Source organism: Battus philenor, unplaced genomic scaffold (assembly GCF_028537555.1).
Source record: "Battus philenor isolate CCGP_79_NKW_IND1 unplaced genomic scaffold, ilBatPhil1.0.hap1 SCAF_27, whole genome shotgun sequence".
In the NCBI taxonomy this organism is placed as follows: Eukaryota; Metazoa; Arthropoda; class Insecta; order Lepidoptera; family Papilionidae; genus Battus; species Battus philenor.
The window spans coordinates 3853417-4118011 of NW_027181690.1; the positions used below are offsets into that span (position 1 = coordinate 3853417).

Sequence of the window (264595 nt, forward strand, 5' to 3'; positions counted from 1 at the left end):
AATTTTTTTAAATCAAAAACCACTATTTGATTGACATATAATAGAAGGGGCGGCAAACTGGAGATCGCCCCAGGCGGCAAAAGTTCTAGGTACGCCACTGCAGCTACAGAACGAGCATGAACGTTAGGGACATATGTGCAATAGCGATAAATAAGTGAGTCACTAATTATTTAATTTAAGTCATCGATAATAATTGGTACCGTTCATCGGTATTAGTCATTCCATTCTGCTAAAGGGCCTGGTGGTCTTCCAATTCGATCCATAATTCCCTATGGAGTTTTTCGGTAAAGGTACTAAAGCGGTTTAACCTAAGCAATCAACGCATTGCCCCCGTCAATTGGCTATTTTTCGCTTCACGTGTTGCTATGATTACAACAACTTTAATTTTTAGTAGAAATTACTTATTTTTTTTCTGTTTAATATATTATCTGTGGTCATGACCGAAAACCGGAAGTAGTCCCATGGTATATAATTTTTAAAAGAAAATTCTCGAATTACTATCCAGTAACTTCAATACTTTTAGATTTTTTTGGTCAAGACCATTACTGCTGCCCAAATGGCATTTGGCAGAGGCAGGGCGCAGACGGCGATTAGCTTAACAGCTCTTTTAAAGTACTATTTTACCGGATTAAGAGGCCACAGAGCTCTCAGATCGCTTCAGCGGACGCTCCATGGAGTGAATAGGCTCAAGGGCCTATACGAGAGGACTACGTAGCATTCAGACACAATGGCGCCTAAGAGGACTCAACCTCGGTTTGGCCTAGCTATTTCATGTCGATTGGACAACAAAAAACTTTAAAATATGAATCTCTTCAGACTAAAGATAATTGACGTACCCAGCAACTAAGGATTTTAATAAAAAAAGCAATTATTTTATAGTGATATTCCTTGATACCATATTAAAAAACACTACCATAATTTTAAAATTACATGATTTATTAAGACTATTTTTCTACTACGATTCTCTCGATATCTATTTCGACCTAAAGATGTATTTAGATACTTTTGCATTTGACTGTAAATAATTACCAAACTACAAGGGTTTCAAATTGGTTTAAAATTAGAAACTATTATTTACCTTAAGGTGGCAGACACATGGGAGCAATAGTTATGCCGTAATATTTAGATCTAAATAATAATTATATATATAATAAATTAATGTTAACTAGATCTAAGCTGAGCTGTAAGATAATAGCGTCTCAAAATTACTAAAGAATTGTTGTAGGAAAAAACATATTATGAACAACTGTTTAAACTTACAAAATAAGCTTATGTTAAAATTGCAAGTGTCGAGAAACCACTACTTAGAAATAGTACTAACTTTGATAAAAATTCATAGACTGAAAAACTTGCCGCCTTTTCAGCATTCTATCTGTGGTCGGAGTTTATCTCGAATTAACGCATCCGGCCCATTTTTCCAACGAAAAAAAAACGACAGGACATTTTTTTAATTAAAAAAAGACATCGGTATGAAATCCTTTATTAACTTTTTTGGTATTTTTGAGACATTTTTTTTCTTCGTACCCACTTGTCTGGAATATAAAAGAGAAATTTACACAGTGATCACAATTTAGAAAAATGTAAGTATACACTAACGTAAACTGTCGACTGGTTAAGCTACACACACACTTGCGTCAAAATCCTTTGCAAACAACATGAAAGGAAACAAGTGTGGGTGTTGCTTAACTGATTTAAATAAAAAAATATATTTGGTCAATTACATACACAAGATGGCGGCAAAGAATAGCCGCGTTCGAAATATATGAGTAATGCCCAAACTTAATTCACTATAAAAAAATCTTGAAGTACATTAGCAGAATTGCATATTCTTATATAAATGTGCGTTGGCATCAAACGGAAACAGTTCTAAAATCACGAGTTGCTTTAAAAAAAATTTGGCATCGTCGAATTAGCACAGCGAATTTAGAAAGGGATGCCATCGATCCAATTGTTTGTAGAATATTTCGTCCAATATCTGACCGTACATTAGCGCTTGTAGGCCATCCACAAAGACTTGCCGTACGATGTTTTTTTATATAACGATTGGTAGTCATTATTCATCTATTGCCAGTACGTAATGGTTCGATTGTTATCCATCGAAGTAAGCGCATTGAGTCAGAATTCTAAACGAGTTAATATCGAATCTGTAATGAGTGCATACGTAATCCAACGAAAGTAATCAACATCGCTCAGCATATTCAAGTTGAAGTGGTAATGAGCAGGCTAATTAGCGCGCAGAGTTAATGGTACAGCCTTAAGGTGCCAAGAATGGAGACCACGGAACGGCAAGCCCCGTGTATGACAGTTAACCTCGTTAAGGTTGTCGAAAGACGCTGGTTGAAATGCGTTTCAAATGCCAAGCTTGACTTAAATTCTCACTCGAGAGCCAATTACTAAAAAGAGCCTCAAATTTATTTACTTAAGAGCCTGATGGACTTCAAATTTAGTGAGTTAAATAATGTCACTACTAAAAAAGCCTTTCAACTGAGTAACTGAAAGGCACTGTTTTCCAAAATTGTTTAGGTGGACCCCCAGGAGTTCATAAGAGACTTGACGGAAATCTACGTTAGCATGACAAAATAATTTGGATTTACAATTCGTAAGCGACAACCAATAAAAATTTCTCTACTTTCGATAGCGAAGAATTAAAATGATGACTTTTGACGAGGTTTGGGAATTTAATAGAAATATAACTGCAGGGGTCCACTGGAACTAACTAAATTTTGATAGCAGTCTATGATAAAACAAGTCTGGGATCCTTTATTGTAGAGGTTAAGCGTCTTCAGCGTTTTACCGATTTAGAAAAATCCAGCTAGTCTTTGTGAATGTACCTTGGCCTTGTTGAACAAAATCAAATTTTGGACAAAATTTTTGATCAGTTTCATACCATCCTAGTGTGCCGAAATAGGAGTTCTATATATAAAACAATAGCATCATACATTCCGCTCTAACCCAGAGCACGTCTCATACAATTTGTTGACTATTTGAACTACCTACACTATAAGCAAATCATAGTTATGTTTATATCAACTTTCGTATACCAATAGCGTCTAAAGGTTCATGGCAGTTTTAAAGTTACAGGCACAGTTACGCGCGCGCGAAAGAAAAATATTAAATTACATTCATGACCTAATATAACTGTTATATTTTACTGTGGCAATTAATATCAATAATTTAATAATTCCATGTGGAAATAGATAACTAAAACGCTTTCGTTTTATTACCATTAAAACAATAAAAAAACGATAAAATAATTTACAGTTATTCCATTATTTGCAGCCATTAAATATAATATAAAAAAATAAAATATTTCCTACAGCACGTAACCGTTTCACGTTTTTGTCATAACACGTTCATTATTACTCGCAAACATTTTATTGTCTTATACTGAATAATTCGCATGGTTCACGTATTTCGATAATGAGGCTTAGCCTGAGCAATAATAAAAATATTTTAAAACCGACCGTTACCATACTGTATTCAAACAAGATCAATATCATAAAATGTACGACTTATCTCATCGATTTATAATACCGAGCTAAGGATGCGTTTACATTTTACTAAAATGACAGTCTACAGGTATAATTTGCACGGTGACATTTAGCTTTTGATTAAAACTTAGAAAGCTTTAAAATATTATTATTAATATAAAAAATGTCGAAACTCTGAATCACATAACATCGAATTTTCGAAATTAGTATAAAGAGTTAAATTATAACTCGCCAAGCCACTTTTAAATGTATCTTATCAATAATATTAGATATATAGATAGATTTTGTTACAATAAAAAATACAAGTCTACCAAATAATAATTTAATAATTATGACGCTGAACTTAAACAATAACCGCTGCACCGCGCGTTAGGTTAAGTGAGTCAATACAACTGAGGTTCTTATTTTTTGGACATACGAACTTTAATGCTAAACGCATCTTAGGTGACAGTTCTGCGATTATCCAGAGGCTCTGATCGGTGCCCCTTGACCCTAGTTCCTCAAAGACCCGTTTCCCCAAGCGATCCAAGAGTCTGACACCCTCCTAATCCGGTAAGTGAACAGACGAGCGTACGGTGATCTAAAGACGCTCACGCAGGCCACTTTCTGCCGGTGTTATTATAAATATATGAGAGAGACAATATCAAGTCTTTCGGCTAAGTGGTGATGATGAATTAGCGGAAACTGTGCCAGTAACAATGACCTTCCATCATGAAAAAACAACAGAGATACGTGCACGAAATGTTCACACCTCGAAGGCTACAAACAATGGGCCATTACACCGATATGGGCAGTAGTGCATGGACACCGCTTCGTAACAAATTAGTGTCTATCTATAGCAATTTAATATTATAACTTAAACATAACTATGAATTCGCTCACATATAACAATGACTCGGACTCAACAATTTTTTGCAACAATATAGTAAATAAATAAAAAAAACATTGGCCTATTACAAAACACATTAGTAGTATCCGAGAAACAATATGTGGCAACACTCTTAAAGACATAATGACTCCGTGGTCAATTCCTATTTACTAGAACAAAAATTATAACGTCATATTATGCTTGCCGAAAATTGTCGCTAGATTCCTAAAATATCAAAGTACCGTTTGAAGTGGGTCTCCTTTACTCACTAATCATAAAGGTTGTTATGTATCCCTAAATGCGTAATATACCGCCACTACACGTATAATATACAAGCTATGGTTATATTATACGACTTTATGTCAGCCTTTTGAAATTCCAAGGATCATAGCGTTATTGTACTGCACCGTCTTTATACATGTTGTTACGAATTATTTCTGGTTAAGTCATAATTGTCAAAATTACTTGACGTGTATTAATGTTAAGAACATGATTTGTTTTTTTTTTTAATTTATGTAATGGCTAACATCCTGTACCAGTGAATTACCAAAGGCTGACATAATTTTAAATACAAACAACATTATGAATTAAGTGACAAAGCTGCGACCATGTAAGTACACAGCGAGACGAAAGTAAGCTAATTATGTTTATAAAAATAAATCGTTTATTGTCTATGCAAATATATTCCAAAATTATTTAAAACAAGAAACTACCAATTTGGTAGAACCAAGAATGTATGTAATGACATTTATGTCAATGTCGCCATACTTAGTATTTTTGTAATATATACGATGATGAATTTTAGAAAATATTTGCATATTAATAACGATAGCGTAGCGTATGCTACCTTAATTAATACTTTTTTTATCGTATTATTTGTCATTTTTTATTTTTTTTTTGTATTATGGCACCACAGCCGCCATCTCTAATGACAATCACACTCGGCTTATTGTGCATAAGTAAATGTTACTCAAACTGATTTAGAGACTGTTTTATAGCACTATTAGTAAGATTACCTTGTTTTTTCATTTTTTTTAATTATTATCGTGAAGCACAGTTACTGTAAGGTAATTTAATAAATTCAGTAATAAAATCGAAATATCTGTTTTTTGTTACAACGGAAATATTTTTCACATAAAAACATTTTTAATTAATCATAATAATATAATAATCGTATGATATATATGAAATCCTTATCTCTAAACCAGTTCAATGTGCATGCAATGTTAGAGCTTATAACCAAAACAAAAAACTTTATTATACCATGACAGCAAAACAATTGTTTAATTTACATCACAACCACCAGCCTGCCTACAGTTTAAGCTCATTTGTTTATTGAAATTTAGACTTTGCGTAGTGAGTATCTACGTCAGAATTTGAACAAAGACATTGGCACTATAGCTAACACGAGTCACAGTAAAAAAAATCGTTTTAATTTATTAATAATATTTTTAAATTTATGTATTGTAGTATTACGAGAGAAGAACGTTTAAAAATTGATCTAGAATAACAATGGCAATTAATTATGCAGAAACATTTGAGAGAAATCACCCATGTATAATAATTCGGCAATAACAATATTAAAATATGTTTAATCGATAATACTACAATGCACAAATTATAATTCACAATAAAAAAAGAAATAGATTATCGACATTATCCCGGTAAAATTTGTCACACCAATAAAAAAATCTGACACAACTGTCAAATTAGAGCGGGAAAATAAATTCCATGCGATTGCGACTGTATTTGCCGAACAGAGATAATACCAGACAGTAATAAACTTATCATATTAATGAGGATATGCGTCTACATAAGTCAAAATTTTTAGCGAAATATGTTTCAGGAAAAATACAACTAATGAAAAAACTTTTGTTCCTATTTTTATTGTTAAAGTAGGAAAAACCGAAAAATGTAATGTAATACATATAAAAAAAAATTGTTACGCTTATAATAAATTTGCCAATTATAGATGCATCCTTATCTCTTTAAATTGCTTATAAAACTTCATTTGAAAGAGAGCCATGTTAAATCTGTAAAGCGAATATTGTATAGTTGTATATCCCCCATTTGATTATAAAAATTATGTAACAAATGAATTTTAAAGTAATTTTTAAAAAGGTAAACAAAATGCCGACCATCTGTGAAATAAAACGTTTGTAAAAAAATTTCTATCGTTTAACAATGTGCATACACGAATGCAGACAAATACACAAAACACATTCGTCCAATTATGTTTATTCTTCAATTCAAGCATTCCAAAGCTTATCTCAATATGAACCTTATTTTATCTACGTATTTCGAAATCGAGCGCACACAGTGATTTTATAGGAATAGAAAAAATAAATAAATAGACCTTTTTTTTTCTCCAAACCCAATGGTCAAACGATCGAGTTAGCTTTTCGATTTTGTTATAAAAACGTGTAAATCGAAAAGTAAAATATAATTACAATACTAAAAACAAATAGTACACGAGGACGTTCAAATAAATAATAACGTCACAGCGCTAATATAGTTAAAGACGCCATAGACAAATGATATGTAAATATACCTTTGCACGAAAATGCTATATAGCTGTTTAGCAGGCTTTAATATAGCAGTTTTATTTTAACTCTTAAAAATACATCTATGCAGTATTATAACTTATCAGTTAAATTTAATGAAACATATATAGTTATTAAAATGTTTCGATGACATTTAATTAAATAATGAAAAAGTTGCCAGATTCAGAAATTATTTTTGTTTAAATTTTTTTTGTCTATGAAATCTTTAACCTATAAGACGCATACATTCAAACAATACGGTTAAAAAACATTCATGGCATTATTGTGGTGCTACTATAAGATAAAAATATTTTTTGCACATTTTTTTATTATTCACAATAATCACACACTATTCTCTCATTTCGAAAATGATTTTAGAAAAAATACATCAATTTATGATTCCATAGTTTTCAAACTCTCAAAAAATATTTACAGCACAGTCTCTATTTCTATTTACCATGATTAATTTCCATAAATTTTTCAGATTTCTTTCTCAGGTTGCAATGGTAAACTTATAAAGAACACATTTGACTAATTATCACTACCGAAATCTTTTCCACGTGACAAGTAACTAAAAACGTATTCCAACTAAACATAGGAAGATTTTTAAATAAAAAATCCATTTTGTAGTCCTTCCATTGCTATGAAATTAAATAAAACCTATTTACCACACCATCTTGAGATCTGTCACTCACTTATGTAACTTTTTCAGTTTTTTTTCACAGTTTTTATCACAATTTTATTTAAATACTGTTTTCTCTTAGGTGCTTTGTAAGATATGTAAAGTCACATTGCCAGAATTTAATTTATTGTGTGACATGCGTTTTGTTTTATATTTTTGCCGAGCCGGTGTTGCCACAGTAGTGGAGATTTATGTTGGTATTGACAATCCAGCGTTCAAGACGTGTACTTCCCTTTGCTTGGCGAAACCTGTTGAAATATATTAAATAATAAATTATTGAAAAATTTTGAACTTCATTCCCGATTGCAATAAAACGTACTTTTGTGTAAAAAATAGTGTATACATATTTATATTAAACATCGATCGGATTTTCGGGTTTGTATTTATTTATTTACATTTTATCTGAAATTATGGGAACAATGTTAATGACTTACTAATTAGATATAAAGAAACTATTTTCAGACTCTCAACCTATGTCGGTAGCAAAAGTTCTTCTGCAGATATCCTGCAGATTTCTTACCCTCCGAGCATAGTCCTCTCACTTAATTCTGTATGTTATATTATTACGCGCTTAGTATAAAAGAGGAAATGATACCTGGCTATGTCACGCGATCGAATTGACCGCGTAGTGAGGCCGGGTGCCCTCCGGCTGGTACAGGGTTATAGACGCGATGTAATTATTCGACATCACCTAAAACAAAAAAAAAAAACTTTTAAGTATAATATAAATTTACACATCCACTGGTGTTTAAGTTTCAATGTCCTGAATGTTTACCTCATTTGTAAAAGGTTTTACACATGTTTTAAACCATCCTTTATTAAATTAACACAGAAAACTTTATTTTTTCTATTGACTTGCGACATGCTTATAATAATAGGTTGTCAAATATCTCCCTTCCGCTTTTTTTGCTCTTTATTCAATGCTTTATAAAAAGTGTTACAGTGATCGGATTTAGTTCAAATATGCGCCGTTTTGTTCGATAATCTGTTTCTTCATAATACCTCCCTCGTAGAAGCCCCCCTCCTTATTTGCGAAGAACTCGGACGGCCACTTTTCACAAACCTCTTTTGAGTTCAACTTTACACCACCAAGGGCGTTCGCCATGGACAGGAACAGGTGGTAATCACTTGGCGCTATGTCCGGGCTATATGGTGGATGTGATAAAACCTCCCATCCGAGCTCCCGTAGCTTCTGACGAGTCATCAACGAAGTGTGTGGTCTGGCGTTGTCCTGGTGGAACACTACACCCTTCCTGTTGGCCAATTCTGGACGCTTCTGGTCGATCGCCTGCTTCAAGCGGTCCAGTTGTTCGCAGTAGATGGTAGAATTAAGCGTCTGGCCATATGGGAGCAGCTCATAGTGGATGATTCCCTTCCAATCCCACCAAACACACAGCAAAACCTTCCTGACCGTCAATCCCGGCTTGGCCACTGTTTGGGACGATTCACCGGCCTTCGACCACGACCGTTTTCGCTTGATATTGTCGTATGTGATCCATTTTTCGACGCCAGTCACCATCCGCTTCAAGAATGGGTAGAGTTCGTTCCGTTTCAGCAGCATATCGCAGGCGTTGATTCGGTCCAGAAGGTTTTTTTGCGTCAAATCATGCGGCACCCAAACATCAAGCTTTTTTTGTATCCAGCCTTCTGCAGATGGTTTAAAATGGTTTGGTGACTAACTCCCATCTCCTGGGCGATGTCACGAGATGCCACATGCCGGTCTAACTCGATGTAGTCCATGATTTGATCGGTATTTGTCATCACAGGTCTTCCGCCGGCTGGCTTATCCATGGTGTCGTTTTTGCCGGCTCTGAATCGTCGAAACCATTCCTCCGCGGTTCGAAGTAGAGTACCATCCCCCAAAACACCATTAATCTCACGGAACGTTTCTCTAGCGGATTTGCCTTTAACGAAGGAAAACTTTAAAATAGCGCGAATTTCGGCGTTAGTGAACTCCATGTTTACACGTCTATAACTATTGAACGCAATATCCAAACTAATCATGCATAGCGTCGTTTTGTAGGTTATGTCAAGACCTTTCAAATTATGTATAGTATTGCCAGATACGAGCTCTGTAGCGCTTTGTACATAGCCGCGAAATTCAAAAGACAAAAAGGCAGAAGGGAGATATTTGACAACCTTTTATTCTTATAATATTAAATTATTTATTATTTTCTCTACTCCTTTACAAATGTATCCACAATTGTCCATCAAAGTACCGCAAGTGATACGCGAGCCTTAGTTTGTCTCCACCCTCCTCCCTCGTACATACAATAACTTACAGCAAATGAAATTAATTTTCAGAAACCCACCTCAAATATTATGTCCTGGTAGCCGTAGCAGAAAGTGGAACCGAATGGATTGGTGGTGTTTGTGGAGGAGGCCCGGTTGAGAACAACTGGCCGCTCGCAGACGCGCAGCGCCCGCGACACCATCTCCCACTTGCTGTACGCCGTGATGCTCACCGCGCCGCGACTTTCCACCAGCGCGTTTGACTCGCATCTGGTACATCATCACTCATTAACCTTAACCTTTTGGGTTCAGACTTCTCCCTGCCCATACAGTCACTGGAGACGGAACACTTTTATGCTAAACTAAAATATTTAAAGCGCAAAAAGTGATCTTTTTACAAGGTGTTAAATAATTATTCAGTGTTATATGTGATTATTAAAATTGTTTATTGATAAAGTAACTGCGTATAGACTTTTAAAAATCGACAGATATATACGCCTTTAGACCACAACGATGACTTATAATAAACGCATATCTGCGTCAAGGTCGCCTAGAGATACTAGACTAGCCTTCGTTAAGTAAAGACACTTTATAAAAGTTAAAAGTACTTGGCTATCATCAACATCATGTCAACCGATGGACGCCCACTGCAAACCATAAGCCTACCCCAAAGACAAATCAGCCAATTCCTGCGACCTTGACTATGTTGGTCCAGCTAGCAGGGAGCCTACCCACACCTTGTCTTCCGACTCGTTGTGGCCACTTGAGAACTTTCCAGCAACAGCTATCGGCTGCACGAGCAATGTCCCCGCCCACTGCCTTATGCTTATGATGATAACTTACTTGTCGGGTTGGACGGTGAGTTCGAACTCGCAGCGATGGTACATGTTGAAGTTGTAATGGCCCGGATAGTTAGTGTGAAGCACGAACTTCTTCACCTGATGCGTACGCGCATCGAATAGCACATCCTGTATACAAAGTAATAAATTTATATTCATGCTTCTGGTATTTACATTGTGTGTATATCACACCGAATCTATACAGTTGAAATAAATCACACAGAATATATACACGTCACATACAGTGACTGTCATAATCACACCTGTAAACATATGCAAACAATGTACCACCATACCAGTCCCAAAGTGAAGTAGTTGAAGAAGTAGTCGGAGGCAGGCGGTGGGCGGCGGCGCGCGGTGGGGCGGTGGATGCGCATCTTGTCGTCCGCCTTGTAGTAGAGCCGCGCCGGTGCAGCCAACGCGCGCGCCACCGCCTGGCAGCTATCCCCGAAGCGTACCACGCGCCGCGTCGACAGCGAGCCGTCGCTGTTCCGGGATGATCCTGTAACCATATCAGTATTATCACATCAGCCAATAAAGGTCCACTGCAAGGAATCCTCCAAAGATCGCTATGACCGGTCCATGATCTGAACTATGTCGTCAATTCACATCGTAAAAATGCAACCTAGGCCACGTCTTCAGACTCGTCATCGCCACTCGAGAACCTTCCAACCCCAATGACCGACGTCTGCACATGCATAGTACCAGAAAAACTTGTAATCATATATTCCCTGCTATACCCAAAGGCAAAAACCTCAAGGTTTCCCCACTTTTACGATACTAACCAACTTCAAAGAAGTTACAAGTAGACATCTACAGAGACTTAGTTAAAATTCGTAATCCTACCTTCAAGAAATTGGAAGTAAAATTAAAATAATTAAAACTTATTATGGCTTGTCGAGCATTTGAGCTTGTCAATGAGGTCCAAAATGAGCGACCAGGTTTCTCTACCATAAGTCAGCGTTGATAACACATAGTTCTTGCATGTTATGACTTTGAGGGATACTGGACGAGAAGATAATCTGGACCCTTTTCTGATCATGGCCCTATTTGGAAACCATCTTTAGCTTTCTATTAAATTTGACTCCCCCTATAAATTTACTAATGATGTACACAAGTGGTGAATGAGACACGAGTTGAGAAAAAATGTTACAGTGCCGTAAGTCATCACAGATAACACACATAGACCTTCATCATTAGGCACTGAAAGATGTTCTTGAAGAGAATACCATAAGCGCATAGCTTGTTGGTTAGTCTCACCTTCCGTGTACATGTGAAGGCGGAGGCCGAGCGTGGCAGAAGGCGTTCGCAGCACATCGCAGCGTCGCAGGTGCAGCTGTTGCCTGTAGCAGGACAGCGGCAATTCCGGCAACGGCACCGCACAACGTCCACTGTTACTGGTTGTGCTACTGCTCATCTGAAACCACATAAGGCTTATTCATTTCCACAACATATCTTAGACTTTCCATTTCTTAATTATAATTCTAATATTAAAAGTATATTATTAAAATATCTTACTATAGCATTCAAGAGTTTTTAATTAATCAAAATAACTTGGTTTTTTGAAATATATACATGGTTTTTAATGTATAAATTAAAATATGTTCAAAAAGAAATATTGTTGATTGTGGGTGTGGATTTTTTTCTGGCCGTCTAGATAGTGGTAGCTACCACTGTAAAATATATCCTGATCTATTTTACAGTTCAGTGGAAAGATTCGATAACTCATTACCTCCTAGATATTACACCTTTATTTACATGTTCTAAGTTTAAACAGTTCTTTACAGTTTTAATGACATCATACCTGATGCTGTGATCCATAATAAATAGTAGTTCTGGACACGACGGGTGAGCCGCCATTAGGGAACTGCAGAGAGCCAAGACCATGCGCGTAGCCAGGCTGGAAACGGAACATATATTTTAAAGGAGTATAGAAATAGTTCCATGTTGTAATATTTATTGTGTAAATGGTTATAAGTGTAAAAGCTGCGAAAGGATATACACACATTTACACCCACTAATAAGCACCCTGTATAAAGTAATCAATCTGAAATACAAGCTGCATGTTAGATAGTAAAGAATAATCAAAATTCAAATGTACGAATTCGAATTTTGAAAGTCTCTAAAGTCTTTAATCACACTTTATATATATATTTGAAACAACATTTGACGTGGTATGTATAAAAGAAATGTCTAATATTGCTTTTGTTTTAAATGGCAGCTAGCATCTAAATGACAAAGTTAATGGTAATTTAATCTAAACTTTAATTTGACTATTACTTTATCTGCTTTGAGTAACCTAAATTGAATCTTAATGACAAGATTATTTAAGATGTTAACAGAATCATCATTTTAAAAATACGTGACACAGATTTTTTAAATTAATTTTCTGAGGTTAGTCACCTCCTGTCCACATTACTCGATATCGGGTTGACGTTGACTTACGGGACAATCTGTATACAATCACATGATAGTTTCAAAGTTTGTTGTGTAAAGAAAAATTACCTCAAATTTACTATCGACGGGAAAATAAAATGACAGGCCACGAAAGTTGAGCGCGAAGAGATGGCGCTGCGAGTCGTACAGTCCGGGGTGCGTCGCGCCGAAGCAATGCTCTACCTGCTCGATAGATGGCGTGATCTCAGGCGAATTGAAGCACATGCCACTGAAAAATTGTATTTACTGCTGTTAATATAAAGTTTATTTTCACTTAACCTACAGGATCTGTGTCATCGAATAATAATCGTTTTCTGACGTGTGTTTTCGATAAATATGCAATTTATTTTTAAATGATATTAATGATTAACCTTTATAGTTTTTTTTTTTAATAATTGCAATCTTGTATATTAATTGCGATCAGTTTTGGTAGCCAAGGCAATAAGCATAAATTTTAGGGTTTGTAATGCTAGTATTTAATAATATTATCACATAAATATTCACACTGTAGAAACTTAGGTTTCCTCTCGGTCGTTGAAGCAGTTGAAGCATATAAATATAGCACATTTGTGACGAAAAAGTACTAAATAACTATATCTGCTTATCCGAAAATAATTAGTAAATCTTTTGGTAACTCATTGAGTTGCCTCCATAAATTTAGTCATAAATCCAAAAGAAATTTATGAATTGATCTTGACTGTTGCGCCTCCGACTGTATTTGCATAGAGGCGCTTTGACTTTAATATTCAGGGTACTCAAAGTGCGGGGAACGGGGGAAGGTACGGCCTCGCATATGCCTCCTCAGCTCTAGGTACGGGGCGCGGGGGTCGCGCTTCGCGTATGCCAGTTTAGTTACGTTGAAACAAAGATTTTTTAATAAAATAAATACTACTTCCATACTAAAATATAAAAAAAAAACTGATTTAGTTATAAGGCAAATAGATACGCAATAAAGTGATTACTGTACAAATAAATACAGATCTAAAACGTTAACATACGATGGACGTGTAAATTGCATCGTCCCTGACAGATTGGCGCGCTAAGTTTGCGCGCGAACGTTTTTTTTTAAAGTCATTAGGTCAGTACACACACGGACGTGAGGCCACTTCAAATTAAAAAATATATATATTCTTCTATATATGTTGGCGAATGACTGGGTCATTTATAAACTGTTTGAATTTTTATTTGTTTTTTATACTTTTTATATTGCCAGTTAGTGTCGCTATGCATTTTGTCCGGTTCGTTTGTTCTTTTTTGAAATTATAGTAAAATTACTACTATCGTTTTCAAATATTTAATCTGTTTACAGTCTACACGTTCGCCAAAAAAATAAATGCTATCCAATCCCACCTGATGTGAAGTGGAGGAGAAGACACTGCAAATCACTATAGCCTATTCACGCTTTTCTAGGTGTTCACGTTATACTTGGACGGTACTTGACTCTGAGCCAAAAACATACATCGGTTTTATTATATGTTCATAGATAATTGTGACGAAGAATTGTATCAAAACATAGGTCATTATGTTCTCACAAATCAACTGTTGATATATATAAATCAACTGTCTTTATTCTATTATTTTTCTATTTTTTTTATCGGGTAAAGTTAATAATCCTGTAAAGGACAAATGAAGGAGCAATGGTAGCTTAGCGGTAGAGGTCTGAGACTTGTGACCATCGCGGATTTAATTCCTGGGATACCATGTTATATAATGCTCTCTTTGTGCATTTATTATATATGATTACCAATGCTCACAAATTTGTTTCCAGGGGATGGGCATCAGCGTCGTCTGCGTATCATAATACCAGCCTACGATCGCAAATCCACCTGCCAAGCGTGGCGATTATGGTAAATCCCCCATAGATATCTTTGAGGTCGGCTTATGCCTTGCAGTAAAGCTGAGACGATGAAAGCTTGTGGTGAATTTATAGCTCATTTGTTGTACATTAATATTTACTTCAAAAATCAATTATTTCAGAGATATTAAATAACGTAACGTTAAACGTATTTAACATTTTAAAGTTCGGATTGCTACATATTAAAATTAATTGTTTTTTACTATCTGTCTCTGCAGATTTTATGCCGCCAGACGTTATTGTCCTAAGGCTTTTAAATAAATTAAAAAGGCAATGATCACATTATAAAGGACGATTGGAAATAGGTGTATATGCTTTAAACGTTTTTGTTAACAAACGATATATACATTCACTACTTCTACACGTATAATAAATAAACTTGTACATAATTACAACTGTTGTCTCACTGTTGTTTAGAGCATCTGTTCATGAGATTTAGGAACGAGATTGCAATTTCTATTGTCCGTTTTTAACCTAGTTTATCCATTGTTTATACTGATTCCATTTTGAGTTCGCTTGTAATTAATCGTAGCACATATTATAGTTCATTTTTGATACTATTTTTAAAATGTAACAGTTGTAAACAGGCCTTATTAAAAAAAATAACACATAGACAGTCCTCCACGAGGCAAACTTATTAACCAGTTAAATTGCATGTTAATTACGTATACAATTGAGTAGACGTTAAACAGTTACACTGATGATTCATCGGTACAACAATGAATATAAATGGAATTTTTTTACATGTCAAACAGGGGTATCAAACTCTCGACCAGTGATAATTATTTTTGCGGCCCAAGTAATATATCCGAATTGAGAAATTCTCCCGAAATATAAATGTCAATAAAGTTTGACACCCCTGATTATCATTATTATGGATATATAGTATGTAGTACGTTACTCACCTATATCTAAGCTTAACTAGTTTCATATTGTAGATTTCTATAATCTTGAGCCGTTGAGCGACCGGGTCGAATATTAACCGGATGCCGTCCTGCGGCATGTTTATCACTAGGTCCACTGATAATGGATTCTGAAACAAGAGATTATTTGTTAGAGAAATTCAAATTCAGTGGTTATTCAGGAATTTGTAAAAGCCAAATTTTAATCTGTCCACATTGATATGTAAAGGTTCATATTACCTTGAAAGCATTGCATGTAATATGTAAACAAAAACGTAATCTTTTTATCAGATTTAATATTTAATTTATTGATTAAACGAAGGCTTCATCATCATCATCATTATGATCACAAAAACCACCACGACTACCAGTCTCGCTCTACTCGCATCAAGCGACTTCCCGCAATCCATCTACTATAGTTCTAGCGACTATGTCATCAATCCACCCAGTGAGAGGACCTGCCCAGGTGGCTGTCCACAGGTAGTCTACTGGATCGTGGTCGCCACTCGAGAATCTTTCGGCACCAACGAGCAGGATGAGAGCCCAAATCATGTGAACGTCAAATATCCCTCACTGTAAATTTAAAATATCTTTATAACAGTTTACATTTTCATGCACTTTAAAATCTTCGATTATTTTAACACTAGAAGTAGTAATCTATCGCCGGTTCATCTTAAAAGAAACAATAATTTTTAATGTGTACATTTTTTAAAGTAAAAATCATGTACCCTTGTCACATCTTTCGATCAACTAAGAAACTCTTGAATGCAATAATAAAATAAAGTGCTATAAAAATAGGCTGTCGTTAATGTTCGCTAGAGTTTTAAGGTTCTGTAGTCAATACCAAGGACCGGCAAACGCAGCGTATAACGTCTGCCGACAAGGGCTTCCAAAATTTCGTGGAGGTCAATGTCCATCTAAAATAATGATGACCTATGATCGTAAAATAAAATCAGTATACCTTTATTACTAACTACCTATTTTTAATAAAACGGTAAAGAACTATTTTCTAGACCTATGATTATTCATCTGTTAATTTATTTCTTTTTTTTTCTCTGTTTTTTTATTCTTTCTAAGGCAAGTGCGATCCAAATCAATTTGATGTTTTTATGTAGTATTGTATTATTTATAATATGTATTATACCTTATTTATAATATTTATATATGTTTATACATATGTATGTATATTTAGGTACGATTGGTTACATATATACATACACATGTATCCCAATATATACTAGTTGTTTGTTCTTCTACCTTTTCCATACTATGGTTGTCTGTAAGAGATTGCCTTGTGTGATAAGAACGCCCTTTGTGCTTTTTTTATATTATTATGAAACTATTACTATATGTATCCTAGCATGTACAATAAAGAAAATTAAACTTAAATATTAAATAGTTTCAAATACTATTGTGTCGATATAAACTGCCAACAAAATATTTAAAGGTAATTTAGAATTCAGATTTATATATAAAGCAAAATATATTTTTCATCTGCGCAAAATTCTATTGTTCACCGCGCAGTACGTTTTAAAAAAAAAACAACTGCCACATGAAACGTCACCATAGCAAACATCACGCTATCAATACGCGTTAGTTAAAAACATGTTATTTTTGCACGTTAAGAATTTACTACGCGACAAAATTCGTAATCCTAACACGCTATAATTATATACTACGCGTAAACAACGAGTAGCCACAGACTAAAAAAGCTATATCAAATAAACAGTTATCATGATTGCGCATATACTTACGCTTGTGATTTCTAGTTCTTGCGATAAATTATATAACATTTTATCAATTACATTAGATCCGTTATTATTAAATCGTTTTTTTTTTTAGTTCTATATATAAATTCTTTTTGGTCATTGACATTTAGAGACGCTTAGACTTAACCTCTTTACAATGACTGAACTAGTGGGCTACAACTAAAGCCTCGTCTCTTTAATTTAATTTCACCGAATTGGCATCATGTCCTAAATCTAGAGTGTATGGCTTCCTTCATATTTAAGCTGCAATTAAAATTTATAACAAAATACTATCACTGTACAAAAAGTAAATTCTTTTGATATTATTATCACTAATAATATATTTTGAAATTTTGGTTTGACTGATACAGAATACTTAAAGGCATTTAGTTTAATAAATAAATGACAAAAAAACTTTTTAAATAATCGTCATTCAATCATGCGATTAAGTTAAATTTTTTATAGCAAAATAAATGAAATACGCATTACGCTTTTAAGTTGCACCACATCAAAATCGATAAAGTAATTTGATGCACCACGATCGAAACAGAGCCAATGACCCGCCAACTGTCACTTCCAAAGTACAGTCAGCAAAGAAAATTAATCCACACATATTTTTATTTAAAAAATAACATAATTTTAAATTTGGGAATTTATTCAATCTATAGCAGTGTTTCCCAAAAAGGGATCCACGACCCACAGGGAGGCAATTTTATTGTAAATTTAGCGGGAAAAAAGCTAATTATTAAATAATTGCGATAAATAATTATTATATATACTTTCGTTAAGCGAGACCAAAATATCAACACTGTGTTAGGCGTCGTCAAGTAAATTTCCCTGCGGCAATCGGCAGGCTCCACGGGGAACCCCGGACGTTTTAAAATGTCGCTAAACAACGGGGTTGTTCGAACGTGGATGTCCCATCTCAACTTCTGTAGTGTTTCACGGTATTCACTTTGCGTTAATAAACTTGTTGATTTAAAATGCATATACATTGTACAGATTTTATAGTGATTTCTTCCATTTAAGTTTCTCACATCAATAATTCAATTATTTATAATTTGTAAAATAATGTACGTTACATAGGATGTGCATAAGAACTTTAAGAAGGCTAAGATGGGAAACACCGCTCTTTCCGCTTTAGGACTCTATAAACTCTATAGCTTAAGGACTCTAAAACTCTGTGAATTTAGGATCACTCACCTGATCACTATATAGTACTTGAACACCTCTTATTGTACCCACTTGACTTTGTATGATAGCAACTGACTGAGAAAAATGCATCCCTGTAACAAAAGAAAGCATGTATCAAAATCAAACCACAGAACCGTTGTTAAAATATGAGATGTTTAAATTTCCTTTCTAAGCTTATCATTATTTCTGCCAGCGATAAAGGCATCGCAGTGCAAAACCGAAGCAAATTTCTTGTCCATTGTGGCTAATAGGCCACCGCCATATATTTGCAATACAACCAATGTCCAATAGGTTAATAACGGCTTGTATCCAACATTATTCGACAACCGTACGTTGCTTTAGCTGGCCCTTGGTGTCCTCTCCAGAAGAAACCCTTAAAGGCCATAAGTTCTGCTTGCTATGTGATCTGCCCACTCCCAATATAACTCGGCGATCGGCTGGGCTATGTCGGTTACTTTCGTAACTCTACAGATTTCCTCATTTATAAGCTTAGCACTCTCCATGACTTGTTAAGCATCTGGAACCATGTCAATGAGAACCGATGTGAAAGACCACATATACATACATAATGTGCTTCATTATATGTGGTTGTTAGGTTGGCAATTATTTCATAACAAGAATTTATGATAGCATTATTATAAATTATTACGATTACATTTTTAATTTTATCGTCATAGTCATATGAGCGATAGACGCCCCCCGCAACGCATTGGCCTACACCAAAGAACGCCACGATTATCGGTATTGCGCTGCTCGCATCCATCGACTTCCCGTGATAACTATGTCACCGGAATATTTTTAATTTACATACCTGCATTCAATTATTTATTTCAGATATAAAATTGAGAATTTTCAGAATTTAAATTAAGAATTCTACAAATAATTCTATGATTATTCCTTATACGGTGTTTAGAATTTGACATTGTAGAATTTCGAATACTAAGAATTTAAATTTAGAATTTATCGAACAATTCGATTATGTCGCAACACACGTGTAGTCGTTGCATAAGTGCTATCGCATGACGTTCGCAAAAGACCTTGTAATTACTGAGGGCCGAGCGCAACGCCCGAGCGTGTACACCGGCCGAATATTAAATTAAGCCGGGCGACAATTACGGGGATGGCACACGTAGTACGTTTCCCGCGCCGACTCTAGGGAACTTTTGTTACATTTACTCACGTTCAGCAATAAAGTCTTTAATTCTAGAACTAATGGCTGACCAGGGCATATTTTAAAATACGCAACGTTTCTAATGCTACTTCAATCACCACCTAAGACATGTCTTACATCACTTAAATCGATAATATATCATTAAATGTCACCTGAAGACTATAGGTAATCGTAAAAAAAACTACAAAATTACGCCTCGAATTTTCATATGAAATCCGTAAGAACTCTACCTCCAAGCTATTGTTTTTCTTTGTATCTACTTCAGTCTAATTTATTAGGAAAACAAGGAAGTGAGTTTATATTTATTCATGATATGTCTTAGAAATACGATAATATCTCAAATGTTTAAACAAAACTTATTAAAAGCGATCACGTAGTTTCAATATAGATTCCTTCGACTGTTCGCCGTCGTGTTGCCACCGAAACAATTGTCGCAAAAAAGGGAACGTTATTCTGAATAATAACACGCCCATAAGGTCACCCATCAATATTTATTACATACGGCGCCGTCGCTTCGACAAACGTTGACTTATATTTTTCTTATATTTATTCATTTTGTTTCAATGTGTTTTATCAAATATAATTATTTTTTTAATTCGTCTGCGCACGCTGTTAAAAGCGAAAAGATTCAAAGTTCAGGGTTTCATTATTAGTGCAGTATGTTTTAGAATAGTCAAGGTCGCGAAAAATCGCTGAATGCGGGCAAAGCAAGACCGGTCATTGTGACCATTTTTGGGTGAGTTCTACGCTTCGCAGTGAACGTATAGCGGCCGAAATGAATGCAATATCTGATTATAGCAAAGTATAAAAAAAACTCCAAAAGAAAGCCCAACCCGGGGTGTCACCCTATGTAGCGCTTGCACCCAGTAACTACATGAAGCGTTTGCCTATCAAAAAATCTGACATAACGACTCGATAAATTAACAAAAGCAATAATTTTTGGAAAACTATCTAGACAAATTTGTATCCAGGTATTTTACTCGTAAGAATTTACTTTCCACTATATACAGATGAACCTATTGAGGTTGTTGGACGACGATAGATTAATTAGGCCGCTTATAACACGTCTCTTATTGTAAATCTTTGGTTGGGACCTATTTCACAGCTGTGAATGTCCTAAGGCTGATACATATATATAAACACGATAATGACAGATCAACACCTCAACTAAATCTGCAATAAATAGTATATCTTATGAACTACATTAAAACTGGTTTCACGATAAGAAATAGAATAATTCTTGAAAATAATTATGTAAGATCTAAATCACCTAAAAACACAGTAAATAGTAAAAACATATGACCTAATTTTGAGATTTTAAAAGGCAATGATGAAATAAATCAGTTATTGTTCGACGTATCAGATTTGATCTTAATCTAGGTAATAATTCGTTAACAATGAAAATGTATTTAATATTTATTATTATTTGTTAAATCATCTAATTATTGACACTGTAATTTTCAATCTGAATACAATTGGAACATAATAAAATATAAATAAATATTTCTATTTTTTAAATTCAAAAAATTATTCGTTTTTGGTTTATATACAATTTTAGTTTTACTCTTGACAGATGACAAATCTATTTAATTCATGTATTCATATTACAATCAGCTCAGGGTCATTATTACTGGGACATTATTATCACTTGTTTCCGTCATGAGAAGAATACCCGAAGAGCCCAATTCGAAAGTAACTAGAATCAGATTCGTTTTATAGTGCCCCATAATGACCACCCTTCTACTTAAAACCACGATGTTTGAAACGCGATTTGGACTTCCGTTGCTATTAAATGTTATTGTCAGATTTCGACGGTTCTAGACTATCTACATATTCTAGACTATATATATATATTAATACAGATATATTTATATTTCACCGGATTGGGAGCCCACCAAACTCTTAGATCGCTTCAGCAGACATCCATGGACTGACTCAAGAGCCCTCACGAGGAGACCATGTCTTCGGCAGTCAATTGTCGATAATACCAGCTAAGCATTTCGGTACAAGAGCGCCCGAGAGACATGAATCTCGACTTTTTCGATTGCTGTTGCCTGCCTAGTAAGAATACTATCACTTCAGAAAACGCTGGGAGAAGAAGTGTCGGAAGAAAATCCAGCATACACCAGGAGTCATATTCTTGGTTTTAATCGAGATATTTTTTCAAATTACGACATATTACAAAAACAAATTAATTTATAAGTACATGTACACTACAATAAAATGATGATTATACCGTAATCCAACAGCTGTTAATGTTCACGTATTAATAAAATATAGCATAAAGAGACAAATTACTCTAATCGAATTACAAAAAGTCGGACATAGTTGTTTTTATTTACCCCCATTATCACGATGAATCGGGCGCGGCTGAGCCGGTTATGTCTCAATTACGTTATGCGCTCCGTATAATGTAAATTAGATAATTACAACCTAAAGCACTAACTGCATTATTATTGTCCAGTTATATAAAGATAAACAAAAAACTCTTTTATTCAAATTTTTAACTTATACCAGGACTATTATTGATGGAACATTTCCTTTTCCCTATTTTTCTTTGGAGAGTTCAAATCACATCTTCCACCACTTACTAAGAAGACAGTTATGGACTCTGTGATTTTACCATGCCTCACCTACGGATGCCAAACGTCAACGTTTGACTTGAAGACTAGAAACAAAATACAAACCACTCAAAGAAGAATGGAGAGACGATACTTGAATATCAAATTAAAAGACAAAATAAGAAACACAACCATCCGCCAAAAACGTGTACAACAGATGCATTTATCTATTCCCTTCAAAGAAAGTGGAGCTGGGCAGGTCACGTGGCGAGGTTCGCTGATAACAGGTGGACAGGAGTTATAATATGGACGGGACCACGAGGTACCAGAGCGAGAAGCAGACCTAATGCCAGATGGGCTGACAGTGGCTATGTTAAGTCACGGGTGGCTTCAAGTTGCCAAAGATAGAGAAAAATGGAAAGCTTTGAAGGAGGGTTTTACCCTGAGGGGATCTATACAAACTTAGTGCAAAATCATCAACTTTTTTTAAAATCCATTGCAAGGCGTTATTGTTGAGAAAAAGAAGCATATAGTATAGCATGAGTATCGACGTTTATTATTCGATATCATTACAACGAGAACAGGAAAACGTATAGCCTTAAACATACCATGTCATATCATGTCTTGGCCGCCATCTTTAAGAATTTCCAAACATTTTGTCATATATTTTCCGGAAGTGACTACATATTTGATTCTACCCAAAAAAAATGTATTTGTACTTTTATTACTTGAATTGATTTTATTTACTAAAGTGACTACACAAATATAACAATCAAATAGCGCTAGAGAAGATTTTGTAATATCAAACAGCAACAATTCGTGATATTTACGTCTCATTAGCTAAGTTATTTCTTTAACTGTAGCATCATTAAACCGGATCAAAACAATGTTGACGCACCACTGTATTCTGGTTGTAAAGACGCCGTAGATTTTATTATAACAGTCGGTAATCTATGTGACTAGAATCATAGCGTATTATAACTTTAATTATAAAACCCTAAATATCTGCCAGTATTTAAGACAATACATCGGATATTTACACAATCTTTATAACAGCTGACTATCTAAATTGAAGTTTAAGAATAGATAATACAGGTTTCTTTCTCTTAGTTTGCGCATTGACCTCCAGTACGCCATCTGCTGTTAATAACTCTTATAAAAAATATTATTAGAACAAAATGTAATTATGTATTACACTACCATGCAGTTATATTATGAACAGTATTTATTACTGTGATGATTGTTAGTTTAAACATTAATACAAAAACGTTGAAATACATGAAACTCATTCAAAATGAATAATCTGCAACGGGTGTGATACAGTCCACTTCGGTACGGCGCTTGTCGGCCACAAAACCATGCACATAGCAGAGCGTCCACTATAATCGTCAATCAAGAAATTGTATTCTCTGCAATTACAATTTATTATAATAGCATAAGATGAAGGTAAAACGTAACTGCATCAGCTTGTAATGTAAAACACTCATCGCGAGTTTATTAAGAATCAAGACGCGCTCAGTGTCGCGGCAGGTAAGTGCCGGCCGTGGACATTCACCTGTGGCCGTCGACTATAGTCGACGCTTGTACCGGAGTTTTTTTTATGGCCTTCCGTTATTGGGGGACCTCTGCTTCCACCCCTATCTAGTTTGGGTCAGGGTTGTTTTTTAAATTTACAAATTTTTCAGTCTTTTATATTTTCACTCTCAGCTGTCATCCTGCACATAGTCTATCATACTTTACTTTCATACTACAATTCGATCTGTCTTTCTTTTCCATTCTGATTGGCATTCGTTTATCTCCCCATCCTTTTCGTTGATTTCTTAGTTTTGAAAAAAAAATTATATTCGTTTTTTTTTTAATTTTACATACTACATTAACATTATCACAGATTTTTGGGTTTTACATTCTATTTTATTATCATTCAATATAAATTATTTCTGTATTTTGCTGTTTCCATTGCTCAATATAAATTTCATTTATTCATTTTCGTTACTTACGTACCAGAGTGGTTAAGCATTGAGGCTATTTCTCTATCATGCTCTTCATGGAATAAATTTTCACTGCACATAAGGAATTTTAGGGACTTTAAGTTATCGTGGCGTTTAGAGCTTGCTGCACTCTAAAACTGGCCATAAATCATATACCATCGGACTGAGATCGGTCAGTTATGTGGTCGGTCTGGTTCATTGAACTTTCATCATAAACTTCACGCGTGAACCGTGATTGCGTGTCAGATTATTCACAACATGAATTTACGCGAATGCATATCAAATCTTTTAATACCGCAACGCCCAAACCTTATCAGCGTGACAAACAAGCGTTAGAGTACATTGTTTACGTCGATTTCAGTTCCGGCGCGTGTAGCTTTCGCAAATAATATTTACTAACGATAAATAATATTACGCAGCATTAATAGAAATGCATTTTAAATCCGCTGACTAACAATTTTACATGAGTTTTTCATGTACAAATACCATTTATGGATTGGTAGCATGGTAAACGGGATTTGGCTGCACGAATCGGGAGTGAGGATATCCAGGAACCTTACTATGCCTATTCCTAATTTATTAATTATACTCTCCTCATAGTTCCTAACCTTTAAGACATATTAATGGGGACGGGATCTAGTCTCCACCTTCTCTGACAGCTGTACTTTTTAACCCTTATTGAACCCCACGATTCATATGCTTAATTCTCACCAGATTGTGGGTTTGAATTGGATTTTGAATAAATATCTATAATATTGGTTATCTAAATATAATATAATATTGGGTTGATTTGGATTTTGAATAAATATCAAAAATGATGTATTTTTCATTATTCATTTATATTCATTTCAATTTAATAATTTTTATATAAGTGAAGCATACGAAAAATTTGCAAAAAGCGCTCTCTCTTAAAGATCTTAGTAAAACATAATAATATTGCAGGTAAAGTCTTTGGGAAAACAATCTTTAATATCACAATAGATGGCACCCATGTTCAAGATCATGTCTAAAAATCCGACATTTCCTCATATGAAACATCTATCCAGTTTTACCAAATAGATCTGGTAGATATTTTTTTCTTTTCAATTCGGCCTTTTGCATATAAATTTGTTTGCGTCATAATATTAGTTATTAGATCGTTCGTAAAATAATTGAAATAATCAATAATGCTACTGTATATTTCGAAAAATTTGACGAACATTATTCGAAAAAGAAAACCTATTATGGATCCTATTATCCATCATTCTGGATTTCAAATTATTAAATTATTCTTCACTGGAATATTGAAGAACAACATTCCAGTGAAGAATAAAATAATGCAGAATTGCAGAATTTTTCTTTTTTTAGGAAATTTATAACCATCTCTGTTAGACTCATCACTAGAACTGAAATAGCTTTTTGAATTATCACTATTAAAATTTATAAAGTTTTCTTTATTTATTTTTTGGATAAAAAATAAATTGAAACAATTTATAAAGGTATGCTCTGTTGGTAATGAAAAACTGCAAAGACAATCGTATGCGCATTCAATAGACAACGTGTTCCAACATGATCCAACTTGTCACCTCGCACGTACCATACGACCGCTGCAGAAAACTACTCTTGTCACGTCAGAGGTGACTTGCGACCGACAAGGATTAAATGCCCCATGCGCGAACGAACTACATGACTCTTCAAGCAGGAGATGGCGTTGTTAGGCTGTCATTTCCCGTACGTCACCAAGAATGAACTAATGATTCAGTTCTCGCTGGACGACAAATATGCTGACTGCAATATCATCGGAAGTAACGGAGTTGAAAATGCACAGTGATGAGGTCCATAGACAAAGGAAAGTTCCCGATACAGCCTAACGGATTAGCAGGTCATATAGCAAGTATGCCGGCGCATTCTTCTTTATTTATGGCCAAATTTTTTTACTGCACAGGCCGTACGATTGTGGAATGACTTACCGCTGAGTATAAGACGCGATAAGTCACTACCCATTTTTAAGAAAATGGTTAAGAACTTTTAACGAAACCTATGATTATTTATCCGTTAATTCATTTCTTTTTCTTCCTCTGATTCTTTGTTTTTTCTGAGACAAGTGCGATCCAAATCAGTTTAATGTTTTTATTTATTATTGTGTTATATCTATAATATGTTGTTTGCCACACTTATTATAAGTATGTATTTTATATACATATTTTTGTATGTTTATGTATATATTTTTTGTACACGTGAGCTATCCATACTTACCTACCTTTTCCATGCTATGGTTGTCTGTAAGAGATTGCCTTGTGTGATAAGACTGCCCATTATAATTTTTTGTATATTTACTATACAACTTTTTTGCATGAAACTATTTAAATGTATCCTATATGTGTATCGTGTATACTAAAGAATAATAGATAAATAAAAATAAAACAAGATGATGTGGCAACGGTCAGAACACATAGCGCCCGGAACTGATGGCTGCTGATATGATACGATGCTGGACATATATATTATATATATACAGTTCATAAATATTTGTTGCATTTTTTTTTATAACTTGTTGATATGCATTAATTATAATTTTTCTTTTAACAAACTCAACCAGGTGACTAGATATAGGTGTACAATACCCGGCGATAAATATTGCACATGGACCTTTGGAAAGAGACAATCGGTTAATTTCGGCTTCGTAGAGCGTTATATCTGTCGCACGTCTGACAAAACGTCACATAGGTACTGTAATAACTTTAAAAAGGTTAACGTATAGTTTATCTGCTGTCAATAAATGTATTGATACATTCTATACAAAAATAATAATAATATAGTAAGAAAAACGTTTAAATTGCAAAAATCGTAAAATCGAATTATTACATATAAAAATAATTATTGTTTCCTATCCATCCCTGCAGACTTGGTACTGCTAGAAGTTCTGAACGCGTCGAATTGGAATAGAAAATAAATTAATGTAACATATTTTAGAATTTAACGAACTTTTTTACCTATTGGAAACAGGTGTAAAGCTTTTTCTAACAAATGAGCTATGCATGCTCTCTTTTAAAGATTTTACATCGATAACAAATCCTGTATAATTATATGTTTGAATTTAAATACACTATCTCCGAAGTTATGGATACAAAAATACGTTAAAACACATTCATGAACCATAAACATAAATTTTATGTTTTACTATTTCTCAACATTACATTGTTCTGTTTAATAAAGGAAATACATTTTAAATATGATAAAGAAGACGTGGTCAATAAACTCGCGGTTTGTGTTTACGTTTTTGATAACGTGACAATGCCGAGGACTACGAGAGTGTTGAGTTATCCCGGCACGTTGTGTACGTGGTTATATTCACGTCAGGGATTTTCGCTTATCATTTTATATAGTAAACTTTGGTAACTTAAAACGTTTATTAACTAGTACAATTACCAATAACATTTCTAAAACAGCGTTTAAATACAAAATGTATTAAAAAAACGAATATAAATTAATAAACACATATTTACAAAATTGTATCGCATAAAAAAACAGCAATGACCACCGAATAACAAAAAAAAGTCATAATTTGCAGGATTATCATAATTGCAAAAAGTATTTTTCGAAATAAAAGATTTCGAAAAAAAAAATTAATAACTTTATATTGCGAAAAAGATCTCATTCAAGGTCATTTTAGTTATTAAACTTATTCTGGATTCAATTCACTAGTGAAATTTCCCCACTTGCTAAGTATACGACTAAATAAGCAATGAATAACTACTCATTAGAATTGAAGTATTTTACCCGGCATTAGATTATACACATCAAAAATATTATAATGCAAAGTTAACGGTTTTTTTATTAATATAGCTGTCACCCCGCTCGTTAACTTAAAGAATGCTCTCTCAACCCCCTTGTGGGAATTTAATGAAATCCTTTAGCTGACCTCTACTCGGTGAAAGGGATATTTCTATAACATTTCCAAGCCTCAAAGCATTATGGTTCCAAAGATATTGTGATGAGTCAGTACATTAGTGGAAATTTCTGTGATGTATATCTATACTAATATTTAAAAATTTAGTAGATATCATAATTTAGGTAAATTAATAACTCATACGTCATTTTAATGGCATAATAATTATGAGTAGTCAAAACTGATTGTGCTTATAAAAAAATCCTTCAGTTCATATGAGCATAATAATAACCTTTAATCTTTCTCAATTGACTTATTATGACTACGAAGTTGAGGAAAAGATACTTAATTAATCCATTTATTTTTCTAACTTTTTGTCATATATTTGTTGCTTTAAAAATACATTTACATTAGTTGTTATAGTTTTTTAAGATGTATCCCAAAGATCATACCACTATGTTAATTATAGATACAATATGAACATGTTTGTGATAAAAGAATAAATAATCAACATCCAAAACAACATGTACATAGGATGGTCTGTTATAGTTGTAAAAACTTTAAAAGCTGAATGTATAGGTCAAGTCAGCAAAATTCATAAAGCTTTTCCAACTTTTATCAATAATCTTATTTAAAGTGTTCACTCTGAAGTATGTTACATTAATTTATTTCTTCTATTGCAATGCAAAAGGCCAATAAATTCTGTGTAGTAATTCAAAATTTGAAAACACTTTTTTATTATATTTTCATTACATTATTTATTTCTGAAACCATTGATTTTACCATACATTGATTGACAGCAAATGATGACCATTTCACCATTCTTTTATTTTTTAAATGTACCTTCAATGAACCTGTGTTAAAAATATGCTATTACTTATATTATTTATTGAAACTGAGATTGATTAAAAATTACATTGACAAAATTTTTAATATAGTATGCTTATAGAACATCTTATGGCTTATAAGCAGAGACACAAAGCGGATGCCTATTTTCAACTAAAAAAATCTTTGTATGTGGAAAATGTAACAGATGTGAACATTAACATTCACAAACCAATGCTGTCTGCAGAGTATTCATTTCTAATAAATTAGACATCATCACCATCATCATCATATCTGCAATAAGATGAAAAACTAAAAAGGTTTGATATGACCTGTATTGGATAATGGATGTCGGTAGCATGAGCTATGTACATAGCCCACTGCCACTTTAGACAAACAATCTTTTGGGGTATGTTGGTATGTGTGTGTGTCCTCCTAATATGTGCTCAATATTCAAATAAGTAAAATATCTTAAAAAACAAATTGATTAAGAACAAAAACCTTCTAGAAACAAAATAAGTAATTAGTTTATTCATCGTCATAACTTTCAGGATCTGCCAGCTGTTCTGATTAGTATGATTACCTTCCACTTGAGTATACCTGAGAAGTTTTCAGAATGAATGAACTTCATAATAAAGCCACAGTTAATAATGGAATATTGGATTTAATTCTATTTTCAAGAATTTGTAACTAAGTATTAATAGAACTTGCCTTTTCCTGGGAAAGAAATTTACCTAAAGACTACACAACTACAGTGAACAAGCTCTAGACCTAGTCAATTAAATAATTAAAAACAAATCTATAGTAAAATTATATGCACTGAGGTAGGCAGTGAGAGGTATAACATTGAACATTGGAATCTCTATGTATATAGATTAGCGAACATTCAGTCTCTCCTGAAACAGATTAGGGCATCAAATTTGGTTAAGTAATTATTTCACTGTGAATGCTAAAAAGTTATTAATAAATTTTACTTATCATTTATTAGTTACATATAATACTTTGTTAATATATTTGTAAATGTTGAAATACTCTAATTAAGTTAATGTGTTTTTTTTTGTTAAAATAACAACATTGACTTTATGGATTTGTAAATCTTGAGTCAAATGTATATTTCTTTTAAATTTTTCACTATGTTGTACACAACTGTGAATGATATCTCCACTCAATGTCAGTTTGTTTCAAACCATAATATCAAAACCCTATACTGAAACTCCTAGGCTTGTCTATGATGGGGTTATGACCTCCCAGCATCTTACCTTGTAATTTCTGAGAAGAAAAGTTTATGTCACTATGGGGTTGGCAAATCTTTTAAAGATGAAAACCTTGTAAAAATTAATATAAAAAATAAGTTAACAACAACATAAGCTTTTACAATAAACTCCCATATAATGCATCTAATCTAATGTGCAATTAATTTAAAAAGTTTATTAAACAAACACACTTAGGAGCACTTGTATTACAGTGTAAATTATTGTTTTTTTTTTAATAATACAACTTTCAGAATTAATTTTCATTTTTACTGTACCTACAATATTTATAAAAGCAATCACAAAACCTGACTGAGATTATTATCAGTTCTTCTCTTATCAGGCATGTATGGAAGCATCATCACAGAGTACTGCAATCCAATTGTTGTAAGTATCAAATTGGGCTCTATAGGCAGTCTTATAGTCTATAAGCAGGAATATACCAGTAATCAATGTCAATGAATCACAGTGTATAATGTTGTGAATACATCAATAATTTTAAAGAAAATAGGACCACAGAGTAAAAACTGAAAATAATGATAAAAAGTGATATAAATCTCTAACAAAGTTTTAGACAATTCACTTTTATGTTTTATCAATAAAGATATTTTTAAAAACTAAAAAAAAAACAGGAACATTCACACATAAACATACATTGCATCAGTCTTAAAATGAGACATCATTTTTTATTACATCATTGTTCAGAATAACATTATCAATAACCTAAAAAAATTGTTCTCTAAATGACCTTAATGTCAATAGATTCAAGATAAGAGATCAATGACTCATGTCAATAAATATTAAGGTCCTTTTTAAGCTGTTTCGAAGTGAAACTGCAAATAGAATATAAGAAACCTTCAACTAAATTTTGTTTTTAGCATTTTTTTAACAATAAAATAAAAATATAAATCCTTGCATTAATATACATTAAAATTTAAATAATGATGCTAATATAAAAATAATGACTTTTAAACGAAAGATTATTTAACAATAATACCTAGCTTTTAAACGACATTTTCTTTCAAAGAAGTCATTGTCTTTTTTTAAAGTTCAGTTTCTGTGTAAAGGCAAAGTAATCGTTCACAAAAAAAGTTAAACTGCGAAATGTCATGAAAATACATAAAAACAAGCCAACTTTAGCGATTTCACGGTCAAGTGTAGCAATAAAAAATAAACATTCAATGCACAGATGAAACAAAGGCTGTACATGACACTTCGCGAATAAAAAAATCAATGTTGCTAAAATATTGTTTGAACAAGACGTTTGAAAACACTAAAGATGATTTCACTCTTATCACTATTTAGGCAATTAGACGAATATTGCGTAAGTTACATCCCGTTCAAAATACAACGCAAATAATTGACGTAAGGTAATAAACATACGAGAGCTCACCTAGTACAAATTCCCAGGCATCGCAGCCCAGGGAACGTTCGGGAACTATTTCTAAATCCAACATCGTGCACAAAACACTTAATATACACTAAACTAACTATCTTTCACTTCAGAAAACTAAATTTTAACGATTAAATGCGCTGTTACGCTGCCTTTCTTTGTTTGCCAACTTTAGTTTTCAACCATTTTGTATTTGTCAGAGGAACTGTCATTACAAACAGCTGATTGTATTTTGTCAGAGAGGTATTAGAATCAATTGTTTTATTGAATATTGTGCGTTAAAATTGATTGTATGATTTTTATATTCATTGAAACCGTATCAACGTTCATTTTGTCACTTAATTTAAATATCAATTAAGAGCTCTCCTTTACAATATATTTCTTTTATCATCTGTATCTTCTTACTAAACAAATGTCTACGTTAAAAACATTATGGTACTTTTAAGCAAATATGTTACAAAAAATGTAATTTCGTAGCAATAGATTTTAGTTAAAGATATCAAAAAGTATATGACTATAAAAATAAAACAGTGAAACTTTCTTATTCAGGTTCATGGTAAAACTTTCGAATAAAGATAACTTCAAATTCAATTGAAATAAAGAGATTTTACAGATATCACTTTGTTTCCCTATGTATTGTTTTGGAATATATAGATAATTACATACACAATACAAACATGTAATTCATAGTATATACAATTTCCTGTTGCATACGTAAAAATCGGTGGCGACGCTATTTTTTCACGTTTTAATAGGCCATTATCGTATAAAAACAGAGCTTTTTATTTTGTCTCTATTACCAAGTTTGAAAATATTTCTCAAAAAGAAAGTAATATTAAACTTAAAAAATGATTCTAAAATAATAAGTTTAAATGTCTTTTGTTCCAATATCTGTGCATGTTTAATATTTTTCTCAATAATTGACGAATACGTCTCTGTAGTAGAATAATGACGCATGCGTGCCGATTGTGAAGGCAAAATTTTATGTTGTAAGCACTGTTTTATCTATATCTCTTTCGCACACTTACAATGTTGTCTCACTATCCTTTTCTTTTATAATTTGTTGTCCTGTTTTCACTAATACTGAAGTCATATTTTTGTCTCTGTCTTTTACATCACTATTGACAACTTTAAGAATTTTCCTTACTCTACATTAAGTGTTTTATATTCATTACTCGCAATGCACAGGTCAAGTATTACAATACGTTAGTAAAAGGTAATGTATAACTAAATAAAAACCTATATAAATATATAAAATACGTTTACAAATTGTTTTCGTTTCGTTTAATCTGAATCACGTATCACTCTCAGACAGCTGGTCTACATATAAAACAAAGGGTCTTTTGTTATTCTTTACAAATGAAGAAATATTAATATAATGGAGCATTAAATTATGTGATAATCAAAAATAATGTAAGAGATAAGTTAGATAATTCCGATACTTTTCCCGCCATTAAGAATAACCTTGTGACAGTCCCAACACCCACACTTTCAGCGTAACGTAATTATTGTGTAAGAGTTATATTTATAATGTCATATTCAAAAGTTTTCCGTTGTCAGTTTTTGTTTTGATTGGTTGTAATTCAAAGTTTATTTTATATAAACTATTCTTGGCCACTGTTGACGTATTGTGTCAATCTTACGTTTGGATTGTATATTAATTTGTTGTATGTTTACAATTTTAAACTTCAAACTTTACATTGTATCGACATTAGTTATTCGTCGGTATTTTCTTTTAAAAATGTTTACTTAAAGTTTCATTTCTTTAGTTGTTCGGGGATTTCTACCATTTGTGATGTACATACGGCGTCTAATTTTAGACTATCAATATTGTAATGATTAAATAATTGTATCAAATACTTTTTGACCTTTTTTTAAAGATTTTTTTGGGTTCGACTATTGTTGCTGCCCAAATGACATTTACAGATTCCGCGAGTTTGAAGTGAAAGAGCACACACGGTTACTAGCCTAAGATCTCCTTAAAGATAGCAAAGCTTTTGGGCGCCCAGGTGAACCACGGACCGGGCCGTTACGTATTCCTTTTTTACCCGATTAGGAGGCCGACGAACACTTAGATCACTTCATTAGGCGCTCCATGGAGTGACTAAACTCAAAATCGCACACGAGGGGACATCGACTTGGGCTTAGCCAGGAATAGCTACTTGATACGAATGCGGAAGAAACTCCAGAAACGCTTCTATCTAGCATAGTCGGATGTTGTTGTTCCATGTGATATAGGATACAGCCTCGTTTCCGATTAGAAAGGTTGGTTAACGAGTAGCGAAGGTGAAGGTGTGCTTGTCTTATTTACTGGAGTGGCAGTCAAAGTATTAAAGTAATGCCTGAAAAGTAGTGTCACTGTTTTACCAGTGACATTTTACAATTGTTTATCAATGCATAGATTTGATCGAGCACTAATAATCATTTTGTTTACAGATAACAAACTTCACGCAATGGGTAAAGTGCAACAGTACGGTCACTTTTACTAACTTTTACAAACAATTGTTCCATATGGAATAACCACGCGTTTACAATCACACAAGTTTTTTTCTTACATTTATGACAAAGGATCTAAGAGGATTTAAGATACTCTTCTAATAACCATTAAAAACACATTAAAATGAGTACTGTGAAAAGGTACACTTTTATACATTATAAATATTAATTAATATTATTACAGACTTTGGATCACCTGTGTAAGTTGCGGGAAGAATGTCAGAAGAATTGATAAGAATTAGGATTAGAGACTTATAAAAAAGTTGCAGAATTATTTATAATAATGTTGCTGTATGTGAGAATAATGATAAAAGTTCAATTCTTAGACACCAATTAATGTATTTAAAATAAAAGGAAAATAATTATTAACTACTCAGTTCTTTTTATAATATATTTTAATTTTCCCCTATTTATCTTTTTTCTTAGTTTCTTTTTGTTTAGACTTCTTATGTTTTGATTTATGTTTCTTACTCTTTTTCTTTTTAGATTTCTTTGATTTTACTTCTCCGGCCTCTATCCAAGAGTCATCATCAGAAGATGTTTCTATTTCTTGGTTGTCCCTTTTCTCTTTACTTCTATAAGTGGGTTTGAAATTATCAAACTGTACTGTGTCTTCGACTGTTTTCTTTAAATTTTCAGGTATTTTCGGGCCATAGACATTAGAGTCAACGGCTTCGTTTTTTTCAATATTATCTTTGTTGTTTATATCATTAATTGTTTGTGATTTTGCTGCAGTGGAAGTAATTGTTTCTGGTTTTTTAACTTCAGCGTTTCTCTTCCAAGAGTTGAGCTCGTCAAAGTCTATGTTAGCGAATATCCCACGTGGCGGTGATGAATTCCTCTCGATGTTTTTCGGTGTTTCGATGAAATCATCAGTGTCGTTCGTTTTTGAACTCTCAACGGGTGCTTCTTCGTTTTCACTGTCGCTGAGGAATATTGACTTGTACAGGTCCATTTTATCGAATTTCTTAATAGTTTCTGTTACTTTAGTGCCTTTATCTTTGCTCTTTAAATCTTTTTCTGATTCCTTTAGAAATAGTTCTGCTACTGTCATTCGTTTGTTAACTCCAGTTTGTATAGTAAATGGTTCTTCTAGTTCTTTATTTTCTTTTTCATTTTCTTTTTTATTTGTATCAGTAGTAGATTTATTTGATTTTGGTATAACATCCATATTCAATGATTTGGAGCCGCTAAATTTGCTTTGTTCTTTTGTGAAGCTCTCCTTATCGTGAACAGATGATTCTAAATACGAAAATATCGAATATGACACTTTTGATTTATCTTCTTTTTTCGGTTCGTCCCTGGAAAAAATTCAAACAATGATAAAATAATATTATTATAATTAAGTGTGAATTCATTGTAATAACTTGTGGGATAAACCAACAATAAACCTTTTTCCTTACTATATTCTATTGCTCATAAAAAAACCAGCACTGTTCTATACAAATGTAGAATGCTATTAAATTAATTCGGTATTAGAAACGGAAGCTAACAGCCATAAGACAGTTAATAAATAGTGCAAACAATAGACTGGAATTATGTATCGTAATTTTATATAAATCAATATAATTTTATTGCCATTATCTTTATGAGTAATTTAAAACTAATCTTCTATGTGAATACATATCATAAACATAGTTTGAAATTTTATTAATAATAAATTTTATAATAAACATCCTACGAGAGGTAACAATAATATGTATTCGAGTTATTTTAGGTAAGAGAGAACTGAATAATATATTAAACGTTGGTCATGGCGTAAAAGTTTTAAAAAGGTAAATACATATTACACATCATGTGTATAAAGTAATCACTTTAAAAAAAATTCTGTTGTAATGTGACGGACACGTAGTAAACAGAATTTTAAAAACGCTTATTTTACAAATCATTGATTTTTATATAGGATACATTATTTAATGCACCAAATAAATTCTTATTCGAGCAAATATTATTTAAAAGGTTATCAGGTATTATCAAAATTATTTAATTAATAATTAATCTATAGTTAACTTTGATTTCAATTCATGTTATTAAAACATTTAAAAAGATTCTATCTCACCTAGTCGTTCCTGGTTCTGGAATGTTAAAACGTTTGCAAACTAGAGATTCGGGACGCCACCCAGTTTCATTTCTTGTAATTGGGCCGAAAGCTCCTATCTTGGCCGCTTCAATTTGTTCAGGTGTTGCCAGACCATAGCTATTTGAGCTCTTCGCAACTGCACAGAGTGGGTTAAGGGCATCATCAGGTTCCGAGGCGTGCGTGAACCTACAGTGTAAAAATAACGATCAGTGATTACTAAATAACAAAAAGTTTTTAAAAATCATCATCATATCAACCGATGGACGCCCATCGCAATGCCGAGGCCTGCCGCACGATGACCGGTCTTGGCCTTATCCAGCTAAGTCCTATGTCATCAATCCATTTAGCCACGTTTACGGGCTCGTGGTTGTAACTCATGTCATCATACATGGCCGTAGGTTGCACGAGCGATGTATCACGCCCACAGTCATTTCAGACGAGGAATTCTTTGAACTACATCGGTGACCTTTGTTTTTCTGCAGATAACTTCATTTCAGATTCGATCTCAAACGAACCTCCGTATATAGCCTCTTGTATTGCACCCTGAGTGACCTTGAGCATTCTTAGGCCAATTGTTATCATGCGAAAGGCCCATTGTTATCATGCGAAAATTCAAAAGTGAATGAAAATTATATTTTTTAGCGAATATTGAACCAGGATATAATTTCACTAACCCACACTCATTTTCCCTTTCTCCCTAATTTTAACTCTATTTTTATACAGGATATCACTATAACAGATATTAAATAGTAACAAATAAATGAAATAAATATATAAATATTACTTCGAGAAACGAACTACCCACCTTTCCTCCATTATCCCCGACAACGGCTTATACAACTTAGCTGCCTGTTCGAACTCTACCATCTCTCTGTTCCTCTCCCACTCGCTTAGCCTATCCACGGCGTCTCCCTTCATTAATATGCTATCCTTGTCTTTCAAGTAACTCTCATATCTTGCCTGTTTTCTAGGATCGCTGACAAAAGGCTTAAATACCTTGGACAGTTCTTTACCAGAGTCGCTAATTGGTATAAAATCTAATTCTTTTTTCTCCATTCCATTATCTGGAGAGACAAAGCTGACATTTCTTCCGACTACCTTCGCAACAGGATCAGTTTCTATTGGTTTTTCTTCTTTAACTGTTGGTTTTTGGAGAGGACTCTCTCCAAGTAAAGCGCCTCTTGCTTCTGCTGTTAGCTCATGACGGCCCAGACCTGGTAAAAGTACTTTATTGTAAGTCATTTACAATATTGAATCTATATAACTAATTATAATCCGTTATGAACTGATCGTGCTGAGTCTGAATCACATATAAATTATAGTACAATGCATTTGATTTCGCAAAAAGGTAAAACTGATGACAAAGCTGTCTTCGTAAAAAAAAAATTAAAGCAATTCTGACTTCCCAATTCAAGATACCTTCAGTGAATTTATCTTAAATTGCCTAATGCCTCTTAACAGTTTTGGTATAAAGGTTAAAACCACAGATATTGTTTGGTGTTACACTTTTATGGTTTGTAATATTTTAATTGTAATTTAATTTAATATTGTTTATTGTACACATTAGGATACATTTAAATAGTTTTATAATAATAAAGAAGAAAGTAGAATGGGTGGTCTTATCACACCAGGTAATCCCTTACAGACAACCATAGCATAGTAGTTAACTTGTATAAAACATACATATATATAAACAAACGTACATAAACATACATACATATGTATATGACATATATTTATAATAAGTTATATTTTTAAATCTTTTTATATATTTATATAACATCAGATTATTTCTGGAACCGGCTTCCAGAACATTAGAAAGTTTATTTTAAATTTTGATCAAGTAGAAGGAATTGAGTTCAGATGAAAATGAAAGAAGACCACCTTAAATCTGATACGTGGGTCATCAGACCCGAGCACCGTACCTGGCCCCTCTTCTTACAACGCGATGGGCACGGCACCCACATGGTGCGTCCATGAAAATAGAGGTATTTTACTCCTATTTGATTTTGAACCCCCCTAAATATTTTTCAGTACGTATTTGAGGGCGGTAACGCCCCATTAAGAAATTGTGCTATATAAAATGGTATTTATAGACATTTAGTATTATCTACTTTCGAGCAAATTGATAACACAGACAATTATTTAATTATTAATGTGAACAAATGGATTTATTTTGGAACGGATTCTCACTTCCTCTATCCGATACCGCGAGTTTAACAGAACGCAAAAGACTGTAAGACTTCTTTTAAGATAAAGAAACTCGTGGGCTCCCGGAGGAGCTTCGGCGTTGGCCGCTACAAAGTACCATTTTATCGGATAGTATTAATTTCTACAAATTTCTACATCTTATGTAGTTCATTTCTGACTACTTTTCTATAATAAAGTAAATGCTTTAATTTGTTTAAATAATAAAGCATTAGAAAATTTGTTTTGTTTTCGTACGAACTTTCTTAACTATACTAGTAATAATATTTCAATAGTTCATGTAGTGAGAATTATGACTATTCGCTATATACCTTGATCTCTCGGCATTTGTGTAGTGGGTTCGAATCTGGATCTTCGAGTGCCCGCGGCGATGGGCACATAATCACGCGGTAGAGCTGGCGGAGGATGTGACGGCACGGGTGGAATCGGTTTACTCGACTTTACGAAACCTTCTAACACCTAAATGTAATAAAAATCGTAAATAATTAGATATAACTCAAACATTTCAATAACATTACAAATGTGCTAATGGCGATATTTTTGTATTATTCGATTTTTACAAACAATCTTACGTATTATTTTTATTCGAGTAGGAATTAATATGCTCTTTTAAAGTTGTACACTATTACCGGTTCGGAACATTGATCTATTGAGAAGACCAATGATGAATGAAATTTAACATAACTTGATGTATGTTATAACATCAACAATATAAAAGTGAAATGTAGAATACATGAAGTTTATAGCAAACTGTCAAGCAAACGAAATTCATAGTGAACTGTAAAATACACAAAGTTTCAATAATCGTTACATATTATGAAATTTATAGTTTTAGTGTAATTTTTTCTATAAAACCTTTCACAAAGTATTAGGAAACGTAAATGAAATCGGTGAGTCGTTCAGTTATGGCGTCACCAAGAGAAATAGATATTAAATTTGATTAAATTAGGCTATTCCGTCTAAGTGTTTGGAGAACGCTAAACCTTGAGTTAAAATCGATAGTTCGCAATGACTTGTACTAATAATGGGGACATGAACTGAATAACTTTCATCTTATATAATAACATTGTTGTGACACTTACATATAACAGTTTGACAATGGCTTTAGCCTTTTTAGATATTAATACAGAAAAAATAAAAATAAAACAATTACATTAGAAGTTTTCTCGTTGGCAGTCTTGGGTTTCGTCTCTTTATCAAGACCCCCAATAGCGAAGTCGTAGTGGGACATGTCATGTGAGGCGTATATGTCGTCATCATCTGCTTCGAATGCCCCCACACCGAACGCCTGGCCTCGTATTGACACCTGAATATGTACATAAAAAAAATTATCAAATAGTTTATCATTATTTTCATATTTCAAATCCTTAGTTCCACTTAAAACAAATAGTTCTACGATCAACGAAAAAACAAGGAATATATTCATAGAGAATTTATATGCGACATGACATGATGCCCACTGCAAGGCATATACCTCCCCAAAGATGCTTGCGCTGCACGCCCCAAAGACCTTCCATTAACTGATCAATAAAAATAAATATAAGTATGAAAAGGACCAATATTTAGCCACTTCCGCACATGCGGTGGTAGTCGTGCAATGAAATGCACCGCCCGCCAGCCCGCTGATAAATGCGTATGCGGCAAACAATGCGAATCACACAACCGCCACCACCAAATTACTCAACACGTGTTTCACCCCTCCACGGGGCATCTTCAGGAGTTATGTTACACCGATTAGTGCCAAACACAGAGTCTTGACTTGCACGACTGCCACTGCATGTGCGGAAGTGGCTGAATATTGGTCCTTTTCTTACTTAGGATGGACTTCCGCGAGGTAACGCCTGATTCCATTAAAGATATAAGTATAAAATTAAAAACTTTCAACAAAATTGTAATACCTAAAGAATGCGGCGAAGCAAGTGTGTAAAGGCGAAATAAAAAAAGAGTAAATAAGAATATGTTAAAAATGAAGAAAGATATAGTAAAATAAGTTGCGAAGGATGACAAAAGAAACCTAATAAAAAAATTTACTGAAAAATTGTTTACAACTGAAGTAATCTGTCTGTCTGTCATCCTATCATAAAGATAAGGGAAGGAGGCCCTCAAAAAGGGGGGTTTTTTTCACGCCGCGTCTACCGGCACGTATTCGCCATCCGAGAAGTTGCTAGAGGTATAACAGCGATTCGAAGAGAATATAATCTCTTTCTAAAATAGGCTTTCAAATTAGCAATGTTAGGAATATTTATAATTTAATTAGGAACGCAAAACAGTCTAATTGTTGAAGGTGTTCGCCAATAGTCAACCTTGCCCTTTTCTCTACAATACGGTGGACTCGGCACCAGTGTTGTGAATCCAAGACTGTGAAGCTCTCTTGTAAAATATTTTTCATAGTAAATGCTGTTATAAATCAATGTAACATTTTATATATAGAAAAAGACACTTGTCTACTGTCACCACCCGATTTGATGTACTAAGCTCGAAAGCAGACCTCTGAAACTTCAGTTTGGACCAATACATTATTTTGACGGCTTGGGCTGATGCCTTATAGAGTGATCAAGAAGCTCCCGAGAGGAACAAGGGGGTTGACTACCACTTAATCATTATATTGCTATTGTTGGACTAAGGTAGCAATTATTTGCCTATGGACCTCAATTATCTGGTCACATCACGGATCTCTAAGAGAGGCCTTAAGTATTTGAACAAGATAATCTTAAGTAAATTTCAAATGCTTTAATGGAAGACATTAATATACCTTCTTTCCTTTTTCTTTCATAACAAGATGACTTTTAGATGTTCCAGCTCCACTGCCGTATTCACCCACCAAATTTCCGAGTACAGAGTGTCGACTGAGACCGGAGTAGCCTAACCCAAAGCGATCGTTCTTACGCTGAAGACTGTAAGGTTCATAATCGTCTGGCGCGAACAGAGTGTCATAGTCCACCTCTGAATCTGAACTTTCTTCTTCAGACTGTCCCCAGTCTGAAGAAGAAAGTTTTAGGTTTTCCTGGAAAGAAAATGATTTCATTATTCTTTTTATAGAAAAAAAATCTGTAAGTCTCGATGCTGCTAGTCTGGTACTTCTGTTACAGCTTTATTGGTAGTCCGCGAGTTAAAATTAAAAATTTTCCTTCAGGTACACTATTTCTTTGTTCGTAGCTGTTGCAGTCGCTTTACGCTATTTGTGTAGCTCTCGGTGTTGAAGTTTTCATCTTACTAAGTTTTTGCTGGCGGTCTTCTTACATGGGCGTGACTAGTACGTGTGGTGACCAAGGCCGCCACGGCCTCCCTGCTTATGTGAGGCGGCGCTTGATCTCTTTCGCAGTCGATGCATCATAATCTTAACATTGATACAATGACAGTAAGGAGTAAATTTTTATGATTATTTATAAGGGGATATTACTACAATTTGAAAAAAGTCAATAAACCGTTTTTTCCAAATTTTTCGAATGTTCCATGCACAAATAGTATCGATATAAAACATATACACCTAAACTACAGAACATATAATTTTTTAAGAATTTAAAAAACATAAATGTAGATAGATAATAAATCAAAATATAACGTTTTAATGAGTGATTAAACTATGAAAGTGCATAACATCAGTCGCCCGTCAATTGTTATATAAGTTATTACGCAAGACAAAGTCAAATCGTAATGGGATGAAACAAAGCGATCGTGTTCCTTGACTGCCTCCCTTCTTTCGTTAAGGATAACGAGTTTTTTTTTTATTAATTCTAATTTGTATCGCTAGTGTTTTTTTACAATCTTTTTTTTCGCTTTTACTAAGCGCAGACAGTTGGGAGAGGGTTGCTGCTATTTGATACGGATCTTTCTTCTCCCAGCTGCGAGGCACAACAGCGTTTTATAATGTTTACAATTTTTATTACACAATTTTCTTTTATGGGTTAAAGTTAAAGCTAAAATTTATACATATTAACAACAAAATTTGTAAGTTTTACACAATTACATTAAGGATAACGAGTATCTCTGAATCTCACATATTCCCCGAATATTGTCTGGTCTATTTATAAATTAAGTGTATTAAACAGCATTGGCAGGTAGTTTTTAAAGATGAGTACGATTTTACAATGTACACATTGTGTATTGTGTGTATTATGTCCCATATGCTTCAATAATCAATACAATTAATCAAAAAAGCTATATCACGTATTTTTAAAACACTTGTAGTTGGATGTATTAATAATTTTGATTATGCGATTTGTTTTTATATAGATAAAATTATAATAAGCGAGTATATTTTTTAATCTATTATAAAAGTCTAATAACGGAAACACGTCAATGAACTTAGCATTTATTCATTTTTTTCATTGGCAATAATTTTAAAAATTTTCTGAGATTATCCATGACCTGTTTTATCATCCAACGATTTGACGTAGATTTATGGGACACACGTATATTTATAATACACATTAACACTTTCATCTAATTATCGCGGTCTTGTTCGTTGACCAGGTAGTAATATCATATAATAACTATTGCGTCCTTTCTATACAGAGTGATTGAAAATAGGCGTAAAATGTTCAAAGGGTAAATAAATAACTCATTTGTTAGTAACATGATTTAAACATTTCACATATGTACCTAATATTATTTTACTTTGTATGCAGTAATACCAAATCTGCAGGGACAGTTAGTAAACAATAATTCATTTTAATATGTAGTGATTTAAACATTTCAGCCACTCTTTCTTACTACATTATCATTGTGTATTAATTGTGCATACCATATGTTAATTGCCAGCGAATGAGCTATATCTTCACTTCATTAAAGTGTTTACACCTATTTTCAATCACCCTATATACAAAAAGGGTAAAAAATAAATAAAAGATAAAAGGTACTTACATCCTTCATTTCCGTTGGCATGTAGCATCCATATACCTTATGCTGCTCCTTAGCTTTTCGCTTCGCAGTCTTTGGCAACCGCTCACCAGTTCCTTGGCCTTCACGCCAGCCCATCGCTCGTAGCATTTTTACAGCAGCTGTCTCGTGAACAGCGCGAACCAACTGCTCTAACACAGGTTCACCTGGAAAATCATTCTTTTACATCAAGCTTACATTGCTGCTTAAGTGGCATTTTCAGAAAGGAGTTCGGGAGAGCTGAGTCCAGCTTCATGAGAAGCTTCGGCTTGGGTTGCTACATATCACAATTTAACCAGATTGGGAGACTACAATGTTCTCTTGATATACAAAGAACATGGCCGCTGGAGCTTTGAAGTGCTGGAGAGGAGATTATAAAGTACGGACTAAGACACTCACAAAGGGCATGAATGCAGCTTCCAACTATACTTTTTTAAATTAAAAGGGACATCAAATATCCAGCAGTGGACATTCTAATGGAATGATGGTAGCCATCTTCTTTATGAAACCAGTACCCGCTTTCTTCGTCCATTTATTTCCAGTAAATTTTTGACTTGATCTTTCTTTTAAGTCCGTGAGCCATATAACAAACGAGAAAAAATTAGAAATTTAACATTCCACATCTTAAATTCAAATAATGCTCTAGTATATATAATATAATATATATTCTATAATAGAATTTCTATACCAGAAATCCGAGCGTTAAAATCGCGAGTGTTTAATGTGGGGGCCAAAATTTTGACTAAGATCAGGGTAGACAACATTGTCTCGAACCATTGAGCTAGCACTATAAAGGTTTTAGAATTAGCTATAAAAATGCACTCTCGTATGGCCTATCCACATACCGAGTATTTTTTTTAATTCTAAATCTCCATTTTGGGGGCATCTCATACACCCCTAGCTTATTGTAGGAAAGGAACATTTAGATTTTTAATAAATTTTTTGTTTAACATTTACCACTTTGAAAGTTTTACATTTATACCCTCCCTTTTAAAAATATAATAGCCCTGTACATATAATGATTAGCATTGTGTAGCAGTCTTCTTACACTTTTTAGCATGTTTATATAATTACCTGGTATAGGTCCATAATGGAACTGCTGAGGCCGTTGTCGCTTTTGCCCGGAAAACTCATTTTTTGTGTGCAATTGTCGTGGTGCTATACCAAATTCATCACGGTCTTCATCATCCATAAAGTCTTCGGGTCTTTGATTCTGTGTCAATTAAAATGTAATAATGGATAAAGTGTAGCAGATCCGCAAGTTGAAATGGCAGCAGCTGGATGCAGTATTTTTCAACCTATTATGTGACAAGCCATACCTTATAACTTTGCCATGCCTTTCTAATATTCTTACGCACTCCTATGTAACTTACATATTATATATTATTTATACTAAAGTGAAAGGGTTAAATTTGTGTTAAGTCCACTTTGAAATTGGCCCCCTGTGGGGCATGGCTCCAATATTGGAAAACTCTGTTCTAAAGTATAGGTCATGTATCAGCAAACACGGGATACCCACAAGGTGGACAGACGATCTTGTTAAGGTCATCAACACTAGATGAAGGGCACATTAAACTGGTCCAATTGTAAATCAATAGGAGAGGTGGTATCCAACAGTGTATGTGTTATAATTGAATTGATTAATTTTAATCTTCTGATTTTGAAAAAAATGTGTATTTTTGTCAAATCATGAAGGTGTTGAATTAAATTGTAATTCATATTGGTGACTGTATACATATTATATGGTAAATATACATGACATTGAATTAAAGGAAAGATAGATTAGAAATGTATGTAATGATCAATTTTTTTAAGAAACAATAATTTAATGCATACAGAAAATTGTGCTTTTTCCGAGCGAGAGCTTTTAAAGCTAGTTGGAGTCCATCCCTCCGGTGTGCCAACTGTATTCCCATAGCCAGCTGAGAATCCACCAGTAAATGCTCCATGAAATCTACGCCTGCCTTGAGCATCCACAGCATATTGGTCTGTTTGTTGTTGAAACATTCTTTTGGCAGGTACTTCATCTGAAACCGCAAATAATTATTTTTCAGAAACAGAAACAGAGTCAAAATTGGATTGTATTAAGAAAAATGGAATGGATACTTTTCTAGGATATTACTTAACAACACTACCGATGTGTCTTTTGTAGTCAACTTAAATTGGAGAAAAGCTTAATTTTTTTTACTATATTATTTTGTAATTATTTTTTAGACTGTGATATATCAGTTTTCGTAATTATTTCAAAAATCAATTAATTATATTAGAACTAGGTTTTGCAAATAAGAAATACGTTTTAATTATAATATCACGTATTAAATTTAGATTATGTGAATACTTATAAAAATACCAAAAAAAAACGCTTTTAAGCAGGACAAAACTTTAAAGAATAAATTGTATATTAATACCTTCTTCGTAAGGTTCAAGAGGAGTTCCATAACGAATAACATTTTCATCATCTGTATCTGAATCACTCATTGCACGAAATATAATAATATGTACTAATAAATATACAATTTTGACACTAGTAAGAAAAAGTTTTTAAGTTACAAAATATAAACATAACCCAACATTATTGACGTTATGTCAATCTAATACTTTTTTAGAAAAATGGACAACACACGTTTCTATCACTAAGCCTAATAAAAATGATGAACGGAAATTGTCGACGGGATAAAGTATAGTTCTATCTTACGTTCTTTACTACATGTAATTATTACATAAAAAATTATCGCTGCCTATCCAACCCATATTGCATTCGAAACATCTCATTCAAAAATTGCAATGATAACAAAGGTCTTCGCCCAGTGTGTAGTGCCGGTGATGATTAATGAGATATCTAAGACGTTAACCCACGAAGACGATAGAGAGCGCTATGCTTGAAGTTTCACTGACTAAATCGCATTAGAAGAACTTAGTACACGCTCACCGACATAACTAAAAGAATTGTTAGTCAGAAGTGATAGTGGGTAGGGTACAAAGTTTGTGGAGCTGAAAGCCGTAGGTGCTAAAAGGTTTACGTATGATGATCATGAGCTTGTAGCAGCAGCGTAACTTATCCACTAGGAGGACCGATGTTGCAGTCTAAGTCGCGGAATGCACTATATCGATCAACGTGTTGATCTTTGTGGGCTTTGCCTTGCAGTGGCCATCTATCACCTGACATGATGATAACAAAAATAATAATTTGTTGAGTGTACCATATAAGACGAAAGAAATATTACTTGCTGGTATTAAAAGACAACATATAAACATATAATTTGTATATTGTAATACTAAGAAAGGTATGATTTCAAATAAGAACTAAATCTGAAAGTTTACTAAAGGCAAGTCTTTTTGCATTCATCCACCTCCTAATTAGCTCCAAGACTAGGGGAGCTATTCTAAGATAAATATTTAGAAGTAGCGAACATTTAGATTAGAGAGGCATACGAAATTCAACAGTTTGAGATCGTTCAAAAATTTGATAACTTTCGTAATTATAATGTTATAAGGCACGGGCTAACCGAAAAATGTGACAGTGAAGAGTTACACAAACGTGTGTGAATCCTGGTTTGTGACAGAGTGAAAATTTATAGGAAAGTTGCCATGTTACAGCCATTATTTTACCTGGCATTAAACCGAAGCAATTATGCGAGTTTGCGAGTTTGTAGCCACAATTGTTTACATGTTAGTTTACATCTGTCATCTGTGTCTTGTTGTTCGTTCTTGTTTACCTTACGACTAGGCATGTTTTTGGACCTTGTTTTTTATTTAACTCGTGAATTGGTATGTTCTTGTATTGATTTCGGCTAATTCTTTTGCTTGGTGTTTCTTCCATAATGATGGCAAGTACATCCGAAAACTCCGTAGCCAAAAGAATAAGACGGCATTTTTCGGCAACCGAAAAGTCGATGATATGTCTTTTGTACAAATCTTTACGGGACACTTGTCCAGATGCTTCAAATAATGAAGTCATGAAATCAATCGCATCATCTATAGGCGTTCATTGGATGTCAGTATATAGAACGATGAAAGAGAAGAATACTACGGGTGTTGTTTCACCGCCTAAAAAGAAAAAACCTATCGCGACTGTATTTAGTACAACCGATAGTTCTACAAAAAGTGCTCTGAGGAGTATTGTTCACCAATTCTTTTTGAGAAATGAAATTCCTACCTTGGACAAAATATTACAAGCAGTCAACAATGATGAAATTGGACCATTTAAAAGAACTACACTGCACAAGCTATTACGAAGCATAGGTTTTAAATTTTTCAAACGAGGACGGAACAGCATGCTGACAGATAAAGATGACATATATTTTGGTAGAAGAAATTATTTGCGTGCTATCCGAAAGGCCAGAGAAACGGGTAAAACTATATTTTATTTGGATGAAGCTTGTGTTGATGAAGGCTACACCATAACCAATTCAAAAAATCATTCCGGTAAGTATGTCCTTCTATTCCAAGTTATTCAGTTGTTTGATTACCTGGCACAACTTAACATTTTCATCTGTATCTTTCAGGCAAAGGATAATAAGACATAGCCTTTCTTCCTTCCATGTCACTTTTGATAGAGAACAGCTATTTTATCCTTTTTCAGAAATTCCCAATTTGTCTGTACATATGCAATTATGATTTTCTCTCCTTTAATGTTTAAGTGAACTATTATCTTCACCTTTTACATTATTTCCATTGAAAAATTTTTACTTGAGTTTTATTTTCTCTTGCAGATAAAGGGAAGCAGTTGATTGTGACACATATTGGAAGTGTGAATGGTTTTGTTGACGGAGGACTTATGGTGTTTGAGTCCAAAAAGGGTCGACACTGCCATCAAGTTATGAACCCCATTGTTTTCGAAGAGTGGTTCTCTCAAATTCTCCGAAAAATTCCAGATGATTCAGTTATTGTTTTAGACAGTGCCCCATATCATTCCCGAACAATTGAAAAAGTTCCTACAACCAACAGTAATAAACAAGAAATAAGGTCATGGTTAAAAGAAAAACAAATAAGTTATGAAAAAGATATGCTTAAAAGAGAATTACTAAATGTAGTAAAAAATCATAAAGAGCAATATGAGGCATACATAATTGATGAATTAGCAAAACAAAATAATAAGATTGTGCTTCGAATACCACCTTATCACTGTGATCTTAATCCAATTGAACTAATATGGGTGAAGGTAAAAGAATACATTGCAAACAATAGAAAAACCTGTGAATTAAGTGATATCAAACAATTACTAAATCAAGGTGTTTCAAAAATTACAAGTGTTGATTGGAAAAATTGTATTAAACATGTGGCCGAGGTCATAGAACCAAATATGAATGCTATGGACCATAACATGGAAACAATGACTGAAAATTTTATCAATAATGTGGGAGATCTGGAAACAGACAGTGAATAATATGATCATATTAGGTGGACTGGAAAGTAATGTTGTTTATGTGGGCATACTTTACAGAAAAAAATGATTACCATTCCGGGATTGAAAAATTTTATACTAGATGTCAAAAGGTTGTTGATAAAGATGTTGAATATATTGTTGATTAGAAATAAAAACTTTTTAAAAAGTAGGCATGTTTAACTTAAGAAAGTGACAATACTTTCCAGTCCCTCTAATATATATGATATATTATATAGTATTAAAAATTACAGATATTTCACCTTATCTAGGTGTGGGATGGGGCTGTGTGTACTAGTATGTATGCAACTTTTCATTGCAGAGCAATTAAATGACATTCATATATGTTCAAAACAACAAATGTCATCCATTAACCTGTTTCTGAGTCTACTTTTTATAAATTTCCTGAATTCACAAACATTTGTATTTATTATATTAATAAGATTATTCCAGTAGTTATAGATCATAAATAAATATGCATTTATGTAAGCTTAGTAATTTAGTACTTGGGATTGCCACACACACACAGCACAGCACAAACCTTGCAGCTTGGTAAATTGAACTATCTATGCCTGTCTTTTATTTTATTAAGGACAATTATATGAAAATGTTTTTCTTATATTCCACTTATTTATAACTTAGATTTGCTTGTATTTTATTTAAAACTTAAAATTGTTGACATTAAAATAAAGTTGTACTAAAGTATCATTGAAAATGATAATTAATATAGTATTCAGTGTAATTATAATATAGTTAAATTTTTAGATGACTATTTTATACAAAAAATTATGTGGTGTTTAGATATGCAAAAGGTTTATTTTAAAAAATGCTGACTTGCTGAAAATGCTCTTATAGACTAACTGTAACATACACAATTTCATGATCCTTTCCCTGCCTTTTCATAATGTTGGGACAAAAAGAGGGTAACCATAACAGCCATACATTTATAATGGTGGCAACATTGCATTTTTAACAAAGGTTTTTATGTAATAAAAACAGTATAACTGATTTTAAAGGATTATCAATTTGTATAAGCACATTGTTAAAAATAACTCTGTTTAATCGTTAATGTTCAAAAAAATTGTAATACTATCAAAATTATTATTACAAAAAATAATGCTAATGATATCTATCTGCCAATGCAAATTTCAATATAATTGGCAAATCAAACTTACAAACTAACAGATCACAGAAAATCAGTTGTAAATAATAATATAATTATGTTTGCGTAATAGAAAACCATTGTGATTCAAGTAACATCAGGTTTATTTTATCTGTAAAATTAAAAACTAAAATCATTCAAATGTCACTTGTGCATAAATACCAATCCATTGCAAAGACTCTCAATTTTCAAGCAAATGCATAAATTTTGTATTATTAAAAACATTCAAGTGTCACTTAAGTCACTATGGTTTAATGTTACACATTGTACTTATATTCTTAATTAATACAACCTGATTTGAGGCTAAATATTTGTCCACTTAAAAAATTATCATCTCTCAGTTGAGACTCCAAGGATTTTCTCATCCAATAACATATCACTGATGTAGTGTTGAAGTTTTGTTGTTGTTTTAAATCTGTCATCACTATTCAAGCATTCATTCAATAATTTTTCTAAATGAGGTCGTGATGCATTGATAGCTTTTGGAATAGGATACAATAATGGATTGTCCTCACCAGCTATTATATAACAGGCCGCCCACAAGTTGTGATCGCTCAAATGATGTTTACACATGTTCTCAATAGAGAATGTAAACCCAGGTCCAATGAGCTCCCTATTATATCTCTGATACCAATCGGCCAAGTCTCTCCGTGGTGAAATATGTTTATCAAGTACAATAACATCTTCCAAATCCACAAAAGTGATTTCATCCTTGTCATTTGCCACAATGTTGTCCAATGACCAATCCATCAAATAGAAGCGGAACCTTAAATTTAGATAAGAAAAATATTTATTGAACAATCATTAAAATTATGTGGTGAAATGTTAAATATATGTGAGTAAATTCTTGGAAATGACTGTTAAGTCATCATCATCATATCAGCCTATAGAGGCCTATTGCAAGGGATAGGCCTTCCCCTGCCTAACTTCAACCATGACTATAACTTTGGTCTATGCCACGCCACATCTACCAATTCATTGTCTCCACTTATAACAAATAATTCTTGAAGCTAGGTCGATAAACTTGTTTTTTTTTAAAACTTTTTATCTGATTGTTACAAATGGAGAGCAATTTTATAAAATAGTATTTTTTAGGATATTAAACTGGATATTTGTATGGTAAAATTTATATTGATTTGTTTTTATCTATTAGGTAAACTTAAATCTGATAACTGTTACAACTCTTTATTTTATGTTGCATTAAATTCATGGCAACAATTGCAAATGTCTTTTCCTTTTGAAGGCATACATTTCTAACTATACAAATGCCCTTATTACAAAATATTATTGCCATAATAATAGAGTACAAAATTTGTAATGGCTAGAAATCATATATTTTAATAAAACTCCATCATAGCACCCTCCTAGTATTTGTATATGCTGCCACTCCAATGAAAAGAACTATCTCCCACTACGAAGTGGTAATATCCCAGTTAGGAATATATGCTCAAATAGATTGAATCTAAAATTAACAAATTTTATTGAAAACTAGTCAACATAGCTCTTTAAATTTGTTCATACCTCTCTTACGTTAAGTTGATAATATGTTGTGCCAGTATTAATAGATAGCAAAGTGCTAGAGTGGAAGTCTCTTATGACACCAAGTTGTGAAAGGTAGATTCCCTTTTGGATGAACCAGTGATCAGACAAAAGAAGATTGTTGATCGATTGATACAATGTGATAGCGTGTCATCTGCTTAGGCTAAGCAGATGACACGGCATTTGTGAATTGTTATACCTAACATTAATAATATTATACTATTGTTGATTATATGATGCATGGGAAAACTGAATATATGATTTCATAGTTATAAAGCTATATGTGAAAATAAATAAAAATGCTAAGTTTCCAATCCATATTTTTAAATGTCTGGTGTTATATTTAACTTTACCTATCATGTTTGAAAGTAAAATCCATTGCCGCATCTAAGATTTTCTTAGCATACTTCAATTTCCTGTACCAGTGAATATGCATCAAAGATGAGATCGGCTCTCCTTCATATGCTACAACTTCTAATCTTCCACAAACACCAGCATATGCCGGAACAGGCCATCCATGTGCCTTTGAAATAATCTAAAAAGAAATAGATAAAAATTGATTATTCTTACATAAGAAAACATACTATTTTGGTATACTTTTTTGTGAAAAAAAACTACCTGTAATATAATAGGTTCTGGGTTTATACTGAGCATAGTCCAGACATTTAACATGTCAGATTTATAATTCAATTTTCTAGTGTCAATAAGAGGTTTAATTAAATCATATATACTATATGCATAAGGACATAAGACAAGACCTTTACGGGGTTCAGTATCTGGCCATGTAAAATTGTATTGTACAATAGAAATTATTTTATCATCAACATTAGATGAGTTTATTAATTGAATTGGTTTACAATTTTCTTGTAAATTCCATTTCTTACAGAGACTTGAGTCAAATTCTTTCAATTCCCAATCATGGGCCAATTTTTTTAAAATAACTTTTCTACTGGATTTCGTGTAGCCGTAGTAAACGTTTTTCGCATTTAAAATGCCTGACCAATGTCTATTACTTTCTAATATTATCTGATTTGAATATAGTTCAGGACAAATAGATACGCCGTAACAAGCCGGACAATGGTGTAGATCTGTGATATGCATAATTTGTGGTGTTTTTAAACTACCGAAAAGTAAAATATAAACATAAAATGATGCCGCAAAAACAAGAATCATTAATATCCCTCTTTTGCAGTATCTTCGTCGCAGCATCATTAGCCTGTACATTTTATCATTCATTTCCACTACAGTGAGCTAAAATAGTTAATAGTATAAGTTATACAATACTCAGACATTGTTTCAAAATTTCTATTAACCACTATATGAGCTACTAATTCAGGTGAAAAGTTGAGTACGAAATAAAATAAATATCGTCAACTGTCAGTGCATTCAGTTATACGCAGTGGCTGGTAGGATTTGTACAATTTCTATATTCGTTTAACATTATATATTACAGCGCCAGAAATATAACAAATCATCTTATTTCCTTGCAGATATAAGTAGACTTTTATGTTGTCAATATAACTAGGATTTATCGATTCGAACATATTTTTGAGTCGTTATAACTAACTCATAAGCAGTTCGTTATCTGGCGTGCACATTATAATTTAGTGAATTTAATTGAAAGATTAATAATTTCTAGTTTAAGGATTTTTTAATTATTTCTACTTATTAACAATTTGTTATAGAAGACGTAAAAGGGACATATTGTATGCTCTGCTTTGTTTTGATCATATAAGTACTTGTCATAGAATTTATTTTATATGTCAATGTCAAAGTTTTTTTAATCGATCATCGGCTTTATAAATACTTATAAACAAGTACAGTAAAAATTTGATTCTTTTGATATACCAGGATTTAGAAAAAGAAAACGTTGCTTAGTGTAACATAAGTGTTCTATAAGTAATTAATTGTATCTTAGTAACATTGCATAAACATTGTTATTTTGTATGCTTTGTGTTTGAACTACGATCAGCTGTTTATAGAAGATGAGTTTTATTTCATATTTCGTTGATAATTATACAGCAAGTTTGTATGATATTATTGGTAAGTTATAGTTTATAACAGTATATGTCATTATATTAAGTCATTTTAGTTTGTAAATTTTCTTGATGATTTTATCACTCAACAACTTCCGGTTCAGATTCGTACCTATAATAATATTTTTTTTTGCAAGTTTGTATGATGTTTGTAATTAACTTCTACATATGTATGGCACCTATTATAGTGAAGTGAATCATAATAATATATTTGTGTGCACAAAATAAAAGCAAAAAAGCTAAATCTAATCTAATATCTAATCAAAAAATAATTATTATTAATGACATATTTTTGACAACTACATTGTTAAGTATCTTCATATATGTTTGATATACATGATTTCCTTACTATTATTTGGCAAGGGTCAAATGTCATAAGGAATGTCAATAAAATAATTTTTAATGATGAAAAAAATATCACTTGTGCCTTGAATATTGATTGCTTATAATAAACTATAGATAGCCCATAGTCATTGGCTTATGTTACAAACAGGTTACATGTATATCACTGATTAAGAAATAAATATATAATTGATATTTTTGTTATTGAGAAATGATTTTTGCACAGTGAATACCAGTATGTCCTATGTAAATGTGCTAAGCCTTTCTGTGGTGGTAGAGTGACCCAAGACAGCATAATTGGGGACTTGCCATACTATTAGGTCATTAAGGAGGTTGTACCATGGAGTGTTAGGGGTCAACTGTTAAATAACATTTAGGCATACAATTATATAGATTTTGTGCCTTCATCAAATGTGTTTTTTCACAAATCTTCATATAATGTTTAACCTATTCATGCACAGGGATTGAGTAATTATAGATGTTCACTTAAAATATAAAATTGTTGATGTTTCAATAATTTGTTGAGTGTTAGATTACAAAAAGGAATGTGCAATGTAGTTTTTCTTAGTCAACATCTTTCTAAATCCTCCAGCTGTAAAATGGTTATTAAGGTGCTTCTCAAAGTTTATCTTATTATGAATGATGGTTTATCACTTTTGAAAGAGACCTTTTTAAACTGGTATGAACCAACCATTAAAATCTTCCCATAGGATATTAATGTTTAAGTATTTTTGTGTTACAGCATTCAATTTTCAAATAGCAACACAAAAACCTTTTAGCTGTTAATATTAGTGGACTAATTAGATGTACATTTTTAACTAACAATGTGAAGAGTGCAAAGGAGCATGTCAAGTTAGCTTATGAATTAATTTTAAGCCAAAATTGAGTGATACGGCAGGAATTGATAAACAAATTTGTGTGGCAAATTTTATTACTTTTTATCATTAAAAAAGTAAATAAATCTTATGTACTTTGTTTTCTCTATAACAAAAAAAAATCTTTTCTAATTTTTTCCACTTCTGTGTCACTGTTATGTGTTACCCTTCTGTAAATGACATAAACATTCATACAGAGGTAGCCCAATTTTTTTAAAAAAATACAATCATACCTTTTTTTTGGCTTTTTATATTAATTTATGAAAGTTTCAATCAAATTATAACATAATTCATGAAGTTATCAACATAAAAAGTACTAGGATCTTCTACTTTATAAAAAGATATCTGTCTGCTGAAACAACAGTTGTTGCAAAAACCAATTAGCAAATATATGGTAGCTGACAAAGAGTACGTAAAACTTTTGGTCAAACCATGTACTTCCAATTATGTAAATCATGTCATATAAATAACTGTGAACTGTTCACTGACCAAAAAGATAAATAATTAAGTTTTTTAAAATAATTTTCTAAGGTTAGACATTCCCCATCATATGATTTCTTACACATTAATTAATGGGATATTTTGTGCAAAATCTCTTGATGATTTTGTTATTTAAAAAAAAGCACCATAATAGCAACAATTTCACACCTCGCTTTTGACAGTTTATAGAAGAGTATGTTTTCTTATAGATCACTGTCAAAATCTTGCTGATTCCAGTGGTATAGCTAAATGTCATGTACCTGTTATATTTCTACAATATTCTCTGAACCTTCCTAAAATATGAAATAAAGCTATGTAAATTTTGCATTGTGACAGTTCTATGAGCTTCTTAAAATATCCTATGACATTATGTTCTACAGTAATATGTGAAGCCATGCACACATTTTAATTCTTCACTATTAAAAGAAGATAATTTTTTTTGTAACCCATTGAGTCACACTCGGACTCCTGGGTGTCCACTTGGAATACTTTGGGAACTAATGTTGTATAGGTTACAAAATTGTCGATCATGGCTATGAAATAAGTATTGTTATTTAATGTAGTTAACATCACATTTAAAAGTGGTAAAACACGATTTATCACTTTTGCTATCGTTTCTGAACAAACTGGTTTCACATCGAAAATGCCAGAAGCACTGGCTATGGGCATGCAGCTAATATACGTGCACATTTTAAAATAGCCTGCACATTTTACCATAATATTATTTAAAAAAAACATTGACTTATTTACGTATTTTGTTATAGTTGAAGATAGTAGCGGATAAATTGTGCTATTATTGAAATTGTTATAACGCTAAATGCTAAAGATATGTCATACGAAGAATGATGTTTTGTCTATGATTTATTAATACGAAAACGTTTTTTAGCGATTTACATCCACTTTTCACCGTACTATAAGATATAATAAATACTCAACAATTATTATATTAACAAGTGTTGAACCAGACCTTCTAAATTTTTACAGTACATTAAATTTTTTTTGTAATAAAAATGATTTGTTTTCGTTTTACAAACAGGTTTTAATTATTTCCTTTTTGCTCGTTTTTTTTTCTTAGCTTACACGATTTGTTTTGTACGCTCTTCCTAAGGAATGTGTCTATATCGTTTAAAAAAAGAATTGGGTGTATAACAGTTTGCGAGCGTTAGTTATAACGAATTGCTGCGCATCCTTCTATCTCAATTCAGTATTTTGTTAAAAATATATCATAATTTACGCGGAATTCCGTCAACTCTCGCCATGTTTTTTTTATTTAATTCAATCTTAAATTTATTATAGTACCTTTATGTCACAAAGAGTATACGTGAGGACATTAGTACCATTGTTATTTCGATGCAAATTAATAAGAATTCAAATATAAAATGAGGTCGTGGAATTATTTATAAAACGTGAATGACATTGATTGTTCCAGTTTCTCGGAAATATTTTAAATCAGTTTTCTGTTTCGCATTCATATGTTTAATGCACTGTATATGCGTGCTGATAAAAAATTTTGTCGTCGACAGAGGCGTAGAAACAACTGCAACTGTCAGTGGTTTAGCTAGATGCGGGCTTAGTGGGCCCACGCCTAAGGTTACGCATTTAATGGGGCCTCTACTAAAAATATTAAAACATATCATCACCATCACGTGTCAGTCGATAGCCCACTGCAATGCATGAGCTTTCCTCAAAGATTGTCAATGACCAGTCTTGCGCGGCCCGCTTGCAGGGTCTTTATGGACTGCGACTTTAAAAAAGTCGTCGGTCCACTTAGTAGTGGCCTGCCCACGCCGCCACTACCTGCTCGTGGTCGTCATTCGAGAATCCTCTACATGTAAACTTTGTTGTCAACTGCAGCTGTAAGTGGCGTAGCTAAGTGTAGGTTAAGTAAGCATCCTACTACGATGATTCACTTGATAGTGCCTCGACTTAGACTTTAATACCAACAACTAATTAATACGATTACTTTTAGCTAGGTCTCTCTCGAAACTCCGAAGTACGACTGCGAGGTACTTGTAATATAGTGTTACCGAAACCTCCATGCCGTCACTTAGGAATGTGCTCGGCAAGAAGGTGGGGAGTATCTGTCGCTCCGTTCCGTCAGTGTGCCGTCAACGTCCGCGACAGCGGCGAGCATACTTTTTTAATGGCGCGGTACAGCACTTTCGGTAGCAGTATTACTTTACAGACCAACTAAAGACTCTTTGCAAGGATTGGTCTCTTCGTCAGATAGTGGGAACGAAATGTAATAGGCCTCCCAGATACTGTCTTCTTCCACGTCTATGTTATGCCACATTATGTTTTTGGCAGCTAACGTGCTTATAGATAAGTTAACTTTTTTTTAATGACGAAAAGTAATTTATGTTTGCTAACCAACTATAAGTTATTTTGTGGTTTATATAATAAAAGTATTAAAATCATAGAAATTTTTACCAATTCGGTTACATTTTTATGATTTCTGGCAACACTGTTGTATCGCAAAATTTGGTATAACAGTTTTTTTTAATCGAAAATGTTATAAACTGCGAAATAACATTGCAGCGAAGCGCAACGGATGTCAAGCGTGAGCGAATTGCATTTTTCGCAATATGCCTTTAAAAATATTGCAATCAGGGAAGAAAAAAATATTCAGGGCTACTCCGTCGGCCGAGAAAAAACGCGCTGTTTTTTTTTAAAATTAACGATGAGCTCGGCGAGAAGTTAGTTATTTACGTGCACACGTTTTTGTACCAACTGCACCGTGATTAAGTAGTTGGGGCATTTTTTTATGAAGCGCAATAAACATGGCCGACCTGTAATACTTATTTTATTTATTCCCGCAACATAATTGTGGCAAGAATGTTGCGCGGGCGTATCGGTAACTACAGTAATCACTTACTTGGAACGAGCTGGGGATATATTGTCTTTAAACGTGAACCAATTTGAGGGGAAACAAAAGAACATAGATGTAATGTTGGTAATATTTTCTATTCGTAATTATTTTAATCGATTGCACGGTACAACAGGAAGGCGTGGCTTCACAGAAAAATATACTAAAATACTATGGATCAGTTTTATTTGGCGTTAAAAACAAATCGGTTTAAAAGTTGGAATGATTTTAAGCTTAATATATATACAGGATTTTTTTATGGTTTTTAAATGGCGTATAGCTCTATATGAGAAAAATGTTTTAATATGCGTGCGATCGAATAAGTTAAACACCTTAAGCGCAATACTATTATGGAAATGTAGATACATTTGTAAATGGCACAAATAGACGCAGGCGCTATATATATATATATATATATATATATATATATATATATATATATGTATATGTAATGTGTATGTGTGTGTGTGTGTATAAATATCAGCTCATAGATGTCCACTGCAAGACATAGATCTCCCCCAAAGACGTCTATGGGGGACATACCACAATCTCGTATGATTTATGGTACGCAGAGAACGCTGGTGCTCATCCTCTGGAAACGTTTTTGTAAATAGTGGAAATCCTATACATATAATTAATGCACAAAGTGAGAATTATATAAGATTGCACTCCGGCAATTGAACCTGCAACTTACGATCGTAATTCTAAGCCCTCTACCGCTGGACTATATTCGCTACTCGACTATATTTATATTCGCGTTGACTAACCGCTACATGTCCTTCTGTTTCTATACTATAGTTACCTGTAAAATATAGCCTTAAGGAACCGCCTGCTGTACTTTTCTTCTTAGTTATTACGTATCTTTGTATTTCTTTTTTGACGTATACAATAAATAGTATTAAATAAATAAATGTATAAAATACATTACAGTAGATATACCAATTAAAATAATCTCCGATTCTAAAGCAAGTTTTCTGCTATAACCTCTTTTTGGTTCAGCGATTACCAGGAAATCATAGGTACGGCGAAGTTTGTATAGCATTTATTTTATACGATTATTTCCAAAACCTTAAAATCTCTGGTCACCCTGACAATGAACTTGACAGCAGTGAAAGCATTATCTATACAGACTTTGCACCTCCTGTCCGGGGGTCAAAGATATGCACAGACTAAAAAACGCTATTTCCGTTTATCTCTTCTGCACCATCCGGTTGGTTTTTATCAATAAAAAAATAAAATCATAAATGTAAGTTATTTTTCATTATTACCTTAACTCTGTTTTGCGTAGAGTAAGTGTCTAACTGTTTGAAAGATAGATTTTTTGGTTATTTTATTTATTCTGTGGTCTCTTTGCTATATAAACATTAATTAATAGATCTAGATCAGGGCTTCACGTAGTGACACGTTGCTTATATATGAATATTAGTAAACGTAGTATCATTGGCCTGGTAATAGCACTCGCTTTAGTTGAGGTTCGGCCCTCTCAGGTGCTCTTGAGTCGGAAAGCTAAGGAGATATTATCGACGAGTGACAGCCGTAGTCGAAGTCCTCTTGTCTTTGAAACTAGTCACTCCTTGAGTGTCCGCTAACCTAAGAGCTATGCGGTCTCTCAATCTGGTGAAATTATAGCATATAACGGCCCGTGCTGAAGCTTCCCAGGGAGTACAAGAGGTTCTTCACTTCAAAAGAGATTTTAAGCAAAGCGCCCTGATCCTTCGCTCACGCAGAATCTACAAATGCCACTTGGGATAGCAGTGTAAGTAAAAAAAAACCCGGAGAAAACGGTCAAAATAAGTTAGTCCAACTTTGAAAAAAGGTCAATCGTCGAATACTTTTGTCTAAAACGAAAAATACTAGGACTTAAAGCGTTGATGTGTGGTCTCTCTTACTCTGGATCTCTATGTGAAATGCCAGTACATTGGCGGCTTGCTGTATCCAGCAGGTAAAGTGTAACGGCTAAATTTCAAATAGGACTCGTTGGAAACGATCCGCATTAACAAGGTGGTCTGGTCACTTTGTGGTTAGACGTCTTACGCTGCGTTCCGGTCCTAAGACTCCAGCGGCAAATTCGCTGAGCGTCATTGGTTACTTCAATTGTCTATGGATCTGCTCTTTCCTTTTTCGAGATCGTAGAGCAATCTGCGTTCCAAATTTAAAACGAAATATATATGTATGATGCTCTACCGAGTAAATCCTTGCAGTGGGCGTCCATCGGCTGACATGAATGAACGAAAAAAATTATGCCATGTAATTATGAGTTATATTTTTCTTTATAAATATCCATCAGTATTATCGAACATCAATCATGATTAACTTATTTGCATAGACGACACGATAGTTTTTTATTCTCATTTGGCTTGATAAAAATTAATCTGTGAGTTGCCTAGTATATTGAGCACCGTTAATGATAGGCCTTCGAACCCAACATTACTCTTATACCGGATTGCGAATCATCTATACTATAGTTTCTGTAGATAATTAACGTTTCACACGGTTATTTGCGTGTGCCAGTGTTCCTTAGATGTCAGTTAACTTATTCGTACGCATGCAGTCGTCGCGCTTGTACAAACCCAGCTTGTACAGAGTGGCTTGCACAAATGAGTTCGTTCAAAATTTTTTATTCTGTCTTAACTGGTTCCACAGTGGACGGATACTTCAATGGGCACTTTTTTACACACCAGGTGAATCCTGAACACCTGCTTTTTACATTGCGAGATAAGGGTGCCTTCACACCAGAGTTGTTTTATTCTTAACATTAATTTAGAATTAAAATGTTACATTATATTATCAACACGTATACAAACCGGAAAATTGCGTAATATGATAAGAATCCTAAATCTACTTCTGTGTTGTTATTGTAATTTTCCTATTTTATGTTTACATTATTCCGAGGTGTATAATAAACTGTAATAACCTACAGGATGATTGATTAGACATGTAAAAGCTGTAAAGGGATGATGGTATAGCTTATAACCCTTTCCACTCCAAGGCTGTTATGTAGCATTGATAAAATTTAATTTAATTATAGTATCTTGCGATTCTAGAATATGTTTCATTCATTCGAGATTCAAACATTTTAGTAACAAAAATCTTTCCTGTTTTAAAATTTTCCACAAATGAAGTATTACACCATGTCGAGTATCACTCGACAGTGGAGCTTGTGGAACAAAATCAGTGTCGAGTGACACTCGACATTGGAGTGGAAAGGGTTAATGCGTGTGAACCTATTTCCAATCACCATGTAAACTGTGAAATAGGTTACATTAATCCATGTTTTCTTTTCGAATGGGTAGGTCAATAACTACTGGCAGTACGAAATCTGCAGGGATAGATAGTAAAACATAATTAATTTTATTTCGTATCCATTCGAATTTTGAAAATGTTTTTTCTTATTATAACATAATTGGTTAATTCTAAAACCATTGACATTTGGATATGATGTACCGTACATTAGTTAACAGTAAACGAACAATACATTCACCGCTTTTTTCACTCCAAAGCTCTTCACCTATAACCAATCATGTTATATACGTATTTGATTTTCTCAACATATGTACATTTTGCTAATATGTAGTTAAGGAGGTTTTTTTGTAAAACTGAATAAAATGTTTTAATGTTTTTTAATGAAATTATTAAAATCTTAATTTAATACAAGACGTAGTCAATCAAATCATAGTCCAGTATTATTCAACCTTTTATGTGACATGCCCCTCCTTAGCTTTCCTAAAATTATATGTATATAAAAACAAAGCGAAAAGGTTAAACTCGTGTCGAGCCCACTTTCGAATTGCTCACTGTGGGTTGTGGGCCCCACGTTGGGAAACACTGCCATAGACATATAAGACCGAGTACTTTTGAAATGATATTTTTTAATCGCTTGAGTGTGTGACAGCCTTAATTTATGGAAACATTTTCTCTGTCAAGGCCATCGTGATGCGCTGCGACAGTTTTAAGTCATACACAACGAGACTACCAGTCTGAAATATTTTTTGTATATATGTGGATATGCAAGTTTAGTTTTTATATTATATTCTCTTCCAAATTCAAGAATTCTTTATTCAAAATTCCAAATAAATCCATAAAGACTATATCTCTTGTTGATGTCAAGTTGGTAAACTCAATTTCGGATGAGATGCGTCAGACTTGAAAAAAACAGATAAACGAAATTTAGCGAGACTACGTATTAGAATTGTAAAGAAAAAACTAGCTTGGAGGTAAACACATCAATTCCGAGGCGTACTATCTTCTATGAAATATTTAACAGTGCAATCCTTTAGCACACATGTTATTAGACATTTTTTAAATCTAGCATTGGAAGCTTTTAATCATTTTCTCGGATCTTATTGCAAAAGCGTGTATATTGCCAATAGAAAATTTGTATTTTAAATTAGTTTCTGGTGACATTTCTGAGCAGTGCTTGCCGAGCGGTATAAGACTGAAATTTGCGATCCCGGGTCGCTAGTTCGATTCCCGATATGCAATATTACATAATTCACATTTTGCTGGATTTTTTGGATCTTTGAATTGCCACTACTCACAATAGTTCCAAGCGGGTGGACAACTGTGTCCTCTGAGTACCATAATACCACACTGCGATCGCCAACTCACATGCCATGTATGGCGATTATGGTATATCCTGCACGGGCGGTGCACTTTGTTGCACGACTACCACTGCATGTGCGGAAGAGGCTAAATATTGGTCCTTTTCTTACTTCTCTTATACTCGTTTTAGTAATGTATTTCTGCCGTTTTTAAGTAGTATGTTAACTATACTGTACAGACTTCCTAAGGGATCAACCGCCATCCCCCAAGAACAAAGAGGCCGTTAGTATGAGCCACCATACGAACTAGACATGTCCATGCAAGAGGACCGCCAGAAAGAAGAAAACTCCAACACCAAGAGCTACAGAAGCAGCTCAAAATGACAGCAACATCTACGAAACAAGGACTGTTTCCCCAATAACGGCAGTGACAAAGAAATTGTATACCCGAGACTCAGACGCGCCCCACAACATAACATATGCAACTGGCGCACGAGAACAGCCAGAATCAGTCGTAGGAGTAATTTAAATTTTGATTAGCGTATTTTGGCTCCTTGAAGCTGTAACAGCCCCACAAGGCTAACAGCGCTGACATCTAACATAAACTAGAGACTTAATTATTTTCGTATATTAAGAACAAGACAATACGACAAATTTCGTTCTTTAAATTTAGTTGATATTTATTTTTATTTGCATTGTTTTGTTTTTGGTTATTATCTGTATTGTTTGCAGGTGGAACTACACTGAGATTGTTGCGCTCATGTGTTCAGGTTTTTGAAAACCAATATGATGTGACAGCTAATACATTTGTCATCTTATTACTCTATTATATAATGCAGAATAGATAATAATATGCCAGCTGCGTTGCGAATCAGTAATATGATAAATAGAAAACGTTAAATGTTATCTATATCTATTAATTACACACATAAGTAAATATATGACTACTATATATATATTTACATGTGTAGGTATGTATGTATTATACATCGTAGTCAAAGCCGCGGGAAGTTGGTGGGTGCGGTCCAGAAATGAGCTGAAGGTTACTCTTGTCTGGCCTAACTCCTTCAGCAGGTTATAGAGACATTTCGCTGTTTTACCATTCGCTCGTTCTCGAGTAGAGACTATGCTCTTCCACTCTTTCACTAGTTGGAGCGCCATAGTAAAGGTGGGAAGTCGTTAGATGCGGGCAGCAAGACCGGGCAGTTTGGATTTATATATATATATATATATATATATATATATATATATATATATATATATATATATATATATATATATATATATATATATATATATATATATATATATATATATATAAAACAATGATTAAATGGTATTTTTAAGAATCAAGACCTTACTTCGATGTTATAGCGTGGTAAAAGGCATTGTTCGTTATTTATACTGTGAGAAAGCATAATGCATATTTTTCTTTTGTCCGTGTCGGAGTATATTGATTATTTGTTATCGTTAAATAATAAATAAAGTATTGTTCATGGCCAGTACGAAGAACGTCGTCCAAATTGCGACTTATTATTATTAATAATTATTTTTAATTTATTTATTATATTACATAAATAATAAAAACCTAATGCACAGGGTAGGACAACCACCCACAAGATGGAGAGGTGACCTAGATAATGTCGTCGGAATAATCTAGATGCTTCCAATCGCTCTTGTCGGAAATCAACAGGGGAGGCATATGTCCAACTGTGGAAGTCCAGAGATTGAAACATTGATAAATAATGAATCAAACCTCTTTGCGAATAAACCCACTGCAGATGAAATTAGACATCGTCATTGTGGTTTCAGCCCATATACGCCCAATGCAAGACACAGTCCCCCACCCTTCCCCCCTAAGAGGGATATACTGTAATCACCACGATCGATGTACGAGTTGGCGATCGCAGTTTAGTATTATGGTACACAGAGGACGCTGCTGCCAATACTCTGGAAACTTGTTTGTAAGCAATGGTAATCCTATGTAATTAATGCACTGTGTGAATAACTATTGTATTTCGGGAATTGAACCCGATACTTTTTTTTTCGTACCCTCTATCTAGTTTGGGACAGGGATTTTATTTACACATAATTTTTTCAGAGTTTTATCTTCATTCGACACTCACTTTCATACTTCTCAATTTCTTTTATTGTTTCCTTTTATCCTTCACAATATCTTGCAATTTTTGTTCTTTCATTCCTTCTTGGTTTCATCGCCTTCCTTTCCTCATCTTTTTACTCATAGGTGGTTCGAACATTTTTCTTTTTTTGTTTTCACAGATTTGTTTGGATTGAACTTTTTAGTACATTGCTAGACTTGTCTTATATTCTATTATTATTTGATAAGTTCGTTTACATGTGCATTTATTTCATTTTTGGTTCCAGTTTTTATATTTGGTTTTGACCCGAACTTGACCCCGACTTGAACCCGACACTTAGGATCGCAAGCCTCAGTCGTCTACCGCTGGGCTATACCACTTCTCAAGATATTAGATATTATAATATTTTCTTTATTATAGTAACTGTTTCGTTTTACACGTATAAAAATTCTTATTACAAAAGTGTTCTTTAGGATTTTTTTGTCTTTGGATCATCTATAACCAATCAATCTCTTGTTTCCGTCACAAGAAAAATGCCAGAAGAGCAAAAATTGATCAAAAAACTGGAATGAATTTGACATCTATAATAATTGGATTCCAAGCACATCTCGATCTGTGAAGAATCCACAAACTTACTTAGGATTTTGATTCTTGTGACCATTATCACATATAATGTATTGATTAGAATAGTTCATACAGTGTCTGTCTTGTCACATAATAACACCTTTACACTGTAATAGGATTTTACATTGTAATAAGACTTTTAATATTCGTTTGATACACTTTTTGAATTCATTACATGACAATTGAAACTCGTTGGATATACAGAGTGATCGTTTATAGCCAAAAAAGCTTTAAACGAGTGAATGTTTTTTTTTATTAATTCTAATTTGTATCGCTGGTGTTTTTTTTTTACAGTATTTATCTTTCGCTTTAACTAAACGCAGACAGTTGGGAGAGGGTTGCCGCTATTTGATACGGATCTTTCTTCTCCCAGCTGCGAGGCACGACAGCGTTTTATATTATTATTATTATTATTATTTTTTTACAATTTTTTTTTACACAATTTTCACTTACGGGTAAATACAGCTAAAATTTATACATATTAACAATACAATTTGGTATACACAATTATATATTAGTTGCTACATTATTTTATTTAAGTCGCTGCCCAAGCGCTACAGACCGTTAAATGCCTTGAGATTTAGGACAATGTGCCGGGCCAACTCATCAAAAGATTCTGCTGTAGATTTTTTCTTGAGAAGGTCCGGTAAGCTGAACGGAGATATATTAAGGTTTTCACATAAGGTCACGTGGTTATGTCTTTTGGATGCGAATCGGGAGCAGTGTCTGAGTAAGTGATCAAAAGTCTGTACTGTGGAGTCGTCACATGGGCAAGTCTCATTATCGATTATTTTAAAACGGTGCAGGTACTGCTTGCAGTACCCGTGCCCGCTTAGTAGTTGTGTGAATGTATAGCTCACTTGCTGCTAAATAATCTATGGTACACCCTATTCAAAATTAACCCTTAAATGCATTTATTTATACTTTAAAAATATATATATCTTGCAAATAAGTACACTACAATGCACTTAAAATATAAAAAAATATTACTTATGTTGTATATATACTACACTATGCATATACTGTTACTTGTGCTGTTTAAGTGGTATGTTGCAGTTTTTCATCATTATGCATTTAAGGGTTAATGGTAATATAATATAATAAGAAAAAGGTTTTCAAAATTCGGATTATTGCATATTAAAATTAATTACTGTAAACTATCTGTCCCTGTAGACATTTTACTGTCAGAAGTTATTGCCCTGTCGCATTCCAATGCAACGAAGTAAATTAAATGTAACATATTTCAGAGTGAATTTGTATAGGATGATTGGAAATAGGTGTTATAGATTTAGAGATTTTTACTGATAAATTGGATCTTAACCATTTAAAGTTTTATTGAGTTTTAGTGAGCTCTACAATGATCAGGGTGCGTTTGGAACCCTCGTAGCTTTAAATTGAAGGATGCCGTTGAGAGTTGAATCTGATTTTAGTTCATATCAAATTAGGCTTTTCCGGCATACTTCTTCACGTACACAAGTGGTTAAATGATTCTATGTGGATAATAATATAAAAATGAATAAAGGTTTTACATCATCCTGTAGATAGAAGAGTTTTTAAATTGTGACTTGTTTGTGATATTTAATGTGAAATAGATAAAAGTTGTGCTAGGGTCAGCAAGCCGGCGTTTTGTGCTTTCATTGACACGACAATTCATTCTCATGCGAGACATCGCCACTGGTGTACGCATCAAATGTCGCGTTGACTCGGGCATGCCAGAGGTGCATTTTCTATCTGTCGGTCGACGGGTTATCTGTGCTTTGAAAATATTATTGAAAGTATTTATCGTAGATAATTTTCGTTCGTTTACAATGGTGGAGAATCAGTGCAAGGCAAGACCGGTGAAAGCGTACATCATGAGTGACTTACTGAAGAGATTCGATTTTGACACAACCAATGACTTTGTCAAACTGACGGTCGCTGTCATCGGGTTCTACGTAGGGATCTTCTATCGTACGTATCTATTTTTTTTTCTTCAACTTTTTTTTTGGTTCTGTAAATATGTGCCTGTATGTTTTTTTTTTTTAATAATGATATGCAATTCATATAATGTGGAACAAAAAACTGATTCAAATAAATTTAAATTGTATTATCGAATGTGAATGATGCAGTTTTTGTACAGTTTATAAAAAAAAACTGTGTCAATAACTTTACGCTTCAGTACAAAATTATAAAATTACTTTGTTATAAGAATATTTAGCGGGGTCGTGGTTTTATTTATTTTATTTGTAAGATTCTTTGAAATTGTTTTGTACATAAATTAATATTTAATAATAATTAAAATGAAATTCATTTCTATCGCTCTTATAAAAAAAAATTGAACAGATTTTTTACGAATTAACTGTAAATAAAAAAAATCAATATTTATAGATTTCCTTAATTTTATTAAGTGAAAATTAATTGAAACTTGCTGCTATTGTTGTTAATGTGTAAACATGTATTAGCTGTTCAGTTTTCTTTAATCAATAAAATAAAAAATGTAAATTATTTCATTTTAACTTCATAAAAATATATAATATATAATAAGTAAATATATAATATTAAATAAACATATTTGGTTCACCTCTGCTAAACCGGTACACCCTTTACCCAAGTGACATTGTGGTGGTTCAAAAGGCAGCCTTATCGCTCGAGGTGATCTCTACCAGACAACCATTATTGTGTTATTATATCTTGACTTCTTAATTAAAAGTCATGTTAACAATTCAATTTCCGAAGCCGGATTTTTATTAATAATGTTATAGGAGGTCTTTTCGATATTGAGCACTATCAATGTTTTGGATCCTCTTTCTTGTTTGACCAACAACTCGCCTGATGGAAAGCGACTATGTGGTCGAAAATGAAGCACGACTCCCTAGGTATTAACCCTGAAGAGGCCTGGTTTATAATTCTCTGGAAATAAGGAAGCCAGGACATTGTTCAATACTTGTGTGTGCGGATCTGAAACTTTGAATAAACCGCTTGGTTTTTTTGGCTGCTATCATGCGTATATTGCTTAGGTCTACTTAATACAGTGTATTAAAAATCACATTAACTGGTAGATTGATAGAAATTCCTTTGGCATTAAATTCTCCGCTATACATCGTATGTATAAGTGTTTAAATAAAATAAATAAATATCTAATTCTACAGGTTGTCCCATAATTCAAAGTAAAGACGAAATCAGACAATATGGCCGGTCAAATTGATAAAAAGTGTGTATTTCCTTTAAAACTCAAGTTATCGCCTATAAGTATGAATTATGTATTCTATGTAGTTTACTGAAAGGTTACTCATAGTAACGTGAAAGTGACAAAAAGTACGGATTTATTTATAAGATATAGAATATAATAGAGTGCATGAAATTCATCTAATGACATGCAACAAATTTTTTTAGTTAAATTTCTGAATTATTTCGACTCGTCAATTTATGGGAGACCTGTCGAGAAATTATATAATTTTAAATTATTATTTATAACTACTTATGAATATTTTAATATATTTTTAATTATCTAGCATGATTGACGTTGTATAAATATACTTTTTGGTAAAATTATCAATGTTATGCACTTAGATGTTCGCTCGGGAAATGTCTTTTGGCAACGGTAAATGTCACTGACGTCACGACCATGATCAGCAAATATGTGCTATATTTTTGGATTCGTTTGTTCACGTTAATACAGAGTTCAAAATTTTATCCGAGGTAAAAAGGTTGATGACAGCGCGGGGATATTCCTTTCGTTTCTGAAAGTATAATTTTTAAAAATAAATCTGCTTGAATTTACGGACTTAATGTAAACAAATTGGGATTTCTTTGTGGCCAGTCGCTTTTGAAGTCAAATTTTTTATTCAATCGTATTAAATAATTCGTATGAATTATTTAATAACTGTGACGATGTTATATTCAAAAGATATTTTTATTTATTGTCCCAATTGTTCTGTTTGAACCGCGCGACTTTGACATTCTTTTAACGAAAAGCCGTTGTTCTTTTTATAGTCACAATGGGCTGTAAATAAAAATATTCATGGATATTATTTTTCAGTAAGTTACATGAATAATCTAATAGCATTTTATTTATTTATGACCATCATTATTATTTCAAATGTAGGAAGTGACTTGGATATAGGCTTCCAAAGTAGATGTCCAATAGTGTCGGCTGGAAGCGGCGTGCATCCAGAGTCCTTTGACGGTCTTAACGAGCTGGTTTTGTCCACCTTGTGGGTAGACGTTCCTCCACACTGCGCTTGCCGGTTTGTGGCCTCCAACCCTAAGTTTCCAACCGTCATCTTTTCTACGTGATTAACCATACCTACTGCAGCTTTGAACTTGCCAATCCGCTGGTCAATATCGTTTACTTTCGTTTGTCTGCGGATTTTTTTCATTCATGATTCCATGATTCCATCTCATAAAGAAATTCATAGCCTTATCCATGATTCGTTGAGCGACTATAAGCGTGCCAATAAGGCGCGAAGGGGAAGACCTCCTTACAATTTTATATATTACAGATTCACGTGGTAGAAATAAATCATTTTATAATTCACTTTTTGAGTTAAGACTACTATGATTTTTGAGTTAAGTGTACTTTTATAATTAAATTTCTACAGACTCTAAAATAGTTTGTTATCTTACTACTATAACTAATAATTTTTATTTCATTAAATTGCTAGATGGTGTTAAATTTTAAGCTATTTATTTAAAAAATAATTTTTAGTTACTTTTTAAATAGTTCAAAAAGAGTTAAATTATATTTTATTAATGTTATCAATAACGTATTAAAACAACAACGTTCAACTTATAAATAAAGTGTAATTGTAACAAAAAAAAATAATTGTTGGTTTTAAAATAATCATTATTAAACACGTACATTAGTGGCCAGTGTTACAAAGTGTGTCAGTGGATTAGCTATAGTCTGTGTCAGCAAATGTTGGCGGGAAATACGCAGAATTGCCATGTTTAAACATTTGGTAAGAAAATTTGCAACTTAGACGTTTTATTTCTGTTTGTGTCATTTCGTTGGTTTATACCTAATATTATTAATCGTTGTAATATCTAATGCACTTGTTTTAACCTTCAATATTGTAACAATTAAAACTACTATACGTTGATATTATATTTTGCGGTTTTCATAGTCCGACATATTGTATTTATTTTTGTTGTCTATTTATTATGACGATCATGATTTGAAGACATCCACTACTGGACATAGGTCTCCTTATAGATTTTTAATAGTGGTTGCGTGTAAGGCTTTTCGATGAATTTGTCAAGTTCATCTGTCCACTTTCTGAGAGGACTTCGTACGCCGCGCTTACCTGTTCATGGACTCTAGTCCAGTACCTTAACCCTTTCGTCCCGGAATACTAAAACATAAAATTTATCAAAAAATTTATACACCAAAACCATGCAGACAATGAAAATTAGCGCTAGACTAGCTTGAGTCATGCAGATAGCGTGCGATTTTTGTACATAACCTCAAAGCCAAACGCATAAACAACGGCCTGGTACAATTTCCACTGAAAACGAGCGATCATTTTAGGTTCCAGGGGCTTTCACACATTTGTGGTACACATATGTACCATCCGGGACGAAAGGGTTAAGGAGACAGTGGCAATCTGTGTTACGCGTTATGTGGCCTACCGGCTGCCATTTCAAGTTGCCAATCCGCTGAGCAATGTAATGTAACTTTCGTTCTCTACGGATTTCCTTATTCTTATTCGAGTTCGCAGGGGAAATCCCGAGCAAAGCCATCCATCGCTAGTTGAGCGGTTGTAAGCTTGCCAAAGTGGTCAGGAGTGAGAGACTAGGTTTAGAATGTACGATGCCTTGTAATTACTGCGAGGTTTTTTTTTTTAAAATATAAATCATTTTCTGACATCAATGCCTAATTTATTTCTTCTTCATTTTTGCTTCAATTTCGTGGAGAAATCCCGACAAGTTTCTCTATTACAAATGCTGTTTTTCCTCTAGCTTTGACGGGTGTGAGGTACCAGAGCGCTAAAGGCGCTTAGCCTGGACCGCTTTGCAGTAACAAAGCTTGGGAACTCCTTGAGAAACCTGGGATTAGACTTTTACATTAATTTTTCGAATTGGGATGCATCTGAACTCTTAGATTGCTCGAGTACACTGTGTAGTGGTTAGTCTCTAATTCTATAAATACATTTAGTATTAACAACACGACTAACATATGCTGCCTAAAGGTAACCACGACTCATTTTATTTTTATTAAGAATTTTAGCTAGATAAATGTATGGACTATAGTAGTACCGAAACCTCTGTACCGCGCCTTAGGTATGCGCGCGGCGGGACAGAGGGGTGTATCGGCCGATCCGTTTTGTCAGTCCGCCGTCAATGCTCGTAGTGGCGGCGCTCATTCTTCTATTTTGCTCGGCCGCTTAATCGCCGCGCCGGCGCGGTACAGCGATTTCGGTCTTACTAAAGTGTATAATTTTCTACAATAGACTAATCATTACTTCAAATAATGTTTATAACGATCTGTATATTAATATACACGAATGTAAAAAAGTTCATATTGCTCTATTTAAAAAAAATCTAAAAATGGTTGATAGTTCCTTCGGTCTATTTTTCTCAGGTATAGTGGATTTATCATTGGAATAGATGGAGGACACGACGTCAATAAGACATATAACCAGACATATATTGAATAAAAAAACTTTTGAATTTAGAATCGACAATACTATTAGCAACAAAACACTAGAGATAAGCTGTGATACCATCGGCTCACTAAATAGGAAAGTACTAGAAACAAGTTATAAATGTTCGATAATGAAAGATATGAGAGTAGTTTAAACAGTTAAAAAAGTCTTTATCAACAAAGACCGCACTTGAACCGGCTGCGCGAAAACATTGTGGTCATTTTCAATGTCACAGAGTCGTAATGTTTATATTATCTGTGGACATGGCACTACATTTTTGCATAAGGGAATTTTTTTTTAATTTATAATCAGCTAGTTATACTTTCGACGATGCGTATTCGTGATTACGTGACTAAACTTACAGGCAGTTAGAGGTTAATTAATTCGATATTGTTAAAAAAAGGAATCGTTAATTTATTGCATAAATAATACAATACAGTTTTCCATTTCAAATAGCTGAAATTTCCGAAAAATATCACATCACCCTAATTAATGACTAATTGATAATTCAGATCTGATTAGATAATTTTCACTTGATTTTACAAAAAAAAATATCATAGTTAATTTTCTAAAATTATGATAATTTAGTGTACAACAAAATTGTGATAATTTATCGACAACAAAATTTGATAATTCATTGTACAACAAAATTATGACAGTTAATTTTACAAAATTATGATAATTCATTGTACAACAAAATAATGATAATTCATTTTACAATAAAATTAAGTTAATTCACTTTACAACAAATTTATGGTACTTCGTCTATATATATAAAAATCAATTGCTGATCATTAGTCTCGCTAAAACTCGAGAACGGCTGAACGAATTTCTCTTATCTTGGTCTTGAAATGTTCGTATAGGTCTAGGGAAGGTTTAAAGCTGAGAAAAAATCGAATAAATGTCGGGAAAACCCTAAAAACAGCCCTTTTCCTTTTCCCATATAAACGTTTTCTAAATAAAATTTAGAGATAGCTTTAAATTGATTAACAAACTGAATCAACGTGTGTGTGCGAAATTTAAACCTTATAAATAGCCAGTATTTCAGGAAAACTCTATTTTGTAATTAAGCAACATGACGTGTCGAAAATAAAATTTCATGCTTCATTCAAAATATGCTTCTTTATTAAATACGGATTCAATTTGTTTGTTTTAAAATTATTTTATACAAAAGTTTAGATCTTTTATTTATCGATTGAGGCAGTACGAAGTCTGCCGGGTCAGCTAGTATTATATAAAAACTAATAAAACGAAAGCGAAAAACGACTACCATTTAAAATCTTAATTCGTGTTATGTTCGGTGACAGATTCAAATTTATATTGCACACTATTAAAAATTATACTTACCCAAAGCGTTTTGCGGTAGTTTTGATCTATTGTTTAAATACACACATGTTATCGTGTATTTCTAAGTTATGTTGCAGGTCAAAGATTTAAATTTTATCTAACGGTTGATTACAATTGGTAAAGTTAGTTTTTATTTTTCTAATCGGTGTTTTTTTACTGGTGATAAGCCATATTGTCGTTAGAAATGTTCGTAATATTTGAGTTATGTGTTCAGTTATTATTCTTGATAATTAAGTACGAAAGCTAAAGAGAAAAGCTACTGGAAATGGGTCTTGTGTAAATGAATAAAAAAAGAATTGCTGCGAGAAACCATGAAGAAATAGTAAAGTTAATTATAATAAAGAACACAAGAGTTTTATGGAAAAAGATAGATAAAGAGGGAGAGAGAGAGAAAAAGATAACAGTAGTACAAATAGGCGATGGAAAATAAATTCAAAAACAACAGAGCATCGTAGAATTCACTTATCATAAATGTATAGAGCCATAAACATCATCATGTGAGATAGATATGCGCCCAGTGTAAGGCATAGATCTTCTCCAAAGATCGACTCAATGATCAGTCTTGCGTCGTCTGCATCCAGTGACTTCCCGCGATCTGGGCTGTCGTTGGTCCGCCTAGTGGCAGGCCTACCTACGCGTCTACCTGGTCGCCACTCAAGAACTTTTCGACCACAACGGCCGTTTGCAAGAGCGATATGCTGCGCTCACTCTCGCACTTCTCGCACTTTCTTTATCGCATATCACTCTCGCACTTTCTCGCACTTCAGATAAACAATTTTTTTTAATAATTTTCATTTTAATCAATACACATTGATAACTTACTAAGTAATATGGTTATGGAAGCTTAGACTTGGTTCCTCGTGAGCGCACGTCCGTGTTTGTGTAATCATGCTGGCACATTCTCGTGCTACCGTCGATTAGATCACCTTTATTCAGGAAACTATCTAAAGCGATTGCCATTGGGTACGGTACGTTTTTCGCCTATATAACTAACAAAATTAGATAGTAAGAATCAGGCGGTCAAATATTTTGCATAATTTACGCCAGTATATCTTCTGTGCTAGCATTGTCTGTTAGTACGATGGAACCTAGTTAAAGAGCTACCGGAACTGCTGTACCACGCCATGGGCATGCGTACGGTACGACGGGGGAGCGGTATCGGCCGCTACGTTCCGCTTTTGATAACAGTATACATATATAAGAACATATATATGTATACTTCTGCATATATGAGATTATTATATACATCTGTAACTCTTTGAATATATAGCTCTAGTTCACCCTGTAGTACGTACACATAATAGTTACAAATTTTATTAAGGTCTTCAAATAACCTTTCTCAAAGCTATAACAAGCTTTGTTTCTAGTACAAATACGAAAAATTTTTATCAGGCGTTTTGCTATTCAAAGCGGCTATTGATCGATGTTTATTCACGTTATCTCAAACTAACCACCCTAACAAACTGGTTGTTGCAACTGCCAATTATTCAACAGAAATTAACCTTCCCATGACAAAGCGTTGGCCACGCCACACTTTACCACCGCCCGACACATCGATCTTGGGAGGGATCAAGTTCGCCTCCCGAGAACAGAGAGACCAATGGCATGAGCTTCCGCACGGACTAGACGCCCTCAAGAGGGCCGCCAAAAAGAAAGAAATATCAACACCGGGAGCTACAAAAGCGGCCGAAACGACAGCAACAGTTACGAAACGAAGAGTGTTTCCCCCAACAACACCAGGAGGAACGAAGAACCGTACACCCAAGTCACATAACATCCAAGAAGCGCACGAGAACAAGCAGAACCAGTAGTAGGAGAAATTTAGATTTTATTTGAACGACGAAGCTGTAACAGCCACGGCTTTAGTAACGAGGACATTTTTCCCGGACGCCATTTCAGGCTACCGCGTGCTCCGTAGTATCGAGGTGGACGCGGTCTCGGCCCAGCTCTTCACGGGGCACGGGGGGTTCTCTGAGTACCTCCACAGGTTCAAGCTCAAGAAGGACCCCTCGTGCTTCTGTGAACCGGGCGTGGACCAGACCGTGATCCACCTTGTGGCCCAGTGTCCCGTATTCGGGGGACTCCGGCTCGACTTCGAGTGCCGGTCTGGCGTTAAAATCGGGGAGGAGTCAATAGCCTCCCTGATAGGCGGAAAAGATAAACAGTCATTCGTATCCCTCTGCAAAAAAATCGCAAAAAGTGCGATAAAAATAAACAAAAAGCAAACACAGTAAATAAATAGATAAAAAAGACAAAATAGAACCAAAATGATACAAAAAATTTTGATAGAATATAATTATAGGATCTAAGTAATAAAAATGTAAAATAAAAATGTAAATTGAAAATGTAAAAAGAAGAAGGGAAAGAATGATAGATGAACAGAGCAAAAGGGAAAGAAAGCAGAAATGTAGCATGAAAGATAGATAATAGACCGAAAGAGAAAGTAAAGTATGAAAGAACAGAGAGAAAATAAAAAATTATGGGAAAAAAATAAATTGCCAATAAAGTCCCTGTCCCACCAAAGATAGGGGTACGAGAGGCCCCCAATAGCGGGGGCCATTAAAATAAAAAAAAGCTGTAACAGCCACGCCCCATAAGGCATAGTGCGCCGACGTCTAACAGAAAGTTCTAAAAGAAAGTTGACCGAGTATGACATAATAAAATAACAAAGAAAAAACACCTTCATTAATACTACAAAGAAATCAACCCATAATCTGTGTAAATAGTATAGAAATTGTCAGTGTTTTAAAAATACGAAATAACAAATGTATTTATAACTTCACCAAGGTACCATATTGATAATGCAAGTCATTTTAGCGGATTTTACGTGCATATAATTCATGGACATAACTGTTATTTCACACATATATTAGTCCTTTTGTTACCAACGCCTGAGTTAGCCGGCATCCACTGGACGATCCGTGTGTACCAGCGCTGCAGTTAGCTGGCACCCACCTTGTAATGTGGGCTTATGTGTAGATCCCTTTTTTAAGATTTATCAGAGCCAAATAAATTACTAAGAATTATCCTAACTTCTATTTTTAATTAATATACCAGTAAAATCTTTAACCCTTAGTAGCCTGATTTACGAAAGTGATTTTTTTTTAATATTCATACTACTCATAGATAAAATAAAACAATAATGACATTAGATATTTTTTTAATTTCGTTGGAAAGAATATTATACAACAGTAAAATACGTACAGCCAACCTATAAAAAAAAACTAATAGTAATGTGAACATTCGGTTTAAAAGATTGGTATCAAAATTGAAACTCCAGGTTATTAAGGGTTAAATATGTATCACAAATGAGAAAATTCGAATATCAGCTTACCGCCATGCAATGTGCCCACTTCATGGCGGAACGGACTACCGTAAGGAAAGGGTTCAGCTGTCACATAGCGCGCTAAACGAATGGCCGCTGGGCCGCAAGGTTGCGCTATTGATTCGTGGTCAACATTCAAAGATTAGCAAGCACAGCGAAGGATATCCACCTGCAATGTGGACAGGCTATCTTGTTAAGATCTTCGGAAGACGCTGGATACAGGTCTCTTCTGAGGTTAGGAATAAAAAATAAACAAGAGTGATATATTTTATCTCTGATTTTAACAATGTAAATTAAGTGCGATATAGATAGTAGGAAAATAAACAGGAATTAAGAATAAATAAATTGTTAAACAAGTGATATAAATAATAATCGTAAAAATTGTAGAATTCTGGACGGAAGACGAAAGAAGTGAGGCGATTTACGGAAGGAAAGTATGGAAAGGAATGAAAGATATTGTAAAAGAAATTAGAGGAAAGAATAAAAGACATTGAATATCAATTAAAATTATTTGAAAAATTATAATGTTAGTAAAGATCCTGTCCACCCATGACAGTGGTTGAACAAGAGGACCCAAAAACAGGGCCATAAAAAAGGTCCTGTTGGTAATCTATGAGAAAGCCCCTTGTCCAACAATGGACATTCTTCGGCTGAAATGGCGATGATTTAACCAGAGATGAAAGTTACATAATCAATAATGTAATTTGGGTAAATAGTCGGTAAAAAGTTCATAACCATGACCTTTTTACCGACTATTTACCCGAATGAACTGGAAAATCTCTCAGATAACTTTTTTTTTTGTAAATATTAAATATTATTGTTGGAATGGAATTATCTTTAATCTTGACTTTATTAATAGATTTGTGTAAATATCATTTGCATATTTAATAGCTTCTTAAGTCAAGGAAGGTGATCGTATTTTATATGATATAATGATAATTTTCGTGTTAAGTTTTAATGATATTTAAATTTGTTACTTTAGGTTTATATTTATAAGTGAATTTTATATCTGATAAGGATAAACCTTTTCTCAGGCTTATATCATCGATCAGGTCATCCAATAAACGCCTATTGAAAAGCAAATTATAATTTACTAATAATTTGATCCAATGCGTGCTAGGTATGAGGATGGGATTTGTAAAACAAATTTGAATGTTACGGTAGAAGCGATGAACATAATCGGAAAACATAATCGTGAAGGATATTTGCCTTGCTCTGTTTAGCACTGTACTTTTATGGGCCGTGTGATTTACTATCTGGTTGTGACCTCGCTTATCAAATCACATTTTTATGTTAAAATTGCTGTTCAGCGGTGGAAATATTCGTCTTGTGGCATATATAGTGTGCGCGCAAGTGTTAAGACACTGAGTGAGGTATGTCAGTGGAGTGACCGGGGTTGGATTGACAAGACGCACACGAGATACTTGAGAACTGCTCACATACTTTATGAGAAGACTAGCACTTGCTCACTCACTAGAACGATATGGCCGTGAGTAAGTAAGAGTGACTTGTACTTTTATATTTGAGGAGTTACTTAATCGACCACTAGAAAAAGTTTTAATAATTATACGCAAGTTTTCTAATATAGCAGTGCTTACACAGGGTGATTGATTACACATGTAAATGCTTACAAGGAACCTTCAAACTTTTTAAGGTTTTTAAAATTTTTACTCGATAAGATTGTAATTACTCTGTACAAGTTAAGTATACAAGTATCGGGAATTGAACTCATGATGATAATAAACAACTTTAACCACTATGGAGTAGGTTTCTCAAGAGGCTGATTTTTTTGTGGCTCTTATTGGGGACCTGTCGTACATTTTATCTTATGTGGGACAAAGTTTTGATATTCTTTAATGATTTTTTCACTTTCTTTTCCTTTTATTTCTGTACTCTTTTATCATTCTTCGTATGACCTATCTTTCCTCTTCTATTATTCTACCATTATGCTACCGTTCTTTTTCATACTAATTTCCATTCATTTATCGCCTCACTTCCCTTGCTTCTTTCGTGCCATATGATTTGAGTAATATCACATTTTTTTTACCTTAATTTATATTTGTTTTGTGCTATTTAGCTTTCTTATTTAATATGCTAATTTATCGTACATTATCACGATTTATAAGAGAGGATGAAATTGCATCCTAGGCCCATGAGCTTTTCGTGAGAGTAAATATAATATATATTAGTAAAGTATAGATAGTAAAAGATGGAGGCTTTAAAAGGCTTATTTCTTTACACGAAATTACTATTTTGTATTATTAATCGGTAAATAATTTCGACTTCCTGATAAAAGGATGTATGTACTTGAGAAGCGCTGTTAAAAAGGAAGAGAACCAACTTTTAATTTTTGATTATTAATAGATTATAAAGTAACAGATAATTTTTATTTATTTATTCATTAATGTCTGCCGATGGCCGCTCAGTGCAAGACATAGGTCTGTTACAAATATTGTAACGATGCGGGAAGTACCCGTGTTGTGCTACCAGCATACAGCGAGATTTTGACCGTCGTCGGCCCACGACGTAAAGGAGAAGAATAATTGGAACTTTTTTCTATTAAAGGAGATGGCAGACTATTAAAGTTTGTGTATCTATAATTGAGACAGTTCGTGGTATGACATTTAAAAATACCGCAATGTTAAATATTTAAATGAAGATAGGATATAAGTAATCGTTACAAATATTAGTTTTACTTATGCTATTGTTTTAATAAAATAAAACACTTTAAAGGTATAAAAAGCATAAAAAATTCGTACAGGTAACTTGTATTGATTAACTTGACTGCATTTATATAAATTCCACTGTCAGAGTCTTCTCACAGTGGAATTTATATTTCTATAACCAAGACAACAATGTAATACACTTAGATATGAATATAACTATTTTATAAATAAATGTACTGTAATGCGAAGTGCAATTGAACACAGATATGGGGTTAACTTTCTCCATATACCCCTAACGATGCCCATATCTGTTTTATAGACAATAGTTCCAGATTGGCTAAGTTTTAAAACATCAAGCATCCTTCAGAAACCATGGAGGGGACGATAGTCAATAGAAAATGGGGGATTTAGGAGATAAAAGATCGCGGCTCTGTAAACTTGAATATAATTTGAATTTAATCATTTGTAATATTGTATCGTCGAAATCAATTGATAAAGATGGAACAACGAAAATCATCTTGAAATTGATGACATGCGCTATTGAGTTTATTCCATTATCATAATAGTAGAGACAGTGCACTTAGTGCTAATACGGTACGAATGCACTCACCTATGTTTAGAGCAGAATATAATTCTGTATTTTTAACGAACTATAACGCTCATATAAATATTTTCTTCGGTAATTTTTAAAGGATTATTGTTCGTCATCGATTTAGCCCAAAGACGCCTGCTGGAAGGTATAGGCATTTACAAAAATATCTATGGCGGGTAATGTACCACGCTTGGCAAGGAGGTTGGTAATCTCAGTGTAATGTTATGGTTGGTACAAAGGATGCTGCTACCCATTCTCTGGAAACTTGTTTGTGAGCTGTGGCAATCTTATATAATTAATGCACAAAGCGTGAATTGTATAAGATTGCATACCGGTAATCAAATCCGCGACTTAAGATCGCAGGTCTCAGTTCTCTCCCGTTGAACTACCATTGCTCGCACCTCTGAGATCATTGGTCATTGAAATATGTTACAGACAGCCTTTACCATCATTTCATCATTCATTACTTCAATCGTAAGACGTCCACTGCTGGAAGTGGGCCTCTCTTATTAATTTCCAATAGAACCGGCCGACAACCAGCCCACTTTGTTGTTGGAATTACTTCTCTGCTCTTTTCGTGATTTTACTATAGAACCTCGAGTCTTCAGTGGCCGGTTCTACGGGTCCTACGATTGCTTCTGCCAATCCACTGGACTATATATAGTTCGTATACGAATCACCTCATTCTGTATTCGATTTTTTAATATCTGATGAACGTGGTATTTTTATATGTAATTTTTAATAGAGGTTTTACTATATTTGTCTACACAAGTACAGCGGTCACACGGTTAGAGCATGTGTGACTCGATCATGCACTGTCTGGGCTCAAAAGGTTATCCTATATTATGAAACTGCAATCTAAATAACGTTTATCGAAATGGAAGTATTAACGGTTATGTTTTATGAGTAAGAGAACTTTCTCGTATTATGTACAAAAAGTAACGAGTTTTACATAAAAATATTCCTTTAAATTAAAGTGGTCTCTTTATTTCATATTGACGAACTTTAGTAGATAGACTTTATAGAGACAGTGGTAACCCAGCGATAGAGAATTGAGACTTGCTATCGTAGGTCATGGGTTCAATTCCCGGGATACAAAATTTCACATTTTGTGCATTAAATACATAGGATTGCCACAGCTCACAAACAAGTTTCCAAAGGTTGGGAAACAGTGTTCTTTGCGCACCATAATACAATTCTTCGATCGTCAAGCCGCCTGGCAAGAGTGGCAATTATGGTGTATCCCCCATAGATAGTTGAGCGGAGGTCTATGCCTTGTAGTGGACGATTATACGTTGAAACGACGACTACAACAAGTCACACTAAATTAATGAATGAATTGTTTGTGCACACATGTGTGTTTATACATGTAATAGGTTGAAGAAAAAGTTCTCTGACGTTTTATACCAAAATTCGAGAAAAACTTTTTGAAAGATATCGCCATTTTGTTTAATGACTTTCTTCATCTTATTGGTAAAGACACGATGTAGAAACAGAACAGCTGGAACTTCTGATCAAGAAAACGGGTTTAAGTAATTTTGGCAGTCATTTTTTTAATGTTAATCTGATACTGTTTTAACAGTTCTTAATTCTTCAGGTGAAGAACTGAAATACAGTGCTATTTTAGTAGTTGCATTATCACAAGCCAGCCAAATCCTTTACATTTTTGCTGAGTAGTTGAAGATATATGTGGTCTTGCGTTATAATGATCGAAGATAACACCTCATCAATTGTTGGCAGTAGAGATCCGATTGTTCTTTCCGGCGGTAAAACCTTTATATATATAAACTATGCCCTTCCAATCCTATAATAGACGATGCATTGTCTTATTGTGATATAATCCAAGTTTTGTTGCAGTCTGTGAAGCTTGTGTGTGCTCTGATATTCGACCACAAACTTTTTCGCAAATTCAAATACAAAAATTTTCTATTTAATATACATAGAATTACATTCCTTGTTAAAGTCATGTTGAGTTTATCACCTGAACGGATGAAATATCTGTAATAAGAAAAACAAGCGAAAGAAAGAACTTTAACGGGACTATATAATTTTTTAAATAATATAAAATGATATACCAAACAATGAAATAGCTTGCTGATGAATTCCCAAGGTATACGCTATCTTCTATGAAGTTGTTTACAGTGTAATAACTTTTAGCTCTCTGCTGCTATGATGATTATGATAACAGACCCTTAGCACAACAACGTTCTTCGCCAATTTTTTTTTAATTTGGCAATCATTCCCGAAGTGTGCCATCTACTATGAAGTCATTCGAAGTATAATCACCGTTAGCACAAACTATTTTTTAAACCTTGAAATTGAACTTTTCTAAAATTTTTGAGGATCTTATTGTAAAATTGTATACATTGCCTATGGTTGCTAACTTGATGAACCAGAGTTTTAGGTACAAATATTTTTTTTTGCTTCTAATATTTATATTGTGAAAACACAAAAGATAGTTTTAATATTTATATTAAATAAGTAAGCAATAGTCGATAGTTTTTGTAATGATAATTTGTGAATTTTTCTAAGGAAAGTACGACTTAAATTGTAAATAGCACGAATAGCTTTTTTGGCTGTATCAACATATGCAATTGTTCTTATATTTTTACAACAAACGCTGCGGAACTGAGGATTTTCTCCATTAAGAGGGGGTCCCGCTTTAATTTAAAGTGTATTTTTATTCATAGGATATTTATTTATCCTTCTGGTTCCAGAACTTTGTTATTCCAAATTGGCGGGGAAAAAATAATTTTATTGTTTTATTTTTACTATTTAAAAACGGTGAACCGTTTTACTATATTTGAGAAAGAAATGATCACATCTTCCTATTGAGTCAAATGTAGTTTTATTTTAAAAATGTATGAGGTGTCATCAGCAAACATTATTATCTAATGTTAATTAAACCATATAAGGTAAATCATTATTATAAATAAAAAGAAGCGGAACTAGAATTAACCCTTGGGGAATTCCCAATGGACCTTCCGGGGACTTTTCGCCGTGTAAATACCCTCTGACTTATATTGGTTAAATATAAAGGCAAAAGATCGAAACTTATATTTTTTTAATTAATGAGCTTTCAGATTTCGGATCCGCGACCCTTGAGTCCGTCCAGTAACAACGTCCAGCACCTATTGAATATAGCCCGAGACTTGAATCAGATACCGCAGTGGTGTGGTATGATCAATGTTCCTTGATGCACACAAAGGACTTAGATCACAGAATATTCCAAGTACATCCAGTGACCGTTTGAAAGCTTCAAACATCTTATTCAAAAACTCAACACTAGTATCCACGGACAGGACTTTAGTAACGTTGAGTTCTTGTTTATACAATACGCTGTGTTTTAAATTAAGCTACATTTGATTTAGTATATACTTCTTAAATATTTTACTAATAATTTTTTTATGGTTCGTCATCCACTTTTCAATACCAGATAGCAATCTCTTTAATCTTCTTTAACAGTTTGGTTTTATTACATCTCGAGCACGAACCATAACTGAATGCACATTTCATTGTTTTGTTTAGTGTGGTGGTCATGTAATGGTCAATTTTTAGTCTGGTTCTGCTAAGTTGTTACTATTTATATATCGATTTTGATCAACTTTATAATGGTCTCCATTTTATCCTTAAAGCGGCGATTTCAAATTCTAGTGCCTAATGAATTTTTCTTTGTTTTCAACCATTGGCGTTATGTTATGTTACATGTTATTTAAGGAAGCTGTGTGAATAAAATATAAATAAAGTGAAATTTAAATAAAACAAAATTTCAATAAAATAGTAATTATGCAGTAACGGACGTTAATTATATGCATATCTAGGCAAAGTAGGAAAGAGCTTTTAAAAATATATAATGAACAGTAAGGAGTATAAACCATTTCAGTTTTCCATATCATTATTATTTCAGCCATAATGCGTCCTCAGCTGGACATAGGCATCGCCGATAGATTTACGAAAGGAATCTGTGTGTGTATCTGGAAGTGGCCTATATCCTGGCATGTAACAATGACCTCTACAAAGTCATTTATCCACTTCATTTTCTTAGTTTTTATTAGAAACTTATCAGCAATGGATAAAATTATAAAGTATTAATGCCAAACATAATATCGTTAAATTAGAAGAAAGTTTGTGAATCTCAGTTTAACTAATTATAAGTAAACATGTACTTACGAAGGTTGAATACTCCAAGGCGAATGGTGTAAAAGTTCAATATATTATCTGTGCGCGTGGCGGTCGCGTGGCGGTGTGCGGGTCACCGTTGCATTTGACAGCCAGACGACGGTCAGACGGCGCTGGCGATAAGCACCCGGATGCTGGGAACGTGTCACCAGGCGCCCGGGACGTCGCGGACATTCCCGTTTTTATTAACACCCGTTATACAATCGTCAAAGTCAGTAATATTACGCACGGCCTTTGTATGTTTATCCAGTAAGATCATATAATATGCAGTTTCACGCATCGCGAACATAATGAACCCTTACCTTACCTTCTACTTAACTCATGGCTGAATTCTACGAGGCGAAAGTAAGATTCATACCAAATTTTAAGTCCCCTAAGTGGTCCAAGTGGCACGTTAGCGTGTCTATAAAATGGGGCTTCACAATATGTAAGTGGGGGTCCTCGAAACTTGATTTGCTTTCAATAAAGAAAAACTAAATTGTTGGATTGATTTACTTACCAATGAAGGCAGATAATATTTTATGTAGTTTAGCAATTGTTACTTGTAAAATCTTGCAAGTTCAATATTTAGTATAACATGTCGCAACGCTTGTTTAAATGTTGAAAGTAAATAAAAATGACCTATAGCGTGTGTGCTTGCATTTTTTAGTGAACATGTTTGATATTTCACCAATGTCAATGCAAACACTAAAGAAGAAATGCGATAATTTTCACATTTTGTTGAGTTTTTGAAATATGGTAGAAATGTTGCTAGACCCCAGCGGTTCACCAGAAGCGGCTTAAATTTTAAAAGAGAAATATAAGAAAAAAGGAAACGTTAATTTTAAACTTTGGAGTGTATTGTGTTAGGTTAGGTTAGGTTTTTACATTAGTTATTTCACCGAATTGTATTTTGTTTCAGTGGAATACGTGGACACAGAGTACAGTCTGTGGCTAACGTGGTTCCTGACCCCCGTGATCGTGACCTTCCTGCTGCCCGCTGTCATCATCGTTCTGATCTACATTAGCAGCATCATCTTTCATCTCTACCGGCTTTACAGGTGATTACTTGTTCTTAAAAAAAAGTAGTTAGGCACATAAGTAGCCACTGTCAAGCATGTACCTCTCCAGACGATCGCCATAATCATCATCTCGGTCATGCTCTGCCCGAATCCAGCGGCTACTCGCTACCCTGATTAAGCTTTGGTTCACCTAGTAGAGGGGAACACACGCCGCGTCTACCAGTTCACTCGGGAAACTTTCGGTATGACTTACATTTGGAAAAAACTTTCACACACTTAATTATTTTCTTTTTGTTTATACTTAAGTTTTATTTTTCCGACGGTAGGCTTTGTAAAGCGTCACAGTTAGTTCATCTACCTACTGCAGTTAGCAACAATGAACAGAATCTATGTACATGTATATTTTTGTATCAAATAAATTTAGAGTGCTGTTATGATAAAAGCGGAGTGATCAATTCAATGTATCAAAATATCCGTTAAGTCCTAAACGTATAAGTCGCATAAAAATGTCGCCGATAGATGGCACTAGTTGGTAATTGCCTAACGCTTTTGTTTGATGTCGGGTTCTCGCGTATGAGGGCACCGGTCAGTTTTGTCGGGGTTTATATAAATAATAAGAATCAACGGCTACTGTATATAAGTCATAATAAGTATGTTTATTAGTTTTATATTAGTTCAGCTATAGCAACAAAACAATCTTATGGTTCGGCGTTGACTGGAACCACGGTATTAAAATGTTAAACGCGTTTAGAGTGACAGCCAAAATGTCCCATCTCCGGCATCTTGTCACTTCATGGAGCTACATCTAAATCTATATTACAAAGCGGCGAAAGAACTTATATATACGAACAAACCTTGTATCGAAGTTGGTTGCTAAAAGTGTGAGTTTTTGATGAATTTAATATTTTGTAACAATATTATTGTAAGCAAATAGTTTGTTGTTGGCTGTTACCCTGCAACCTTCTTGCATCGCTACCCCCAGTATTGGGGTATAACCCGGAATTGGAAGATGGAGGTGTCGTGACCTCAATCATACAGTTATTTTGTCTGTTTGTTCGTCCGTTCCGGCGGTTACTAGGTATTGGGAAATAGAAAAGCGTATATTATTACATAGTGTTATCTTTAGTGTCTTTGATACTAAAATACAAAATGCCTACTAAATATACTATATACATTATATACGAGAATTATATCAATAGTCAAACACAATTCAGCCGGGAAGCGTTCCGGAAACTACAGTTCAGTATCCCTCAGTACCTTAAGACGAAGTTTTACTACCAATGAGTGTTATCTGAGATTACTTGCGGCAGTGAAACAAGGTCATTCACTTTTGGTCTCATTGGCAAACTTAGATCAACGAGTGAAGGAGAAGACTTGATTGGCAAGTTGGATTATCAGCAGGCAGACTACGGCGCGTAAAGCTGATGGCTCCTGGGTATATCAGGTTCTCGAATGGAACTAATGGACCGGGAAGGGCATCGTGGGATGCTTACTCATCAGATTGACAGCCTGGTTAAGGTCTTGGAAGAATCTGAATGTAGACCGGATAAAAGCATCAACCGGTCTTATTGGAATCTTTAGGAGAAGTATAAGTCCAGCAGAACACGTCGTACGGCTGAAATGATGATGATGATGAGGCTTGTCGTCATCAACGCTTTCTTATTTTGGAATGTTTTAGCGATTACGTATACAACATTTTGTCTCAGACAGCGCGAACCGTTGACAAGCGGGTTATTTATTATTAACAACTGGCTGTACTCGTCCATGCGTTGCTGTGTTATGCATCTAATTAAGTCTGAATAAAATGGCGGTTTCGATGCTTTAAATATCAACTGAAAAAAATATAAAACTTCCCAAGGACATTCATTAATTATTTATAAATTAATTTATCAAATTTTTACGTCGATATAGATCAGAGTTCCCCAAAAACTTTTTTGTGTCGTAGACCCCTTGCCATGTTTTTCCGTGTTGGGTAAACCCCCTACTTACCTGATATTGATTTCCTGTAAATTTCTAACTAGTGAAGTTTAGTGTATGTTCAAAATGTATTGCGACCACAAAGCGAATACCAACATCCAACAACTTACACAATTTTATAAACATATATAATAATGTAATGTACGAGTAATTGTTTTGATATTATAAGATAGTATGATGTAAGTAAATAGGTACTATCAGTGTATGTGTTGAGATCCACTATCGTGGACCCCCGTTTTCATTTCATGGACCTCCAAATTTTTTTTTCGCTGACGTAGACCCCATGCAGGTTGTCATAGACCCCTAGGGGTCGATATAGACCACTTTGGGAATCACTGATATAGATATACGGACAGACAGACAAATTTGTTTGTATATCAATATAGATCACACATAGCAATACCTACAATCAGAACCTCCTAATTGTAAATGATAAAGCATGCCCGTAAAAGTGCGATTCAATTTATTTTAAAGTGTTTTACGAATCACCAAGTCCGTAGTTGTCACCTTGAGACGCATGTTTGATGGTTATCTCATTAGACTTGTAATTTTACAAGTTAGTGCCTTCCTAATTCAATTGAAACAATGTTTACACACTGACACCTAAAAAGGGAACAAAGTTGTGATTTTTAATTTTAAAATTCTGTCTTTCATAAAATAATATTATAGAAGTCTTATGATCAAACGTTTTCATTTTATTTATAGTGACTACATGTGCGTGGCACGGAGAGACTTCACTATATTCATATTTTTATAAATATAACAAGTGTTTCAAAACACGTTATAATCTTCAAAGAGCCCACAACAAATGTAATTAAATGTTGAATTAAAAATAATTAAAATAAAAGTAAAACATACTTTAATCATTTTTAAATTCAATCTTTCTGTTTTATAAAAAGCTGAAAAGCCTCCTTCAACAATTTCTCTAAAGACCAGTTGGAAACAAAGACTTGTCAAGGCCACTGGGAACTAAAGATTTTAAACACAGTAAATTAGAAAGCCGTGTCCACATAACAAGCCTAAAAGCATCTTGTCTTATATCTTTTATAAATAATTTTAAAACAACGACTATTCCCAATGAAATCTATTCACTTAGCCGTCACATGATATTTGAAGCAATTAGGGAATATAATTATAAAAAATAATTATTTTTATTGTACCGCAACCGATAAAGATAATTGATCACTCGTCGCTGTAATGCACCTTGAAGACGTCAAAGTTTTCCGTAGTCCACTTTGATAAGGCGTAGACAAAACAATATTTTTTTTAAACCGTTCTATTTGCATTTAACTATCGCAGGTGTGATACTGTTTGTCTTTATAAAACTGGACAAGTTTTTAGAATTCCGATAAAGTTGACTGTTGAATAATAACAGATGAGAATATGTTTTGGCTCTGTTGTGACAAAAGTAGATTACGAAAAGATAATTTGCACTTATATAGAAAACAGTGGGGTCTTATATAAAAATGTATGAATTATGGACTTAAAAATAATAGTTTGTGCTCACCTATGTTAATAATTGTTAACCCTTAATAGCCTAGAGTTTCAATTTCGATACCAATCTTTTAAACCGAATGTTCACATTACTATTAGTTTTTTTTATAGGTTGGCTGTACGAATATCCATTGTCCTTCCGCTTGTATATGCCGACATTCATTTGTATGACAGTATTATCCCAAAGACACACAGATCACTGTTCTGGATATCCAATATTACTTAGCCGTCAATTTCGAATATAATACCAGTAAAAATTTTTAAGAAGAAATTATCATGTTTCAGATTACGTGTGGTAGATGGCGTTCAAAACGATTGGAGGCACGCGGCGCGGCTCGCGGTGTGCGCGCTGTGGGACGCTCATGGTTGGCTCTGGCACGGTAACATTATTCATCTCTTCTTCTTCATCATTGACAGCCGATACATAGCACAGGCCTTCACCAAAGATCAATATGCTGACCGGTTCCGCTGCCCACATCAAGCGACTTCCCGCGACTATAGTTAAAGTGATTAGACATGGGTCTACTTCATCATGAAGAGAATATTAGTTAATTCATCATCATTTCAGCCGTAAAACTTCCGCTACAAAGGTCTCCAGTATATTACCTGAAGACCGGTTGGAATAGGCCTTTTTGGAGAATGTGTAGTGCTCCAATAAACATTTATTAATATTCGCAAAACTCAATTAATTCGACCAATGCTTATTATGTCGTTATCGCACTGACGTTCTTATGTCATTCGTATTACTCATAAATTTAAGTGAAGTGGGCATGCCCACATCACTCCCCTTCAAAGACCGTTTCATTGGCGGTAATCATTCATTCATTCAGCGTCTTCTGATCTTAACAAGGTCGTCTATCTACCCTGTGAGTGGAAGTTTTATGATGCGCTTGCTTGTCTGTGATCGCCACTATACAAACGTAAGACCGCAGCGGCTATTTGTTCTATTTGTTGGATGGCCTGCCCGCTGCTACTTCAACTTGTCGATTCATTAGACTGTATAGGTGACTTTCTTTCCTCAACGGATATCTTCATTCCAAATTCGATTACATGCCCTCCTTATAGCTCGTTGAGTGACTGTGAGGCTTGCCAATGACCTTCAGAGTGTCACTCCGATCACGTGGAGAGGGCCTTAAGTATTACATATTTTTTAAAAACGTTGTTCGTCTTTAAGTACTGAGGGATATCAGATGAGTATGTATTTGTACATGTATATATAATATTTATTTTTACATGCATTGTGTAACATTTAAAAATATATTTATTTCGTAGTGGTCATTTTAAACAGAATGATTGGAAATATATGTAAAAACTTTTGAAGGGTTGAATGTATATCTCATTAGAATTTATGGTTACACAAGTGTGAGACACACAAGTCCTTTTTTTAAACGATGAAGGGATCGTTAGGGGCTTAAAGAAAGTCAGCCAGTGGCACTGGCAACTGGCTACGGTTTGTCTGATGGTCCGTCTCGGCCCCACGTACTGCTAACATTACCACTGTTTAAACGCATCTCAGTGTCGTTTGTGTATTTTGTTTAACGCAGTAACTGCGGTACTGATGGCACGCGAGTTTCAGCTAGTGCGTTGTGAAGTCATATAGATCCTAAGATAACTTTTTTTTATTGCGACGTGAGGTCATATTAGCCCATAGACACTGTCCATTTAAATTAATTGTCAATCAACAACGCATTTAAATATCATTGTTTTTTATCTCTTTCTAGTTTAAAGTAGTCACTGAGATATTGCTGTCGCAGTGAGAGAGAGAAGGCTAATTTTCTCTACGCGTACGAAAGATATGCGTAGGTCAATATGACCGCGTGCAGCAGTAACAGTGTTAAAAACAGATCACGATGTATACAGAATACATTTCATTAAAGTCACTCATGCGAAGCCAACATTTAAAAAAGTTGTTGCTAAAATACTCTCATGATCTATGCTTATGGAACTAACACAAAGAACCTTTTCGTTTAACCCTTAAATGCATGACTTTTATTTATACTTTTAAAATAAATATTCATCTTGCAGATAAGTACACTAAAATGCAGGGCAAAAAAAATTAAAATGTATATAATATTTTTTAAACTTACTTTTTTTAAAAAAACCTTATGTTGCATATATACAACACTATGGATTTACTCTCTCATTTTACGTTTAAGTGGTATGTTACAGTTTTACATCATTATGCATTTAAGGGTTAAAAGTTACATATGGACTTTGTATGTGATGTGGTTCCGCAGGGTACGAAATCAGGGGCCTGGAGAATATTCCGGATGGGCCTTTCCTGCTCATCTATTACCACGGCGCGCTGCCGATCGACATGTACTACTTCACCGCTCGGATGCTCCTGTTTAAGCGTCGTCACATGCACACGGTCGCTGACCGTTTCATGTTCAAGATACCGGGTAAGTTGACTTTTTTTTGTTTCAAGTACTGAAGAGTGCTGGTAGGCGCTTCAGAGTAATTTTACCCAACCAGTGAAATATAAATAATGATTTATTATATTTGTGGCGTCACAGTAATTGTCTCTGAAAAGAAAGTTTTGTTTTCGTTAATACTATACAGCAAACAAATTTAATACAAGTAAACAAATTATAGACAATTACCTGATATGAAAAAAAAATGACATTCAAAGCTTTTAACTCCTATTAATTATTTTTACCAATAATTCTCGTGATTAAGGTTAAGAGTAATAAAAAGTAAAAATTCGTTTCACACAAGTCATTGACACATTGACAGTTAAGAAGTTATGAAATTATAGATAATTCAAATAAATTAATAATTATGGAATGTATATTTTATTTATATATTATTTCCAATATTCTCCATATTCTACTGCTAAATTGGGAATGTTGCTTCTATCGAGAAGAACTCGGCAATAATGCATAGTTCCACTTTTAAAACCATTTTTTTCAATTTATTCATGTCATAAATCTTCTATTTGTCACGTGAGAATCAACATGATATTAATCCCAGGTATATTAGCCTCCACTATAATATTTGTTACAATAATATGCTTTATTCATCTACCTTTCCTTAACATAAGCTTTGGAATATTTCGCAAATGTGATCATCAAAATTATGTTGATTTAAAAAAATCATGACAGCTTCGTGTCCTATATCCCACGAAGCTGTCATGATTTTTTTAAATATTAGAGGGAATTTCGCTACTTTATAAATTTAAATCAATTCTGATTTTACGCATTAAATCGATTACTAGTGTACGCATACATAGTAAAGTTTCTCAAGATATCATAGACTTTCTTTTTTAAATCTTAAATAAAAGGTTTATCATTAAATACATTTTATTATAGCATTCAAGGGTTTTTTTTGTTGTTAATTGTAATGTCTGGAGCTTGTTGATTCATTTACATGGTTGACATTATAATGTATGCATCGAATATTGTTGAATTTCGTGTAACTGTTGAATTTCTGGCCGGCTCTTCTAAACAAATCAGCTTGCCGTGCCGATGGTAACTTCTTATATTAAAATGATGACTATTGAAAATATTTAAAATATAAATGTCTATTCAAAAGTGGGTATAAATGTCTACATGAATAAAGATATTTTGAATTAAACTTTTTGACCAAAGATTTGTTCTGGTGTAGGCTGGTCGAGCCTCCTGGAGGGGCTATGTGTGATCCCGGGCACAGTGCAGACCTGCGTCGGAGTTCTCCGAGCCGGGAACTCCTTGGCTATCTCACCCGGAGGAGTGTACGAGGCTCAGTTCGGAGATCACTACTACAGGCTCAATTGGAAGTCCAGGATTGGATTTGCAAAAGTCGCTTTAGAGGCAAAAGTGGTATATATAATAATAATAATAACACTTTATTTCATTCCATACAAATGACTTAAAATTAGTAATTTTAAAGTATTGATAATAGTTTTAATAATTTTGTACTAAGTTTGTGTGGACCCCCACAGGCTAAAAGCCTCCTCCAAAGCCTTCCATTTTTATCTATCTTTGGCAACTTGGAGCCACCCGTGACCTGCCGTTGCCACGATCTCGTCAGCGTACTGACATTAGGTCTACCTCTCGCTCTTGTACCTCATGGTCCCGACAATTTTATAACCCTTTGTGTCCACCTGTCATCATTATTAGCTCCACCTGTTATCAGCGGTTATGTATAATGTTTAATTTCAAGTATAGTGCTATTGAAACATCTGTTGTATTATTTACAAACAAATAAGTTTTGCATTTCGTATGTAATAAGTTACGATATTTTTGTTTCATTAGCAATTATATCAGAAGTATACACATCAAATTTTCAATAGTTGTTTCTAATCGTAGAGAAAGTGGAAACTTCAACGATATATTCTATGATGTCGATATGTACTATTATATGATAATATTGACATATTATTATATATATTAGATACATTACCCGTGTGCTATTTGACACCCTTTCATCTTTTTTTGTATTAATAATAATGATACTTTCTAGTGCTAGCTGATGTTAGTGTAACTGTCGCAGTTAATTGCCAACCACCTCTTAACAGTTACATTCATAACTATAAATGTTTAAGAATAAAAAAATATTATTAATGAAAATACATAGTTAATATTTAATGGAAGTAAAAATTATATTCTCTTATACTCTTATATTTTTTATTATATGGGAGTATATGAGCGACAGAGTATTTATATATATGTGTGCGGAATTTAAAAAATTAGCATTATAATTATTTTTTATACAAATCTATGCAAGAGCATACCTTCACTTGTATTTTCACGACATTTAAGGTAAGGTTAATGTAAGGAAGGGGTGGTAGAGAATATGATTTAGTAACTCTGTACCACAAATTAATTATCATTGGGGCCAGAAGGTTCTAGAGTAGCGACCACGAACCGGTAGACGTGGCATGGGTAGCCCCTGACTAGGTAGACCAATCACATAGAGAAGGTCACGGAAAGTCGCTGGACATGGGAAGCGCAAGATCGCTCATTGTGGCGATGTTTGCAGTAGATACCGATGGAATGATATTGACGGATTAACTGTGTTTTGTATGAAACCTTGGAGCACCATGGCATGGAGAATTTTATAAGTTCAATTTATATAAAAAATATTGTTTTCGTGATCGGCAGCCGATAGTGCCGATGTTCACTCGTAACGTGCGTGAGGCGTTCCGCACGGTGGGATGGCTGCGCGGCGTGTGCCTGCGCATCTACGCGGCCACGCGTATTCCGCTCGCACCCGTCTACGGGGGATTCCCCGTCAAGCTGGTCACGCACCTCGGCGAGCCCATACCGCACGACGACTCCCTCACACCCGAGCAACTGCAGCTCAAGGTAAACTCTCTCTCCATCACACGCATTCTTTGTCGGCAAGTTTATATTGTACGGTACCAATAGTGGTTGAAGCCGAAAGGTGGCATCCAGCGACGAATTAAAACAACTATAAAGTCAAAATTTTTTTTGGAAGAATTGCTCGTTTGAAGTGGAAATAGCGTGGCATATCGCTCACGCAACCGTCGGACGTTGAGTCCAGAAGCCTCTCGAAAGGCGGCTACCAACAGGTAGACGCGGCGAGGGTGGTTTCCACATTAGGTAGACTAGCGACGTGGTACAATGTAGCGAGCAGTCATTGGATGCAGCGCAAGATGGGTTATCGTGGCAGTGTCTCAGGGAGGCCTATGACTTGCAGTGGGCGTCAATCGGCAGCCATGATGATGATACGGACAGAACAATATACTCCACATAATGTCTCTATTTTTCATATTATGAGCTTAACCGGATTTTATTTTCTATCAAATTAGGTTCTTTCGGCATTATTATCGAAGCGTACTTGTGTAAAAATTAGGCTGTAATGTCATTTCTACTTAATTATTTTCGAAATCATCATTAGTTCAGCCGTAAGATGTTTATGGCTCTACATTGGCATCGCCCAAAGATTTCCAATAAGACTAGAGTCGGCCTTCATTGTGGCCATCTTAACAAGGCTTGCAAGTCTGTAGTCTCAACTCCAGGACCTTAACACGTTAGCTGCCACTCCGGTCACCGGTGCCCGGACCCCTACCTACATCTACGCGCCATTACGGTCACCGGTGACCTCAAGGCAAACCTGTTTTTGGAACCAATTTGTACGCCGGATGATGCGTTTTTGATACATTTTCTGTACTGAAGTGGCCGGAGTGGCGCTGTAGAATACTTCTTTGGCGTGGTTCCTGCCTACCTACGTTTTTCGATTTTTTTTTCTTAAATTGTAAACATAACTGTTTGTGATAAGTGAAGAGCAAGTTGTTTGTGCTCTTTGTTTGTATTTTTAATCAAACTTAGCATAGGAATAGCCTTAGCTTGGTTTAAGAATAACATAATAGAAATATGCTATTTCAATCTCAAATGTTCTACATCTACATATATGAGAATCATAAGGGTTCAATAAGTTTGTTGAAGGAAAAATAAAACAACTTTAGTATAAAAATCACAGCGCAATAATTATTCAAAAGTATCAATCAAAAATAACATTAACGTGTCTAATTAAAAACTTAAAAATAACAATGAGATTGATTGAAACACGCCAAACAAAAATATGGTTCGTTCGGGCATTCTTTGCAGTATGTTTGTAGCATACTGAACAGACGTCTTGTGTTTCTAACATTGCCCTCTCGCTTTTTCAACTGGTGCTTCAGTTGTTTTGGTCTTTCAGTATTTTCGGATTTTTCACTATCCATTCCTGAATCTACCAGGTACTCTATTAACTGCCTTCTATACCCTACTATACTTTCTCTAACTTTTTTATTTTCAGTGTACATAATCCATCCATTTCCAACAGCTGTATTTAAAATAACTTCGATTCCTAATTTTTTATAATTTAACTGTTTTTCTTAATGGCGACGAATATGCAGCCAGGAGAGGGTGACCGGAGTTGCGGTCACTCCGGCGCCTTCGTAACGTTTTTACATATTTTCGCTTCACAGCGCCACGTAGGTCACCGGTGACCTCGTCAGGTTTTTTGAAAATATTTTGAAAACTATCGAACCGATTTCACTTTAAGTTAGATATATTTTCATATCTTAACATTCCACACCAAATATCATTAAAAAGTTTTTCTAAAAAAAAATATATTTCTTCTATGGCAGCTAACGTGTTAAGGTCACAGCGGCCGCTGACATTTCAACTTGCCAATCTGTGTTGGTTATTTTCAGGATCATTCCTCAAAGAATCTAGCAACTTACATTTTGTTAGTTTCGTTTTTTTATTTGAGGCAATAATGTACATATTTTTATATTTTTTTAGGTCGCCAGTGCAATTGAAAAACTAGTAGAGGAACATCAAAGAGTTCCAGGTAACATCCTTCTCGCCCTCATAGAGCGTGTCTACGAATTACCTAAAAAGGGTAAAACGAAGGCATCCGCCAACGGCAGCTGTCACAACGGACTTCAGAAAGAGAAAGAAGATAGTTTGAGTGAAAAGTGTGACAGAGACAAAACAAAAGTGTCGTAATACAACGTTTGGAGTGACTGTAAGTTTTGTATGATTCAAGGTTTATATATACAGGCTTGTACAATTTAGCATAGCGGTGGCCTTCTAGATTTGAAGACTTTATGTTTTAAGACAGATAAAAGAGACACACTGTTATATATATCACGAGTGACAAGGATAGTTGATATGAATCGATTTCACTTTACTTCAAAAGATTTGAATTAAAGAAAAATATAGATCGTTTAGATCAGTCATTAACAGAGATTGGATATTTCGCAATTTCGATGAATTACATGTATTTATGTGTGTCCTATAAATCAACGTCAAGCCAAAATCGGTTGATGTTGGTTCTATTATATATTATAATTATATGTATGTGGTTTGACTGTGCCATTTTATTTAAAAAAAAAAAACAAACAAACCATAACAGTATGGATTTTTGTTGTTTAAATATGGGTTACTTCTGGTGATATTAAAATGAAAAAAGTAATAATCCCCTAAGGTACAAAAAATTAGTTTATTTTTTATAATGGCAATAATTGAAAAAAAACACCACAGATTTTTTCAATCAATAGTTAATCTATCAATTGATTTCGACTTGACTTTAATTTATGGGAAAAAGTATACATGGTGATTGGTTATATATGTAACAGCTTCAAAGGTGAATGCATTTGTCAACGAAAAACTTTAAAGCTTTTACACCTATTTCCAATCACCTTGAATAAAGTGATCACTCTGGAACAAATACAAATTTTTTCTATTGTAATGTGAAAAATCAATAATTTTTTTGCTGTAGGGACAGATGTTAAACAATATTTAATTATAATATGTAGTGCTCCGAATTCTAAAACATTTTTTTTTACTAAATAATCTTTAGGTTATAATTTCTGACACTATTGTTTTGGGACAGGATTTACCATACATTAATTGAGAAGAGATGAGATATACTTTCAGCCTTTTAAAGGTTTTACAACTATTTCTAATTTTTGTGTATAAATGAAGAAAAGATTCTTTTATCAAATTCCATTTGCAACAAAAGCAGATGACGATATTTGATACACAAAAGTTACTTTAGGTTTATACATTAGAATGTCCGATCTCTGCCCATCAGACTACTATCTGATTCGTTACTAGATGGTTTTATTAGTTTTTAAGTTGGTATACTTAATTTGTTGCTAAAAATTTATATATAAAATTATAAATGTTTAGTGGTTAATAGAAAACAAATTTATTTTATATTCATTAATTCAAGTCAGCCCGTAGAACCCCAATGGAAGGCATAGACCTTTTAAATACATATTATATATGTTTTATGTACACCTAATGGCAACCTGACTGAAGGTATGCGATCGCAGTTCCAGGTTTCAATTATCGGGATATTCGGGGCAGAGTAGTATATATAATTCACATTTTGTGCATTAATTATAAAAGGATTGCCACTGCTCACAAACAAGTTAAGCAGAAGCATCCTCTGCAAACAATAATACCACACCATGATAGGCAACGCGCCTGTCAAACCTGACGATATTATATATATCTTTGGGAAAAGTCTATACCTTGCAGTGGGCGTTTAAAAGCTGAAACTAAAGACCCCAGTATAAAATTATTTTTTCCTAGTTCAAAAGTTAGTAGTTAACCACAGATAACACTATTTTTTTTTAACAAATCTTCACCTTACTGTTAAAGTATATTCATTTTAAATCCACTTTAGAGCTCTCCACTTAGATACGTTAATTTTAGTTATGATACAAACTATTTCGTTATCTCTGCCCTTCCAATGTGTATGTTCATCTAATACAGTGACGGCGAACCTTTTGAGATTTGGTTGTCAAAATTGTCGCACATCACCAGAAAAACATTTGAATATTAATGGTTTATATTTTGAAACTAAATTATATGTCAAATGGCATTTAAAATTAAAAAAATAATTAAAAGAGGTTTTATACCCGAAATAAAAAAAAATTAAAACCTGTTGTGTATCGGCACTTGATATATATAAATATTTATTCTAATTGTCCCCCTCCTGCTTTGCTAAACTTAATAGACGCTCCTTCAACACTTCTTGCAAGTGGAATTGTTTAAAACGTGTTGTTAGCTGACCTCTACTCGGAGAAAGGAATAGTCCTACTTAATTTCAATTTCTTGTCTCTGCGGACAACACATTGAAGCGGCAATGAGCTCATTTTGCTTCTGGAAATTTCAAGTTTATTTTAAAGCCTTATGGTTTTATTGATATCATGACGATTCAGTACATAGATTGAAATGTCATCTATGTTTATAGATTATATATATCTATATACAAATACGCATATATACATATATTTCCCTTTGTTAACATCATGTATTTCACATCTGAATAGACTACATGAAAACTTAAAAAAATTCTTTTAGTTTCAAATATGACGTTTAAAACAAGCATAAATATGAAAATGTTTTTTCGATATTTTAGGAGACATCTAATCACTACAGCCATCTATCGAAAAATTATGGTTTTATTTTTCCTCAACCATTTATATATGTGACACTTTGATTTTTTGTTAACAAGAAGATGCATGTGTTGTCACGCATTTTGTAAGGATTCGCCATCGTTGATTTAGTGTTACTTCTTATTGGACATACAAGTTTAAGTTCATGCAGCTTCGATTCCTCCAGGTCCCGGCTGTCAATGGGCAAGGTTTCGAACGCCGTACCGTATTGTTTAAACGGTTACAATTATAATAAATGTTTGTATATGTTTGCATTAATATTTATTTTAAGAACTGAACAAATTAAATTATTTAAGTTTTTACCAGAAACTGTGGCCGTAAACAAAGCATTTTTCTAAATGTAATTATAACAAGACACAGATAAATTATGAGAATCTAGTTTTGCTTAACAAAATACGGAAAAACAAAACAGATTTTCTATTTTTTTTGTGCGAATTTGGTTTCGTTCATTCCGTTCAAAAAATATATTCGATTCAAATAACAGCCGATAAAAATGTTTATAAATTTATAATGTTACATATAGTACTTAATATATATATATATATGTTATGATGTTTTTTTACAACAAAAAGTTTAGCTATTATTAATTTTAAAATTGAGAAGTAATATAATAAATGTAAGCATATATTAAAAGTATGATGTAGGAAGATGAACTAATTGTGAAAGACATGTTATAGTGCTACCGAAACCGGTGTACCGCGCCTTAGGTATGTGCGCCGTGAAATGGGAGAAGTGAGGCGGAATCCGCAATTCAGTTTCCTACAGTCCGCTGTCAATGCTCCTTTTCCCTTGACCTCCAACTCCGCTCTCTTAAAGTACGGTACAGCAGTTTCGATAGCGCTATATTTTGATATTTTTTTTAATATAAGTCATGCTTACGTGATGTATATGTATGTATATATATATAGAAGTTTTCATCGAATGGTTTCCATTGTTTTGTTATTCGATTATAAAAGATATTTTAAAATATACATACCAAAATTGGTATCGAATGCATTTAAATTTTAAATAAGGAACACGTTCAGACATTTGGCATTTATTTTAATTTTTTTTAGTTCAAACACCACGATAATTAGTAATAGGAATAAGACATTTAAATAAAAAATTGTTTTTGTAAAGATATCCCAATATTTTTGTAAGAATTTGACGCAAAGGTAGGTCTCTGTTTAGTAATATTGAAGATAACTATTATTCAGAGTGTGTATACTCATAATTATATAATTTGTGATTTGAACGAGCTATTTACATAGTGATAGGCTTGGTGCCAGAATTTATGCAGGTACTTTTCCGATAGCCGGGTGCAAATGTAATTTTATAATAAATAAGCATTTATTTAAAAATGTTAAGAATTCATTAATATTTTTTAATAACCATCACAGAAAAGCCGTTGTCTGGATGAAGGACAAGAATATTGTTACGTACTGTGGATCGTATTCGTTACGTATTCGAAATGAAACACCACTGGTTCACAAGGAATCCTTTATTCACAAATCAGATGGTCACCCTACTTTAACACAAAGTATACTATCGCTTAGTCCAAACTACGTTTCCAAATCGCTCAAGAAATTACTGTCCAAATAACTTGCCAAATCCTCACTTTGTATCACTGATCGTAGATCTTCATCTTATTACTCGAAAAACAACACTGAACTGTTATCATGGGGAGTACACCTATTTATACTACGGATAAAGTTCTTGTAAGTTCGAGATAGTACTCGGTTAGAATTTCCGAGAATTGTACACAAAAAATATGAAAAACTTCAAGGTCTCGCTTGTTCTTGATCCTTGGGTTCAGTGTTAATTGTTTAGAGGGTTCTGTACCTCGTGCTTTGTAACAATATCCTTAATTGTTACACACTAAAATCCATCGATGGTCGTCCACCTTAACTTTTGGAGGGGCCTAAGGAACTTGCTGGTATCAAGACACACCGAGGGGTAGTTGAACCTCCTCTAACATCCTCCCCTTACCTCTTTGAGGTTTGCCAAAAATAAATAAATAATAAATAGAGGAAAAAGAGTAAACAATTCATATGGTAGAAGAGGCGGTCTTTTCACCCGAGGCAATCTCTTCCAGACAACCTTTGGATTGACATGAATAAGAGAGCAGCTTAGGGCAAATACATATTTATTATTATTATACATATATAGAAGCACATCTATACATATATAATATATATATATATATATATATATATATATACATATAAATATACATACATACATAAATATATATGTATAGGTGTGCTTATATATATACATATATATATATATACACAAATATATATATATATATATATATATACACACACACGCATATCTATCTGTACAAGAAAAACAGGAACTGTATATTTTTTATTTTTTTCCCAAATCTAAAAAGAAAAGAGAAAATGTTTTTTATATGAATTCAAAAATAGCGAACATGGTTCAAAACAAACATTTCCTTTTATGATTGTACGAAATATGGTAAAATTACATAAGGCGTTTTTTGCTTGCTCCCGGCTAAAGGAAAAGTACATTTATGTGTTATACCAAAAATATATTAAGGAGCGGATTATGCTCTAACATTGCATTGATACAAACTTTTATAGGTCATGAATATTTTATAACGACATATATAATTATCGATAAAAAAACATACAACCCATATATTATATCGGTATATGCCAATGCATACATATTGTAATTGTGACATCTAATTTTACACATGTGTAATATGCGTTAAAAGCAACGTTTTTATCAGATGCTTAATTCTTTCTTTATTATTATGTGATCAGTCCACATTATAAGAGAGACTCGACTGGTGCCAAAAAAATAGGGGTCACAATTGGGTGAAGGCAAATAATATTTTCGAAAGCTAAGCGATTGTTAGTTGAATATGTAAGTTTCAGTACATCTTCTCAAAATGCCACCGCCGACCTCGTTTGTTCGGATCTGTAGAACTGTGGGGGTCAAGAAAATTGCTTTTTAACACTAAGCATACCGACACTTACTAGGTACCTATTTTTACTATAGCGGGTCCAATGACCCGGTTGTATGTTTCCCGCTTGAATGTATGAAATATAGTTTTAAGGAAGGAAAAAAATATTATAATTAAATAGTACACTGAACATTTCTATTACAAACGCAAAGAACAAAAATTTTTGACTCATTGCTTATGGTATTGTTTACAATTTCAATACAAAACTTTAAATTGGATCATTTGACCCGCTACGGTATGTTTAGTTTTAATCCTGAGAATCGAAAATTTAACCGTAAGCCATCGTTTGAACTTTTTAAGTAAATATATCCGTGGTAATATATATACGAATAATATCAATGCATTTTTAGTAAACAACGTATAAATATATCAAAATGTCTAACTTGCTACAAACCCGTTGTAAGTCGATATAAATATGTATAGAATTCATATCTTTTTTAACTCATATACCATCTTTTATATAAAAAAGATGTTTATTTCTGTAAGATTAGTGTAAGTATATGTATAGAAACATTATAGTATTGCGCCATTTGTAAACTGTACTTTCGTTATTCGCGTACTAAACTGTTATACAAATATAAATAAGAAAATATTTTTCATAAAAATTACTTTTTTTATTATTAACTACCTGTCTCAACAGAGTACTTCCAGAAGTTAAAGACGTCGCTTTCCAATGGAGAAAAATAAATGTAAAATTCTAGGCGTCTATCGCCTGACTTAATGATAATTCGATTGTAAATAAAACTACGTATAAAAAATTAATAAAATTGTATTAAATCTTATATTATAATTATATAACTAAAGAAATCAGTCAATTTTCATAGAAGTCGTTATAATTGGTGACATCATCGAACTGTTGGGGCTGCGAAGGAGGTCGAACGGCGCCTCCGGGGGGCCGATACTGAGGCTGTGGAAAGATTTTCATATTAATAAAACATCTATTTATTTCAAATAACTTCGATATGGTCCCAAGACGATTCAGGTGGACGATCTAATGTTCACGGGAAACTCGACAGAAGTCTTCGTTGGCGTTATAAAAAAATACTGGTTCACTAGTAGAACTATAATGTTGGCTTGTCTTTGTCTCAATGTAGGCTCTTAATGTTTTAAGAATCTTACTGACTGCTACTTGTAAACACATGCTTATTCCATATTCAGTACAACGTATAAAGAGATAGATCTCCCTAGTCTAGCCATAAATTCTGTTACTGTCTGTTTACATACATTAAAAAAAACATTAATTTGGATTTCGAACATTAGCTTCTGCGATTAAAAAAAGACGTCTTTCCCGCCATTATTGTATGTTTTTTAGTTTAGAAGTTATTTGTTTTGAAAATGGAGTGGGGCACAAAAGAGAACAAGATAACAGAAATTGCACTGTACAAAATACGTAAGGAGCCAGCCGACATTTTTGGTACATTGAATAAGTTAGGGATTATACGAATGTTTGTGTATGGCACCATCCAAAGGTTCGCTCAAACCATGTCTGTTGATGAAAGCGAGAGATCCGGCCGGCCGCGGTCTATTCGAACAAACCAGGCGGCCATTAATGCAGTCAAGGCCAGAATTCGTCGAAATACCAAAAGGAAGCAGAAAATCTTTTCCAGAGAATCCCACCGAGGACGTTTTCTCGGATTATCAAACAAGACTTAGGTCTGGGGGCTCACCGGAGATGCACAGGATATGCCTTAAATCAGGCACTAAAACAAAAAAGAGTCGAAAGATCGAAACAGCTGTTGCTTCGATACGCGGACGAAAATCAGAAAAGTGATCTTTACTGATAAAAAAGATTTTTGCAATTGAGGAGCACTACAACAAACAAAATGATCAAGTGTATGCACATAGCTTTAAAGAAGCTTCCGCGGTGGTGGCCAAAGTTTAGCTAGGCTACCGAGGGGTTACAAAACTCCATTTTTGCGAAAAAGGAGTGAAAACTTCAGCCATAGTATATCAAGATACCGTGTGAGAAGCGGTAGTTAAACTACCCAACAACACCTTATTAAAAAACGAAGTGTGGACATTCCAACAGGATTCATCCCTGGGTGCGAACTACCCAAATTTGGTTTGAGGAAAATGTTCCAAATTTCATAAAGGCTCATGATTGGCCTTCTGCTAATCCAGACTTAAACACTTTGGGCTATAAATTGTGGCCTATGCTAGAGGACGTGGCCTGCTCCGAACGTCGCCCAAGTATTGAGTCGCTCAAGAAATCTTTGGAGGCAGTAATGACCAAGTTTCCAATGGAAACCGTTCGTAAATCCATTGACGCATGGCCGGATCGTTCGAAAGCTTGAATTAAAGCTAATGGTGGACACTTTTAATAACTAGTTTAGTACGTTAACATATCTTTTTTACTCTGCATAATTACATATAAAACTTTAAAATATATTTTTTTTTTCAGAAATCATCGGATTATTTTTTGTAACAGAATTTATATCTAGCCTAGGTAACCTTGAAATTTTTGTCGAGTTTTCGAGAATATGGTAGAAATATAACTACAGTCCACAGGATCCAGATAAATTTTGAAACTTTAAATCAAGTAGCAAAAAAGTCGGGAGAACCTCCGATACAGACGGAGGTAGTAAACATCGGAAATCGATTCGTATTAACATTTTGAAATATTTTAGTCTTTTCTTTTCGCATTTTGTTCCATAATTAATGAATTAAAAATGTTAGTAAAGCTCTCCACAAGCCCATGCTTTAGCCAACTTGCTTCTGAAATAAAAGCTAAAACTAATTGATTATTTATCAATTTAAATTTTGCACGTTATGTTATTTACAAGTATTGATATGATTTTTAGTCAAAGATAAATCATGCAATGAGTTATGGGAATTATAAAATATTTACAATGAAACTTACATAATTTATTTAAAGAATTTCTTCTCTCGGAATTAATCATATAACATTGTAAATATTTCTGTCAACTTATGAATTATTTGACATACTGTAGGCATTAGTTATTTAGACATATCAAATATTAAATGTATTTGAAGACTTATTACTACAGTTAATATAGAGATAAATCAACCGCTAGTAAGCATGTGAAAGGGACAGATGGTTGTAGTGATCACCTGTATTCATACACAAACTTAAATGTGCATTTACATTCGCCTACTCTTTTAAAAGATGGGCGAGTAATGTATTTTTTGAAAACGCGTCCAAAAATAAATCTTGCATGTAAACGCGTCTTTACATTGTCTAATTTATAACTTGTAAATTTATTGATATCGACACTGTTGGATACAGTTAAATAGCAACTATATCTCATTTTCTAACATTATACGAGACACAATAAAAAAGGCTTTAAAGTTATTAGCATTAATATAGCAACAAGTGCCATTAAGGTAGTATACTACTTTGGTGCACATTTGAACAGAGATCGACTGTGAAGAAAAATGTATGTAACAAAGTAAATGCATTAAAAAATAATTAAACGCTTTACAGTGCTTGTCATCTTGAGGTGAGTGGTAAGATAGGAGACAGCGCGATTTACAAGACGCACACGAGATATTCAAGAACAGATAGATATATTTATCTACCTCATACATACTATAACTACTGAATTGTAATATTTTTATTACTTTAAAGGCGAATCGTATAATAAATTTAATGATATTGAATCAAACAACTAATACCTACAGTAAGCAATTTTTTTTGTATAAAATTCAATGATAAAAACTACATACAGCCACTAGTGTTGTGACAAGCTAAAAACTATGACATCTGTGTTTTTTTTTCATTAATTTTCTGTCAAAACACTCGTAATTGGATTGTAGTTTAGTGATTGTGAAACGTAAGAAGTGAGGAAAAGATTTGGCGCCGTAAATTATCATAATGAACATAATAATTTTATTGCAATAAATATTATTGTTCATATACAATTTCATTATTCCATTAGTATTTATTTAATTCTTATTATAATAATTTCGGCGCCTTGATTAGTGCGTTTTTAAAGTTAATAGACAATTGTGAATGACTTAATGGTAGAATGTAAACGTTAATATTACAAGTAGGAGCGCTGTTCCTTCAGACGACTTTGATAGATGGCGCTAGCAGTAGATTGCCGCGCGCTATCACATGATTAGGATAGTCGCTTATTATTTTATATGTCACAAACTAATTTACGGTAATTTTACTGCCATTAGTAAATAAGGATGTCTGGTGGAAGGTTTATATTTTAAATACGATACAAAAGTAATTAATGACCGAGAGGGTGGTGTCGTTGGATTTCTCAGTCGCTATGTAGCAATGGTCAGGCATAACACGTTCGTGCGAAAGTTTACGATAGCAATCGTCAAACATTAGTTAATTTAAAAAAAAAATTTCCGTCGTGAAATCAGTCAATCGAAGCAAGCGTACTGCACCATATGTCACAAAACACAAGGCTCCGTTTTGTGCAACTGGACAGAAGGCATTATTAATCATATTTTATCAAATAGGATGACATACTCTGAATGCTCTAAAGTGTCAAATATTACAATTTTTATTAAAGTTTGAATGTATTCCAAATTCAAAACAAATCAAATTATAAATTATGTCTGGAATAATATTTGGAATTGATTAATTAAAATGATTGATAAAAAAAAAAAACTTTCACTGTCTGTATCCAGAAACTTTCCTCGACCTGGTCACCTAGTGGCGGGCGTGCCCACGCAACATCTACCTGCTGCTGTTCACCACTCGAGAAGGCCTATGCCTTGCAGTAAGTGTCTATCACTTGACATGATGAAATCAATAAACCAGAAGTCATTCACAATTGTCCAAGTCAGAAGTGGTGAAAGCTTTACTTATGCGTGCGAGGTATGGATGTAGCATGGTGGTAGTAACGTCACATGTGCGGGCGGCTACCTCGCGGCCCCTGCTGCTGCTAAAACATTCCCACTGGGCTGAGTACAGGTTACCTGAGGCCACCTGACTGCAGCGTGCAGAGGTCAACAACCTCTCAAGACATTGGTGAGCAAAACTGTATGAAATACTCACGTATTGGTTAGTAAACATGCCGGGTATGGGAGTAATATTAATTGGTGACAGATGATGTTATAATATGAATAAACTAGCTTGAGGGTGCTCGCTATGATGAATTTTTACAATTAAGATAATCTTGTTATAACATACTATAGGCTACAAAAACTAGTAACTCTTTTTTTGGCAACTGTGTTGATATCTCTAAATTATGATGTTATAAATTTAAGAATTTTGATACAAACAAAAACTTGTGATAATAAAGTTTAGGAATGAATTGCTCTACAAGTATATTAAGCATGTTGTAAAAGTGGCTACAAAAAAAAACCCATGTGAGTTTGTTCTGGGCTCTTCGCTGATCACAGGGCTTTTGGAACCCTTGTAGCATCTAAAATTGATCACAAAATAGACACGACTAACTTTGTCGTGGCCTGTATGAACTTTTCTGACATATTTAACGTGCGAATGTTCCAAATTCAAATTCAAAATAATATTATTCAAGTAAGCATTTACACGCACAGAATCATTAATTATTTTAATATTATATGCAGCAAGCTACCACTGGCTTGAAATACTGATCTGTCAAGAAAAGCCGACCAGAAACTCAACAGTTGCTCGTTTAAAATTAAATTTGATACTGATTAATATATACATTATAATATCAACCCTGCTAGCTAAAGATCGAGTGGAAAATAATGAACGTACGTAAATAACCATTGTGTACATTTTTATAAAGATGTAAGATGCCATGTTGCCTATGTAAGTGATATAAATGAACCTATTTATATATATTTAATATCATACACTAAACACGGAGCATACTCAAATTAGTTTATTCATATTCAAAAAGTTATTCTGTTTATTATTACCCGCAAAATTTGATGTGCAAATGATTCTCATTAATTTATAAGAAAAGCCATTAAATATTAAAAAGTTAAATAATCATCTAAGTATGAAACTGTTGATCTATATTAACTAACAAAACCAAGCTATTGTGAACGTACTGAAATCATTTTACGTATATTTTTTACTCTGTAATTTTTTTTTAAACTAAAATTAGACAAAAGGTTCTCTGGAAGTACACCGACCGAGTTTTGGGCGACAGACATTACTGAACTAAAATTTTTGAAGTCGTTTTATAAATTTACATTTTTTAAAGTTAATACAACTTATGAATTTATTCATTTAAATAAATAACAGTCAATTACTATACTACTAGTAAAAGCGAAATTTTTTTTTTAATTTTAAAATAGGTTATTAAAAATGTTTACGTCATTTCCTTAAATAATTATGTATGTAGAATGAAATAATTCCGTAAAAATATCTATATGAAATGTATATATGAAAATTGCTTGTCTAAAGTGGCAGTTGGCGAGTCATATCGCTCGTGCAACCAACTGTCTTTGGGTCTGATGGGTTCTCCAGTGGCGACCACAAGCCGGTAGACGCGGCGTGGGAACACCCCCCATGGTCAGATGACTTATATAAGGTCCCTGGAAGCCGCTGGATCCAAGCAGCGCAAGGCCGGTCATCATGGCGACCTTGCTTTGGCAGAAAAAGTTTTGCGGCAGACATAATGATGATGAATTATGTATTATTAATCGCACTTAACACCACTGATTTTTATGTCTACTACATTGTGATAAGATGTCAAGTTTACTTACTTAATTAACCGCAAAGTTTTATGTATCAGTAAGTAAAATAATAGAGCTAGAACTCACAAAATAATTTGACTTTAAGTGTCTGAACTATTTGCTCATTTTGAACAAGGGTTCTTTTTCATAAAATTGTTTGGGAATCCCTGGTAGGGAACCAGGCGAACTAAGTATCAAACTGTCCCATAAAAAGATACATCCAGCATAACATTTGTAAAAACTTTCATTTTCATATATAATTTTTTTAAACTGATTTCAGTACGTTCAAGTACGATTGTATGAATGAATAAAGCCATCTATGTATGTCATATATGTATGAGACTATATACAATAAATTTTGCATCATATAAACCAATTGTAAGCACTAAACAATCAAGATTTTAATTTTCAAAATTAACTTAATGTGTTAGATTTTGTCTGTGTGTGTGTGGATGTGTAAAAATTTAATGTGTTATATATTGTTAGATAAAGGGCGTTCCAATAGGTGTCATTATGGAAACTTTATGCCTGATTGTGTTTGACCTTTTGGGCTCTAAAGACACCTAAATGAGTCAATCGAATATTATTTATTAGTTATACATATCAAATATATTTCTTTAACACTAGATTTACAGACTGAGCCAATTTGAGTCAACATAAATTTGAACTCTGTATATATATATATATATATATCATTGCCACTTGATTTGCTACATTACTACTTACTTTTGTCAGTGAACAGTACAGTGCAGTTGCAAAAAATGTGTTTCAAAAACAGAGTTTTTGAGTAAAAAAATCCTTTCTATGATTTTTTTTGATAATAAACAAATTATTTAAATTGATTTGGAACTATTTTCTTTATCTAATAGAATCAGGCGTTATCTCGCGGAAGTCCATCCTTACTAAGAAAGGGACTAATATATAGCTACTTCCGCTTTGCAGCAGTAGTAGCGCAATGAAGTGCAACGCCCGCCAACCCGCTGATAAATGCACGTGCGGCAAACATTGCCAAACACAACTACCACCGTTCATCTGCTCTACACTTGTTTCACCCCTCCACGAGGTATCCTCAGGAGATGTTAGACCTACCAGTGCCAAACACTGAGTGATTTTTTTTGCCAAAAACAATTCAATTTCCTTGTATGAGTCAAATTGGCTCAGTCAGTAAAAATAGGTATTTAATGAATATACGTAAATCTAGTGTTAATTAACTTTAAAATTGTTTTGTAAATTTTTGAGATGTTATTTGAAAATTTTAATTTTTTATTTTTTAAATTATTTTACCCTTTGCAACAAGACTAGTATAATTTATTATTTTTTTCTCTCAAAAAACTAAGATCAGTGTACCATAAAAGTGTTCCGTCGCTTCTGACCGGTTCAGCCGCGAGTAAAGTACAAAAATAGCGACATACGTAGTGAGGAAGCAAACAAATGCCTTCATTCGTGTGAAATTTGCTGATTATATATATGCGTGTTAATTATTATTAATAATCAGTGTGTTATGTAATCGAGGAATGAACTGGCCCGTCTTGTTACTCCCGTAATACAAATTATGATAAAGCATGACGTGTTTCACTGTAAAGTATTGGTTTTTTATATGGACGTGTTATTTCATACGTTTTATTTTAGATATAGCGTGTGTATATATTATATGTATACAGGGTGATTGATTATAGTTGCAATGCTTCAAAGTGGTGGATGTGTAAGCCATTTCTTACCAAAAATCTACGGTTTTAGAAATCATAAATAACGTAATGATATTCAGTTAAATAAAATTAATTATGGTTAATTTTTCCTTGGAGACATTGTTATTAGTTAAACAATAAATAATTTTAACATATTTCAGACTAATCACTTTGTATAGGTGATTATTGTAAAAATTCTTAAGCTTTTTACTTACATTTAAAATCTCACCCTTTTATGCTTTTAAACCAATTACCAACCACTCTGTAATTACTTATGTAACTTGGGTGTAAATATACGTATTTGTGAGTGTACGTGTGTGCGTTTAAGGTAACTATGTCTTTGTTTGCGTACATGTTCACATGTGTGTATCTATGAGGGTGCATGTACGGTGAGCATATAAGTGTGTGTGCGTGTTACCTGCTGCAAGAGGTTGCGCAGCCCCTGGTTGACAGGCTGCATCACGCGCGGCATGTGACCGCCGCCGCCGCGCAGCTGCTGCTGCAGTTGTTGCTGCAGCTGCTGTTTGCGCTGCTGCTCCTGTGACGTCATCACTTATTGACTACCATCGTGAATTATACAAGGTTGTGAAATTCACAGATATTTTATCGGAGTTTTATCCTATCTTAGATAATGTAACTTATGATGTTTTGAAATAACTTTATAGAATTACACACACTAAGTATAGTTTTTTTTATAAATTATCATCATCATATTAGATGGGCGAAGTTCGCCATGAAGACTGGTCTCCCCACATCCAGTAACTTCTCGCAACCTTGACTAGCTGGTAGGAAGACCTACCCACGCCGCGTCTACCGGCATTACTTTATAAAATGTTTTCCAACATTTATATCTGCTTCTTTGACCTTTTACGACAAGTTTCATATTAATTTATGCAAGCAATCTATTAATTTTGAATGTCAAATATAATGTACAATATTGGTAATCAACACTTCTTATACAAAGTAAATGTTATTCAATTAAAACTATTCCAATATTAATAATTAGGTCGTAAAACTGATGATGCGGCGGGAGGCGGAGAAGCATCGGCTGATCCGTTCCGTAAAGGAACTCATACTTTTTTACCGTTCCCCACCCTGCTGCGTTTTAATGGCACTATAATCATTTTGTAGCATGCTAGCGCTTTATTAATATAAAATTCATCATGATCTATATTTACAACTTACGTTATTAGCTTCTGTATTGTCATCAATTACATCTGATTAAAGCGAAATGACTGACCTCCAGCTGTTTATAATGCTGCTCTTGTTGCTGGGCGGCGTGAAGGTGCGACATGATGTCCATCTGCGACTTGAACTGCGCCTCCTGTTGGTGGGCGGCCTCCAGCGTCTGCTGCAGGTGTTGGATCTTTTCCAGGTTCTGCTGACGAGCTGCCTCAAGCCCGTCCAGCTGCGTGACAGGTCTCGGGCCTTTGCCGCCCACACCCACTCCCGAGACGCCTCCAACTTGTCCGCCCATTGTGTTACCCATCATCATATTCTGACGGAAAACGATGATTTAAAACAAAAAGTTACGTATAACACACGCTATACTCACAATCATGTAGGAATTTCTTATAATAATAGACTGATAAATATTAACGGTTTTCAATTTACACCAAACATCACCACAGCCTTCTAGTCTGGAAGACCTTTTCCGGAAGACTTTCGGCAAATATTTTAGAAGTATATTTTTTAAAGAACGGAAAAACAAAAAGTTTTAAACAAAGCCTTTGTATCTATTTCCAACCATCTTGTATTAAGTGATCGCTCCGAAATATATAATATAAAAACAACAAGTTAATACTTACTGGCAGTACAAAGTCTATACTGAGCAATTATTATTTTTAATATTATATGTAATCAGAATTTTGAAAACTCTTTTTACTATTATATTATCATTACGTTATTTATTATAACTGAGAACATTAATTCTTGGATAAGGTGGTACCATACATCAAGTCCACAACTTCATTGTACGTAAAAAAATAATAATTATTATTTTTTAATATATAATTAAATTCACCTGTGTATGTTGCTGCATCTGCGGCTGGACCATGCCCTGTCCGCCGGAGGGGCCGGTCAGTTGTCCGACCACGCCCACTCCTAGCGCCCCGCCTAATGCGCTGCCGCCCATCCCACTTGAGGACATCCCGGCCGTGGGCATGCCACCTGTGCCTATATATATACAAATTGTAACTACCACTTGAATCCATGATTTGCTATATTAAAAAATAACTTTATATTTCTAAGTTTGGTAGACTTTGTTTTACAAAGATCCTCATGAAGGCTCAAGATTGCCTCAAGAGGAATGTGCACTCCACACAGACTACACGAACAGCAACATAGATTCAACCAGGTAAGCCTTGTCTTAACTGCCTCCTCCTACATCAGAGTGTCTAATATAGGTTCGGAAACCTGAACGCTTTAGTTTATATTATAAACCGAAATTACACAGATCTTTCCATTTCCTATGAAGCTGTAAAAACCTTAGGACTAACAGCACAAACATCCCGAAACAGAGAAATATAGCGGGCTACATAGCTCGAAGAATTGCTCGTCTGTGAAAATGGGAGGGGTTGTGTCTTTTCTATGATAATTTAAAATACGCTCAACGGACCACCCTGTATAAAACCTATTAAAGATAGTCGGTAGCTTAAACTGAATGGTTTCGTATAAAAGAGATGTACGTACTCACCTGCCATGGTCGCGGTGGACATGCTGCCGCCCATAGCTCCCGCGGCGCTTACGTTCGCTGGCAGCTTGTTCATTATCTGAGTTATTTTCTGTTGCTGGATCACCTACCAAGACAAACATTTATATAAAGTAAATTCCAAAACTATGTTTTTTGTATATTCAATATATATAAAACAATCATCATAGACGAGTTCAACCTAATTCTTAATTTGATTCTAGATTCTATCAATTTGCATTTTCTGGCATTTTTCTGGCACTTTTCAACTTTTCTGGCATTTTTCTCAAGCTATATACAAGTAATCACTGTAAATGATCCAGATTGGATGATAATATAAACAAATAAATATATCCCAAAGAGTGTTTGGGTAATATTAGCTGGAGAATTATATTCAAGATAAAGTTCAGCGGAACTGGATCATAAACGATCACTAATATACTAGCCGTAATAAACGAAAAAATTTAAAAAGTTTTATTGAGTAAGTGCAATCCTTTTGTATGTACTGTAGAAATATGAAGTGCAGAAGTGTTGTGGTTTTGGTAAAGTTTTTTTTCGCACTATGGCATAAACAATTATCTTAATTGTATAATCCATATGTTTTTTTTTATGTTTTTTTTTTACTATGTTTTTCAAAATCAGATAATCTAATATTAATGGTTATAACACTTTCTGTATAATTAGTACATATATAATTAGTTTCGTTTTTCTATTTATGTTGTTGCAGATGTGTAAAATAGTAATAAGTAAGAGAACACAAACTCACCTTCCTAAGTCTATCAACGAATGTCGCTTGATTATTAGGAATAAAACCTAGGTAAGCCTTCTTGTCTGGCGTGTACAGAAGAATCAGCACCTTGATGTCGCACTGAGGTGGAGATGGCATAGGAGAGAAGTGCACGCACCCGGCCTGCGAATTAATTGCTCAATTGTACAGAACAGAATATATATAAACAAATAAAAATAAAAACTATACATTTGAAAATTAAACACTTCTTTGGTATCAAGCAAAGCAAACTACTTTTCTAATAATGCTTTGAATTGGTACATACGAAAAATAATAGCTATAAATTTATTCAAGCGTGTTATTGGGGGCTACTTGTTCCCCATCTTATTTTTTGGACAGGGATATAAACCTTCCTATTTTCTCTCCCTCTCTCGTCCTTAACAATTTCTCTTTTTCTTCACTCTTTCATCCTTCATATTTTCTATCATTCTCTCAGCATTCATTTAAATTACATTCACGCATCGCCTCCCATTCTCGCCACATTTCTTGTTACACGGTTTTTTATTCTCAATTACATCACCCACCACCCTGCAACCCAACGGCAAGAAAGTGTGGTGCACCATCTTTAGGATATAGTTGACTTTTATCAATCCTGTGAACTGTAAAATAGGTACAAATTTTGGTTTGATACTCACAAAGCCGTTAACCATGACCTTAGTAAGGGCATCCAATGCTTCATTAGGTTGCAAGTGGAACAGCACCGACTTGCTGTCCTTCAGATACTGGCCTCCGATGTTGCTGATAAGCTGCTTAGGCATCAGCTGCATCAGCAACTTGTTCGGCCATGTGTCGACCTTTAACTCAGGCTCAATGTCTTTAGAATTTGCTGACACCTGTCAAATAATAAAATATAGTAACAATAATCATTTCCATCATCATCATTGGGACGAGTAATTTTTTGAGCTACGTCGGTGAACTTGGTTATCCGCTTGTAATATTAAATATTATTTATATTATTAATATATTAAGTCGGACGTGTTACTCTGACTGCATTGCACATAAAGCCACTTCCCCATCCTTTCCAATAGCTATAGCGAAGAGACGAGTGACTTCCAGTACGATTATGAATAAACGCACCTCCGTCAAAGTAATCCAGTGCAATATAGACAATTGTAAAGGTACGCTCCTGGAATTCATTCCCTACGTTGTGGCAGGGAAGTATTACATTTCTTTAGTGTCCGAGCCATATGTAGGTTTAGCTTACTTTGTTAATAACATCACAGGTACACTAATCTTCAACTTTCCTACTTCCACCGGCATTAACGTATGATTGAGTAAAAGTTTTAAATTGTATTATTTATATGTATAAATTTGAGCTGTATTTACCCATAAGAAAAATTGTAAATAATTATCAAACGCTGTCGTGACAAGCAGCTAAAAGAAGAAAAATCCGTATCAAATAGCGGCAATATCTCTCCCAACTGTCTGCTTTCATTAAACGGAAAATATATATTATAAACAAAACACTATCGATTCAAATTAGAATAAAAGAAACAAACCTGACACGGCAGATGTTTCGTGACCTTTTGTTGGTCACCGGGAGCCTTGCCCTTCTCCATCCACTCGAGCACGCCACTCCAGATGTAAGTACGCTGGAGGGGTTGAGCACTGGTGCCCGAGGTCGACGGGCCCGGCGTGAGCATGCTCGGCATACGCTGCATGTTAGTCTAACAACAAACATAATTATACACATATACTTTTTTTAAAAAAATAAATAAAATAGGCTATAACACCGTATTTGATCATTATTTCTTTGATAATTGTTGTTATATACACAGTATGTTCATCGGTATTTTTCGAAATAGTTTGTTTTGATGAGGATAAAGGATCAAGGTATATTTATCGGTGGGCCAAATTTAATTTATAATTTTTTTACGAGTTGCACACAACTGAGTATATAAAAAATAACGATTTGATACAGAAATTTTAATGCAAAATAAAAATAAACAATAAAAGAATAGCAAAACGGAATAACTTTAAATTTTTAAACAGAAATTTGTCACTGTTGTAACTGGAATTGATGAGCTACGCGTCTCTGTCTTGATTGGTGGTCATTTTTGATTAATTTCATTTTGTAAAATAATTTTTTGAAATCATTCGTATTCCTAACAGGGACATTATTTTTGGTCAAAAGCTGAAATTCCTCAGTGCTTACATAATTATTCTCAAAAATGTCGATGTTTACTGAGACAGATATATTTCTAGATATCGATTTAAAAATATATTTTCTAATAAATGATTTACAATCAAAATATTCGATATTATGAATAATCGATATTATTTTGCATGTCAATCATTTTCAATTCAAAGTCATCGGGAACTAATTAATTTTATAGAAATTGATAAACGGGAGAAAATCGATAAAATGAATTAAATTTTAAGACCGCTTGATTAGCAGCATTAACGTTTATCGGGCCGCATATTGCTCATTTCTGATCTAGATCATAGGTTCCTAAACTTTTTCTCATGGAGGAGCACTATTATATTTAGCTGGTTCTGGTGAACCTTCTGCAGATACATTTCTACCAAATTCCCGAAATTCTATAAAAATGTGAAGATTACATTAAATTAGATACAATGGAAATTTGCTTTGCGGAGTTCCAAGCAAGAATTAATAGTTCCTCCCTTTGCATGTCTAAGCTTGTACTAAACATGGAATATGCAAGTTTTTACAAGTAACAGTCGCTGGGCTTCATAAAATATATCTGCCAACTGTTAATAAGTGTGCGGCGTGCGCACAACACTAACTTCACTGTCTCCGCATTACGACCAACTAGCGGCAGATGAACGAGGGTCATACACGGGTGCGGAGGGGGGGCCAACAAAACCAGCTCCCAGACGGCTGGCGCACGCGATGACGCGACCAGACTGCGATAGACGCCAGAGGCAAGCCACTAGCTGATTTATTTATATAAAAGAAATGATCTTTGGTTGTATTTCTTTTTTATCGGTTGACGTGCACGTCATTGTAAAATGTATATAGCTTATAAAAGTTTGTATTGATATAATGCGAGTGAGGGTCCGCTCGAACTACCTTAGAAACTAAGAATTGAAATGGTTGAAGTAATTACCTGAGCAGCATGCGCGGGTGGGGGTGGAGGATAAGAAGGCTGAGCCAGTTGGGTAAGCAGCGCGGAGTTGTTGGCGTAGATGGGCTGGCGCTGGCTGAGGGGTGGAGCGAGCCATCCAGCGCGCACGGCGGCCGCTCGCGGGAACTGCGCTGCAGGCCCGCGGGGTGGTGCAGCGGTTGCTCGCGCTTGGCTACACAAACAGGTCGCAAAAAGTTAATTCAAATTCAAATTAAATTTCAAGTAGGCATTAACTTGCATTTTTGGATTGACAATTATTTTAGCAATATAAGTAGTAAGCTACCACCGGCTCTAAAAAATCCTGATTTGCTTGTTGATTAAATTAAACTTAACAATATGTGATATATACATTATAACATCAACCCTACAAATGAGTCACAAAACTAAGTTCTACGCATTTCAATCAACTAAAATCTTTTAAGTGAAAAATTAGTTAACCTAGTGAACAAAAGTTTCTCATGTCATGTTACATCTTATGTTCATTTAAGAATTAGTATTGCATCCCCCACAGATTATTTTTTTAAATGTTAGAATCTGGTTTGATATCTATATATGTAAAACATATTATTTTATGAAACCAAAAAATAAACTAGAGATAACTTTAACTCACATTTTAAACTATAAAAATGTTTTGTATTTATGCAATGGGAATCCAAATAGTTTAGTAAAATTAAAACAATGGAAACATTAACCATATAACTGCAAATTTTATATTTACAAAATAGCATATTTTAATTATGATATTAAGAATTATACCAAGATAGTATAACAAAATGGAGTTACCAATTTAATCTAAATGTTTGTAGTTTTATCGTGTAATTACCTACTTAAATTAAAAAATTAGAGAAAATATGATGATTTTCTAAAGCGTGACCAGTCGTGGAAAACCGTGCGGCTGCTTGCCACCACCGTCAGGGAGGGTACCGATCTGCGGTGAAAAGTCATACCAGAATTTCTGCCCACTACCCCTTTTTATTTTATATATATATTTCTTTTTTTAATTGCTGAGTTAGCTGTTTGATTCACCTACTACACGCTGGGCAGTGAACTGCTAAGTAAATTATTTATTTTTAAAGTTATAATTTTTAACATGTTTACAAAATCATATGCTTATAGTTACACTAATGTCAGCTACATCAATATTATAGCTTCAAGGTTATTAATAAAATGAAGTTGGATTGGAGATAACAAGTAAAACTTTTTAAAGCAACTACAGCCAACTATAGATTGTTATATAGCATTTAGTAAATAACTGACAAAATGCTATACAGCATACAATGTAAAAATTTGGTTAGCAAACTATTTATACTAATTTAAATGTGAAGATGTGAATAATAGTTTGACATAAACATTTTTTAAGTCAGAACTTTCACATGCCTAATTTGCAGGTTCTGCGAATTGAAGGGACAGGGCGCAGAGGGTGTCTAGCCTAAGACCTCTTTTAAGCCTGCTACCTAATATTATTTCACCGGATTGAAAGGTCACTAGGCTATTAGATCGTATCTATAGACCCTCCATGTTAGTAACTTATTATTGTCAAAATATAAAGTATGTCACCTGTACATGTCTGGTTGTATGTCTGGTGCCGGAGGTGGTGCAGGGCTGGGGGGACGCTCCTTCAGGCTGTACCCGCGCATTAACACCAGATGCCTTGGGTCCTGCATAACAGTCACATAAATCATTCTTCTTTTCAAGCCAAACACACTATAACAGGTTTGATATAACTTTCTCTATACTACATATTAGTACTATTTTCCAAACAAATAAAAAAATACATAAAGTAATTGTTATATGGGCAACAGTGTGTTTGTTTTACAACACATACGTGTGTGAAACCCCTAAACATACTATAACATAATTTTAAAATTTTAAGAAGTCATATCACTGTTAATATTGCTTATTTGGCCATAAAGCTTGTAAATAAAATACTCTAACAAATGTGTTAACAATATCAATGAAAATAGACACAAAAAAAATTCATCAAGATTTTATTGTAGGTTGAAGTCAATTCAGGGATCCTTGTTTTAATTATTATGTAATTTATTCCTTATATTATAGAAGAGGTTGATTTAGTAATAATACCTTAGCATAGTTTCTCTGTTGCGCCTGATGGAGCTCCCCGCCAGCATGCTCATATAACGCCAACAATGCCGGCAACCTTTTGGCAGATGCTATCGAGAGCTGCGCGCCCCTCTCGCTCACCAGACGTGCAGCTTGTTCAATAGTCGCCGGAGCACCTGGAATAATAATTAAAATGTAATATTAACTAAGTTTAATTTCATGAACATAGTCTCACTTATCAAAGCTGAGACAAACTGAACAGCTAACATATATAGGTGGTAGCAAGGTGATTGATAAGTCCTTAAAATTTAAAATTGGTGAAGACTAATGGGAGTCATTTTAATAACCATTAGTATAAAAAAGATTAAAAATTAAAGAGAAGGAAACCCATTATATGTATGTATTTTTATGTTTATTAGTTTACAGTAAAGAGAAAAGAAATTCTTATTCTAAGTACTGAAATGAAATGAACTGAAAAAAACTGCAATGTTCGAGAATTTGTCAAAGATATGAGATGGTTGGATCATTAGTGTAGTCATTTTACATAGCCATTTGTTCAGAACTACTGTCTTGCTTACTCATTAGTAAGATTGGTCTTGATATCTTTTGGGGGATAATTCAGATATAGTATTTCAGATACATGTTGCCAAGCTTACTAAATAACGAAAACGCCGGAAACGTGAACAGACGACATAGTGAGTTTTTTTTATGGCCACCGTTATTGGGGGCTTGTTTAGGGGAGACACCCCTATCTTGTTCAGTGCAGGGAGACACTCCTATCTTGTGCTCTATTTCCAATCTTCTTAAGACCATTCATATGGTCTTCTGACATACTTCACATAATCTTACATGTTCATCCATTTTTAGTTTTCTTCTTTTCATCACCTTTCATCCTTCACCTCACTTCTCAAATACCACAGGGTTCTTATCTTTTTTTTTGTCACAATTTATTAAGTGCTCAAAACCATATTTACTAATTAAATTTGTAGATATTATTACTGTTGGTATCACATTTAATTTTATTTATTCTAATGTGACATAAATCAGGATTGTGGGAAGTTATTGGATACAGGCAGCATAAGACTGGACATCATAACCTTGCAGTGGGCATCTATCAGCTGATGTGATGATGAGCTTATGAAATATAAAAATAATACAAACCAGGTGGAACAAGTCCTCCAGCATAAGCCGAGTAAGGAGGTGAACAACACAACAACAAAATGTGCATTGGCAGATCAGTACGTCCCAACTCTTCGAAGCATGATAATGCTGCTGTCAACGCCTCCGTTACACAAGCACGACTTTCTGCATGACCACCTATGTACCTATAGAATTAGTCTATTGTTAATAACTTATACATCAAATATAAAACAACTTCAAAACATAATATTAATCTTTATTCATGATCACATATATTTTTTTTTCAACTTTAAATGAAAAACTTAAAGGCAATGCATTACAACATGCTTGGCTACTCTTGTTTATGTGCCACTTGCTACCAGTTTTAATATTATTAAAACCGCCACCTAAAAAGTCTACCCCATTTTCTTTTTTCCTTTTTTTTGTAACAATTCATTTTTCAAAACAATTTTTTTTTGTAATAATTAATTTTTACAATTTTTCAACCTTTCTTATTCTTTTTATAACATTCATTGTTCTTGCATGTTTCCTTATATTATCTATTCAGATTCTATCAAATGGTTTTATCTCTAAAATACTTTTTTCGATGTTTGAGGTTTTATATTGAATGGTTTGTGCGACTGCCAAGTTTATTTAAATGTAATTGAATGGCTGCTGCATCATGACATAGATATTTAATTAACTTTATAGCATATTTATACTTAATTCAGCTAAAAACATACCTAATTATGTATCCTGAAATTTTTTTTACACCTTAAGACCAGTACCACAGAATTCAAAGGCACTGATGGTTATGACAATAAAAACTCTATTGCAGCATAACTGTATAACTGCTCAAATAATAAGCCAACAAGGGAAGTAAATAAATATAAAACAAAACTTACTACTATTCTACTCCCATGAACTCATACATTATGAAAAAAATAATACAAATGAGAATTTTACCATTTATAATCGTGATCTATAACTATATGCACATATCAGAGAAAATACTAACTGTATTTTATCCACAGTTTCAAGAACATTTTGTGGGCAAGTGAAAGGGCCAAATGTTAAAACTGGAAGACCAGGGTGGCAGTCTGCAGCTTTATATGCTACAATGCCGTAAACAGAACCACATCCAGCACCTTCTTCCAATGCACCACCATGGAAGTACCTGGGAGAAGTGTTTTCACATATATATATACATACACATAGTAGTAATTAACTGTAAAGAATTTTCTTGATAGTAGTTTAACTTATATACAATTAAATGCAATAGTCATTTCTGTACATTTCCATAAAATATTTACTAAAATTATATTGATCTTAACGGTTGACCTAAAAATTTTGGGTGACAGGCATTAAAAAGTCACACAGTCCTGACACCAAGACATACTCAAGTTTACCGACAATGCAATGACTGCACACCATCAGCATTACCATTTATTAACCAACTGGTGTCATTGGAAATTGGGCTTGGTTATATATAGTAGGGAATGTCAACCCTTGATCATACTAGATAGAAATGTTACTGATGTTTATTCTGCCACTTCCTATACCAGTGCCAACTTTTCCGAAATTGTGGTAGTGATGTTAGCCAGGCCATAACAGTTGCTATGGTCAGTTGACCAAGGTGAGGCTCGGCTCTCTCAGAATCCCTTGAATTGGAATACTAAGGAAGTATTAGCCTGATAGGGGCCCATAAGCATAGTCACTCTATGGAGCAAACCGTTATTTATCTAATAGCTCCGTGGCCACCCAATTTGGGCGAATTATAGTATGTAGTGGCACAAGCCAAGTCTCCCCTAGGAACACTTCAGCTTTTTCAGAAATTTTGCTAGATGCCCTGCCACCTTGGAACTGCGAAATCTGTTAATGCTCTTTGAGCAGTACAACAAAAACTGTTACTAATTTTTTTTAACAATGACTTAAGTATAATTACTCTTAATAGTACGCGAAATTTTTTTTATATAAACATTTATTTTCATTGGAATGAAATGTCAATTTAAAATTTAAGAATGACTTTTACAAACATTTTATAAATGAATCATTAAAACAACCTGTCAATTCAAGAATGAATTATGACAACGAAGTATTCATAATATTTAACATTAATTTACAGTTAGAGTTGAGAATATTACAGTATTCCATACATAATAAGACTTTAAAATTACTGTTCAATAATAAATTACAATTTGGCCAAAATACATGTTTTGCAATAATGCACATACACATGACAGATAAGTAATTGAAATTACAAAATAATTACATTTTTTACGCTTATTTGATTATTTTATTGAGACGTATTAAACCTACTTTTATTTGATCGAAGAGGGTATTTTATACGAGTTTTGCATTTTAATTGTTAATAACCTAAATAAGTTAACCATTACATAATAAAGACTTACTCTAAAGTAGGAACTATATAATTTGTCTTCAATTCATTAATATAAGCGCTGTTTGCAGCGGTTGCTTCTATAACAAATATAACTTCGGCCTGTATAGGTGTTTCTGGTGCGTTGACTACCATTTTTAAATATTAATAAAACGTCAACAGGTCAATAAAAGTTTTAATACATTCATATTTTAATTTAAATTTTGAATAAAATATTTATGCACAATATATTTGTTTGCTTTGTTGTTGTGTTGCCTAATGTGGTGACATTTTATTTGACAATGACACAACGAGTGCTGACCGCCGTTGGTTACTTGATAGACCAAAGAGAAAGCATAGACTTATTTTCGTGACGAAAGGTTTGCCTTGTGACAAGTGCCGGTGGAGCCTAATACGTAAACAACACTGACTAAAATTAAATAAATAGAGAGTATACAGAGTATTTTAACAAAAACTTTTTTCTATTTTTATTTCATTTTATTCGACCTAAAGGCAACATAAACACTTATTTTTAATCATAAAAAAGTAATATTTAACGTTAAATTTACAGAAAATTAGAAAACAACTTAAAAAATAGCAAGCAGCATAACAGTTAAGTGCATCACTAGTATTAACCGCGCAAAAAAGATAAGAAAAATAAACTGTCTAAAGATAACCTTATCAATTTTCTCCTTTTCATAATAATCATATTTTTTTACATAATATTGATTTGTTAGTTATTTAATCTTATCAGTAAAATAGTGTCCGACAGTAGTCACATATTCACGTAATATTTATCACTTTAAAATGGAATATTCTTTTCGGTCTATACGCATTTTGAACCGGCTTTTAAGAACACCTGTTAGGAATATTAATAGCAAGTACGCTTCCACTACTGCTGTTAAAGAAGAACTTAACACAGAGCTACTGTCATCTTTTAATCAAGACACAAAAGCCGGTAAGTAGTTTATAGCAATTAATGTTTCTAAGCCAAAACATTGTTTCAAACTATTTTTCATTTATGTTTTAATTACATCATCAATATCTATCTTCATAAAAGGCTTAGTAAGCTACCAAGTTCTTAGGCTGCTAATAATGACGCCCCATAAAAAAATGAAGCCCAATGGCCCCCAGAAAGGAACCGTGGTTTGGGTTGTTACTCTTTTTGCTTTGCGAATTTCTCTTTATTAGCAAGAGTACAGCTTAGTGTTAGCTTTAATTAAATATTTTGCCTATAATTAAAGTTGCTTTTAAAAGTTTGTTTCTTGATTTCACATACCTTGCCTTAATGAATTATGTTCAACTATAGTATGTCTTCAATTATACAACTCTTTCAGATTTTGAATAAACATTTATGGAAAATTATGGAAATGATTGAAATAAAACTGTATTACTTCCAACAATAATGTCTAAATTATATGAAATTCTTCTTTCTTCACAATTTATTTAGATCTGAATAACATGGCAAAAAAACTAAGATGTATTTTATATCTGTTGTATTCAATTAAGCATATAGAAATATAAAAGATTATATAGGATATAAACATTCTTGGGATTAGTATTATTCTGATTGTCATATGACAAACATACATTTTTAATAGGAAAACAGTGTAAAATTATCATGTTTTTTCTCAATAAAATCAACATTCCAAACAACATAAATTTATGTTATAATAATGTCTTGAATTTTCAATAGCAAAGTCAATTCAATATAAAAATGTTAAATAATTACAAACACCAATAACAAGAAAATATTTATAAGTAACAAATATCTCTCATTTTACACTTAAATCTGTTGAAGGTGGTGTGGTACCTGTCTTCAGAAGAGCTCTACTCTTTCCAAGTCGAATTGCTTTACAAGATGACATTGGGATTTATACATATGCAGGTCTTCATCAGGCTGCATCAACACTCTGTGAAGAAATTGCTGCTCAACTCAGTGAGTGTAACATTTAGAGGATAGATATAAGTATCTATTGTATCCTTTATATCACCCACTATGTTCTTGCCACAAACTTAAGCCTGCGAAATGCAACCACCTCTCTGCTATACTCTGCAGATCATATGTTTGCTTCCAAAGTGGGGTCATCAAGCCTATTCAGTGGAGCCGCCTAAGTTTTATGTCTCTGAGAGCAATCAGTTTAAAGAATAACTAGATACTGTTATAACCAATTATGAAACCTTACAATCTTAACAACACCCTTTTTATGTTCTATTATATATATAATTGAGTTCAGGCAACATTTTACATGAGCATTACTTTGTAATAGTTTAATAATATATTCTAATTTTAAACTTTTGTAACTGGAATTAAAGTAAACTTTTAATTTAAAATTTTTTGTGTAATTGGTTTTAAGAACTATTCTTTACATGCCATTTATATTTATATAACTGTATAATGCTAAGTTTCTTTTTAAAAAACAAATTTATGTGAAAATTGTTAAAAAATTTATTACTTGTGTGTGTACTTCAGAATATTTAAGTCTTGAAAATAATTTAGATGTCTATTAACATTTTTTAATTACATTCTTGTACAAATATCATAATTATTGTTCATTGTTAAGGGGTAGGGAGAAGCTATATAAATATTTATTTCTAGGGAAAATAAAATTTCGGTTGACATATTTTGTGAATAGTCCCTAATTAAATAATTTCTATATGCATTTATTTCAGTGGGTGAAACAGAGCGCACAATTGCCTACATGACCAATAACAATGCATCGCATGTCATTGTACAATGGGCTATATGGATGAGTGGAAACATAGGTCAGTTATATTTGAATTCAGTTCAGACTCTTCTTAAGTAATTGTAAATATATATTATTTTCATTTTTGAACAATACATAATTATATCACCTACCATTATTTTACCTAAAGCCTTTGTTCATTACATTGAATCTTTAATATGCCATTAATATTACTGATTACACTGCAATTTCTTGTAGTTTGACCTTCAATTGTTGAACCTGACATTGTGACAAATAAATATGTAACAGTGTGTATATGAGCCATAGAGGTTCAATGCCTCTTAGAATAACATTAAACAAAATAATATAATTTAAATTAAATGTTTATTGCACTTTTCAAACTCATTCCAATTCTTCTAATTAAAAATAATTCTTTACCTTTTTACTATGTAATGTACATCTTTATATATCATTATTATTAACAATTATTATCTTTAAAAGTAGTATTGTTAAATGTTACTTGACAAATATTGCTATATCTATACCATTAGTCATTTGATTTATTGCAACTTTTAGCTGTTCCATTGACATCTCTCCACCCACAAGAGATGTTGAAGTACTTCATAACAGACAGTAATGCCAGTCTTGTGATATCAACCCAGGAATATGAGCGACTTCTTCGTCCCATCAGCTTGGAGCTTTCTAGACCCTTAATGATCACTGGTAGAGACAAGGAAGTGACAGCACAGTTATATCAGCCGAACACATCATTTATGAAGCCAAAGATGGAGGAACACCTAAGTGATATTGGGAGATCTAACATGTGGTATGGGAGAAATGATGCAATGTTAATCTATACAAGTGGTAATTAAATAATTTTTATTAGATAATAGATATCTATATGATATGAACTCTGATATTACTATCCACATTCCATAGGGATTTTAGGCAATTATTGTACCTATTAAATTGATAACATGATAATAATAATTCCTTTTAATGATATATGTTTTACTGCATAGTCAAAAAATGTTGTTACTTTAGGACAGGCCTACCCAGTAAAACTATGTCATAGGACAATAAAATTGTAACAGACTTTGTTATAGGCTCTTGTAATATCTAGATACTTTTGGAAATGTCATAGGTTTATTTCAAACCACAGGATGTTGATTCTAGAGATGCTGATTGTAGTGTATAAAATGTATAAAACTCTACTGACATTTTTCTTTTGCTTGGAGACCACTTTATCAGCAATAACTTAAGTAAGTTATTATTGATGATGTGGTTCAAGTCAACAAATTTGGGGCATAATTGGAAAGCTCATAGTAACTGAATGTAGACAGGATTAGAAATGAGGAGTTTCACAGTCAAACGAGAAAAAGAAGAAAAAGAGTTTCTGGTTTCACCCAGTGAATTGGCAAGTTAAACTGGCAGGCTACAAAACATGCAGGACATAGGGACATCCGAAGTGTATACCAAGCTAAGCTTAGGATATTCATCCACAAGGTGGATCGATGCAGTCACCAGAAAATGCTGGATGCAAAATGCATCCAACCATCATTATTGGAGACCTGTCTAGTGGATGTCCTACAGATGAAATGATGATGATGAAAGTAATAATTAAGTGATATGACAATTTCGGAATATATATTTTCCAGGCACAACAAGCAAACCTAAAGGCGTAGTGTGGACACACAATATGCTTAGTACTCAGATAGCGGCTTTGCAAAGCGCGTGGCAGTACTCCGCGAACGACGTGGTGCTCCACACGCTGCCACTTCACCACATTCATGGACAGTTGAATTCTTTGAATGCCTCTTTAGCTGTCGGAGCACGGTATGCGTTTTGTTTATATTATCAATTGACTGAATGTTTGTATCAACTATAGTGTACATGTGCTAGTCACTACCTGGGCTATGTGAGTAAAGGAATGGAAACTCATGTATAAGTAATTTATTTTGAATTTCTTTAGTTTTTTTAATTTTTTAAATTTGTTTTAGTGATTTTAAGATCTCAATTATGTCCTTCCTTTAACGTAAATAGAACAAATATCGGATCAGCAAGCTCGGCATAGGACACCCACCCAAAAAATAACAGATAACTTTGATGAATAAGGAAAATGACATATGGAGGCTTCATTCAATTGTTATTATTGGTACTCTCCAGGGAGGTTGATATCCTGAAGTGGACGTCCTATGATTATGATTATATGATTGAAATGATGATGATTGTGTTACACTAAAGTTTCTCGTTTAGCGACCACAAGCCCGTAGAATATTTGGACCCACGACATAGCCAAGGTCATGTGAAGTAACAGGATACAGCGCAAGACCGATCATTGTGGTAATGTTTAAAGGATGTCATGGTGGAAAGGATGGGCGACCCCTTGCAATGGGATTTTGTCTGCTGACATGATGATACGTTTTGGTTGCAGCGTCCGATTGCTAGCAAATTTCGTGACGCACGCGGTGTGGTCGCGGCTGCTGGGCATGGGCGAACGTGAGGAAGCGCACGTGTCGGTGTTCCACGGCGTGCCTGCCATGTACGCGCGACTGGCTGCTGACTACGACACCATGTTCGGGAGCGACAAGATGGCGGACTACGTTCGCACCACGCTCTCTTCGCGCTTGCGTCTCATGTGCGCCGGCTCTGCCCCGCTGCCCGACGCTTTATTCCGAAAGTGGGAGCAGGTGAGCTGATAATGCCCCCCTTTCATTTGCTTTTGGATAAATACTCTACAAGATACCACTTAGTGGCACTACCGCTCCATTGGGAACCTGTGCTTTTAGACTAAGATTAAGATAAAGAATTGTTATTAATTTTTTAATAAAAGAATACTAAATTTTGTTGTGAAAAAATCTATCAAATGGAGAACATTTGTTTGTGGGCAAATGTTCTCCATTATGCTACCAGATTATAAACACTTCTATGATATAAAAATAATATTATGATATATATGTTCCTTGACTTATATCTGATGTCTAATTTTTATATATATTTGAGTGCAACAATTTTTTTCAGTGACATCCACTTGATGTTTTCAGATATCGGGCATTCGGTTGTTAGAGCGTTACGGAATGTCGGAGGTGGGCATGGCGCTGAGCAACCCTTACCGTCCAGTGGAGCAGCGACATGTGGGTTGCGTGGGACGGCCGTTGCCCGGCGTTAGCGCCAGGATAGCAACGGTAGATGAACTGACTCCTCTGATCACCGTGGAAACTCCTGAACCAGACACTCAGGTACCTCGATTTTATGTAACAGGATTTTTAAAATCATTCCTTAGCAAATCATGCAAACCGCTTTCAACCGGTCTTTTTAGAGATCTGTAGAAGGAAGAAAGTACTGTAAGTCAGTTATGCTCTCATGTCTCTCACTTCAATAATGTTGGCAAGCTCACAGTGGCTCAACAAGTTATGTGTAGAAGTATACTAGGGATTTCTCTGGAAAATCTGATCAGAAATGTGGAGATAAAAAAGGTAACTGGAACTGCCCAGCAGATTGTCATGACAATGGGTTAGTCACAAAGTGCGCAGATCAGATGGCTTCTGGGGTATTGTGAAGTGATCACGGATCAATAAGCGCAGCATAAGATGTTCACCATCAACTTGTTTAAATTAGGTTTAATCAGTCTTGTTTGTATTGGACATGACACAAATTTTGATCAGCTTGGCCAAACTTGGTATAACTCAAAACTCTAGGACCCCACCATTTACCTACAACTTAGATAGAGGAACTTCTTAAGACACTAGATTCATGCTGCTTGAAACTATTTCTTATTGAAAATCAAACGAGGCTTAACTCCAGCAATAAACGTCCTACAGCTAAAATGAAGATGTTGACTTTATTTTTATTGAAATTTTAACAGTATGGTTTGGCAATTATGCTAAATTAAGCCAAACCAAATTGAGGTTGTAAAAAAATTGCCAAGCGTGTACACTACGGCAGCGCCACCATTCGCGCCAATACGTCAATTGCATTTTTTAACCTTTGATATATTACATTATTTTCAAAATAATTAAAAGAAGATAATTAGAATTATTAGTGCCAAAACGCTGCAACGATTATCGACATATTCTTAGCTGCGCCGACACATGCGTACTTTTTTTTTGCATTTTTTTCAGAATCTATAAATATAACAATCCATGTCCAAAAACTTTCAAGATTATGATTGAGAAGGCACTGGCTTCATACAATGTATACAGATTTAGAAACATTGCCTCAAATATTGTACATACAAGAACATATATTTTGCCCACAGATATCTCTGGAGAAACTCGGGTTATCAGGTTCGAAAGAGTTCTTTACGGATCCGGACGGTAGCGATTGGAAGCCGTCGACGGTGACCGTCCACAAGCAGAGCGAGGATGGGGAGTATCAAGGTGAACTATTGCTGAAAGGCCCTGCCGTTTTCACAAGGTACTTATCACGTATCAAAAATACATGCCGAGACAGTCTCTGTAGAAATTTAAATTTTGAAAATAACTATTACAGATACTGGAACCGGGCACCACAATTGACCTCGTCAGACTTCACCAAAGACGGCTGGTTTAGAACTGGCGATACTGCTTCTTACTCTGATGGAAGGTTTAGGATCCTTGGCCGGACTTCTATAGATATCATAAAGACGAGTGGGTACAAAGTAAGTGCGCTGCAAGTGGAGTCCGCCATCCTGGAACACCCAAACGTATCCGACGTGGCGGTGTTGGGAATAAAGCACGACACCTATGGAGAGATCGGTAAGTGACAATCTTAAGTCAGCTATTTGTGAAAGTGATTGACTCCTGACTTAATGGGCACGGGATTTCTTTATAAAGTCTCAGAAATGAGAAGATCCATATACTAACGGAAGTAAGTGATATAGCCCAGTGGATATAGGCATTGAGCAACCTTAAGAATTTGGAGTGGGAAGCACGGGCCATTAAGTAGGATAAATGACCTTAAGTAAATGTTGGAAGTAGGCTGTTTCCAACCTGTTGAAAATATATGGAAGTCCTATCTCTAGCAGTGGACGTTCTATTGCTGAAAACAATGATGATCAAAAAAAAACCGTCTGAGTTTGTAGAGGGTTCTAAGATTAGGGTGCGTTTGGAACCCTTCTTACTTTATTTTTAAGGATGGCCTTGGGTTCTTCTGAATTCTTCTGGTATTCTTGTGTTGATGTATAAAAGTAATCAATATAAATGATCCTAAGTATATGCCTGTAATCATTCATTGTTCAAAACTGCGGACTTTTTCAATGTTTGGATCTCTAAACTCGCCTTTTTATTTTTAACAATTTTCTAAGATTTAAAATTATCAAACTACCAGAAAACTTCGTGAGGAAAACTTGGGTTCTTTGTCATTTTGACAATATCCTTAACAGAGAGTAGAGCAGAGTAGAGCATTCCTAAGATTTATTATCAAATGCATAGTTATTATATTTATTAAATAATCTTTAGTGTTATAAGATATTGCCTATGCGGTACAGGCCTTGCCTAGTGTGGGGGGTAACGGTACTTATGTTGGCGCATAACTTTAATTATATAATGTAAAGTGGTTTTTATATTACAATAAATATTTATACAATTTGTTGTTTAATAAACTTCTTAAATTTATTAATGGATAATTTAGAGAGATTACATATGTGTGTGTTGTAATTCCGCAATACCCACACATAAGATACTAATAACCGTATATTATTTCAAAAATATTTTTCGTTATATGGTAACATTGTTCATATTGTTCACAGTGACCGCTGTAGTAGTACTTAAAGAAAAAGCGAAGTTGACATTGCGAGAGATTAAGGAAGAAGCTGGAAAGAAGCTGGCTCCGTACATGCTGCCCAGGAAGATATTGGTGGTGGACCAGATGCCAAGGAATGCAATGGGAAAGTTGGACAAGAAAGAAATTAGGAAGGTCTTCGGGGAAAAACTCTCGACGAAAAAACTCTAAGACTGAAATAAGGCTGTTTATGTAATACCTGCTGCGTATGTAATTGCTTGTTGTGGCCATTGTAAGATGGAGGTGGTTAATAATGAATATTGGTAAATCAAAATCAAAACATTCTTTATTCGAAAAGGCTGTTACATGCACTTTAGAATCGTCAATAAACAAAATATCGACTACAGGAAGCTATCACCGGCTCGGAAGGCAGTTCTACTGAGAAGAGCCGGCGAGAAACCCAACAGATGCTCTTTACAAATATAGTTTATTAATAGTGTTTTATAATAATTACTGTCTAAGTGAGCCTTTAATCGTGTCGTGTCGTGTCGACTTTAATTCCACGCATTAACATCAGTATAATATTCTTCGATAGGATAATATGCTTTTTTCAATAATATCTTTTTAATATTTGTGTTTTTAATCTCTCCAGTGGTAGATCTGAAATTGACTGTGGAATTTTATTGTACATACATGTACCTAATGCCATAAATAATTTATTTAACCTTTGAAGACGAAAAGTAGGAGCATACAGCTTGTTTTTATCCCTTGTATTGACACCGTTTCGATCACTTTTTTTAAATAATTATGAATGTATTTGCGGACAAACAAAACATTATTATAGATATACTGTGATGTAACCATTATAATGGTTTATTAAAAACTGCAATAAATGGCCCGCTAATGTTATACATGTCAAAGTTCCTCTAATAAGAGGGTGACAATATGGTCACCACATAGGCACCATTTTAGATATATAGTCTTTTTTTTAAATCTGCAATATGTAATATATTATTGAGTTTATTTTCTAATCTTTCAGTGATGATTGTTAACATTGAGTTTGTGTGGTAAATATAATCCAGTGAAAATCTAATAAGTTAGCCATTTAATGGTTTATCTAATCTGAAATCAATTGGTGACATTATAATAATTAGTGAAACTGATTATGTTACTAACTACTATCATATTATTAATAAACTGCATATGAAATTTGATGCACACATATATGTTTAGATATAAATTCTAATCAGAGATCGGATTTTTTTCAAATTCAAGTGGAGAAGCCGTTATTTTAAAAATAATGAAAGAACGATGGTGGGAACAAAGGTTTGAATTTAGTGAGATTATTTATTGAAATAATCAGTTCGTCACAAAAATAATTGTTTTCTTAGCATAGTAATTGTATTTTTGAGCAAGTGCATTACCAAAATGCATGGAAAGCATCACTTATAGACAAATAAACATAAGGAAAAAAATTGAAGTAAATACTCAGTTTTTATATAAAACCATCACTTCAATAAATATTTGCATCATATTCGATCTCTGATAATTAATAATACTGCAATATATTTAAACTTATATACATGTGGATGCAATCAGGAACGTTTGCCGCTTCTGTTGTATAAAAGTACTAGATTGCTTGAATTATCTTTGTGGACATTAAGTCTAATATATATTACAGGGGGGTAGCGAAGGGTAACCTCCTATAATGGTTACCAGACAGTCTTGTCTCTGCGGGCTGGTTTCTGCAGACAAGTGGGGTTAGTCTTACTCAAGTTAAGCTAACTCGATAAATCGCAGCAGACTGGATTAGTGATCCGAGATAGGTAGTCCTATAGCGTGTTACCCCTATACACCGAAATAGCACACTTTTCATTTTAGTGTAATATTTTAAAAAATTGATCTCATTCCATATGTTCAACTTTTTAAATTTTTACTCGTTCTCATCTATTTCAACATTCAATACACATATTTGGTACTTTAAAAAAAAGATTGAGTCCTTTTTGCATTTCCATTAAATACGTATTTACAAATAAAATGGTTTATATAAAAGTACTTGGCCACCCCTGCTATGTATTTTAAACCTATGTAATCAACTACAGTGCTACCGGAACCACTATACCGCGCTTTAAGTATGTGTGCGGCGAGACGGAGGCAGTACCGTTCGCTCCATTTCGCCGGTCAGTCAACTCTCACGGCTCTTTTCGAGGCGGTACAGCGGTTTCGGTTGCACTATAACAAATTATCAAGGGGACCTTTACCTCTTTGTAGATTGTCTAATACACTATATATACACACAAGACAAAACAATATATATATTACATACAAATTATTATTATTGTATTGTACCATATCCTTACAGTATTTTTGTAATTAGTCTGAACACAAAAAATGACAAGTGAAACATGAAACATCTATTACCAATGACTGTTAATAACCCTCAAATATTGCAATTAATATAAATAGATGACATATATTATAGATAAAAATGTATATAAAAAAAAATTGTTGCCAACCTATTTATTGTACTGTTGTGTGTAACCCTTTGTAATTTTTTTTTCATATTTATCATTATTATTTTGCTTGAAAACTGCTTATACTCTTGATTGAAGTATGTGTAAGTTATTTCTTGGATTTATTAAAACTTTTATTGTAAGTTTACGCAATGCTATGAACTACTTTAAAAAAAATTATGCCAAAGCAATCGACAATGTCGTGTACCGATGTTTTATAAATTAGCTTCTTAACAAATATTTGTTGTTCCTTTTGACGTGAATTTTATAATCGTTGACCGATTTATTTGATTTGAATGTTGGTTAAAATTAAAGACATGTTAATTTTGATGTGTGTTTTATTAACTAATTACAACTACGAGTGTTAGGGGGACCGGAAAGTAATTTAGTTTCTGTCGACATATTTAAAAAAAAAACGATTAATTTTAACTGCTCCGGCATTTATAGATTGTGCAGTACCCGATGAAAAATGGACGACTGACAAAACGTCACATAGGTAGTGTGTGACAGAGATAACGCTCTACGAAGCCGATTGTCTCTTTCCAAAAGATCGATGTGCAATATTTATCGCCGGGTACTGTATACTCGATGTCAACAGGTTGTTGATAACGAAGGTGAATATATTGTTGATTATAAATAAAAACTTGTTACAAATGTAGACGTGTGAATTTACATTAAGAAAGCGACATTACTTCCCGGTCTCCTAATATTTAGGCAGTATTATTTATATCTTATTCTTTCAGATTCACGGAAATCTACCATGTTCAACTTACTATTTTTACTTCCGCATACTACCAAATAAATTAAAACACTTCTATCCTATTTTAAATAAACGGTTATAAACTAAATATATGTGTTACATAAAAATTTCAATCTCGATTTTATTTTACAATTATTTATGAGTGATTGTTTTGTGATTATAATCAGTTTATAAGTAATAATTTATAAAAATAAAAACATTACTGTACTTCCATCAAGATCTCGACAATAGAGAGCATATATTTCTTGTTCGTGTCTAATATACTTATTTGATATGGTCTAAAGACCATTGCGAAAAATCGCACGAGATAATAATATGCATATCTCCCCAAGTTAATGCTGGTAATAAATTATGAAGGCTACTTTTTAATCAAAGGGTTCAGAAAAGCTCGAAAATTTACAATAATATAATTAGATCACGTTGTGACATCTTTTAAATAAAAGTGGTATTATTTGCTATTTTGTAAGCAAGTAATATATATGCAATGCAATATACATATGATATATGATGATATATATCTCTAGCACCAATGCTTAGAGAATTGAAATTTGTTTTTAATAATCCTTTCGCTGAGTAGAGGTCAGGGGCAAAGGATTTTATGAAATACCACCCGCAAGGGACAGAGGTAACATTCATTAAATTATTTTCAAACTAGCTTTTACAGTTGTAAGAATTGGCTAGATAATTTTTGAATGTAAAAAAATTACTAAGAATAGATTTTTGACCCAAAAAACGCGGTGCGGGCCATGCGAAGCGGGGAATAACTAGTATGTGCATAAACAAGGTGATTTTTTTGTAGACTACGTGCGCACGAACAGATTGAGTTTTACACCTCACTCGACTCTAAACATTTCAAGATTTTTTTGGGTACAAAAGCAGTCCCAATGATAAACCAAACCTTTAACTTATGATGAAAAACTGATCACTGGTAATAATTATACTAGTACATTAATTTACGATCACATTTTTCTCTAGGAATCTTTAAGGAAACTTCTCGCCGCAGCGGTAGCGTTTAGTAAACATGGCGGCGAGAAAGTTGCCGATGAGATCGCTTCAGCCCAGCTGGAGTATGTAGCGATAACCGTAGCGGACATTCCCAATAACATAACAAGAGACGCCATCAATATATCGTACCATTTAACATCATATTCATCAATATAAGCACGATAGATCTCATCATAACTGCTGAATGTTTGATATTTTGGCGCCAATGTAGTGACGAGCGGTAATTTTGACAAGTCAACGCCATCTTGAATACCTTTACCGCCATTTTGATAATCTTCGATCACCGGAGTGTTTGAACTTTTCAGTTTGTAACTGAGAGAAAATTCTTGTTTTACGTTGACCGATTTCAGGTAACAAAGTTTCAGAAAAAATAATGGCGGAAAAATGAACATTAGAGGCCCGGTGAGTGTAGATCCCACGAGACCCATAACTAAGTCGAATCGCGGTACAGATTCACCAAGGAAAACAGCCAATGCGACTATACTGGATCTTACTAGACAGCGTTGTATGCAGAAATCTGAAAATATCAAAAATATTTTTGTAACAAGGAATTGTTTTAAAGCAAAATGTTTTTTCAAATTCTGTCGTTTATATTCAGAAATCGAAATAAGTGACGTAATTCTTGTAAATATATTTTTATTCGAATTATACTTTTATATGTTCTTTAATTATGACAATTCAAAATTTGAAGACTTGCAATTTATTTTTTTTGTTAATAGATACATAAACAAGAACATGATAAGCTGCCACCCGCCATCTTAATAGCTTGAGCTTTCGGAATTTTATCTATTGCGGGTTTTTAAAAAGAGAATTATACCTAAAACCTAGAAGTGGCCAGGTTGTGTACAATAAATACTTTTACATAAATTTCTCGTCAAGTGCGTCATCGACTTCAATTCATTATTTACTACATGATATATTGTGAATTTTGTAATACATACTTCTAGGAATATTAAACAAGTCTTCTAAATGTTGAAATAACGCGGAATTCCCAACGGCGCTCGAGAGACATAGCTGCAGGGTGACCAGCAAAGCCACTATGTACAACGTAACGGAAGGTGGCATGCCTGGAAATAATAAGTAAACATTTAAAGTGAAATCATTTTGAAATTAGCAGGTTCACAAGGCTCCTTATTTCAAAATATTGATATTTAGACCATAGAAATGTTATTACATAAATGATAAAAATGTTTTTCTACACGTAGGTTGTAATTAAATTCATAGTGAATTTATATGTGGAAGTAGGAGAGAGAGGTATAACACCGAAATTTCTGTATAACCTGCTGATGGATTTAATAATATCAAGAGCCAATATTACCTCATTTCTGGAACGGTCTTCTAGAATAGAATAGAATCATTTTTTTTATTATGGCCCACGTTATTAGAGACCACTCGTTTTCCCGTCTCATTTTTATAGGGACGAGGTTATAAACCTTCCTTTTTTCACCCTCTCTCTCTCATCCTTCACAATTTCTCTCTTTCTTTCTCTTTCATACTTCATATTATCTATCATTACCACAGCACTCACCCACATTACATTCAAACATCGCCTCTCATCCTCCTATCGACTATTTTTATATTCTTTCCAAAAAATTTTCCATTTTGTGTTATTTTATACAATTTCTTCTGAAAATATATTACTGTTTCTTCTTACACGGTGTTATTACGCTTAATTAAATCACTTATTACCTTGTAACAAAACTACAAGAATGTGTCGCGACTCTCTTCTTCCTCCAAAAGGGAAGCGATGAGAAAAGAATCAATTAATATATCGCTAGGCAAGGAGAGAAGTCTCGTTGGTACGGGTGCTACATGGGCCGTCAGGTCCAAGAACCGTACCTAGTACCTCTTCCTACGACGCGAAGGACCCGGCACCCGCATAATGAATCTATTGCATGCTGTTTAGTTAATATATTTAATATTTGATTTCACTTATTTCACTTACCCTGCAGTATATTGTTCTCGACGCTATTCCCGTAGCGATTGGCAGCGAGGAGGGATGTGACCATAAACATAAAGCCGGTAGTGATGAAGGCGCCCAGAACCGCAGAGTTAATGCGCCGGCTGTCCTTCATGTCTACTTGCAGCGTCAGTAGCATCGGATGTATATCGAACTGGAAAATCGTTAAAAAAATATTTTGGCGGCAAATCTTTACTATCCACAGATAAATTTTAAAATTAAATTTATATTTATGCACCAACGTACTCTCCAGATTAATTAGACTATAGTATATTAAAGTAAAGTAAATTTAATTTAAAGCTGTGGATTGTCGATGATTATAATGATCTCGTATAATAAAGCAATTTTGATTTTGACTTAGTGTTTCATTCTTAACAATATTTTTCAAATTTCAAGTTGCACTTTCAGGAATGGAGTTGCACAAAGAGTTCCAGTCTCCTTTTTTACTGTGGCAATATTTCCATCTAAATATCACGTGGTAATCCTCAAGGACAAAACTATGACGTTTGAGGTTTAATATACTTATATTCTTAAGGCCGTCCTAAGACATGCTCGAGTTTTCGGACAAAGAGATGATAATAAGAGAAACTACATACAAAACAACTTATAATTAGTGAAAAGTTAAAGTTTATGAGTCGTTTTCGTTGGTGAGGGAGACTCATAAACTACAAGAGACCACAATCCACAATTATTACAGAAAGAAGATTTGCTGGAGTTTCTTTTGCAAATTCTTTCAGCGCTAACGCTTTGTGAAGTTATTAAGTCGAGGTTCGGTTCTTTTAGGCGGTCTTCAGTGGAAATGCTGAACGAGTATTGCCGACGAGTGACAGCCCCCTCGGAGGTTATTGTACCAGGTCACTCAATGACGCGTCTGCCTAAGCGATATGAAGTTGAGCGGCCTCTGATTCTTTTAACAAAATTACACATAACGGCCCGAGGTCAGGCTCTCGAGGAACTTCTTGACCCTTGCTCTAAGGTTTACCCAAACCCACAGTAAAGTAATGTATCAGTGACCTTCTTTAAAAATTATAAATACGGTACCTGAAATGCGATGATGCCATAGGCAGCCAGAAAGTCACTCGGGGAGGGCGTGTAGTCCATGACACCTCCTAAGCTGGTGGGCGATTCATCGTCCATAATTATGCACGTCCACGTGGCAACCGCAACTGTGGCGACGATGCACACCGACAACAGGGCTAGGGTCCTGAAAGTTATTGTTAATGAATATTCCTTACCTCGACTTTTTCCTTATTTACCCGACAATGAATATAGCGCCCTTTTACTCCACATTTCTAAACAATTTGAAGAGACAAATTCCAGTGAACAATATCATAATCGTCATATCAGCCATTGGCCATCCACAGCAGCACATAGGCTTCCTCCATACATTTATATAAGACGTTCATTATGGCAAATATATTGAAAAACAAACATTGTAACAGATTAATTAAAACTTGGTAACATCGCTGTAGTCTAAGTAAGAAAAAGACCAATATATAGCTACTTCCGCCAATGCTAACTTACGTAACTTATGTGACTGAACTATGTATTTATCATGCGCTGCCTGTGAAGCTGCCTCTGTAGCTATATATTGGTCCTTTACAATTCATATCTTAGTGATATTGATATATTCTCGTGCTCTCTCGTATCTTTTAAAAAACAATTTCGTTCGAAATTATTGAGTACATACAATGCAATTTAAACCATAATATAAATATAATATAAATATATACAAACGTAATATAAATATATAAACCATAGTCTTTGATTGTTTTTATTTGTTTTTTTAATTGTTTGACTATAAATCATTATGTTCTCAGTGAGATAGTTATAAGGTAACAAATGTAACTAATTTTATATATCTAAGCTTCTAAGTTTGTACTTTCTTACTGCCTTTTGTTACTGTCTATCTCCAATAAAGTAAATAAATTTTCTTACTTAGGTTGGACTTCCACAAAATAACGCCTGAATCCATTAGATATCACTGTAGTCTGTTCGTTCTGAACGTATACAAACAAGATCAAGTTACCTTAAGAATATTCTGTATTTGTGCAGAAACGGAACAACGCACCGTCTATTCTACACAACGTGTGCCTCTTGTCAACCGTGGTTTTCCATGTCTCATCGCTCAGAGGCCTGGGGCGGTGACTAGCACTAGGTTCGGTCCTCACGGGTACGCTTGAGTCGAAAAACTAAACGCGTTTTATTAACGAGTGACAAACTGAACCGAGGTCTCCTGTAGGTGGCTCTTGAACCATAGAGCGTCCGCCTAAACGACCAAAAAGATCTACGGTTTCTCAATGTGGTCAAATTTTAGTACGTAGCTATCTGAGCCAAATCTCACCCGTGAGCCTTCGAGCTATGTTACTGTCCTGTCCTCTAGTACCAGAGAAATTAGCAAATACCACTTTCGCAGCAGGGTAAAACAGGTCAAAGAAATTTTAGTACTTCGATATTTAATATTTTCTTTCTTTAGTTTCTGATCTGAATAGTGTCAATAACTCTTTTGATGTTTAAATTAATCTGTTGCTTTCACCTATTTTTAAATTATTTTATGTTAATTATTAATATTAAATATATAATTTAAATTTTTAGTTAAATTTCTAATGACGTATGACAACATGTCTCACTTCATATCCTTAGGTGAGCCGAGCCACATGACAGGGCATAGGAGGAGCCCTATGAGGACCATCCACACGCAGTACGTGACTCCCACGCCGCCACCAGTTATCTTCCACCAGAACAGCTGCATGCTTTGCGACGCTGCAACGAAAAATACAATTATATATTTTTTTACATATATACACTATTAGAGGTATTCTATACTTTTCCGCAAAAACTACATGTCACCAGCAAAGATTGGGCAATCAGATCTTATTTAACCTAAAGTAACTTAGCTAAGAAATTACGAGGTCGACTATAATAAATTACCTTTGTAATTTATAACATTAAAGCATAGTTTTAATTATTCATACTATAGTATTTACATGTAACTAAATAGAACGAATCGTAGTTATTTATTTATAAATGTGCCCGGTTTTGTTTAATTTGAAAATTGAAATCCGAATTCTACCACTGGACACCATGTATTAACTTTAGATAATTTGTAGGGATCATATGTGTATGTCATAAAAACAATGCCTAGATTGCCTAATTTGATAGCAACTAGAAACAAATTGATCGTCCTTATTATGATATCTTTTAATCTAAAATACGTGGCTACGCCATATAAGTTCGGGCTTTAAAATGAAATATGCTTTATATGGTTTAATCTAATTCTTGTTAAACAACTAAGTTAAACAATTATAGTAATTTTTCTTATGACATACACTAGTAGTCACTAGAAATTATCCTATAGGGATAAATGAATAAATCCGATGTTGTCTAGAACCGTATGTACATTTTTAATTTAATTTTTCTAACCAAATATGAAATTAGGTACAGCGGCTCCGAAGACAGTTGCGTCGATAAAGAAAGTCACTAATCTTCTCGCGTTGTCTCCGAAAGCGAGCTCGGCTACCGCGGCGTATGGAAACCTGAAAATAACGATTTGGTTGTTTTTCTATTGCATGGACAACATTACGTCATAATCAGCGGCGCTTCAAAAAGGGAAATTCTATAGAAATAAAATTGTTCATATATGTCGATAATGTGTGTCGATAACATGCCGTTTACATGAAAAAAAAAAACTACAACTGGCTGCCAGTGTTCGTTTACCAATGTTCATACACTTACTACCGGTAGTCCAAAATTGTACTAAATAAGAATATTCTCTATTCAAATAGGCTGTTACAAGCACATTCGAATCGTCAAACAACATAAAAACTCGGCATTTTTAGCCCTACAGGAAGCTACCACCGGCACGGCAAACTACTCAGTATAGCTAGTGACAAACTTAATTTAATGATAAACTAAAAGAACTTATAATTTAAAAAAAAGAATCTAATAATCGAATTCTAAATCTTAAATTAATGGTGATGTAGTGTTCAAACTTTGTAGTGCTGGCCACTATAGCCACAATACTTTTGTGTTAAATCATTCATTGGGTGTTCGAATTGTGCTTCAAAGTCTGATTTGAATTTGGACGCTGTCAGTGATGTAGTGTGGTGTGCTATTGTATTAGACGAAATCGAAAATATTCTATACACAGATGGAGTAACAAAGTGCACGATATACTTTCCTAGGGTCACGATGCCGCAAAACTGAGGAGTTTGATTCTAAAAGCCTTTATATCTTAGAAATACAAATTTATTTTCGGTCTTAGATGTTTTTTGTTGCTATATCATACGCTCGTGTAATAGGGATTCTTTTCATCGGTACCGGTTTGAGAAACGACTTTTTTTGGAAAACAATTTTCAAGGTCGGTGTTTTATAATATGCCAATTGCCAATTTATACAACGATTGCACGTTATGTGTGCAATGTGAGGTAATATATCTTCATAAGCAAAACCATTGTCAATTTTTTCTATACTTTGCAGATTAAACGAAAATAATTTTATATCGAGAACTTTTGATATTTTTGGCTGTATATCGTTTATCACAATTATTAATGAATTTCCCCGTACCTATTTATTTAAAAAATTATGTTCCCAATCATCATCATGTAAGCCGGTAGACTTTCACTTCAAGGCATAAGCCTTCCCCAAACATCACCACGATGATATCTTACACAGCACACCATGAGCGACTTCTCTCGACTTTGACTACATCGTAAATCCAGTTTACGGAAATCCTACCCACGCGACGTCTACCCGCGTACCTCACGTATATATAATGATTATTCGAAATGAGAATTAAAATATTCTTTATTCAAATAGTATTACTACTATTAGTAATACAATAAAAAAGTTGTTTCGAAAATTAGACGGAATCATCTTTCGTTATTCTAAATATAGGCATGTCAAAGCCGTGGTCGTATTACAAAATAAAATGAGTTATGAAAATAGTTCTGGGTAAATGAAATGTTAGATATACATACCTGCTTTTCTCCCGTATGTTTGGCGACAGCTCATAAGCCAGAAGCCAGCTTTTGCCGAGCAGTACGGCGGTATATAATTGCAGTGTAAACACCGCCAGTACTAATGGAATGCCGTAAATACCTGGAAACAAATGCAAGTCAATTTCACAACTGGAGCTGGCCTTTGTATTCCGACAGTATAATAATAATATCAAAGCTTCGTTATAATATAAATTAACGTTCAATAACCTTAATTTCTATGACTAAACACTTTTAATACGATTATTAAAATTAAAAAAGCAGATTAAAGATTTTTGTAAATACAGTCCATAATGTAATATATTGTAATGATTACACAGTACTGACAACAAATCTCTACTATGTGTATCTACGAGTACCTCTTGTATATTTATCTCTACTATCATAAATAAATCCTCGTAACGCATGATAGATTTAAAAAGTATTTCAAACATTAGATGTATTTAAAATATATTAATTACTTCTTTGGATTAACATTAGTGTAGTGGAGATTAAAGAAAGAAAATAAATTCCTATATCATTAGACATTATAATTAAAAAAATCATAGTTCAATCAATGGCGGGAATTTTGACATCCACTTCAACGATGACTTGGTCTTATAGGCTACATAGTTTGGGAATCTCAATTGAATAGTGAATCATAATAATCAGTATTACACATCACAAGTCAATTTATAGTCTGAGCTTTTTACGGGCCTACGGGAACACTTTAAACAAATATAATTTTTATTACCATTATATTAGAATGTGCTTCTTTTAACTTTCGTCAATGTTATAGTTCTGAATTTGATTGGAGTTGGTATCAGTCTTTAACAAGGCAAAATAAATAATAACTTTCCCTGTCTCCGCAAAGCGTTTTGAGGAAGAGGTATGACTCAATTATGTGATATATAAAATCTAATGACCCCAGCTGGGACCCTTGCCAACCTTGCAACTGAGATACTGGAAGAGGTCTGAAGAAGCTATTATAGAAGTGTTAATTTGCAATTAGCATTTGTCAATTATAAAATAAATTCGCATGCGACTAACTAGCCAAGGTTTTCCGACCACAGTACTAAGGCGGTTTTATACACTAGTTTAGACAACCACACGATACGATCGATGGATATTCAAGCTTGTATGTTAATCAGGTTACAAACCGCAAGCGATGACGCATTTGGGTAACGCAACGACCGGGAACACTCCGAACAGGTCGACAATGCAGAGTAATGTGAAGAGAACGCTCAGACCACCCGTTGTCTCGCCCGCCGTGTACTGTCCGTGGTGGATCATCGTCCTAGGCTTCCGACCAATGCGGGGCCCTTGCACGTTGTCGAAAAGACGTGGTAGCTTCATTCTTGCGGTTTACTATAAATAAAAATAACCTATTATCGTCATGCATGTTAACAGCCGCGCGGTTAACTTACTTACACAACAGGGTTTCATTTCAGTTAGGATATAGAACATTTTTGCTCCTACACTATAATTATCATCATCGTTATGTCAGCCAATAAATACTCACTGCAAGACCTCCCCCAAAGATCGCCTCGATGACTGGTTTTGCTCTGTTCGCATCCAGCAACCTTGACAGTTCACCTAGTAATCTATCCTAAACACACACACACACATATATATATATATATATATATATATATAGATAATTTAAATTTTTAAGCATCTAATGTGATCGCAATATTTTTTTATATCAAGGTATACGTTACGGATTTTGCTTCGCTAGTGTTATCAATGCCACGTTACCGTGCCTAAGTGCTAAGAAAGCGCGGCGAAGTGGGAGTCGAGGAAAAATAAGCATGATATATTTTATGTCATATTTAAAGTGTTCTACATTTTATTTAAGTTCGTACAACGAAAACTAAACCCGGTAAATAAATTATAGAATGAATTGTCTGTGAATACACATAGGAACATAAAGAAAGGTGAAAATGATAAAAAATTAATTTGTTTCGACCTTTTGATTTTTTTTCCTTCGAAATGTCAACAGAAAACTAAAATTGAAATTAAAAATTCAAGAGATGTTAATCTTTTGAATTTTGTAGTAAGTAGCTTGCCTTGAGTTCGTCGGAAAATTCAGATTCCTGCTTTTGGGAACCCAAAGAATTTATATTTAACTACAGATATAAATTTTAATCAACGAGATAATTGTGTTAATGCATTATATGTTACTATTCTTTTTTATTTTTACCGATAAAAGCCCAGAGCAAGCGATAAGCCTCCCCCTTGGCTATATTCCTCCCCCCTTAAACGCCACGATGACAGATCACGCGACCTTCACTATGCCAGCGAACTAAATATTTTTGCCATATTTACAAATTTCACACGTTGGTATTAGAAGTTTAATAACAATTTTGACTGATTCAATACATTTTATTTTTATCCTGAAATCCTAGAATCAGTGTTTCTCAACCTTTTTTGTGTTATGCCCCACTTAAACTTTTCTAAAATTCTTCAGGGAGGCCCCTGTGGAGCGTGGACCCAACGTTGGGAAACATTGTTCTAGTGGAAATTGTTATTATGATTTGCAACTGATAATACACATTTATGTTGTGGTATATGGTACTTAAAATACTTTTTCATTGTTAATACAATATTTTATGTTATTGTCATGCCTTAGAAACAAACAGTTTTGACGTTAAAAAAGGTTGAAATTTCGGAACGACTTTTGATAAATATAATTTGTCTAGTATATTAGATTTGAATATTGTAGAAAAAATAGTAATTTATAGTAGTATAAATTAGTATAGTAGTAGTAGTAGTAATAGTATTTATAGTTGTAGTTAATTATAGTTAGTCACGATGGGAATTAGTTAATTTTTTTTTTCGCTTTTTGTCTGTGTCAAATTCTGTTGGCTTGTTGTCACCCACACTTTTAGTAAGCTCAAGAATTCCCTCAAGAGCTTCTAATGGAACTGCTACATTGAATATTTTACTGCATTGGTAGCAGTCAAGCATCTAATAACTTAAGGACGTCCAAGGGATGTTTATACAACCACTCGAAGATATTTCATTGTTTCCGTTTTGAGCAGGACTTCCTTGAGACTGCAACAAAGTCACTACTAATCGTGTAAGTCAAAACTTACATTGGCCTTTAAATGTTTGTATCTCTTTCATACATGTTAGCAGATAGACGCCCATTGCAAGATATAGGCCTCTCTCGAAGGTCGCACAATGACCGGTTTTGGGCGGCACGCATCCAGAGACATCCCGCTACCTCCATTATGTCGCCGGGCCGCATTTTTATTTATTCATTCTTTATAACATATCGACAACAAAATACTAATTTTAAAAAAATATTTCTTACACTTTTTTTGGTCACATGAAAATTAGTTTAAAATAAGTGATAATAATTATATTATTTTAAATTTTAATCTATTTTGGTGGTACATTGTAAACCATTTATCTATTATTATATTTCTTAAGATTAAAAGATTAGAGAGAGAGAATCGACCTATGTCCAGCAATCTTACGACTGCATAATTTCAGTAAATGCTTATATTGAATGATTGTAATGTTGATACATGTTTATTTTCATTTTTTCTCCTATTCATCTTAAAAATTAATGGTTACATCACATTATAATATTTTTTTCGCATTTGCTTTGTAAAAGGGTGACAGCACTAAAGTCTCTTACATCCTATAATCCTAGATCCTATCTATGATCTTAAAACATTAAAGAAGATATCACATTTATCTTTTTGTTTTCTTCTCCAAATCCTTCTTGCAAAATGGTCTAATATCTTTACCTATATAGTCATGAATGTAAATGAATGTAAATTGAATGTAATGCTATCTTTAAAATATTTAAGGAAAAAATAAGTGCATTGTATTTTTAAGGCCCCTCGCAGACGAATATACAGTAGCGACGTTGTCGCACGTCCGCATCGATCGATCGATACAGTCGCTAAACAGTCGCAAGTTGCGTGCCTTCGCTTATGATTCAGTCGCAATTCAAACGCGATTCAGTAACCTCCGTTCTCTTTCCGTCGCGATGCAATAGCGCGTTACCAATGCGACTAACACGCTTTAGTATTATACCGTCGCAGCATCGCTACAAAAAGTTGCTATGGGCGAGGTGCCTTAGTCACCGGATGCACGACAAAACATCAAGAAATACCACTATATGCCGCTAACAGCATCGGTGTTTTATATTGTGATAATTTATACTGTTATAATCCTATTAATATTAGTATATATGGCTGACATTTATTTTATTTTACATAGATATTTTAGTTCCTTATTATGAACCTATTTAGATGTAAACGTGTATTTTCAAAATATTCCACAGTCCACTCTTGATAAGTAGTATATTATTAGTGAGCTTTTGAAACCATTATATTGATGTCTGCTAAGTGACATGCGTTGGAGGTCCACTAACACGGTGGACATATCACCTTGTTAAGATCAAGAAGACACAGGATGCAGGCCGTTTTCAACCGTTCTTATTATATAGGGTATTATATAGCCCAACAGTCGGCGTCTTATGCCTAAAATATGTAAATGAAAGTATAATTATTTTTTTGATATGGATGGTTACTGTCGTCCTTGATATTTACAACCTTCGCGGGTTTAAGAGGTTAGGATGTAGATTGATCAATCCTTTAGTCTGGTCGTATTAGAGTAGGGTCTAAGATATACCCTGACTGTCGTAAAAGACGTAAGGCGGGCTATAGAGAACAGCAACGCAAGATAGTTTTATGTTGTTGCAACACTTCGGGGATCCTTTGGCACATACTGTGGGCCACCAGTGAGTTCCGTAGGAGATTCAGCGGTCCCTCGAAAGATTCGGAGTAGCACCGAGGGGGGATTTAGTAGGTATTCCATATGATCTGGCTCATATTGCTGCCTGAGTGACATTAGCAGTTTCCGTAGGCTTGAAAGGATAAAGCACAGAAGGGCTTAACTAAAAACTTTTGAGGTAGTGTAGTTTGAGGGCTCCCTGGGAGACTTCGACTCTGTCTTTAAGATTACTTAAGGAGACTCAATGGAATGACTAGGATCAAAGGTTCCTTCGAAAGGACCACAGCATTTTTCTGTAGAGAAGATTTCTTCACAAACCAGGAAAAGGGGCAGACAGTGCACAGCCTAATCTTGATTTAGGTAGCCGAGCTATGGATCACTTTATTACCGGATCTGGTAATAAAGTCTCGTCGTGATGAATGATTCTTATAATTCTAATTTTAGCAAAAGTCTCAAGTTGATTTCCTTTGGCATTTTGACTTTTTTACTACTAATAGTTGATATTTTAATTTGATACTGAGAAGCGGTTAAACTTGTTTCCAAACACGTGTCATTATAAAATAAATCCTGTTTAGAATACGTTCGACTTTTTTTTTGGCATGTATTACGTTAATATATTTGTTCTATGATATAGTTAGCATTTAATAATAAATTTCTGACTTTTTTCATAGACGAGCATCAGACGAGCTATTCTTCGAGTTACTTCGGTGACTTTGGTTCTTGTACGGATCACCTTATTTCTGGCCATCATGCATATAAAGTCTTCTTATAAGGCCCATCAACACACAGTGGTCAAAGGAGGTTCATTGCGATTTCTAACTTTTTTATTATATTTTAAATATAGAACATTTGCAATGGTCGCGTTGAAATGAAGGATCAATTATCTAATTAACAATTACGACGTTAAAGCGGAACACAATGGCCGGAGCTACTCAGGTATAGCTTGAAGTAATTGGATAGTCGTTCACTAACCTCCTTACAACAAACGAAGGTTCGAAGCAATATTACAGATTATACAGCGGCCTTTTCATAGGCATTATTAACGTAAATTGATCGTGTGCATAACGTATATATAATAAATAAAATATTATTGTTTTTCTTATCGTCACCTGAAATCCCCTTTCATTATTCGAAAGAAACCTTTTATTTTTATTTATTGTATATAAACTATAATTTTTGTATTAACAATAACTCTAAGCTATTTAATATTATACATTGAAAGTGTCTCTTAGTATCGGGCGGGTGCTTTAATTTATTTTACGTTATGTATTGGGCCTAATATTGCCAGTTAATTTAGAAAATCTAAACAATCCTTTATTACATATTCTTGCTACGTAATACGCTAATAAATATTTAAATTCTAATATTAATGACGAGACGTAATGTCACCTCGAAATTAAAATTACCGTGTCGATATTATTCAATTTATTTTTTAAAGAATTTGACATAAAATCTGCAATATTTTGATTATATGATTGGGTATGGTACACCCTATCCAAAAATTACTACATAACGTAAAGATAATAATAAAATAAAGCGTTTTGCAAAACTGGGATTAATATACGCATAAGACCTTGTACCGCCAGAAGATACTGGCATTCTCATTAAATTAAAAATAATTAATTAATGTAACATATTTCAGAGTGTTCACTTATACAGGTTGGTTGGAAATAGGTGAATAAGCTTTAATGGCTTTTGTTCACAGATGATCTACACGTTTATACTTTTAACCCTTTCTACTTAAAATACATCATCTTGTACATGAAATCTTATAGTATTCTTATACTCAAACTGTAAGTATCTTAAATAATGTGTATCTAAGGCAGAACTTCCTCCTTAACGAATGAATGTAGGTCCAAGATCTATCCGATTAGTACGCATTACGTGGGACTCATGTTCCACATAATAACGAGGAAATATTAAGAAAACTTATATCCTAATTAACCAATTAGGATGAGTTTACAATGTAATCTATTAAAGCTTAAGGGAGCAAGGAAGAAAAAATTCTAAATTCAAAACGCTAATGATAATTTGATTTAAAAAAAACATACGTTTATGGTTTTTAACAAGAAAAATTGATAGACAAAATACAAGTAACTTATTTTAAATTTGAAGTAGTTAATTGGCTAGATTTTATTTCAGTCTTTATCTTTGCCAAACCATAAATAAAAATTAAATATATTCTAAGTGTTTCCCTGGTATCTCGTCAACCTTAAGGGTTTTACTTATATAAAGAGGGCATTTTTTAGATACTTTATTACATATGATCAGTAATTTATTAGCTACAGTATAAAGCTTAATATTTTTAGAGAAAAATCTAGAACGAATGAAGTTAAATGACGTCAATAGAGTGAATGATATTTTTTAATATTAAATAAATTACGACAATAGAGCCAATGGTAAATATAATTAATTATAAAATTATTGAACACAACAAAAAGAATAATCGATATCAATCTACAGGTTCCCTTTCAGATATCTTTTTTTTTAATTATTTAGAACGAGCGGCATCAATGAATTAAATATAAAATATACATTTATGTTAACAGGAATATCATCTATTTTCCCAATTAATTAATAAAATAAAAAAAAATATAATCTAACTATTTTAGTTATCAATCCACAATAAGCCTTACCTTTATTCTTTGCGCCTCAATATTTCCATTAAACACTTACACACATAATGAAAAAAAAAAAGTTTATTCTAAAATGTTTTTATCGTCGGTTACACTAATTTATGTCGTGATTTCTTAAAAATTATATCTGTTTTTATTATTTATTTATTACATAGTGTTATATTTCGTGAAACACAATTTTAAATTTAAAAATGACTATGACTTTTTATCTCTCGGATAATTGATATACAAACTTTTTTAGGGAGTTAAATTTATGAAACAGTTTTTTGGTTAGCTACGAAAAAACCCGTCTGTCTATGAATTGTACAACTTTTATCACAGTACAACGTTTTCGATAACTGGTTATGCCAACGAACGCATTGCAACTGGCTTTTGAATATACTACGCAACGTCCACTGTTTGCTTCCAATATCGACAAACGTATATAAAACTCGAACGAACTTTCCCTTTAAATCGTTACTACTGAAAGTTTTTACTTTACGAACAATCGTATATTTTTTAAAAGAAAAGAATTTCGAATTTTGTAAGTATATCGATAAATTCCACGGTTTAACGATCTCGCGATTAAATTCCGTTGACATCCTTAAATATAGCATACGACGATCGTGGAATTTTTACCAAAAAATTGTGTTTTTGTTAAAAAATATCATTAAGTAAAAATTTTATAAATGTAAAGTTTCTCGTTAATTCTCTTTTTTTTTCGTTATTTTCTCAATACCTTTTGGATATACCTTTCTATCCATTATCCAATATAAATATACAACCCTAAATAACTTTGCACCTCTTATAGAGTGCTCTTATAAATTATTAATGTCATCAATATTTATTATATTTTTATTTTATAAATGTTACGTATTACTTAAGAACAAAAGATAAATAAATTCCTCTAGAAAGCTGTCTGAGTTCTTTAAGCTCCCGAGTTGTGCTTGTTCCTTTACTTTCTTACATAAAAACGTATTTATCACTTCAACTCTCTCTCCAAGTTGTCAACTGTTTTTAAAACGCTGTCAGTAATAATGTCCATGTCCAAATTATTTATTAAAATAACTTTTACATTATAAATGCTATTCTGGTATATAGCTTTATTAAAACTGTTTCCAAAAAATGCTACATGGGATATGCTATGATTTTACTAAATAATAAAGTATATCTACATGCCATGCCTTCATTAAATGTCAAAGAATATAGTTTATTTAAATATTATAACTATGCAATTCTCTAAAACTTCCGAAAGACATTCTTTTTTGTAAAAAAAATTAACATTTATCTAGCATTAAATATCGTAATAAATAGCGATATTGAATTTTTCATGAATCCTGCAAGAATTCTACGACTCTATGTTCAACAGACATAATTAAACTAAATTGTGAATTGACCAAATTCACATGATCTTGTTAAGTTACCAAAAATCTTATAGGAAATATATGGAGGAAGCTATTAATGTTCAACAGCGAACGTCTTATGGACGTCTATAATGATGATGATGATTGCAATTTGCTTTAAAAAGTTTAACCCGCTTTGACAAACAAGAGCTGTCAATTAAGAAATAATAAATTAGGTCCGTAGGGTATACTTCTAAATATAACAATAACAATTAAACCCAAATAAACACAAACATTAATATAATATTTTTATTTACATCGGTTAATACATAGTTGATTTTAATTACAAAAATAAGCACTACGTTATCCAGCACAGCCATAGTAGTTACTAAACAACCTAATGAATCCAATCAAGCGCGCCTATGTACATTCTTCTAGAAAAGTTTTAAGCGCTGCACAAAAAATATATTCTTTTAAAAGTTAAAAATAAAATGTATATTAAAAAAATATGTATTTTTCGTAAGCGCACATATTAATTCGTTAGGTTGATCGAATATAATGGATTTTAATTTTTAAACGGGAAATTTTTTAGGTTACTTTTGAAATGATTATAAAAGAAAACGTTTTAAAAATAAAAACAATGCACCTGATAATTGTACGACGGCTTTAAACTTGTACTTTTTGAGGTACCTTAGACTTTATAGATTCGTTTTTTATTTTTTGTTAATTGAAATTACTAAATTGTAATAATCAACTGTTAATAAGAAATGACATGAAGAGGTTTCATAACTGGTCATTTCTTCTTTGACAATTTTTTTTTATAAAATAATCCGATTATATATTTCTTCATTATAATTTAATTTAAGATATGGAAAACTTACATCAATTAAAACCGGATTAACTCTAAACTAGTTAACTAATAGCCTATGCCAAGTTTTCATTCGTAGTACTGTCATAGATATTATAAATATGAACAAACAAGCAGGGCCCCACTAATGAGATCATTTACAATTTAGATTTAAAGTTACATGCAATAACAGAGACTAATGACATTTACAATAAGAAGGTGACACGGCAATAATTATGCATATTGCTTAAATAGGTTAAGAATTTTCTTGCCGCGGACACACTCTTGAATGGATCGAGATCGCACACATCATGTTTTATTAAAGCTTATAAGTCGCCGTCTACCTAACGCCCCCTAACGCTATCGCTTTTTGAAGTGGCCGCAGTGTTATGAGCCTAGCAATAATAACCGACCAAGACGATATCAGCCCTCTCGGGCGCTCTTGTACAGGAATGCTGAGCGAGTATTATCGACTGACTGACTTTTTAGCCGAGGTCTACTAATGGGTGCCTTTATCCCTGGACACTTAATGCAGCATCTCCCGAAGCGATCTAAGTGTTTTTCGGTGAAATAACAGTATATAGCGGCCCATGCTGTGGCCTTGGAGCCCGCGAACTTCTTTACCTTAAAAGAGGTTTTATGGTAAGCTCTCTGCGCGCCGCCGCCTCGTCCCAACGGAATCCGCAAATGCTATTTGGGCAGCAGTGAAAGTCCGATCCAAAAAAAAAATATTCGAATACGCTCTGGACATTTATATTTAAACTGGCCGTACATTAACTATACTGTTATAATAAAAATAAATATAATATCACTTTTGAATTTTGAATAAGTCATTTTTATATAATTCTCAAAGATCACAGAAAATAATTGATGCCGATTGAGAAAATGACCGTGTTGTGCTGGAATCTATAAAGAAGCTTCCAAATTATCCAACAGAGTACAACTTGGGTATTATTCGACCTTAGTCACGGTTTGGTGCCGTGATAACTATAATGGAGTGACTATGTCAGTTTAGCTAAGGTAGTTAAGCCCTTTAACATAACCAAAAATGGTCGTTTCTCCAAGACTTAGTGCCAGATCGTAAAGCTCCAGCCACCCAATCTTGATTAGAAACGAAAATTCTGGACTTCATCTGAGCAGAAGACTGGCCATCTGTCCGTAAGGCTTGCTCTAAACGCCATGATAATTTGGAGTTCCTAAAACTAACCATACGATTGGCAGCGAAGAATTTTCTGTTAAAAAGACTGCGTGCTGCTTTGATAACTGGCCTCAACGTTCAAAGGACTTGTGGCGTGCTTATCGCGCGCCACTCAAACACCAAGCTCTTACCCACGTGACCGTCAATCGCATGGCGGCAGCGGCAGTGAAACAGATACATGACAGATGGCGCCACAGTAGACGCATCGAAAATCTGCATCGCGCTGTTGAGTCTCCGCGCTCATTATAAGGGCTAGCGGAGGTGCGGTCAACACAGGAAGAAGCAACTGAAGATCAAGAAGCGACCGACGAACAAGATACAACCGACGAACTACCGAAGCACAAGAAGCTACCGTACCACGACCACTCCTACAGACTGTATTGCAGCCAATGGAGACCAATTTGAGTTAGCTTTATATATTTTAATGGTTTTATATTGATGTATTAAACTAAGACATTATTAATAAATGTTACGTACAATAAATGTTGTATTTCTTTGTAACAATATTCATGCAAGATAAAGTATATAGCGTAGGTACAAACCTAAGGTCATAGTTGGGATAATTATTAGATACGGTTAAATATATAAAAAAAGGTTCTCGTAATTTTTGAGCCCAAAAATAAAAATGTCCATATGAAACTTACGTTCGTTTTCATATCAAATCCATGTTTGATAATTCAATTTGGATAATCATTAAACAATGTCCCATAGTAACTGCATGTTCTTATCAACATAACTGCAATGAATGGTACTTATTAATTAGTAACTGATAATGAAGTGTAATAGAGGCGTTCTTTAATATTTAAACAATTTTAACAATAAATAATAGGTTGTTGTATTTCAACGACATTTTTATAAAGAGGTTCTCTATCCTAACTGAAATGAAACACTCTTGTGCGAAGTAAACCGAATGGCTGCTAGCTGAAATGCTTACTTTGACAAAATTACATGTGAATAATATCATGAAGGGTTCCCACAGTCAGACGCCACGTATGAGAGACCCGTTGTGGCGACTTTTGTCAACGCGGTATTCTGTTCCACTTTAAGTGTTACTTGAAAAGCATCGTCAGCCAATTAGATGATTGTTCGCTCTTTGCTTAAGGTGTGTCGTCAGTCTGGACTTGTTGGTTAAAGAGTGTGGCGGCTACAAATACTACAAACGAGTTTGACTACCCATTAATGAACATGGGAGGTGAGGCGCTTGGCCGGACTCGAGAGGTTCGAATACTAGGCCTCACAGCTGACGATAGGCTTACGTTCAACACTCTTAAGAAGAACGTGAGCAAGCTGCTACAAGCAAGGGCTGCTACAGTATCATAAATTGACATCAGCATCAGTACAGTATCAAAAAACAAAAATAAATTGTAACACTTAAGCATTTTTCCGCACTAGCGTACTTCCAAGAACACCAAGTAATGTAATACGTGTATCGACGGCCGAAGTATATTGTGTACGTTGACATTCTACCAGAACTCAGTCCGAAGATATAGTTACGCGACAAAAAAAACAAAAGTTATACGTAATCCATACTTTTCATTGCTGCGAATGTAAACTTATTATTTTTCATAATTCTGGTACCGGAGAAAGCTTTTAACGAAATTATTTTTGCAAGTTCTTATTATGAAATGGAAAAAACTTGTTCAACTTCGAGTTTTGTAGGAAATTTTATTTGCCGGACAAAGACATCCCATTGCTCAGTAACAACGAAACTACGCAACTATTTGCAAAACCTCAATCGACAACTAAGCCATCAAGTGCTCTGTATCTCGGAGCATGTACTCGCCAAGCAAATGAAAGGATCCAACACAGCTACTATCTTCCTGAGTTTGAAAAACTCTGACATAATGAACTTGTATACAAGCTATACGATACCGGTATGCCGGACCTTATGCATAATACGAGACATTCTGAACGGTCGAACATACCAGTACCGCGTCGAGGGAATCTAATCCCAACAATACCTGGTCTGGGCGGCCATGTCTCGAAGGCTTCAAAAATCCTCAGCATGGTTTTCTCCATCCGTCTACATGACATCCAACTTAACAAGGGTGTAGAGCTCACCCTATTTGCAGACGACACCTATATCGACACTTTTGGTGTCGTCACCGGCGCCATCAGAAAACGCTACCAAACCGCAGCCAACATCCTAGAAATTATAGATCGAAATTAAGCCCTCCAAAAACGCGGCAATCCTTTTTTCGAACCTCAACGGCTCTCCTCTACAAGCCCCGATTATACTCCAGTGCTATGGGGGACTTAAACCCGTTATCTAGATGTTTCCATAATGTTGTTCATAAATAGAGCCACGGGTGCGCCGTGTTACATACGCTATGAAGACCTGTATGTCAACCCAAAATTGGCAACGATGGCCTATCCCAAATGGCCGTAGAAAAAGAGTCGCCGTTATTAAAATGCACATCGATTCATTACTTTGACTCTCCTACTCAACGCACAAGCGTACTGCTGTTGTTGCCGCTACCTACAAAACAATCACACCCGGAACATTGAAATACCGCACCGTCTTGAAACTAAGATACATACTTAAGTTTCCGGAAGTCGCGACGACAATAAGACTAATCACGTATACTGTAAACTGTCATTCGATAACCAAGCAGTGTCGTCGGAAACGAGGCTGGATCGTATATCACTGGGGACGCAAACCCTAGATCATACTCGATTGAAGCGTTACTGATGATTTTTCTGCCACTTCTTCCTGCGCTAACGCTTTTCGAAATGATAGTAAAGTCAATATACGGGTAATAATATTTTTAGGCAGCAGTGAGAATCAAAAAAAAGTCTATAACTTCACGGTGTGGACACGTTCTCCGTTTATGTTTTTGTACTTATTTGTAATTGAATTGCGAATGTAACATATTTTGGAGGTCATAGAACCAAGAAGTACGATCTGATCCTAAACGGATCGTGTTGACCGAAGAAGGGATATATGGTAAGCGCTCTCAGCGCTCTCCCGCCTCCAATCGCGCCAAAAAAGCAATCTATTGGACACGAACACACAAGAAATTAAGCATGATTCATTGTTAATACCAACACGTTTAAAGTGTGATCACGTGACCAATAGAATACGTGTGTGGGGATAAGTAATTCTTCTCGATTCTTCGCAATTGTTTCCCTTATTACCCGATTATTAGCGTCTCGAAGTAACTTTAAAAATTAAAAATTAGTTTAATTTAAATTACTGTTTTTAGTATGTAGATAATACAAATTGAGGTATAGAATATGAACATGTTGCCATTTTTACAATATTTAAAAAAGGCTATTTGCTTTATGTTTTTCAATGCATATATACTACTAACTTTAATAATAACGTAACTGTAAGATATCGCAGAGGAGAGTTAAATTCTATCCACAATCAACAATAATTTCCAAATATAAATATGAAAAGCTTAAAAAACAAATTTAATAATTTTAATTTTCTAGCGTTTAAGATCTAAACAGTGCAATACGATAAAATGTTTGCTGTTGGTTTCTGCTCTTAAAATCTCTACTACACTGAAAATGGCTAGTTATGCATTATGAAGTATTTTCAGTAATGAATGGCCATGGTAGACTTTTTTATTTATGCACTTAGTAGCTTAAAGTTAAAATAATCATAACAAAAAATAAAACCTAAAATCGAATAACTTAGTTACCTAACAATTCATAATACAATATAACATTAAAATTTGTCTACAAATTAAATAAAATTATTTTTTCTTCAGTTAACAGCAAAAAAATTCAACAATAGTGAGGAGTCACGATGATGTTTGTTTCTGTCAGGAGCTCCTAGCGCCTGACTTTAATGACTATGTGGAGTATTTAGGGACTCGAATAAAACGAAATCAGCAGCTACATTTCATATTGTAATGGAAAAAAATCTCTTAGTCTTATTCTAGACATACACATTTTAAATAATTTCTGCGAAAGGGTGTAGTTTTCTTAAAAAATTCAATTAATGGTAATAATCAATCACTCGTCACAAATATTTATTGATGGCAAGTAATTATCCGTTATTCCTTTTTACGCGTGCAAGATAAACTCTGTAATAGATTTTAATTACTTTATTTTTTATTTGTTATATTTCATTCGTAAATGTGATTTACAATTTTTTTTAATATGATGCAATAATACACGCTGTTTCATAGTAATGCGCAGGTACGTAGAATGAGTCTCATTGCGCATGTTCCGTTTTGGCGATCGAAGTGAATACGATTGCTTTTGTAGAGGGCGCGACCCGCGCATGTATTCTTCCGATCTTCCTTCCTACTCTCGGTCCTTTTGTGACATTTTTGCGAAACGTCCATCGTGTTTCGTAGTAAAAATTATTTAAATAAATCACATTAGGGCATGGTCGGTAAAGTAAAACCTTTAAAAAACCGTGATATAAAATCTGTAATCGTGGTTAAGTTTTCTCGTGCCAAGTGCAACTAAACTATCAAGATTCCGCCGATAATTCAAAGCCTACCCAGTGGGTGGCTTAATTTGGTAAGTTTTCGCTTCATATTGTTCTACATTATTTAATGTTGAGTTTTTCTTAATGAAAGGCACGTTAAACCACTAAAATTGTTATATGTAATATTGCGAAATTTGTCACAGATTCCTTATAAAGCGTATGACAAACTTTCTTGGCTTCCATTCCATGCTTATGAACATGTAACATTATCCCTATAGTACATAACACCAGACTGAATTACGAATCATCAATGCCGTTGAATAGGTTTCTCCAGATTTATATATCAGATTCTTGATAAAATTTGTGACGACATTTACGTCACGAGCTTGTGTTCTGTAGAGTTTGAGACATTTTACTTTTCTAGACTGTTTGAACTGGTTATCACTAGTTTTTAAAAGGACACACGTATTGTTTTTTTGCAGAACACTATTTTAAAATTTCATAAAATAGTTTTTTGTCATTGATGTGGAAGGAAAATATGACCATGAGTAGTTATAACATATGCCCACACAATAGCCACTAAGAAAGAACTAATAATGTTCTATGTATTGGGTTATGTACGTGTTATACGCAAAACATATTAATTTCTAGTTTTACTACATTAGCTACGTATCATAATTTTATAATGACCTTCACTATTTTTCCTAATATAAACTATTCTTATATCGTGTATTTTAAAACGAAATATTCTCTGAAAATTTTGTAATTTTACAGAGAAATGAAAAAGCGTGCATATTTTTTACTTTTTTTTTAATTATTCATAAATATTATCAAAATATATGACTTATGACTCCATAAGCTAATATTAATTTTGTATTATTTTGATATATTGCTTGCATGAAGGTTTTATTTATTTTTGTTTTCAAACACGCTTTTTCATTTCTTTATAGGTCTGAAGTGCTATATCATTAAACATGGAAAAGAAAAAAGACTCATTTTTCCTCAAAAATAAAAAAAATCAAGGAAACAATAAGAATGCTGGTAAACCAGAAACAAACAATGTTGTTAGACAAAATAATTTCGACAAACACCGTCATGGTCTAAAATCCAATAGTCAAAATGGAAGCAAAAAACCATTTGACAAAAAAGCATATCGTCTCAAGAAATACAGTAAGAAATACAAACTGGAACAGTGGGAAGAAAAAAGAAAGAAAAAGATGCTTTACAACTATCATAAGAGTATTAAGAATGATACAATGCTTGGTTCATATAAGCCAATATCATTTGATGAAGACAATATTGTTACAAATGAGCCTGATGTTGGTAAATTTGTAAAACATCCCGATCTGATTGAGAAGGAAAATAAAGAGCAAGAGATCCAAAAAACTAAGAAAGATCCATTTAAAAAAGCTAAAGAGCATTATGAAAAGATTAAACAAGAGAAATTACAAAAGAAGCAAGAATTAGAAAAGACCAAACAGGAAAGAGCTCAGAAGTTAGAAGAATATAAAAAGAAAAAACAAGAAAGGTTCAAGAAGTTAAGTAAGAAAACAAAAAAAGGTCAGCCAGTAATGACTGGCAGGTTGGAATTACTCTTGGAGAAAATACAGAAATAGGGGAATGAGGTTCCATTAAAATGATATTTCAATGATGAGAATGAAATGTGCTGTTTGTGTTTTTGTGTCTATGCTGTTTTTTGTATTCTTATTGCTGATTTTGTGCCTTCCGTGTGCCTTTTTGGTGTTGATTTACCTTATAAATACAAATGAAAGATTTACATAAATAAATCATTCCATTGATCCAAAGTGAATTTCACTTATTCCATTAACAAGTAAGTTATTAGAATATATTACATTGTTAAGATGTTTTGATCATTATTTAAAGTAATATGGAAATCAAATTTATTATAGCGAAATCTGAAACAAAAAAAATGTCATTGTATAATAGAAGATCAGTCGCTGAAATGCACAGTGTATATTTTGTACCTGCAAAATGGAAAAACAAAGCAAAAATATTTTTATGTTTTGGTAATAACAGACAAGTGTTACAAAGTATTTTATAATAGCATATGTTTTGTAAAATTAGTGCTTCTATCTTAGAGATTAAAGATGATGCTTTAAAATTAAACATAGATATTGGCGGGTATTGGTATCCAAAATGATCATTATCTATAGATTTTTATTTACCACCTGTGTAAACCTTTTTTTACATTTGCTCTAAGGAATACACAAAAGTAATTTGGTTTATGCCACAAGTTTTACAGAAATTAATTTTGACATTCCAATTTTTTTTTATAATATTCATATGATTTATATATTTATTTAGTAACAGTTGTAAACAAGATAGTGTGAATGTGGTGATTAGTTTATATGTTCTTAACCACAGCATCACCAACTACCCTTGTTTAGCTTTCTAAAACATGGGGTATTTGGTCTCTTTTTTATTTCAATATACAAGTAATTCTCTTGTGGTAAACCTTTTGAAGGTTTAATATGATGTAGAAAAACTCTTCATTTATTCACATCATGTTTGTGTTATTAAACTTTGTAAATATTGACTGATATTTTTAAATTGTCATATTCAAATTTGAATTCAATAAGACAATAAATTTTCGTAGCTAATTTTAATATGTAGTAATCTAAATATTGAAAACCTTTTTTATTTCTTTATTATAATAATATGATATACATATTATACAACTATTCTATATATTATTAATGAGCTATACAGACACCATTTCAAAGATTTTTCACCTATAATGAATTATCCTGAATATTGCATCAATCATTGAGTATTTGTTATTTGTGTTTATCAGTACAGAACTTAACATTTGAAATATATGTTATAACATAGATGTACAACATAGCAGTGGTAGCCCAAAGGTAGAGAAATGAGACTTGTCATCATAGGTATGGTTTAAACTTCGGCTTTAATTGTATGGGATTTCCACTCCTTACAAACAAGTTTTCAGATGATGGGCGATATAATCCTCTGTGTACCATAATACCACACTGCCATCGCCAACTTGCCTGCCAAGTGTGATTATTGTATACCCCCATAAATATTTTCAGAGAAAGCCAATACCTAGCAGTGGTTCTCAATGCAATTGAATCAATAACAAAGATGCACTATTATACCAGTAGAGCATTTATGTCTTGCTTACAGAGGTGACTATTATGTATATGTGATTTAAGAATCATTATATATTTATATATATATGGCAATAATTTAGTACAATTTTTTAATATAAAATAATGGTTTCTGCTTTTCATAATACACTTGAATAAACCAATATCATAACAGTGTCACAATCAGATGACAAAATGTAAGGACCTGTGGCAAAGTTCCTGCGGAAATTCTTCAACTTGTTCCTGTAAAGATATCTAGACTAAGTACTGGATATCTTTTGCTAACTTAAATTCGTTAACACGTTCACACGGCAATTTTTGAAGATTTTTCCATTCAGGCCGCGTGGGGCATATATCACCCACACTTTAAAAGTTAAAAGAAGTCATTTAAGACTTATGCTTTACAATTTTTCAATTCTGCAAATCTATAATTAGCGGGGAGAAATTTTTTAAATTTTAATATGCAGCACGTATGCGCATATGTGATGTGAAGCTATCTATTTTCGACCCTACAATTCATTTGTTTAAGAATCCTTTGTTTTTCAATGAGAAGTGAATGGAAAGTGCAAGGAGGGTCATATACGCCCCACACAGCATGGAATGTGTTAAGCACGTGTCAATGACAAAAATAAATAAATCAACAGGTAATATCATTAGTAAACACACAGGAAATAGGAGTCATGATTAGATAAACATCTTGTTTTTCATTTTTATGCAAGCCACTTAATTTCTTGCTCATTAAATTTGTTAATGACATGTTTGTTAATCTTTTGTTCATTATTAATGACAATGTTATTTTGCTGTTAGATTTAATAGCTTTAATTTTTGATTCAGTTGCCATTATATCAAGTAACTTGCAAGTTGTGCATTGTGATTTAAGTTTCCTCTTGACCGAATTTTGTGAATATTGTAAGTACACACATTTGGAATGTTTCATATTGACTAATGAAGTTTTTGTTATTCATATAATATGTAATTCTGTGCTATACTTTTTAATGTATATATAATGGATTATTATTTGACATACACCATTTATGTATACACTATAATGCACAAGAAAGTTATGTATTGTCTATACAAGAAAAGTTAGTATTTTCTTTCTAATGTAGATGTAAACAAAAAATTACCTTGTTTGGTTAATTAAAAAGTATATTTATGAAATTGAAAACAAGCTTTTTTATGTAATTTTTTCTAAAAAACTTGAAGATCTCTGCAGGATTTTCATGTTTTGATCTTTACTATTACATTTGATTTAGGATAATGTACCCTTTGCAAAATTATAATTTCCAATGAAATAATTTTTAGTACTGCTTTTCTTAACAGCTAAATTTTTAAAAATGGAATTCCGTGAATATTTTGTTTAGTAAAAGATTTTAGTAACAAGGTGATAAATTTAATTTTTCAATCAGATATGCATGGCATTGAACTAATGTCGTAAATAGGTTAAGAGATTTTTTTTTGAGTGGTTTCTGCTCTTATAACTCTATGAGTGCAAATGAGGACAATAATTTTTGCACTGCATATTTAAAAACGTGTAGGAGTTTTTATTAGTAGAAAATATAAAATTATATTACAGATACTAGGAATATAACAAAGCTTTTAGAATTTAAATGAAGAAAGGTCAGGTTATTTGTGGTTCAGCTAGTAGTTCAGGGTACTAATGTCGGACATAGGTTTCGCCTATAGATTTCTTATGGATATTGTCCAAAATGGTTTGCATCCAGCGCCTTATTACGATCTTAACGTCGCCTGTCCACCATAAGGTTGGATGTCAAACGCTACGCTTGCCGAGCCGTAGTTTTCACTCAAGAACCTTACCTTCCATTAGCTTGTTCTGTGCGTTATGTGGCCTACCCATTGCTACTTGACAATCCAGTTGGTTAGGTAAGCTTTCGAAAAAAAAATCAACAAATTTCTTCGCGTTAGACGGGTGACTGAAGTGCATGTGAATTGAAACTGAAGAATGATTGTTGAGGTCAGGGACGGAACGATTGAAAAGCGATATCGACTCTGCGGTTGAATGAGAGGTACGAACCGCTCTTCAGGCTGGCCTCGCTGAGAGCGAATAATGGGACGACACTGTCGCCCTGAGTGCAGCGAAATAATTAATTTGTAACAAAAACCGTCAACACTTAAGTATCTTACGACGATATAATCACGTTTCAAATGTTTTTATTCAAACGACCATAGCTGTTTTATTTTATTTATTGAATTAGTAAATACACTGATGCTAAAACTTATCCAGTCTACTTTTAAACCGCGTTTAGATTCCATAACCGATTTTGTAAGTTTGTTACAATCGGTATAAACATAGTTATTGGAATACTTCATTGGGTTTCATTAAAACTCGTTAAAACACGGCACCCATTGAGTCTGACTCGTGATGATAATTTTGACCCAAACATGAATATGACAAGCCAGGCTATACATATTTACGAAAATAGATCGTCGGGACAAACGTAAACATTACGAGCCGATTGTTGAGTCAAGTAAAAAGATCAAATATACAACAGTAATTGGTATACAAGAGCAGTGACAGAAACACTAAATTTTCGAAGAAATGTTAATATCATAAGCAATTTACATTTCGTCTTTCTACCGCATCAGTCTGATCTATTTACCACGTAACACTTGGTCGGAGTTTCGTCAAGCTAAATGCCACGGCAAGGGAATAAAAAGACTCCGGACTGTTTTAGGGAATGGGTTCTTTATCAGAAAAATATCGTGCAAACCAGCAGTTATAATATCCAGAAATATTATATTACATACAAGTAACCATATTCTGCGATTTTCTAGTTGCGAGAGTTAAACAATCGTTAGGCGTTCAATGTAGAGCAAATAATTTTATAGTTTGATGATCAAGGTTTTTGACCTCTATAAAAAACTGATATAGAATCACGAATTTCTTCAGTGAGATAGATAGTAAGTAATACTTGGAAAGATATGTATTAACAATTGTTATATACTCTTGGCAGCTATCAGAAATTTTTTGGTTTATCACTATTTTATACTAACAGTGCCAAAATGACCTAAAACAAGCAATAAATTTAAAAATCAAAGGTCATCTTATAAAGAGCAAAGGTATGAATAAGTATATATAACGCTATCCCGCTCGGCGGATTTATTGATTGTGCACTGTGCATTACGCTCGACTGTCCTTCGGGCGCGGGATGCTGTGCCCGATTCTGGAACAGTGAGGTCAAGGACCTTTTCAGAGCCACGTAGCTTTTTTATATACACATTTATATACTCTTTATTTTATGTCAAAATATAGTATAAAAATAAATGATTTGAAATACGCAAAAGATGAAGTACAAAGGGCGGTGTTATCGCAAACGGTTTTCTTTTAGACAACCATTGAAAGATCTCAGTTAACCCTTTTGTTACCAGCGCCGGAGTTGGCAGGCATTTACTTTGTAATGTGGACTTGTGTAGATCCCTGTTTTAACATTTATCAGAGCCAAATAAATTACTAAGAATTATCCAAACTTCTATGTTTAATTAATATACCAGTAAAATCTTTAAATATGTAACACAAATCAGAAAATCCGAAGATCGGCTTACTGTCGCGCAATGTGCACACTTCGCGGCGCATATGCCCAGTTCAGTAGCGTCACTTTGGCGGATTGCGGTAAGGAAAGGGTTAATAAAGAAAATTAAAGGGACAAAATAAAACAATTAAAATAGTTTCATTATGAATGGACAAACGCACAAAAAGGACTTGATAATTTTTTGGATTATGAACAAACGGAACCATTTGTACTGTTACTGTCTTAGTCACTCAAACACGCACACACGCCATCACTATATATAAACATAGATTTTGCTGTTTTTATGTATTTTTGTCATTTCTTAGTTCCTTTTATCCACTAGAGATGGGCAATATGTATCTCTGACAAGAATAGAAGAACAAATAATGATTTGTATTATTTCGATCTTGGGATTTATCTTTTATATCTTTAACTCATTTAGCTCAGTACGGCTCAGAGAGAGAATACGGCAGATAACTAAGAATAACTACCTAACTTATAAACAAAATGTATATTTAACGCAGCTGTATTGTACAACAAGATATATTTACATTATTTGCACAATAAATACTCGAACTTGAGAAGCACATAGAATTTAAAACTTTCTCGAAACATATCCGTGCGTGACGCAATTACGGAACAAAGGTAATGAACGTAATGAAACTGAGAATTGAATGTAAATAAACAAATCATCGTTCGCAAATTAGTGAGCTTTTTTGGTTTCATTTGCTTCCTATTAAGCATTTTATGTCTTTGTCATAAAGCCCAAAAAAACTAAACACCCGCACGCGTGATGTTGTCGTTCCGAAAATCTGTAATTTACATTTTTAATATAAACATGCAATTGCTATCCGTTTGTCATTGCTAGTTGCTTATAGCAATTAACAGAGAGAGCGAGATCTTTTACGTCTAAATTGCAATATAAGCCGATCTCTTTCTCTCTAACTCTGAGCCGTGACTCAAGACGAAAATTGAGTCTTAATTATAATGACATAGAGATATAATTGAAACACACGCGAGCTAGAAGCTGACTATATCTTTTGCAAATATATATATTTTCTTTGTCTTTAGCTCGCCAGCTACCCATCTCTATTATTCACGGATGATGACGCTCGTATTCGTATCTGTAACACAAGTCACATGTAGATTAGATACAAATATCTAATTTTAATATGGTAGATAGATAAACGCAGTTCACGTGTGATAAAGTCGTAGGTCACTTAGTTTTTATTTAAGATACTTGTTGCTTATCTAAAAATTACTGATAATATTTAATCACGTAATTTACACATACCAACGCAGTTCTTCACTCTAAACTTGCAAGCCCGAAAAATTGTATATTTATTTACTCGGTTTTCCGATCTGCGAACTTCTTCACCAAAGCTTTAAAAGCCTTAAAGGTTGAAATATTGAATACGAATGAAATGACATCTTCATCATCAATGTAACATCATTGTAACAAACCATCTTAATAGAATTAAATCTTTGGAATTTAATTTCAGTGAAATAGTGCACTATTTACCTGGTACACATATTAACACAGTGAACAAGCTCAGATAATGAACCGTGATATCGTCTAGCAGGCATCTCAAAGCTTTTGTACCCAAAGAGTTTATTCGTGTATTTTTCAACCTTTTATGTGCTATGCTTCACCTTAGCCTTTCTAAAATTCTGACGGTTCTGCTATGAAACATATATATTCTTTATATTTAAGCTTTTAAGGTTAAACTCATGTCAAGTCCACTTTCGAGTATCCCCCTTTAACAATCAAATTGTCCCTCTGTGGGGCATGGGCCCAACGCTGAAAAACAGGTTTTAGTCTCACTTCTCCCGCACTATTCACTTGTTAACATGCTCAAAGACTAAATAACCTCCTCAAAATGACGAGTAAAAGTCAAGTCCATAACTACAAGTTTAAGCGAGTATTTCCGAAAATAGAAAATAGACGTGATTTGAAGCCAACTTCAGTAAATGACAATTAGCAATATGCGTCGCTTCCGGCCCAGATTCCACCTTCATTCATTTTTTTCTCATGGAAAGATATGAACAAATATCTGTGGAAAGTTACGAATAAAGCACGGTACAATATGAGTAGGCTTTATAATATGAGGTAAATATGTAAATTCTCTCTTTTACTTAATTTTCTGGTTGATTCCCCTCCCTTTTACATGAATATATATTGTATCTTTTATTTGTATTTTCAGCTGCAGATAGACGATCATAAAATCCTTGTTCCCACACAAATAGGGGAGGGTGGAGAGGTCCCCAATAGCGGGGACCACTAAAAGAATGGGTAACTGATAGAAAAAGCCATTGGCATTAAGTTCGTAGTTATACAATGTATAAATAAATAAATATCGTAAAGCTTAACAGCGCTAATATTACCTAATAAGAAAAATGCCATAAGACCACCATTACATAACGTCCATGAAAAATTTCTTGTATATTTTAATGTGGCTAGTTTAGCCGCTGTGTAACTTCTATCAAATCAATCTCAATTATACAGTATCAAAAATATTATACGTTCGTGAACAAAAAGTTGACCCCCGTTATCGGTTGGACCATTTTCGAAATCGGTGGTGAGCAGATAACGCTTTTATATTGTAACTTGACCCCTTACAAGTATAATCACGGTTCAACTGTCATTCTTAGATAGTTGCAATCACCTTTTCGGAGCCAATGCCTCCGGATGTTAACCATTTGGACATTTTTTAATTTTTATGTGTTGTCACGTGTAATAAAATGGCATTAATAAATCTAGTTAAGGCATAATCGAAATGAAACATCTGTGTGAAGTAAACCGCATCTTCTATTTATTAGGCTATTGATAAACCCGCGGGGATATTATCATAAAGTTTTTCGACAGTCGCGTGCGAAGCCGAAATTAGCCGATTGTCTCTTTCCAAATGTCGATGTGCAATATTTATCGCCGGGTACTGTACACATAGTAGAAAAATATAAATAGAGAAATTTTTGTTTTTACTCTGAAATGTGATTAATATATTATATGTGACATATTAAATTAGAGAATTACTGTCAACATTTATCTCGTGAAAAGTTTATTGACTCGCCAAAAAATTATGCGTAAAATGTCCTATTTTCCGTTCTATTTTTAAAATTTACTTATCGCTTTCTAAACAACGTATGACAACCCTAAATAAAACATGCTTGTTGTGAAGTTGTATATCTATCAAAGTTTACATAAGGAATACGCAAATTGTTGTTTACTGGATGCAGCGGCATAAGACCCGCAGACACATTAAGACAGTGGTAATGCCACGCAAACATATTGTTTGTAGAAAGTAATCATTCTAGATTGGGGGATTATGCGCATAGATGTTCCGGGAACTGATATTCTTTCTTTGTATGCAGTAGCTAGCTTTGTCCTGAATATACACACTCTTACTTGTAGACACTCATGTTTTAATTATGTATTTAATAGTTTTTTGTGAGCAAGTACTTTTATAATGTGACCGATGTCCAGTAACAGTTTAATACATTTATTCATATTATAGTTCATTTGTATTATTAACAAATGAAATTTTAGAATACCTGAAGAGCCCAATCTTATGAAATTGCAGTATGTAGCGGCTCGAACCGAGGCTTCTCTGGGAGCTCTGAGCTTTGTTACCTTAAAAGTGGTTTTAATTCATTAGAGACAGCTGTACACTGTGTATGCAATGACATTGAATTGCAATTATCAGTCAGTCTGGAAAAAACAGCCGTATGGACAAGACTGTTTGAAACTAAAAATTATCTTAGAAGAGTGTAAAAATAAAATTTGATATTGGTTTCAATTTAACCCTTACAATGAGTGACTCAAAACCAGGACCATCAGGATTGCTGAAAATGAGCAGTGATGGTGAAAGCGCCCTTTATGCCCTGCCTCCCCCTCGTAACCCGTGTACAGCAGGTCAAAAAAGCCAGAATGGCTCAATTTGACTCCCTCAAGTAACTAAAGGCGGGGGTTCCAAACGCGCCCGAATGTAACAAGAGATCACCACAAACTCAGAGACACCCGTAACAATATATAATAATAAAACATGCACACATAAACTAATAACGAATTATTAAATAATAGTTGCGTTTATGATTATACAATTTTAAATTTGGAATGTTTTTTTTATGACGGTGATCGTTGTTAATAACCAGTACATCTGCCAACAATAGACTAAAATTTATGCTAATTTTATATAAATAGATATAACATCGTCTTAATCGTCACTTAATTTTCAAATTTATATTCCATAAAAAATCCGATCAAATAATAATAATATACACTTGAGTAAATATATTTTAGTGCTTGTCAGCTTGTGTTCTCATATACGTAGTAAACTTTGAAAAATTGTTGTTAACAATGCACACGTACACAAGGTTCCGATAAATAACATTACAAAATATCATTTAATTATTTTACAACGAAATCGTAAATGTCACGTTTTTGACACAATAGTTTTTGAAAAGTTTGTTGTCTGTCAATATTATCGCATTTAGTGGAATGATATAAATAATAAATAGTTGGTCATGTTACTTTATTCGTACCATCATCTATAATAAGATGATGGTGATTTTATGTTTAAGTATACAGCCTATGCGCCTCAGTCTAGATGTTCGATTGTTTTTATACATTATTAGTATGATACAATGATACTACGATTGCCAATGGTCGGTTATTGGTCACCTCGTAAAGACTCATTATTTAAAATATAACATCATCTTAAAATAAGTTTATAAATCGACGGCATTTTTGGCAATGATTTACTCGCTATTATTCATTTTTTTTTAAATGATATTTAGTCATATAAATAAGACCCTAATCGCCCCAGTCTCTCCATGGAGCGTCCGCTGAAACGATCAAAGACGATGGCTTCTCAATCCTGTGAAATAGTAGTACGTCGCAGTCCGAGCCGAGGCATCCCGGGAAGCCTTCGAGTTTCGCGTCGCACTCGAAGAATCTGCACCTGCCACCTGGGTCGTAGTGAGAATTCAGGGCCAACACCAACAAGCCAACCACAAGGTGGACGTTTTTAACCACTTAGGTACGGTGCTCGTCGGCCACAAATCTTCAACCGCAGCCTCGCGTCGACTTTGGTCTACGGCCATGGTATAAATGCGCACAGCCGAGCGTCGAATTTAGTCGTCCACCAAAAAATTTTAATCTATTTCTGCAATTATTTTGTCGCAATAGGTGAAGAGATTACAATAGGTATTAGGATATTGTTTGTATATTTATTGCAAAGTGCTATTCCCTCGGCGCGGGCGGCATTGTTTATCTAAATGAAAAAAACCTTTGTTGATCAGATTTCGCGGAAGGGCTCCACGTTTATTGTTCGGCAGTTTTTATAAATTACCAAAACATGCCCAATAATTAGCAACATTGGATACACTCAGCAGTGCCGTGCACGTACAATAACAAATTTCTGGAAAGCGCAATCGGCCGAGAGCTTACTAGGTTTATTGCCACTGCACCTCTTCCACGCCAGACGCGTAAAAAGATATGCCGCCGACCGTTCAATTATTAGAAAAACCTTTTTTTAATTACTGCAGTGCCAGTTGCCTTTACCTACGAATTCAAAACTTTTTTAACACTTAGTAGTCGTAGGCACTCCACGAAACCCTGTACAAGTCAGTTTAAATTCCGTTCTATTATCTGTGCAACAATCTATGATAGTTTTGCAAGTGTAACAATAGTTGTCATAGTTCGCTTTTGATTTAGGTAAGTAATAACATAATATTTAAAAGTTAGTCTTTATGTTATATCTTTATTTTTATAATTGTTAGGCTCCTAATGGATTCCGATACATCAGGTGATGAGGGGGCATCTTTAGGAGTTATGTTAACATAACTCCTGAATGTAAGATGTGAGATGTGATCGAATGTTTCAGTATCGCGTCGAGAGTCTGCTCCCGACCACGCCCGGTTCGGGCGAGCGTGTGTCCCAAGGATCGGTCCTTGGGCCGTTCTTTAACACGTTATATACCAATGACATACCTCGTGTCAAGGATGTAGAGCTCGTCTTATTACCAGACGACACCTGAATTAACCGTTCTGGTTTCACCACTAGCATCATCACCAAACGCCTCTAGACCGCAGCGATCAAAAATAAAACTACGGTCGCTGCGCAAAGCAGCGCGTGGCAGCTGAGTGCCGACTTTGCGCATTCATCTGTGGCCATTGACTATAGTCGACGCTCATACCAAAGCGGTCAAGGTTGTTGGAAACAATTAGCTTTCTATTGGTCTTATTGGAAATCAGTGGGCTCAACGTCCACAGTCCAACGCCAGCAGTGAACGTCTTACGGCGGAAATAATGATATAGTTCTGGTACCAAAAATCCAGCTCCGGTTGTATTCTTCAGTATATCAAATTATTTAATAACAATGAATGTAAATAACTTTAACAATGCAATATAGTCACAGGTCATAATTTAAATATCAGTACCTGTAGTAAAATACATCACATGACAAAGACAAGTCCTTTCAATAAAAAAAACAATAACTAAACCATATCATATCCTCGAAGAAGCCTTAATATACGCTAACGAATGGACAAGTACACTATTGAAACCCTGAAGATATAGCGGTGCCGTCTTTCAGATCGGATTTGTTTAATTTTTTTAGAAACATTGATACCTTTATCTAATAACCACACATCTAAGGTGAACAAATACTTCGAAATAAGTAAAAATTAATTCATAGTTAATTATTATGCGGAGGTGGGAGCGCGTGGTATAACAGCGAAACCTTTATATCCAGCTGACGGATTTGGGCCTTGTAAAAGCGTACAGCGGATCTTTACTAGAACTGATTTTCGAAGCAGCATTGTTAGTATCGTTTGAAATTTGCTTAGGTAATAAGAAGGAGTATGGTCGAAAAAATACAAGGAGGCCTGCTATGCAGATCGGCAGCTCCGATCACCGTACCCTGGGGTACGGTGATCGGAGCTCCCTCTACCTACAACGCGATGGACTCGGTACCCACATGGTGAAATTATAAAAGAAATATACTTTCTAATAGGATTTGCTAAGCACTTTAGGATAGTCGACACATTGATATAATGTACATTTAATGTATTTATACCCACACTACTGTTAGGTTCGGAATATAACCACATTACATGCAATGCGGGGCGTATACGACCCCCGTTGCAATTTCCGTTCAGGTCATTTGCAATTCTCATTGAAAAAAATGATCATATAATTAAAAAAAAAATGAATCGTAAGGTCGAATATACATAACTTCACAATAATGATATTAAAATAATGCATGTTATAATATAACTTTTTCCCGCTAATTATAGCTTTGCAGTATTAAAAAAGTGTACAGCATGTCTTAAACGACTTTTTGTAATTTTTAAAGTGTGAGTCGCATACGGTCCTGAATGGATAGTCTTCAAAAATTGCCGCGACACGGAACGTAACGTGTTAATCCATGAAATGCCGAGAAGTTTCGTCTCTTATTGTATTGATTGGTGTTGTATTGTATCACGCGTTGAACACAAATAATTTTATCGCTCACGGCGCGCAAGTCTCGGGGTTATGTTGACACGATACGTTTTCTACTAACTGGAGCTTACACTGTGTAATCGTTATTTTATCGCTTCGCAAACGTGAGAGGTGTTATCGTATGTTTTGTCTTCTCATTTATTTGGTGAACAGGCGCGATAACGAATTTTATTTCGGAGAAACAAAGTAAAAACATTTAAACAAATACAGGGCACCAAATGCAATGTAGACAAAACAATTGTTTTAATTTTAAGAAACCATTAGATAAAAGGATAAATTGCGAAGCGTAAAATGTAATCTATTGACTCGAGGAACGTTGTCGTTCAGCCTATAGATGCCCACTGAAAAGCATACGCCACCCCAAAAGATATCTGGGGGATTTACCATAAATATAGCACTTGGCAGGCGGATTGGCGATCGCAGTGTGGTATTATGGTACGCTGAAGACACTGCTGCCTCTCCTGCCTCTTCTCTGGTAACTTCTTTTTAAGTAGTGGCAGTGCTATGTTTAATTAATGCACAAAGTGTGAATTATATGAGATTGTATCCAGGAATAGAACCCGCGACTTATGATTCTAAGTCTCAGTCTACTTATTCTCTGTTGATGTTAGCCCTAGGGCTTTTACAGCTTCATCGGATCTGAGTTCACTGAGCGGAAGGATACGTGAACTTAAAAATAAAAAGTTGAAAAGGGCGCGTACCAGTTGCATGAAGACGTTCGCAGATAGCAAAGTGTTCTACCCGTGTAGAGTTGTGTATTGTTTGTGTTGATATTGTGCGCATGCTACTTGGGACGGCGTGGACTAAGGCGAACCAAGGTGGAATCTAGATCCAACCGCGTCTCGCCCACGCTGTTCGCGGTTAGAAAGCGGGCGGCCGCTCACTAAAATCGGGTGTAAGTCTCAGTGTTCTACTGCTGAGTTACCATTGCTTAAGTTAGTCGAGGGAGTCATATTGAACTCTCGTAGCTTATATCTTCTCGAGACACATATGACATTTCAATTAGGAAGGAGCTGAACGATGGCTTAAACCGTTGAGTGCCATTTTCGAATTCAATTCATAAGAACATTTTGGAATCGTACCACATTTTGGAAAGTGCTTTCCTATGCGTATGATTTTACATTTAGTTTAGTTTTGATAAAATATTTTAAGGTCCTCTAAGTTTATATAAAAATCTATGGTGGAGGTCTATGTCCAATATTCTAGTTCTATGGTTGAAATAATGATTATAAAGGAATGTCGAAAATATAAATCATTAAGAGTACATGAACGAAACATTATTTTTAAAAATTTTTAGGCATTGCCCTATATATTTGCTTATTAAAACACCAAAAGATACAAGCACGTTATTTACAATATGTTATTATATTTCCTATAACAGATAAGATTCTTCACGATAAAATAGATCGCACATCAAATACTCCTAGTTAATACTTGCCTAGTTATGAAAGAGACAACAAATCTTAAGAATACATAAACTGAAATTTGAAACGAGATATGCCACAATCTACCACAACACGTGATTAAACCAAGATTTATAATTCTCGTAGGGACGGGTAAAACTTAAATCACATTCAGGAAATACCCAGGTACACTAAGTAAATAAAACAGGATGGCAGTCTATAGAGTTACCTGTATTGTGACGCAGTTTAGCAATATATGAATATACGCTTATTTCTAAAGTCTTGGTGGACCCCCCAGTGATCCACTGATTCAACATGGCGTGTTTTTCTACGTTGGCGTGACAGAAAATTATTTACCATAACAATACGCAAGCTGGCAAAATTTTATTTGCCTTCGATAGGGAAGAACTAAAACGTTGGCTTTATTTCACAGATTAATATAGGCCGATGATATTATAAGGATGGGAGTTTACGAAATTAAATATATGATTATTGATTGATTTCATGTCAATATATAAGCTAAATTAGTTAGATATAATGTTCACATTTTTGTCCGCTTTTGAGTATATGTGGGTCCCCAGGAACCAAAAAAAATTTAAAAGTGGCCAATGAGAAAATATGTCTGGGGAACCTCTAACATTATCATATAAATATATAATATTCATATACATGAGATTCTTGGACTATGATACGTACGTAGTTATGTCTATATGTGAGGCGGTAATCACGCCGTGAAAGACTGATTACACTGGGAGTCTTCCTTTCTGTACTACCATCATAGAAACTGTTACCTAGGCTGTTCCTGTTACCTGTTCTGTTCATAGTTAACCGTTACCTGTGTTGTTCTTCGTGAAAAAGGGTACGACGTATGTTATTATTATTATTAAGACAATCGTCTTGCGAGCATCTGGCGTACAGACAATGACAAATAAGCTATACATTTACCTCTTTAAAGGCTTAACACCTATAATCAATCACCCTGTACGTAATTATAATAAAACCAAATTTAAAGTATTTAACTATATTTTTAACGTCAACAAATAATAATAAAAATGCTATTGTTAAAGTTATATTTGTCTATATCTGACTCGTTATTTTAACCTGTCAATTACAGTAGTTAGTCGAACAAAATGTACCAACAAAAGATTTATCCTTATCCTGTGAAATAGCAGATATTGGCGATCCTAGCTGAAATTATCTCGAGAGCCTTTAAACTTTTCTACCTTAAAACAGGCAGGCTACGGCCTTCTGCGCCCTGCCCGCCACGAACTTGGGCAACAGAGAAACTGGTGTAAAAAAATTATAATAATGATTTAAAATATGTATAGACAGTTGAGATATATCACTAATTGAGTGAAAAGATTAACGTAATTAATAGTAGACGGTTTCTTAATCATAATGTATGTAATGTTGTGGAGCCAATGTAATGAATATAATGAAATTTATGTGATGTAACCGTAATATAATATTAGGCTTGGTGAGTGTTTGCCCAGCGGTAGAAGGCTGAAATTTAAGATCGTAGGTCACGGGTTCGATTCTCAATATATCATTATATATAATTCACAATGCGTTAGTTCATTATTTATATAGCATTTTAAAACAAGTTTCCAGAGGATGGACAGCAGCGTCATCTTCGTACCTTAACGCCAGACAGCTATCGCCAACCTGCATGCATATATTGGATATAATAGTATATTCCCCCATAGACATCTTTGGGGGAGGCCTGTGTCTTACAGTGGGCTAAGCGGCTATTGATTATTTAATGTGTATTACACGCTCGGAAAGCGTAGTACAATATGTCCAGACTGAACATTCACTACCTATAACACACGCAGACTGTGTTCGACAAATAAATAAACTTATGTTTTGATTTAAGAAAATTAATGTGCAATGTTCTCGAAATTGTATAAAGTTTTATGAATTTAAATAAAAACTATAATTTTACAAGAAACTAAAAGAAAGGTCGGAAAGTATTTAAAATTTTCTGTAAGGCGGCAATCAAATGTCTGATGGTAAGTCGTCAGCAGGCCCTGGACACAGCACCACACCAGAAATGTCAATAACGCTTGGGCAAAGTTTATTGACGATAGACGCCCACTGCTGAATGTAGGCACCCCTCAAAGATCGCTAGCAGAGTAACCCAGCCCAGGCAACTGCCCGCAACCTTGGCTACCCACGTCGCGACTACCGGCTTGCGGTGAACTCTTGAGTGCCTTGCCTCATTTTCATTTATCTGCAATCCGTAAAACTGTACAAGCCAATAAGACGAACACTGACGGTCACGAAAAGAAAATATACAATTTATTATTTTGTAGATAGTGTTGCCACTCGTTGAAATCATGTCTGGCCTATAAATGACATTGTGATATCGAAGGCGTGTCGCACGTAACATCTTAAACATTTACAATTAGTTTATCACTTCTGGGAAACATGTATTTGTTATCGTATATTTATTTTTTGATGTCTGGCACGTGCTCTTAGATTGGAACTAATGTTGTTATAAGGGCTGTCAGAACTCTTTTTATAACTTATCAACCGATTTTATATATTTAATTAATCGATACATTACTCCGTTATTATATGATTGAAGATTCCTCCCTAAATGAAGAGGTTTAGTTATCGTAGCGGCCGGTACTCGCCCCCGTCTCACCGCGCCCATACCTAAGACGCGGTATAGCGGTTTCTGTACTACTACTACAACAGAAAATATACACAAATAAATATATATATCTAAATCCGAAGCGGGGTATATCATTACGGTTTTGCTAAACGAATAAAGTTCCGCATAATATAATTCTTTGGGCAAATCCTATATAAATGGCTCTTAAATCACTAGCGATTAAAAATAATAAAGTTCTCTATTACGTCTGGCCTGTTTATTCAATAACATAAGCATTTGCTTTACAGCTTAAAGGGCTTAATTATTATTGTAAAATTTTCGAATACATACATAAAGAAAATGTTTTAGAGACAATTAGGCTGAAGGGAGTTTATGACCTGCTTCCCCGAACTCGGCTTACTGTGCAGAAATTAACCTCTCGTAATTATTATTATAGGTAACAATATTTAAGTCCCTACCCTCATTGCAGTAGTTATTGGAAATATTCCTTTGTGTATAAGATTATATTTAATTACTGGCAAAGTAATCTGCCGCTCATTCATTGTGATTGTTAATTCTAATTTCCCGTAATAAATCAAGTCATAAAATCACGGCGCATAAAACATATCTCTTAGACAACGGGCGCGTGCGCTAGCAGTAAGATGACCATGCGTCGAGAATTATACGGACTGTTCCAAATATATTTATTTATTAAATAATTGATTATATGTAATATAATTAAAAATAAATAACGTAAAAGGTACAGATGAAAGTATACAATCAATACGTGTTATCAGTTATGATTTATGGTAGTAAAACGTGGTCTCTCAATTTGAGACATATAGGCAAACTCAGTCGCTTAACGAACTATGAATAAAGCTAGGAGTTTTTTTCTACAACCGAATCAAGAATAATGATATCTATAGGCGAACGAAAGTAACTTTTATAGTCCAGCGGATTGGCACGAAGTGGTAGTAGGAACCACATTACGCGCAGAAGTGATTGCCGCTCAGACCTTAAGGTTGTGAAGTGGAGATCACGGATCATCGGACACAAGGCGTTCAGATGCGTAGTTAGAGACCTCGGAAGGCTATGGAAGCAAGCTGCGTTTGACTGATCTCTTTGGAAATCTATGGGGGAGGCCGTATGTTCATCAGCAGACGTTCGTGATCAAAATTAGAATTTATAATGATGAAACATAGTAGGTATTTAATTTACGATTTCTATTGTAAAATGTCTACAATATTTTTCGTAGATTGTAGTTTATTTCGTATATCGATAATAGTTCTCCGTGGTTGTGGATCGAAAATATATTTTAAAAGTATGGTGACAGTGTGACGTCACGAAAGCGGTTCGGAGCAGTGTAATCGGGCGTTCGACGCTACCTCCCCCTTACGTCAGCACAGCTCCGTCTCTCGTGATAAAGATGCGTCTCAAATCTCCTGATAAACTCCCGCATAAATACCGGAGCAACCGACTACGTTCATCAGTTACCCGCTGTTCGCTCTACGAGTCTCATTAGTCCGTCGCGCCCGGAAGTCTTCGTGAATTATAACGAAATTGTATTCGGATCAGTTCAACTGATACGGTCGCCGTTGAAGTTTTTAAAAAAGTTTATTGTTTAGCAACAACCAGCAGGTTGTTGCTTAAAAGTCCACAAAAGCTTTGAGAATTTCGCTATTAAAGGTAATATTTTTTTTTTTACATAATAAAATTAACAGGTATATTTGTGATGGATTGGAAATTTTCCGTTAAACTTATGTCTGTTATAATGTTTATATTTTTCAATATTCCTAAGATTACGTGTAATGGAAAAATAATTTGCTTACGCTTATCGATTAAAAGCACATATCATTAATGTCTCGTAACGTAGTAACATTGACCTTGAGTGAACTATGGCGCCGGCGCCGAGTTACATCATCGAGGAATGATTGTGATAAAAAAAGCTAAATAGATCTAGATTTATTTAAATCTATGGTCATTATCAAATTAAAATATATATGCTTTACATAACTCCAGAAAATGAAAAAATTCGTATTTTGGACGTTTATAGCATATACCCGAGAAACACTTGTAAATTTTTTATACAATATTTCATTACTTGAATTGCATTATATTTTAAAAGAAATTACGGAGAAATAGATACAATCCGTGCAATGTAATTTTCGTAAACAATATTATTAATGTTCGTAAACAATATTTTACAATAAATATTTTTTTTATATTAATGTTGTAAAATGTATGCTTACATACATACTTCGCAACTACTGCCATTTTAATTCAATAGATTCATCATTAAAAAATTAAAAAAATGTATACATATTTCACAAGACGGCAGTGGAACGGGACTAGAGGAATTGCAATCATAGGCCGTGGGTTCGATTCCTCGGGAAACGATCTTATATTATTCAAACAAAAATCAAAAGGCAATTTTAAAGTTTTTGGACCATTGCATTGCACATTTATATTTCAGTACATTTTTATGAATTAATGTCAAATCTTGATTAAAAGTATGGTAGTTACGTAGAAAAAAAATTAAGCTCGGTTTTATATCTTCCTACGCCATGTCACTTGTTAATAAGTGTTCTTTCAATTTACACCAAACATTAGCAGCCAGGTAAACCTATTTATAGTATCAATACTAGTTGTGAATTGTATTAAATTTGTAAGATTTTCGTGAATCGTAAGTTTTTGTTCGTCACGTTTTATTATTATTATTATTATAAGAATGCAAAGTATGATGCTTTGTATGTTCGCCGATGATCAATTGCTACTTTAATAAATAATGTAATTGTAAAATTGCGCTTAAAAATAGAATATTTTATCCATTATAGTTAAAGATGATTTTATTCTACCACGCATTTCGATAATTCATTGGCTGTATACAGAATGTTTCCTTTGCCGATTACCCATAATTTAAATTAACTATAAATAATATGACCCTTGAATAATAGTGTGTTTGTCGTTTGCAATATGTAATCACATGGTATGAACGAGTATGCCTTCATTTCTAATTCACAACTGAAACGACTAGTTATTACAATATGTATCTTATTCTGTTAGTATGGGAGTACAATATCTAATATTATAGCATTTTCTCGTGTTTACTTCCTAACGTCTTGACATTCAAAATCATTTTATTTTTAATGTCAGCGGAGAATCGAACGCGATTATGATTTTTCTGCTAATGCAGTTTTTGAAATAAATAAAATTTATATAAAATATATAACAAAGTTTCACGAAAACATTGAACGTTATAAAAGACATATAAATATAGACAAGCAGGTAAAACATTATATAGATTCAAACACGGTCGCTGGTTGAGTGAAATTAATCCTAGTGGATATTTTGTTTTAAAATATTCAATTTAAAGCTGAATATTTACAATGAACAAACAATATCATATCAATAAAATTTTGTTTTAAATTTAATACATTAGACCTCATGTTTTGTCGACTACAGACGACATCGATTAGAATGGTAGTCTTGTATTATTTAAATTGTACTAAAGTGTATCCACTGCCACTGCTATGTAAACTGTGAGACGGAGGACATGATTGACATGACGCACACGAGATGTTTGAGATTATACCTCAGAAGGTGAATATCATTTGCGGGCCCACTGTAGTACACACGTGGACACTTATTTTTAAGAAAGGTTATTTGTGAGGTGTTAGATTTAGCCGTGTTTTATTACAAGAAATATCCCTAAGAAATTATAAAAGTCACGTCAATAAGTTGAATTAAGTTCTGCACCTTTTTTTGAAATCCTTCCTTGCTTAAAGCAAGGTATAGTTTGTCATCTACAGGATTAATTTTCGACTTGTTCGCTTATACACATTTTAGGATACAAAAATGCTTTCCATAGTAAGCCAACACTCCGAATATAATTATCAAATTCTAAACGTGAAACAATTTCCCGAACAAAAATATTTACGCGAAATAAGATGCTGCTATCGCTAATATTGAAATCTTATCATAAGAAACTTGTACATGTATTTGATATCCGCCTTTCAGTTACAAATCTGTCATACTCATTGACAACAGTGCAGGTGTGGAAATTTTGTAGTGCGTAATTTAAAAAAAGAAAACCTTTTTAGGCTAGTGTATTTGGCTCTGGACATTTATGAACTATTTTTGATGTGAAATATATGTAAAAGTTTTTATTTTTAAAATTTACACTTGCGTTTTGTTGATTGCATAAGGAAAAAAACAGACGAGGTAACCAAAGTATTTAAAATTTTTAAATATACGAATGGCTAAAACAGTGTTGTTTTAGTTGTTTCAGTAAATTAGCAAAATGCTTTACGCTTTTCGTGGGTTTCCTCAGAAACCTCTGCTCGCATATTTATGCTAATTATTTTTGTGGATAACCACGGATCGGAAAGCTAGCCTATCCTCAAGGCAGACCAACGACCTCTTTACGATTGTCGAAAGATGATAGATGTCTTAGACCGGTTTTATTGGAAATGTTTTGAGGAATTTGTAATACTCGTACTAAAATTTCAGACGGAATTCAAATTAAATTACATGTTAATTTGTCTGCTTTATAAATTGTTCATTGCACAAGGCCATTGTCTAGCAGCGTCGGCCATCCTATGGCTCAAATGACGATGAAGGAGAAAGAGCTGTTAGCTTAAGTCGTCAGAGCTTGTAGCGTACGATGCATACATATTCCATAGAATAGCCGCAGCTCAACATGTCAGCCGATAAATGATCATTGCAAGAGGCCTCTAAAGATCATCATGATGATGGGTCTTGTGCTACCTGCGTCCAGCGACTTCCCGCGACCTTAACTATGACGTCGGCTTACCCTGGGAGGGCCGACCTTCGCCGCGTCTATCGTTGTCCTTCATGGTTCACGTCCACTGGCACTACAGACCGCAAATCGAATGATTGCTGTTATCAGATTACGAATATTGAATGTGTTTGTCGCTTCGCAGGGAGCACCGGCCTTGTCCGGCGCATCTGGCTGTGCCGGGCGACCCGCGCCCCCGAGCCTCCGTCCGCCGCGCTGCTGGCGCCGCGCCCTCAACGTCGACCCGCCCTGGCAACGCGCACGGGCCCGCTGACGCCACACCACGCGATACACGTAAGCACGCACAACACTGTCGTATATCTATCCCAAAGTTAGATGTATATCCAGCTTCCACTGTGTTTACAATATAACATTTACTGATTTATTCATATGATAGTCTATAGTTTTTCTTTTAATCGTTTATAACATCGGTTTCAAGATTTTTTTTTTCTCATAGACCACTCAAAATTTAGCTGCTTCCAAAGGACCTTCTGCAGCCACTTTCCACCATATACCCAAAACTTGATAAAATTGTTAAGGTCAAATCTAAGTCTCGATACCCTGTAATGGATAATGAGCTTTGCAAGTTTGAACATTTAACAGTTGCCGAGCTTCTTAAATATTTTAAGATCATCAGATAAATCTTTACAAGTGAAGTCGCAACAATGTTTTAGTCGCAGCAATATATTATTTTTTCACTATCGAAACCAGATAAACTCGTGAATTCACTCCATCCTTTTTTTTGTTACGATTACGTATAACTCCATAAAGTCTCCAGTGGAGCCTTGAGGGTACACCTGAACCTCTTTGGGAACTAAGGATTTACGCTCTGTGTATGGTAGACGAAAAATTAAAACTCAGTGTTTACTAAAAGTTTACTAAAAATAATAATTCTAAAAGTTAATTTCAAAGTATACAAATGAAGTATAATAGTATTTTCTATCATACATTGGAGGTTGTCTAGTTTACACGTAAATTTATTAATGGCTAAGAGAACAATACACATTCTTAGTAGCAATTGTTTATCAAAAATATAAATGATGCGACAAAATGTAAAAAATGTTTTTTGTCGGCAGCTGACACTTGTGGACTAGCGCTAGTGGGCCCCCACCACCGGCCTCTGATACGTGACACCGCCAACCCCCTACTCTGCACCGCCCGACAGCGGCACGCGACAGGGGGACATCGCTTGCCTATCTATTGACGCCTCTAAACATCACCACATAGAGCTCAAAATCAATCAGCACCGAGCGGGGAGGTAATCAAAGACAGCTAAAGTCTGCAAACGCTTCAAAACACGACGTATAACGTTTCAAGGACACCGAAGGTCGCCAAAATACCGAGCACGATGAAGGTAATCGAAGAGGAACAGCGCATCCGCGTGATGGAGGGGTCGTGGACCCCCGAGGGTGTGATAAGGGAGATTGTGGAGGAGGGGACGCAGGAGGACCCCTTCTACGTGATGGATCTGGGCGAAGTGGTCGCCCGTTACCATCACTGGAAGGAGCTGCTTCCGCGCGTTGAGCCGTTCTACGGTGAGTTTTTCTACTTACCTTACCTGGAAATTAATTTCTTAACTTTAAGTAAATTTTTATTGTTTCGTATGTAATTAAATAACTTGAAAACGAGATTTATTACTTACTTATAGCTTTTATATAAACTCATTAACAGAAAATGAGCTATAAAGCCTCTACACCTATTTCCAATTCTTGTATATATTTTTACTTCAAAATCTTCAGTACAACGTAACGTAACGTAAAATACAACAGTAACGTATTGACAAATGGAAATTAAGACTAATAGCGTTGTTTCCGTTAGAAATGACACGGTTGTTGATGAGTGTCATTTGTCGTTGTTGCAGCGGTGAAGTGCAACGACGACAAGCTGCTGGTGAGCACGCTTGCCGCGCTCGGAGCTGGCTTTGACTGCGCCTCTAAGGCGGAGATCGAGCTGGTCACCGGGCTTGGAGTACGTCCTGAGTAAGTACTTAAGTTTTTTTTATTGACATTGACTAGGAGGAGATGCTGAGTTCAAACAGCTTTTTAAGTTCTGTGGATTATGGTTATTTATAACCATCAATATATGTATGGTAATTCTGATTTTGTAAGACGCTGGTTGCAGGCCACTTCCGTCTTTGAGGAGGCTTATGGCTTGCGTTTATCGACTGACACTATGGTGATAATTAACCATACAAATGGCCTCCTGGATCTGGACGATCTGGAGTGAAAACCTGTAAAGACGCCGCGCAAGTTCAGTGTAGGATGTATACCCAACAAGGTGGCAAGCAGATTTCTACAGGTTTTATTTAAAATTATAGGAGAGGCATATATATTGCTCTCCCTGATGTGTATCCTACAACAACAATTTAGACTTAAAACCTTTGTATATTGATCTCTAATTAAAATACTATTTTAATATAAAATAATTAATTTTATCGAAAGTTCGCCACGTTGAATAAATAATTTAAGTGGAAATCTAATAAATTTGTGTTGTTCCACAGACGCATCATTTTCGCTAACCCAGCTAAGATGTCATCGCACATCCGCTACTCGTCATCCGTGGGCGTCGATCTGATGACCTTCGACTCGGAGACCGAGCTCGTCAAGATCAAGCAGTACATGCCGCATGCGCAGTAAGTTATTTTAACCTGAACTTGAATAAATCATCAAACAAAAATAACAGATGTAAGGAGCTTTTTGACTGTGTAAGACTAACTTGTGAGAATGTTGATTCTTTAAAAAGTCATATTAACATTCAGTACCACACCGGGTTGGCCAATGATATGGTCGAAGTCGCGGGTAGTCGCTGGTCAAGTTCGGTCATCATTCGGACCTTTGGGAATTGGCAACTGTGGGCGTCTATCAGCTCACATGACAATAAGTTAAATAAAAAACTTTGCATAAAATTTGACTCATTAAATTGCTGTCAATTAATATGCTAACAGTACTTATCTATTCACTATAATTTACAAGTTTAGTCAATTTTAGCGAAGACAGGTGTATGTCAAGAAAATAATGCCCTGTTACATGCTGAGCCCAATTTTATAGACATCAGTATCAAACTGAGTTTTTAATACAGATATAGACATCCTTTAGCTTAAAACAAAGTCTACAGCAATGCTGTAACAGACATTTTCATTTTGCTTTTTAATTTTAAATGCTTTAAATAATTCACTTGTTTATTTGTGTAATGTTTAATATACAATAAGGCACAGTGAAGAATAAATTTACATTAAAAAATTATATTAATAGTGTTTCACGGATTTTTAAAAAATATAAAATGTGTTTTATTAGAGTAATGTGTTACTGTTCAAAGATCAGAATAATTGGAAATTATGTTTCTATGGTTTGTTAGTAAATATCGTCAAAGTACTGATCAAATCCGTGACGTCACAGGTTGGTGCTCCGTATCCGCTGCGACGCGTCGGTGGCCCGCTGCTCGCTCGGCATGAAGTTCGGCTGCGATCCAGTCACCGAAGCCCCGCGTCTGCTCAAGCTGGCCGCCGTATTCGGACTCAGGGTATGCTCTTACCCATTCTTATACCGAAAACGTTTACTTTCATTTTAGATAAAAAAATATTTTCTATTCCGCGAATCATAATTTAATATAGAATTATTTCATAAAGGTATAGATTGTAATTGGTTATAACTATTTGAATGTGATCAGGTTGTGGGCGTGTCGTTCCACGTGGGCTCGGGTGCTGATGAGCCGGGGGTATATGCGCGTGCGATTCAGTTCTGCCGCGCTCTGTTCACGCTGGGTGCCGCGGCCGGACACACCATGCACCTGCTGGACCTGGGCGGCGGCTTCCCTGGACACACGGGCTCCTGCATACGCGAGGTCAGTACAGCTATACATACCTCTCACATCGCGATTCAGCGACAACACACCCACAAAGTAACTCCACCCGTATGCATTGCACCCACATTAAACACACCACTATAGATATTCCTTCACTCACCTGTGTGTCAACATTTCTTACTATATCTACACAATATGCTATTTCAGTGGCCAAAGAAGTGTTCTTTTAACAAATGAGAGTAATAATATGATTTTATAGTTGTTTAACTTGAGTGGATTTGTACGCAGGTGGCGCAGGTGATCAACTCGTCGCTGGAGGCCAACTTCTCGGGCTGCGAGGTGCGCGTGATCGCGGAGCCCGGCCGCTACTTCGCTTGCGCGGCCTACACGCTCGCCGCCATGGTGCACGCCAAGCGCGAGGTACACTTCACTAAACTACCTTTTGATTTATTTCACTGCCTTACCTTTCCTCTTACACAAACGAGTTAATTACAAATATTTTGAAGTCCGACATAGCTTCTGTAACTGCAAATAGATTGTTACATATATATTTGTATAAATGCTTCAAGAGGTCGACAAGTCTACTAAAGAAAAATTTTATTGCTCCCGCAGCAGCCGTTAATATTTATTTTTCGATACATTAGAAAATTTGAAATAGGATTTTATGAGATTAATTCTAAAAATGTACTTCATTCGCGAGACTACTATCTTGCAAAGTTATTTAAAATCGATCATGCAAATCTTTAACTGCAGCATCTCCACAAATTTTCACCTTAGAGTACAATTTGACACATGATTGCAGGTGCCAGCTAAGGAGGGCGAGGAAGATGAGACGCACATGATGTACTTCATCAACGATGGCGTGTACGGCTCCTTCAACTGCCTGCTGTACGACCACCAGGAGGTCGTGCCCATACCGCTGCAGGTACATTATAATTTCTAAATGCCAATAAGGCAATAATGACCTGCCACTACAAAAATAAAAACATGTCGACAAAAATTGTGTACAATGTTCATGCTAAGATCTCTTAATGTACGGTGATAGATTTATTATACATAAGACTTTCTAGACAGCAGCCCCAATGCATACTTAAAAAATATTAAAAAAACTGTCGCTGAAGAAGTTGCGTACCTATACCATATTCAGATCTGAGAGCGCAGGATGTAATGTAATTAGTATGAGACGTTTCATCTCAAATTTTTCAGATGAAGAGCGAAAATTTGGCGTTTCGCAGGATTTTGGATTACAAAACCTGCGCGATTAGAACGCTTATAGTTTAAGTTGAAGAATGTCATTATGGGCGAGCCCAATTTAATTATAATTTCAATAAAATTGGTCTGACGTTCATTTCATGACTTACAGAAGTAGACAATAATGATACAAAATGGATGTGAATACATGTATTAAAAAGGGCCCATTATAATCGTTTTGATGTACAATTATTTACTAGTGTATAAATGTTTAATGAAAAAAATTTACAAATGTTGTCTCTGTGACCAGCAGTCTGAGGGAGTACCTCGCAATGCATCGCTGTGGGGTCCGACGTGCGACGGTCTGGACTGCGTGGTTCCGCGCATCCGACTGCCGCCGCAGCCCATCGGCGCGTGGTTCATTTTCCGTGACATGGGCGCCTACACGCTGCCCGTCGCCTCCTCCTTCAACGGCTTCCCCGTGCCCAAGGTCCGAGCAGTGGTCGATCGCCGCCTCTGGGTCATCCTTAAGGAGCTGTGGCCGCTCACCGAGAGCCACTTCACAGTCGGACCGCCCACGCCGCCGCTCTCGCCCCTGCAGACGCTCGCCAACCCCGCAGACACCACCACCAACAATACCAACACGTTGCACCGCGCCGTCTTTGTCGAATGCGCGCTCAAGTGATCGGACAAAGGGTAAAGGCTGCCGTTCCCATTGGCCTACCTCATCACCGGCACCACTAGCGACCAACTTATTTTACAACATTTTAAATTTAAACGAATTTCTTTTTAAAGCGTTTGGGAAAAATAATACAAAAAATCCTTTAACCATTTAGGCTCTGGATACTTGCGGCCAAAATGGTCCGCAAGTAATGCTTTTATGATACACTGAACTCAGTATTTTAGCGCAAACAATAACAGTAATAAATTATAATGATCTTTTTCAACGAAGTTGAATAAATAATAGAGTTTATTTTTATGTTTTAAAATAGTTTATTATTAACATTAAAATTAGCAAATAACTTTGTATCAGATTCTCCTGTATTATTTTTACAAAATGTAAATGAAAGTGTGCGCCTATAGAGCCCAAAAGGTTAATGTCTGTTTATAATTGCGAGTGTATTGCAATTTCATATTAAAACAATAGATGGCGATCGTAGGGCGGGATTAAAAACATAAATTGCCGTCACCTGCGCCGCTGTACTATTGTCTGTCGAATGCAATTACATATTTAAATAAAAAGTTCGTTATTTCTGAAATATAATTCAGTTTTATTAAATTCAATAAAAGTTAAATTTAGTATTTATTGAACGTTCACAACATTGTGAAATGGCAATTTATGTTTTTGCCCTAACGTCTTGTGTCGGTGGTTATATTTACAAATTGTTTTTGATTGTGATCGGTGTAATTGTTGCTTTCGTTACTTATTGGGACGGCGGCCGCGATACGTCGGTGAGAATGCGCGCTGTAGACTCAAAATTAAATTATCAGTCGCGTGGACAGATCGCGTTTTAACGACGTCGTTGCAAATCATATTGAGGATGTGCAATAAGATTCATTCTTAACGTTTTTAATATCTCAATGTGCATTTTGAATGTCTACATTTAAATTTTGTACGTCGCTAGCATACCGTTAAAAATGCTTTGAATTTTATTCCAATAGATGTTTTTATTTGATTTTGAATTCTTACAACGCTTTTTAATGCATACTAATTTTTTTTTGTTTACGCAATGTAATGGTTTAACATTATAAATTTATAATTTGTATTATTGTATGAATTCCTTCGGTTGTTGGCCATTTCAAATGTACTTAATGTTAATTTGCATATATTCTTTTAATTGGCTTCACTGTTATATCATCGTACTTTGGTAGCCGTAGCAGACATTTGTCGTATATCTAAATAGTCCTAATTTATCGACTATGTTATTTTATAAAATTTTAACAATTCTTTTCAATATTGTAATAAATCGATGTTTTGTGTCATTAGATGGGTTTCGCAAATGATATTGTAGCGAACAGCTTTTGAAAATAAATTGATATAATATGGACAGTTCGTTTTTTCATACCCCTCTCTACCGTTTTATTTCCTTATTTAAATACACAGTAGTTGTAAATATGTAGTTTGCGGCAGTTTTGTAAGCTGCGCTGTAAAAAATTCAACAGGGTGATTCATGTATGATGTAATAACATAGTAATGATACATTTAAGAAGAAAGTTTCTCGAAATTCGGATGACTACATATTAAAATGAATTATCGTTTAGTATTTGTCCTGGCAGACTGTACAGTTAGTTAATGGCCTATTAAATCCAAAAGAAAAAATGTAACATTTTTGAAAGTAATTAATTTATACATCTGATTGGAAATTAATTAAAGCTTTTAAAATTGGCAGCTTTTAATGTTTCTTTCAGATGAGCCTAAGTATATAATATTACTGGTCTAATTTGTACCATCTACCACCAGGGAAAACAATCATATCTTCATCTCATCGTTAGAATAAAAAATCTTATTAAAAGTTATTAAATTCTATTTAAAATAAAAGACGAATACATCATTTTCAGTACTTTAATATCACAATATTACACAGAAATGTCATTCGTACATTGTAAATTTTTTTTATTATTAAATGCTTAAAATTATATTTCAACAGTTACTGCAACTTGTGGTGGTGTATTGAGAATTCAAACGTAAAAATAAACAACACTAATAACTCCAAAGAGAAAATTCAACTAACATTAATCAATTTAGCTTTTGCCAGTGAAGCCCGGGTACGGCAGTTTTTAAATTTAAAAAAAAATGCATAAATATGTCATATGTTTATGAAACAACCTACAAATTCGAATAAAACTTTTTGTTGTAAATACAGAAAAATGTGTGAGAAAATCAGTTTTAACTAAACAATGAGTTTATTAGATTAAAGTAATAGAAAATAGAATAGTTTTTAACATAATTTAGCTTTCATTTTTACAATTCTCCTAAACACTACCAACTATTTGAAGTGAAAGATACATTATTACTTATAATTAAGAGCTAACCGGACATGAAATATAGATGTAATGTTAACAAAAATATTTGAATGACACATTTTAATCATATTGTTTTAACACTTCATTATATAATGTCAATTATTTTATAACTAAAATGAAAAATCTCTTCGATAAAGTAAGTAATGTAAGAGTTAATTAAGTCACAATGGTAAAAGCGGGTTAGTTCATGTATATGTAAATGAAGTACAAAAAATATAAAAATTACGTTTATTTTCACATAAAACAGCAAAGGGGTATTGATGCAATGTTTTTGTACATTTTAGAGAAGCGACTATGGAATACTAAAATTACAATTACTTTAATTATTTGATAATATAGCTGAACGAATTTAAACAGTCTTTTCCAGTTGTCTAATCATTTTGTCACCAAACATTACCAGTATCATGAAAACCAGTGCAAAAACTGTTATGATTGTAAACGATCTTTTTCTTTTTGATGACAATAATACATATACAAACACTCAAATGTATTTTGAACACATTCATTCTTTTTCAAGCACACATTTAGTCGTTCATACATAAACATACACTTGTTCATACAAAAACATAACACATTCAATCATTCATATGGAACTTCCTGTCATTCTCACACATAAGGCAGTTCAAATTCTATTCAATCTCACCTATTGCGGCTTATTTTATTTACAATCTAACCAATGGAAAACGATTGGCTCAAACACGTCATCCCCTGTATATCAAAATGAAATGGCATCTTAGGTCAGCATTACTGACAGTACTGAAATGACTTCACAGTTTTTAAAATTACAATCAATAATTTCTGGGCATAAGTGAACAAGAAATAATTTATTTAAATACGAAAATATTCATCAATATCATATTCATCAAACCAACATAGAACAATAATAAAAGAAAAATGCTTGTTCTCGGAAGTTAAATCTCTAAAATAACACACGTTCAAAGTATTCACATCAAATCAAACGAATAAAGGCATTAACAGGGCAATTTTTATATGAAAAAAAAATATATAAAAATGCAAAGAAAATGTGATTGAAATTTTATGTATGAACAAATTATTATAAGTTAAACAATACAATTAATTTATAATAACGAAATTTTAATGATTGTAATAAACAAAAAATTACAAGATTATTATTCATATAAAAGTTAGCTAGTGCAACAAAATAAAAAAAATATGTTATAGGAAATCACATTTTATTAAGTAGCAAAAATGAATGTTTAATAATATATTATCACTTATTGAATATAATTTAAAGTAGAAAAACATTGGATGCAAACATTTTCTGAACTAGGTAACAAACGATACATAGAGTGTAACATTATCATAATTATCTTTGACGTTGTTCAGAGGTGTTGGTAATATTATTAGTATTGAGTTTTAATATTTTAAAATACATATATAAAATGAAGTATAAGTTAAAATATACTACATAATTTAGTATCATCCAATACATCAACAAATACACATTTACTTTGTAGTTTACTTGAATAAAAAAAAACAATGCACTACTAGATGAACATTTGACTAAGTTTAGATGTACCTTCACTCATAATACATAATTATAGATATACTTTATTTTTTACCAGCCTGTGGTGAAAGTAGAAAATTTTATAGGAAAGGAGGATACTTAAATCTCCAGAGTTGAGAACTTAAAATGATAACCAATCATTTCATCATACCACTTCAATTCATTTTAATAACATTTAAAATATAACATACCATTCATATAAAAAAATATTGATTATTTCGACTGTAAGCAAAAATTTACGAAATAAGGGTTTTAAATCAAATACCAAATAAGCAAGAAAGTAAATGCAGTGTAGCGGTCGATTAATATTTTAAAATGAGAACATTTTGCATTAAACAAATATCTACTATTTTAAATCTGCCCTTGCATACACTTGATATTTTAAAAATTACTCCATTTCACTGTTTATATAAAATTAAGTTAATATTTCAATAATACTACAGAAATCGTTATATCGTATCTTAGAACAGCGCGGTGAGGTGGGCGTAAAAGAAGCGAAAAATCTTCTCCCCGCGTGCATACTTAAGGCACGGTATAGCGGTTCCGGTAGCACTATAGTACCAGATATTTATATGACATAAGAAAGGTTAACTACTTGTGATAGATAATAAACAAAAAAATTTTAGAAAGAAAAGCACGTAATATTGGCAAACAATCTACCAGTGAGTTAATAAAAATAGAGTATAGATGTTTGTTTTTAAATGTAACGCAAATATTTTATGTATCTCCATATGTATGGAATATTTTTGATACACGGGGGCAGTAAGGCGAGTGTGAATCGTAAACTTAGATGAGACAGTAAGATCAACAGATCTGCACGCTGTACGCGTTGAGGTAGAGCTGCAGGGCGTGTCGGTGCGGCTCGTCCAGCGCCGCTATCCGTGGCGGTAGTACGTCCGGCCACTGTCGCGCCATGTTGCCCAAACTCTCCGCTAGATACCGCTTCGGATCTTCGATGCCTGTAACCGATTTTACCACATACTTTTTAATCAAGACATACGTAACATGTCGTGGAGAAGGATATTAAATTGCAACATCCATATTATAATAATACTGAGCCTCTCTCCCGCCCGCTTTGAGAACTTAATGAACGCCTCTTAGCCCTGTGGGTAAATCCTTGTAAAATCCGTTTTTAGTTGACCTCTACTCGGCAAAAAAAAAAACTTCCTACCAAGTTTTATGTCATTTAGCCTTATGGTTTCTGAAATATCACGATGTTTCAGTATATAGTTGGAAATTTCTTGTATAAAGTATGTATATAGCAGAATGTATAATCTGGAGATTAACTAGATGATTGAATTTGGAGAGCTTGATTATTATTATTACCTCAATATTAGAAATTATTCAGTTAATATTTTTGTAACTTCCCTCTATTATTATTATTTTTATTGGTAATGTGAGGACACTACAGATATATGATAATGTATTGTATTTTCACAAAAACATTACCGAAGATCTAAAAAGCTGTGACAAACACAATATATACACCAATTATTTGTAACTAAGACTCAACTTCACTGAGTTAGCAAAACTTTCTATGGGCAATATATTCACTTTTACAACAAAACACAGAAAATGTGCTCAAGGCTTCCATCGCTAGATTAAAAAAATGTCATTGTGTATGACCCCATAGAAAAACTTGTTTGAGCTTGAACTTTCAATGTTTATTAAATAATTTTTAAATATTATGTCATATACAATCTTGCTGAGCTTCTTTCACCTGTAATTCTCAGGTCTGTTTGTTCAACAAGAGATGTAATTCATTGTGTAGTGATTAAAAAAAATTCCAATTTGAATTTAAGGGGCATTAGTGTTTACCGGCCAAAGGGTCGTCTGCGAGGCCCCGTGCGCAGGCTAGCTGCGCGTACTGCGCCTGGTAGCCTGGCGTCTCGTCCACTTCCACGAAGTGGTCATCCGGCAACGACGATTCGTCCGCAGGCAACTCAAACAGCGAGATCAGCGCCTAAGCAATCATTTACTTTTAATAACATGAGAAACAAAATTTTAACCTTTAATAACTAGGTAAGATAATAATAAATAAGAGAAGTAAGAATAAGATTTAAATAATGTTATCATCATCATTTCAGCCATTGAATGTTCGCTGGACATAGGCCTTAACAAGTTCGTCTGTCAACCTTCTGGGTGGACGTCCTTCAGTGCGCTTGTCGGTCCGTGGTCCAGAACCTAAGTCCCCAGCGGCCATGTGTTCTTCGGGCTATGTGGCCTGCCCACTGCCAATAAACTGCGTTACATGGATTTGTTTGTCCAAAAATCTGATTCTATATATCTTTTCTCTGGTAGAAATCCCGAAAAACCTTTCCATTACTCAGATAAAGCTTGCGAATTAATGAATTTAATAATCAATATAGTATAATAAGTTTATGAATATAATATTTACTTCCAGCAATACTATAGAATAGAATACAGTTATGAGTCAACTTCTTTCGGTTTAAATCTACACTGTTGAAATTTACACATTCCGCATACTAAAGGGAAGAGTGAAAGGCACTCAACCTAAACCTTGTTCACGTGGCTTAGCTTTAGGGCTTTCTTGGAACCTCCACTCAGTTTCCTCCTAGAGCCGGTACATCACATGCAAAAGTTAACTGTGCTTTAAAGTAATAATATTATAATATTATTAGTTACAATACCGTTCACCGTGGCGATCTTTAGGGAAGGTCTTTGCTTGCATTAGGGGTGTATGGGGGGCTGATATGTTGATGATAATGACATTAAATTTAATGCAACGCCGTCAAAGCAATTGGAACTTCAAATGACGAGATATTTATCAATGATAAAGAGCCATGCACGTAATTTACTTGTAAGAGGCGTGCCCAGAGCGACGCTAACGCCCCCTGCCGGAAGTGGGCGGAGTCACAGAGCAATTTAACACAACCGATGGCCGCCGCCTTCCGCTCCAACGCGCCGCTCACGCGCTGCAAGTCTGCGATTAGCACACGTTCCGTGTACATCGCGAACATGCTGTGGACACATTAAAATAACTTACAGAAATATATAACGTTTTTCTAACAACTAACAATTTTTAAGCAATTCGTGGTGGTAAATGACCTTAGTTCTTCTGCGGATCTCCTCAATTCTGCTTTGATTTCGCAGCGAAGCTCTGAGAATAGCCTTCATTTGACTTACTTGGTTTGAATGGAGTCGACCAGATCGATGAGCGTGTCGGCCCCGAAGTGCGCGGCGTAGAAGCCGAGGAACGCGATGAGACCACGCACGTATTTTGTGGTCTTAGACGACGACAGACGCTGAAACAGCAACGTCACGATCTGCTTCTCGTATTGCTGCATCACCGTGCTGGATAAGACAAACGGATGGAAACATTTCTTGGCATCGTTATTTAAGCCAAATGTTTAAATTAGCAAAAATCCAAGTAATGACTAGACCTTTTCCACTTTACTGTTTTAGGTAACAAATATATTTGTAGGGATAAAGCCCCAAAGCGGGTATATAACACCTGAATATGTATAAATTTACAGGTGTGATATTTAAACACGAAAACAAAATTTTAAGTATAAGTATTGTTTTGACTTGGTCAAAAATTCTAAATATATATGACACGCGCTTTTGAATCGGCGATTATTTTACCGTTATAGGCTGTAAGACACCGGCTCGGAACGCTGATCTGTTGAGAAGAGTCGGTCAGAAATTCAAAAGATGCTCTTTCAAATGGAATTCAACAAGTTTTTTTCATGTGTACATTATAATAATAACCATGTAAATAAGTCAACAAACCAAGTTTCATTCATTTCGATCTAATATAAACTCTTGAACGCTACAATAACATTTATTTTATAACATAGTTATAATTTTAGATTTAAAAGTTAGAAACGAAAGGTCTAAGATATCTTGTGGAATTTTATTACATATGCATGCTTACAACCATTCCCATGAAAGATTGATCCCAAAAGCTTAGTAAAGGACTGAGTCGAAGCTATTTTATACTTCCGAGATACTGGCCAGTTTAGTTTCGGCATCATATTACACGAGCAAATTTTTTTCTTAATAAAGCCTGTCTGGTGACAGAATTCAGATAAAAAATTCAAATAAAATAAAAGACTTCTATATTTAAACAAAAATTAAAAGAATTGTGAGGATTTTATATCTTAAAAATGATGTAAAGATGCTGACCAAAACGTCTGGCACTCTTGGAATCGGGCTTTAACATTTCATGCCATTCGCTGTAGTCAACTTATTTTCTTTAAGCGCTGAGATGATTACTGGGTTCATTTTATACACTTTATCCTTTGCATAAACCCACAAAAATTTGTCCATATGGGCAAAATCCGGTGACATTTTTTACTTACAATAATGTCTTAATAACTCATAGGGTATCCGAACTTACCTTCCGAATTTATAAAGCATCGTCTGAACTAGGTAGAATCCTTCGTGATCGTTCGTCTTTGACGCGATCAGCTTCTGGAACACTCCTAGCATGGCATTCTGTCAAACCACAATTATTTTTATCACATTAATTTGTGTTATATCAATCAGACGTGGATATTATTGACACTTTAGTAACATAAAGAATAGCTGTAAATTTAGTGAATATCTATATAACTACAAAACTGATTTGGAAGTAGTGTTAAATGTACCTTTCAATTCATATCAATAATCAATATTTTAGTAGTAGAATATTTATCAATTTATTCATTTCTTATACTATACAAATTACGGTTTGCAGGCATTTATATGCACTTTTGAATTGTCAATTTATTTAATATTAAGTAAGGTAAGCCATCAACGTCTTGGAATGATCTGCTGAGAATTGTTGGCCAGAAACTCAACAAATGCTCTTTTTAAACTTAATTCCGAGGAAATTCAAAGGTATGTATGTTCCTCCATCATCATTTGGTTCGTTTTTTCGGAAAAGACATAGGCACCAATTTGATACATTGTAAAGTACAAGCCAACCTTGTGCAAAAGAGAATGTTTACAGATATTACTTATTAAAATAGAACTAGTTTTAAATGTAAATAAATATAGTAAAAATACAATAACCGATGACTTTAAGAGACTTACTAGTTTCCCAGAACGAAGCACCAGGTCGGTCCGAACAGCTACGAAAGCGCAAAGGAGACGGACCAAAGGGCGTATGTTGGCAGGGCGCTCCCAGAGGGGCGGCGCCACGAGGCAGGGCAGCAGGGCTCCGTACGCGTCACCGTCGCCGGTAGCGCCGCCCGCAGCGCCACCTCGCAGTTCCAGCAGCAACGACAGCATTTGAAACACGTACGGCATGAACTCTGCAAACACATCGTATACAAATTATTGGTTATTCCTTTATTTTAACTTTTTTTTGTTATGAAAAACTTTCAGGATTAAAGTTTTCACTTAAAGAAAACAGAACCCTATATATAGTTAAGGCATTACAAATATTTAATTTATGATATCAGAAAAGAATTATAATACTAAACATATAAATCAGAAAATGTTGTATTATATAAACAAATGTAAAGATGTAAAATATATACACTATTCAACACAAAAGAAGATTTGCTGTCAATTAATACATTGTACACCTTATCAAAAAATCAATAATTTCTGAAATATTACACAACGTATTAATAAAAATGTGTTCGAATTTTTACATATTAAAATCATTTATTGTTTACTATCTGTCCCTGCAGATTTTGTACTGCCACAAGTTACTGGCATGTCGCATTTGAATAAACAAAATAAATGTATGTAATATATGATGTAAAAGCTATAAGGCTTTTTGCTGTCAAATGAGCTAGCTATACATTCATCCCTTTTACACTTATAATCAATTACCCTGCATATATATTATATACACCCTTAGTAAGTGTACAGAGAGTAGGTAAGTCATACTAAAGACACTTCCCCTTTACATTTCTTAATTCAAGAATTGTAATTTATTTTTTAAATTATACGGCGGGCCCGCTAAACAAAAAATCACTCAACAAATAATCTAGATAGCCTTCCCTAGCTCGCGATTTTTGTACAAAAGTAACAAATGTCCATTTTAGCTTTTCTGTTTATGCAAGAAAACCACCGACAGGTTAATATTTTTATCTTTATACCCTTTTTAACTGGATGAGAGAATGTGTCTTTAGTGAGTATATAGTGTTGTAGGATACCAATCAGGCCAGTGTGTTTCATCATGCCCGTGCTCATCCTGCAAGCCCTCTCCTTTTACCACTTTCTGAACGATATTCCTTAGTAAGATTCATATATCGATGAAATAAAAATAATAACCTTGAACATCATTTTGGAGAATCTCCTGGAAGATTGGAAAGAGCGCATCTTCGAAAGCAGAGACAGCGTTCGGGTTCGACTTCACTACCAGCCTGAAAGAGACAAAATAACAGAAATTTATGAAAACACACAAATTAAAAAAAAAACACAGTCGCGCACAAGTATACATGCATTTAAATAATTACATTAAAAGTGTGAAGCAATTACAAGTTTAAATTAAGTTGCTTGTGCTACATTCTAAGAAATAAACAATTTGTGATATACTATAGCAATTAAAATTAAATATAGTAACTAAAGAACTTTGTTTTATATTAAATAAAAACACACCTTACAGTAACTACAATATAACATTATTACATATTGATTGAGAAGTGGCAGCCCAGTGGTAGAGGACTGAGACTTGCCAACGCAGGTCTCGGGTTCAATTACCATGATTTAATTTTATATAATTCCCACTTTTTGCATTAATTATATAGGGTTGCCACTGCTCTCAAAAATGTTTTAAGAGGATAGGCAGCAGCGTCCTCTGCGTGCCATAATAAAAGGTTGTCAAATATCTCCCTTCCGCCTTTTTGTCTTTTGAATTTCGCGGCTATGTACAAAGCGCTACAGAGCTCGTATCTGGAAATACTATACATAATTTGAAAGGTCTTGACATAACCTACAAAACGACGCTATGCATGATTAGTTTGGATATTGCATTCAACAGTTATAGACGTGTAAACATGGAGTTCACTAACGCCGAAATTCGCGCTATTTTAAAGTTTTCCTTCGTTAAAGGCAAATCCGCTAGAGAAACGTTCCGTGAGATTAATGGTGTTTTGGGGGATGGTACTCTATCACTTCGAACCGCGGAGAAATGGTTTCGACGATTCAGAGCCGGCGAAAACGACACCATGGATAAGCCAGCCGGCGGAAGACCTGTGACGACAAATACCGATCAAATCATGGACTACATCGAGTTAGACCGGCATGTGGCATCTCGTGACATCGCCCAGGAGATGGGAGTTAGTCACCAAACCATTTTAAACCATCTGCAGAAGGCTGGATACAAAAAAAAGCTTGATGTTTGGGTGCCGCATGATTTCACGCAAAAAAACCTTCTGGACCGAATCAACGCCTGCGATATGCTGCTGAAACGGAACGAACTCGACCCATTCTTGAAGCGGATGGTGACTGGCGACGAAAAATGGATCACATACGACAATATCAAGCGAAAACGGTTGTGGTCGAAGGCCGGCGAATCGTCCCAAACAGTGGCCAAGCCGGGATTGACGGCCAGGAAGGTTTTGCTGTGTGTTTGGTGGGATTGGAAGGGAATCATCCACTATGAGCTGCTCCCATATGGCCAGACGCTTAATTCTACCATCTACTGCGAACAACTGGACCGCTTGAAGCAGGCGATCGACCAGAAGCGTCCAGAATTCGCCAACAGGAAGGGTGTAGTGTTCCACCAGGACAACGCCAGACCACACACTCGTTGATGACTCGTCAGAAGCTACGGGAGCTCGGATGGGAGGTTTTATCACATCCACCATATAGCCCGGACATAGCGCCAAGTGATTACCACCTGTTCCTGTCCATGGCGAACGCCCTTCGTGGTGTAAAGTTGAACTCAAAAGAGGTTTGTGAAAAGTGGCTGTCCGAGTTCTTCGCAAATAAGGAGGGGGGGCTTCTACGAGGGAGGTATTATGAAGTTGCCGTCTAGATGAAAACAGATTATCGAACAAAACGGCGCATATTTGAACTAAATCCGATCACTGTAACACTTTTTATAAAGCATTGAATAAAGAGCAAAAAAGCGGAAGGGAGATATTTGACAACCTTTTACAATACTGAGATCGCCAACCCTGACAAGTGTGTCGATTATGGTATATCTCCCTATAGATATTTTTGGGGAAGCCCTAAGCCTTGTAGTGGACATCTAAGGGCTAAAACGACGATGCAGTTCATCCCTATAACATTGTAATAATATTTTTTATCCATATCTAGAGAGCCTAACAAAAGATACCAACTGATTATGCAAATAAAAGAGCAAATAAAACTATATGTAAGTTGTAGCCATTTTCTGATAATTTATTTGATCATTTTCTCAATTATTTTTTATTTTATTATATTTTGTAATCAATTTTCAATGAACATACCAAATAATAGAACAAAATTTAATAAGTAAAATATGCAATTCAAATTTATTTTAATTATTTATATGTTAATAAATAAAATGTTTATAAAAATTGGGAATTGTCGAGTCTAAAATTGAGAACCTGTTTTAAATTTTGAATATACCGGGAAGAGTAGCAAAACATTATTGATAAAAATTACATAAAATATATTTAGTATGGACGGTTGTATTACATGGCAATTCCTTTAAAGAACATTATACAACAAGTCATTTATTTTTTCATATATTTACTTTAATACAAACCAAAACATTTTGTTTATGTTGGTATGTGATTATGTTAGGGCTATTTGCGTCAATGCAAAATCTTACTGAATTTTATAGTACCTTTCAGAACTTCTATAAGCATATAGTGATCTATAATTAATAATTATATTTTTAATTTCATTTATGTTTTAGGTTTTGTCTGCATATTTTTCGAACAAACTGGCAATATCTTTAAAAATGTCACCTATAAATGAAACATAACAAAATCATTAATTATAAATCTGTTCTGTACTAAATGTGAATTGTTAGTGTATCTAAATAAAAAATGTAATGTTTACATTGTTATTAAATGTAATATAGTCACTTACGACACAGCGAGAGATAGTGTTTCGAATAAATAATGGTTGAAGTGAGGCTTGCACGGGTTCTTGGCAACGACAGACAACATGCGCGCTAATTTCGGCAACGCGTCGCCCAAGTACGGCAGCGCGGACTCTTTTAAGCACGACAGAGTGCGAAGAATAGCTGCAACGAAAAATAAACCATTGTTTTATTCAGTGATGGAGAAGGCACAATTCTAAAGCCTTTTAGACCTTTTTCATTTCACTGCAAGCTGCACAGCCCGGCCACGTTTCCTCGAGCAATGTACCTTAACCATTGCCACTTCTGCCAAGTAATTCTTCCAACTACGACTTGGTTCTTATACAGCCATCTCTGTTTCTCTATTGACCTATAGTCTTACATATTGTAAGTAACCAACAGTTTAGTTTACATTGATTAAACTCTCTAGAGAAAATCTAGGCTACAGCGATAACATTTACATGTTCAATCCAATCAAAAGGCTGTATACCAAATGTTCGATTGGCGTACCGCACCGCCCAAAGCCAGAAAATCAAGCGTTAGAGTACATAGTTTCTATTGATATTGATCTCGGTGTCTGTAGTCTTGTAAATAATATGTAAAAACGAAAAGTAACATTATGCAGAAAAATAAAAAAATAGCAATGGATTCTATAAATAATACAAATTAACAAAAACTATATATACTCTGCTTGAACAGATTTAATTTCCGCAAGCAATAGAGATGGATAGCTCGCAAGCTATGCGATAGCAAGAACAAGAAAGATATATATCTTTGCAAACAGTAAAACCATTCTCTAGCTGGCGTATGTTTCAATTATATCTTTATACTTAAGAGTCAATTTTCATGATTAGTTACGGTTTGTTCAGAGTCAAAAAGAGATTGGCTAGTATAGCAATTTACACGTAAAAGAGAGAGACGGATAGGTATTGCATGTTTGTATTAAATATGTAAAACTACGGATTTTCGGAACGACAACATTACACGCGCAGGCGTTTAGCTTTTTTATGCTTTATAACAAAGACATAAAATGTTCAATAGGAAGCAAATACAACTAAAAAACCTCTCTAATACGCCATATTATTCCAATTTCAAACGTTTTATTCCGTCTCACTGAGTTCTAAGTCTGAGCTAAAATAGCCGAAGATATAAAGTATGTATTCTTTAGTTATAGCTGCCGTATTCTCTCTCTGAACTGTACTGAGCTAAAGATATAAAACAGTGATATATATCCCAAGATCAAAAAGATATTAATCTCTGTTTTCTTGTCAAGGATTCAATTTTTCCATTTCTGGTAAGCAATGTTTTAAGGTATTTAATTTGGTTTTACAGGATCGCCTCACGACTGTAATTAAGAAATATTATGATAGGAAATCATCTTGTACAAATTGACTAGTCCTCGTACCAATCCAGAACATCAGACCGGTACCACTTATTCAAAAATATTAAATGTAATAGAGACGTTTGCTCTTTACCCTTCATAACGTATTCATTATGATCGGCCGGATCAGCGTTGTCTCCGAATGTCGTGAATAGTGCTGTGAGCAGCTTGGGCGCGTGGGGCTCTAACACAGGCTTGGGCACCATTCCTCCAGCAATCAATTTCTCCACGGTACACGCGCCGTACGTACACACTACGCCACGCCCGGAGATATGCTCGATCTGAAAATAAATCGCGATTTAAATTAAAGCCAGATGTAATGTCCATAGAATAATTAATATAACAAAACTCTACAGTACGCGGTGATAAATATTGCACATCGACCTTTGGAAAGAGACAATCGGCTAATTACGTCTTCGTAGAACGTTATCTCTGTCGCACGAAATACGACTGACAAAACGTCACATAGGTAGTGTGGGACAGAGATAGTGCTCTACGTCAAAATTAGCCGGTTGTCTCTTTCCAAAGGTTGATGTGCAATTTTTATCGTCGGGTATTGTACATGTACTTTAATATTTAATTTATATTTATTTACATGGATCGCAGAACATCTACACAATCTATTACACAACACTGAAGTAGGCATATGAACACTCTTTTATTCACTGATCAGCCGGTGGTGGTCAGAAGGTTCGTGATTGAAAATCAGTATACCGCCCACAGGTCACCATCACTGAATTATGACACACATACGGGTTAAAATATTACCATTTAATAATAAATATTAATAAAGGCGTAAACTATTTTTGGTCTTGAATTTTGTCATTAAATTGTTTTGTATATATAGTTGTAGTGTGTATTAAATGTATATCTTATCTTTCCTACAATATATATTGGTTTAAATATTACAAAAGTCATAATATTGTTGTGAGTGGCACAGATGCTTATATAGCCAAGGTTTTCTTAGAGACTTCTTAGGTTGTGGTTTCAAGTGTTTTTAGTTTAGTCATAGATTATACAATATACAATTCATGTATTTATGATTCAACTTTATTATAATAAATAGTGATAAAATAATTATTTACTAAAATATATTACCAGCAGTGGCAGTGCGGTGATAATGACATCCTTTGGCAACAAGGAACGGAATGTCATTATGTACTTGATCGCGTCTGCCTTCAATACAGGCAATTCTGTTACTGAAACAATAGAATTACAAAAATATATTAAATATAAAAAAATGGTTTCAGCATTTGATATAGTGCTACCGATACCGCTGTGCCGCGGCTTAGGAACGAGGTGAACGATGTGCGGGCCGAGGAAATAAACGGAAATAAAAAGGATAGGAACACAAGTCGCGATAGAACCCAAGCTTATCTTTATTTGCAGTATTCTAATATCTCTCACTGAAAAAAAATCCAGCAACGGTTTTCAAGACTACGTTAATTCTACAAATAGCACGCAGATACTAAGACCAAATTAAAAAAAATAAAATATGTATACCCGGTGCTCGTTGCAGTTCCGGTAGTACATGCCCGACCGCGAAGCTGGCCAGGTCAACAAGCGGCGAAGCTTTCGTAACGCCAGCTGCCTGCGTGCCTCCACGAGCCACAAGCGACGTCACGAGGAACAGTGCGGCGTCCTTACCGCGCCACGCCGTCGCACCAACCTCTTGGTATTTTGCGAGCATAACCTAAAAAAAAAATATTTATATTTCCTCTCTGAGATTATTTAAAAAATAACTAGCGCTCAGAGTATGAAAAGGAAGTACTTAGTAAAGAGCTTTTAGATAAAATTTTAAATTAGGTTAAGATAACTAAATATCAGATATTCATATGAGTAATTATCAAAATATTATCAGGTTATTATTGCTCTATGCTATGGAGAAGACTTCCATGTATTATAGAAATATAGATGACGAAAAGAAACTATTTTCAGGTTATCAGCGCACGGGCATGTGTTGTTGGTCGTTTCACTCACTCATTTGCATCCCGGAACTTTTTCAATACAAAAGTGCTTTCCATACAAAGGAAACACTTCAGTTCTATGTAAATTTGTATCAAAATATGTGATTTCTAAATATACTTACGACTTATAGTTTAATATTTGATACAATGCAGTGATGTAGTCTAAATAATAAAATGGAACAGAAATCATTGTATACAAGTCATAGTGAAGAAGATAATACACACCTGTACATACTGACCGAAGATGTTCATCATCTTTTCCTCATAGTGTTGTGCTAAGGTCCTCACAAGATCGCAAGCGGCCCTCCTTCTAGTGTCTACATCTGAACCTTCCATATCCCGACGTACATACTCCTCAGGGTTGTCTTCAAACAGCTCCATATCAGACTCTAAAAACACAGAAAACATCAAACTTTCAGTTTAGGAACCTAGGCGGTATTGTATGGTGTACTTAGTTACTTAAACATCATGTCAATAAAATCACCATATATCACTTGTGTGAAATATTGCGTATGATGATTGGTAATTTTCACTTATCACTAGAGTTCAGAGAATCGGATTATAATATTCAGCCATAAATATACACAGGAATGACTGATTATTTCTTATAATGTATTATTATAATACATGAGCAACATGGTGGTTTCTCTGTTTCATATAGAAAATAATTTACATGAATATTTATATTTAAATTAATTATACCAAAGTATTTTTGTTTAAAATTATGTACACCAAAAACAGTGTCATTTTTTGCTAGAATTGTTTTTCATTTTTCATTTCGACAACACCAGCAGTTCAGATGTCGCGCAATAGCATCAAGTCTAGCCGCCAGCACCAGAAGATCAGCCGTACGTCACGAGAAGCGGCTGGACAATACGCAAAATCTTGCGTTTTGCTTGAAGGGGAGTGATATGGAGATCGCCCCAATCAACCTATAGTGCGTCAAACATTGATCCATAGTGCTGTCCCACAAAGTCCCGTGTGGATAAATTTGCCCACAAGTTGTAATACTCAAAATTAAATATAGCGTCAAGATAAAGAAGCCAAAAGAGACAAGAGAAGCAAAGAATAAAGAAGAGTAAGAAAAATCCAGTAGAGAATCAAGAACCCAATCGATCAGCAACAATCTACTGGCAATATTAAATACAGTGTTTCTAATACGTTCAGCGAACTTTTACTCGATGACCTGTCACAGCACAAGTTTAATGAAGACTGTAAAAGAAAATTTAATATGTGTAAAATATAATACGCGAATAAATATTTTATGTGTTTAAACACAAATATTGGATTTTTAGTGTTGATACATGATTAAAATTATTTTAGCATTTATATCAATTATTATTAAGTACAAACCTCTAAATTCCATATTTGGAATGACAACTTTCTCGCAAATGCTGCTGAGTGTACCTGGATCTTCAAATAGATTCTGGTATCGTTTCTTTTCCGCTACTTTCGCTAAGAATGCCAGAGCATTTGACACCAACTGCAAAAAAATCAAATATCACCTTGCTAAATACTGAAAAACTTAAATAATTAAAAATTTTAAATTGACCTGAACAAAGTAGCAAACTGGTTTTGCAGAATGGCACATTAACATAAATGTTTCGAAACATATTTTAGGTTGACTTTATTACTTTATTTAATTTTAACATTTAACTATACAAAATTAAAAATGCCCAACTTCATGAGGCCAATGACTATTTAGGAGTAAGTATAGCAGCTGATTTATAATAAAAAATAAACAGTAACAATAATGAAATGAGCAAACTTTATGTCGTAAGAAGAGTCTTAGTCAGTGGCGTAGCTAGGGGGTAGCGAGCGGGGCGGCTGCACCAGGCATCACAAGCAGAGGGGGCACCAAAATTGAAAATAATTTTTTTTAATTTTATATATTATAATATACACAGTGTTTAAGCTTTTCATTCGCAAAACACATAAAGTGTTTTTTAAAAGGGGCCCTAAATGACAATAATAAATTATTACATTATTGCAAGATTATTTAATGATAAATAGATTAAATAATCTTGAAATAATGCCAATAGAACATGATTTAGTCGACACTATTGATTTTGAAAATGTGATTAATGACTTTGCAGGCCAAAAAGTGAGGAATGTTTGTTTTTAAATTTTCCCAATAAATTTTATTAAGATTTAATGTTATTTTATATATATTTATTATTATTTTGAATCAAAGAAAAATATATTACCTACATTCTGTTCTGAATTTTGAAATTATTTAGAATCTTTAGGGGGTGGGGGGGGGGGCACCAAGCCCCAATCTGCCCCAGGCCCCAAATACCATAGCTACGCCACTGGTATTAGTAATAAATTATGACAAAATTTAGTGAATTTATACAAGACAATACAAATATTTTTTAAGCGTAAAATTGCGTTATCAGTTTCACTAAAATATCAAAATCATTTAAGACCCACATTTGAGCAACAGTTAAAAATCTCTAAATGCACAAAAAGATTATTTTTGACTCTGATTGATCGTCAAATTTCAATATTTAAATTTATATAACCTGTGTCAGCTCTTAGGAAACCGAAACAAATAACTGGTGTGAATAATAATTACTATGATTATTCCAGCATAAAATTAGCGAAATCCAAACAACGATCACAATTAACTAACCGGTATCTTAAGTATTATTAGGAGTGCGGTCATACGCGTGTGCCATTATATCGAACTTCAATACACGTTTTGTACTTTTGTTTACAAAATTTTATTAAATATGATTTTTGCTAAAAAAAAATAAACATCCTTTTGCGTGTTTTTAATACGTACTCAATTGGCGTAAAAATTCAAATGTTAAAAATAGCTTGCACTATCAAAGAGCTTGGTCACCCTTGCTATTCACAATCATTTTTTGAAGTTAAGGGAACACGCACAGGTAAAACATAGTGTCACCTCTTAATATTAGGTTAAAAGAGAATCACATTATATAAGCAATGCATTGAAGTCTAGATAATTACCCAAAAAATAACTTTTGGTAAGTGTATACCACAATATTGGATCTTTTAATCAAATTAAATAATTAAGAAAGGCTTCAAAATCTTACTACAAGAATACCAAGTAATCCCAAATACAGAATTACTTACCGCATCATACTTGGTCTGAGGACCGGTTGCAAGTAACACTGTCCAAACTGCTGTGACAAAAGATGGCGCATGAGGTTCAAACTCCTCTTCATATTTGAGTGCATAGAGCGCAGCACACTCGCACACTTCTGTACGCAGCTGTTCCATTATACCCGGCTTGTCTTCATCACTCTTCAAACAGTTATAACAACTTTAATACCAAATATATTACAGATTTTCATACACTAGGCACAAATACTTGTTAATAATAAATAAAAGAAAATAATGTGATGAATTGATTCTATGTGTTTCTACCTACATTAATAAACATTATTTATTGTTATAAATATCTTATAATTTGTTAATGATGTCTTACAAATATACCATAAATTCTTGTTGTTTGACTTGTAAAGTTCTTATAGTTTGGCTTGTTATTCCATAAATATGTCGATGCAATCAATAAAGATATTTTGCACACACATATATAAAAAAAATATTCTATTCTTTATATGTTTAGGTATATAACTAAATGTAAACAAAATTCAAACTACAAACTTGATATATAAAAATATAATCTAAACTGCAAGGTACCACAAGTCTTTTAAAATGTTGGAAAAGAAATTAATAGAACAGGGTTTAGATCAGTAAACTATTTGTATATTTTCCTGACCATCCAAATAAGACGGAATACGAATTGTCAATTTTCTTGTATTTATATATTTTAAAATGAGTGATGCTGAGCCTATAACCAGCTTGAATGAGTCCTGTTCATTATGAACACTTAACTTGGACACTTGAATCTTGCTAATAATATTTAGTAAAGTAACTAAATATTTGAAGTATATTACATAACAGTTTTGGTATATATAATAAATAATTCAAACCGTGGCACACACCTTCGAAAACCTATGACCCACAATCCCAAGTCTTAATCCTTTATAACTAAAGTATCATTACCTGTATAACATATATATATTGTTATAGTTGTATGTCAGGTAACATTTCCACTATAAGAACACTTCAATTAACCTAAGATGCAATTATCTTTGTGATATTTTTGTACAATTTTTGTAAGCAGTTACAAATTAGTTTGCAGTATGTGGTACCACAGAAAAAAAAACCACAGACCGAAGCCAAAACACTCCGTTCTTAAGCCTTCTTTAATTATATTACGTACATACAGTGTATTGAATGTACATTTTAATGATTTACTAATAATAAACTCGTTCTGTTAAGGATATGTTATTACTATGTGATTGATTCAATTTTCAATTAAGTTAGATATTATTACAAAATATTATGGAAAGGAATTTATCACTTACATCATTTTCGAGACAGGGCACTTTAACTTGCAATAAGTTGAGTAAATTTGGCATCCATATTGGCATATTATCTTCAAAGAACTCTGGCAGATCTTGACAGTTAAGAGAGTAGAACACTTTACAAATTAGTGTGAGTGAACCATAGATAACCTGAAGTGCTTGTTGATTGTTAGCATGTTTTGTTGTTAGATCTACTGTTGCCTGAAATACAAAGATATAACATTGTTAAGACATAGACAAATACAACATTACATTTTAAATTAAGATTAAAATAAATAAAAAAACATGTATCATTTCAGCTGTATGATGACTAGACATATAAAGTTTTTTCATAAAAATTTTCAATAGTACCGGTTGGAAAAATACCGGCAGCCAGCTTCTTTTAACAACCTTAATAAGGTCATCTGTGCACCTTTTAATAGATGTCATGCTAAACTTGCCTGCTGATCTGTGGTCTCCAAAGTAAAAAAAAATCTATACTTATGGACTTCACACTGGGAAAGCTTGTATTGTGAAGAACCAAATCTTTGTCTAGTTGCTTAGTCACCTAGTACTAGCTAGCTTTTATCATGTATAACTTTTCCATATTTGACTTATTTTATAATTAGGTTAGTTTGATGTGTTATTATTTGTTTGTAATAGTAACATAACTATAAGACGAATAAGACGGTTAAAATTAAAAAAATATATATATAAGATAACATAAAATAAGCAAAAAGGTTTCATGATTTAATGAATATTTATGTCTTGTTACCCTTTTTACATTTCTATGAATATTACAATAATAGACTATGCATTTACAAATACATACTCTTATAATTGAACACTGAACATAATATTAAGAAGTGCTTCAACAGATGATATATTTTATATTGTAAAAATATATAAATCTATAAACCAAGAGAGTTATTTTAATAAAAACCAATTGCCAGATGTTAAGCACTCTGTAAAAATTAACAAAGATATATATGTCTTATCTTCATAATTATTTCCAAAACTGAGCATTAAATTCTTTCAACCAGAATCATTGATATGATTTAATAAATTATAGTGTTGTTCCTAATCAAATATATTTAATATATCATGAAACTTTCATATAATATTATTTAATATATGGAATTTATTTCACATAATTTTGTCACATTTATATAAGTCGGAAAACGTAAAAAAAATCGAAATTACACTAAATACATACCACAAATAAATCTGTGAGCGGTTTAGCAAAATTATCCAGTACATGCTTTATCTCCTCCCATAGCGATTGTGACTGGTACTCAAACCTGTACTTTTTAAATAATGAATGTGCAGTTCGAAGAACTCCATTAATTACATGAAAGTCACCTAGAAAAAAAGATTAAAATAATTAAATACTTTCAAATTCACAAAATGTTTCAATGTAGTGGGTAATCTTTAGAAACAGACAACAATAATAATAATAGACATTGTGGAGATCTCAATGTATGATGGTTGACTTATGCTTTGCAGCAAGCATTTTTCATCTGACATGATTATGATGTAGTTTTATCTGTTTATCTGCTCAACTGACTTATAATTATATTATTAAAGAACCACAATTAAAACACAAATTAGAAAATTAGTTGTGTATTCAAAACAATAATGATATCCTAACCTCTAACATCTTTCAAAGGTTGCGGGTTAGATTCCCGGGGTACAATCATATAATGATTTCGTAATATTTTTAAAACTTTGCGTATTATTTATGTAGAAAAGCCACTGCCCAAAATAAAATTTTCTGAGGATTTGCAGTAGCGTCCTCTGCATACCGATATACCAAACTGCGATCGCCAAACCGCGTGTTGAGGGCGGCGATTATAATATATTCATCCATAGACATATTTGGAAAAGGCATATGCCTTGCATTGGGCGTCTATCGGCTCAATTGACAAACAATAAGTATACATATTAACCCATGCAAAATTTTCACTTACAGTTGGGAGCTGTAGATGTAGCCTACTAACAAAGTAGTAGCAAAAGCAAGTTAAAAATAAAGTGAATGAATGAATGATTGAGTATTATTCGGCTTAGTTGTTACCTAAACAACTAAGCAGAATAATACTCATTCATTCATTCACTTTATTTTTAACTTTGAATCAATGATAGTGATTGCTTGACTAGAAATCAAATTAGACTTATTTCTAATGGCATTGCACAAATGATAGAAATCTACAAGTTTTACAAAACACTGAATAAATAAGAGTCTACAAAAACTACTTAAGTGTACAGTTTTAACCATGATTTTTTACCATAGTAACATTACCATTATAACAAGAATTTTGGATAAAATTATTCTGTACAAAATTCTTTAATATTTGTTTATAACCTAACCCAATGATTCTGATTGCATGATGCAGTCTATTTTAGCAAATAGACTTGAAAAACTTGCAGCTATTTTTTAGTTCTAGTATAACCACAAATTTGATTTTTTTTAATTAAGGGCTTGAAAAAAGAAAATGCGTAGAAAATGTACTTAAAATATTTATATATTTTAAATGATGAGATTTGATTTTTTTTGGCTTGTGCTGGCAGTGCTGTATTTGTCACATTAACAAATATTCTTTTCATATTAATTTAGAGGAATTAATTGTCAAGCTCTATAACTATTTAAATATGTCTAAAATTGTTAACTCTGTGAGGTTACACACTTGTATATTTAAGAAATATTTTTACATTTTTAACATTTTAAAGTAATCATGTAAAAAAAACATGTCAAGGATACAGAGACAAGCATATATATTGTTTAACATCTGTAAAAATAATAATCCCTATAACTATATGATTAACTTCATACCTGTTGCAAATTTTTCTACCATTTCATTAATGAGACCGGGCCATTTTGTTGGAAAATCATATTTTCCTATTATTGACACAGCATCACTGAATTGCCGCTGTACTGGTTCAGGAGATTTTAGCATTAATGACACTATAAGGGTTTTAATAGCTGCACGGTCATTCGCATGGATGTTATCTGCACTATCTTCTTCCTATAAAATTATAAACATTAATAAATATATTGTCACTAAAATCTGTTATACAGAGTTAAAAGTTAAAGTCAAAAAGTATTGTGATTGTTCTTCAACCAATTTTAGGCCTTAAATATAATATACAGACCCAATTTCCTGATGAATGAGAAAGAAATTTAAAAAAAATTTAATGCTATAAATATACATAAATGACAAAAAAAAACATCCTAATTTTGTAAGTATTACTGCTCCTCTCTACAATATATGTACTATATGTGCTGGAAGAACACATTTGAGACCTTAAGGTGAAATATTTAAACATAATTCATTTACACATAATTAGAAAAGTACACAGATCTATAAATAAACAGCATTACATGATTAGTAACCAATATGTCTCATCATTTTCTTTGGTGTTAACTTTCAAAATATATAGTACTTTATTACTATATTTACTTTAATACTTTACTTAAAAAATACATAAGGGTGAAAGAATAGCATGTATAAATGCCTTAAAAATGTGATGTCAAATGCTGTTATACATATATTTCTTCCCTCTCAAATTTTTATACTTTGGCAAGTTATTTAAAATCATGGTATGGAGTGATTTGTTATTAAATGATAAATTATCAATTAATATATCATGTGAACACCTTCACAGAATTATAGAAAGTATATGCGAGACATTAAAAAAGGCTATCCATTATTCTTATAACCATGTTGGCTCAACCAAGAATTAATGAAAAAAAAAGGTTAAGTATTACATATTACAATAAATGTAATAATTATTACTAGATATAATTGCAGAATCTATACTATAATTTATTTGTTGAATAAAGTTTATAGTTCTAGTTTAGCTAGATCTTTATTATATATATGTGCTTTTTCAACTATACTTTCAGAAGTGTATGAAAGGTAACATTATTAGTGTGTGTCAATATTTATAATGAAATTTAAAGTGATTACAACAAAATGCACAGTGTCATTTGGTTGGGACACTAGCATTTTTAGACAAAACAGGAAAAGTTGTTCAAGTTTCAAGTTCTATTTATTTATATTTGATTCTCAAATGATAAAAAAAACATTTACAATTTATTTTTTATTGAATCTACTTAGCATAATTAGTGTAAACAAATACAAAGTTACCAATTAAATATGCAAGAACTCAATCTCAGATAACATCAAATTGCAGCATCAAATCAATAATTCATGTATATCTTATAATCAGATTATATTGCATAATTAGATGATTTGTGCATTTTTTATTATTAATTGTATTTAGTAAAAAATGTTTATGCTCACCACTGGCCAGTTCCTTTTAATGTAGTTTTTAAAAGCCACTGCTCCTGCTATCCTGATGGTAAGGTCCACTGTGTCCTTATCAATGAGATGAAGTAATAATATAGCATAATTTTGATTCACTTCCACGCCTTCCAGGAATTTTTCCGCTGGAAGAAAATTACATATAATAAAAATAAATATAAAATTAAACTTTTTTGCAGGTAGTTCTATATGCAGGTGTTTATATCAACTGCTATTATATACTCTACCATCACTCAATGTTGTAAATTTATATCACTACATGTTGTTTTTTAATATAATCAAAATCCTAAATAGGTAAATTGCTCATGTTATGATAAATGTTAAAACTTTGGGAGTTTTAGACTAAGAACTTTTATTTTTTATTTTAATAATTATTTAAAATAGATTAATTAAAAGTTATACAACGACTGCTGTTGAATATTATTGATTAAATTTAAAAGGCAAAGAAAACCCTTACTCATCTCGACGAAACATTGAGGTTATAGTAAAGTAAAAACAAAATAAAATTGTAAAAAATACATTAAATTTTACTTTATATGGATAACATGTGGACAAAGATAGTACTGTGTGTGCTTATAAGATTACCAAGTTTTTAAAATATTTAATGGCGAAATATAAACAAGAATAATATTAACTAACCGGGTCGTCTGATGTTAGGGTCTGGATTTAATGTTTGCTGTAAATAATTAGCTAGCGTCGCTAAATTTTCGTCTGTTACCTCCATGTTATTGCGTTTGGGTAAAAATGGTATAAAACAAAATGTTTATTAATTATATTTTAACTTTTAGCTTAAACCGTTGCTTCGCTTTGACATCAAATGACAATATGTTAAATGTTACTATTTGAGTAAAGTCCGAAAAATACAAAAAGATTTTATCTATTAAAGTGAGTTAGCAAAAGAGTATTAAAAACTGTTTTTAATTATTGTATTAAAATGAAATTTGTCATTAATACAATAATTTGTATAGCCTTTATAAAACCGAACTATTTAGTTAAATACTTGTGTTAAAAGACTTAAATTTAAAGAATTTCTTCTTTGTTTAATTAAAGAGCGTTTTACTATCTAAATTATTTTATTACGTTCTATGTATTGAAATACTTTCATTTATGCAAAAAATATCTTCCATCTACACATAAAATTAGAAATGAAATAAATATTGATAATTTTAATCGAGAGTGTAAATAATTATCATTTTAAAACATCACATAAATGACCTTAAAAAAAATAAATTTATGACATGCGGAACGAATTTTTTTTAATCAAATTGCCATTTTAATTAAATTTTATCTTTGATGTATTCCTGTCCTGTAGTCTTTCGCTCATCCACATAATGCTTAAAACTAAGATAAACAAAATTTGACAGTAGTCAACAGTATTCATGATTCACAAAAAGTAACACTTGATACCGCTACAGACGTTTCCAATCGTTGTATTTAAAACAAAAATTGAATAAATTAATAATCAAATTTTATTAACATCATGTCTCAAGCTCGCCTTGCTTCTTGTATTCCCTTGCCTCTCGAACACAAAATGCTAGTTACAGTAATAGAAAAAGCAAAAGATTGGGCATTAATGCACGGTGTGGGGATGAGGGATAAAAAACACTTCACCAAAGATTCTATACAGGTATTTATTTATACTAAGCCCCACCAGTGTCCAGGCCAAGTGTAGGTTGCTTGATTAATGTTTCTTTAAATTTACTTTTACGGTTTTTTTTTACCATTTAAGATGATATTAGTGTGTGTCATGTATAAATTTAACTATTGTCGCAATGTCCTTTCGAGACTTCCATCTGGATAGATTGAATTTATTACCTTTTTTGATCATTATTATTTCCATTCTCTCTAGTTTTGGCATTTTGAGTGTGCTTGTATTTTTTTTGTGCAATTAATACTAAGTCAGTGTAAATATTTCATAACATTATTGTCATGCCGTAACAACTAAGAGCTATAAATAAACAATTAATTTAATTTGATACTTTATAATAATTTTTCAAAACACACTGTATGTATTTTGCACCATGAGTTTAAACTACTGTTTTATTCACAAATTTGTTGAAACATTCTATGATATACTTGATAATAGTTGTTTCATATACTAGGCATAATGTACATATATTAATTTTATACCCAATCTCTATGATTTTTGTATGTATCCTAATTAACTTAATATACTTTCCTGCAGATTGCACCATTTGTGTTGTTACCGTCACCATTCCCAAGCACAGAATTCCATAAAGCCGTAGAACTTCAGCCGGTTCTGAATGAACTTATGCATAAGGTAAAATTAAAGTTATATATATAAAAAATATGTAAATTAAACAGTTTCAAAAGTGTGCAATATAACTATGCATCCATAAATTTATCACAAAATAGAACAGTCTAGAGAAAAATCATAGGAGAGACTGAAGTGTTTGGATACAACCCTCAATTAAGGAAATAACTTATAAGATACTTTAAAACATCAACATCTTATATAGTCAATTAATATCAATTTTTGTTAAAAAAAAATAGTTTATAGTTGCTCTATTATATTATATTTATATTTGGTTTTTGTGTTTATCAGGTTACATTTGGTAAGTTTCCATAGGAATTTCATTCATCATTTATTATTGAAATGTATTGTCACCCCTCCTTTGTCTAAAACACTGCTTTGTCGTATACAACAATGATCCAAAGAGACTATGTAGTTTTTCTGCCCAAAATTGTCAATCAATATTAATACAAATCATATAACAATTTCATAACCATTTAAATTGGATGACTAGATAAAATGAATGTGCACATTACTGTTTTTTTCCTTAAATTGGATACCTTTACAAAAGTTACCTATCAAAATTAACTGTAAACAATAGTTTGCATTAATAGTATGAAAAGTGTCAGTATAGTATTTCAGCTCAAGATCATGATCACATTAGATATTTCTCCAAATTAGAATACAACCAAGTTTATCTTGTCTCAGTGTGCTGGTTTAACCAAGCGACACTGCTCTCATTGAGCATTGAGGGTTGCTTTTAATCTAGCCAACCCAAATATTCAAGAAATCTCAGGAAACCCCTGACTACCAGCAAACTTTTGGATTACTTGGGCAGATACTCCATGACCTAACCAAGGACAAAAGGGTGCTTGGTAAGGGTTGTTAGTTCCCAAAGTGCTAATCCTTTTTTTGGTCAGGTACTATAATTAGATTGTACCATTTCAATAACACTTCAATAGAGATTGTACCTTTTTAAAGAAAACCTTGAGAACTTTACTGCAATGATTCTGGTATTGGATATTATTGATATAAAGTATGAATTGAATAATTAAACAAAAACATTAAAAAATTTAGATGCAATAATAATTGAGTTCTTTATAACATTGAATGAATTGTATGTTTCATTGCAGTTGTTGTTTATTTCAGGTTGTGTAAATAATGAGTAATGTATAAATTTAAAATCAACAATTATGTATTTTTCTACAATGGCTTGTCTGCTTTTATGATACATTATTGCAAGAAGGTCAACTTTTTCAACATAACAACTATGTAAACTAATTTAAAAACCCTTGAAATTTTATTTTTCTTGTAAATGTAAAATTTCTCAGAGATAGTGAATTTTAAATAACATTCGGAGGTATTTAAGATTAGTGGATTGTGGTATGGTAATAATTTAAAATAAATTATTGTTTCATAACAATATCATTTCTAATCAATTCCTGTTAGCTTTTATTTTATTTTTAGTGGTGATCAAACTTTTGTTTCATTTTAATTGTAATTTGCGGTAACACTAATTTAAAATTATATGAAAATTGGCATACACCAATGTTGTCATATGTCATATACAACATGTACTTTTAAAAAAATTCAAATTATCAATTTAAGATGAAACATTTCTCTTGCTGGATTTCTAAATCAATTGCCAAAAAGTATGTTATATTGTATAAGTTTAATAAGTTTTAATTTAAAGATTTAGCTTGTATGATTGAATAACTGAACTAATGAGATGTCTTAAAAGTAGACATTTTTGATAAAAAATCTTGCTTTACAAAACAATATAGCCCCTACTGTGTTATGATTGACTATATCAATTTCCAATAGGTCAATACCCCATTGGCGTCATTGCTCACAACTTTTAATGATTAATAGAAGTTTTTATTGATGAATTGCACAGCCTTGTGTGAATTGAAAAAAATTAAAAATTTATATTTTAGTTTTATTAGGGAGCTTAATGGACAGCAAAGTGACATCTAAAGATGATACAAAGTACAAAAATTATTGTAATACATAAATGCCTTTTATCTTTTAAGGCTTTAGAAGGTATTTAACTTTATAGGTATACTTAATGTTTTTGTATCAGTGATCAAAATTTAAAAATGTAATCTTTTTCTTTTTTAAGGTTGCCCATGATGTTGATTTTTTAGAGCACACTTTACAAAATGCCTTACAAGTAGATGAATTCACAGCAAATCTATATGACATATGGGTAAAGGTTCGTCAAGAAGGAATTACACAGGTAAACTAAATTTTATGATTACAATGCTATTTGTGTCTTTATTTTGATGTTTTAGAAGTGCCAAATAGATTTTTAATTTAGTAATGTGAAACATATTGGAGTATATATTTTTCATCCAATATCCAAGAATCCATAATGCTATAAACTTTATATGCTACTATTGTCATGTTCATGAGTGGCCAATTTTCACCTCATAAAGTAAAAGGTGTGATCAAACATATAACATAACAGTGTTAATTTTATAATTCTTACTTTAGAAAATTTTATTCATAGTGAGTGGTGAGCCCTATACTTGCGGGATACAAAATGGACTACAATTTCGTACAAATTATATTGAGATATATATAATATTTAAGATAATTGTTTGATATATGTCTGGCGTAGCCTATAACTCTTGGCATGCTGCGCTCCGACATAATGCTGGAGTCGAGATGTCCGCACATAGTCAACCAATGTGCAAAACACACGCCGTATTGCTCCTGGAAACAGGTGGAAATCAACAGCATTGCCTCGGGTTTCGGTCACCTTGGACCGATTTCAAGGGAAATACAGAGGTTACGCTATGAACAATATGCCTACATATGTAGTTGTTTTGTGTCATGCCTTTACATTTGTTTTAGTAGACTATATAGCGGACCAACCGAGCTCTTTATTTCGAAAAAATTGCACCACTTATTTTATACAAGAGTTATAAAGACGAATAAATGATTTTGGATATATTAATTTCAAAATATATCTTATTATGTTTTGTATTCGCAATTGCAAAATTGATAAAATTGTATTTTTTGTATCTGTCAAATTCGAGTTGTCAATTATTGGCGCGTAATGTTTTTCTTATATTTCAAAGACGTGCAAATTTTTCGTACGAATTTGTCTTTGGGCTGTTTGTGGCATTTACTTGTTTGTTCAAATTTTTTTTTGTATGGTGTATGGAACAAAATCAAGTGACCAATTGATGTATGTAATATTATAGATTTATCTAAACAGAAAGCAAAAATTTTTTTATAGAATTAATAAATAATAGTGATGTAACTAACATGATCATTTAAAACTTTTTTATGAATATTAGTAAGATAAATCGTGGAAAAAAATAGTTTTGATGATAAAAGGTACACGCCTTATACATAAACACGCCTCGTCGTTATGTATACTCAACTAAATAGTACGGAACCTTTTTATAAGAACGGGAAGGGGTAGGAAGGAGAGCGATTTTTCTAAACTAAACTAATACACAATATAATCTAGGCTTCGTTGATAATAAATTGTTTATAACTAAGTAAATAAATAACCCGTTTTGCGCTTAAAAATAATACTTTTATAACTCGTTTAACAACAATGCTATATCGGTATTAGAATCTATACGGAAGTTATTTTTTGGACGTCACAATAAATTCATCGTTTAGGTACCGCGTCCCAAACAGAGTTTTTGAAATAATGTTTTAGTGTAACAGGTCAGTCAAATATTAACTGGTTTTAAAAGTTGAGTTTTTGTGCTAATTGTTACGCGTAAAATAACTTTTTTTTTTAACATGTTAAATTTATGAAACAGTACGCGAAATTATTAACGATTAGCTAAAGTAAATAGTAGAATAGATTAAAAACCGCTTAGATTGTAACTAACTTATCAATGTATCGCATAACCTTTAAGACATGGCTATTAGTAACAACCTTAATTAAGGTCATTTAATATGTGTACGTTCGACATAAATGGTTTTTAAAATCGTCAATTTATCTCTAATTTAGATAATTATTTAAATATACTTGCTCGAGAACTGCTTAACATGCCATGGAATCACCAGAGTACGGTATTTAAAGACTGAAGAAGACCTTGTAATACTTTGGTTAATAAAATTAAAAAAGAACCTTCTGAATCGGGCCTGGGATTTCAAGCCACTCGCTGCAGAAGTGATTATGGAATGGGAGTAACTATTTGGCAGTACGGTGTTTTCTTTAAGCGTTGAGATGGTCACCGGGTTCGTTTCGTAGACTTTATCCTTCAGATACCCTCATAAAAAAAGTTCTAGTATACATAAATCGTCATATAAATATCCAATTGGACCGGTTGGAAGCGTCCAGCGTCTTCTGACGTTCGTAACAAGGAATTCTGGTTCACCTTGTCGTTGGACATCCTACCCTGTGCTTGCGGATCCGTGGTATCTACACCAGATATTTTAAGAACCTAGCAGCTATTTCCACACTTTCCAGATGTCATAGTCCTGTGAGTCGTTTAGCTGCTGTGAGGTTGTCAATTAGGCCCAGAGTGGAAGACCACGTTTCAATGCCATAAATTACAACTGGTGACACATGCTCATGTAGTTAATATTCGTGTGTGCAACCGATGGCGCGTTTTATAAACGATCACGAGATCGAACTTTCGTGTTAATGTTCCTGCGGGTGTAATAAATAAAAATAAAAATTAATTTTACAAATAAAAGCATTCCGTAGAATCGTAAAATATCTTAGATCTAGTGAGGCTGTAAATGTCAAAGAAATAACAACTTTAACATGTCAACTGCCTAAGGACAAACGTGTACGAACTCTGCGGGTGCGTTCGGGTCAGATCTGCCCGAAAAAAAGTAGTCTACATTATATCGAATTACATAAAAAATACAGTTTAAAATCGCTTGCTCTGGATGTACTACAGAACACAGGATCATAAACAATAATATATCATTATTCATTTCAAAAAATTCGTTTCGGACACTTATAGGCGCCGTGTTGCGGCACACGAAGGGTTAATCATGATATAAAATAAAATAAGTCGGTTATTGCCCGTTAGGACGTCAACAAGTATAAAAACAAATGCTAATAAATAACAAGAAAACAATACTCGTTATGTATATAAAATATTTGCACACACGTAATAGGCAGTAAAACAATCATTTACTACATTTATTTGCATAACTATCGCTTTTATTTACATAAACGTGTATATTATACCGTAGATATACAAACTTGTATAATTTGTAAATACCGATAATATTTATCAGTGACAATTTTTCTATATGGTGTCATTTCCAGACGATTTAGCTTGTGTTAAATTAGCATGTTGAAATGTAACTATTTAGTTGCATTTTAATATGATTATATTTTAAATTATTATTAATACAGCCTTAATACTGTCAAAGCTTAAAGGGGTGAATGTGTAGCTCATTTGCTGTGAATTAATGTACTGTTCATCCTTTCCAAAAAACAAGGGTTTTAGAATTAATAAATGACATAGATAAAAATAAGCGCAAAATTTGAAATATGTATATGCGGACTGTACTGACAGAAGTTATTGGCGTGTCGCATTCTACATAAAAAATAAATTTGTGTGACATATTACAATGATAACTGTACACAAAGGTGATTAAAAACAGGTGTAAAAGTTTTTGATGACAAATTGATCTTTACATATATATTTAAAGCTTTTATACTTATAACCTATAGGATCATCATATATCATATCATCCTATAGGAGTTTCCACTTAAGTACTAAATCAGGGGTACCTACCCGCGACTCAACGGTCGCCGTCGAAACATTTTTGCAGTTCAACCAATATATCCGTTAAGTCAATTTTAAAAGCCTATAGAAGCCCACTTCAAGGAATAGGCCTCCACTAAAGATATCTATAGGGGATATTCCATAATCGCCACTCCTTGATCATCACGTGGGTTGGCGACCGCAGTGTGTTATTATGGTACATAAAGGACGCTGCTGGCCATCCGCTAGATTTTTTTGTGAGTAACAAAGTGTAAATTATATAAGATTGTATCCCCAGAATCCAATCTATTCTATCAGCGCCGTGAGCTAAAAAACACACACGAGTTTTCGAACGAAACGACTAAAATAAAATAAGCTACGTACATTGCACACCGTCAGTGTAGCCTTTCGATAACCAACTGGTCTCTTCGGAAATGAGATCGGATCATATATCACAAGGGATGCCAACCCATGATCATACTGGATAGAAATGTGACTGGAATTTCTTTCGCCACTTCTCCGAGCACAACAACAGCACCTGATCAAGGCTAGGTTCGGCCCGCAAGGTCGCCTTAGTGTCGAAATGCTAAGCGAGTATTATCAGCGTGTGACAATCCTAGCCGAGGTCCCCTCGTAGAGGTCCATGACCCTAGTCACTCCATGAAGCGTCCACCGAAACGATCTAATAGCTTGACGGCCTCCCTATCCGTCAAAATAACGGTGTACAGCGGCTCGAGCCTAGGCTTTCCCGGGAGCCCTCGTGCTTGGTACTTTAAACGAATCTTACGCTAGGACTCTGCCCCCTACCAACTCAAACCCGTGGAATCTGCAAATGCTTGGACAGTAAACAAGTATCAAAAATCATATTCTGGTTTTAGTGAATTTTTAAAATAATTAGAGTTATTGTGGTCTTCGTTCCAACAGTTCTGCTTCTACAGACTACAAGCTTACTTAATTACATTAAATTTAATGATGCTTTATCCAATGACATTGTAATATATAATTAGATTATTTCATTACTGTTACAAGAAAATGAATAAACCTATTTTAATACGTAATTTATTTTTTAATTAATTTATTATCTTTGCAACCAAACACAGCTGAACCCAGCGATGTAATATTGTTTAGTATGAGTACAATTATGTAATATAATGCAATTGTTTAGAACCGTGTAATATAGAGTAAATATAATTAAAACTTTTGGGGCATTGACTGTTTCACACAGCTTAGGACTGCTGTGTTACAAGATAAATCTTGTTTCGTATGACGACGAAGAACTTGTGTATTAGGGGCGTATAGGGATCGGTATATCTCAGCCTTTTGACTGTCATATTGTTGCTGTCTCACGTTATAATGTATAATCTTGGTAAGTGTAAAGTAAACAAGTGTTAGAGGAATTTATTTTCCAAATGGAATAATATTCGTCTATAAAGTCACTGTACACAAGGCAAAGTTCGATTTATACAGTAAATAAATATTATCTTTGTTGTATGTAAAATAGAGTTTATTTCAGCCATTTGCATCATATATAATTTGTTTATATATATATATATATATATATATATATATATATATATATATATATATATATATATATATATTTATTATACCTTCATTTATTAGTAATTTTATGCGTTATGAAAATATGTGGTATTATATTTTAAATATTTGGTTTCAATACTCTTCGATGATATTGACCACGTAAACATATCATATATATACGCTTATGATGCAAATGGCTTAATGTGCCTTTAGGAAATTATTGAATCAATTTCAAATATTTTATATCTTATACTTGAGTCCTTTGGATGACAAGTATACCGATCCCTGGTATAGGAGATAGATACTATACATTGTCGTGTATGCAGTTTTTAGCAATAACTAATTTGGTAAAAAACTTCATTTTGAGTTTGATACTAAAAATATCAATCTTTAAATGTTATAGGAACGTTTTATATGATCAACTAGTAATAAAACAAAAAATGTTTTGTTATTACCCTAATTTTAAGCTAGAAATAAATATATGATTATTTATAATAAGTAAAGTTATTTTTTATATTAAACCTGCGCTGTCATCAAAATGGCGACCGGAAATATTAAAATGATAATTAAATTTTACAGTCAATCGGGCTCGGCCTCTTCCGGTCCGACTACCTGTTGCAGTACAGTAAAGAGGCGAACAAAATAAAGCAAGTGGAGTTTAACACGATAGCGTCCAGTTTCGGCGCCATCAGCTCCCAGCTGCCCGCTATGTCTCGGTACCGACATGTTTTGTGCTGTCCTCTTGTGTGTGAGCGCATGTCTGTCATTAAAAAAAAAGTATATGTTCGAAATTCAAATTTTGTTTTTAATATAAACACGTCATGCTTCACACACACAAGCGGGCGATTCAGTCAACATCTCTCATGTGACTGCTCTGTCTCTGCACGCTATGCAATCATTATCACCACTGGATATCGCTTGTTGTCTGTTTTTTTTTTTCTTTTACTGTCTGTACGCACCGCTTTCGCTTTACTTTTTTTTATTTGCACCGTATTGTAAATTGGGTAACTGAAACGTTGAGAATGTTTAAAAAAAAGAATATTTGAATTTGATTTAGATTTAGAATGCGCATGTATTTTGAACGCATAGCTACAGTAGTGTTCACTTGAGAGATGTTACCTGCGGCCTGCATTGTCGGTAAAGTAAATGGTGCGTTTCGCGTTTGTTTGAATTTTTATTTGTTGTACAATTCCGTTTTTATATCCATACATTGCTGGGTTTGGCTTAGGGTACACATCTTTCAAACGGTTCAGTGTAAGCTTGTCTCACACACACACACACGGGCACATTTAATATGTTTCGTTTTTTTATGGTTCCATCATATCCACTTTCACATTTTGGTGTACAGTGTGTGAATATAGTATTTATTCTGTTTTAATATAAGCTCTTTCGTATATTTTAAACGTAAAAAACCTTGGCTCAAAAATCTAAAGAAGAAACGAACTTTTCGTTCGTTGCATTAATGAATATATAAAAAGACATGTTAATTGATTATTACAATACACGTATTTTTGAATTAAAATGTATTAAAAATATAAGTTATGAAAGCTATTAATAATAATGCAACAATTATGTATCTAAGTTACACGAAGATACATCAAAGTGATTGTACTTGAATACACAGGAAGAATTAATTCGGTTTGACTTTTATTAATTTGGTTGACACCAAATACGATCCCGAATTAATAATTATTTAAGCCGGGATTTGTCTTTTCGTTTGGTTTTTTATCTATAAGGTATACATATAGAAAAACAACCCAAGTCGTGTCTTTTCGCCACGTCACTACAGGGCGCGTTCATCTTCGAAATCTACAGAATTTAAAAATGTATTCCAATCGAAGTTCTCGGGGAACCCCATGTAAAGAGGAGAAGGGCGGTTACTATGAACAGGTGAAGATGAAGCGCCTTCAGCGGTTTAAGTTATGCTAAAGACCTACCTTTAGTACATCTCTAATTTGAAATAAAGATTTATCTCTAGCATTACAGTCTCGTGGTTTTTATCGTTTATACCACGAGATCCAATCCGTTTAAATCGTTGCCCTTGGCTGGCCTATTTTTTTGTTCAGATGTCTATTTTTTTTAAATTTAACCTTTAAACTATACTAACCAACTTTCCAAACACCTCGATATTCCGAGCCCCTTTTCAAAATTTAAAATTTTTCCCGAGACTCAGGTTGGCCTCTTCCGCCATAAAAGTGATTTAGTGAGTGTTCTAGTTCACGGACCCTTCCGCTCCGTGAACTCAGTACCGATGAAGCTGTAAAAGCCTTAGGGCTAACAGCATTAACATCTTCAGAAACAATAGAATAGTGAGAGTATGTTACTTTGGCTCATATGAAATAAAAAAAATGTGTACAAAATTTAGTTATAAAATAACAGAAAATAGACATAAAAACAGAGTTAGTAATATTCTAAAAAAATATGATAATTCTAAAAAAACAAATTGATTTTCTCTGTGGTCGATCGCAGTCTGAATAATTTTAAAATAAAAAATAAGTTTTTTTAGGTAATAAGTTTTTTTTTTTTTGCAGTAATTGCCACATAATAAATAATTATTCGAATCTCATTAAATGCGCGAGAATATTATAATCAAATTAACGTTTAATTTGAACAAAAAAAATAAACTTACGGTAATATAAATATGTATTAAATAAAATAAACTTGAATATTTAAAAAGTTTTACTAAATTTGCCATTGTAATATCAAAAATAAATTATTTTTTTAAAAAATTGTAGTAGAACAGGGGTAATCAACCTTTTCTATCAAAGGCCCTGTCCAAAATATATGTACTATTGCGCGGGCCAAAATCATACTTATTAGTATTTAAAATGAAAAGATTATGTAAGCATGATAATAATATGTACTGTAAAAAAAAATAATCGAGCCGCATAAAATTTCAGTGTCGCAAACGGGTCGTGGGTTGCTCGCCCCTGTCATAGACAATTTTTTTTTCATAAAATCACAAGCAACGTCAAAACACCCAAGACTATTCTGTACGACTTTCTGTATTTTGTAAATAAATATATTGATGTATTTCTAGAGCATGTAGAATGTACATTTGTAGTGCTAATCCATATTTTTTTATTTCAATTTTTAAGTAGTGTATTGGTTTATTACATGGTTATCAATTATTTGTTTCCCTCTTCACTTATTAGTTTTAGCCTATAAATTTTAAAGTATATCCTAAAAAAATATTGGTTAAGAACTTGGCAGTACAAAATAATATTAATAGTTAAAGAAATAAGCGGTTAAGGGAGCTAACGATTGATATACCTTGTTAAGTATGTAGAATTTATTGTAAAATATATTTCTTTCTTCTGCATGTTTTGTATTACTCTTTATTATTTGTAATTTACTTTGAGTTGTAAAAGATGTGGGTAGAATGTAAAAAAAATACAGCGAAGTCTGTCCGTACCCTTAAATGGGCTGTATATACAAAACGTCTTTTTCATTTGACAGGAAGTAAGTGATAAAAAAAAGTCGGGATGGATGTAGTTGTCTAGGTGCTGCAGGGATGTCAGGTGATTTTTGTCTGCTGGTCGTCGTCTATGTGCAGGGATCGGATATACGGATGTATTTTTACCTATTTTGTCAAATATAGCGCTACCAAAACCGCAGTACCCCTACTTAGGAAAGTATTACGATGTGGGGGGAAAAAGAGCAGGAAACAAACGAAGCAGCCGATGCTCCCCTCTAATTCGCTGCGCGCACACCCAAGTTGCTGTTTAGCAGTTTCGGCAGGGCCATAAAGAAAAGTAGAGTCGGATTGATTTACTAATAGAGAACCAACCAGCAAAAGGTTGGCAACAGTTTGGGATATGTACCTGAGAAGTAACAGATTGATGTCTTTGCGTTACATGCACATTCACAAAATTATTTTCGAAAGTTCTTTCTATATTAAGCCAACGCTTTAGGTAAATATACATCCGAATATCCTATCTCTACAATTCTGGCTGATAACTTTCAAATAAAAAAATAACTTTCGGACATACGGATTTCATGTTTTCTTTCGCTTTGTTTTGCATGGTTTCGTATATATACTTTTTGGTTTATATTAAATGGTATTGACTTATTTTTTTGGTGAAAGCATGTATGTTTAAAAGATAATTAGTGAAATATTTAAGCATGAAATTAGAGCAGTCACATTAATGTTATGATAATAAAAATAACGGCTTCGGTAATAATTTCAAATGTTACTAAAAACTTTTTGGTTGTTTATGTATTGCTTCATAATGTTATAATAACATATTATATATTTTTCAGCTACATACTTCGCCAGTTGGGACACGGGGATCTTATTAAAAAAGTAAGTTTTGTTTAAATATGTTATGTATGTCATCATTATCATGTCTTCCGATAGAAAGGCAAAATTTCTTCTCCCAATCCAGCGACTTGCTGCGATCTAAACTATGTCGTTAGTCCACATAGTGGGGGATATACCAAGGCCGTTTTAACCTCGTAGCCGCCATTCGAGAACATTTCGCCCCACTGCCGCTTTAGACGAAAAGTTATATGCACAATATAATTTAAATTTAGATTTCACCGAATTAGTAAATCTTTATATGATCACAGATAACGTTCAAAAATCTTTTATTGCTAGATTAAAAAAAAATTATACCGCGGTAACTTGAGTGTTTGCCTCCAGGTTATTTCAATATATTAATATTCTATTAAAAAAAACTATGGTCTGTATGATGTTTACGTGGTTTTATTTTTTAAAACTTGAAGATGCCAGAGAACAATGCTCTGTCGGGCCTGTGCTCCGGCATAACGGAGGCATTCGACATGTTCGGCGTTGACAGCGCGGTCATCCTGTTCGTCGTGGAGGAGGTGTCCTACAACATATGCGATCAGAGGTTCCACGAGTTCGAGATATCAGAGAAGAGGCCTGACATCATGGTGAGAATATAAGTCCATAAAATAAGGCCGGCTATGACCCGTGGGTACAGTGGAGTCCAGGACCATAACTGTCGGTCATATACGTAACAAATTAGTTTGTACGCAAAACGCGCGTTTAAAAAATTAAATTTATCAGGCTTAAATTCACTTAATAAAGACTAGAACAATAGTAAAAGTATATTGAATCAGTGGTTTTATAAGATATGAAGTAGACTATGATGATGCATCTTTGAAAAAGAGATCACTCACCGAATCCTATTCCAATGGATAGTATTCCGGAAGTTCTGAAACATCTTCCTGTCCAAAATACGGCAATGTCTGAAGTCGAAAATCTATGATAAGTATGTTTCCGTTGATGGCTTGCGAATATGTGACGTGATCGCTTACGATTGGCTTTATAAGAAGGCTCGATGTCATCTATAGAGTATTGGAGAGAGCTATGCTCGGAGTTTCGATGCGATTAGGAAGAAAACTTCATGTGCAGTTACTACGATCCAGTAGATGCAGCGTGGGTAAGTGTACCGACGACATAGTTATGGTCGCGGGCGTCGTGGTGATCTTTGGCGAAGGCCTATGCCTTGCAGAAGGTGCCGGCAGAGAAAGATGAAAAGACTATGATGGGTGATTATTACAATTGAGTAACGTTCTCGGTACGGAGGCCTGGCTTGACTGACGGCTGCGTCACCTTCAACTTCTGAATTACAGTGAAACAGCCGTAATTCACATCTGTTAGCCTAAAAATATTGCATGCCTTTTGCAAACTGGATATATATATATATATATATATATATATATATATCATATACTTGTCATCTTTATACTCTCGGCTACTAAAATGAGTACTACTACAAGTAAACAGTATTTTCTGAACAGCACATACACAATGAAGAAATAATCTTTTTTCTGCAGATATATAGAAAGACTTTGAATGAAATATACGAGGAGACAACACTCAACGACAAGAAACAGCTTATACTGTAAGTATTGTATGATAATTATTTTTGATTTTATCTAGTTATTTTAGGGTCGTTGCACACGGTCTACATGTGGCTTCAAACGCTGCTATAAAAGCCAAAAGACGCTACTAAAGTGTAGTGTTACCGAAGTCACACGTGATGACAGGGAGACTAATATACGCGCGTCTCCCCCCTCTCATACCCATGGCGCGGTACAGCGGTTTCGGTATTAACATACTTTAAGCACTTGACATAGTGGCTAGTGGTCACTTTTTAAATCCATGCTACCATGACCACCTGATATAAATTTTTCAATGGCTGCATGGAAGACTATCGCAATCGGTAACATCATTTTTCACAAGACAATAAAACAAAGTCTTTGAAAATACTTATAGGATAACAGTTTATAAATTAAAAGAAAGGTTATTTTTATACAATTTGGAAATATGGACACGCATTTCTTCCAGTTTAATCAGTATTTAAATAATGATCACATTAAATGAAAACAACCGCTATGAAGATTCATATTTATTTCAATTCAAAATAATCTACCTGCGTGCGTGCTTTGCTTTCTAACAGGTTAAACGGGGTAAGACGTGAGTTGCGTGTGTGCTGAAGAACAATGAACACCGATATTGGATCCTTAAAAACACCGTACTTAGCAAAAATAGGTTCGGACTTTTGTCAATCGAACTGCACCATTACAAAGTAATGCCTTTCAAAGGCAATTTATGTAAAAGTACCTGTTTAAATTACATCTTAAAACCAGTGCTTGACTGTTTGCTACAGAAGTATCGTAGATATTCAAAAGGGTAAAGTCTTCTAGAATAAATTAATGCAATTTATCATAATCAAGAATTAGTGTAGAAGATACGAGTATCATTGTGTTATTTCTGTACCGCAGTGACGGTCGGCCCGTGGCTGTGGTGTACTACCGGTCGGGGTATGAGCCGGCGCAATACCCGTCGTCGCGGGAGTGGGACGCCAGGCTGCGCGTGGAGAGATCCTCGTGAGTAAACATTCTGTCCGATTCGTATGACAATATGGCATACTCTTTTAACTTAATCAAACACTCTTACTATGGGGTTGTTCAATATGATAGCTTTGAAGAGAGGAGTGTCCAGTATCTTGTCGCTTGTTGTGATAAGATGTGGGACACGGAGGAAGAGGATACGCGAGTCGAGTGGAAGGGAGACTAAGATAACATGACGTTCACGATACTTCAATGATCAAATGTAGATAACTCAGAATATTTAAGGAACCCTCAAATTTTTGTGTGAGTTGTGTGAGTTTGCCAATTAAGCATTATTTTTTAAATTTAACAGATTGTCTGGTAGAGATGGCTTCGAGCGATAAGACCGCCTCTTGTATCATATGATTTTTTTTATTCTTTCTCTATTATTGTCTATGGTATATAAAAAAATGAAAATAAATAAATAAAATATTTTTTTGCCAAAGAAGAAGGTAGGAAGTACGAGAACGGATATTTCTTCTGCTTATATAAATTTTAAATTCCGTACGGCGGCATCGTTTTCCTCCTTCATTATTTTGGTCCGAGAGGAGAAGGTTCATCACTGTATGAAGGTGAAGCAGCATTCAGGATAACTTTCTATGTGAGTGGCCACTTCCGTCATTACATTTTACTGTTGCCTCATGCATAGGCTCTTTCCAAAGATACATTTACCGGTCCTGCGCTGTTCGCATCCGCGACCTTGATAACGTCGTCGGTCCAGATGGGGGGCTTACCCACGACGCATCTACCTTTCGGTCTCAACAGCCGGCTGCACGAGTGACCTTCCCCGCCAACTGCCTTTTCTGACGAGCAATTCTTCGAGCTACGTTGGTGACTTTGGTTATTCTACGATCTTCTTATTGAATACTGGCAATAAGATCGGATATATAAAACTTTATCCATGTCAACAGTAATAAAATGAATACCGTTACAGAGCTATCAAGTGTCCGTCTATCCAGTATCAGCTGGCGGGAACAAAGAAAGTGCAGCAGGCTTTAGCTGCTCCCGGAGTGCTGGAGAAGTTCATGGGGGACGCGGTGGCGGGCAGCGTGCGCGATATCTTCACGGGTCTCTACTCCCTAGACTTCGACGAGAGCGGCGAGAGAGCCGTGGACATGGCACTCGCCGATGCAGAGAGGTAACCTCTTTGATACAAATCAAAACTACCCCACATATTGATAACGCTAGACCGCCTGAACTGTTAAAAAGTGAGCACTTGTGCAATCTATATATTATAATACCAATGAGGATTAAGAAAATTTTTAGTCTCAGTAAAGAAGTTTCTAGAAATTCTCTACACGATTATCTTTTCTTCTAGACTAACACAGCAGCCCTATAGGGATCCGCGTGTTGAGCGCTATGCGAGTATTATTGATGAGTAACAGCCCATGCCGAGGTCCCCTATAGGGGGCTTTTAAATTAAGCCCCTTCATGGAACATCCGCCGCTATCCAAGAGTTCGGTGGCCTTTCAAGCCTGTGCAGCAGTAGTGCGGCCTGCAGCTTATCTAGAGCTCCAAGGTTCGCTACCTTAAACAAGGACTTGGTTGGTCGCCTACTGCCTCCTGCCACGTTAAACCCGTGGAATCTGCAAATGTCCCAAATGGCATTTGCAGCAACAAGTCCGGTAAAAAAATATTTAATTTGACCTCAAAAGATTCCTAATGAGATAGCTTCACGTTCAAAGTATTAGATTAGCGTGTACAGAAGGTTCTGCTTGATAGAAAGAGACAAATTGGTATTTGAACGGTTGTTTCTTAAACCATATTTAATAACATATTATTTATGTCACTAAATTTTATATCACAGAATAAAAATAATGACAGACATGATACAATACAACAAATAAAATTTAACTTGTAACGCCTGAATTTCTTCCTAATGTTAATAAATCCTTCATATGTGCGCATATATGAAAAAGTTTCACAAGATATGTCAGACATTCCTTTCCTTAGTTTTAACTCTAGAATTAAAAGTCAAATTTCTGGCCGGCTCTTCTCAGTAGATCAGAATTCCGTGCCGGTGGTAGCTTACTTGAATAATGATCATTTGAATTTATGTTTCAGGTTTGTGCTGAAGCCGCAGCGGGAGGGCGGTGGCAACAACCTCTACGGAACAGAAGTTCGCGAGGCATTGCTTCGCATGCGTCACAGCCGGGAACGAGCGGCCTATATACTCATGGAGCGCATACTACCGCCGCTGGTAACTGTCGCTTTTATAAAGCTTACACGAGAAAATAGTTTCTTGTCAATATGCTGAGTTTTAAATTAACTTAATTTTGTACAACTAAATTTGCTTAAGAAATTTGTTTGTGATGTAGAATCTAGAATTTAATTAGACACGCTGGAAACGAGAAAAAAAAACTAGGTTCAGTTTTGAAAAAATGATCTTAGTCTAAATCTAATATTAGTGCCCGACGTACCTAATTACTATGTGCATATATATATATATATATATATATATTTATATATATACATATATATGTGTATGTGTGTGTGTGTGTAACAAAACAAAAATTTTAATATTCTAAGAATAAGCATATTAAAATACACAAAAAATTAAAAAATAATGTAAAGTAATTAATTCTCGGCAAATTGAAATAGCATTGACCATGTAGCGTGCAAAAAAATTGGCCGCTAGGGCCTTAAATGATTGCTTATGGGGGGTCTTATAAAAAGACTCAAGGTCGCCCAGAGAGCAATGGAGAGTTGTGCACGGTTACCGACAAAGCTTAAATAATTGCACGTCTGAAGTGGCAGTGGCAATGGTCGTTGGGGTCGAAAGGTTCCCGAACGGCGACCACGAGCAAGTAGACTTGGCGTGGGTAAGCCTCCATCAGATGGGTGTCAGGGTCGCAGGAAATCGCTAGATGCGGATAGCGCAAGACCGGTCATCATGGTGATCTTAGGGAGAGGCCTATGCCTTGCAGTATATGTCTATCAGCTGGAAAGTAGAAAAATAACCTTAAGCCTTTATTTACAGATTCACATATACCTGTGACCAACTTTTCCCCTATTTTTACGGCGTCCACTTAATGTGTCATATAACATTTTTCAGGTTTCGGGCTACGTGGTACGACCCGGGGCTCCGGTGCCGCCACCTCTAAGCGACCTGGTCTCCGAACTGGGAATATTTGGAGTCATTATAGGGTGAGTTTTCATTGGATGTTATGCGACTAGGTCATTACGATTAACCTGTAGGAGAAGGTCAGCGTTTAAAATTTTAAATGTTGAATTAGCTAATGATTTTATCAACTACCTGCGGATAGTTTTACTGTGACCTCATAAAGTAACAGATGGATCCAATGTCTGTGGCTGAAAATCCTATTTACACAGTGAATTTAATGCATCGTTCAAGCTAGTAAATATATGAAAAATATAAACGATGAGATTTCTTTCAGATGGACAACACTATTTTTTCTTACAGAGCCATGGTACATTTAATATCACAGACAGTCTTCTCTCGATTGGATTTATGTTATTATATGACAAAAACGACTATGTAAATAAATTTAGATAATGATAGAATTGTTTTATAAATAACACAAACAGTACTGTGGTAAATGGCTGTTAAAATAATGTATTGTTCAAATCGGATTGATCTTCGAGTGGAGCCTGGTACAGGTACCGTTTTCTCTGCGCCACAAGCAACACCCATAAACAATAAAGTCCCTCATGTACAAAGTATACTTATTAACTATATAATTTTTAGTACAAAAGAAAAGATCTACAGTAATCGGCAAGTGGGTCATATGTTGCGGACTAAACTTGCTGACGCCAACGAGGGTGGAGTAGCCGCAGGGCTCGGCGCCTTGGATTCCCCCTTCCTGCTGGATATATAGCGACCGACCTTCATGTAACCAATAACATCATCTAACCAAAAACGTGCTGTTTCCTACCGTATATGAATACATTTTAAGTGATTATTATTTATTTAAATCCTTCAGTTATATACCTACATATATTTTATTTATTAAGGGTTGCAATAAAATTATATTACATACATATACAAAACAGTTAAAAAATAAAGAACTGATTGCAATTATGAAAGACAGGTAACTGCAATATGTGCTGGGTTAACCATTTGATAGCTATCGATCATAATCTTCATGCATTTCAAAAGTAATATAGATAATTTTAATATCATATATATATATATATATATAAAATAATATGTTTATTTTATTTTATATAACATCTAAAAATTTAAAAAAAAGATGTCCATGAATCAAGGAAAAGTTGACATTCAATGTCTGAAATATTACCACCTATACATTATAATATATTATATATTCAATACGTTAAAAAACTATATTTTTGTTTTGGAATGAAAATTATCCTAATGAAAACGCAATAGATACAGGTTTGTATTAAAATAAAATAATAAAAAGTTTGTTTTCTCAAGATCATTTTATATATGAATTACTCTAGATATGAGTAATATGGATAAAAATAAAGGATAATAAAAAATCAGATAAAAAATGGAACTATCTTGTAATATAGTTTGACAAAACTTTTAAAATCTCGTTTTAAGTAAAAAAAATCGGAAACAGCAAGGATTATGTTGGCATTATGTTTGCCTACCCATCCCTTTAGATAAAATATATGTAAATTAAATGATCTAATTTTATATAAGTAATGTAATGATATTCGAATTATTTTTGTGAATTTTATATTCTGACTTTGTATTTAATTTTGGATTATACACGCCCAGGAATGAATTCGCTAATATAAAGCTACTGTTTTTAACATCATATTAGAAATGTGAGACCTAGACATAGACACCCTAGGCTACAAATTATGTTAGAATTACTTGAAAGGTTATTAAATGAGACGGGGTATAATAGAGGTCCTAAAGTAGATGTCACATAGACAATTTGTTTTTTACTCTCTCGCAAGGACAGAGATTTAGCCAAAGTGACATTTTGGTCACATAAATAACCGAAATTTATTACAAATGATATAATTTTTTTTTACAAAACTAATAAATTATTATATATTCTTATGTGTATTGTTACATATTATATTAATGTGTAACGTAATGTATGTACACTTTATTTAAAATGGTATTACATGTTTCTTTTGATGCAATTTCAGTAATATAACAGGCAAACAATTGTCTGTCAAAGATATAACTTTAGATATAATCTTTGCTGAGGAAGCTAACAATGCTTTAAGGGTACTTGTTTGTGTGACATTAGCTTTATATAGACTTGGACATACTATATTATCTATTTATTTTATACATAGTGATTCTATAAAATAATTTAAATGATTGAGAATAAACCAATATAATTATTTGTATCACTTTACTGACATAAATTAGTTCACAATGCATTTATATAATATATAGGGATAAAGAAGCTTGTAATCTTATTCTGAAAGAATATTGCATATATACTGATAGTACCTAAAGTGAATGTTATAACATTTAATATTTCAATTTATGTATTTAATAACTTGTCCGATAAAACTATATTGTTCTTGCTGCAAAACTTAAATCATATTCTTGAAATATAACTCATTGGAAATGTCTGTAACTGTATGATATCACTAAATCATCTGACAAGAGTTAAGTGCATTCTTATTAAAAATAAATATATCACACAATATATATCAAAATCCAAAAAAACTATTCCAAATAGAAAAAAAAACATCTATCCTATAAAAAGTGATACACGTTTTGTTGAAATAAAAATTGTAAAGACACAAAATATTTTTAAGTGTTTAAATGGTTTTTTTATCAAATTTGATTTATTAATAATTGTTTGTTATTTGTTGCCATTTTTTACTAATTAATTTTTTCAACAACGAATTCATTTAAATGGTAAGTCCATTTAAATGTATTTTTAAAGAATTGCTCATGGTTTATTTCTGTACTGGTAAACCATATATATGAAAATTTCTATGTAGTATGTTGTTGATTAATAAATTACTTGAAACGCATTCCAGAATAATGAATGTAAATTCAAAAAAATTGTAATTTAAATATAACCAAGGAAATGTGATAATGTAATGAAAAATACACGCGGTGATAAAACTATAGTGCTGTATGTTTGGACAATCATCTTTGTACATTTATATCTAGAAAAATTATAGAATCTATATAAAGTTTTGTTTTATTTCGATATCTAAAATTCTAAACTGGTATCCCCATTTAAAACTGATAGCACTAAAGTGCACTTTTTTTAGAGATTGTGCCTGAAAATAGTTACAAATAAAATTTAAAATGAAATGAGTTTTTACTTAAGTCGAATTGTCTGACAATTTCAGACAAAATGAATAATCGGCAGAGACCGAATTCATACTTACGTGATTTTAAAGATAGCCTAATGTGGAAAGTATTTTTAATTCAACCCCAGAATGTAAATAGGCGAGTAAAAAAGGTTCATTACCCCTTAGACTGCGAAAGTAGACACTATTTAATTTACGTATTATAAAAAAATTGAAGCTTTAAGTCAACATTAGAATCTTTGAAAATAGTCTATTTTTAAAATAATTCTGCGAAATTATTCTTTAAAACTTATTTTCACTTTTCATTATAAGGGTACACTTGATCTCTTCCTATATTATTGGAAAATAATCTATGTGAGATGTATTTATCATTGCTAAAAGTTAAGATATGGTATCAAAGTGAAAAAAACTATAAAGAAAGCAGTCATAGAAAAAAAAACAATATTATAGTTTACACAGTTTGGTTTTCTAAGGGGCAATTTTAATACTTGAGATTTTTGATATATTTTTTGAGGTTAGGATAGCCATGTCTTATCACAGGTTTTTAGTGTTGATTTATCGGAAACTGCTTATAAAAGTTTTTTTTTATAAGTTTTATTTCTGAAATATATTCATGATCCGTCAAGTGTTTATATTATACTTGAATGAAAAGTCTCATTTCATTTGAAGATATTTATTTAAATATTTTCAAGTTTAACAATCTAAACAATATCTGCATTAAACATACTCATAATATTTGGGAGTTTTACTCTTCATGAGAGTTGAACCATCTTTTACAGTGAAACCTTCCAGGTATTCAAAGTCAGGATCTCCATAGATGACCTGAAAATAACAATGGATTTAACATTGTATATACAGCAATATGTACTAAAAATGTTCAATAATATACATAAAAATCTTGTTCTTTCTGTCAACTTGTTATTCTAAAAACGTGAATAACAGTAACAGCAAAAGAAATATTTTCCATTTTCTCATGAAGGGACACTTAGCCAAATATACAAATTGTAAAATTCAAATTGATTCAAAGAACTGTTTTAAAATTGTTAACTAGCTTGCTGTTGGAAGAATTGGGATCACTGGTACATTTTATAACTTGGTTTTTAATAAGGATGTTTGATTATCTAATACAATTCATTAAATAAAACTTTCATTGAGGTATTCCTTTTTGAAAAATATCCAAAAGATGTTGTGAGCTACATTTATGACATTAAAATTCTTAGCCTATAAACAATGTCAACACATTTTGTTGGACAAAACCTGTGCTAGGTTTTAATTATTTTCATACATTTGGTGAACATGCAGAAAAATAGTAAAAGAGCCACAAGTAACTTGAGAGCCACTGTTTGCCGGCTCCTGGCTCCCTGACACTGACAGACCAGGTAAAGGACACAAGGCTGTAGACTGATCACATTTTAAGACTTAACATTATTAAGAATCACCAATTTCAATGTTTAAATTGTACAATAATATTATAGCAAAAACAAACCTATTTTAATGGATAAAAATATTTACAGTAATAAAGAAACAATTTTATGTCTGTCATCAAATAACACTGAAATATAATAAAAAGTTTATAAATATTAGTTCTCCTATCATATCTAGACTAAGATATATTACCAAATTCCAGTGATTCTACAGGAAACAAGGCTGCTGGCTTCAATAAATAGCCTTATAAAACAAAAAGTTAAATACAACTCTTGATGAGGTTCATTCAGTCCAAAAAAATACTATTTGACAGAGACAAGTATTACCAGTTGCTTGTAAAGTGTTGTATTCTTATAAAAAGTACCTTTTCCCTTTCATAAGCATCATCTGGGCTGGTGATCAACTCTGGTACATCCAGTCGTGGGATTGCAAGCAGATTTAGAAGGTAATGTTTGTGGTTGGTGTACAGTTGTCTCTGGTCAGCCCATTCAACCTCACGCGGGAGACGCCAGTCCTTCATCTTAGGCTCTTCACGCTCCGTGTACTTGTCAAAGTCCAAACGCTCAATGTCCTCTACAACCTGTAAATATATCAACGTAAAAATCAGATAAGCAACCAGTCAATGCTTATTAAGAAAACTAAGTAAATGTATTTAATATACAGCAATGTCTGAAGACGAAAATCTATGACCAGTGTGTGTTGTCAGTGATGACAAGGCTCTTACCACTTATGAATATATTGTATTACTTATGAACTTACCACTTCAACCTCACCACCACCGGTCCAATCATACACCAGCAATTCAGCATGGGTAGAGATGTCACGAAGATACTTGGTCTTGTACTGACGCTCTACCTCTGTGAGGAACGGAACAGTGAGTGCTTTGCCCTGCACTTCATATTCCAAGTTGCGGCACTTGATCGCTTTAACCACCTGATGGTATTTAAAAACAGAGATTTATATAAATGTTTGAAAAGTTATTTTATAATTAACATAGACTATCTGTTAATACATTTCCTTTTCTTGCTCTGTTTCTTTCTGAGGCAAGTGCGAGCTAAATCAGTTACATATTTTTATTAATTTTTTTATTATATTTATTATAAGTATTATACCTTATTTACTAAACCTAATTAAATATATATTATATACATATATATATATATATGTATATCTATGGATGTTTATGTTAGATTGTTTGTAAATATGTATTTTTGTACACATAAACTACCCATTAATAGTACTTTTACCTTTTTCAAACTATGGTTGTCTTTAAGAGATTCCTTGTGTGATAAGAACGCCAATTGTACTTTTTTGTATATTATTGAAAAACTTATTGAATGTATCCTAATGTGTACAATAAAGAATATTAAATAAAATAAATATATAAATAGAGCATATATTTCTATTTCAATATACTATATTTTTTGTTTGTTATTACCAAAATAAATACTTAAATAAAGAAAGACATATATTGTGTACATGTCAGGATTACCATGATTTCAGTCATAGAATGTGCTTTACATGTGTTGGAGAAAGGCCTCTGCCAGAAATTTATGACTTATCGGGAGTAGTCTGCATCCATCAAATGAACGAAAATTTGAATTAGCTTTAGTGCTAATGACAATAAAAAATGGTTTCATGGAATTGCAGTTGTTTTTTGATCTTAACAATTGAAAAGCAGTATTAAAATCATTGTATCAAGTCATAAATTATAAGAATACATTAAAATATCATTTTGGCACCATAACATCACTATGGTACTATCATATCTTTTCTATTTTTTAACAATAAAATAAAAGTATTGTCTAAATAATTGTATATACAAGTCTATTAGTCCTTGTTTTGCAAGACATAATTTTTACTGACTTTCAAATATGTACTTTTGATAACTACTTTATAAAAGAACATTGCTCATAAAAAAACTAAGGTTTAATACTCCTACAACAAAAGAAACATGGAATTTTAAATACCATAAATTATAAATTTTTGATTAATTATCAAGCTACAAAAAAAAAGATTATAAAAGAGTTAAGAGAAAATAGTCAACACAGTATCTCACCTGTGGTACTGGAACATCAAGATAAATAACCAGGTGAGGTCTCATCAATTCTTCAATAGTAGTATTTCTCAGTTCATAGTACACAGAGTGTACTCCCTTGCTGATAAGCTTCTGTTTGTACATGGCCTCAAGAAACACAAAGTCTGAGTAAGGAGATCTCTCCAACACCACACCCTGACCAGTGTTGAACAAATGGGCCAAAGCATCAATGTACTGTGCATACCTAGCAGTGTAAGTCATGATTTGAAAATTCCCCGCAAGGCGATGGGAAGGATTGCGATTAAAATCAACATGATCGAAGGTTCGAGTGTCTTCTGGAATTTGGCTGTCGAACTTACGAAGGTTAACTCCATTAGGCCTTATATAATGATAATCCATGTTCGCCTCCGGGAAATGTTTCATGCCTAGATCTGCAGCTAGGCATTCCGCGAACTTTGTTTTCCCAGCCGCTACGGGTCCTTCTACCACTACGACCTTAGAGTTGGCATCAAATCTATGAGTGGTGCGGTCGAAAAGACTTCGCAGCCAAGTATAGTCTTTGTTAATATAATCGAACGGAGCTGGTTTGGGAGGTGGCGGTGGTAGAGAATTTCGCAGGGCTTTGCCCATTATGCTCCTGTTCTGAACGAAGCTGCATGCTGCGATTTTACCACCTTGAGCTGGTGTTAAAACTTTTACTAAGGTCGTACGTATAGTGGCCATCTTTTGTGAAATTCTACAAACAAATAAATTATTATTAAATAACTCAGCTATTTTAAAAGAAAGGTTTTTGTTTTCTCACCTTGTCTTAATTCATTTTAACAAAATATCGACAAAAATTGTGACATAACCACCAATCCCATAGAGTAAAAATATTTTTCTAATTAGAAAAAATTATAACAAGCTTCACATTTTTGCGAGTAACTTACGGTAACATTTCTATTTGTTATTTTGCTACTATTTCATTCATGTTAAAATGTTATTTAGAACATAGTATAAATATTACTTTAGACAAGAATTATTATTAATTTTAGATGGATACGAAACGAATTTCAAGGAATATTATTGTGACACGCAATTAGGCAATTAAAATAAAATAATTGCATTTTTATTTTTGAAAGTCATTTTTGTACGTTTTTGTCTTCTGATCCGACTATCACAAGTTATTCACAATTTTTTATATTTTTAATTTTAAAACGTATAATTTTCTCAAACGTTAATAAAAGGGTTTTACAGGTAAATTGTAAACATTTAAAGATTAAATCTCTGGCACAAAAGTTTTGTTTATAAACATTGTTTACAATTTAACAAAAAAATACTGAGTGTAATCTATAAACCAAAACTAAATGACAGGTGTCACCATTGACATTTGGCATAATTTCTAATTCCTTTTCTTTTAGGCAATTGTCACGTGTGCCATGTGGGAATATAAAAACAAATAAAGCTAATTTATAAGCAAATTTTTAACTACTTGCTTTACTGAAAACCTTTAAAAAATGGAAGTGGAAAACATTAACGTCGATGAATTTTTACCAGCAAAGAAGCCTATAAAATTAAAAAATGTTAAACGAAGAGCGGTTTCTGAATCAGGCGAAGGAATGGATGTAGAAGAACACAATGGGATTGAAGGCAAAGCCAAAATTAGGAAGCCTAGAGCTAAAAGATCGAGAAGGAATGCAGAACCAAACGAAACTAAAGTCAATATGCGAAAGGTAGCAGTGCCTGCACATAGGTATAACCTATTTTTTATTTATTAAACATATTAATCAACTTGATCTGCAAGTAGTCTACTCATAGTCGTATTAGTACTTTCCTTTGCAGATTATTAGTTAATAGCATTTATTTCACTGCCCCTAATTATATTTTCTGAACAATTACACAAGATATTGCTCGTCTTATTTTATTGGTTAGTAATAAAGATGTAAGAATGCATTGACATTGGTGGTATAATGTCTATCTACATTTTTCTAGGAAAAACAACAACTGGTGTTGGTTTACATTAAAGTACGCTTGAATGTTATAGTGGTACCAAAATCACTGTACTGCACCTTGGTAAATGTGGGGAAGGATAAAGTGAGAATAAAGTCTACTACTGTAAGAGCTGATATGAAATGAAGTGACTGATACTCCTTCCATCTAGTTGTTTACATATCTAAGGTGTGGTGTAGGGGTTTTATGCGATGGTCTGTAAATAAATAGGTGTAAATAATTTCAGATACACACCCTTGAAAGAAAATTGGCTGAAGATATTTACACCAATAGTAGAACATCTCCTACTACAAGTGCGCTTTAACACAAAATCCCGAAATGTTGAAATAAAAGTTGGTCCAGAGACTAAAGATATAGCTAATTTACAGAAAGCAGCTGATTTTGTGAAGGTAAGGTTCAAATATATTTTGTTTATTCACATTAATTTTCATGTTTAAAAGAATTACTGGTAAAAAGTTGTTTCTCACACAGCTTTTCTCTTGTTAAATGATAATGTGTTCATAGTGATGACTATTTTTTTCTTAATAAATGATATTAGCCTGATATGATGATGAAATGAGAACACTTTGTTTAGTTTAAACTTCTTGGCAATCACTTAGTTTGAAAATTCCATTAAAAAGAGATAGTATTAGAAAAGGTCAGTAATTTCTGTTAGCAGCAAAAACTAGAAATTTCATTTTGGTAATATGTTATTCTAATTTTGAATTCAACAATTTAATTCAAAAGTTTTTTAAATTTGTTTAGGGTAACAATTTAATATTTTAATTATAAAAATAATTATTTACAGGCATTTATTTATGGCTTTGAAGTGGAAGATGCTTTGGCTTTACTCCGACTGGATGACCTTTTTGTTGAATCTTTTGAAATCAAGGATGTAAAGACACTTCAAGGAGATCATTTGGGCCGTGCCATCGGAAGACTGGCAGGGAAAGCTGGCAGAACAAAATTCACTATAGAGAATGTCACTAAAACGAGAATAGTTTTGGCAGACTCAAAAATTCACATTCTAGGCAGTTATCAAAATATTGCCCTGGCGAGGAGAGCTATTTGTAACCTTATTATGGGATCACCTCCTTCAAAAGTTTATGGTACATTAAGAAATGTCGCAAACAGAGTCGCTGAAAGGTTCTAGTTGTAAAATAAAGTATATTCTCTATTTAATATTTGCTTTTTATTTAGCCTAATTTACTTTTAATCATTTCTATTAAATACCTAATTGCATCACATTAGGTTTATTTTTCAATGTAAGCTATGGTTTTGTGTTGACATGTCTAAATAAAAATAATTTAAACAATATTTTAAAACATATTAATAAAAATAGTTTTTTTTTATGAGATACAGCTATTTATTTACCTAAGATTCCTATATTAAATCCTGTTTCATTGACAGTTTGGTTTGAACAATGGTAGCCAATTGAAATAAGAAATGAAACCAATATATCTTTGAACAAAAACAGATACAGATATATATAGTATTACATCAATTTAAATAGGACACTGTCTTTCAAACTTACCATGGTTGGAAAATATATTAGCAAAGCTATTCTTAACAGCAATTTATGTAGAGTTTTTAAAGGTATTCCATTATAGAAGAATCTTATATTTAAAATGGCGAGGGACCCTTGACAGTACAAGTCGCGCGTCATAACTTAGCGACGCGAAGGTCCAGGGTTCCGCAGCGCTCCACTCGGCGCAGTATACGGAGTCCTCATGTTGCTCATATGACTGTAGCACACCATCCTCCAGTCTGGAAAACATTGACGTTTTGTTTTGAACCAACAACTTGTTTACCTATATCAGCTTCTATTTTTTTTATAATGGATCACTCTCTATTTTTTTTATCATAGATCACTTTCAATATTTAGGTGATTCCAAGTGGATCCTCTGCAACTTTTGCAGCTACATTTTTAACGTGTTCTAAAGAATTCCATAAAAAATTTGAAGATTAGTTAGAGCTTTGAACCTTGACACATTGTACTGAAATTGGAATAAAAAAGTTTTTAATAGCTGCTGATCTTAAAATATTATCAGCCTTATTGATAGATATAGTAAAGTAAACATTTTATTTTTTAACTATCGAAAGTATAAATTCTCTTGGTCACGCCAATGTTCTCTACCTCTCTTTGACTCTACCGTGGACACGCTATTTACAAAATAGTTAATAATTTAAATTTTGTAAGCCCTCCCTTATATCAATAATTATAATTACATAATCACCATAAGGGACCTAATCGTGATTTAAGTGAGATCACTTGAATCACGATTAGGTCCCTTATGGTGATATACACACACATCTATGGTCTTGATTTTTAATAAATTAAAATTAAAAAATGTTTATAATCATCATTGTCATTTAAACCATAGCTCGTTCACTGCTGGACATAGGCTGCCCCCTATGATATATTCATATTTCCAATAGGGCCGTTTGGAAGCGGTTGGTTTTTTTTATGTCTGTCCACCTTATAGGTGGATGTCCTACGCTTGCCTTGCTGGTCCATGGTCTCTTGAGATTCTTAAGGCCCAATCAGCCATTATTTAGTGGGACATATGGCACGGCCTCTGCCACTTCACCTTGCTAATCAACTGGGCTATATCACTTGCTTTCATTTATAAAAGGGTCTCCTCATTCAGGATTCGATTTTGTAGAAAAATCCTGAGCGAAATTTGAGAACACGTTTCAGTGACGTAAGATATTACTACTAACAGAAAATAGTCTGAGATCTCTGTCTTAAGTAAGGGATAGGAGAGTGCAAATGGTGTGAGAAGTGAGACACTGACATTTACACGATTGAAGAGAGAACCAATTGTATTATTGAAATATAGAATAAATTAAACAATCGCTCTAAAATAATTCTTACTTAATATTTTTTTTATATTGATTTGCAACAGGTTTATACTTTTGACAGTATGAAGAAAATGACTAAGTAAATATGTATCTGAAAATCCTTTTATTTATTACTCACACTTGACTGAGACGTTTTCCATCTTCATCCGTGTCACATATGCTGGCCGCAGCGGTGAGGAGGGCGCGGGCGTCGGAGCTGCCAGTTAGAAGTAGTTGCTCGTGGTATGTATTGTATCTCACGGTCCAAACCCTTATATTATTATAGTTAAAGAACAATGTCAATTAATTATAAACAAAACCTTATGCTGTGGACATATTTAATTAATGTTAAATGGAAAAATGAAATCCTAAATTTCTATTAAACATGTGACTAACTGTGATATAGAAATAACGAAACGACTTTAAAATTTTAATTGTTAAAATATATCGTAAAATTAAAGAAATGGAAATAAAATGTAAAGAGGAAATAAATTGGTAATGCAATAATTGCAAGGAATGTGGCGAAATATGGAAGGCGATTTATAAAAAATATGTATGAGTACATCATAGAGTAAGAGAAAATTTGAATGACAGAAGGAAGAATGAGAAGAATGTGAGGGACAGAAGAAGTATATAAAATACAAATCTGAAAAAATATAGAAATATGGGTCACTAATCAGAAAAATGATAAGGGTGAATGGGAGGCCTGAAAAACGGGGGTCATTTAAAGAAAAATAAGTTTGAATTTTCCCGATGAGAAATTTTGTGGTTTAGTTTAGGCTTTGAGAAGTCATAAAGAATTTTATAAATTTACTTTTGAGATAGATATACTTTAAAATATCAAATTATACATTGTGAAGTTGATTTAGAAAAATTGAATAACTTTTGGTGAACTATTGTATAACTGTTTATGACAATTTTTCCCCTTTAGATCCATTAATACATAAATCTAGGTTGTAGGTTAACAATTTTAAATTAATCTGGTTGTATTAAAATTAGTTGCTACAGTTTTTTAGAATATTGGGAGGACAGTGGAATAAATATTTACCAATGCGAATGATCAGTTCTGCTAAATATGGGTTCCTTTCCATTCCTGTAGTCCCATATGTTTAAGGCTGCGTCATCACCTGCACTTGCCAAATGGAATTGTCTGCAATCAATACAATATATTTTAAATAATTAAAAAATTATTGACATAAAAGCAACGCGGTACTCAAAATCAATGTCAAATACCCATGTATCTAATTTTTTCGTATTCCATTTCACCAATAAAAACAAACCCTTCACTGTCTTCATATCCACTGTTAATCAAAAGGTATGGTATTTGAAGATTTCTACATCAGTAACCAATGGTGATTTTTCAAATTTAATCACTATTATGTCCTCTTATCATCTCTTGTCATATCAAATCTTAGTGTGAGATCTTTTTTTAAAATAAATGGTCGTTAATCAAAACATTAATACCCACAAAATTATTCAATTTCAATATTTAATTACCTGTTAGGATTGAAGTCCAGGTCTCTGGCGAGTTGCCTATGAGCATTATCTATGCTCCAGGCTGCCTTACTGCAATCCGTTCGTGTATCGTAGCACTTGATATGCATGTCTTGGAGAACAGCAAACTAGCAAATATATATATTACAATATAAACACCCTGATAAACTTGGTACTATCAGAAGTTATAGACTTGTTGCAAATATAAGAAAAATGAATTAATCATAAAATATTTTAGAGTGATCACTTTATTTATTGATTTAATTATTCCATAATAAAACTTCGTTAATTGGTATACCATTGGCCTCTAGCTCTGGCCCTCATTTCCAAGCTCACAGTAGCTTCCCAAGCTATGGAGTGGATTATGCTCATAATTTTTCTATGGGATCGAATTAGGAATGAGGAAATTCAAAGGTGCACTAAAGTAGTCGACATCTATTGCATTGGCAAGTTGAAGCAGCAGTGGACAGACCACATAGCACGCAAGACTGATAGCTGTTGGGATTTCAATGGTTTCGAGTGGAAACCAGAAACCACAGAGTAGAACTCACAAGGTGGAAAGACAAATCAAATTTCTTCGAAAATATTGAATACATCCTAAGCTTAAATGATGATGATGTGACATAGATCATTTGAAAAAAAAAAACTACTACAGTATTAACAATATTGTTGAATTGACAACAAAAACTTCTTTCTGAGTTTCTTGAGGAATCTTCTTAAATCAGTGTGTGTTTGGAACCCTGCAGCTTTGAGTTAAAGCTTGGCACTACAAGGAAGCTTGAATTGATTCTAGTTTTTATCACAAGTGATCACTTTAAATGTTCCTTAGCAGATTTTAATATGAATACATATTAAAAGGTAAATACCTGACAGTGACCCTGATGCGGATTCCATTTTCCACCAGTGAACTTGAGACGCGATTTACCTTCAGGGGTCGCGGATGTCAGCGGAGCCCCGGTGCTGAGATCGTGAACAGTGACACAGTTCTCATACACTACACCGACACGGCTAGAGTCTGTTGGATGCCATTCTGCACAGCGGATCTCTTCTTCAGGTTTCTGAAGTTAAAAAAAAACATGAGTATTGAGTTTCACAAGGTGGAAATTTATTGAAAGTCCTATTTCCAGCTTTGGATGTTTTACTATAGCAAAAACTATGATGAAATGCCCAGGTAGACTTTATATATAATAATAATATATATAACAAATAAATAATAATATTGAATTAAGTGTTTCAGAGTGACCTTTACATTTTATGTAATGTATTAATAAAAGAAAAGACTTTAGCAAAAATGTGATTATACTTTAATAGTAGTAAGAGTTTTATAATCCTTTCTCTGTCAATTTATGTAAATGGCGCATGTTGAAACAATAATTAGATTGGAGGTCTGATGATAGGTCGTTGCTATATGTGACGTTTGCGATATATAAGCCGAGCGGGACTAATGATGGGCCGAGTGTGGTGAACATTATACAGGTTGATTGGTCCTCGGTGTAAAAGCTTTAAAAGGTAAATATATAGCTTATTTGTAAGTGAAAAGCTAAATCTTTAGTTTTAACACATATTTACACCTATATCCAAACACCCTATTAAAACCGTTACTTGGACATCATTTCTTTATACAATAATGTTCCATATCGGGTGATTCTTTTCGGAACGATCGTCAAGTCCATTCCTATGCGATTCTGGTATACTTAAGCTTCTTAAGCCTAGCATAGCCAAATTGGTTGAACCAAGTTAAGTGTAGGGCTTACCAATAGATTTCGCAATTAATTTAATTTTCTGCTGCCAATATTGAACATCATATAAACCATGTTTTACACCACCACTAGAAGCTACATCATCATTCATCATCATTGCCTTCACAACAGGACACGTCACGTCGATGTTTGTCATTGAGGTGTCGTGTTGTGACTTACCATTCATTTGCAGTGCCACTGTGGGAACGCTTTGTCATATTATTCCTGCAGGTATAGCTGTATATGTATATGATTTTCTCACTAAAAGCATTCCGTATGGAACAGGCATACAGTCTACTTCTCTCAACAGTGTTTTATATTAGTTAGGATAGCAAACCAATACTTCTTGTTCTCAACTCTTAACATACCTATATTGTAATAGAGATTGTAAATTTGTTTTTTCAAAATTATATGACACATGAGTAGTCATAGCAAAGACACAGTCATTGGACAGGCGGATGCAATAATCATACTTCTTTAGGCACCAACTGAAAAGATGGAAGAATAATTATACCTGAGGTGTGATAGTTATTAAATGCTCCAAGTCCTCCGCATTCCTACTCTGTATAGCACTTAAGTCATCTATATTCTTGGGGATAACCTGAAAATTGAGAATTAATTTAATAGAAATATTTAAGAATAGAAGTAGAGAATGTGTTATTGTAACAAAAAGTTCCAAAAAAAGCAAGCAGTACATAAAGTCAATAAAAATGTTTAACACAAAATAAATACACTTGAAACTTTATTAACACATAAATGATGTCCTAGCATAATTTTCTATTGAAAAATAGAGCTTTCAAGAGTGTTATTATCCCACAAATATTAATATAACCCCCTGACACAACCAAATGCAGAAAACTTGGGCATCCTAGCACTTACGTCAGGGAAATAAACAATTTTGATATAAAAAAAATTGAAAGTGTAAATTATTATGTAAGTAAAATTATTAAGTTTTTACTTCTTTCATTTTTTTCCTTAAGTTACAGTAAATATGCAATGATATTAATTATCTATTTTGGAAGTTTTTTGAGCTCAATATAAGTCATTTCAGCACTACATATTCAATTTTAAGCATACCTCAACAGTAGGCAGCTTGAAAATAGAAACTCCCATTGTACATTGTGAGGTCTCAGGGTCATAAGCATTGTGTGTAGTAAGCAATGATGCTACATCATGGGGAGAACACCGTAGATGCCAGATCTCTCCTATGTCATGTTTAAATACCTGCAAACAGTATATTCATAGAATTCCTCTATACTTTTATATTTGCTTATGTACTCACTGAAGGTAAATGCACAAAATTTTTGCACCTTTGTGTGCAAGGCACCCGTGTCTTCTTCAAGTTCAACAACATGCACTTGATTAGACTGTGGCTTTAAACTCTGTGTACCAATAAGAAATCGGATAGCATCACTTTCATATTGAGGAGACAGTGCTCTGGTCTGAAAGAAACAAACAAATTTATATTATGAAAATGCAATACTGTTTATTGGATGAAAGTTAAAATAGTTGAAGTTCAAAAAAAAATTAAAAAATTTAAAGAAACTACAAATTTTGTGACAAATATTTTAAAATTGTAATGGCTTTTGAAATATTTTTGAAACATCTGTTCGAGGTATTTTTGGGAGCGTTGTCCTAAGGAATCTTATTTACGTTACTGCTTTCTAAAACATCACAGAGGCAAAGTAATTTTGATAACACTAAAATCTTGAATGTTTTAAACTTTTAACAGCACTACAAATAGAAGACTTTGAAACAAAACTTTGTTTGTGTTGGAATTACTAATAGAATTTTAAAAGAGACATCTCATTGAAGCCAATACGTATAAAATAAAATCTGAAACTATTATAACACGAATGTAATTAACAATTCACCTGATGGTCGAGGCCGTATATAATAGAATTTCCTTCATCCATTATAATAAATTTAATAGACTAATTGCGTTTTTTTTTTGAAGAAAACTTATTGGGACATTTTACGTATCTTTCAGGTATTGTTGTTATTCAATGACATGACTCAATGTTATCTGTCACATATAGATTCATAACATCAGTACATAGAAGCGAAAAAGTCATTTTTATGACAATTGTTCGTAATAAAAAATGGGATTTCCCGAGAAATCCTTGTCAGGCATCATCATCAAGAAATATATGTAATAGTGATATAATTTTGAGCTACTTACTTTACTTCTTTTCTGTTTAATGTCTCATAGATAACAATTAAAAAAATACTCCCATAAATTGTTTATAAGTGGTCAATAAATATTACAGTCGAACAAAGAAAATTACTCTAAATAGCTTTTTAACGATGGTAAATAACTATGATTATAAAAGGTTTTGTAGCAGATATGTAATTTTAGATATTTACCGAGTAGTTATTTCCAATGTAAAAATATTTAAATATAAACATACAACGCTACCCCCTGTTGCGTTGTATTTACAAAATTTTTTATATACGTAAAAGGGGATTATCGTTGTAAATGAGTACAAACAGTATTTGAAAACGTATATTCTGCCCGTGTGTATTAGAGTGAGCTGGTACATTTCTAAACGAACTAAAACATACATGCAATTTGATGAATATAAATAAAATTCGTAATAATGTAGTAATATAATAAAGTAATATTTTATCAAAATCCTTATGCAAAGTGTTGCAATTTAAGCCTATTGTCAGGCTGGTAAAAATGAGAGAAAAGTATGTTGATTTGTATTGAAACACCTTTCTAACTTTTATATGATAATAGTACTAGCTTGGCGGATCTCTGCGGAATTTACAATCCGGGGTGGTAATAAACCTGCTTTTTAGTTCAGTAGTGGTTAAATAATCTAGCAAATTGCAAAGTAAGTCACTTAACAATGCCAAGATCTACTTTAACTTTGGCTACTCTCTCCATCGATTACAAGCATGGATATGCTTTTAGAAACGTAATCACTCGTTGTTTGTTAAAACTTTTTACCGAGCATGCCTTGTCAACGGATATAGATACAGATACAAGTCCTGGTAACCGGAATGGAGTGCTGATAGCCGTGGGAACATCCTTGCGCCATCACGCGAACGATTACAACATTAAACCATAACTTATAGGGTATAATTATTTCATGAGTATAAAACTTGATCCAGAATCAATTTATTTTTAATGTATTTTGTATTTATTTTTTGTTGTGTAAGAAATTATAAGAGTTTAATTCTATTTTAAAATTTATAAACAACGTGTTACGAACTATGAAACTAGAATGCCCTTATTTTTTTTTTACAGACTATTTATTATTTGAATAATACAAGAAGTATTCATCCAAAAAAAATTAGTTTTACGTTACAAAAAAAAACAATAGCGCTTATCTAGACAATAATCTTAATATAAATATTTTAAAGATGAATATTTCATCTATATAGAAAAAAGAATCTTTTAAAAAAGGCGGGATGACAGTATATTATTTTTTTTTACCTCGTATGCTTTGTAGTTTGTGTTTTCAATATAAATTTAGCACCAAACACTTCCGGCCGGCTAATTGATAAAAAAGTTGGCGCCAACTTAATCTATGGTTTAGTATATTTCCTTCCTCCTAAAAAGGAAACTGATTAAATAAATGATGTAATTATAAAATACAATTCTTTATAGAACTTAATTAAAATCGTAATAAGCAGTTTTTTTAAAACAAGCGATATGGCGTTCACCTTTATCTTGGTATTTTGTTTACAACTTGTCACAAAACATTTAGACTACTTTACTAGAGAGCATTAATTTGTGTTTTTAATAATAAGTTTAACTTTGGAATATATATACTAAGTACAATTGATACGATGAGTTGTTTTATTCAATATATTAACCTTTTGTTGTAATTCTTTTAAAGTACATGAGCCTGCGTCCTTCTGATTTATTACTTTCTATATCTACGCTATTCGCTGTTCTCCGTTTTGCTTTACTTGGGTATTAAATTCGCGGCCCGCGGGCGACATGCAGCCCGCGATGAACATTTTTCGGCCCCAATATCTGACGCCAAGTAAAAATAAAATAGAATTATGAATTGGAAACGAAAGCAGTATGTAAAGTTATTATATAGTTTGTATATAAACTATATGGTACATGTTAAAAAGCAAAATTCTCGGCTAATAAAATTTCTCCCGAAATAGTAAAGATGGCATCACGCATGTCAAGTATTAGGACGTAAACAACAATTTAACTTTATGCATATTCATTTTAATGCACTAGTCAAAATATAAAAAGTTTTTGTTTCTATAAACTTTGATGTTTTTGGGGGCCCACCTAATGTTAATTATTGTAGTATTAGAGTAGTATTCCACGTAGTATACGTACCAAAAATACAATCAAAGCAGGAAAGAAACCTTGTTCTTGATCAAAAGATTTTATCTCGAAAGATGTTGATAGTACCTAGAACCATGTCGCGTATTTTAAAACATCACTTAAGACTTGCAGCCCATAAGAGACGCATGGGGCATTTATTAATTAATAATTCAAAAAATACTGTGGTAAAATCATAACATCTACTTAAGAGGTACGTAAAGAGAAGTTACAGTTAAATTTTGTCCACGGATGAGAAAAATTTCACAACTGAGCAATATTTTAACAAACAAAATAACCGTATTTGTGTTCAAAGCTATAAAGAAACTTTCCAATTAATCAACAAAGTACAACGTTGGCATTATTTGACATCGGCGATGGTTTTGTGTGGTGTTAGCTTGCAGTAAGATCTGGCTCAGGGTCTTGTAGCTCGATCTAGCCAATCTTGGACAGAAACGGACGTTCCGGACTTCATTAGAACTGAAGACTGGCCGTTATCTAGTCATGCTCTTAATCTACTGGATCATGACTTATACTCAGTTTTGGAGAGTAAGACTTGCAATACAATGATAATTTGGAGTGCCTAAAACAATACCTACGATTGGTGGTAAAGAATTTTCCCATATAAAGAGTTCGTGCTGCTATGATGGTGGGACGGAACCTGGTAGGACGATACCCCTGTACACTAGAGTAATTAAATAAATAAAAACATTTTTTTAAGGCAAGGTATTGGAGAGCCGGCAGCTTATGGTAGGCATTGCCTCCCTAGCTTGATGGCATCCTCATGGGTTGTACATTCCCGCAAAAAATTATTGGCTGCTATAAAAAAATTCAATACGAATATTAAAAATCAAATGAGGGAAAACGCCTATTATTTAATAAACGAATATTTAAATGACAGGCATCCGTGCATTGTTTTGATTAATTTTAAGCTACATCTGATGATGTATTTGTGTATAAATCTGTTTTGTTAAACTTTATTTAAATATATGTAATATGGAGTACAGTATAACATTTTTCGAAGCAGTGTAGAGTCTAAATAAAATAGGTTAAAAAATAAATAGATAATAAGTAAATGCATAAACGCACGATAAACGCATTTTATCTTTATCTTTTGTATTTATTTTTCAATGTGTTGACTTCTAATGCGCTACAACAGAAAAACTTAATATCCAAAGAAGAGAAAATGGCTTATTCACACAACACCTCATTTTTTAATCATTTAAACATGTCTTATACAATTTTTATGTATAAACGAACTTAATACCGAAGTTATTTTCTATTAGTTAACCGTTAGGTCGGTGTAGAGATGAATTAATACACTTTAAGATCGATTGATCAAGGAAATATTTTGCGAAATCAACTATGCATATAAAAAAAAGTTCAATGATCGCCACTTCGCAAGATTAAAAGACTATACCTGTATAAGAATCGATTAATTTTCGTGAGATTTCAAATCATCGCCTTCATTCTTCATTTCTACCGCAGGTAGTGCTGGGCATAGGCCTCCCCGATAGATTTCTAATAGGACCGACTGGAAGCGACCTGCATCAAGCATTTATCGACGACAAGGTCAGCGGCCCATCTTGTGGATGGACTTTCAGCATTCCGCTTGCCATTTCGTGATCCTCCAATGATCATCTGTTTCGCTCGCTATGTAAACTGCCCATTGCTATTTCAATTGGCTAATTTTCCCGGCTATGTCAGATATTTCGTTCGTTTACATTTTCCCACTAAAGATTACCAGACTAAACTTGTATAAGAATCGATATAATTATCGAGGGATTTTATATAAAACAAATATATTATTAAACCGTTCAAACGCAAATTCGTATTCAAAATATATTTATTCATGTAAGCATTTAGGTACACTTGAGAATCGTCAATTATTTTTACATAATATGAGGTAAGATACCACAAGCTCGGAATGCTGATCTGTTAAAAAAAGCCGACCAGTAACAAAACAGTTACTCAAATAATGTTGATAGTTGATGTTATAATATTAACAATGTAAATTAATCGACCAACCAAGTTCAACATATTCCGATCAACTAAAAATTTTTGGATTCAATAATAATGTGTAATTATTTTTTGATTATCTTAAAGGTTGTAGAGCAGCGATCACAAGCCGATAGACGCGACGTGGGTAGGCGCTTCACTAGGTGACCGACGACATAGTTCAGGTCGTAGGAAGTTATGGGATGCGGGTAGCGGAACATCGGTCATCGTGGCGACCTTTAAGGGAGGCCTATGCCCAATTGTGGGCCTTCTATCGGCTGAAAAGTAGAACAACATACTTTTTATTTTAGATTTACAATTAAGAATAGGAAGATCTAAGATATCTTGTAGAACTTTATTATATATATACACACACAGACCTATGAAATATTTGTTAACTTTTTGAAGACGAAAATTAAGGGTTACGAGTTTATTTTCATTTCTTATACTTATGATGTGCCTTTCATTATTATTTATATAAATATACGTTAATTTTCCGGATAAATAATATGTTATTATACTGATTATGATTAACGTAAAAAAAATAATGTTATATACTCCGCTGTCAGTATTAGCATTTTGTTTGCTACAAATTACATGCGTCAACAATTAGTCCGGTTAGCTAGTTACGTGTTAATTATTTTGTTTGCAGAATTTGTTTTTTGTGACGGATGGTCTTGCCTTATTGGAATTTACGGATTTAGAGGAGTTCCCAGAACTGAAGGGTCCGCGAATTTAACGAAACTAAATAAGCCCGTGTTCAACTGTTGAGTGTAAGATGATGTGAGAAGATGATGCGAGTGTATGAAGATGTGAGACGAAAGCGAGGGTTACTCGTAGGAAGGACACGGGTCCTGCCTCAAATCGCCCCTGCTGTACGCGGATTTGAGGGCGGGCGGCCGTCCCTGGAAGCGAAACGGTTAATGAACTGTGTACTGCTTTACCTTAGTGCATCGTATTCATGTTTGAGTATGATGTGTGCGATGGGTGTAGTTGTTGTTGTTGTGCGGTCTGCGCTTGCATGATAATTCATGAGTGATTGTCGATGATGTGTTGAAATGAGTGGGTTGCGAAAACCCTGTAACTGGTTCAGTAAGGACGTTCTTAGAACGCCTCTTTCTGGTTTTGAAGGAGAAAGGGAGAGTATAGCGTGATGCGTTCTCTGAGAGGATTCAGGTGTGACCAGAGTGATACAAAGTAGTTCTTTCAGCAAGCCTGAAAGAATTTATGGAAATTTCGGAGGTTGAGATCAACGTTAATTGGATACCACTAAGCACCAGTGGCTGAGGTGGAAGTGTTTCGTTAAAATAATTCTTTGAGAACTAAGCTAACGTTTAACTCATCTCTAGTAACTTTTGTTTATATTAACTGTAATGAAATGAATTTTATGATTTCTATTTTGGTGTATTATAATAAATAAATAGAGTAATATGTCTTATAAGAAAATTAAATATTAATTTTATTAATGTATGTATATTTACTAAAGAAGTTGTAGTATGTGTGCCGTCGTTCTTCAACTATTGAATACGAAGGAGGATTAAGGAAAATATTCTACTCTTGATTACAATATTTATTTACGGTATCATATGAAGTTTCTTTTCCAAAACATTTAAAAATATAATTAATTTTATTTTTGTTCTATTATCGGAAAGTTTCCAGAAGGCATGCACGGTGGTGTTGTACGACTTTGTAACTGCTTCAGTCCAACGAGAAGGCGATCGTCTTCTAGCCATTTTACCTTCAACATTGCCGACAAATACGACAACCATAAGTTTTTCAAGCAAACTGTGGATAGTCGGATCTCTATTTTTAGCTCTTTGAGCTCGTTGAGGATAAATATATAAGGTACGTAACATTTGAGATGTGTTGGTACCGAATGTTACATTTGCTTTGTACAAGATTTAAGTGCCCATGTTTCACCTTTAGAGTTAATCAGGTTTTCAAAGCTGTAGTTTTCCCATATAATAAATAAATTAAATGCGCAATGAATGCAATTGCTGAATATTTGAAAGAAATATGGTCGAATTCTATATACGAGCTCTGAAAATGTGTAGTGTATAAAGAAGGGGAAACTTGTAACCGGCGGCTTTGAGCCACGGTATGCGAAACGATGGAGCCTTAAGATATGTAAAACGGTTTTGGTAGTATATCCACACTTTAAGCACGATAACTCAGTCGATTATATATTAAAATTAGTATGTACATTTCGCATTTCTTTTTATAAGATTTAAGTGACATTCGTAAACCAGATAAATTATTTATTATGATAAAAGCAATAAATATTGAAGTAATGAAAGATTCATTCATTTTAAGAGCCGCAATTATAAAAAGATTTAAGATATTCATTATAAAAAAGACTAGCTATTTGAGTATATATAGATCCTTTTTTAATCACAATGAGTCGCAATGTCCTAAGTATATATGACGTAAAGATCAATGAGCGTAAAATGAATATATAAATATATTACATGACATAGTCTTTATGTTATTATTATTTAATTACAGACTTCTATTTTTTTAATAAAATATTCGGATAAAACTATCGATTTAACTAAAAATAGTAGTATTTTTATAATCATTGTTATATATATAACATAGAAATAACATAATATTGTATCATACAAGACATTAGTTATTGTGTATGTATGTGTATGTTATGTTATTGTCTATAATAATATATAATAAATAAATAATATATATAATTTGTAGGCGGTAGAGGTAGGGAACAAAAAGGTATAACAGAGAAATCTTTCTATAACTTGCTAAAGAATGTTAGCTTGGGACGAGCGAACATCAGCTAATTTCTGAAACAGGATTTAAAAATAGAATTGGTCGGATTATTTTAAATTTAGTTAGGCATAGAGAAAAGTCTGGTCGGCGAAGCTGAATGCCTTTGCATGACAAGATGTTGAACCTGCTTCATGGGGTGTCAGCGCCGAGCAACGTTCTCGGCTCCTCTACGAGGCGAGCACTCGCTCGGTGAATCCAGAAGAGAGTAGTTACGTATCATGTATTACATTAGCAATTTAAACTAAAGTAACTCATTTTTTACCATCGAAAATGATAATATTTTCTTCGTAAGGCTATTTATATATAGGTTTATAGAAATATTTGCCAAGATTAACGCATTAATCTTATCCTTTGAAAATAAAATAAAAACATGGTTATCTCAGTCATTAGTGCAAGGAAAAATACGATTTGTATTTATTTTTCTGCGTCCCTTTTGTGTTACCGCGATGCGTTGAGAAAGCGATAGATCAGTGGTGTCGAAATTAAAGTAATAACGGGCTGCGAAATTGAAGTAAATTAAAATAGCTAATATTATGTGTATTATTATTGTTCTAGAGGAATAACACCATAACAAAACTATAATTACCATTGCGACCATTTTTACATGTAAAATTTATGTTAACATTATCATGTCAGCCGATAGACACCCACTGCTGGGCATAGGCTTCCCTCGAAGATTGCCGTGATGACCGATCCTGCGCTGTCTGCATCTATCGGTTTTTTGCGTCCTTGACTATGTACATTTTCGCTAAACAGAACTTAATAGACGTCACCTAATGATATCTCGCGAGTAAACTTCTTTACGTGCTTATATTGGAAAATAAAACTGGTCGTGATACGTAAGACATTACACTGTCCTTAGTCCACCTGTACGTGGACTACGTGTTAAGAATCAGGTGATGGAAGAAACCATCTTATGCCTCTATGTGACATGCATTTACTCTCTGGTAAAATAAATCGTCATGTTTATTATTAAAAATTTAATAGTTGGTCAAAGCGGGCCGCGGTTTAGTGACTCCTGCGAATGTAGCTGTGTGGTCGACCCGGCTTATTAGACGTGGAGACATGAAAGGCTATATATATCGTCGGCGTATGCAAAGGAAATTATCTGGACGGCTACATTGCATGAAAATTATTAAGTATTTATTATTAGTATTTATAAATGAAGGTATGAACTGCATATTTTTTTAAACATTTATTACGTAGAAGTAATTTCACCTTACTACGTCTCTTATAAAAATGGATGTACAAGATTTTTATATATTGAGCATGTGATTGCATTTTTTTTATCGTGTTTGTAAATATGGATGTTAATTTTTGTTTTGGGATGAAGTTAATGTTGTTAGACCTGGGGCTTTTACAGCTTTTGGAACAGAGTTTACGGAACGAAAGGGTCTGTGAACTAAACCAAATCTTACATACATATATACGTAGACTATATGGCCATTTTCGCCTATGCACTGAATCATTACATCTCTAAAACAATAAGGTTTAGATATAAGAAATTCGATAGTAATATTCCTTTCGGCGAGTAGTGGTTAGGTATGAACAGATTTTATCAAATTCCATCCGCAAGGTGGGTTGAAGGGTGGTCATTAAATTCGCGTATTTAAGCAAGCGAAAAGCTGGTGTCATAGTGAGCATTGTACTTTAAGTGTCTCGCTTAGCAAATACATTGCGGTTCGGAGTGTTATATTCCCAAATAAGATTCTTAGAATTAAAATTTCGACGAGTTCCAAGCCGAGGTTCTTTGGAGCCCTTGATCCTAGTCATGCAATGGATGTCATTCAATCCACTGAAAGATGTACGAGCAGTCTGGAGAAATAGTATTATGTAGTGGCCAGAGCCAAGGCTCCCTCGAGAACTCTTGGTTTTAAAAGAAGTTTTTGACTAGGACCTCTCTGCGCCCTGGCTTGTCATTATAAATATTTACAGACTTAAATAGACGTAATTCAATTAAATAAACAAAAATAATGTCCATCTATGGGAAAGTTTTACTTCTAACTGGAAGACAGTGGGCCTCGTTTAGATTAACAAGTGTCGTAACTATTGTAACTTAAGTTCTAGAAAAATAATTTTGCTCATGATATATATACATTTCATTTTTTATCATTTTAGCCGTAAGACGTTCTCTGCTAGACACAGGCCTCTCCTATAGAATTTTAATAAGACCGATTGGAAGCTTGCATCGACCGCGTTCCGGCGACCTTAATAAGGTTGTTTGCACATTTTGTAGATGACAGGCCTACACTGTGACGCTAGAACCTTAGCTGGTCTTCTATTTTGCACGATACGTGACCATTGCCACTTCAACCTGCCAATATGTTAGGACATCACGGTTACTTTTGTTTTTTGGAAATGCCGAGCATAATCATAGTACGTTTAGGCGACTGTAAGCTTGTTTACTGTTAGTGAAATATGACGATGTTATAAAGTGTGGTTGGTTATAGGTGTACAACGTTTAAAGGGGGCGAAAGGTTACAGGTCAATTATTTTTGATTGTAATAAGTTTGCAGTTTAGTAATTCGAATGTTGAAAACGCTTTTGATTACTATATAATTATTAAGTTATTTATTATTTTTATAAGCATCGATTTTTTGAAAGGATGTACAATAAATACATCAACTGCTATCAATAAATGAGCTATGTATTGATCAACTACTCTATACAATCAACACGGAGTACAGTTTACTTTAATCAAACCTGAGACTTAAGATTGTAAACCATACAGTTTAACCACTAGGTCACCTTCTTTTGAACCGTTTGTATAAACAAATAAATAAAACAAGACAATTAGTTTTACATGAACGTTGTTAACCTAGTTTTAAATGCGGGTGATTGAATACGAAAAAACTTTAATTACCACCATTTCTGAACACATAAAGTAAATAACTTTTACAATCGTTACATAAGATTATATCTGATTTATTTATTTTATTATCTACACAGGATTGTTTATAATGATCACTTGTGTGTTATGCAAAGAACGCTAGAAGAACAGGATCTGGTAGAAATATTAAATCAGACTAAACTCCTTTATAATGGAATTCTTCAACTCAACGTTGAATTTGATTTGATTGATGCAATGCTGCTAACCGATTTAGGATCTGTGCAGCTTCATTGAAATTGAGCTTATGGAAATAGAGGTCCGTTAGCTGAAAATGTACTCTGGACAATCGTATTCCAGTTACATCGATGACGTTCGCTGCGGGACTGTCCCTCTATAGGTAAACTTGTACGAAAATGTAGACTCCACATCATACGTAACACTATACATAGTGTACTGAATGAAGTGTAACCTAGGTTTGTGAAACGAGGACTATTCAGTGGTCTGGACCGGCACCGGCCTCTCCTGTCCACTCTAATTTGAAAGCAGGCGAACTAAAATTTACGATAGATCAAAACGCTTCTTATCTGAGAAGAAATCACTACAAAATCAGACGGAGTTTTTTGTGGCCACTTTCATAATATCCTTACAAATACAAGCTTTATTATTTAGGCTTAAAGAAATCGTAAAAACGAATTTTAGGAATAAAAGTATAAACTTACTTTTAAGATAAGAGACTTTAAAATAAGAATTAATAATTTGCGAATTTGTAACTGGAAAAAAAAATCTAAAATAACATATAAGACCATTAAATGCAGTAGTTATACAAATCATTTTTTTTTGTTTTATTATCACTTGAAATACATTTGTACAGTAATGGATTATTTTTACGTATTATTTTATAATTTTTTTAAACGTGTTTCATAAAATCTCTTTGCAATATCTTGTAATAATGCACTTGAGTGTATTGTAAAATCATACATAAGTACCTAGCTCTTCGTAGACGATATGCGTGCCAAAAATGATAACGACGATTTATTGTTGCGCCTCTGTTCGAGTCTTATTTTGTTATACTCAAGACAAGTGGTTAAAAGACAGACGGAGACTGATCTCAAAATAGCTTTATGAAATGGTAAAATGTTTCAGCGAAAAAATGATTATTATATTTAACTTTTAGTTTTTGTGTCGTTTGTATATTTAAACGATAAAGTAGAAACATAACATGCAATAGTTTCTCTGGATCGATGTCGAATATTTTTGATGTTTATGATAGTTATCAGAAAACTCAAGTGGCATTTGCGCATCGATATGGCATAAAATCTTTGTCAGTGCTTCTTGACCCGTCTAAAATGCAGCCTGTGTTTAAAAGCCTTCTCTATAGTATTTTTATAAGATTTTTTACGTGATAAGTGCTCACATGATAAGTTCCTTAGATCATCGGAGAACTTGTGATTGACTATGCCTGTTCATTCTACTATATTTATGGAGAAATCTTTCACTGTTACCGCTGTCAGGTTATAGAATGAATTACCAAATGGAATAAGAAGCGCGAAATCACTGTCATCTTTTAAATAGATGGTTAAAGAGTACTTTCTTCGCCTCTAAAAAGAGGACATTGGGTAGCATTTGTTATTTATGTAATATCTTTGTATATAAGTATATATATTTACATAAGTATATTTGTATACATGTACGTCTATAGTAATGTATGTATTTGTATGTAGGTTTATATGTATATGTGCAAGTGTACTATACTCTGAAATGTGTTGTATAGGTTAATGTTTATTTATTTTATTGCACCTTAACTGCCTTCTCCTTCATGTCTCTCATCTCCGTTCAAAGGTTGTCTAGTAGACATTGTCCCGAGCGATAAGATCGCCTCTTGTATCTGTATATAAATTGTTTCTTTTTTCTTTGAGTTTTGGTGTAATATAAAGTGTAAATAAAAAAAAGAGCCGTCGACATTTTCATAGAAACAATTAGCAACGGAAGAATATTTCAATTTTGTTGCTATGTTTTTAGAAAAATTGCATCCAGTATTAGATGGAGAATTAGTGCGACTTGTCGAGGTGTTGAGATATAGTTGGTGGTTGGTGGAGGTTGGAGGTGGTGAGATATAGTTGAAAAACGGGTTGATAGTGATGACCAATTACATGCGCTAAACTGGAGGTATAATCGCAGTATATATAGCGACAGTGGGAGTATCTCGCGAATTCAGGGATGTAAATGTGCATAACGATAGGCCAGAGATGCCCCAGTCCCAAAACATATGTCACCATATCTTCAAATCGGAATCAATGGAATTTTACGGTTTATGTTATTCTTATGATTTTCAATAAATTAGGTTTATTATTCGTTTATTTCGCAATACGCTACTTCTTAATTTTTGTAAATATCACTACTACTTTCATTTTTACGAGCATATTCGTAAACCTCTCCAGGTCGTTTCGGCCTGGTATTATTATGTACGCACCTTTCGTTCGGTACTAAAAGGGATAGAGAAAGGCTTATCTTTATTTCTAGTTCTAACCTCATGTGGCATTGCTAAATTTCTCATATTGATTCATGTGCAAACAATGCATGCAAAAAATATAACGTATAACGTAATAAATATATAAACAATTGCCATTATAGTCAATTTGATAGTAACTTGAATCAAATAGAATTCACGCCTAATGCATCCTTCTACAGCTACAAAATTTCTAAACGAACCCTGATCTTAGGAAAGCCCACACCAAAACTTAGACGAGTTTTTTCATCACTTAAAAATCCTTAACACTATAACAGAATTTTATTGAGGTTTTTGTTTTAATATCGTCTTAAACTTTATAGAAGATAATTTAGAGATTATGTATCAACATGAGGACAAAACTAACAAGAGTTACTAATTTTTTGAAGCATGGGGAAAGGTAAAACAAACTTGTCTTTATTTATAGTGCTTACCCTCCATCCTAGTTTTTCTAAATTTGTTTATGTTCTTGTGTACATGACCAGATTGTCATACTATGTAACGTCATAATACAAAATTTTTAGACATATATCGATTATGTACTGTAAACATTTTTTTCACGATGCTGTTGCTCTAAGTTTTTACCTATCATATATTGCAGATAGCACGAACTTTATTCTGTGCCACGAAAATTATGTCGATGAACTTGGACACTTAGTGAAGAATCGGTTACTTATCGGAAATCTGAAAGTTGGATTAACATTCCAGTTGACTTTTAGTTTAACAAAAACATTTATTAATAGTAATATTTCTATTTATAACTATTTATTTGAGAGAGTGATTTTCTTTTGGTGTAGAGTTTTAATATAGAGCTATAAAACACGCTTAATAAAGTATATAGACTTATACAATACTACTTAGTGTTGTTGTAAATATTGTTGCAAAGAAAAACAACGTTTTTGGTACGTACCATTTATAACTATTACAGTGTCTTAGTTTAATATATTAATATAAAAGCCATTAAAATATATAAAGCGGTCTCCATTGGCTGCAATACAGTCCTTTAAACGTTGAGGCCAGTTTTCAATAGCAGCACTCACTCTTTATATGGTAAAATACTTCACTCCTAATAGTATACTTATAGTTTGTTTTAGGAACTCCAAATTATCATAGCATTAAAAGAAAGCTTAACTCTTTAAAAATTTTCAGCTCTGATAAAGTCTGGATCGTTCGTTTCTGAATTGAACATGGTATTGTTAAGGGGCTTAACTACCTTGTTTATAATTGTATCTTGATACACTTGTGCCGATGTTTTGGTATATTTTGACTAAAATATAGCTCTATCATTCCTTTATAGCTAACACCAAACCACTATCGAAGTCTGATAGTGCCCACGTTATACTTTGTTAATTAATTGAGAAGCTTGAACACGATGATTTAAGTTGTTAAAATATTGCTCAATTGTAAAGATATTCTCGTTGCTCTTAAGTAGTTGTTTTGATTTTAACAGCCAATGTTTTTTTTTTATTATGAACGAAGAATTGACCAGTGCATCTTTTATAGTCTGCATTTACTAAGTCATCTTTTAAATTACGCGATACAGTTTTAAGTATTATGTTCATCTTCTGAGATAAAATCTTTCCTTTCTGACAGAATTTCTACGAATTTTTCCCTTACTGCTTTGCTCGCCTTTTTCGAAAGAACATTACGTGGACAGCCAGATTTTTTTTTTGTCACAAATAGAGGACATTTCATTGTACCTATCAAAAACTCGTTCTACGAACATTTGATTAATACAAAGTTTATGGAGGATTTTAAAAATTTTATTTGGCACCATACCTACTTTATGTGATAAAATCACAGCGTACAATATTTTGGCGCGAAAATTCAAAAACCCAATCAACATTCATATAAAAATGACAAGTTCCAAATTCAAAAATAATCTTTTGCTTATTTTTAATCATAACAGTATTTATTGCCAGATTACACTTTCAATAAAAGAAGACAAAGTTGTTAGCTAAAATATAAGTTTATTTTTTACCATGTATGAATATATGTGCGTTGAAAATTAATGTGGGTTAAAAAATTGTGTAAATGATTTTCAGTACTTTAATTTTTGAGTAGTGTAAACTCAGAGGTGACTGAGACTTGAAATCGTGGGTCGCGAGTTTTATTGCCGGTATAAAGTTTTCAAAATTATTAACACTAACTTGCATTTACACTTAGTGCATTCATTATTTAAGATTGCCACAGTTTATAAACAAGTTTCCTTAGGATAGACATCAGCGTCCACTGCGTACCGTACGGTAGTACCACATTGCGATAGTTTTTTACTTTTATTCAAGTTTTATCACTCTTATTAATCTGTTACTTCTTAAAATTTTGAAGTGTTTCCAGCATTAACAATTCTCCTAATTAATAGAATATTCAACTAGGTTGTAAGATTTTTATTAGTATATAAGCATTAGCGGTCCCCAGCCCGCTTCGTGTGGCAAAAATGCGAGAACTATAGTATTTCAAAATATGCTTTTTATTATGAATCGCATCTTCAAGCCCCCTTGTAGGTGATATTTAATAATAGCTAACTTCTAACCAGCTTAAAAAACATTCTTTTCAAATTTCAAGTCTTTAAACCTTATTAAGCTCCGAAACATCTTCTCGTCGAAAATAATGCATTGATGGAAGATAAAAGTTTTTGACTAGTGTGTGTTGCAAAAGATGATCTGCGGATCCGAGACGTAGTCTCTTAGGATGTGCCTTATAAGAAGCCTCTAGATCAACCAGAGAGCATTGGAAAGAGCTATGTTGGAAGCTTCGTCGAATCAGAAACGATGAGCGCAGATGAACTAAGGCTGACGTAGCTCAAAGAATTGTTGATGTGAGGGGCAGTGCGTGGAACACAACGCTCAAGCATTCAATTGCCGTTGGAGCCACAAGGTTCTCTTGTCGGTAGACTCGTGGATCGTCTCCTCTCTAGTTGGATCGACAGCAGAGTGAAGATTGTAGAAAGTCGCTGATCGATCGGTCGAAAGATCGATTAGTGTACCCATCCTTACGGGAGGGCCTTGCCTTGCAGTGAGCGTCGGTGATATGGTGGTGAAGTTTTATGCTTCCAGAATTATCGTGATGAGGAACATAGGTGAAACTGTATGTATAAACAAATTATACAAATGTAAAAATGAAATTGTATCTGTATTATATATTTAGGCGTTTCTCTTTAATTGACAGAATTATTGCTGTGGCAAATATTGTTTCACACAAGCCAAACAGTTCTATTTCATTTTTTAAATTTATTCATAAGGTGCATTTAACTGCTTTATTTACGTATGATAAGCTCTGGTAAAAGTTGTGTCAAAAATCAATCTTTGCATAACACGTGTGCTGATTTTGTTTTCTGAATGTTATATAGATATTTCTTTTACAGCTTTAACAGTTTTTTTTATAGTTATTCAGGCCAGTCATACTAATATTTTTACTAAACATTGTTATTGGATATTTTACACATTGTAATTGTACATTTCACTACATAGATCACATTAAACAATATATAATTATGAGTAAAGTAACCTATATAAAGTGCTTTAGAAAATATCCTAAAATAATTTGTAATAATACTTAAAGTACATATGCATTGTTATACCTAAAAGGAGACATGAAAATCGGATGATATTAATGATTTATTAAATTGCTGTGATAAATGTATTTATATATTTTTGATGTAATAACACATGCCATAAAATAAAAGTGACATTGAACGGGATACATGTCTCGTTACATTGACAGCCGGTGCATCATACAGGCAACAAATTGGAAAGGACCAGCAGGAAAGAGAAAGGTGGAAAGTCCAAATATACAGTGGGTTGATGACATAACCAACATAGCAAGGAAATACTGGTTGACCCAAGCCAGATAAAGACACGCATGGAAGAAGATTGAGGAGGCCTTCATCAAAAGACAGGTTCATATCCCGCCATAATTAATAAACCACTTATTAACAATTAGTCATAAGTAAAAGTATTATTAGTGTGTTATTAACATTACAATTGTAAAATAAGAAATAAAAGGTTTTTTTTTTTATTATTATTAATAAATACTTTTGTGTTATTCTTGTACAATTATTAAAAAAGGGACAGAATCAATACAAAAATTTATCTATATTTGTAACGTAATAATAATATTCATTATAGCGATTTTACGGAAACTTGTTATAAAACTGTAACTAAGAGCGTTTATCTACAACAGAGGTCATCGAACTCTAATCCATAGATTTATATGATTTATTTATGAGACTTTAAGTTTAGTTAATATCTTCTTTATTGCGTACACAGGAAAATATACTTATATATATTTTAATTATACATATATATATATATATATATATATATATATATATATATTTATATATATATTTATAATTGCATAATAGTAAAGAAAAAAGTACAATGGGCGATCTTATCACACGAGGCAATTTCTTCCGGACGACCATAGTATGGAAACAGTAGAAGTATTAATAACGAGTACGTAAACATATATAAAGAAGTAGAAAAAACATTCATATATATGTACAAAGTATCTGTATTAAAAATGGTATATCGGATAATTATTAAAGTAATAATAAATAAAAATATCGTACTAACTTGGATCGGACTTGCCTCAGAAGGATTTTAGAAACAGAGAAAGAAAAAATTAATTAAAGGATTAATAGTCATTGGTGGAGTAAATATTTATTACCCATTTTCTTAAAAATATAATACAACGATGTCGATACATATTCAAGTTATATATTTGAATAAGTTGGTATCAAATATTGTGTACGATTTGTGTTAGTTCTATGTTAGACGTGGTACTTTGTGATGCGAGAATTTTAGATCATCACCGTTATTTAAGCAGTAGGAGGTTCACCGCCTCCCCTGTAGAATTAAAAAAATACCGGTTGGAAGCCGCTTGCAAAAAACAGGTAAATACATATATGAAGTGAAAGTCACATTAAATAGTCGATTTATTAACTTTATCATGTTTACGAGAAGTTCGTCTTTATTTCAAAGCCACATTGTTCCAATAGAGGTAACCCTATTAGATAAATGCAATAATACAAAGCATTCTGTATAAACATATTTACATGAAATATACACGAGGACTTTTTTTAATCTGTGATTTAATGTGTTCTTTGGACAAAGATGACAAGTACACCAAAAAACCCGCAATTAATATAAGGACAGAATTTCGTCAAGTGAGAAGACGGTAATGAAAATTAAATAACAATAAAAAATTAAAAATTATTTCTTTTCATTCCTTAAAAAGGAGCCGCATGTAAGCGCACCCTTAGATTTCTTCAATTGGTAACACCCACTATAGTCAAAATATATTAAGTTCTATATACAAAAGTCATTTTGAATCTTTTCTATAATATTATATAATAATTTATTTTCTAACGATCAGTACATGAGTAATACTTATACTAGATCCTTAAAATAATATCACTGGCACAAAAGATATATTTTAAAAAAATATTTGTAATTTCTTTAATTTCGAATGCATAAATTCATTTTTAATATTCTTTTTTACATCATGGCGCTGAAATTAGATTACTTTGATAATTTTTTACAGTAGAGTGGATGTTAAAAGATGCTTTTTGTACTTTAAAGAATAATGTCCAATAAAAGGTTAATAAATTATAAATTATTTCGTTTATTTTCACTCGTAGAGCGTACCTAGAACGATATATGGACTTGTAAATCGAACTTTTAACGTTTGACGCACCTCATTCGCGCCAACTATCAATTATTGCGGTAAATCTAAATAATAATTTTGAAGAATTTATGTAAAGAATTTGCATTTAAGTTTTTTTTTTTAAATTTTATGGTATTTGAACTGAAATAGGAAGA

At 33.6% G+C, this 264595-nt stretch overlaps 14 protein-coding genes across 21 annotated transcripts; 6 read left to right on the forward strand and 8 right to left on the reverse strand.

The window, feature by feature from the left end:
• Positions 1-3880: 3880 nt before the first annotated feature.
• LOC137925477 (PHAF1 protein CG7083) lies at positions 3881-32022 on the reverse strand. The gene is made up of 11 exons (XM_068768924.1): positions 31847-32022; positions 18800-18882; positions 15852-15979; positions 13161-13320; positions 12460-12555; positions 11916-12072; positions 10952-11157; positions 10660-10784; positions 9897-10086; positions 8180-8275; positions 3881-7832 (listed from the first exon to the last, which is right to left on the reverse strand). The coding sequence occupies exons 1-10, from the start codon at positions 31908-31910 to the stop codon at positions 8189-8191; spliced, it is 1296 nt and encodes a 431-aa protein (XP_068625025.1). The 5' UTR covers positions 31911-32022; the 3' UTR covers positions 3881-7832; positions 8180-8188.
• A 2698-nt stretch (positions 32023-34720) lies between these two features.
• Positions 34721-46055, reverse strand: LOC137925444 (G patch domain-containing protein 1 homolog). Its single transcript, XM_068768883.1, has 10 exons — positions 45917-46055; positions 45345-45535; positions 44583-44721; positions 43490-43675; positions 41383-41609; positions 39784-39936; positions 38942-39089; positions 37228-37636; positions 36402-36608; positions 34721-35643 (listed from the first exon to the last, which is right to left on the reverse strand). Exons 1-10 carry the CDS (start codon positions 45984-45986, stop codon positions 34749-34751), a joined length of 2625 nt encoding a protein of 874 aa, XP_068624984.1. The 5' UTR covers positions 45987-46055; the 3' UTR covers positions 34721-34748.
• Positions 46056-47201: 1146 nt separating this feature from the next.
• Positions 47202-49562, forward strand: LOC137925509 (uncharacterized). The gene is made up of 2 exons (XM_068768965.1): positions 47202-47933; positions 48221-49562. Exons 1-2 carry the CDS (start codon positions 47330-47332, stop codon positions 48892-48894), a joined length of 1278 nt encoding a protein of 425 aa, XP_068625066.1. The 5' UTR covers positions 47202-47329; the 3' UTR covers positions 48895-49562.
• A 616-nt stretch (positions 49563-50178) lies between these two features.
• On the reverse strand, positions 50179-52892 carry LOC137925510 (divergent protein kinase domain 2A-like). Its single transcript, XM_068768966.1, has 3 exons — positions 52211-52892; positions 51946-52127; positions 50179-50819 (listed from the first exon to the last, which is right to left on the reverse strand). Exons 1-3 carry the CDS (start codon positions 52826-52828, stop codon positions 50384-50386), a joined length of 1236 nt encoding a protein of 411 aa, XP_068625067.1. The 5' UTR covers positions 52829-52892; the 3' UTR covers positions 50179-50383.
• A 548-nt stretch (positions 52893-53440) lies between these two features.
• LOC137925506 (DGAT1/2-independent enzyme synthesizing storage lipids) lies at positions 53441-96488 on the forward strand. Of its 2 annotated transcripts, none has more exons than XM_068768961.1 (7): positions 53441-53635; positions 85092-85230; positions 88948-89042; positions 90900-91064; positions 92269-92462; positions 93747-93950; positions 95898-96488. In XM_068768961.1, exons 1-7 carry the CDS (start codon positions 53578-53580, stop codon positions 96102-96104), a joined length of 1062 nt encoding a protein of 353 aa, XP_068625062.1. In that variant the 5' UTR covers positions 53441-53577; the 3' UTR covers positions 96105-96488. The 2 variants fall into 2 exon arrangements, with proteins under 2 accessions (XP_068625062.1, XP_068625061.1); XM_068768960.1 differs by lacking the exon at positions 53441-53635 and adding an exon at positions 67133-67405.
• A 5811-nt stretch (positions 96489-102299) lies between these two features.
• LOC137925436 (mediator of RNA polymerase II transcription subunit 25-like) lies at positions 102300-122271 on the reverse strand. Of its 3 annotated transcripts, none has more exons than XM_068768874.1 (15): positions 121985-122271; positions 120592-120750; positions 119616-119779; positions 118476-118630; positions 117951-118051; positions 116376-116565; positions 114804-114971; positions 113940-114137; positions 113284-113427; positions 112524-112626; positions 111852-112003; positions 111069-111326; positions 110247-110366; positions 106335-106411; positions 102300-102453 (listed from the first exon to the last, which is right to left on the reverse strand). In XM_068768874.1, the coding sequence occupies exons 1-14, from the start codon at positions 122104-122106 to the stop codon at positions 106376-106378; spliced, it is 2070 nt and encodes a 689-aa protein (XP_068624975.1). In that variant the 5' UTR covers positions 122107-122271; the 3' UTR covers positions 102300-102453; positions 106335-106375. The 3 variants fall into 3 exon arrangements, with proteins under 3 accessions (XP_068624975.1, XP_068624974.1, XP_068624973.1); XM_068768873.1 differs by having other exon boundaries at positions 106335-106414; XM_068768872.1 differs by lacking the exon at positions 106335-106411.
• Positions 122272-122665: 394 nt separating this feature from the next.
• On the forward strand, positions 122666-130858 carry Acsf3 (Acyl-CoA synthetase family member 3). Its single transcript, XM_068768903.1, has 10 exons — positions 122666-122908; positions 123752-123889; positions 124624-124716; positions 125214-125501; positions 126296-126473; positions 127072-127327; positions 127682-127876; positions 128896-129053; positions 129129-129373; positions 130366-130858. The coding sequence occupies exons 1-10, from the start codon at positions 122758-122760 to the stop codon at positions 130566-130568; spliced, it is 1905 nt and encodes a 634-aa protein (XP_068625004.1). The 5' UTR covers positions 122666-122757; the 3' UTR covers positions 130569-130858.
• A 3272-nt stretch (positions 130859-134130) lies between these two features.
• LOC137925404 (uncharacterized) lies at positions 134131-142912 on the reverse strand. Its single transcript, XM_068768836.1, has 8 exons — positions 142712-142912; positions 141555-141675; positions 139999-140111; positions 139206-139338; positions 137617-137779; positions 136561-136729; positions 135557-135682; positions 134131-135132 (listed from the first exon to the last, which is right to left on the reverse strand). Exons 1-8 carry the CDS (start codon positions 142905-142907, stop codon positions 134582-134584), a joined length of 1572 nt encoding a protein of 523 aa, XP_068624937.1. The 5' UTR covers positions 142908-142912; the 3' UTR covers positions 134131-134581.
• Positions 142913-156517: 13605 nt separating this feature from the next.
• LOC137925615 (ornithine decarboxylase-like) lies at positions 156518-186702 on the forward strand. Of its 5 annotated transcripts, none has more exons than XM_068769082.1 (10): positions 156518-156791; positions 179806-179954; positions 180737-181195; positions 181522-181639; positions 182161-182292; positions 183056-183179; positions 183327-183500; positions 183750-183881; positions 184264-184386; positions 184963-186702. In XM_068769082.1, exons 3-10 carry the CDS (start codon positions 181009-181011, stop codon positions 185335-185337), a joined length of 1365 nt encoding a protein of 454 aa, XP_068625183.1. In that variant the 5' UTR covers positions 156518-156791; positions 179806-179954; positions 180737-181008; the 3' UTR covers positions 185338-186702. The 5 variants fall into 5 exon arrangements, with proteins under 5 accessions (XP_068625183.1, XP_068625187.1, XP_068625185.1 ...); XM_068769086.1 differs by having other exon boundaries at positions 184966-186702; XM_068769084.1 differs by lacking the exon at positions 156518-156791 and adding an exon at positions 160683-160736.
• A 3249-nt stretch (positions 186703-189951) lies between these two features.
• Cse1 (chromosome segregation 1) lies at positions 189952-211039 on the reverse strand. Its single transcript, XM_068768798.1, has 19 exons — positions 210879-211039; positions 210219-210364; positions 208745-208937; positions 207131-207276; positions 205936-206136; positions 204635-204805; positions 202886-203015; positions 201758-201921; positions 201069-201258; positions 200664-200764; positions 199660-199846; positions 198193-198349; positions 195439-195530; positions 194245-194465; positions 193568-193665; positions 192352-192519; positions 192024-192186; positions 191023-191167; positions 189952-190163 (listed from the first exon to the last, which is right to left on the reverse strand). The coding sequence occupies exons 1-19, from the start codon at positions 210961-210963 to the stop codon at positions 190009-190011; spliced, it is 2913 nt and encodes a 970-aa protein (XP_068624899.1). The 5' UTR covers positions 210964-211039; the 3' UTR covers positions 189952-190008.
• A 570-nt stretch (positions 211040-211609) lies between these two features.
• Positions 211610-230743, forward strand: LOC137925435 (glutathione synthetase-like). The gene is made up of 13 exons (XM_068768871.1): positions 211610-211866; positions 212425-212520; positions 214616-214732; positions 215117-215265; positions 220319-220456; positions 224004-224046; positions 224469-224639; positions 225549-225616; positions 226500-226604; positions 227542-227745; positions 228672-228807; positions 229663-229754; positions 230317-230743. The coding sequence occupies exons 1-13, from the start codon at positions 211720-211722 to the stop codon at positions 230444-230446; spliced, it is 1596 nt and encodes a 531-aa protein (XP_068624972.1). The 5' UTR covers positions 211610-211719; the 3' UTR covers positions 230447-230743.
• Positions 230744-233514: 2771 nt separating this feature from the next.
• Positions 233515-237173, reverse strand: ND-42 (NADH dehydrogenase (ubiquinone) subunit ND-42). The gene is made up of 5 exons (XM_068768862.1): positions 237104-237173; positions 236323-237037; positions 235023-235196; positions 234628-234843; positions 233515-233660 (listed from the first exon to the last, which is right to left on the reverse strand). Exons 2-5 carry the CDS (start codon positions 237022-237024, stop codon positions 233556-233558), a joined length of 1197 nt encoding a protein of 398 aa, XP_068624963.1. The 5' UTR covers positions 237025-237037; positions 237104-237173; the 3' UTR covers positions 233515-233555.
• Positions 237174-237694: 521 nt separating this feature from the next.
• On the forward strand, positions 237695-239451 carry l(1)G0004 (lethal (1) G0004). The gene is made up of 3 exons (XM_068768947.1): positions 237695-238033; positions 238517-238679; positions 239078-239451. The coding sequence occupies exons 1-3, from the start codon at positions 237798-237800 to the stop codon at positions 239420-239422; spliced, it is 744 nt and encodes a 247-aa protein (XP_068625048.1). The 5' UTR covers positions 237695-237797; the 3' UTR covers positions 239423-239451.
• A 184-nt stretch (positions 239452-239635) lies between these two features.
• Positions 239636-246373, reverse strand: LOC137925531 (EARP and GARP complex-interacting protein 1). Its single transcript, XM_068768988.1, has 9 exons — positions 246221-246373; positions 245657-245788; positions 245424-245570; positions 244861-244947; positions 243474-243665; positions 242611-242735; positions 242162-242263; positions 241253-241384; positions 239636-240036 (listed from the first exon to the last, which is right to left on the reverse strand). The coding sequence occupies exons 1-9, from the start codon at positions 246260-246262 to the stop codon at positions 239874-239876; spliced, it is 1122 nt and encodes a 373-aa protein (XP_068625089.1). The 5' UTR covers positions 246263-246373; the 3' UTR covers positions 239636-239873.
• Between the last annotated feature and the right edge of the window lie 18222 nt (positions 246374-264595).

Bases quoted from the DNA above. Each gene is read 5' to 3' on its own strand.
- LOC137925477 (XM_068768924.1), bottom strand. From the start codon at position 31,910: ATGTTGGATTTAGAAATAGTTCCCGAACGTTCCCTGGGCTGCGATGCC. The intron at 18,883-31,846 runs GTGAGCTCTCGT...CTTTTGTTACAG, and splicing joins TGCCTGGGAATTTGTACTAG to GGATGCATTTTTCTCAGTCA. The intron at 12,556-13,160 runs GTAATTTTTCTT...TTCCGTTTCCAG, and splicing joins CCGTCGATAGTAAATTTGAG to CCTGGCTACGCGCATGGTCT.
- LOC137925444 (XM_068768883.1), bottom strand. From the start codon at position 45,986: ATGAGTGATTCAGATACAGATGATGAAAATGTTATTCGTTATGGAACT. The intron at 44,722-45,344 runs GTATGCATTAAA...TAATTGACACAG, and splicing joins CGGAAAAAGCACAATTTTCT to AATCAAAGACCCGAAGACTT. The intron at 41,610-43,489 runs GTACCTTTTATC...TTTCTTCTTCAG, and splicing joins AACGGAAATGAAGGATGTAA to ACTGGGGACAGTCTGAAGAA.
- LOC137925509 (XM_068768965.1), top strand. From the start codon at position 47,330: ATGATGGCAAGTACATCCGAAAACTCCGTAGCCAAAAGAATAAGACGG. The intron at 47,934-48,220 runs GTAAGTATGTCC...TTTCTCTTGCAG, and splicing joins CAATTCAAAAAATCATTCCG to ATAAAGGGAAGCAGTTGATT.
- LOC137925510 (XM_068768966.1), bottom strand. From the start codon at position 52,828: ATGAATGATAAAATGTACAGGCTAATGATGCTGCGACGAAGATACTGC. The intron at 52,128-52,210 runs GTAGTTTTTTTT...ATTTCTTTTTAG, and splicing joins CAGAACCTATTATATTACAG to ATTATTTCAAAGGCACATGG. The intron at 50,820-51,945 runs GTAAAGTTAAAT...TCTAAATTTAAG, and splicing joins TTTACTTTCAAACATGATAG to GTTCCGCTTCTATTTGATGG.
- LOC137925506 (XM_068768960.1), top strand. From the start codon at position 67,165: ATGCCAGAGGTGCATTTTCTATCTGTCGGTCGACGGGTTATCTGTGCT. The intron at 67,406-85,091 runs GTACGTATCTAT...ATTTTGTTTCAG, and splicing joins CTACGTAGGGATCTTCTATC to TGGAATACGTGGACACAGAG. The intron at 92,463-93,746 runs GTATATATAATA...CGTGATCGGCAG, and splicing joins TCGCTTTAGAGGCAAAAGTG to CCGATAGTGCCGATGTTCAC.
- LOC137925436 (XM_068768872.1), bottom strand. From the start codon at position 122,106: ATGGTAGTCAACGCACCAGAAACACCTATACAGGCCGAAGTTATATTT. The intron at 112,004-112,523 runs GTGAGTACGTAC...GTATATATATAG, and splicing joins GTCCACCGCGACCATGGCAG to GCACAGGTGGCATGCCCACG. The intron at 110,367-111,068 runs GTCAGTCATTTC...ATGACGTCACAG, and splicing joins AGCATTATAAACAGCTGGAG to GAGCAGCAGCGCAAACAGCA.
- Acsf3 (XM_068768903.1), top strand. From the start codon at position 122,758: ATGGAATATTCTTTTCGGTCTATACGCATTTTGAACCGGCTTTTAAGA. The intron at 124,717-125,213 runs GTCAGTTATATT...TGCAACTTTTAG, and splicing joins ATGGATGAGTGGAAACATAG to CTGTTCCATTGACATCTCTC. The intron at 126,474-127,071 runs GTATGCGTTTTG...TTTTGGTTGCAG, and splicing joins TCTTTAGCTGTCGGAGCACG to CGTCCGATTGCTAGCAAATT.
- LOC137925404 (XM_068768836.1), bottom strand. From the start codon at position 142,907: ATGAAGCTACCACGTCTTTTCGACAACGTGCAAGGGCCCCGCATTGGT. The intron at 137,780-139,205 runs GTGAGACATGTT...AATAACTTTCAG, and splicing joins GGCTCACCTAAGGATATGAA to GACCCTAGCCCTGTTGTCGG. The intron at 136,730-137,616 runs GTACCGTATTTA...ACGATTTTCCAG, and splicing joins ATGGCATCATCGCATTTCAG to TTCGATATACATCCGATGCT.
- LOC137925615 (XM_068769082.1), top strand. From the start codon at position 181,009: ATGAAGGTAATCGAAGAGGAACAGCGCATCCGCGTGATGGAGGGGTCG. The intron at 181,196-181,521 runs GTGAGTTTTTCT...TCGTTGTTGCAG, and splicing joins GCGCGTTGAGCCGTTCTACG to CGGTGAAGTGCAACGACGAC. The intron at 183,501-183,749 runs GTCAGTACAGCT...ATTTGTACGCAG, and splicing joins CGGGCTCCTGCATACGCGAG to GTGGCGCAGGTGATCAACTC.
- Cse1 (XM_068768798.1), bottom strand. From the start codon at position 210,963: ATGGAGGTAACAGACGAAAATTTAGCGACGCTAGCTAATTATTTACAG. The intron at 201,922-202,885 runs GTTTGTACTTAA...CTGTGTTTTTAG, and splicing joins TCCAAATATGGAATTTAGAG to AGTCTGATATGGAGCTGTTT. The intron at 192,187-192,351 runs GTAAGTCAAATG...ATGTGTCCACAG, and splicing joins GTCGACTCCATTCAAACCAA to CATGTTCGCGATGTACACGG.
- LOC137925435 (XM_068768871.1), top strand. From the start codon at position 211,720: ATGTCTCAAGCTCGCCTTGCTTCTTGTATTCCCTTGCCTCTCGAACAC. The intron at 215,266-220,318 runs GATTTCAAGGGA...TTAAATTTTACA, and splicing joins GGTTTCGGTCACCTTGGACC to GTCAATCGGGCTCGGCCTCT. The intron at 226,605-227,541 runs GTGAGTAAACAT...ATACCGTTACAG, and splicing joins CTGCGCGTGGAGAGATCCTC to AGCTATCAAGTGTCCGTCTA.
- ND-42 (XM_068768862.1), bottom strand. From the start codon at position 237,024: ATGGCCACTATACGTACGACCTTAGTAAAAGTTTTAACACCAGCTCAA. The intron at 235,197-236,322 runs GTGAGATACTGT...AAATACCATCAG, and splicing joins TTGATGTTCCAGTACCACAG to GTGGTTAAAGCGATCAAGTG. The intron at 234,844-235,022 runs GTAAGTTCATAA...ATATATTTACAG, and splicing joins GTGGTGGTGAGGTTGAAGTG to GTTGTAGAGGACATTGAGCG.
- LOC137925531 (XM_068768988.1), bottom strand. From the start codon at position 246,262: ATGGATGAAGGAAATTCTATTATATACGGCCTCGACCATCAG. The intron at 245,789-246,220 runs GTGAATTGTTAA...TGTTTCTTTCAG, and splicing joins TATACGGCCTCGACCATCAG to ACCAGAGCACTGTCTCCTCA. The intron at 242,736-243,473 runs GTATTTACCTTT...TATATTTGCTAG, and splicing joins CGCATCAGGGTCACTGTCAG to TTTGCTGTTCTCCAAGACAT.